General features: G+C 42.7%; 3 protein-coding genes across 12 annotated transcripts; 1 reads left to right on the top strand and 2 right to left on the bottom strand.

Moving 5' to 3' along the window:
* Nucleotides 1–12,159: 12,159 nt before the first annotated feature.
* BNIP3L (BCL2 interacting protein 3 like) lies at nt 12,160–23,956 on the bottom strand. Its single transcript, XM_054000591.1, has 6 exons — nt 23,781–23,956; nt 19,168–19,354; nt 18,628–18,700; nt 17,253–17,356; nt 16,331–16,480; nt 12,160–15,167 (listed from the first exon to the last, which is right to left on the bottom strand). The coding sequence occupies exons 1-6, from the start codon at nt 23,863–23,865 to the stop codon at nt 15,119–15,121; spliced, it is 648 nt and encodes a 215-aa protein (XP_053856566.1). The 5' UTR covers nt 23,866–23,956; the 3' UTR covers nt 12,160–15,118.
* A 3,397-nt stretch (nt 23,957–27,353) lies between these two features.
* PPP2R2A (protein phosphatase 2 regulatory subunit Balpha) lies at nt 27,354–65,249 on the bottom strand. Of its 2 annotated transcripts, none has more exons than XM_054000647.1 (10): nt 65,165–65,249; nt 62,599–62,673; nt 37,150–37,247; nt 34,095–34,260; nt 33,517–33,629; nt 33,116–33,293; nt 32,334–32,498; nt 31,652–31,821; nt 31,061–31,152; nt 27,354–30,213 (listed from the first exon to the last, which is right to left on the bottom strand). In XM_054000647.1, the coding sequence occupies exons 1-10, from the start codon at nt 65,169–65,171 to the stop codon at nt 29,934–29,936; spliced, it is 1,344 nt and encodes a 447-aa protein (XP_053856622.1). In that variant the 5' UTR covers nt 65,172–65,249; the 3' UTR covers nt 27,354–29,933. The 2 variants fall into 2 exon arrangements, with proteins under 2 accessions (XP_053856622.1, XP_053856621.1); XM_054000646.1 differs by lacking the exon at nt 65,165–65,249 and adding an exon at nt 63,302–63,410.
* A 33,525-nt stretch (nt 65,250–98,774) lies between these two features.
* EBF2 (EBF transcription factor 2) lies at nt 98,775–219,287 on the top strand. 9 transcript variants are annotated; one of them, XM_054000555.1, is made up of 17 exons: nt 98,775–98,905; nt 101,167–101,323; nt 102,296–102,359; nt 102,625–102,680; nt 103,052–103,125; nt 108,990–109,058; nt 189,054–189,135; nt 200,035–200,152; nt 201,905–202,035; nt 202,919–203,045; nt 208,344–208,432; nt 209,554–209,619; nt 209,711–209,888; nt 211,101–211,103; nt 211,259–211,444; nt 212,696–212,785; nt 218,600–219,287. In XM_054000555.1, exons 1-17 carry the CDS (start codon nt 98,775–98,777, stop codon nt 218,629–218,631), a joined length of 1,653 nt encoding a protein of 550 aa, XP_053856530.1. In that variant the 3' UTR covers nt 218,632–219,287. The 9 variants fall into 9 exon arrangements, with proteins under 9 accessions (XP_053856530.1, XP_053856528.1, XP_053856527.1 ...); XM_054000553.1 differs by lacking the exon at nt 211,101–211,103 and adding an exon at nt 200,832–200,834 and having other exon boundaries at nt 212,594–212,785; XM_054000552.1 differs by having other exon boundaries at nt 200,035–200,158; nt 201,884–202,035; nt 212,618–212,785.
* The last annotated feature ends 69,071 nt before the right edge of the window (nt 219,288–288,358 follow it).

Raw genomic sequence — 288,358 nt, 5'->3', positions numbered from 1 at the left:
TCAAGTCTTCAGCCAGGACCATGCTGGAGAATGCAGTTATCGTGGAATCACAGACTTGTTTGGGTGGAAAGAGACCTCAAAGATCATCCAGTGCCACCCCCTGCCATGGACAGGGACACCATCCACTATCCCAGGCTGCCCCAAGCCCCATCCAACCTGGCCTTGGGCACTACCAGGGATCCAGGGACAGTCACAGCTGTTCTGGGCAACCTGTGCCAGGGCCTCCCCACAATTATTCATCTACTCATATTCATATGAGGACATATCTTCACCACCAAAACTCAGTCCTGCTGAGCTCTCTGTGCTACCACCAGCTTGCTATTCACACTTTCATTGCAGCTGTTTGTACTGTCCATGGGAAGTGCAAACCCACGGCACGGGGGGTGACAGTCCCCACAGTCAGGCTGAGCCTGCTCCAAATGCACCCCTTAAAACATCATTTTTCCAATTCATGGAATAGCCATTGCTGACAGAGCTCTAAGAGTGTCTGCTGTTCCCACTTGGTGATTTCCTCAGACTGTCTCCTGCTGCTGTGCTGACCTTGACAGATGCCAAGTCTCTCCTCCTATTTAAGTCCACTGAAGCTTCTGATCTTCTTTTATGTTCCCTCCTTAATTTAGGCTGCCCCTCTCTCATGGCAGCACAGCAGTAAAAGCCTTGGAAGTCATCGCAAAAGAAGAACTACTGCAAATGGCCATACTCTGCTATTTACTCCTTACAGCTGAGGAAAAAGAACTATCATAGAACTAAAAAAAAGAACTTAATGCTTCTGCAGGAGCCTATCATCTGTGAGAAAAAAAAGCATTTCTTCTACTTTAGTGAAAAATGTTGCTTCATTTCTAGTGGGGAAAGAAAAGGAGAAATCCTAAGCAACCTCTGAAATCATCTTGCCAAGGCTTCTATACACCTCACAACATGTTTATTTCCAAAACATTTTGGGGGTTGATGCTCTCTACTGAACTCCACAGTGAACAGCAGAAGGTAGACATGTTTTGCCTGGGATCTTTGTCGATGCTGAAAACATGCAGGTTTCTTCTATGTTTTTGGTTTTTGTTTGGTTTTGTGGTGGTTTTGTTTGTTTGTTTGTTTGCTTGTTTGTTTGTTTGTTTTTGTGGAAAGATAAAACAGCATCAGTATGGCCCTCCAACCTTAAAACTTGGGAGGAAGGAAGGGAATAAGCCTTGGATAAAGTAAAGGAATAGAAGGGACTTAAATATCAGAGAAAATATCAAATAATATCAAAGTAACCTCACTGTAATTTAGGCAAAGATCACCATAGGACTCCAGACCATTCAATTTCATTCAGCTATGCCTGGATAAACCTGAATACATCAGGGTCAGGCCCTGCCAGAACAATTCATCCAGACTCTGAGTCATTCTGCAGTGCCCTCCTTCCACTTGACACAGACACAAAGCAGAGGCTCTGAGCTGTACCAGTCCTGTCAGCTCAGCCCCATCAGGAGATTGGGAGGCTCTGAAACCTTCAGGTCTTGATAATTCCATTGGATTCTGAACAAAATAATCCTTCACCCCTGAATTAACACCTAAGCACAGATAAACTCAAGAGGAGCCCAGCCCCAGACACAAGTCTGGTCAGGGAGCAGCAAGCCAGTGCAAACAGCCTCACATTCCAGACTGGGTGGATCCCCCTGACGTTTGGAAATACTGGGTCCAATAGCCCGGCTGCAGTGCTGGAGGGCAGCACCTTCCTGCCAGCCTGCTTGTTTATCTTGGGATTTCTGGACCAGCAAACCCAGGCAGCTGATCCTAGAAATAACAGCTGGGATCAGCCCAGCACTCACCACCACTGTCAGGAAGGGCTCTTCTGAAGATCCTGATTTTAAAGGGAGAAGGCACAATAGAAATCCACTGTCCAGATGCCCATCCTGACAAGAAAACCCCTGAAGTGTTTACAGCAAGGGTTTCAAAAGGGCTTAGCAATTAAGATTCTCAACTTGAGACATCTTACAGAGGCCCAAACTCTTGGTGTGCCTGCCTCCAGCAGGCTGTGCATCCAGTTTCCTGGCACATGTGAACAGAGACATGTTCCATGACAAGGAAATACGAGTTGTGATCCAGGGAAGGAAGAAGGGTTTGCTTTTTAATCTTTCTTTGTTTCCTCATCCTCCTATTGGAGGGATGGAGCAACTCTGCTGTGAGGAAAGGTTGAGAGAATTGGGATTATCCAGCCTGGGGAAGAGAAGCTTCAGGGTGACCTAATTGGGGCGTTCCAGTACCTAAAGGTGCTGACAGGAAAACGGAGAAAGACAATTTACAAGGGATGGAGTGCCAGGACAAGGGGGAATGGCTTCAAACTGCCAGAGGGAAGGGTTAGATGGGATATTGGGAAGAAATTCCTACCTGTGAGGTGATGAGACCCTGGCACAAGTTGCCCAGAGCAGCTATGGCTGTCTCTGGATCCCTGGAAGTGTCCAAGGCCAGGTTGGATGGGGCTTGGAGTAGCCTGGGATAGTGAAAGATGTCCCTGCCCATGGCAGGGGGTGGCACTAGATCTTTAAGGTCCCTTCCAACCTATAAAATTCTACAATTTGTCAGACAGAGACCCTGAAAGAGGGAAGAAGCCACTAAAGAGGGGGCTCAGCTGCAGGAACTTTAAAGCCCTGTGAGAACCTCAGGTAGCAGGGGTAAAACCTGGATTGCTCTGCTGAAACTGGGAGCAGAGAAGCTCAAGTGCTGGCATGGCTCAGCTATAGCCACCTCAAGGAGTTCACCTTCCTCAGCAAACCCAGAGGCATAAACAGATTCTAACCTATCAGAATATATCTGCAATTTTCCCTATAAATTCTTGGAAAATTACCTTTCTGAAGCAGAGCTATTTTAGCAGTCAGCCAGTGAAAGAACAGCCCACAGCAAGCTCAGGGCAGTAATTGAAGAACTAGGAGATGCTGCTGAGGCTGAAGCTGTTAGAAAGCACCTGGGAAAACACAAACACAGGAAGCTGCTCATTGGTTAAAGCCAGGGTACTCCACATCCCTCTTGGAACAAAGCTTGGAGTAGCAGAGGTGGGAGGATAAATACAGCTGCAACCTAGGGAAAGCAACAGCGATACCTTTGGCAATACAAATGCTTTGAGTGATTGCTCCCTGGCCAGGGAAGATCAAAGGGAGTGAAGCAACAGAGGACAGAATATTTAAGCATCTACCAGCACCCTGCAAGAGACTAAAGCTCAGCACAGACAGCTAGGACAAACTTTATATTCAATTTATGTATTAATGACCTTATAAAAGTCTGTGTTATCCCACCCTATAGTGTTTATAGAGGAAAAATACAGCTAGAAAAAAACAGGACCTTATGAGTAACACACAAGGCTGTCCAGACTGCTGTGATTAAATGCTTTACAGAAGCATCTTTAGGCCAAATCCTATTCCTTATTTCCCTGTCTGAGCCTAATGCTACAAATGTGTATCACACCTTCTTCTTTGCTCCAATAACCATGCAAAGAGATACAGATTTTACTCATTTTATGCCCCTTAATCTTGAGCCAAATCTCCTTGTTCTTATCCTCAAAGTGAAACACAATATAGTCTATGCATTGAGGGAAATTTTCTTTTATCTCAAAGTATCCCCCATCTCAGGAAAAGGTAAAAATCACCACTAGAATTGCAGACTTCCCTTGAAGCATTACAAATAGGAACACTAAAATATCTCCACAGCTGTGTAAAAATACAGTGTCAGTTTTACCCAAGTTATAGGTGATTTAAAAAAAAAACCAAAAACACCTTTTAAAAACAATAACTTGCCACTAGTCACAAGCCAAATGTTGTCTTTTCTTCATGTTACCCAGAATCAACACATGCAAAGGTCATATGATGAAGAATCAGTGTCAATTGATTGACTTTTTCTTTTAAAAATCAAGCTGGGATGAGAGAAAGTGTGGTTTTCCAGGGAAGTTGCTGCTTTATCAGGAAGGGCTGCAGCAACTCCTGGTTAATTGAGCTGCTGAAAGGTTAATTATCTGTCAGAAAACACATGAGGTGGGGGAAAATCCCTGTGAGCAGTTGCTAGGGAGTAGAGGTTCCAGGAACAAAAGGCAAATGTGTGCTTGGGGCAGGAAATCTCCATCCTGGATTAGGGTTGGCTAGGGATGCACTTGCAGGGTTGAGAAACAGCAAGATCATGACTCTAAGCACGTGTAGGGCCAGGACTGGACTCTATGATCCCTATGGGTCCTTCCAGCTGAGGATATTCCATGATTTTGAGATTACCTGCAGGCAGAGCTGGATTGAGAGCTCCCTGTGCCAGACGCAGCAAATCCCACTCCAGGCTGGAGCTGTGGAGCACAAACAAGACACAGGAGGAACAATAGCTGCCAGTTCAGCCTCCACGGCTCTGTCCCTCCCTGTGACTGCTCTGTCCCTCACTCCAATGCCTGCCCTGGGACAGTGGGAGCTCACCCTGGCCCAGCACCTGGCTCTGTGCATGGCCATTGCAACCCCGGCGATCACTGGGGATGGAGGAGAGCTCAGTGTGTACTTCAGCAGGCTCTGCCTGAGGTCCAGAGAGTTGGCCTGGGCAGCCTCAGGTTCCACAAAGGACAGACTGTGACAGGGAGGCTGAACCATGTCCCTTATCAGTCCAGCTGCTGATATTTCACACACACTTCCTACAGAAAGAAGCCCTTGCTTGCTGAATTTGCAACTCCCAGTGAAGGGTGAGGTGTAGCACAAACTAGGCTTACTGGGACTCTAACCCAGCCTGTCCAGAAGCCTCGGCTTCTCTTCCTCATGCTTTAAATCAGTTATCTTCTGACAGATGCTGATGCTGGAAAGCATCCACTGCTCCTTCAGGACCCTTAGAGGAGCCTGGTGTGTAACCCAGCTCAAGGACACTGTCACAGGGAACCCTCTGACAGCACAGTGATGTCACAGCCTACAGAGAGCAGCCAACACGTGAAAGTTCAGCTCTCCTGCATGAGACGACTCATCCATCCAAAAGCTGGTGTGCCAGGCTGTCAGCAAATCCAGGCAGAGATGGGAAAAACAAATAGTTAGGCAGATTTTAACAGGCTGACTGAAAACCCATAGAAACTCCCTTCAGGAAAAAGGAAAAGCAGCTGCTGGTTGAATATAATGGAAGCTCTAAGGAAGAAAGCAGCCCAGTGCATGTGAAAGTAAATCAAGCTCCATTTCTCTTCAAGTCAAAACATTAAGGTATTTACTGGTGTGTTGGAAAAAAGCCTTCAGGAAGTTTAAATTATCCTGCCCAACCCATATTCTAATGGCTTTGCCTGACCTCCAGAGATCATCACTGAGTTTCTGGCTCACAACCTGCTGCATGTGATAAAAGCATTTGAGGCTTACCAGCAAGGTTTTCATTGTTCTCCATGGGAGGCCTGGGAAGGCCAAGGGATTGTGCCTGGAAAACAATGTACATTTCCTTGCTGATAAGAATGTTGAGGGACAGATTTTATACCAGGCTCTGTGTGTGCACTGAAAAAGCATCAGAAAATGGCAGCATCAACTCATCTCACTTGGAATCACTCACATCCTGTGCACAGAGATGTCCAAGGCTCCACCTCTCCTGTGCAGCAGAATTTGGCATAATCTCAGTTTGGTTCACACCTACAAGTTGATATCACAGACCCACTGCTCTCCAGTAAGGCTCCACAATATCAACTCACTGCAGAAATGATGCAATGGATTTTCAGATCCTGACTGTCATGGCACAGCTCATGCAGCATTCCCATTGTCTGATTCCACTGAATAAACAGTGTACTAGAGAAAAATGTGAAATACTAATTTTATCTAAAGCAGAGATTAAAAATATGCTCACTGACTCAGCATGCTGACACATCCAGTTCAGTAATTTAAGACTAAAGACCATCACCTCATTATCTCCATAAGATATAGCCCAGAAAACAAGCCCATCAGAAATCATAGAGCTCCACACAAATTTGAGTCTCATAGGAATATTCTTACTACAGGAATATAAATTCAGTAATTGCTTCATGGTTCATTAAATCTGGTTTTATAAGCTAAGACAGACATAGCACATAATCCAAAACAAATCACACAAGAACAGGTCAGAGAGCACACATTAGCGCACAATTGGCTGACACTTAAAATTATCTACACTGGCTGAGAATTTGGAAAAAATATCCTTGGTATTTGGGATCATTACATGAAAGGATTATAGAAATCCTTTGCTTTTAACTGAGGTCATTAACATCTTTCCACAACATGTTAATATTTCCATTTTACAGATGAGGGCTGAGTCACAAAGACTTTCCTACAGCCAGTATCAAGTCAGTGGCATAAAGGCACCTCCTGCTTCAAGTGATCATCCTGGAAAACAAACACACAATTCCTATTTCTAGCCCAATTAAAAAATAAAATCCTGAACACTTGGAGAAGATCAAATTCAGCAGAAAGGGGTGGAGAGCAAAATAAACTGATAAGAGAAAGGGGATGCTGTGCAGGCTGTGTGGTTTTGGCTGGCTGTGGCTGTGTCAATTGGCTGTGCCAATTATACAAATTATGCAAATGTGATGCTCAGCTAGGTGCGTACAGCAGCAACAACATACAAGTGCTCTGGGGCAAAAAACACATGTTCCCATGTTTCGAGCATTCAGTATCACAAATCCCAGTCAGAATTCTGACAGACACGGGCTGGGAGGAAATATTTTCTGTTCTGCCTTTTCGCCTTCTTTTCTTACATTTATCCTATTATCTATTCCCAAACGCTCCCGACTGACCCAATCCTTCCCGTGCGACTGCATCTCCCTTCCTCATGCATTCAGCAGCGCAAGCATTTCCGGCAGCTCTCCGCCTGCTCCTCACAAACCCACAACTCTCGTGCACAAGCGCTGAAATCTAATCTCTCCCCCCCCCCCCCCCCCCCCCCCCAATTTCACATTAACTTCGCTCCGACTGCACTGCTGGGAGGAGCACTGGGGATTTATCAGCGGCTTTCACAGAAGGGGGTAGAAGGCAGCACTTTCAGTATCACTCTTTTCTCTCTCTCAGACGGTTCTGCCGGGAAAGAAAAGCCCTCAAAGAGAGTCTGGTGTGGAGGTTGCCAGGGTGACATCACCAATGGTGCCACTGCAGGAGCAGCCAATTGGGGAGGGCTCTTTCGCTGCCGTCCCTCTCACCTAGCACAAGAGCCTATAGGAGAATGTTCCATACGGGAAAGACTCAATCCTGTTTTGTCGATGCTTATCTTGCCACTCCTCATTTCTCTCCCCTTCCCACTCCAGCGTGAGTGCACGTACATACGCACAGAGAGCATAGCTGAGGCAAAACAACCCTGCACAGCAAAAACCCGGGGTCTGAGTATCAGACTGCAGGAAGTGATTCACATCAGAGCTTCCTGCTGCTGCTGGAGAGTCGTACTTTTGTTCAGGGATTTCAGTGGAAGGAAGAACCTTCCTCCTCCTAGTCACTGGGGCTTTTAACTCGTTGTTATAACAATGCAGCCAACAGACTTTGGGTTTCTATCCCAAATGCGGTAAAAGCAATTCAACTCCAGCCAGAGGCCTCAACCAGGCCTGCAACACTGTGAAAAGACAGCAGAGAATTTAAAGGTGGGGCTCAATAGCCTTGAGCTGCGCCAGGGGAGGGTCAGATTGGACATCAGCAGGAATTTCCTCCTGGAAAGGGTGGTCAGGCTTGGCAGGGGCTGCCCAGGGGGGTTTGGAGGCCCCAACCCTGGAGGTGTCCTAGGAAGGCCTGGACGTGGCACTCAGTGCTCTGGGCTGGGGACAAGGTGCGGATTGGACACAGCTTGGACTTGATACTCTTGGAAGGCTTTTCCAACCTCAGTGATTCTGTGATTCTGTGTTCTGCCTTTCCCCGGATACCTGTGAATTTAACTATACAAGACCTAATTTTTTAGCACACAGAAACAAAGCCCAGCATCAGACTGGGGCAAACTGCAGTGCTTGCAAGTGCAGCCTGTTTACACCAGAGATCCTCACTGCAGCTGCTGTCTAGGGAGGAAATGGGTACATAAAGCTATTTATGAACTGAAGCTATTAAAGCAATTTGTTGAAATCCCAGAGATCTTTTCTACCTGTCAGACAGTGCACTTAAAGCAGCAGCTGTCATTGTCTGCTGCTTCTCACTCTGAATGAAATGACAATTGGCACATTGTGGGAGCAAGTCTGGGGTGTCTCCTGGTAGTGGTACAGCCTTCTCATGTGAGAGGCGAGCAGCCAGGCTCTCTGGGTGTAGGAGCGTTAGTTGGTAGGATGGTCGGGACGGACGGAGATGAGAGATTTCTGAAGTCAGGTCTTGGAACATGCAGTTTATTACAAAGGGCGTGGGTGCAGGGGCCCTGCTGAGAGCTGCCAGCCACAGCTCGGACCAGGCCTGAAAGAGCAAGAGAGAGAGAGGCAAGAGCAAGAGCAAGGGAGTAAGAGAGCAAGAGTAAGAGCAAGAGAGGGAAGTTCCCATTAAAATACAATAAATCTTCTTCTGTGCTGAATATTCTAATTTTCACTAACCAATCCAGTTACAAGATACAAATCCTATAGCATTTACATACAGCCGATAAGAATCATTACATTACCATACTGTGTTATATTTTAAACCCTAAAAACTACTCTTTGGACCCCTTCTGCCAAGCTAGTAGGGTCTGCTCTGACCCTTGGACCTGTCTGCAAGCAGAGGGTATTGTTTCATCAAAAGGGATTACTTTCAGCCGGCCATACCATTGTTTTCCAGTTGTTCAGTAACTAAGGCTTGGTATCTCAAAGCTTGCTTTCATTTCAATCTCGCTTATAGTTTCTATATTCTCAAAATCTTTTGCCAGGCAATCATATTTATAAGGCTTTCCTGTTTCATTTTCCCCAACATCTGGGAGAATCGTAAAGGACACTGTTGTACTCCAGGCACACAGCTTCAAACCCAACTAACTTGCAGCACCTAAAAGTCTTGCGAGTACAAAAAGATTTTTATGTCCCATTCTTTGCAAAAAATATCTGAGCACTGCTTCAGCTCTGGCCAGCCCTCACACATTACAAGGCTTTAATTCTGACTTTACAAAGATCAAACTGAAAAATCCAGCTCTGTGTATCCATTTGTGACTCTGACAGGAACTTTGTCCCCATCTTACCAGTATTTATAAAAGTAGCTGTATTTTTACAAAGAATCCTGTAACTGGAGCTGGCTCGATGAGCCCAGAAGCAGAAATGCTCCAACCTTGCCAGGCCTGGGCAGCACAGACAGACCCTGCCCAGCCCAGCTGAGCAGAGTCTACAGCTCCTTCCGACCTCCCATGTGTAGGAAACTGTGCTGAGAGGAATTCTATCTTATCCAGCACCACTGGGAGTAACCACTGGTCACAAAGCATCCTCCAGGCCTTCAGGAGGAATTCTCAGACAGAAAAATCCAGAATAGTTCCAAATCTGGAGCTGAATACTGATTTAGTGTGCATCCCCCTCTTACCTATAAACATGGCAGACCACTTCATAGAATCCTGGAATGGTTTGGGTTGGAAGGGACATTAAAGACTGTCCCATTCCACCCACTGCCATGGGCAGGGACACCTTCCACTATCCCAGGGTGCTCCAAGAATATCCAACCTGGCCTTGGACACTCCCAGGGATGGGGCAGCCACAGCTTCTTTGGGCAACCTGTGCCAGGGCTTCCCCACCCTCACAGGGAAGAATTTCCTCTGTATATCTCACATAAGTTTCCCCTCTTTCAGTTTGGACCCATTAGTCCTTGTCCTGGCACTGCAGTTCCTGATGAAACCGTAAGCTTCCTTTATCTCCTCCTTCCTTGGAGGTGAAAACAAAGCAGTGGCCCCTGAACACCCCCGTCCTAGGTCGTGCCAGCTCCAGTGACACACATCAACCATAAAGTAACAGCGTGCAAGACCTGGAGCTCTCCAACATCCACACTTGCACCTCATGGAACTGCAGGGCTCATGGAACCAGGAAATACACACAAAACAGGGCAATATTTTGTCTCAGTCATCAAAACTCCCCCTGACAGAGCTGGGGACTCAAAGAGGCTTGAGGTGTTTGAAAAGAATGGAGAAGCAGTGTGAAAACATGAGGAAATGAATGAGTGTTTCCCAGAGCCTGGGAGAGCACAGGAATGCAGGATGAGAACATCCCATCCATGACCTTCACAGTGAGTAATGGGAATAATGCAAAAGCAGAAGAGGATTTCAACCAGCAGTGAAGTGCAGAGCAGGTGTTTTTGTTGTTCCAGGTGCAAAATGAGAATGGTCCCACAGAGCTCCTCCTAGCACCTGAGGGACAAGGACCCTGCCTGCTCCTGCCCACAGAATGAGCTGGAAGAACCAGGGGGTGCAGTTTGTGTCTGAATTTCATGCACTGTTTACACCTTGTTACCTCATAAGCTCATGTAGCACTGCTGAAATAAATGAGGAATTACTATCTTTTATAAGAAAAAGAGGAGCAAGGAATATGTTTCATTCAGAATTTTGCATATAAAGTTTTTTCTGTTGATAATTGACAGTCTCGCAGTTTGTATTTAGATGCAGGTTACATGTCAGAAGTAAAAGGCTGTGAGAATACTGGTCTTAAAACAGAGTTTTTAATTAAAATGCTTACTTAGAAGACACAGGAAAATGCACCTGAGAGTAAGAGGCTACTTGATCTATCATAGAAAGGCATTCTGGCATCCAGGGGATGAAATTTAAATTTCAAAGGTGTAGGTGTAGGTTCGGTACAACTCCACACACTGAGAGCTTTGCAAGGATGTGTCCTTTTGTGACCTGAATTATATGCCTTAATACACTGCAAGAACTTCCAACAGCTGTAGGACTATTCTCTTTTTTTTTATATAAATACCAGAATAAAGCATTTTCTGGCCTTAAAATTCACTGGTTTGTCTTCAGATAACAAACAGCAAGTTATGCAAACTGCACCACTAAAAAAAAAAAAAAATCTCTAAACAAACTTCCCTGTCTTATCAGAAAAGCGTTAGGAAACAGTTTAAAATAGAAAAATTCATGTTTCCATACTCTAAATTCTCTGACAGCAGCTCAGAAAGTTAAGTCATGTTTACTTTCCTTCCTGGAAAAGCACCCCTTACTCTCCCCCTAATGTCAGCACTGCCTGTGCTGGGAGCACAGCCTGGCTGAGTCAGCTCAGCTCACGTTGGGCAGGGCACAAAGAGGGACCTAATGAAGTGGAAACTAATCGAGCTTTCTCTTTTTCATGGGGATGCTGTATGCAGCATGAGGTTTTTCAGGAGTACCTCCAGGTTTTTGTTTTGTTTTGAAAGTGCTGGTTGATTTATATTGGTTTTCAAGGCCCAAAACACAAAAGAGTCTTCATAAATCAAAAACACGAGGCAAAGATCCTACAAACGCTTGCAGGGAATCAGGGCTTCACTTTCAGATGGAATTTTTACAGGTATGCATACACACAAAAGTGTAAATAATGTTTTTATAATGAACTTAGCCATTAAACAATTCAAATTCTAAGCTTTTCATATGTGCACAGTGAAGCCTGAATCCAGTGTAAGGAAGACTCAACATCCCACCACTGAACTCAACCAGGGAACTTTCCCAGAATCTGAAATTCTTGGACAAGAATGAAAAGAAACTTGAAGGCAGTCCTCAACTCCATCAAAATATGATTTACACTAGAATAATCCCAGAGCAAAGAAAGTGCTGCCTTATGCAATATGATCTTGTATTTATTCTTGCATTATAACTACAAAGGTTTTGAAGCAATTCAAAAGCTCAGGCCCAAGTTTCACTGTGAGACCCAGAGAAAGAAACTTTCTGAAAGTAGGGCTTATAATTTTCTCTTATTCCTCTGGAAAAAGAAAATTCCATTTACACAAAGTTCTGGATTTACAGATTAAAAATATAGAAAAGAATAACTAAAATGAGTGGTACCAGAAATCAGAATGGTGCCATTTCCACCTAGAATGAACAACTCTCCTCTAGATAAACAGAAATAACCTGTGCTCTTGAACCAAGAACATGGAGGCACATTAACAATTAGGGTTTATGTTCCTTACTCTTTAATCTGCAAATTAAACACAATTAGGAAACAGAAGAGAAATATAAGGAATACAACAGAGTTGACCAAGCATACAAAATCTCAGCAATTCTACTTTGCATTTAATATGTCACCGCATTATTTTCCTTCCAGAGTTTTTCCTGGACAAGGTGCTGGCGGATTTGGAAAAGGTACACAAGGCCAACCAGGGGGAATATTTTTATTAAGTGCTTCAGGAAATGAAGCGGATGATCCCAAGTCACTAAAAAACAAAACCAAAATAAACCCAAGCAATCTTTCAAAACATTATTCCAGTCTATAAACAGCAGCTTCAATGTTTGTGTCACCCAGAACAAAACAGTTCCATAAAACATCTTAAAAAGTAGACCTGTAAAAAAAGGGAAATAGAGGAAAGACAAAAGAAAGGCGCAGCATGAAGTAATTTCAGACAACCAGGTTTGTGAGAGCTTTAATGGCACAAAATGTTTATAAGCTACAACTTATACATGTAAACTGTATATAATGTTACAAAGTGCTAACTAATTTATGAAGAATGCATAATCACTTTGGCTCAGTTAATTCCAATATTTCAACAAATGTCAATTAAAATTTTGAATTTCTAACAATCTTCAGCTTTCACTTTTTAAAACAGTAAGTAAATATACATTTGCTGCAGTTAGGTTAGCCTGCATCTTTAATGTGCGAGTTTATGCATTTTTTCTTGATCCTATTTACAAGTCTAGGCCAGTTTTCACTGAACGTAAGAAAAATGAAGCCTACATTTTTTTTTCCAAAACTGTAAACAGGTATAAAGCTTTTTAAACAACATTTATCTTAACAAAACTTCAACTCTCAATAATTGAAACCCCTTTGTGAATGATACAACACTGTGTTCCTGTTCATGGTAAAAGTGGAAGTTGCAGATTTTCCTCCAAAGCTTAGAATAGGGTCTCAATAAATACTGCATTGTATCCCAGCCAGTGTTACAGTGACCACGGGGCATTCCTCAGCTCTGGGTTTCACAGGTTTTACTCCAAATGTCATTAGTGGTCTTGATACTCCAGCCACAAGCTTGCACTGTTATTTATCAGATATTCTGAAAAATTACCTTTTAATTTAGAAAGGTGTAATTTACTGAGTTTTCCTCTTTAAGAAGTACTCCCTACTTAGTAAATATCTCTTTTTCCACTACTCCAATTTCATACAAAACAAGGTGCTGTGTTAGAAGTGAAAGTGGTCCAGCCTTTCTCCCATCTCTTCAGATTTTAGGGCTGTAAAGTGAAGTATTTGATGCTCTCTAAAACGCCCTCCACCGGGTTCCCCTGCCCATCCCCACCTCTGGGTGAAACCCAATATCCACACCCAAAACAGACCTGCACTTGTGGGCAGCTCAAGTGCCACTCAGTATTCACAACTAAAGAAAAAAAAAGCAGATTACTCAAGAGGATTTGTTGTTCACCCTGAAAGCATTCTCTGACAGCATTCAGAAGTAGAGAATGAAAATAAATACAGTTAAGCAGTGGATTCATACTTAACTTTTTCACTTCCTGGGAGCTAACTAAAGTTTTTTTTAACCCAAATCTCAGCTGGGATTTAGCTTCTATGCATCAATTGGTTCAAGCAATCACTGCTCTATCAAATAATCAACTTTATAAAGTCTGATGCAAGCAAACAATTATAGGTAGCCGTTTTCTCCAAATGGCTGACTAGATTTTCTTATTTTCTACAAGTCTGCCGACTAAAGTTTTTATTTTATAAATGAGATTTTTGCTAGTCTAAAAATTAGCATTGGTTCCCTAAATACTTAGTATTAAAGTCTGTAACATATTTTCATATATATATAGAGTATTCTGTCCTTCAGAGTTCATGCTACATGTTCTGAAATCCAATAAAATCTATTTAGGGACAAGACTGTCCCGATGTTTGTAACAATTTGGTACTAAAGCTTCACATTTTGAAAAGAAGTATCACTGAAGGAGGACAAGGCTTAATGTTCCCTAAGATAAAAGTTCATGAACATCAGTGAGAAATCTATCCTAACATGAGACATCACAAGTGACTTTCAGGTTCCAAGTATCCCCAAAAAGGAGATTGTACAGTAAACAACAAGAGAGAGGAATATTGAAAATTCATTTGCAGAAGACATTTCAGAGCTTTTACAACTTCTGAACCTTTATGCACCTGCAAGATTGTCCCCCTTAAGGATGAGTCAAATGCTTTTCCTGCTGAAACTGCCGGATCTTCAGAGCTGTAAGTGGGTCCACAACAAATAGAATAATTTCCTTTTACACAGAGCCTACCTACACTACAGCTGCTGGGTTTTTCCTTAATTTAGAACTACTTTGAAAAGGAAAATTTCACATTGAAAATTTTCCCTTAAGAAAACAGGTAAAGAAAAAAAAAGCTTCTTCACATGCAAACAATGCAATTTTTCTAATATTTCCCAGGTATCAGACAGGTTTTCCTACAAGGAATAAGGAGCTGACTTCATAGAAAAGACAAGATTACAACAATTACCTAGTATTAAAATATGCTGATGGATTTAGTTATCCTACTTTAAAATTTATGCAGTCTTTGCCTCCTGCAATTCAAATGGTGTTTATTAGCCAATACAAGGGGCCGAGTAAATTCCCCCCAAAAGCTGATTTAAACTGGATCTTTATTACCAGTGATTTCTTAGTTTATTCCATAACCAGCTTCTTTTTTACAAAAGAAAAACTCTTTCCCACTTCAATCAGTAATTTCCTTCCAAAGAGATTGTTTTATCACCCCCATGCAGTCAAAACTTAGACCATGCACAACTGCAACTGAAGTCAGATTGCACTAAGGAGGCAATAGCATCACTGATAAAATTAAACTTGCTGGTGGCATTTTGCATTGAGAGAAGCCCTTGCAACACAGAGACAGTTGTAAACTCCATCCAGCAACTCTGACGTGTCTTGCAGGCCAAGAGGCAGGGGAATGGGAGAGAGGGAAAGAATGTGGATAGCCAAACACCTCAACAGAGTTCCAACACAATACTGAATTCCAGAGTTAGCAAAAACCTGGATATGGAAGGAAAGGGTAAAGTCAGGGTCATGCTTAAAATGGTCTCAAGTCAAATGTACTAAATGAGACGGTAACACCTTCACAGGTCACATGGGGTCCAGGTTGCACTCCATAGGTTCAATAAGTGCTGGCTGAAGGTGTGGTCAGGCGTTTCCCAATGTAGATGCTGAAATAAAAAGTGTAAGGATATCGTATTGCACAGGAATACTCCCTGCTTTCCCACAGTCCCCACACAAACAGCTGCTCTAATCCCTCTCTCAAGTCTTGAGATCCATCCACAGACTTCTCTTCTATAAAACTACTTACAGTGAGGTTTTGCATGAGTCTGGAAGGATCAATGCTCTCAGTACTCACCCAAAGTGGGTTTTCCTCCAGTCCCAGGCTCATCTGAAAACCCCAATCCAAAAGCTTTTGTGTTTTGAGTACCTGACACAGCAACACTCCTAACTGAGGTAAAACAAATCAAGTGCTGCCTATAGGGAGGGGGATGAGATTTAAAACTCTGAGCATTGAGGATCTATGCAAACACTGACCACAAGTAAGATTTAAATCATTGCAGAAATGCACAATTTTGCTGTAGTACAAATATCTCACAGTACATCCTCACATATTCGATCCTAATTTATTTAAGAGTTTACAAGAATTTAAAGAGACACTTGAACTACATCCACAAAACCAAACACAAAGTTAAATAAAACCATGTTTTGAGTCCATGCCTTTGCCCCATCCCAGAACTTAAGATGGATAATCAGAATGTAAGGATTTAGGCAAAGTGAGAGATTATATTAGATTATACAGGCAATGAAAACACTGCTAAGCAGAGACACAGATGATCTTGCAGGACACATCCAATTTTTTATCTCTCTTTCTCTAAGTACTCAAACCTTGACTTTCAGTAACACCACAAAGCAGCATTAAACTGGAAATTACAGAGTTGGTGCCACACAGACCACCTCAGCATCATTATTTGTACAGTGTAGTTTCATACTGGTCAGTAAAAGTTATTTTTCATCTATTCTAATTTTCCCCCTTATAACCTCAAGTATTTAAATAGAAGGCACATAATCAAATTGCACATGTTACAATTGCAAAGGTTATTTGCAAACTCATCCATGCATATTCAATATAACTTGATTTATTCTGGAAATAAAGCACAGGAAAGGCTGCAAAGTTCTAATTGTTACAAAGTTTTCCTGCTTTTGTAAAAGTACATCAAGTTTGAGTGATGGGCAAAAATCATTACTCTAGAAAAGGTCCTTTTCAGCAGGACCTGACATTCAAGCGAAGTAGAAATGCAAAAACTGAAGTGAGAATTAGGTTAATACTTACCCTAGTCCCAGAGCCAAAACATGAGATATGAACAGAGATGGAATGAAAACCTTAAGAAATTCTGCAGAGAAAATGCCACCTTTTTTCATTGCTCCACTTTTTCTCATACTTAGAGACACTGAACGTTTAGGATGTCTGAAATGGAATTCCCTGGAAGAAGAGGGGGAGGGGGGAAAAATTCAACAAGACTTTTTTTTTTTTTTTTTTTTTTTTCCCACAAATGCACAGATCTCTGTAGGAATGTTTGGTTTTTTTTTTTTTTAAGTACAAAATCAAAGCCCGAGATCCCTTACACAGAGTAAGGAATCAAAGATAATAAGAGGAGGGATTGTGGAGAGACCACTTACACAGACAGTATAGACACAAAGGGAGCAGGAGCTGCAGAGAGAGGTAGGTCCGAGAGAGGGAATTTCAGGATGTGATTTGTTAGCAAGAGGCCTCATTTTTTGTTCCAAACACAGATACAGAAGTCTGCCAGATTTAGACAGCATCCTCTATTTTAATAAAAATGCTTTGCATTCAAGGATCTCAAGGTTTCCCCTTCCGTGGATGAACATTACATATTTTACATAGAAAGAAAAAAAGGGACAGAGAATTTAGGAGACTTGCTCAACACTCTTCCGTTCAATAAGCCAAGACTAAATCCCATGAATCCCAGCTCCAAGTACCCAGCTCTCCCACTAATTATAATTTTGTCAAGAAACCTTGCAATCAGCTTGCTGTGGCTTTGTATTACCTTCAAGTCATTCTGTTGCTATTTTGATTTTCATACTTCATTGTTTTGACCATTTTAGCCTCCCCACAGAGAAATCAACCTCTTCCTAAGATGAACTTATTTTGATTGTGAGACTGTGACGATCCTTTCCTTCATCTATTCATTAAAATATAGGAATATTCATTAAAAACATGGAGTTGAACTCACTTGGGAGGAATGTTTTCAGGCCTACTTGACCAGTCTGACACCCAGTCTGCACTTTTCTTCATAACTTCCAATTCTTTCTCTCCTTCTACTGCTTCTTCTTCGGACTGAAACACACAGGGGACAAGCCTTGTAACACTCAATTAGCTCCTCCTCAGGGTGTTAAATTGAGAGTGACAACAACAGTGGTGACATGAAAAGCACCGAATGGTGGCACCTGATAAACGAGTAAGTGTTCTTGGACTGCTGATTATTTCAAAGAGATTTGATTTTGCCAGCGGAAGTCAGGAAACCACAAATTCTATTACTATATCCAGGATTTCCACATTATTGCAAGCTGTTTGTTTTTTTTAACTAACAAAAACAAATTATTATTTTAATCCTAAATGTAATAAACCAAAACTGTGCAAAAAATATTTACAAATGGGAAAAAACATTAGGTGGATGGCATTCCATTTAAAGCCCACAGAACATGACTAAAAGCATGGGAAGTCAAATAAGATTTCAAAACCAGTATTTTGACTTTTTAAAGGTGTTATGAGTGATTTAAAATTTACATTACTTGCAACTAGTAGCATCTACTGGGTGAATCCCAGATGCAAGAGGGAAAAGCAAGCACTCACTCTAATTGTATATAAAGATTTAACTTCACATCAATAGATGCAAATGTTACTATATAAGAAAAGAAATAAATTAGGAAGAGTAGAGAACACCACTGACTTTAACTCCTACTTAGTATTAAAACAATCTCCTGAGTGACTCTTACTAAAATAAGATAAGCCCCTTACAACATTAAGTGAGAACCACAGGAAACCCAGAGGTAATCAAATAGCTCAGTCACAAGTGAGATGCAGAGCTCACCAACACCTTCATTCAGACCCTTCTGGCTCTCAGGGCAGAACTGCAACAGTCCCAGGTTTTTGACAAAATTAAATGCAGGGTTTCATTATTCCAGGAATGCTTTTTATTTATACTGCTGAAGACAGCAAATTTTATGAGATTATCAAACTAAGAGTTCAGCATTAGTCTCCTCTCAGTTTGTGTTTCGGAGATTACTCACTGTCATGTGAGCATCTGCACAGCAATCACTGAACAGCCTGAAATCTTGTGCAGAAATATGAACATTTCAAACCCAGCTTTGACACCCAGTGCCAGCAGGGTTACACAGTAACATGACTGCTAGGAAAGAAGCATTTCTCAGCTGTACAGATAGAGATTCGTTTTTCCCTCACTCCAACACTATTAATCTCTAAGTCAAATTTCAATTAATACAGAATATAAGTCTTTTGACATCAGAAAGAGCATGTTCTACCCTCAAGCCTAGATCAAATATCCACAACTTACAAATGTATATTTTAAAAGTTAAGGAAGAAAATACCTGAGAACTACTGTCTTTACTTGTGTGCATTTCCACATCAAAAGTTATCTGTCCATCATCTTGAGGTGACGGGCTAAAGAAAAATTGATTTCATAATGTCATTTTGTCATCTAAAGAACCATCAGTGTAGGTAAATCTCAGCTGAATCATTTCCTCATGCATTTTTGGACATTATTCAGATCCCAAATACCAGCATTAGAAAGTCTTCCCAACCCACAACCCCACCAATTTTTTAAAATTTATAATCCTACCTTTCTCGACAGAGTTCACAGTTTCTCTCTAAAGCAAAGAAAGCACTGCCCAAAAGTTCAGCTGCTACAGAAAGGATGCAACTCCCTTTGTTCTTGTAGGGAACACTACCAGTACTGTGAATTACATGTGGTTTGTATCATTACAAGTGGAAGCATCACACAGTTACCATGAGCCAGCAGCTAGTCCAAATACTGGAGCACAATAGACTTTTCCCTGACAAAAAGCTTTGCCCATCCACAGGACAAAAAGGGCAATAAATTGCAGGCAGGGTGGCCAACACTCCTTTACCTGTCACAGTGGGAACTACCTCTTGAACTGCTCTGTCCTGACTCATGCTGTGCATCCAGGAGGATTTTTTCCATGTCTCCATTGTGGATGGAGGAGGAGGACGGGACATGCTCCAGGCCCCCGTTCTTGCCGTTGCTGTTGTCGTTGCTGTTGCCATTGCTGTTCATCTGCAGCTCCACCCAGGAACCTGTAGGATAGCCACACGTCACCCCATGGACACCCCAGCACTGAACACACCTTCAGTTTATCAACTGCACCCAGAGGGAAACACCAGCATGCTGGGTTCAGATAGCACACACTGACCTGAGCAAGGTCATAAACATGGGACAGAGACAACAGCAACAGGGTTCTTCTTCTTTCATCAACACAAACATCCCTAAAAGCTGGTTGTTGCTCCCTAACTCTGGTGCTGGTCAATAAGATGTCTCCTTTCTCCCCAACTATTAATACTTTAATCAGCCACATCTCTCTGCAGTTTGGAGCTTCAATTAACTACGGATCATTCCATTACACCTCACCCTTTCTTTTTCTACATTCCTTTCTCAATCAGAATTTTCATCCCTATGCCCCTACTACAAAACTACCCCCTGTGCAGCTTTATATTCTTCTTTTCTTTACTTCCAAAGGCCTTGGATCAATCCCCAATTTTTCTACACATCAGGCAGGCTGCCATTCTCAGGTCCCATTCAGCTTGCTTTGCTTTGGCACAAGCATCATCCATAAAGCTCCGATTTACTGGTTTTCCCCCATTTTTTTTTTTTTTGTAGTTTTACCTATGGGACATCTACATGTGCACTAAAATTCAACAAAGAACAAGAGTGTACCATGGATGACAAGAGCAGCTGCTAAGAAGTTCACACACTTCTTTGTGTGATAAAGAGAGGATTTTTATTTTAAAATGTATTTCACTTATACTTTATTATTATGTATTATATGCAGATTAAATAAATATGAGAGTGTAGGTTCTGATATAATCTTTAACGACATGTTTTAATTGGAAACAAACAGGTTTTAGAGATACATGTCACCACAACTCCTGTGTAATTTAGTTTAGTCCACCTGAAGGTAGGAGCTTTCACGGTTCTTTTTGTAACAAATTTGGTATTTGGTTAACTATTTTTTACAGTTTGGACATCTTCCCCCAGGAGGTAAAAATATCCAAGTAAGAAAAGCAAGCCTGAATCTACAAATACAACATTTTGAGCATTATTTGTACAAGTCCTACATTTTAACACTGATTTTTGATTTCTGAAATGCACCTGGAAGTGCCTGCATTTATTTTTTGTAGCATGGTTTTGTCTCTGGGAACTCCATCAGTGACACAGGAAGGGATGTTTAATAATGAGCCTGTTTTCAACTTGATTTGGTGAAGAATTCTCATTTAGTACCAATTATTCACGAAGCCATTACAGTGATGTCCATGGAAGCACCATGCTCTGGTGGTTCCCAGCCTAATTTCTCCAGGCTGGATTCACAAACAGGGGATTTTGGGAGCATGCAGGCACCATCTCAGCACTGCACATTAGGCTTTTCAGATAATCATCAGGTGTTAACTGGGAAGAGGCAGCTTTGCTCAGTCAGCATCAGACAGAGGATGTGTTATTCCAGATTGGTGATGATTGCTGGTGTCTGAATTCCTAAATAAAACGGCCAAACTCTAAGAGCTTCATCAGGAAGGTTGTTCTGCCTTGCAGCAGCAAGAGGCTACACCTGCAAAAAAGCAGGTGGCAAATGCAGTTAGCAAGTGGTCAAAAGTTAGTTAGGAAAAAAAGCCTTATATTCCCCAACAACCACTTTTGGCTATTGGAAAAATCAGGATCTGCAAAGCAATCTATGATCAAAAAAATCAGCAGAGGGCAAAAGCGTGAGGGGATGTGTTCCTCTGACACTAGAACACTCAGAGGATGGTGATCAGATCTCCTTACTCTGACACACAGCTCCAAACCCACTGCCACAAATAAAGTTTTTACTGATCTACCTCGGGCTGACAAATTCTGTATTTATCTAAAACACACCGTGGCCGTAGTAAGAAGAGATCCCAAATTCTACTGTGAGTAAAGAGTCCGTGGGAGCTGAGCAGGAGTTGACATGAGGAGCAGCACGTTCCCAACTGACCTCACCAGGAATGACTCAAAATACATTCAAGGAAGCATAATCTGCCATCAAGCTCCAGCACGCTACCCACTCCCACTGGCACTCACAACCACTTTGGGAGAGGGAGCAGGGAACATGGCTGGGTTCAAAGATTGATTAGAGGGACATAAATCTCTGTTTATTTACAGAAATGGACAGAAATGTATTGGAGAATAAACTGCCCAAATAACAGAGAATGGAGTTTGCCCCAAGCTTTTTTGTACATGAATCACCTGCCTGAGAACTTTTAATTTCACCATATTTCTACTTGACACTAAAATAGGAAATGTGGCAGAATGGAGTGGTAGAATTAAGAGCAATAGAATTAAGAAATGTGGCAGCATCTCCTCCCTTCACAAATCACATAACACACACTCTTAGGAGAAAAAAAAACACAAACTGTTCACAAGAATGGTATTTTTCTCCAAAATTGTTTGAATGTTGGCTTTGCCCTATGGCTAATTATTTCACTATAAATTTATATACACTGACTTTAATTCTATGTTTTTCCATAACTTGGTGGACTGCTTAAACAGCAGGAATGAAACATGTTGGGGAAGACTGGTCTTATTTTTTATTCCCTCTGATTTCAGCTTGGTGCATGAAGTGGAGATATCAAAGGCAATATATAAATTAAATACCTGTATATATTTTATAGATATAAAAATACTCCAAGCTACTACCAACTCAGGAGCTTACAAGTAGTCTGAGACATGATCAACCTGAATAAATGAATAAATATCACTTTTACAATGAAGTACAATTTTAACCAAAAAAAAAAAAAAAAAAAGGAAAGGAAAAGCCAACCAGACTCCCACAATGGTAATTATTAAGCAGATTTTCCATGACAGAGCTAGATGGGCTCTTGCCTAAGGTGGGATTTCTTTTTGTCAATATGTAACAAAGCTTTATAATAATTAAAATATAGGAAGCATCTAGAATTCCCAAAGCAAGCAACTTGGATTTTTTATCTCTATGAACCCAACAAAGCACAGGTTACCAGTTTTATTCCCAGCTCTTCTGCCCTCCAAGTGCTACGGGATCCTTGAATAAAAGGCCCTAAACATGCACAAATGACACGCAGAACAACATGAATAGGTGTCTCAGCTCATTAGCCTGAAAAGTTCACTTAAAAGCTGAGAGAATGGCAGAAATACACCTCTCCCACCAAAGCATTGTGCAGGGGATGAACATCTGAAAGCAGCACTAAGCCTGCGTGGAACTGATTGGGTGCATTTGTTTTGTTGCTAGAGCACAGTGTGTCAAACATTTCCTCTCCTACCTCGTGCTCAGCCCCTCCAGCAATCACTGAGCTGGGTGAGCCTCTACCTGCTGCCCCAGCAGCAAGATCTCTGTGGGCAGATCCATCCCTGCTTACAGAGCTCTTGTTGCTCCTATAATCCAGCAGATTAATGAGTCCCACATCACCAAAACTTAAAGTAAAGAGTTACCACATCACCAAAACTTAAAAATAAAATATACAGGCATCAAATATGGCCATTTCTGAAGTAAGCATGGAGTCAGGCACCCGGCACATCGCAACTTTGACAGCCTAATAGTTATTTAAGTATAACAGGCCTGAATAATTTGCCAAGATTATTGACTCAGGTTTAAGGTGTCACAGTTATCACACGATGCAGTGTTACCACAACACAACAGCAGCGTTCTGAAATGGGCACAGTTTATTCTTTCTTTCATACAATTTCCATTGAGTTATGGAAAACCAACCAACGAGTTTATTTTGTGGTCAGCTAAACTGCATCGTAAACCACGGAGGTTACAGTTAATCATTAATGCAATTTATTCACCTTTTCTATCCTTAAAATGTAGAGATGAAGGAGCTGTTTAAAACGAAGGGAAAGCAATTGCCAAGTAAATACCAGAGCCTACATGATCTGCCTTACTAGTGTTATCCCAGGACCAAAATGCAGCTGATGCAGTTGACAGAGATGCCGGATATAGAGGGAAATAGCTCACGTCAGTGCTATTGACTCAGCCACTGAATAAACTCATTCCCACAGCCACGCTCCTCCCCCTACCCCGCTGTATTCCCATCGTCGCTGTTCGGGTAAACTCCGTGTAACCACGCAACGAGCTCGAGCCGTTCCTCGGGGGACCCGATCGCCCTCAGCCCCCAGCGAGAGGAGGCGGGTCGGGTCCCGCCAGGCGCAGCACTCTCACAACCCGGAGCCCGTTTTATCCACGCCGGTAGTGCCGCGCGGCCCCTCGGCTCTCCCAGCCGCTCCCGCTGCCCGGGGCTGCGGGGTTCCCCGGTGCCAGCCGGCCCCTCACGAACCCCACCGCTGCTCCTCTGCCCCCTGCGGCCGCCGCCGGGCCATTTACACCCACTCCGCCCCGGCCATTGGCTCCCGGCGGCTCGCGCGGCGCGTCGTACGCCAATGGCGGCCCGGAGCGGCGCGAGCGGGTCGCGGCCCTCACGTCCCCTTCAGGGCTCCCCGCGCCCCTGCAGCCGCACTCACTGTTGAGGCCGGGCTCGCTGTGCGTCCCGTCCGCCGGCGGGTTGTTGTTGTTGTTGTGCTGCGGCTGCTCCTGAGGGCTGGACATGGCGGCGGCGGCGCGGCTGAGGCGACTGAGGAGCCGCTGGGGCAAAAACAACAAACCCGGACTCCGTTCCGGGCCCGGCCGCCCCGCCCCGCCCCGCCGGGCTGCGCAGGCGCGGCACGCGCCGCTCCCGCCCCCCGCGTCCATGGCGCGACCCGCGCCCGCGCACGTCCCGCGCGTGCGCAGGGCGAGCGCTGAGGGAGCGGTAGCGGCGTGACGGGGAGGGGGACGCGGGGAAAGGGAGTGACCTGAGCACGGTCTGTCAGGCTGGGAGAGCCCTCCCCGGCCACCGAGTCCGAGCGGTGACCGATCCCCACCCTGTCCCCAGCCCAGAGTTCTGAGTGCCATGTCCAGGCCTACCTTGGACACCTCCAGGGATGAGCACTCCAAACATCCCCGGGCAGTGCCAAGGCCTGAGCACCCTTTCCATGGGGAAATTCCTGCTGATGCCCACCCTGAGCCTGCCCTGGCCCAGCCTGAGGCTGTTCCCTCTCCTCCTGTCCCTGTTCCCTGGGAGCAGAGCCCGACTCCACGGCTGTCCCCTCCTGGCAGGAGTTGTGCAGAGCCACAAGGTCCACCCCCGTCTCCCACCCTCTGCCTGCTTTTCATCTTGTTCTCTTCATTCTGTTTTGACGACACTTCAAGGTTTATTTGGAGGCCTAGACTCTTCTGGTGTAATTTTGTGACTTCAGTCTCATCTCTCTCACATGTATATCTATAAGTATTTTGCTTACCAAAAGTTGTAAAGGAACCTTTTACACCATAAAGTCCTCCCATCAAAAGCCACAAGAGTATAAATCATGTTTTTTTCATTACTGTACTCAATGAAGGAGTTCAGTAACAGCAACACCATCAGAGTGAAGCCATGCAGACACAACTCCAGTAGTGTTCTTTGTTTGCTCCCCATTACAAATGTGAAGAAATCACTTTATTTCTGTCAGAACTATTTTAAGCTAGAGAAAAAGCTTGTATGCACAAGTGTCACAATCATCTTGTACTACAATACCTGTTACAAGTATTTTTTGTCTTCTATTCATCTACACTAATTTGGAGGCTTGAAATCTTTTGTAAGACCAACACTTCTCAATTTGACTGCAGGCCTTGCATGACTGTACCAAATATCTGACCCCATGGAAAATCTGGACATCTCTGGGATAGCACTGGAAGATAATTAGCTGTGTTAGCAGTAAAAAGAAAGCGGCAATTGCATTAATTTGATAAAACATCTGCTTACGGGTGGAGGGGCTGCAGAACCATTTGAGATTGAAATCAGAACAATGAGCTAGTTGTGATTTTGAATAAAAAAACTGCCAGGTAACCCAGTCCTACTTTGCAACCCTCAAATCACAGGCTAACATGAGCATTTGTCACCACCCTCATTCAGGAAGCATTTGCCACAACACTTGTGGCATTAATATTTATCAGTCAAGTGGGACTATTAAAATTTCTGAGTCAGAAATAAATTGATCAAGATTATAGAGTGAGTCAATGCAGAGCCAGAAATAGCATTCACAAGGCCTGACTTTCAGCCCTGTGCTCGAACCACTACACAGGTTTCTTGAGGCACTTGAATGATGTAATTAATGTTTGTAATTTGAATACTTGGATGGAAAATGCTGTGACAATGGCAGCGTTGGATGGACACAAAACCACATATTAATAGAAGAGAAACAATGGCCACAGATTCCTGGGAAAAGCTTTTTGTACTGGAGTGCAATACAAAGTTTTTTCTTCCAGGAAAAAAAAAAAAAAAAAAAAAAAAGCCTTTAAGTCAATTAAAATCAAACAATTAACAAGACCTGTGCCAAGATAATCCCACTGTTTTATCTCATGGTTCCGAGGTGTTCTAATTGTTTGAAACAAGTAAAGAAGGAAAGCTCTGTCTGCCTCTAGATCCCTGGAGGTGTCCAAGGCCACATTGGACAGGGCTTGGAGCAAACTGGGACAGTGAATGGTGTCCCTGCCCCTGGCAGGGGGTGGCACTGGATGGGATTTAAGGTTCTTTCCAACTCAAAACATTGCATGATACTCAAGTCTAAAACATGCCATGATTACTTTTATTTTCTTTGTGTAGTATTTCTGTTCCCCAAAGCTGAAAAAGTGCCCTTTCCTGAGCTGGACACACCCAGCATCCTCCCAGCACAAGGGCTCTTCGCCCTGCACACCTGGGTTGAACTCTTTGCACTGCGATAATCCACCCTGGAAACGCTTTTATAGTGTTTCATATTTAGCAACAACTGATCACTGTTGATTCCGGAGGTGACTTTGAGGGACAGTGACCACACCTCGCCGTGACCACTCACGGTCCCGAAGCCTCCACCTCCGCAGTAACGTTTGCCTCCTAGTGGAGAGCCCCGGCTCAGAAAAGCATTATTTAAACCAGCCAGGGCTGTTTTCCTGTTTGCAAAGGTTGAGACTGTTAAAATTGGAGGGTAAAATTCACTGTGTAGATAAATTGAATTCACAGTTTTTATTCTCTCAGCTGTAAAACAAACACTGGTTTTATTCCACTGCTTATCTTTACAAGCCCAAACCAAGTTAAATAAGATGTTTGCTGCAGGCAAACAGCTCCAGACACCCACAATCATTACACAACAGCCTCACTCCCAACACACCTCGATCCAAGACACAGGTCCTTCCCTTTGCAACAGCCAATTCCATGGGAAAGGGCAAAAGGAGGCGCCTTTTATTCAATAAAAGGAGTGTTTGATCGGAGCCAGTATGTTTTACACCTCTACAGCCCCTAGGTGAAGAGCAGAAGAGCAGTACACAGGAAATTGCTTCCCAGCTCTGCTGTGCCTAAGAGGATGACAATAAAAATTTATATTAAAATATTGGAATTCCATCATCCATAGCCCCTCTCCAGGAGGGGAAATCCCACACGTTTCTGCTTGTCAGCACTACCTGAGCTTTTTCAAATCAGACTGATAATAAAAGGATCTGTAGTTAAGCAATAAATGATCCTGTCCTCCCTGAACAGAGCAGTAGGGAGCAGGTGCTGCTGCATATCCAGCGTGTTTCCCACACAGCAGCCACGTCCTAGCAGGGAAGTGACAAAGGACTTGAGGCACAGGGCTCTCCTGCACCTCGGCATTGTGTCAGCTGGATAAACACCTCACTCTGAACAGTAACTGGTGGCACGAGTGACACTGCGGTTGTCACATTGTAGATACAAACCACCTAAGAGGTGGTTGGTGGCATTTCAATCCCATCAGTGGTTTCAGGACAAGAGTGCAGGTAGGAGAATGCCTTCCCTGTGTTTAGTCTGGCATTCAGGGACTGGGAATTGCAGATTTGCACTGGTTTTACTGGGCACTGAGAATGCTGCGTGACTAGAGCAGCTGAAGGCAGTGACCAGCACCATCCTGCCTGGGACAGGAATGGGGACACAGATCCCCAGGCACAGGGAAGAGAACACTCATTCAAAAATACCTGCAAACGCAGAAAAGGGGAGGGGCAAGAAAGAGCATAAAGAGCATCCTGACAAAGTGTATTCTCTGTGTACTTTTATTAATAAAATATATGATTTACAGCATGTATCAGTGGACAGTGTGCTTAGAGAATTCTCTAATGGATAGTGTGACAGCACAGGCAGGAGCTGGGTTTGGTGAGGACAAGTTAAACCTCAGATGACATCTCAAGGATCACCATTACCAGCAAACCCAAACCCTTTCCCAAGGCGAGCTTTAACCCATCCCAGCAGGCCCAGCTGTGGTCCAAGAGGAAGCTGTACTGCAGTATTGCTCTAGGTGACTGCACCCAGTCACTCTGTGCCATCTTCACATGCTCAGCTCTGTGTGGGGCTGTGCTAAGCACCTTCAGGGCATCTCTGGGGCTCTGGATGGCACAGGAGCAGCAGCCTCAATACTATGACCCTCATCTTCCAATCCAGCATTGATAAACCTACACCTTCACAAAACATGATTTTGCCAGCTCCACAGCAAAAGCATCTCATCACCTCAGTGCCCTCATGGTAAGATAAAGAATAAGCCTCAGCCCTGGAAACAGCTTCACATGTGATTAACGTTACTCAATGAGTTGTTTCTTGAACTGTTGGAAAGTCTGGTTGCTGGAGTAAAATTAGTCACATGCTACTAAGTAGGAGTAGGGCCCACTCGTTTATTCACCCACTGGAAAACAGCTGCTGTCCCTGTGGCAGTTCATTTGTTTTACAAGGCTAACAGGTGGAAAAAAAAAAGGTAAAATCCTTACAAAGGCTCATGGTCACACATGCATGGTACAAGACAAATACTGTATTTAAGAGAACTGGATTAATAAATATTAGAATTTTTACATTTTCACACCACTGCAGAAGGACTTAAACTGAAGAGTGATTGCAATAGTAGTCTTGTTAATAACCTCTAACCCAGCCAAAATTTTACAGCAGAAACAGTATCTCAGTTGATCAAATCATAATGTCATTTTAATAACTACCTCTAAGCCACAGAAATAATACAGGTAACTCAAAAACAAAAATTCTCCCAGTCAAGGTAAATTCACCATGAATTCAAACTTCATTGAACATTTCCATGAAGGAGGAGCAAAACCTAAATGCACATTTAGCAAAAACACTGGAAGTAAAAACTCATGAGCCTTATAAAGCATCAATATCTAGTTCATCTTTGGGTAAGCCTTATGTGCTGAGAAGTTGAAATCTCTCGCATCACTATGAACACTTATTTCATGCAGCTTCTGTACTCCACAGGTTTGGTTCCTTGCACCAGTGAACATTTCTGTAAGTGCAGGAACTTTGCAAAGCCAAAAGCCAGAAGAAAACATTTGCATGGTTAAAACTACATTTCCAGTTAGCAATAAATACAGAAAATAGAGCGGAATGCAGTGCAGTCATTAGCTATGGAACCATGGTGCTGGCTGGTACTACAGAACACCACACAGGAGCTCGGACAACTTCTCACAAAGCCACAGGGGACTTGGTGCTCTAAACAAGGCATTAAAGGTATTTTATCCTAAAACAAGGCATTGAAGAATCCAGGATGAAACTAAACATTAAGACATCAGTCTCAAAAAATGGAATTTAAAACCTGAAGACTCTATTCCCTTTCTGATTAAAGCAACAGGTTAAAAAGAGGAGCATTCAAGGACACAAGAAGTGACTGCTCAGATCAAAACCTGACAGCAGTTGTGGTGCCGAGATGGAAGAGGTCATACACTGGCTGGTGCCCAGGTTACTCAGGAGGAATACAGGTACCTGTGAAATCCCTCCCTCTCTTCATTCCCATGAAAAATAATTAATACTGGTTAAAATAATTACAAAAAACATAATTTTATTTTCATGCATCTAAGGTAAAACACAGAGTATTTGTATAAAGAGGTAGATTAAAAAAAAAAAAAAAAAAAGAAAACAGATTCTCCATTCTTTGTCACTTTTATTCAGTAGTTTGTTTTTTTCCTTATTTTCTCTTTTTTGGTGCCAGACATGGCAAGGAGTGATTACAGTCAACTGTTTATTAAAACATTTGTTGCAACACAGACCCCCTTTACCACTGACCCCAAACGGACCCATTTTATGTGCTTTATTTTATTTTTTTTTCCATACACCACCACCGAGGCGAGGTGGAGGGGGGATGAAGGGAGAAGAGGGAGTCCAGGAGGCCAGAAGGAGGAGGAATGCTACAAGCCACAGCAAGAATGAGCTGTATTTAATAAAAAAAGGGGGCCACGAATGATACAGTAATGAGGTTACACAATTAAATCCCATAGCATGATTGAAGGCTTTCCCTGTGTCTGACGTCATCACAATGGAAGGCATAAAAAGTGGAGTAAACCGATGTTGAGACAGTCCAGTCTAGTCCATTAGGCAAGATGGTGCAAGTAGTCATTTAAATTAAAAAGTGCCCTATCCTCACCTAAATGGCTAGCAGATACGGAGACAACAGAGCCACAGAGCCTTCTCCATGGAGCTATAAAAGTGTGTTGTCATATGGCACATTTTTAAACACTGGAAAGGGGTGCCATAATGGACCTCTCACTTGCTTTTGTTACAGGTACAAATGCTAGATTCAACTATTTCAACTATGCAGGAAGTGACTCTTCAGTTAGGAATGCCAACCCTAATTCATCTTGTCTTGAAATATATACAAGTTATTTGTGGTAGCTACAGCAATGATGTTCTCCTTGGGGTGCCAGGCTGTGTGCAGGATCTTCTTATTGAAGTCTAAGCTGTCAACACTGATCTCGTCCTTCTTTCTCTTGCCGCTGGCGCACACCTTCCGCGGCTTCAGCACTGTGCGGGGTTTGTTGTTCTCCCGGGATGCCTCCAAAGTGATGTCTCGCTTCGTGTTTCTGTCAAACATCCTGAAGAAGTTGTTGTAAGACCCTGTCATGACAATGCTGCACAGAGGGGGAAGGAAGAAAGATGTAATTTAGGAATTCCTTCTCCTTTTAGCAAGCCAAGTCTCAACTGAGATCATGCAAGTGGAAGGGAGGTGGCCTCACCCACACCTGCTACAGTTAAAGGGAAGCAGGTACTGCAATGTTTTATAAATTTAAAACCTCCCAAAATACCCTTTTTCCTTCCCTGGGCCCTTTGAGGTATTTTGTTATCAAAGCACCTCGAATGTCATTATTTAATTTGATTTTCGCACACACACACACAGGAGAGATCCAACAAACCCTAAACACATCAGATTTTTAGTGACATTCAAGTTGTGCAAATTTATGTTCTAAGCAGCACATCTGGTTTGTGAAAATCCCTTATAGTTCCTGATTCTGCATCAGTTGTTCAGTAAGAAAAATACACTTACAAGTTTACTTGTCCTTCCTTTGCCTCAAAAAATATTTGAGCAGACAGATGCCAGATCAAAAAAACCAAAACAACATAAAAAAAACAACCAATCAACCAAAACAACAAAAAAAAACCCACCAAAAAAACCAGACAGGGAACCAATGAACTGCTTTAAATGCTGCAAATAAGCAGTTAATGACATGATTAGCACAGAAGCAAGAGCTGTCCTAAGTGGTCACTACCATGCAAATCACTGTAAAAGGGAACATTCCTGGAAGCTTTTCCCACGGGTTCCCCATGAGGTCTGGTGCAGATTCTTCCAGTTAATAATGCACATGTTACAGTCTACTGAAGTACTACAGCATTGTCCAAAACCAGGTATTTGAGGTCTACTGCCCATTTTAAGAATAACTTGGAAAATTTGAAATGCATAGGGATAAGAATTCCACTTGCCTGTCTGATCCATTCCAACAGCATTCAAACTTGTCAAAAATGCAATCATTCTCATACAGTGAACAGAGTTTACTTCTGAGGTATTCATGCACCTGGAAAAGAGGGATCAGAGAAACTGAGTGAGCATTAGACTCATATACCTGTAAAACAGCCTTCCCAGACTGTTCCAAAAACAAGGAACCTGAGACTGCTCACAAGAGTTCTTTCTTATAAAGAAAACAGCAATTTTTCAGTGGCAACTAAAAACATTTTATGAAAGGGAAATGTTTCACCTCCTGTTTTCTTCAGGATATAACACAGAACATAAAGACAGCCAAAGAGTTGTCATGGTTCTCAAGGCTGGAGATCACCTCTCCACCTCCCAAATTCCCACTGGGTAAGAGGAAGGCTTTTTCAGCCCCAAACACGGGTTTGGTTTCTGCCACTACCCTGCAAATACCACGATCTTTCAACAGGAGTGTGGAATCCCCAAACCTCAGGGATGCTCTGCCTGAATCTACAGACAAAACTGTAACTGCCGCATCAAGACTATCAGTAAGTCTCAGCCTCTGTCCAGATTTTTTAATTTCCAACCCACATGATTTTCAATACCTGGTATGTTTCCACAGGTCTATTTTCCATATTTAAATCCCAGATCTTCACTGACAGATAGTCTCTAGTCATCATGTATCGACCACTGTGGCTGAATTTGACATCAGATATGGAAGAGATGATTTCAGAGAAAAATGATCTGTTGCTAGGATCTTCTGGTTCTTCAAACACTGCCGGAAAAAAAGACAGGCATTTCAAGAGGTCAGTTTGTGTCTCTTTGATACAACATACACCTGAATTACTTTAACATTGTCTCAATAAACTTTCTACCTTGTGTTACTCTGTGTTATATAAAATAACTTTTAAGGAGAAACACCTGTAATATAGTTGCCATACTCTCTTACTGTTGTAGTAAGCCAAGGTCAGCTTCTTAATAAATGAATTGTTTGGTAATATGTGAAGTCTTGATTCATACATGCAAGATTTCCAGCACCAAGTACAGACCAAATGGCCTTTAATCACCTGAAGTCTGCAAAAAGCCATTCCTGGTGTTCAAACAGAAGCTGCTACTCATTCACTGTTTTTACTCCAGAAAAATATAAGTTTATTTAGATTTCAGACTTTAGATCTGTTCAATATACTACAGGAATCCTACACAAATCCACACAGACAATTCGATGTTTGATATACTCTAACAGCAAATGTCCTCCGGCACAGGAAGACACTAAACTGCAGCACTCACACTTTGAATGTCTGTCACAGAGGGCTGATGCCCTCATGTCACACAGGCGAATTGTGCCTTTACTGCTGCTGTAGACAAACGTGCTGCAGCTGTTGGGGTGGAACTCTGCGGCTGTGATCACCTCTGTCAGCTCCTCCATGTTGGCAGGCTTGATATCTACAATATCTGCAGCAGCTCGTTAAGGAATTGCCTCCAGCGAAATGGGTTTTTCCCAAGGTGTTTTTCAGTTTTTGATGCTGTCAGAAATGCTACTTCAGGCTTGTGGGACCCAGGCACAACCCAGGTAAGAGTTAAAATCAAGCCACACAATTTGTCTACAAAGCAAGGTGGTAACATCACATTCTGAATCAGTTTCAAGATAATTCTTACAGCAGCAAAAACTTGCTTCAGTTTTGCTCCGCTCCAGTAGTAATTAATTTTATACTACAAATTATCTCCCCATGTATTTCATACAGAACTTTGCTTAAATTCTAATTATACTGCTACATTACGAAATGCTATTTTGTATTAAAAATTTCACACAGGTGTGGCTGCTCCATCCTTGGAAGTGTCCAAAGCCAGGTTGGGGCAACCTGGTCCTGCCCACCTGGATGAGCTTTAATGTCCCCTCCAAACCAAACCATTCCTTCTCCAGAAGCACAAGCCCTTACAATTACTAGGGAGAAGTAACCAGGATTAATGGAGATTAATTCTCTGTATATATACTAAACACTTTTCATGAAAGGAAATAAAACCCAACAGTTTTCCTGCTCCCATCCCACAGAACAATGGCAAAACGATACTAAAACTTCTGTCTGTGATTTCTAGGTGCCACAGGTTGATCCGCAGGTCATCTGCAGACAGGTACGTTTCATAGTCACTATTGATGGAGATGGAATTGATGTGATACGTGTGGGCATTGGCAAATATCCTTCGTGGGCTGGCTTCCACCATGAGGTCCATAGGCCTGAACACTGGCACCTGAAACACACAGAGCAGGGCAAGAGTGAGATCCAAACCTACCACAGACATCGAAACTGCTCAGCACAGTCCTTCAACATCCTGAGCTGGATGAAATATCTTGAAAGTCAGTATTTCTGCCAAGTGACATCACAGGAAAGATTATGTTAATGATGTGATGGGGCAGTTCCTCCTGGAGCCATGGGCTGGGAGAGGAGGAATTAGCTGATTGTGAGCTACTCACCCGTAGTGTTGTAACTGTAGTAGGATCCCTATACCGTCCATCCTCCTCCTTTAAATTATAACCCTCAGGTCTTTTGTCCCTTTCACTGATTTTCCATAACTTTATTGTTTTATCTGCAATGAAACAGCCACAGTTGAAAATGAGAGCTGTGGAGAGACACCAGTCATCACTAGCTGATGCCTTCAAACAAGACAAGGCCGCCCACATGCACCAAAAAAGACAAAAATGCTGCCTGAGGAAAACAAGACAAGATAAAAAGCATTAAAAAACCTCCTCCACAGTTTCTTCTTTTTATAAGAGTTAGAGAAAGTTTCAGTCAGGACAGGGATTGCTATGAATGATTAATGTAAGCTCTGACATAGGGACTCACATACACTTGAAGGTCTCACATGGGCTGTAAAGCAACTAAATCCCAAATACCCTACCCTGTGCTGGGGACACTTGTGCCCAGAGAAGGCAGAACCACATCCCCAGATCCTTGCAGTTAAACCCTGCTTGATTCCAGCCTTTTGGAGAGTATTAGACCAAATCCTAATAGCAAACCTACATAATGACATGTTACGGTGCAAAATACTCACCATTTGTAGACAATAAAAACTGAGCAGCATTTTTCTGGGGTAACCACCTAATTTTGTTGATCTTCTCTTCAATTTCTAAACTTTTCAAGTAGTCAAACTCTGGTTCATGGCTTTGAAAGGTACTGTAAACATTGTATTCTCCCCTACTGTGAGACTGGGTTTTGTTCTAAAAAGAGAATTAGATGATCAAGACATGTATACAATGTACACTGGGGTACAACCTGCTTGATTTTCGTGATCCTGTCAACCAAATGAGCATCATCTCTGTTGCAAGAAATTTAATAAAGTTTCTACTATTTTGGCTAAGAAAACATCAGAGAAGAGACAGTTTATGCAGCAGCTTAAGTTTCCAGAAACTCCTCACAGAATGTGAATCACATCTCCAACAAGTTTTCACATTAATGCTGAGCAGCTGAACAAATTAATATTTTACTTAAATATTTTATTAAAAAAAAACCCAAAAACAAACTTCAACTTCTTTCACCTTTAATTTTTCCACCTTTGCTGTTTAAAGGGAATACTCCTTCCCTTGCAACACAGACACACAAATGGCAAATCTTCTCTGTGAGTATATTCAGCTTTCCAGGCACACTATGGAAATCCCACATGGCACCTCTAAATTTATACCAGCAGCTCCACTATTCTGGTCTATAATCTCCAAAGTCCCCTGAGAGCTTCTGAACTGCTTAAGCAGCTTTTTCTTCCTCATTCTAGAAGGGCAAAAAGCTCAGCACCTCTGCTCTGGCATTAGAGTCACCCCTGTAGTTACCTGTCCAGGTGGAAATGTTTGCAAAACAGAAAAATTTGCACAATTCCTCTTTCCAAAAGCTGTGTCTTAGGCACCAAAATATTGCACTGCATGGACTGAACCTTGAATTTCATCCAGTGGGTGAAGAAAATTTGATCAATTTCTGGTGTAGTAGTCCCCATGTCCACCTGTAGTGGTTTCAAGCTGAATTTTGTGATTTATTCCTGTCCCACCCATTGCAGAGATTGCACCATCAGATGCCTTTGCTGTGATATGTTCCTGGCTGGGGACTTTGCTCCTTCCTTCTCTGGTGTCTCATGTCCATGGGTTCATTTAATCCCTCAGTACCTCACCAAAACTCATCTGATACAACCCTTGCTGACCCACATTTGTCACATTCCTTGCATCATTTTCTCATGCTTCATACCCTGAGAGCTGGCAAGAATTCTTACACTTTAAAGTAAGCTGGGGGTGGGGAAGGGATAAGGGGGCAAAATGCTTAGAAATCATATTTGGCACCAGAATTCTGTACCACACCTGTCCCTTACACTGCTTTTCCCACCCTGGAGAATGGAAGGGACTTTGTTCTAAGCCTCAGTCAGAACTAACAAGTGAAGCTGGGTCACTGCATGGAACAACTTGGAAAGGAAATCTATTGTGCTGTAGGAAATGCCTTAGGAAAACCAGGGAACTGGGAACTTTCCTTCAATTCCAGACTTAACAACTGAGGCTTAAATATTTTATGTGCGTATTCTAGTAAAACTTTACAGGACCAGAATAATACATAAACCCAGTAACATGTGAAATCCATCCTTGGGATAAAATCAAAATTTAAATTCTCAGTCTCAGGGTGCTCAAAGGAAAAAAAAAAATCCAAACGAGGAGAGGTGTTGGCCCAAGTGCCTGATGTTAAATTCCAATTTAGGTAATTGCACAGTGCCTACGCAAATTCCTCCTCAGTTTCTGTGAGATGCAGTATTCACTTCCTGCCTGGCACTGAGCTGATGTCACTGGCTGCCACATTCCAGCCCGGAGGTGGCAGCAGTTTGGCAATGGGTGAAGCCACACAGGTTTGCACAGCTCTTCACACAGCCCTTGTCAGTATTTCTCTTCCTGCAGGCGTGGTCTGCAAAGCTCTCCAGTGCAGTATGGCAGAAAGAATTCCAAATAAAACACTTATATTTTACACACTTTCACATATAAAAACCTGCTCTAGACAGTTTGTTGGAACAACCAACTACCAGTGCATCAGGGAAGTAAGTCCCTACAAAGAAATCATTCCTTAAACACAGAGAAGCCAAAAAATGCCAAAAACAATTCCGTGAAATTTCATCTGACAACCCAGGTGTTCTTCCTACCCCTGGATCCCAGCTGCTAAGGATGTGAGCTTAGATTATGCTCCAAAAACCAAGAAGTCATTTAAATACAGCTCACCTGAGAGCAGGCAAGGAAGTGCTGCAACTTTAAGCTACACAAGAGGATTCTTAAATGCATCAAGCTACAACTCATGAATTAAAAGTAATAAAGAAATAAAAGGAAAACAATAAAAAGCCACAAAATACCCCAAGAGCTGGTGCCATGCAGCCCCACTAGATGTCCCCACTGACCGAGGGGAGCTGCTGGCACAGGGACGGTGCCTCGCCCACAGATCAGCCCCCTGCTCTGGGAACCGGAAATCCCAAGCTTTTAAAATGGAAATTGAAGGAAAAACTAATCAAAAACGAACAGTGGCATCTCAAGGCAGTGAGGTGACATCTCCCTGAAATACATTCTAACCACAGCAACTTCCAACTACAGTCTCAGTCTCAGTTAAAATCAGGCACTGCAGCTCACCTGCCCACTGACATGGAGTAGAGCCCAAAGTCCAAAAACCAAGGATAAAGCAAGAAAAGATACCTCTGCTATGGGGATTCTGTGGTTTTACTTGACTGATACCAGAGTGGAAAAGGACATCTGAGGTCAAAGTCACACACTTACTTAAGGGCAACTTTTAATATCCCCAGCTACAGTGAAATCTGAAATCATCGTCACAGCAAGGAAGAGTCACTGTATAAGAACCAACTTCAGCTCCCCTCAAGGGTCTTTGTGTCCTACCCCTTTTTGGTTTTCACTTTCAACATTCTTTAGACCACAACCAAAGACTGTTTAAAATAACTTCCATCACAAAGTTCTCATTAAATTTCAGTGTTATAATCACTTATCACACAGGCATGCACTTTGTATAAAGGGTTTTATAAAAACATCCTCCTTGTCTTAAAAAAGGGAATAGAAAGAACAAGTAATACAGAGTAATTAGACAGCACTCACCTCCTGCTCCTGTTGAAAGATGACAACTCTCCCTCCCTTGTCTCCTGTTGCTAACAGTTCTCCAGAATGGTTAAATTCTACTGTAGAAATTATATCCGCTGCAGAACAACAAAAATAAATCCCACAGATTAATCATTCTTCTAAATACCAAGTGGCCAAGAAAGGCACGATTTAAAAAAAACCCAAACCATTAAAAAAATCATACTTTAGTTGAAGGACATCTATAAAATGCAAGTAGAAGTTTCTTCCAAAAAATAATAGTAGTTTTTTAAGCTGTACATTTGAGAAGCATTTATGGATCACCATGTCAGAGCTACAAGCACGGTGTTGTGCATTACTTTGTTCTTAAAGGCTTAATATCCTCAACTTCTTAGAACTGATTTTTGTACACTGACTCTACTTTAGATAATACAGACTGTACCTTCCTAGAGCAACTGTGTACCTTTATGTTTTCAATTTTTCCTAATGCATGATTTAGATACAGTCATTATCCATATGACCTCAAAGCACCTTTTTTTTATTTTTAAGGACTTAATACACATTTGATAACTTAAAGGCAAAAGGTATAATGGGAGAAAAGTTCAGATATCCGTGTCTAAGGAATGCAAGGAATAAACAGCTGCAGAAAATCAGGAACAAACCTCAACAGTCTCCAGGAAACACTAGCAGCTCTTCTGAATGAAGAAGGTTTGCATTACCGCAAATGTTTTTATTAGGGAGTGCTAAAATTAAATTGTGAATATACACTGACTAGAATAGTAATCCATAGTATCAAACTGAGCTGTTCATACTTCAGAAAGGACAAATTACAACTTAAGCTCAAGCCCACCCATTCACATTTCCAAAGGTAGAAATGCTCCTTGGACTCCCAAATAGTTGAATCAGAAGCCAAACCATTTTTGAAACACCAAATTGCAACACAACTCTATAAATGTAATTTTCTGCTCAAGAAACTACTTGAGAGTTTTACATACACAAGTCTTGAGGCCATTTCACTTTCATGCCAGTCAGCTGTAGATAAACAGTATTTTCTGTGGGATGGTTTCTTTTTTCTCCATTGTATTCATAACATTTTAGACTTCAACAAGATCAAAACCTGCTTGACTTAGAGCCAAACGCCAGCTCCACAGAGTTTTGTAATCTTCAGCACAAACTGCCCTAGAGATTCCTCCACCAACCTCCCTGCCACTGTCACCTGGCACTGCTTATACTGGCTGGAATGTCTCCAAACAGAGTCAAGGACAGAAATACAACCTCAGCCTGTACCTCACTGAACCAGGATCCAGATCACACACAGAGAAACTTTAATTCCAGTCATTCTATTTGTGACCAAGATGAAGTGATTTATCTTGCATCTGTAAGAATTAAGATGCAAACCACTGAGCTGCAGATATGGTATTTAATAGGCACCTCTTCCAGGTGAACGGGACATAGAAATAAACAATTCCTCAATATGCAGAAAGAAGGAGGTGCAAACCAAGCAGTCCAATTTTGACTTTTCCACACAATGCAAGGCAGATGGTTGTATTCCTCCAATAGGAAAAGACCTTGAAGTTATCAATTAATTGAAGAAAAACACACTAACATATCTCAGCAGTGAGAAGTACACAGAATAATTACTATTGAGAAAAACAAAGACTTAACACTACAAGCTCTGACAGTCTTGAAACTGATGACAATACAGTGAATTATTAGCAAATCCACTGTGTCCGTGTATGTGGAAAGAGAAGAGCAGAGAAAAAATTGCCGTAGAAGTCTCATATATCCATCTAAGAACAGATGGATAAATTAATCAAAGTACTTATTTGGTGAAAGTCACGGGAAAGTTTAGAACAGGCAGCAACAGCAGCCAGAAAAACCTTTATTTAAGGACAAAAATCTCTATCTTCCTAGGTCTGATGATGCTGTATATTGTATTTAATAATAATACAAGTATCACATAACAGAAAGACAATCACTTTTCTGTGGATCCCCGACATTCTTGCCTTTTTTTTTTTTTTTTTAATTTTCAGGAGAATCCAAGCTTTCCCCCAGTGATTTCCAAGCTGATACGGATCGTGCTTTATCACAGACTCAAGTGCACAAACAAACTTTCAGCACCCATATCCCACACCTCCAAGGAGTCCAGCAGGCTCAGGCAGGGGTGACAAGGTACTGAAAACTCTCCAGTGCCTGACTGACACTATGCAGATCATTCCAAGTATTGGATCAGTTTTAAATTAAAACCAAATACATTCCTTATTAGCAATTGCAATGGAAAAATATTAATTTGTTTTAAAACTCAAGATACATCAATAAATCCAATGTGCCTTCCACAATGTAAACTTGGACTGTTCCCTCTCCAAAGGCAAAAAAAAAGGTGCTAAAAAACGTGACAGAAGAAAGTGATTTCTGCTTAAGTAATCCCAAACCAGGGCCAAGATACAGATTTTACAAATAAATCTGTACTAGAAAGCAAACAAACAGTTGTACATTGAAACACAGTAATGCCCTGTTTGGAATTCCACATTCCCACACCTTCCTCAAAGGAAGAGCCAGACATCAGGGCACTGGTGCTGAGCTCGGTAGATTTAAAGGTGTTGGAGAAATGCCAGGGGGAACTTTTCAACCTCCCCAGTGCCTGGATTCGCTTGTGGATTCTCATCTGTGTTAACATCCTCATTGCCCAAAACATGTACCAATGATAATTGTAATTCCTTGATTTTAGCCCTTTAGCACCACAAGAGAGTATCCCCAACCTGTGGTGTTTTCCTCCTCTCCCTAGGTGGGAGCCTGCAAACACACAGCTGCTCCTGCTGGCCACACGCTGGGAAAGATCCCTTCCCAGTGCCAGGAGCACTTGGACGGGATATTTAAGGGAGAAGCAGATGTGTAGTGCCCTACTGTCACCACACTAATGGCTGTTGGAAATAGGATGCATTTCAGTGCCCTTTTCTTCCAGCACGATGTCAGAGATAAATAACCACTGACCCTTTTATCTGATACCCAAACCCCTCCTAGGTCACAGCGTTATCTGCTGTCACACCGTAAGCTGAAGATCAGTTTTGTCTTCTTCTCCCCTCAAGCATTTCAGGATACCTCTGACACCAGGATGCATTGTGACATTGCCAGTGCTGAGGGCTTTAAAACACTGCATGACAGCATCAATCACAAGAGATGAAGACATGATTGTGACAAAGACAAAAATCAGGACAGCAAGGTACACCCGCATTCCTGCAGGGCACCTGCAATACCACCAGTACCAAGTGAACCAGGTTTCTCCTTCTTGCCTAACTTGGGAAGAAGAATTCAGAGGTTATTACATCATTTACAAGATCTATACATATGTCCTTTAGTTCCATTCAATATCCCTTCACAAACACTTATTGTTGTAGAAACACTTCTGAGACTGCTAAATGCTTTCAAATAATGTTTTTTAGTGACCTGAAGGCAAAGGGGTGGTGGGGTGGGAATCACCTACATAACCTGTAATCTATTTATGAATGACAATGTTCTGCAGCAGGTTGAGCAAAACACTATGGAAACACAGTGCTGCTGCACAGTTTTATCTCCACCTCAGAGATATAAAACTCTATAGTCAAACCAAGCCACTGATCACAAAAATCTCAAACTAAAGAGAGGTTTATGTCCCTGATCCATCAGCACATGGAGACAGGGCAGTGCCTGCTTCCCCCAGAGCCATCCAGAGCTTCCTACAGCTCTCCCAGATCCAGCAGCCACAATCTGGCAAAGCTTTCCTCTCCTTCTGCACATCATCTTTATTTTCACAATCTGGTTTAAGTTTTTTTAAGCTTCAATGAGACACCTTCACTTTTCAAGTGCTCCCACAAAAATCAAACCCACCAGCAAAATCTGGACGCTTGACTGGATTCAAGCAGGACTAAATTCTTCCATGGCAGACATGGAGACAGAAACCAGAGGAGCCAGTTAAAAAAAAACAAAAACAAAAAACAAAAAAAAAAAAAAACAACTTGTGTTTGACAGGGAATAGAAAAAGGATACAACACATCTCAAAGCTTCAGGTAAGGCTCTAAGGCCACTGGGCCAGTGCACTGGAAAGAGAACCAGTTCAAATTAAAAAAAGAAGAAGAAAGGAATCCAACAGATCTCAAATGCCTTTTCCCCTGTTAAAAGCAGTGTTTGGAACAAGAAAAACTCAGTGACAAATACTTAAACACACTTTCACACTCTGGGGGCCCTCCACATGTTGCAGTGAATGCAGAACATGTGCACTGTCACCATCAAGTTTTCTGAAACTTTAAAGAAAGGTTTGTGCTGAAGTTTTACCACTGTCCAAATGGCTATGGAAAAAGGGAATAAACCAGCTTCATCAATCCAAACCAGCAAAAGAAAACTGTAATCCAATGACTTCATTCCAGAAAGCCCATGACAAACCTGAAAAGCAATTTTGTATTAACTTTGTTTCCAATAATATAATAAAGGGGATTTTATTACTGGAGAACAGGCTATCTATTTTAATGTTCCATGAACTTTATATAAACTCTGCTTAGAAAACATGCTTGGTAGGCAAAACATGTCACCTACTCTGCAGCAGCGAGTCAATCATGGCAGGAACAAAGAGAGTCTTTATTTCACCAGACCCAAAAGGTTTCTGTGCAAGTTTTTGGAATCATGTTGATCTGCTGCCTAAGCAGAGAGCAAGTAAATCAGAGTGTTTTCACAAGTGGAGCAATCTCTTGATGTTTCCAAGGACTGAACAAAGAATTGTAACTTTTAAAAAGCATTTTAAAATTATTTAGAAAGTATTGTTTATATACCTTCCCAGTGGCTCAAAACACCGTTTCTGGAATTTTCCAAAGGAGCAACTCAAAATCATCTTGTCCATAAAGCAGATCAGATTATTTACAGGTTGGCAATTCTGTCCCAGTGAGTGAAAACCGAATTTGCTGACCTAATGTGGAGACCACGTCCTCAGTTTATCAGCCTGGAAAAGCTATTTTCATCAAACTAAACATCAATCAATCATTCCAAGAATACTTCAGAAACTGTCTCAGAATAAAAACATTAAGAAACCAACTTTTAGGATTAGTATTAAAATCCATGGAAGCTCAAACAGCCTCAAACTGAGGAAGCAGCAGAGGAATGGATAAACACAATGAGAGATAAAGACAGTGAAATATTTGAATTTGATGCACAATTGCTGAATATACCTGAGCCATTCTTCCCAGAGAGAGCAAGAGTATCTGTCCAGGAGAACCTGCAGATGTTAAGTGTCTGGAAATCACTTGTGGGTTGTTTGGTCCTTTCCAATCCAGGGTGAGGCAAAACCTCTCTGCTACAAACTACTGAATAGATGCAACTTCCAGAAACTCCAGCTCAAGTCACAGCTAATGACAGAAATTTATGGCTTTTGATTGGACTTTGTTTCCAATAATGGTTTTGTGTTGGAATTATGTACTTCATCACTGGGGAAAAACCCCAATCAAACAATAAAAGACAGTGGAGAGAAAAACAAAAGCTCTTCCAAGGCTTCAAATATTTTAAGCAGCTCCACAATGCACTGAGTCATCCCACCAACACCCCACTGCTTGTGATTTGGATTCACTCCTTTATCCAGAGTCTTGATATATTGTGTAATTATCTCTGAAGGTAGATAGTGAGGTGTTAATCCCAAAGTGCACAGGAAGGCTGTTTAAACGATCTTAAGGCAGGGTGACCACATGTCTGTGTGCAGAGGAGAGCTCCCAACACAGGGTATCGCAACTTCACACCCAGGAAAAGAGTGAGAGCAAAATGCCATGCACTGTTTAGTGCTGGTGGTGTAAAAGAAAACACTCCCTGCATTCCAGCCTCATCCCTAATTTAAGTATTTGGAGAGAGGGAAGGAAACACACGGATTGTATGCTCTAAAGTTACCATGACCAGTTTTACTGTTGACTTCATTTCCCTCTTCTTCATTCACTTGCCTGAAGGATTCCCTGCATTCATTCCGTCTCCCTGAAGTGACTAGGTAACAAATCCAAAGGCAGTTGGGAGAAGGCATTCTTACTCTTCAATTTACTACTTGAGACTCATTCCAGAAGTCCTTTAAATAGATCTCTCCTCTACTAGAGAGGGCATTAAAAATATATTAATTCCTTAAAATATGAGGACAGGAAGAAATGCACATAGAGAAGCCAAAAAGGGGTTATTGCCCTTGTGGCAAAAATCCTCCCTCTGTGCCACGCATCTCTGCTAAAGCCAGCTGGTTCCTTGTTCTCTCCCAAGTACCAGCTCTGGAATTTTGCAGCACACAAAGCTGCCCTCCTTCCCAGGGAGGGGAATTTGTCTGATGGCCAACTTTCTTGTCAGTGCTGTTGGCCCTGCCAGGGCAGACACAAACACACAGGAGCCCAGGGTGCAGTTCCAGCAGACAGTAATTAGGCTGGGTTTGCTTTGCAAACCTGGGAGCTGTACAGAGAGGAGGAAGATTTACAGAGTGCTCCCTGGCCTGCACATTCACTCCAAGTGAGTGAACTCACTTGAACAGCCCTGGGAGGCTGAAAATTAAAAACATGACCATGACAAAGTCATAATTTTCCTGCTGATGCTGAAAACATTTAGTGCTGTTTGGTGAAGATGCACTTCAGGGCTGAGACTCACCCAGTCCTATTTACATCCCTACCCACACGTAGCATACACAAGATACCAGTGGCCAGACAGGGAATACACATAGTATTCCATAGCATAAATTACTCACCTAAGTAAAATAATCAAATATAAACCTTGCAAGCAGGCCTAAACCACCACAACTTCGCTCTAATTTCCTGGACTCCTCTATATTCCCTTTTTTTTTTTTTCCTTTAATTCACCCTTTCTTCTCCCTTTCCTTTTCCAAATTTGCCAATCCTTTGAGGAAAGATACACTAGGGAAGTTCTAGTTCAACAATGAGTTCAACTTTGGATTAGAAAGCCATTATAATTACTCATTATTATTACTACTACACATTTAATTTTTAACTTTTTATTTGGCTCCCTAAAATAATAGTTTGATACTGCTTGATTAAGCTTTTCCTGTTACTTCCTAAGTCACATTAGCATGTCCCATGCCTGCCCTGCTCACTGTGGGCTCTCGGGTAAGCAGGACTCTACTCTTGCATGGCAAAGCACAGCTCAGTGGGCCACATCCTCCTGAGATTGCTCTTTGTGCTGTCAAATCCATGCACCAGCAATGACAGCAAGAACACTCTGTTATCACCAGCCTTCAGAAGCAGGAGCTGGAATTAGTCATTTTTTTTTTAATGGGAGGTGGAACTGGAGGCAAGGGTAAGAATCAGTACTCCCAAGACTCCATAGGATTTATGTGTATTAGGACAGTGTAAAACTTACAGCTGCATTTTTAACACCTAGATAGTCTAGAGATAATGCAACTTAATACCCAAGTACAAAACAATGCTATTTTGGTGGTTTCACAAATTCATACAAATAACTTTTGTTAAGCCTCATGGCTTGCTAGAAAACATAACAGCAAACTTCCATCCCCTCCCAGGGCAGGAACAGTGGCACCAGCCCTAATCTTGTTGCCATTAGTTTTATGTAAGGCCAGTAATGCTCCTAAATAGCTTTACTGGGCTCAGCACTCAGAGCAGAACAACTCCAAATCCATCTGTCCCAAGCACCAGAAGCTGTTCCTCCCTGCAAAGCCAGAGTGAGAGGATGGCATTGGAACTGCAGAGAACAGGATTATCACAGAAGTGACTCAAAAGCTTCTACAAGTTGAAATAGGAACAAATATGTAGATTAAGTGTTTTACAAGATAAGAGTAAAGCAGAGAACAGAATCACCATCTGCTAATATCTCATCTGGAACAGCAGCTTCTTATGCATCCAGAAATCTTTATGGGATCTCGAGTTAACTGTGGCATCAAAGTAACATCTTCATTTAAATAGAATTCATAGAAAGCACAATCTATGGTCAACATTGCAATCCAGGTCGGATAGGCAGCAGCACACTGAATGTTTTAACTCTTGTGTTTGGCACACACTTGTGCCTCACTTGGGCAACTGCTTCAACATCTCCACTCAGGGCAAGTTTCCACCACTAAATTAACCATTATTTTTCCACACAGTCCATTCCTGGACCAAGGCAAGAGACCAACAAAGAATTGCACAAACCCAGCAACTCTCTGAAGGAGCAGAAATCACTACAGGGAACACTTATAATCATCTACAACAGACACTGCCACCACCTCAAACTTCTGTGAACAATGGTAACACATTTCATTTCTGTTAAACAATTTGTATTTTGCTAAGCTAACAGAGTTCACTGAGACTGAGCTGAAGGCATCAGATGAGTGTATCTGCTGTGGGGGAAAGCAAGGAACACACTCAGGAGCAACCACATCTCCAGCCAGCACAGTTGGAGTTACAAAGGCCATCGAGCCCATACCCAAAATGCCAATTAACTGCATTTCTGTGTGCAGTCTCCACAAGCTTCCATCTACAACAAGGCCAGAATCTAGCTTTGCTAGAACAGAAAGAAAACTTATTTAAAGCTCAGACCCCTGGCTTCCTGTCTCCATCTATAGTAGGAAAATTAAGTCACCAGTACACAGGACTCCAAGACACCTGTGGTGGCAGGGAAAAAACAGAGATGACAAACAGCAGCACGTCAAAGTACTCTGAAAACAGATGTGTCAGATACTGATGTGTCCCTGCTTCCTACCACTGAAAATGACATAAAATTGCTCTGAAATTTTATCTTCGTGAAAAGAAAGCGTCCACACAGAAAAATCATACCATGAGCTTTAGGAAGGAACACCTTAAATTGATTTAGAACTGTGATCCACTGTCAATACCTGTACCATGCTCACTGTAACCACTGGGCTGTAGGTTTTATTTCTGTTCACCAAGTCTGGCATTGCACTCTATAACTCCTTTCAAGCCAACTTCACTGCAAGCCTACAGAATAAAGAAACCCTATGGGGTTGGGCTTTCTTAGCAGGAAACAGTGCTGAACTGGTCCCTTGAAACCACTTCATCTGATGAGAGAGTTTAATAGTTTTGGGGCTTTTAACCCCAAATAAGTTTTTATTAGTAAGTGTTTCAAAAATTACGGTGAAAAATCCTCACCGTACAACAACAGTGGACAGAAGAATTTTCTCTCTATACAAACAAATGCAAAGCTGTTTGATTTCTGGATAGAAACCATTAACCCTCATCATGCTGAATAACTGCTTTCTATTTTTAAACTTTAAAGACATGACTGCAGTTCCCTTCAGAACACATGCACAGGAGATCAAGAGGAAAATTCCCTCCTTCCACCAAGCAAAAGAGTATCAACTGAATGAATTTAGTTCAAAAGATGCTGCAAACCAGAGTTCCCAGTACTTGCATTGCCCCTTAGCTGGACACGATCTAGTTGGGAGAACAGAAGAAGGCACAAGCAGTCTGATCACATGCAGACAAGCAGGAAAATAAATACATTTACATCAGACCAGACAAATAAACACCCCAAAAAAACTCCTGCTAACTGGGCTCCCCACACCCAGGTACTGCATATTTAACAGGTAAAGGTTAACCTGGGTCCAGCAGTAGTTGATGTCAAAAACGTAACATCCTGGAATCAGCAAAAAAGGAGTTGTGGCCCTCGCTGCAGTTCCCAAGTCCTTGGAAGCTGCCTCCACCTCTGAGGTTGTATTTTACATGTACACCCAAGGCGACCTACTCTACAGTCCTTCCCATCCTGGAATTGAGGGGGTGCGTGTCTGAAGCTTCTTCCAGAGCTCCACAACTCTGGGAGATTGCTGCTGTCCCAGTAACTCCATGTGAACACTACGGCAAAGTGAGGACCTTACCAGTTCAAGACAGAGCCATTTTTCAACTCAACATGAGCTACATCAGCCTGAAAATACTCCAAACTCAATAATAAATGATTATTTAATACCTGACAAGAATTCCCTGGAGGCTTTAAAGGCATCCTCTGCCTGGAAACCACACAAAGCAGTTACAGCACTCTGTGAAAGGCAGCTCAACCTCGAGATGAGCTGAGGCACCACTCCATTATTTCACTTTATCCTAATAGTTTCTAGTCTTTGTAAGAGGCCTCCAAGTTTTCAGTCAAGGAATAAATGTGCTTAGGAAAGCAACAACTAAGTCAATTCCCTTTTAAATCTTTATTACACAGGTGTTGAGTTTTTCCCTCAAAGAATATCCTAAACAATGTATTCAAACAGGGAATTCCACCTTACATTTCTAGCACTGCAAACATATTTAGGAAGGTAACAGAAATACACATACACAAGGAACAAATTACACAGGGAACAAACATACACAGGGAATTTTGCTGGGGACAAAGAGCAAGTGATGAGCATTTAGTTCACATGTCTTAAAACACGCTTCCCAAACTCAAATATTCCTTCAAATATGACAGGAAGTGCCTATTTGCTTTTCCTATTCATACTAATTCAGGTCTATTGTTGGCTGAAACAAAGGTCTTTCAACCTGCATAAACCGTTCCCAGGACATTTGACACCAGTTTATTAATATCATAAACAGGAGAGGCTGGAGTAGCAGAAATCCAGCCCTGCTCCTGGTACCCAGCTGAAATCACCTCAGAAAGGAGGGTGTTTCACAGTTTGTGGAACTACAACATTTATCCAGGACCAGGAATGAGATATTACAGAATAATAATAATTTTTTAAAAGAGCTCAATCTGTCTACAAGCTTTTCTCCTTCCAAGCAGAATTGTTCTGCTTTTAAACAAAAAAGTAATCAGTAGTAAATCTAGCATTTCAGCATTTTTAAATACCAGGCACCTGTTTGATGGAAAAGCTACTGTAGGGTTCTGTTTTCTAACATCACAAAATTCAGCTGCTGAGAGCTTAAATCTATTTTCAGGCAGGGAAGAGGAAAAGAAGAGTGGCCCTCCTACTGAGGATGCGTCACACTCAGTGTTGCATCAATCCCCTTTCAATTACAGTGAAAACTCCTCTTCACTCACAGTCTAGGGTTACCAAAAAAAGACTGGGAACAGTAGTTATCCAGAGGTTGGATAATGCCACAATCGGAGGCTATGCACCCCTAAGCACTCCATAAGAAACGATGAGTTTGATAGGAAATAGGAAAAAAAAATAACAGACACACAAAATATAAAAAATATCCTACCTAAGCATCATCTTTGTTAAAATCCTAAATGCATTATAATTCTTAACTTACTTTGTTTCAAAACATCATTTGCCATAAAAATCCATCTGACATCCTGGGTACCTGGCCTAGGTTTGCTTGTGCCCTGCTGCTATCACAGGCCATGTCAATTACACTTGATCTGGAGAAATTGTGTCCCTGTTTTGATGCAAAGCAGCCCAGAACCTCAAGCTTCCATTGAGTGGCACAGAATTCTGGGAACGAACAAATTTTTTAACAGCCCACAAGAGTAACAGAACCAAACATTCCTTAAATGCATTGAAAAAAATGAACATACACACATTCTTTGATGCTGCAGCAATAAAACACTACCTTAAAAGCAAATTTCTTTTATCCCCAAGTGAAATATTTGCTAAAAGGCAAACATATGAATCTATGGTTTGTTTGAAGGGCAACTGGCAGTGTCAGGGTACTCTGCTTCTACAGTTTTGAATACAGATAAAACATTAGGTATTACAGCAAAATAGAGATATTTTGGCTAAATTACACAAGAAAGAGCTTCTTTTGCTTGGAATTTTCCTGTTTCAACCACGCCTTATCCCTTTAAACAACGTAGCTGCACTAAATGCTACACACAATCCATACCAATTCTAGCTCTTTCATAAACACTTTCAGCCACCAAAACCTACACTGATTTCTGAGGCAAAGATGACAGAATGGTTTAGTTGTATTTGTATTGTGTAGAATTTAGTTTGGGAGTTACTCATCATTTCTGTCCTTTGTACAACTGCATACAGATCATACATATCTAATTATAGGGGAACAAAATTAACTCCAGCCGGAACCAACTTCATGCCCACAACTGCTTCATCTGAGATCCCCTCAGGTGCCTGAATGTTCTGTCACTATCACTCACAAAACTGGGAACTTGTTGAGCAATAGAAGGAGAACTGAGACAAAAAAAACTTATAAATAACAGATTTGATTTTTTTTCCTCTAACACAGCATTTGCCTGGTTTTAACATTCTGGTACATGACTTGTTCCAACACCTTTTCTGCCTCCAGAGCTTTAACTTACAACCTATTATTAATAAAGGTGCAGCAAAACTGCATATCTATTTCCAAGGGGATAACAACTCAATTTTAGCACTGCTGAAGACAAAAATTCATGTTTACTGGTTTTCCAGAATAAACTTCATGCTGAAACAAAGAATTAAATGTCTATTTATGACATTTGTGATCTGTAGAAAACACCCTTGCAGACCTGGAGATAAAGTGCATACTAGGTCTATAAAGATTCAAGAGATCCCAATTCCATCTCAAGCCACCACTCCCTGGAAAACCTATATGCACAGAGCTAAGTCCCAGTTCATTCTCTCAAGGCTCCTCAGGGTTTATCCATAATGCTCACACAAGTGCTCCATAATTCTCCTAAGACATGCTTTGAAATGTAAGTTATACAGAGTATAAGGATTCCCCAAAACGCATTAGAAGTATTTGACTGAGTCTTATTGAAGCTTTAAAGCTTTATTTCTTCCCTCTGTGATAAATATTTTGGCAATGTATCTATTTTGCAAACCCAGGCTAATTACCCCTTGGTAGCAGAAGGGCTTTGCTGGAGTGTAGAGTGCTTTATTTATACTTCCCAGTTTCTTAGGGAGCTGCTCTCAATGTGCCTACAAAGAATTAAAAAGAATGTTCATGAAAAAGAAATGTGAACAAGCTCAGAAATACCACCTAGGCCTTCAAAAAGAAAAGGTGTCAGCAGTTCAGCTGTTCTTCCCACCAAGAAAGATAGAGAGGGACTATTTACAAGGGCCTGGAGAGAGAGGACAAGAGGGAACGGGTTCAAACTGGAAGACAGTAGGTCAAGATGGGAATTTGGAAGAAATTCCTCCCTGTGAGGGGCTGAGATTGAATTCCCAGGAAAGCTGTGGCTGCCCCAGACCTAGAAGTGTCCAAGGCCAGGTTGGCCAGTGCTTGGAGCACCCTGGGATAGTGGAAGATGACCCTGCCCATGGCAGGTGGTAGCACTGGATGAGCTTTAAGATCCCTTCCAATCCAAACCATTCCAGGATTCTGTGACTCCAAGTTATCAGCACAAAGTTAGTGCCTCAGAGCTGTGTCAGAGCTGATTTCCAATTCCAGCCTTGTGTGCACCCCACACCCACAGTGCAGGTGCTTCTTCAGCAGAGGCGACTTCAGACATACCCAAGTCTCTGGATAGTGAAGATCTCAGAGATCCTTCTGAGGCTGCTCAGTGGCCACAGCTGAAGGTTTTTAATAAACATTCAAGAGGAGCAGTAGGTACAGCTGAGAGATCTGCACTGAGACAATGTCCTAATGATCCCCTACGGGGCTGTTCTCAGTGATCCCATCCTCACTCTGACACCTGATAAACACACTTGCTATGATAACCAGGGGTTAAGAACACTCCAGAGTCTCCACTCTAAGCAGGGATTTTTCAAATGCCGAAGTTATTTTTGTGCTCTTTGATTGCTTTTAAAAGGGGATTTATTCTTTCTTAGGAAAAAAGTTTATGAGCAACAGGACCAGCAGAGAATCAGCCCTCTGACCCAGACAATAAAGACAATTATCTTTTCTAATTCACAGAATGTTTACAAGTTTCTCCTCAAGACCACAAATTACTCTAGACAGCTTACACCAATTATAACTGAATATTCTATAAAATATTACTGTATTACTTATTCAAGTGGGTGTTTACCTACACAGCACTGGAAAATACAGCCCATTTCCTAGTGCAGGTATTAATTCATATAACAAACATCCAATCAGCATAAATTTTGATGTCTGTTCATGGAAAGAATAAATAATTTCAAGTTGTATTTACTTGAACCCTAACCTAATGCTTACTTATTACATAATAGCTTTTATTTTAAAAAATTCAGAAAGAAAATTTACTTGCTTCTGCTCATAGTTACTAATTTTTATTATCCTTTTTTCCCCTATGCTCAAGACAGGTGATTTGTGAGTCCCTGGATCTAATTTGATTGGTAATTATTTACTTTTTAATTCCTGCTGACAGCCCCTACATAACCCTATAGAAAAATTCCTCACATCCACCATAATATCTACCCTGAAGTACACACTAATAACAGGCTAAACAGTCCATCAGCAGACCTTGCTTCAGATCTTTTCAGGGTTTGTTTGTGTTCCCAAGTAGTACAGAGCTATTTATGGAAAAATCTCTGCTGGAATCACAGCCAGAATTTCAATAGGCGGCCCAGCACAGTGCAGCCAGGAGCTGCTGGTCTGTTTGCAAATAACAATATATTTGGAAATAACATACTGGGCCATTGTTCTGCACATAGAGAAAAGAAGCCTTCAGGCAATGCCTTTCTTATCACTGAGAAAGCTACAGACAGAGCTCTGCAACAGCTTCATTTTCTCTTTCTGCTGAAGCCAATCCAGACACACTGCAGGTTAAAATTTAGTAATAGTATTATTACAGAAAAATATAATACTTAGCAATGCCTTTCAAAATTAGAACTCTGACTTAGTGTGCATTCCTGTTATAGACATAAAAAAAAACAACTCATCAAAACTACCCTGCTGTTTCAGACTCTTCTAACACATTCTTTGACCAAGGGATTTATTTCAGGTGCAAAGCTCAGGCCAAACATTTGGAGGCTTTTAATCTTGGAGTGTAGAATGCAGGAGGCTGTTGTGGCTCAGACAATGCATGAAGCGCCTCCTTCTAAGCAAGAAAAATGAAATCAGAAATTCCTCTTGCCTACCAGAAAGGCAGGGAGGGAGGGCAGGAGGAAGGGCCGCTCTCCAGCTGAATTTCAGGCAGCCTGCTAGGGAGCACAGGGCCTGTGAAGGTCACAAGTACAACTGAAGTTTCCAGCAGAGATAAATACACAGTTCCATAAAGTGACTGGAAACTCAACATTTCTGATTACCTCCCTCACTCTGGTCACGCATTCAGCTATCAGTTCCTTTTAATACCTAATGCATCTTTAGTGGCACTAGGAACCTTAAAGAACAGTCTTCCTTTGCCCAGTTGCCGTTTCTTCCCCCGTCCCACCTCCCCCCACCCCCCAACTTGGCAAGTGTTTTCCTGTGTTTCTATTCTGGCCCAAGCATACATGCCTCAGCTTCTTTAAAAAAATCATTATTAAACAGAAGCCAATTCTAATTTCTGGCCTGGACTTTGAGATTCCTAACACATGGAATCTTGACTACTCCAAGGCATATTTATAACACCTCTTAAAATTATATAGTCTACTAATCAAAGCAAAATACCAACCTTTATTTTTAAGCATTTCTTTCAAATATGTCTGTTTATAGATCAGTACCTTTTCTGTGGATTTTGGAAGAGTTATATAACAGATTTTTTATATATATATATATATATATATATATATATATATACACTTGTTTATATATGTTGTAGACTTGTAGATATGTTTTATATATAAAAAGGTAGAGAGTATTTTGGTAGTGCTATTGTCCTGCAGGGATGTCAAAGATCATTACAAAAAAACTATCAAAGGCTTTGGAACCTCATGTTTAGGAAACACCACACAGGTCTCAGGAGGGAAAATAAAACAGGGAAAGGTTAAAATGACTCCAAAGAAAACAACTGCACATAATTACTTTCAGTTATCTCAATTTCTAGCCTTCCATCAGTGTCCCCACTATGCTCTGAGATAATGACATTTAAATTTAAACTTTTAAGTTGGCAAAAAGTGAAAGAGTAATAAGAGCTCTGTAAGAAAATGGACCTCAGAGCAAAGACCCTGGTTAGAACAAATATGAATAGGAAGATGCCAAACAACTTCCAGCTGAATGCAACATGAAACACCTGGAAAAGGAATTTCAATGTATACATAAAAAAATTATGGGCACAAAGAAAAGCTTATCTTGACAATTCCTTCAGACGACCAGTGAGCAAGCAGCAGGAAGGAACTGCAGGATACAACCCTACCAAGGCATCTTTCTAACACAAACGTGCTCCTAACTGGAGCAGAGAAACACCTTGCACCAGCACCGTGGCATGACCTGCTTCCACAGTTGCTGATGCCAATTCAGAACCAGCAGAATGATGAGCATCCTCCAGAAACAGGCAGATGTTTGGTACTCCCAGGCTTGGGATGAGCTTTCTCAGGTCACACCAAGCAAAAGCATCCCCAAGCTCTAGGGGGCCAACAGCCTCATGTGCAGAATATCCAAGGGATTTTGTTTTGTTCCAAATGCTCTTTGTCTTCCTCCTGCCCTGTCCTCTGAGGCATCTCATTATTGTGAGACACAAACGAGCTGGTTTAAGCACAGCACAGGTCCTGCTGCAGGAACACAACCCTGCTGTCAGCTCCTGCTGCCTTCCAGAGCATGTTACTACTTCCAGAAGGACCTGGAATAAAATGACAGACCCTAGATACTTCTTTAATACACACACACACCAAAAAAAAGGAGTGTAAGATTTAGCTTAAACAAACAAATGAAACAAAACCAAAACAATGACCTGAAGCTGTGAGGAGAACTGACTGAAAAAATGCAGAAGAATTATACAGAAAGTTTTAAACTTCTGGGCAAAAAGCCATTCCTGCCAGTTTCACATTCCAGTAAAACATCTTATGCGTGTTTGACTATTACCTCTATAAACAGTGACATTTTCTCACTGCTGGGCTATATAATGAACACTGTAGGCTTCAACTTCAACTGCTGTTTGTTTGTATTGATCTATGAGAAGAAATGTTCTTAAATACACATCTCAGTGCACTGAAAGTAGAGTTTTCATATGAAAGGCAGACTATAAGCAAGCAGGGATCAACTGTGAACATGAGAAGGCTGAGAAGTTGTTCCCAATTCCATAGTTTCCCATGTTGCCTTAGAACCATTATCAACTCTCCAAGAGAAGCAATCCATCCTTTCACCTCTCATCACATTCCTGTAGAACTACCACCTATCCCACCACAAACATTTCCTAAGAGTTGGACAAATTAACTGGAGAAGTTGATGAGGAATAAAATGAATCCAAAAGGAATCCAAGAGATGTAATTTTCATTTGGGTTGGTTTCCCCAAGTGATTCCCTGGAGCTCAGGGAACACCCGGCTCAGCTCAAGGCAGTGACAGGCAGAGGCACCAGGAAGGACCATTTCTCTCATGAGCAGCGGCTACTTGAAGTGAAGGCAGGCCAGGTTGTAACTGGAATTCTAATTCCTCTTCCCACACCAAGGTCACACTTCAAAATGAGCCAAATTGGGTAATTATTAAAAAAAAATCCAAGTTTTTCTTTATTATCTCCATTATTTCTATATATTATTCCCTACTCAATGCACCAAGAGCAGTACCAGAAAAGTCAGGGGTTTGTTAGGCAATTCCACTGGAAAATAGCCCAAGAACTCTCAAACAAGTGTCTTTGAAAGTCATTATATCCTTATGAAAGCCAAAGCTTTATTTCAGTATGTAGTTCTTGTCCACCGGACCAATTCACTTGCAAGTTATTTGAAAATAAAGCAAGACCTTCAGACTACATTTATAAGCACTACACACAAACATAGCTCATGACTTCTCAAATCATCATTTAACAATAGCACAAATGACAGCTAAAATAACTGCTTTTAAGGATCAAAGAATGGTCACTGAAATACTTTTTGTAGTCATTGAAAAAAAAAGGAAAATACAGTTACTGACATTCAACAAACAAGAATATATTAGAAATTACACTGTATTTATCATATCTTAAATAAGCAACTATAATATAAAGTCTCAATTACCTTAACTGCTCCTGAATTCATGCAATTATCTTTTCTCAGGTTCTCAAAACCAGAGTGCCAACTGTGTAAGTTTGGAGCTCTCATTATTCCAAGAGCATTAATTTAAGAACTCCAACTGAAAATCCAAAGGGAAACATTTCCACACAAAACACCTTCTATATATTTGGGAAAATCAATCTTTCTTACAATACAACTCTTTTAAACCCACTTTTTCCTGACCCTAAAATTTTCTTCCAAAATTAGATGCAAACACAACTGCCTCAGGGGCTTCACATGTGACCTAAATATGCTCGTTCCCTTCATGGTGCTATCACTTGTGGATCGCTGAGAGGAAAATACATTTTGATAAAGAATGGCTGACCAAATTAATAGCTTCTCCTCCAGTGCCTAACCAAAGAGTGATAAGTTAGGAGAGAAAAGGGAGAAGCTTCCAGCCACTTTGGTTTCTCTCACTGGATTACAGTCGTGCAGAGAAGCCTCACATAATTGTTTTCAGTAATATCAGCACAGAGTAACAGAACCTGATGGTGGTACTTAATTTCAAAGGCAAATAAACAACTCAAAACCTTCCAGTCACTAAAGACCCCGGCAAAAGCACCCTCATGGAACACTACCTGCTGCCCAGAGCAGTGTCCCACAGCAGGCCTGTGTGGGAAGCCAGAAAGTGAGCAACACAATGTTCCATTTAAGGAAATCCTGCTACATAAAATTATTAATAAAGTGCACACACACGAGGTATCAATATTTCACCCCTTAAGACTCCTTTTTTTTGCTTTCCCCATTTTCAAAGAAGAAGGCAATGTCCCATCTATTTCCAGTTTACTGACACACTGATCTTACAAAAGCAGCATTTAGCTGGTGCATGTTGCAAGCGCATAACTGAGCTGTGGCAATATAACAAAGCTGTAATTACATGTGTTCCACTCAAGTTTAAAGCCTAGAAAACTGTCCCTGCATTGTTATTTTGACTGCAAGATCTACCACTGCTTCTTGAAAGAGATTACTCCAAATTGGTTTGGATTAATAAATACTTCCTGTCTTTATCTGCTTTCATTTTCATTGGAACAGGGTAACCGTTCACATTCACAACCTAAACATCAACCTAAGCCAAGGCTTTTTACTCCTTTCAGTAACTTCTTTGACTGGAAACCTCAGTTTCATGTGATTACTGAACACGGATTTGTGCTGCTAAACTTTTCACTCCATACTAAAAATACTGTAGACACAGTTATGGTGCTGCATACTACAGAGCATTGAAAACAGGAAAAAAGGCCTGAAAAATACCTTTAAGGCAGTTATTAAAACATCTTATATAATGAAATTATTGTGGGAGCACAGTGTTTCCTATAGATGAAAGGACCAACTGCAGCCTTAACTCGGTACCATCAGTAATTGATGTTTTTGCTCCATGAGGCACACACAGAGCAGATTTAATTGCATACACACTTTAACAGCAGCTAAAACAAAGGCAGACTAGTTCTGCAGCATTTAATGCAAGACAATATATCAATTTAGGTGGCAATGAAACCCCAAAGAAGGGATCCATTTTTCAAATCATATTAAGACTGATAAGACACAACAAGAGAAGATTATCATTTGTCAGATTATCCTTTTTAAGTGCTTTACAATAAAGCAATCAGTAATAACCCACCTCCCATTCAATTGGAATTATTTCCTACAACAACTTCAAAGAAACTAACTGCACTGATATTAACAAGCTCATTTTACTAACAGAGCTTGAAACATCACTAAACAAATCCCATTTCCATAGACTGCTTGTGTGGATACAGCAGAAACCCCACTCCATGTGTACTATAAAAAAATCTATCACAAAATAATTCTGATACTGTAACAGTGATTTTATTGCTGGCCTGCAGATAGCACATATTCAAAGTATGGATCTTGAACAGCAAAGGTTTAAAGTTCTTTTTAGCAGCTGATTTTACCCTTCACAGTAGCACAGCACTCAAGAGATCAATCAGGGTCGCGCACTGCCTTTATGTGAAGTCCTACAAAGAGACCAATCTTCTTCCAGAGTTCCTCCTGTTCTTCTGAGCCACTTGATCACTCTCCACATTGGCATAAGCACATGCAGAGTTCTGAGAATTACATCAGGGTTCAATTCAGCCAAAAAATAATCCAGTGAAAAACCACAATTTTACCAAATTTTCAGCTGGATCAGCTTCCCCAACAAGTTCACTGTCCTCTTAGGTGAACACCCATGCCAGCAGAGTGGGAAGGTGTGCCTCTTTAAGGAGAAATGCTGCCGAACACGCAGCTGTGGCCTAAATAGGCAAGTCAGGGAGAACAGAAAGAAGGCGGGGAAAAAACCCAGACAGTACAGCTTGGAACACCCAGCTTTTAAGTCTTCCTTCAGCTCTGCATCCACTGGGAGCTTTACTCTTCATTTTAGCTCTTCAAAAATACATTCTGTGAAGCTACAGCTACCACAGAACCCCATTCCTACAGTAGAAATATCCAAACGAGAAGCATTTAGGTAGCACCTATAAAATGAAAAGCTAAGAACTTTCACAAAGCTGATCCAGAGCTGTAATCCATCTGGACTGCTGCTGATAGCCTAGCTTGCACTCGTGTGCGCTGTGGAGTCTGATGGCTTGATCATTCTAGCAGTGCATTTCCAACACAAAAGCCCCTTTTAGAACTAGTTTTTAATTTAAGACAGAGATTCCAAGAACAGCAATGCCTCACAGAAGGGACAGAAAAATCCGACTGACAAGCTGAAGTGCCCCTGCTTCCAAGCAAGAAAGAGGACTGAATTACTTCTGGGGAGCTGAACAGCCACTGCCTATTTATCTGTCTGCTAAACGCTCTTTGTTTTGGGGGACTGCACACTTTAAATGCGCACTCTAGTCCATCCAGAGCAGCAGCTCCTAGAACACAGTAGCCTATTTCTCTCTCTAGATACAGACATTCTCTGAACAGCTGAAGAGCTCAAATACAGAAGCAGAATTAGGAATACTGAACAGGACTAAAACCTTGGGTCTTTTTTTCCCATCTACGGCATATTTCAAACTACCTCTTAAAAACAAACCTATTACTAGGCCTTGCTCCTTGTAAATGATGTTACCTCATGAGCATAGAGAACATAACCACAGTCCTCAAAAACCCAGATTAGCTTCCCTCCCACAACTATATCCCAATCTTTCCTCACCAATATTATTGCAACCTCACTGTCACTCTTATTCTCTGAGAGTTTTTTCTCCTCTCCAATTCCATCAATTCTCATTAAAAAAAAAAAACAACGAAAAAACCAAACCCCCCCCCCAAAAAAAAAAAAAACAACCAAAAAACCCCAAACCAAAACAACCAAAAAACCCCAGACTGTGGCACACAACTTTTTTATAGCCATCCTTATTCCTGCCTTCACTTCTCTTTACTCAGAAATAACACTTTTCATGCATTCAAGACAAACTACCATTGATGAAGCAACATCAGTCCCCATTGCTGCTCTGTAATTCTGAAACTTGTCAAAAATAAGTATCAAACTACATTTGACAGACATAACACACCTAGAACCAAACACAGAAAACATTCCCGAACCAGGGAAATGTCCAATTTTGTTTCAAACTTTTACGACACACAAGCTGGGGACAGAATTTTATCTGTTCATCATTTTCAGTCTAAAACAGACACAGCCATGTTTGGCTCTAAGAGGTGACATGAAGCAAATCACAGGTAATTAACAAAGCATCGCAGAATGGTTAAGCATTAAGTATTAAGCATAAATAAAGTCAGTAATTAGCAACCACAGCAGATATTCAGATGCTTCTTTCAGAGACAATTTGGGCATGAAACAGTTAAACAACTTGTCCAAGATGAGCAGTAATCACTCCGGGTTAAAGCTTAGGACATAAGTTCCTGGCTCCCAGCCTTGGACCTGGACTATCAGACTTTTACATATCTTTGAATTACACCTGAAAGAACATTGAGATAGAGACACTTGACTCTTCTCCTTCTGCTGAGCACTTAAACAAATTGACTAATTTTGTTCTGAAGTACAAACTCACTCAATTAAGCAAGTGTGTAGTTTTCAGAGGCAGTTTAAACTCACAACTCTTAGCTGCTCCCAACAGCAGTTGCTATTATGCCACATTCTGAAGAACAGCAAAAGAGTATAACCAACAAAACTGCTGCTGAAAATCTTTGTAATCCTTTTCTATAAGCATTCCCATAAAGGAAACTTCCACTAAGAAAACACCGGAGTATTTCTGAACAAATAAGTCTCACTTGTACCAAAACTATGATGGCACAAAAGAAAGAAATCTGTGCATTACAGACACTTTTGATAACTTGATCACTGAACTTATCACAAACAAGCACTCTGTATTCTCCACCCCAGAAGACCTGTCTATGAAACTATGAAAATATGAAACTAAGTAGGGAGGAGAGCTATTTCAGAAAGAGAGGAAGCACAAACTACAACAACCTTTGCCCTCATACAACAGACTGATAAATCACCAGAAGGCAAACTTCTGCCATCAATTAAAATTAAGGTCCCGATTTATAATGAAGCTGACACTGAGATTTCAGTTTATAAACTGATTTCTGTGCTTAACTGTGATCTGACACGGCCAGGCTACAATTTACAAGCAAGGATAAATTCCATACATACCAAAGGAAGAGATACTTCTGCTCCTCACATTCACATTTTCAGTGGAAAAGCTTTGCCACAGCAGTCACCCAGGCAGGCCCCACATACAAGTTCAGTGCCATCTTTCCCCAGGCTTTAGTGACACAATTTCCCTCCCTTCCCCTTACATGTCACTTCCATCCATCACAGAGCTTGGAAAGCCAGAAAATTAAAAACTGTGTATCAGAGTTCATGTTTCAGCCACCAAAGCCACCAAATATTGACTTTGTAACAACCAGCTAGCCTAGTCCAAGTATCTAAAGAATTATAGGTTATACATGTGATGGGAAGGCTGGAGGTCACATCTAACCTTAAATATACTGGAAGCTACATAATAGCACTCTTGACAGGCTTTTTAAAGTTGTTACAACTGTTACTGTATAAAAAGTGTTACTGTCCAAAATGTTATTCTCCATGGGCCTGTTTTATAGACAAAAACACTGTAGGGAGACCACTGGGTTTGTATCCCATTGATTAATGCAATTAAATGATGTAGTTTTCCCGGTTATCACTGCTTTAGCTTAGTTCAAGACAGCTTTCCAATGTAAATATTGCAACACTAAGTTACCAACAGGAGGAAAACAGAAAGTAAAACTCCCAATTCTTTCACATTTGTTTTCAGTGAAATTTCAGCATTCCACAATAAACTGCTATTTAGATTTTGAGCTCTGCAGCCATTCAAAAATCAGATCTTCACAGCCTTGTACTCCTGTACACAAATTGGTACTGTGTTCACCACAGGCATGACTGGAGTCCAGACCTGTTCTCTGGCAGACCAGAGTGGTTAAAGGGTCATTAAAGCTTGAGACAGTAAGAATTCCTTGAGCACCTTGGGCCTGCCCCAAGAAAGCAGAAGGAAAGGCAGGGAATAAAAAAGGTCCTCAGACTGCAGTTGGACCCACTGTCAATTTGTCACTGGGTATTCCAAAAGACCAGAAGCTGCTGCTCCAGTTGATGCAAGAGCCACACAAGGCTCTATGTCACTTCTGTGAAGCTTAAAGCCAGAAATATTGCTAGGAAATGGAAAAATGCAACCATCCTGATACATAACGCTTCCAACAGAATTACAGCAAGACACTATGATGTATAACAAGAAATCAATACAAACAACCGCTTTCACCAACTTCCAGTACAGACTGTGGGAGCCAAATACATGGGAATAGGAGAGAATTTCAGCTCAACACACTAATTACAACCAAGCCATAACATCAATAATACTTGGGATCTCTCCCTATATCAGTTTCACACCATCTTGCAGTACAATACACTTTGGACCTCAAGACTCATTCTAAGTCAGGTATAGCTGACAATGAAAATAAATTTTCACTCTTTGGGTCACAGAATCAGAAGGCTACACTGTCTATAAACCAAAAAATGGAGATTCTTACAATGTTTTAGAAACCAAGCTGCCTGGTTTGCTGAAACTGAAGCCAGTTAATTCCCTCAAAGGCTTCCCAGAAGTCCAGCCCAGGATTCCAGCAATGCTCAGTGCAGCTCCCAGCCTGGCAGGAGGCACAAGGCTGGCAAGGCACCTTTCATAACACTAAGTGCAACACTTAAAACAGCTCAGTCTGTTCTTCCTTCCTATTTCCTCGCTTCTGCATTTCCAGATCTCTGTAAAGACTACTTTTCTATACCTATATATAAGTTCATTACTACTAGAAACATATCAATGTCTATTTTAATGAAGAATTATTTGCAAGCACCATGACTTCACCACAACCACAACTTCTTCAATACTTGTATTTATTAAGAATTTAGTATGATACATAAATAAAACAAAGGTTACAGAATTTTAAATCTGTCAGGGAAAAAATTATACTGCATTTAACAGCACTTTTGAGTTCAAGCTTTAAAATCTACTTCATGAAGAATTTAAAAATAAACTTGAAACTGTTACAACTTTCTTATTTCCAAAAAACATATTTCAACTTGCAAACAACAGAAGCCTCAGTGCATCTTTTGCCACACGCTGCAGCTAATAAATAAAAACAACTCAGTTATGTTTATACTGATCTTTTCTTTTGGCCTTTGGAAGCTAATCTGAACCACATGTCAAGCAGAGAAATAATGGAATCTGTAGTTACTGCTTTTCTAAATATAACATTAATCTCACTTGTATGTCAGAGCATTCAAGATATGCAAGAAAAAGAAAAAAACCCAGGAATTACATAAGCGACAAGGCCAACTACTTGCAAAAGAAAACTTTTAACTCATGATCTTAAAAGCTGCTTTGTGCAAACAGGACTTTATGGCCAAAGAAATCCAGAAATCAGGGGACCTTTCCTCGAGAATGATCACAGAAGAGATTCTGCTATCCAGCACAGAAAAAAGTACCATTCCTCCAATGATCTGAAATCCAAGGGAAAAAAACCCCAAACAATACAGTTTTTGCAGTGAAATTCAGAGGCAGCCATCTTAGTGTAACATGACACTTGTCACTGGCAACTTGGAAAAGTTTCAAGACAATTTCCAGCATTATTTCAAACCCAAACCTGCTCCTTATGTACTAAGTAAGCATGCACAAATATTCAGATTTCTTCCACCTCTTGTTAATAGGAACTAGAAAGGTTAGGACAATTACTTTATACAGTACTTAGATCTTCAAAGTGTACAAATATTAATTCTAACAACACTTCCTTGTGGAATTTAAGTATCACATTCCCCATTTTGCAGATTAAGAAAATACACAAGTCAAAAGCCAAAAAAATCAGAAAAATTTTAACAATCTTAGAAAACAATTCCACAAAAAATAAGTTAGGAAGCCTGAACTTTTTTACAAGAGTGCTGAATGGTACTTTCAAACCACAGTTTAAACCTGAATCTGGATGTGGGAATGCACATGAAGTGTCCATTTGCTTTGCTCAATGAGCACTCAGCAGCACTGGGATATTTCACTAACTGCATCCACATCTCTCTACCTAAGGAATGGCTAAAAAGTTAGAAAACAATAAAAAATATTACTCTTACCTTCTGCTACATCATCATCTACAGCGCCTTTCACCTGAGAAAAACACCACTGAATGTCATTTCCTCCTCCAGCTCCTAAAAAATGAAAACAATTCAATAAAAACGAGCCCCCCCAAGAGCAGCAGCACAAGCACACAATGGTTTCAGATTGCACATTTCAGAGCCTGTGCACGCCCACTTCCTCAGCAGTGCCGAGGCACAATCACACACCACCCTCCCCACCTTTTTCCTTTGGATATTGTTTTTGTCAGCCTTCAATGCAGCGTTTGTCAAAAACAGGGAAGCACAAGCAGTGTAAAAGCTTCACTCACTCAAACTCGCTGGACTAAGCACCATTAACTGCGAATTTAAAATTCAAGTGCAGGTACGGCTGTGGACGAAGCTTTTTCCTACTTGAGCAGTCAGAACCCCCCAAACACACACACACACACACACAGCTTAACTATAAACTATCAGAGCTGTGCTTTTTTAGAAAATTTCAATCTCCCATCCAATACAAACCAAGCACACAATTAATTTCCTCCTTTCACAAACCCACTGCACCGACCCTATGCACTCAAGGCTAAAGAAAAAGAATTTTACCACAATTTTAGAGTCTCTTCGCAGAAGTAATGAAAGCAATTATCAGCCTAAAAAAAAAGAAAAAGCAGCAAATCCGAGCAGAAAAGCAAACAAGCAATCGGAGGGGGACAAGTTCTACTACCATAGAAAACGGATCGGAGAGAGAACTTCAGGAACATTACTGCCTCGGCTGAAGGCAGTGATTCATTTGAACCGTGCCACAAAAACACACACCAAAAATCACCACCCATTTCTTTTGCATTTCATTCTGAGCAAATCACTGCAGGGCTGAGGACATACAGGAAGAGCCAGAAATGGGCTTGCCTTGGTTGGCTTTTTCTTTTTTTTTTTGTTTCCCAAAAGCCACTGTCAAAATGGAACTTTTCCTCCACACAACTCAAACCGGCTGAGCAACAGATGGCATTTACACATTAATCCCGAGCTCTAGTAGGGCTTTGGAGATAACAAAGAATACAGGAGGAGACTCTTCCCAAGTTAAGGGGGGCAAAAAACTCAAAGAGAAGGAAGCCTGAAAATAATCTTTCCAGAAAAGATGAAGCACCTCTGAATGAGAAGTCCTGGAATAAAGTACAGTTTGCATTTTTTGCTTGCTTTAAATTCTTCCCTGAAAGATTACAGACATCCAAGCTGCATAACCTGAGGAGGTGAAGGCAAGCAACAGAACCCATTTATGCAAGGGATGGCAAAATGCTTTCCCTCCCCCCATCATTCCCCCAAAATCCTACAACCTATTTTCTTCTCTTCAACTTCTTCATTTGTCACTTAGCAGCTAGCACCATAGCAGCACTTAAAGGGAACAGCTTGGAGAGAATCACTGCTCCTGCTACTTCGAGCTAAAGTCCTCTTTTCCATACAATTTACTTGAACCAAGTTGGCACTTTTTCCCCCCATGACTAAAACGGCAAGAGGAGGGTGGAGCATGTGCATATGGTGTAGGGGGGAAAGGCAAAGCACATGCCTCACAAAGCCTCCCATGCTTTGCTCCTCCACATGCAAAGCACTGAACAGACAATTCATGTGCAGAGGAGGGGGATGAATAAATTTCCAAATGAAGAAATTGCAAGGAAAAGTAAGAGGGAAGAGATCCGTTCTGCACACACATTCCCAAGCCTACCAACAGCACTTCGGGATGTGAAATGGGGAGTAAGCAGTGGAAGGAATGGGAAAAAAACCACAGCGAAACCTGTGCTATTTAATTACGCCCTGTGCCAATTTCACTGGCATTTGCAGATGCTCAGAGGCTGCTCCCTACAGAAGGGTGCGACTGCAATCTGGACACCGCCTGCACCTGGAACCTCTCCGTGCACGGCAGCGCTTCTGAGAAATAACTACAAGCACCGACCCTAAAGCCTCAAGGGGGAAACTCTTTACCAGAGCGTGTAGTGACAGGACAAGGGGGAATGGGTTCAAACTGAAAGAGTAGGTTGAGCTGGGATATTGCGAAGTAATTCTTCTCTCTGAGGGTGGGGAGGCCCTGGCACAGGTTACCCAGAGCAGCTGTGGCTGTCCCTGGATCCCTGGAATTGTCTAAGGCCAGGCTGGACGAGGCTTAGAGCAACCTGGGATAGGTGTCCCTGCCCATACCAGGGTGTGGAACTGGATAGGTTTTAAGGTCCCTTCCCACCCAAATCATTCTATGATTCTACGAAAAGGCAGCAGACCCACCCTGCCTGCAAGCTCCTCAACTCCAAAACACAACACTTCCCGCTCCACCTTACTTCTTCCATGTTTTTTTTTTTTTTGGGTTTTTTTTTTTTTTGGGTTTTTTTTTTTTGGTTTTTTTTTTTTTTTTTTTCCCGAGAACGGAGGGAGGGAGGGGTGGGTGGGAGCAAAGCACGAATTCCCACAAGAAAAGATTAAAATAAAACACACCACAAACAGCAAGGCGCAAGCGAGTCGGAATAGCAGAGGCGGCCGGGAGCACGGGAGGCAGCGGGGAGAGCCCCCCCAGCCATGCTGGGGCAGGGGGGCAGGCTGCCCTTACCTGCCATGTTGTGCTGGCGATAGCGGCCGCGGCGGGTCGGGCGGAGCGGGCGGCGCGGGCGGGGCGGGTGGCGCGGGGCGGGCGGCGGCGGCGGGCGGCGATGGCGGCGGATGGAGGAGGCGGCGGCGGCGCGGCCGCGGCGGGGCTGGGGCGGCCCCGCTCCGGCCCCCCCGGCGGTGAGCGTCCAAAATGGCGCCGGCAGAGCTGGGGGTGACGTCAGCGTGGGGCGGGAGCGAGCCGCCCTCAGGAGGGCGGGCGGCGCCATCATGTCCGTGCCTAGCTTCGGTAAGCCCTCGTAGCGGGGGTGCTGCTCCTCAGCTCGGCATCGATCGGCCGCCCTCAGCCCAGCTTCACTCGCCCTCTTGGTGGGGCTGCCGCCCTTCAGCGCGGCATCAATCACCCCCATGGCGAGGCTGTGTCCCTCATGGCGGGGCTACCGACCCTCGCTCAGCTCGGCCCCTGCCCGCCTTCATGGAGGGGTTGCCGCCCCTCAGCCTGGCATCGATCGGCCGCCTTCATGGAGGGGCTCCGTCCCTCGTGGCGGGACTGCCGCCCCTCAGCTCGGCCCCTGCCCGCTCTCATGGAGGGGCTACCGCCCCTCGGCCCGCCATCGCCCGCTCTTAGCCCCTCTACGCTGCAGTGTCCGCCACCCACTGCCCCCCGGACTCCCCTGCAGGAAGAGCTTCTTTCCGTGACCCCTCTCCCGCAGGCTCGCCCTGTATGAAGTCGAATATCCCGAGTTGGGAGGGACACACCAGGATCATCGATCCAGCTCCTGGCCCTGCACAGATACCACAAAATCCCACTCTCCGCGTCCCTGGGAGCGTTGTTCAAACGCTCCTGGAGCTCTGGCAGCCTTGGGGCCGTGCCCATTCCCTGGGTACCTGTTCAGTAGCCCACCGCCCTCTGGGGGAAGAACATTTCCCTGATAATCCCTTCGTGTCTCTCAGAGCATCTCCCTTTCACCTGTCCTTTGATTTTGGGGGTTTTCCCCCCCTCTTCCCTTTGCTCCCTTCTGCCATTTTTCCATGCAGCAGCCACACATAACCTGTTTGCTTGCGCATTTTCCACCCCCTTGGATGCTATCCACAACGTCCAGGGCTCAGTCTCTGATTTCACTCCGTTCTCATTGCTATTCCCTGCATACACCAGCCATGCTCCTGAGCCATTTTTAGCCTCCATCCACCTTTCACACTGACAGCCAGCAAGATCCACAAAGAAAGGCTTTCAGCCGAGCCCAGCTTGGCTCAGCTCCTGCTGGCTTGGGAAGGATGGAGGCTCCTTTTTAGCTTGCTGGGTCCCAGTTACAGTCTCATCTGTAGTTAACTACAGGACTGGGATAATTAATTCAGTACAATCTTTTTAAGATCTTGTGAAAGTCATCAGTTTCCCTTAAAAAATGTTTGTGCAAACATTTTCTTCTGGGGCTGGGTAGATCTTGCTAATCCAGATTTCACTTGGAGATTCATAAGCTCATCCTGCAAACCCAGCGCTGCCACAAACTTGAAATGTGACTTGGAACAAGCTTCTAAAACCATCCCATACCGTGATTTCTGCATTTCCATCTCTAAACACCTAGGAGGATGCTTTTATAAATGAAAAGGCCATTGAATTGCTTGTCAAGTCCAGCATGAAACAGAGCTGTGGGAACTAAATACCACTAATGAACACAAAAAGACAGGCTACCACCAGAAACCCACAACTGGCCCAAATTACAAATTATTTTGGAATTCAGATTTGTCTCTGCATGCCTGATAAAAAAATTGTGCAGGCAAATTCTTTCCAAGAACGGTAACATTTGAAAGAACATTCAGCATATATGGGATATTCCAAAGAATTGCAACTTACCCAAGTTTGGAAATCTCTGTAACCAAGTGTTTTGCTTAGGTTGTTTTGAGAGCAACCCAAAACCCTAAAACCAAAACCACTGCAAGTTTGGAAACAATTACAACGAAGACAAACTCCCTGGTCCCAAACATCCCAGTCCGCATTTCCCAGAGCTCAAGAGCAAATTCACTCAATTCTACAAATTTGTGGCCATGTTTACTTGATACCAAATTCAGCATGAAAGCTGGCATTCCTCTCTTCAGAATTCCTTAAATTCTGAATTGAATTAGTAAATTAAATAAATTCTTTAAACATACACTTTTCATCCTAAGCAGAACTGTCCTGCAACTGTTTAGCAGGAAAATTTGCAAATCTAGTCCAATTCATCCATTGTCTTCCATATAATTACTGCAGAATTTGTCCTCATAGCAGAATAAGCATTAGTTCAAGAACTTTTGTTGCAAAAAAAAAATTAAATAAGGCAAGGAGACTTGCAATTAGCTCTGTAATAGAAATTAATGAAGCCTTAGTACAAAGCTTATAATTAAAATAAAATTTCTCTTAGAAAAGATTTAATATCATGGTGCTAGGAGGATGGATTGTAACTCAAACATTTCAGGTTTTTGTTGTGAACCAACAGAAAATAATGGAGCGTAATAAGTAAATAACATTAAATTACAGCCACAGCAATTAGTGAGACATCTTGGGAACCACAACCTTTGCCTGGGTGTTCACTTGCTTGGTAGTTCAGAGTGTTCACACTATGAATGGTTGGTGCAAATTAGTGTGTTCCATAGCCCTGATTCAAAGTTTGTGAGCACATACTTGGATTTTTCTGGAGCTTGAGCTTTTGTTGAGGTGCTCTGGGGAGATTGTAACTGTATGATTTTAAATTTATACACAGCCACCAACAGCATAAAGCTTTAATGAGCATTTATCTACTCCGATCATGCTTTAATGACTAATTCTTACTCTACACACAAACTCCTTCAGCTGAGCCTGAAGAAGACCTTTGGGAAGTGGGAGGAACTTACAGGAACAAGCATTTCTGGATCTATTTGCTGTGATATTTGTCAGAAAACTACATAAAGAGTGGTCAGTTCACAGCAGCCTAGACCAGGAGGTGTGGAAGTTAGAACAACCTAAAAATCAAAGTGTAACACGTGATCAGCAACCAATAAAAATATATAATAATGTAAAATGACTGATCAAACAACTGAGGCTCCAAAGAAGAGCACTATCAGCAACTCATTTTGTATCTGCTTTAGTTTTCCAGTAATCTGACCTGTTAGACAAGACTATAATGAATTACAACAATTCAGTTTAAAAATAAAGGGAGCAATTATCACCAGAATTATCATTGGAATTTAGTAATAGCTGAGCCATCTGAGGCCATGTGCAGGTTAACATCAAGGCAGTGTAATTCCCTACTCTCTTTACTTCATTCTGTTCAGCTTCAAGTGTCTCACTGAGAGGTTTCCATTGTTTTTTTGCAGAGCATTTCAGAGGATAAGAGCCTTAACTCCTAGAAAATGTTTACTAATGTTCACCCCCCATTTCCCACTCTTAATTTCACATAAACAGCTATTATCAAACCAGTGCTGAGTCACATCTTGGTGTTGCTGCAGGAAAGCTGAACAAAAAGTTAGGCAGACCCTGGTTCTGCAATGAGTCTCAGGGAAAATTACCTGTGGGACATGTCTCAGCCCATCCACTCTCCACCTCTTACATTAACCTGGCTCAGGCAGCTGGGTCCCTACTGCTGTTTGTGGTGCCAGCTGCCAGTCCAGGGCCTCTTCTATGGGCATTTAATTTGCTTTTTCTGGCTTTACTCGACCCGATTTCACCTTAACCATCTGCAAACCCTCAACTGCCAGCAGCCACAATTTTTTGGCTAAAACCAAAGTGTAAACAAAGGTTTAAGCATTTCCAGTTCCTGCCACACTGTGTCCTAAACCTGAACACCATAAAGATATTTCTTGTGCTCTATATCACTGGAGCACTTCCAAAGTCACTGGGTTTTCTTTTTGGAAAGGGAAATGTTGAAATTAAAGTTTCTTACATGACTGAGCATCTGTACTGTTGGGGAAATCATGGCATGCTTTGGGATGGAGGGGACCTTAATGACCATCTACGTCCATCCCCTGGGCATAAAATATAATCTGATCAGTTACTGGGCAGTTTAGCTTAAGTCTTATCAATGATAAAAAGTAGAAGAGGATAATACATATCTTTCAGTTCGCTTTGCAGCTGCCAGGAATTTTTTAGAGACACAGTTCCCAGAAAACCCAACCTAACAACCATCCAATGGTTCTGGAATTGAGTGCCCCAAACTACTCCTCAGTGAGCAAACCTCTGCCATGGAAACTCACTAATTCTGGTAAGAAGCAGTTTGTGTCATCCCAAAACTGTAAAGTTCATTGGATTAAAGCCCTGCTATTATAAGAGGAACACTCAGCATTTTTCCCATAAATTATTAAGACTTTTATTCTTAACTTTAACCTGATACAAGCAAACAGAAGAGCTAATTAGACTTGGAAAAACAATTCACGTGTTCATTACAATAGTAGTTTGCAAGACAGGTTTAAAACAAGTTTCAAATTTGATCTGTTTAGAGCAGGGCTAAGACACTGTTACTGAAACTACAATTTGCAACACATTACTTTAATTGATTTTTAAGCACATTTTTTAGAAGATTTATGCCCCAAATTTTATTTTAAAACAAATGTAAAAATACAGGTAAAGATAAAAGGGAAATGAAGCTTCTTGAAAAAAAGGGAAGAAGTGTTAGAGGTAGTCAGGAAGCACTTGTCTGGAGGGAAGAAAACAAGTATTTTTCAACTTGGAGGGCTTGTTAGTGATGGCAGGAGTGTCCCAATATTTTGGGGTTAAAAATTAGGAGAAGAGGGGTAAAATGAGGTTTATAGAAAAATTTCATTCTTATTTCTGTGTATTTTACTATTGGATTTTTTGTTTGTTTTGTTTTTGTGTTTTGGGTTTTTTTTACAAACTGTAGTTAGTTCTATGAAAACATGAGCCTAACCAAAAAACAAGAGAACTGATATGGGATGCTAATAATCCTATTGAAACTAAGAGTGGAGCCATAGGAGAAGAGAAGAAGTTCACATGGCATAAGGTTTAACCTTCCCTAAAAAGAAGTAGCTATAATTAAATGTTTGGTTCAGGACAACCTGGCACTTTGAGGCTTCCAACTCAGGATAATTTGGACATAACTTGGAACTCTGAAAGCTGAAACAGTAGGAAAACAACATCATCAATGAAACAAAATGAGAACAGTCATCCCAAACTACACACCATGAAGACAACACAAGGCCCTCACAAAGTGGTTTTATACTAACAAAAGTGATTAAATACTGAACTACATTGCCAGAAAATACCTACAGCACTCTTAAGAGCAGATTCCCTTCTTGGGAACAGGCTAAGTAGAGTTTCTCCCTGCTTAAGGGTAAAGGATGCTGCTTTAGTCCTTTCCAGCCCAAATTTCACCTCCCAACAGAGAAACAGATTCTGCAGTTAAGAACACAGGTTCTTTGTGCCAGTGACAAAATCAAGTTATATATACCCATACTCAGAGAATACTTTTAAAACTATTAAATTCTCCTCCTATCCAGTCTTTAGAAAGGGGATAATTAACATTTCTTGACTCTTTGAGTATGTTTAGATCAATGAAAGAATGTAACAGAAATAAAAACAATGAGAAGAAAAGGTTACCTTGGGGGGAAACCCCACCCCTTGATGCACAGCCCTATCAGATAGCATGGTGCATTGCTCAGGAGCGCAGGTAACTCTGAGATGAGAGGAGCCTCAGTCATCCCCACCACCTTTAGGAGGCACTTTACAGGAAGGACAGGAGCTAGGCTACACAACACCAAAAGCCTTGAGGAGTTTTCATTCAGGGTTGGGTTATTTTTGCTTTTTAAGCCTTCAAACTCTCATGCCCTATACACAGAAATTTTTCTTCTTTTGGGTGAAGGATTGGAGGGTTGTTGAGGGAAAAGAAGTATTAATTTTACCTTACTAATAAACCTAGGTGATCTAAATAAGTGAAAGAAAAATATCGGAGACTTTTATGAAACATTTTTGCTTAACTAAAGCAGGAAGCTGAAAAGCAAGCATGTTAAAAACACTGCTGTCCATAGGATTTCCCTGTTATTTTTAACAGTGAGCTTTAACATCTCTTTTAGATTCTTACTAAGGCAAGGTCCTTCTACGCATTTGCCACGTCTCGTCCCAACTTCACAAGAGCAGATCCCTTGCTAGCCCCGGCTAGCTCCACGAGGTGATAAGACAGCGAGAGGCACTCCCTGCTGAAGCCAGCTGGGCTTTAGAGAGTGCCTTCGTGGGTCCCTGCTGATCCCACCGGCAAGGAAGGAGGCGACACTCTTCTGGGGGTAGGGCCAAGATTTAGGAGGAGAGCCCCAGAGCCCAACAGCAGGCCAAAAGGTCCCAGAAGAGAGTGAGCTCTGGGCCTCGAGCAGGCCCTGATATAGGGTGGGCGGGGAAACCCGATCAGCCAAAGGGAGAAGACATGGGCGTGGCCCTCCGGGGGAAGGACAGCCGAGGTATCCACTTAGGAGGCAGGAGGGGAGGGACCCCAGGCCATCGTCCAGTCACCCAGCGACCCCGGCAGAAGCTTCCAGACAGAGGGGAAGGATGGACAAGTCACCTGGGAGGGCTCAGGGGCATGAGTCAGGGTTTTTGGGATTGATGGACACACAGGTGCTGATGGGAAAACCTGGGATGAACCGAAAAGGCACAAGGAGGGGAGAGAGGGATAAACCATTTTGAACATACATACAGTGGAACCTAAAAACACAACTCCACACAACAAGCAATTATTCTTCAGTAGGAACTCAGAAAAATTACATGTGTGCAGGTGTATTTCAAAAGGATGATGTAACTACAAGTCCTAGCTCAGGCCCTGTAGTTATCTTGTATGTATCACTGAAGCTGTTGTTACTAAAACACACCTAAAAAGCCGACTGATCTAAAAGGAGCAGGATCAGCTCCTTGGAATCATGTTTTTGCACTTTGAAGAAGCCTGTAATTTTAGTATAATTTTCAGTAAAAAGTTAATTGGTAGCTCTGAGTGGTGCTACAATGAACTTATCACATCAAAGATCCCACTTTGCCAGAAGAAATGCTCCTTAAAAATCCTGGATTGTGGGGAATGATGATTAAATATATAATGCTCCTTAAAAATTCTGGATTGTGGGGAATGATGATTAAATATATAATTTGGACTAAAATGTCATCTTAGGCTTTGAGCTGAGGCATTCTCACTCTTTATCCCAGGCTACAGACAATTTCAATCAGCTTGTTGTTACCAAATTCCCATGGTATTTGAAGGGTGTGAATGCACTGATATCCTAAGCCCTGGAATCACAGAAAGGCATGAGAAATTTTCAGATGATATTTTTCCAGGAGCTTTTAGCTCTTGATCCCAGGAAATATGAAAATGTGATTAAAAAAAAAAAAAAAAGGAAAGCAAAGGTATTATCTCTTTAAAACTCTGTTGATAGTAACTTACTCTAAGTAGTAACACTATCACTCTAGTGTTGCTTAAGTCATGTGTACAAAAAATGACATGTGCAGGTAACTACTATGATTAGTCATTCATTAACTTACTCCTTGGTTTAGGAATTCGTTTACCTTTTGGTTTCATTTTTCATTAACAAGAGCACCATATTTTGAGGGTATTTCTAAAGTGTTTCAAACTTATTTAAGCAAGCAAGTATATAAATCAAAATTCAAGTATTTGCAGTTGAAACATTTGTTCTGAAATGTTCTTTTCTTTCTTTGCTTTGTCCCACAGTTCTTCTGGTACCAGATTTGCAAGGACCTGAAGGTAATGCCAGGAATGAACTGAGAAGGGAAGGAAGGGAGGCCGAAATAGCAGAATTAATTGTTCCATTCACATGGCTTTTCTGCTTGGGAATAAGTTCACATTGTAAACAGGAGAGAGGTGTGGTTTGCAGATAGGACAGGAAATCCTTAGTTCTAATCCTTGCTGTGTTGTTGGTTCCCTTGGAGACCTTCAGCAAATGCGTTCTGTCCCTGGGTTTTTAATTGGAAATAAACTGGGGATGGCCCTTAACTAGCTCAGAGGAGTAGCCTTTCACTTTCACAAACATTCATAATGTGTTTGAAAACAGCTCATGGCACTCAGGCTTGAAATCAACTCATCTCTTGCTCTGAGGGTAACTCCTTACCCTGTCTGCTCTGAGGACCAGGGACTTTTGGGGCTGGAGTCACCAGAGCATACATGGGGCTGTGTTTCTCTCGCTCGTTCCGGTGCAAAGCAGATGCTTCACTGGGGACAGAAGGAAATGTGACTTCCTATTGTTTGGTGTGATTTTCTCTGTCATCCTCTGGGCCTAGTGCAATCACATTTCTTACCTTTTTCACCTTGGATTGCACACCTGTGACTGAGGGTATGTTAGGGGGAGACTCCACTGAGGAAAGTGCCTTTGAAGGAGGGTCTGTTTCTGACCCTCCTCAGAAGCCTCAGCTCTGGCTGTTGAGTGGTGTGGCAGTGCCCTGTCCCCTGGGGCCCCACACCCTAGAGGCAGCTGCCTGGCAAGAGTTCAACCATGTCTGATGGGAAGGGTGCTGGAACCAGCAGAGGACAGTGCTGGGAATCCTGCAGAAGCAAAGAGCCTGGAGGTGTGACAGCCCTGCAGGGAGTCAGGACAGAGATTCTCTTTTTTTTTTTTTTTTGGTGCAGATTCTCTGTATTGAGGTAAATGATGGTGTAAATGATGAATCAGACTTACAGGCTTCTCATCCTGCTTTGATTAGGGAGAACTTTAGTGACAGAGTGTGCTAATAGTAGCATGAAAAGGATGAAGTCCAGACTCCTGGAAAGTATCCATACCTCAAGTTCCTCACTTTTGTTTCTCTCTCACTGCTTACAGACACAATTTCAGAACTGCTGAGCACACACAGCTTGTGCTAGTCCAGAGGAGTAATGGAAAAATCTCTAGAACTGAGTGACAATTTTCTTCCATCACATAATTAGAGGAGGAAAACTCGCTAAAGAGTTGTCTGTTACTTACCAAATCTTGTTGGCTTTTCAATTGAGTGCAAACATTTTGAATTATCAAAACTTCTAAACTGTTGCTGAAATTGAGGCAACTTTCTCAGTGCTTGTTTGTGACTACTGGTATTTAAAAAGGCATTTCATCCTTGCCCTGAAAAGCTTTAGTAACTAGGCTAAATCTGAAAGACAGTGTTGAGAGCCTAAAGAAACTTGGTTTTGATTTGCCTATCATTTGTCCTGAGCCTGGTATGATATCCTGAATTTAGCCATGAAGTTTTACACGTGTAGAACCCTATTCTTTTTTATTGCTGAGCTATAAGAATTGTAGAATCAAAGATTCATAGAATAGTCTGGGTTGGAAGGGACTTTAAAGACCATCCCGTGCCATCCCCTGCTATGGGCAGGGAAAACTTCCACTATCCCAGGTTGCTCCGAGCCCCATCCAACATGGCACTGGACACTTCCAGGGATGGGGCAGCCACAGCTACTCTGGGCAACCTTTGCCAGGTCCTCACCACCCTCACAAGGAAGAGTTTCTTCCTAATATCCCATCTAACCCTTCCCTCTGGCAGTGGGAAGCCATTCCCCCTTCTCCTGTCACTCCAGGCCTTTGTAAATAGTCTCTCTCCATCTTATCAGTTGGCTCCTTCAGGTATTGGAAGGTGCAATTAGATCACCCTGAAGCTTCTCTCCTCCAGACTGGACAATTCCAAGTCTCCAAGCCTTTTCTCCCAGCAGAGTGCTCCAACCCTCTGATCATCCTGGTGCCTCTTCTGGACTCTTTCCAACACCACCATGTCCTCCCTGTGCTGGGACCCCAGGTCTGGAAGCAGTTCTGCAGGTGGAGTCTCACGAGAGCAGAGTATCCACCTGACTGTCCAAAAGCATCTTTCAGTGTTTGCATGATCTGTTCTTCCTATGCTTTTCCATTCCTTCTTATGTATTTTCTGTATATTCCCCTACTTCACTTTCTCCCCTTCAAAATCCAAACCTTTGTATGTCAAAGAAGCAAAGCCAGGACAAAAGTTCCAGCAAGCCCAGACATTTTCTTTTCATTTTGACTGCACTGTGCTAGTTCCTCTGCAGGGAAGGGCCAGTACATGCAGAAGACCAAGTAACTCCTGTGTAGTTTCCAAGATCAGAACTCTGAGCACTGAATTGTGTGCTCATGCTTCAGACAATGTCATTCTCAACTTGGCAAATGGGAAGCTAATTATAAGAGACCAATGAAACACACAGTTTTTTGTAATTAAGCCTGGCAATACATCACAACGGTACTGCCACAGCCAAGTGCTGCCATGAAGGAGGAAAAGGTGTCCCTTTTTTCAGGGAGAACTGCAATGTATCCATGATCTGCAGCAGAAGATGCAGCTCAAAAGAGCTGTGAAGGGAAAACCCCTGAGAAACAGGAAAAAGGGCAAGTTGTTTAATGTGATTCCTAGTTGGCCAAACCTAGATACTGTTTAAAAATTCTAAACAAGAGTAAGCCCTGAATTACTTTCTTTATTGACCTTCTCTCCTTTTCCTTTCTGTGGCTGTATCATCTTTGCACTTCACTACTGGGAATAGAATAAACTTTCCTTTGAGGTTCCCTGTACATACTGGTTTTGACACAATCCTGCTTCTTGCTTTGCCCATTGTGGCAACACATTTCTCTCTCTCTCAGGATTTTTCATAGCGGTGCACAGAGAGAAAGAAATGTGCTGCCACGGCCCATCAACAGAGAGACCTGGGTACTTCTATCCCAGGGGAAAAAGCCATTTATTTTTTAAACTGAAAGTTACTTTATAAAAGACTCCAAGAGGGATGGAGGGACAGAAAGTAAAAACTTTTATACTGATACTTAATTATCAATTCATTCAAACTATTCTCAGGCAAACACAAGTGTGCAGAATGCCAGAATTAGGTATCCAGGGGTCTTTGAAAAGAGCCATCCCTATAAACCAGGTGGAATTTGGAATGTGGTCACACAAGGACACAAGATCCAGCTGATAATGTCTAACAAGCACTGCACTGAGCTGCAATAATTAGTCACAGAATATCTGCCCAGCTCGCTGCATGCAAAGAGAAATGAGTTCAGCTGAGCCACTAGTGCAAAGTTTAACTATTAAAAAGTGGTTCCGGTTGACTCCTTTCACTTTGCTTAACAGCAGATGAGAGTTTTCATGGAGTTCCAAGTGTTATTCCCAGCCTTGAGCTGGACCACTGGGTAGTGGTCTGCAGTGTCATTGTTTTATTTTATGGTCACTAAGATTAAAAGTAAACTTCTCCTATCCCCATTGCTTCAACCAACACGAGGCTTACATGGTCATGGTCTCTATTTCTATAGATAAATTCCTATTTCTCTATTTCCACACATGAACTTTTGACTCAATGATCAATTCCAATTAAGTTTTGTAGTAATGGATGTTCCAAGAATATTCAGCTGCTTACAGCTTCAGGAAAATGCAATTGAATTTTTCCCTGCACAGTGAATTTTGGCCTGGTAAACTCCAGAGAATATACACTGGAAAAGTGGTATTAGAATGACTTTATCTGTGGAAAACACCTTAATCAAAGTTTGCATCCTTCTGGACAGCAGAGAATCCAACTATGAAGAATGTGTGTCACTGAAGAATATGTGACCAGACTTGCCAAGTCCTCCTGCTTCCCAAGCTGCTCATTTCTGCTTTTGGTGTAGAACCGTCTCCTCTTGGTGACATTGAATCCAAGGATGAACAACCCTGATGGACAAAACCACAAGGTTAGAATAAGTCAGTTTTCACATTCCATATTTTAACGGAGTTGCAAGAAGTGATAAGAAAGTGGGCGGCAAATGAGAGCTGCTCTTTGAAAGTACAGAGCTGTTCTCTAGAAAAATCTGAGCCACGAGAGAATGCACGTAAATATTCAGTGATAGAAAATTACCCTCTACCCAAAAAGCAAAAGTATTTCTGGTTTGAGAGAAACTTCTTATTTCCAAAACTGGACAAAGCTAGGAATATTTCCCAGAATCTGGAAGTTCTCTGGACTCTGCAGGGACTCTGGGAAACCAAGAAGTTGATCAGTTGTGTTCCTGGTAGTTATACAAGAAAGGCTGCAGGAACAATGAATCAGTTACAGGCAAAATGTGAAAGTTTAAGAACTTGCAGTGCTTCAAATGGAACATTTGGGCCTCAGCAAAACAGTGTTTGGTTTCTCAGAGTGTGTTTGAGCAGCTCTTGTCAATATTGTGAGCATAATAGTAAGTTTAATCAAACACATTGACAGCAGCTATATTGTACCATACCTGGATGCTGCAGCTGAAATAGCTGCTAGTAAAGTCCAGGGTGAGGAAGCAAAAAGGGCCCCTGCATAGTATCCACAGATGTTTAATTCAGCCACGCAGTGAGATGTTCAAGGCCCCAAGGCAAGACTCATGGGGGGAGTCCAGGTTTCTGTATCTCCAGAGGTAGGGGCTGAACAGTGGCATTGGGGCAGTACAAAGATGAGGGCCAATGGGGGAATGGGGAGGGAGTGGCTGAGGGACATAGTAACAAGGGGAAGGAGCCAAAGGGCTCTAACAGCTTTTGAGGGAAGCTTCTTGTGTCTTCCTAACTCAGGGAATGCCTCTCAGGGTCTCCACACCTGGAAACAAAGCTAATTATAACATTTTATTTAAAGAAAGGCTGTGATCTGAATGAAATGGTCTAAGATAAGAAGGGGAGGTACAGTGTTTTGTTTTTTTCTAGCAAGGGTTTCCCATACACGAGAGGGTCAATTTAAGTTCTTGTTTTGCTTGATTCTGCCCAAGTTCTTGAATTTAGTCTGTCACGCTGCAAACCAGTGCCCTAGATAAATTTGTTGCTGGACATTATCAGCAAAGGTGAATCTCTTTCTCTGTACTTTGCCAAGTAACAACAAAAGGGTTTTAAAAGGCCTTAGTTTTTCTACATTGTAGGAAAAAAGAGTACATTTCAAAGCTTGGAAAACTTCCCTTCCCAGCATAAAAATAAAATGTAAAACTTACAAAATCCTCTTTGCCTGCTCTTACCCAACACTATGGAAACAGGCAGGTTCTTCAGGGATCTTCAAAAACAAAGTAGTTGTTGCAATCAAAACTTTGGTTTACTTGGACCCTCTAAAAATCAGGTCATTTTGAAAGTCAAGCATCTAAACCCCTGTTCATAGCAGGTTATTTGAACACATTAACCATAACTTCAATTTAAAGTACACATAAAAACTTCTGTCCATAGGAGCCAGCCACTAGTGAGGGACTATAGCCCTGACACCTTGCTTCTGCTCTCCTGCTCAAAAAGAGCCTTTTATCCCTTAAGTCACATACATATCCACTTTCATTTTCCTGTTTTCTCTTTTTTTTTTTGGCCATGTTTTTGCTCAGAGCTCCTCTTCTTGCATCAGCTGGGACATTGCATAAGGAGGCAATTGTTTGCTTAAAGCACTATATTTCTATTGTTCTCTTGGAATAGTGAGGAGACAACTGGACTTTGGCTCTGCCACGAGAAACCAGAAGCTGCAGCGTTCATTTTGCAGCAGCCTGAAATAGATCCTTCCTCTGCCTACTGCTCCTCCTGGTTTCCCTGTGCAGTGCCAGCATCAGCAGAGCTGTTGCAAACAGCCTGGGTGTAGGACCAGTTTCATCCAGCACTGCCAAATGTGCAGCTCCCAGAGCCTGCCCACTCCTTCCCTCCCAAGCTGGTGGTATGTTTGCCATACTCATAGCTTCTGCCGAGTGCTCCAGATCAAATGGGGCTGCTCTGGAATGAGCACCTTGCTTTTACTTTCCTGGGGGTGGGTGGTTGTTTTACCAGGAGAGCCTTGTGAAATCTGAAATGTGTTAAATTGTGGATTCATTGCCACATTCCTCCAGAATTGGAATGGAACATTCCCTTGATGGGAAGGCTGGAGAAACAATAAATAGGGGATTGGAAAACACTGTCCACAGGGCCCAACCTGACATCCCTAACTCTGCATGAACCTAGAGGTTGTTTATCCAGCACTACTCCCTACATTTGGAAAAGTGGTTTTGGCCATGAGACAACTCAAACTGAGAGCTCCGCAAGGAGCATTCCAATCCACCTAGGACTTCTGTTGACAGCAGTAATAAACTATCAAACCTTTGTTTTCCCAGTCTCTGATGTTTCCAGGACTCCTAAAGAGGGTACAGCGATGTGCACTGTTAAATATTGTTGTTCCCCATTTTGTTCTGATCCTCATCAACAGAATAATCCAGGCGAGTCTTTTCACTTGCATCATGTCAAAAATCACTCTAGAATTGAATGTGAAGATAAAAAAAGTTTACTGGTCTTGGAAACAAGCTTTATTCCCTGGAAATCAGCAATCCGAATGATTCTATCATGGTTTTAAGCTGAAACTGTCCCTTTTGCTTTACAAATTTTAATTGTATCTATTGTAGGATCTGCTTCATGTTCCACTGAAGTGCAGCCACTTCTGGGGTAGGTTTTGAAATCTGTTTGGTGGAAAAGGTCACAGCATGGATCAAAAAGAAACTGATTCTATAGTTTTGTTTTACAGAAGTGAAGGGTAATTTCTTCATTAGAAGATTGACAAGGAGCTTAAGTGATCTAGATTTTGTTCTCTGTTCTGTTTCATGTTTGTTGTGCCAGCTAAGCAAATAATCTCATTTCTTCCTTCCTTTTTTTTTTTTTTTTTCTAAAAGAAGGAACAATAATGGCTTCTTTAGCTGGATCTATGCATTTGGACATCTGACTGCACCTAGTATTCAGGAGCCTGACTTCTTATTGCTACATGAATATCTAGAATTGCTATTTACGAAGAAAGACCTGAAAGTCTTTTGGATCTGTGTGTAAAATAAATTCTGCATAAGATTTTATGTGATCTCAGAAAAATTATTAAAGAACATGAGATGAAAACATCATAAAATGAAGGAGGTCAGGTTTAGATGAAATATTATGATGCAATTATTGCTTGTGAGGGTAGTGGAGGGCTGGGATGGAATTTGCAGAGAAGCTGTGGTTCCCACAGCCCTGGAAGTGTCCAAGGCCAGGTTGGATGGGGCTTGAGGCTGGGATAGTGGGAAGTGTCCCTGTCCATGACAGAGGGTGGCACTGGATGGGATTTAAGGTTCCTTACAGCCCAAACTATTCCATGATTCCGTGATTCTATGTAAACTGGGAAATTGAAGGCAAGGAACAATGACCCTTGGTAGAATTCAGCTAAGAACAATGAAAATAACACCCTGAAAAAATATATAGCTATACAAATCTCTTTAAAAATACTAAGCATGTGAAGGAAAATGAAGTCATCATCCCTTTAAATGTATATACAAGGCTCTTGGTTTTTTATTTCCCATCTGGGAAGGTGTTGGGTTTCCAGGGCCATGCCAAGCACTAGGCCATGCTGCTGGATGCCCCTGGGCTGAGGGGACACTTGCTGGGTTATTTTTGGCCACATGAGGACATCACTCAATGCTGCTACTGTTTGCAGCTGTGACAAAGAGAGGTCTCTGTGTCATAAAATTCGAGTGGATGCATGGAGGAGGGGAGAAGAAAATGAGGAAGACATGACCCAGACCACGTTTTGCTAACAGCTTTAAGTCCTTGTTTAATTAAATAGTTAAATAAGTTCAGTCTGCATAGTAGACAGAACGATTAATTGCAGGCTTGCTGCATTTTTTTCAATTTGTTTAAAGAAAACAAACATCAGTTCATGATCATCATTCCCCTGGATTTTGCTTACCTCCCAGAGCACTGATCTGATCGATGTAACAGTAACTGCCCTTTCTAGTAATAATGGGTCATGGCAGAAGAGATTCCCATGCTTTAGGGAGGTTATTCAAAAAAGACTGGGAAAATATACTAAAATAGGAATGGCAGCTTGTTTTGGGTCAGTTTTTAATACAAGGAATTTCAGTGTTCAAGTGGGGAAGAGAGGAGGAGACTATGGAGAAGAGCTTTGCTGGAGGAAGATGTTGGAGAGTAATGAGAACAAAGAAAAAATCAGATTTTTCTTAAGTTTTATGAATATATAAAGAACAAATGCAAACTTTCCTTATTTTTAGTGGGAATGGGTGCTGTTTGTTAAAATGCTGTGAAAGAGGAGGGAAACCTAGAGAAAATACAACTTTTTTTTTTTTTTTTTTAATGTAGGTAGGAGCCTCAAAATGCTTCAAATCAAAATTGAAACAGGAACCCCCCTCACCCACTAACTCTGAAATTTGTTTTGGATCCCTTCAAAAAGAAACCCTGGACAGACTTGGTTGGGTCCCTCTCATTTGTGTTCTCTTTGTGGAATTTAGTGTCATCCAGGAACATTTCCAAGGTCTTCAGGGCAACTCAGGGTATTTGTCCTTGAAGGTTAACATTTGGAGTGGGTACAGTGTCAGCTGTCGCAGGAGGTTTCAGGTGGGATTTCACAAATCCTGGATAATTTCTGTTCCAAGTTTCCATTGTCAATGTGGTTTGTAGAACAAAGGCTGAATGTCTTCAGCCTCCTCTAAAATGATTGGTTGATACTTTTGCCTTTTCCTCCTTATTTTTGGAGATGAAATCAGCCAAGAGAGGGGAGCAAAAGCATAAGTGGGTGCAGCAGTTGTGACACAGCAGCAGGGAGGTACCAGGCAGCTTCCTCTGGGATGTTTCTGTACCAGTGTCCTAAAAAAGAGATGAGAAAGGGGAAGGAGGAATTCTGAATCACATGCACATTTATGAAGCTGATAAAGCAGCTGAGGAAAATCAGCTTCTGGAGGCTTCTGCTCCTCCTGTGAGGGTGATGGTGGAACTCTGACTTTGAAAATTACCTTGTAAATGAGCCTCTGTTTTGGGGTAACCCCCCTTATTCTGCCTCTGAAAGTAAAAGCTGAGTTTATTGATAGTTATAGGCCTGTAAATAGCCATAAATTATCAATCCAGCTCATTATTAAGCCTTGTTTGGCTGGAATTCCTTACCCTTCATTTCTGTAAAACAAAACTATAGGAACAGTTTCTTTTTGATCCATGCTGTGATCTTTTCCACCAAACAGATTTCAAAACCTACCCCAGAAATGGCTGCATTTCATAACTGAATTTTAAAATTAATTGTCTAAGTTTGTATGGCAGCCTGGCCTGGGTGACAGCACTACAGAAATAAAGTAATTATTTCCTAGAAGGTTTTTCTCATAAGGGAGATTCCTGCCGATGCTGAAGCATCATCCTGCTCATCTGGATTTCTCCCTAAAATCCTGCAGTCATGCTGCCACCTATGGAAGATTCCCCAGCCCCGGCCTTTGCAATCTGCCTGATGCGTTTACAGCTGTGAAAACAGGATCTGAGTGTGCTCCTCTGATCTGCTGATAAAACTCCCTATTTTCTAATGGATATTTAATCCTGACACGAAGAAGCACAAATTCGCTTCCTCCCAAATAAATTAGTTTTGAAATTGAAATTGCTTCTGGAAATTGGCCCTTAAGACAATATTTTTGCTTGACAGTGTCAGCTCAAGGTCCCGATGCAAAATATAGTTTTAAGTGCTGTAAAAACACCACAAAGAGCTGAGCAGCATTTCCAGCTTTTTTTTTTTTTTTTTTTTTTTTTTTTTTTTTTTTTTTTTATGATACAGCTGAGGACGGTTTCAGGAAAAATTCCTTCTTCAGGGATATACTTTAACTTGCTGAGTGTATATAATATATTTTCTATGATGTACATGATGGGGAAGTTCATGTGGTACTGGGGCCTTTTCCCTTAAATTTGTGTCATTTTGGGTATCAAAATAGAAACCTGCCAGGAAATTTGCACATTAGGTCTGGGAAGAGGCCACATTTTTGGAGTTAGGAGAAAGGAGAATGTGCTTGACCACTGCTGCAGGTTCTACAGTGAAAAACAGTCTCTTAGCATTAGCGCCTGTTTTCCACCCTAGGACTTACAAGGCAAAAGTCAAGATGCTTAAAATGTTCAAGAAATGTTGAAATAAATGTTTAGCAAATGCTGAAAATGTGTTTTTCTTTGCTTACAGGTGCTGTAGAAACCAACCCCAAAGGCTTGAGGTAAAGCTCTGTCTGCAAGTGCCTTTTCCTCAGGGGAAAGCACAGTTTTAACCATACCCTATCGGAACCCAAGGTGTCCCTCAGACACTCTTGGATGTTCCGGGTCCAGGTCAAAAGCCTCTGAGACCCTGGCAGGCAGCCAGAAACCCCTGTGGTTTTGAGTTTGACCCATGGAACAATTTACCAGCTTTGCAGGAAGAACAAGAAATCACAAAAGTTTAGATATTATAATAAAAGTAGTCACAAAGTGAAAGGAAGGATTTTTGAGTGCTGTACAGGGGGGGTTTAGGCCTTGTTACAGAGGGGTCTGAGTTTTGTACATGGGGGTCAGAAGTTCTAAGATGGAGGGATTTGGGCGTGCCCTGTCCTCCTCCTTTCTCCTTCCTATCCTCCATGTTCATGGTGATGTTGGCACTCACAGATTGGTTTAGAGTAGAAAGCCACTGTTCAATATAGGTGATAGGCATTGGGGAAAAACCATAAACATTTAATACGTAATGTGTGATAGAAAAGATGGCACCAGCCCCTTGGGTGAGGGAGACAGAGAGAGATGCAGAGGGAGAAGGAGTCAAAGAGAATGTCAGGGAGTGTGTGTGCCTTGAGATAACATGCAATAAACTGCCTTGAGACCAGATGACTGAAGACTACTGAGTCTTTCTTTGAAGGCATGGGTTGGAGGAGAGACTTTATCACCACCCAGGGTCACCCCAATCTGGGGGTGGACCTGACAATACCCCACCTTGTACATGGGCCTGGAACAGAGAATTTTGATTTAAAAGTGATCAAAAGTATTCATATTTCTCTTCCTGTGGGGAAAAAGGGAAATATTAGGAGAAAGGGAGGGGGGAAATTAGCTTTAAAGGCTGTCGAGGGAGGATGAGAAAAGTTACATCAGATGGGGGCTGCAGAACCTTCCAGAGCCCTCCAGAACTGGGGTGTGGGGGGCAACCCTGGCTCCTGAGATGTTGAATCCTCCTCCCCCAGACCACAGCTCTGCCTGTCTGGGGAAGAAGGTGGAAGCGGAAGGTTCTCTGGCAGAAAAACAACTATTTGAGAATGTTCTCCATGTAGGAGATTATTTAATTTGCTGCAGCAGGGTGGTAGGATGGGGTTATGCCTGTATGTGGTGCTTGAAGTAGTTTTTTTCCCTTTGGTTGTGGCTGGTTTGTAGCTTCCTGTGATCCTGCCCAGATGGTGCTGTTTTCTTTTGCGCTTCTGGAAAGTTTTGGGAAGGGCTCGGCTGCCCCTTCTTTTCTGTAAAATGTCTCTTCGGCCTTCTTGTGGTATTCTTGGGTTGTTTCCAGTTTAGTGGGGTTTGCTGTAATTGGTCTAACGAAATGAAACAATGAGTAGTAAAACTTCTCCAGAATGTTGGTGGGGTACCTTGAGGTGAAGCACCAAAGCCTGCAGAAAGAGGAGTTTATAAATATTCACAAATGGTTTTGTTCTCTAGTTTAGCTCTACTTTCTCTCCATAGATACAATAAATGGAAGAGGCTTTTACTATGGGATGAAATGTAGGGAGGAACACTACAAAGTCCAGGGGTAAATGAGACCATTGCTGTTGCACCTTTCAGCACGAAGGGACAAGTTTTCAAATACTCAGGTGCTGCTTATAAAACAAAGTTCAGTGATCACTAGCATGGCTTTTGTTTCATAATCTGGCACTCAGCTGCTGCAGATAAGATTAGAGACTTCCCTGTGTTTATGATCACCTCCAACTCCTCAAGATGTGATTTTACTTCCCCCGGAGAGTTTTGAATACACATAAAAATACTAAAAATACACGTATTTAGCAAAACTCAGACATGCTGTTATCTGTGTTGCATTTGATAAAGCATTTCCTGCCGACTCCTTGTTCTGGCAGCTATTTACAATGCCTGTAAATCAAATTCAAGCCCTAGACCATAAGGTTATTTTTTTCCTCCATATATGTTTTTATACTAATAACTGCAAATGCCTGTTGGTGATGAGGATCCTGTTGTGTTAAGTGTACTGAGTGCTGTAAAGAGGCTATAGAGTTTGTAATTTAGATTAAGAGGTTTAACTATGCATGTGAATGCAGCAAATGCCAGTGGGATTTAGGGGGAAGACTTTATGGGCTAAAACTTTGAAAGAGAACCAAGGGAATAAGGTGCTCAACTGCCTACAGAGATTGGACCCTAGAGCTTGTCTGAGCAAGGAAAATGACAAGAATGACTCTGTATCTGTTCTTAATCACTCCCAAAGCAGATGTTTCCAGTCCAAGATCCTGGCTTAGATCGAAGATCCTGGTCTTGATCTGCTTTGGAGAAAATGAGAGCAGTTGTAAATGGCTGATTCTGTAATAAACTGTTCCAGCCACCCTTCTCCATGGAGTGTGGCCTCTGTTGTTTCACTGACACAACTCTGAAGCTGCTCCACTGAGATGTGAAAGAAGCAGCAAAGTAAAGGAAGAGAAAGGTAGTAGCTTTCAATGTTTTTGGAATGAGTATGACTATGATGTAAGATTCTCTGAGATCCATGATTATTTGGCAAGTGTAAATTGGAATAATGGAACTGCAAAATTAGCTAGTAGAAGACATATAAAACTGACAAGGTGGTGCTTTTGTTCAAGAGCTGCAGTACAGAGGATATAATCCTCTGAGGAGGATGCTGCAGGCTGACAATGTCCTGTTCTTGGCTCTGATGTTACCCTGAATCAGTTCTGTGTTGATCAGGGCAGGAAAAATTGTTGTCAATGCTTTTATGCACTGGAAAGCAGACATCATACAGGATGTCTTGATTGTATCAACAGAAGATATGCAAAGTATTTTTATATCTTTATGGCAGCTTCAGATAGACTTTTTCTACTTAGAGTAGAAATGGATTTTGCAATAAATGGTCATGTGGCCAAATATGAGAAGTTTGATATCCACTTTTATTTGCCTGTCACCTGAGGATCTTTAGTCACACTGCAAAAGTGCAACCCATTAGCAAAACCTGGGATTGTTAATCCTCCATTTGATCTGTGTAGGCACTGAAAGCTGGATCTAATCCAGAAGGAAATCTGCCTTTATGCAGAACTGCTCTGGAGTGGTGGGGACAGCTCTTCCCTTTCCTTCTGTACAAAGTGTCCCTTCAAGCTGTGCTGCCATTTGTGCTTGGTGGGACAAAAGCCTGGTGTGGAGGAAGCCTTCTTATATACCAGCCTCTGTGGAACCTGGTTTAGATTGAGGCCATCATGTCTTAACAAATTTCACAGTAGGACTGTAAAATTTGGCTCCTGCCCCCAGAGAAACTGCCTGGTGGAAATTATTTCATGCTTGAAACAGGCAGCATGTCCAAAAGCAGCCAAAAGATATGCTTCAAATTCATCAGAGAGGCTCTGATGACTAACTCCCAAGACAGTAATTTTTGTGTGGTTTGTTTGGGTTTTGGGGGTTCTTCCTAAGGCCAGCAGCTATCCAAGTGTTCCCTTATCTTTCCAGGTGATGTCTGAGTTTCAGGTGGTAGCACCAGGGTACTGTGACAGGGAGAAATCAGGCTTGAGGTTAAAATATATCCAGTTTGGTGAGGATTGACTTTTGTGGTGCTGCTTCTCTGACTCTGCCGCCACTGTTAAAGTAATTCCATAGTTATGGAGTCATTCTCCTGTGTGGGCCTGAGACACATGGTAGGAAGTGTTCCATCCTCTTGGAGAGCAGACAGTACTGATAATCCGTAATTCCAAGCAGTAAAATAGTGGCAGTATACAGAGTTTCTGCTCTGAACATAAAGAACAAGCAAACATTTCTATAAAGTATCACTTGGGAAGCAAAATGTGTACCTGCACTGCTCAAAGTGGTGAGTGGCAAGACTTTATGGGAATCAGTTTGACCTCAAGATGCTGTAAGGAAAAAGAAAAGTTTGAATGGGGAAGCCTGTTGGAACAGAATATGGTTCAGAAGAGAGAAAAGGAATCTATGCTGGAATAACAGTACAAAAAAGGCCTTTTTTCAGGGTTACGTGAACAGGAGGTGTTGTGCTCACTGAGTAAGTGTAACTTTGTGTTGAGAACAGGTATTAATTTGTACTAACAATGGCTAAATAATCACATTTCTTTAAATTGCATCATTGGCACCCTGCTAGGGCTGTTCAGCAGTGGAGTTTGAGCAAAGCTTCCTCAAAAGAGAACAACTAACAGCTTTAGGTTCAGTCCCTGTTGAAGAAATTGGAATTGGAGCAGAGTGTTGCTGTGCAGACCACAAGGTGGTGGCATTGCCCAGGTAAATGGTGCATGAAATATAATGATTTTAATATTTCTGTGTGTTTGAACTGCAGGTTTTTCTTTTGCGCCAGCATTATTATGGGAAAGGAAATACCATTTTAAATATTTAACTCTATTTCATAATTAATCAGGAATGTAAAATACTTTTCCTGATGGTAGGGACTTTTATTTTCTCTTTTAGAACATTTTCTTCTCCAGCTTTCCCCAATACTAAGCAATTTGAATAACATTTAGCTGTGCTACAAAGGGACTGAGTGCAATTGTGCTCTGAAAGACAGCTCTGGAAAGTGGGAGAGTAGGGCTGAGTTCTTTTCTTCCTGTATTATTTCAGGCAAGTGGCTTAAATTTCATGGACCCCTGTTTCTGATCTGTAAATTGGGAATGTACCTCTCCTCATTCTGTTCTTCATGTCGCATGCAGGTGCTGCCTCCCTCACTAACACCCTCTCCTTTCTTGAGTATTTAAAGTGTAATCCTTGCAGAATCAAGAGGCACAGCACCAAAAGACCTTTCATTTGGTTGTTGCTCATAAATTTGCACAAATTAGTTGAGTGTTGGGGGTTCAGTGCTAGGAGCAGCTCGTGTTAAGGGGGTGCTGAGCTCAATTCCTGGACCTGTGCACTTGAAACATGAATAAGCCTCGACACTCCCACCTTAATAATCTTTTAAGGATGTGAATTTTGTCTTTCTACCTAAATTTCCAGGCTTGGGCTGTAGGAGAGGGATGTGCTGCCCCTGTGGCCGTGTTGGCATGTTTATGGTACTGCTAAGGGGGATCAATTTAGGCTGTTGGTTCAGCTACACTGCCTCCTTCTGCTATTCCCTAATCCATCCTTTTCCAAGATCTTTCCATGGCCTCTTTAAGGGCCTTTCCCCAGTGCTATCAGAGCTGCTGCCTATCAGCCTGTTTACCATCACCTTTCGCCTCACCCCTTCCTCCTGCAGCATCTGTCAGTGCCTGAGGAGAAAGTTGCCTTTCTCTTCAGAGAAACTCTTCAGACTCTGCAAAGTTTCAAACAAGATTGGTGATCTTCTCCCTTTCCTTTTCTAGGAATTCTCTAGATCTCAAGGTGAGTTTTGTATTAGGATATGAGGGAAATGTAGATCATAATTCATCTGCTTTGTTCTGAAAATCTTTAAACTGTGTTATATGGATTAAATCATAGAACTGTGATTTTATATATATTTTATGCTTGGCTTCTGTCAACTGAATGGACTTCTGCTCTTATACTAACTGCTCTTTTACTCTCAACCTACACACATATCCTTTTTACTTCCTCTAACCTGTATTTCTTGAGTCGCACATAGATTCTGAACTCCTGGATATTTAGAGTTTCTGGGCCACACTGTACAGCACAAGAAAATTTGGTCTGATGCTGGGAGTTTTTCCTGTGACAAAGGACAAGGCTGGGGTGTGTTGTGGAGTCAGGGATCAAAGTACAGCTTTGCTGTTGCTGAAACTGAGGGTGAAACTTCACCGGCCCATCAGATCCCTGATTCGCACCTGTTGTACTCATGAACAGCAAATGCATCCAATTCTGGGGACAGGAAGTCAGTGCAGGTGTTAAAATACCTCAGATGAACAAATATTAAGTTCCTATCTTACCAAATAATTAGGCCAGGTGTAAAACGGGAGTTCTGCAAACTCTTAAGGCTTGTAAATCATATTTCCCGTTTTACAAACAGTGTGGAAGTGGAAACCTTCTAACCACTGAGAGAACATTTTATCAATAGCTGAAGTTTTACCTGTAGTGGCAAGCTGAATTATAATTTCATATTAGAGATGTACATATGTTACACATGCATACCATGAATATGTAAGAGTGTGTAAGTGCAGTAAATTCAAGTTTTTAGATGATGCTGTCGATCCAAGTGAATGTCCTTGGTTCATTTAACCAATCCTTGGTGCAAAGGCAGAGGTTGTTTTGTTCCCAGCCCACAAGGATGTTCCCTAAAACAAATGTTTGTGTTTTGGTATTTCTTCAATGTTGTTATTTTGCAGGGTATGTGGCAAGTGTGCCAATAATTGAGCCCTGGGGACATGTTTGCATGTGTCTATGGATGGCATTGTCCCAGGATTCAGGAGCTCCTGAAATCCCATCCCATCCCTGCCACTGGCCTGTGGCAGCTTTGACTTCCCCATGTTCCCACTTTGTATGGGACAGGAATGATACAGCAGCATTTACCTACAGCAGAAGCTGAGCAACAAGGCTTGGTGTTCACTGAAATGGGGTTTGTCAACTTGGGTCTGAATAATGAGGAAACAACCCATTTGACTCTTACTGGATTATATAATTTTATTGAAACTACAGTGGTCAACAAAACCAGGGGAAAAAAAAATCAAGAAATGAAAACCAAAGGGAAAATAGTAAGAATTTAACTGTGTCAATTCTCCCAAAAGCAATCTCCCAAACTGGACTAGTCACTGAAGAAAACTTCTTTCTTTTATGGTTTGGAGATTAGAAGTGTTTCTTAATATGATTTATTAGTTAATACAAAGTATTTTGCCTGATTGGTAATGCTGCTTATCCTAGCTGATAAAAAAAAAAAAAAAAAAAAAAAAAAAAAAAAAAAAAAAAAAAAAAAAGAATAGCAGTGGAAATGGTAGAATGTGTTTTTTTGCTTTAAAATGCAGGTTGTTACCACTTGGCCAAATCTGTTTAAGCTGAATGTTATGCAGGACTCATAACGCCCAGAAAAATTCTGTTTTCTTGCTTATTTCATCCTGTAGTCTTATTTTTTCTCACTCTTGAGTTCTCTTTGGAGCTCTTTTCAAATTCCAATGAACAGCTTAGCACTGGGGAGCTCTGGATTCTTGGTTTGAGCCTTCATGTGCTGTTTGGACAAAGGATGATAATAAAAGTAGGGATTTTTTCATTGGCTTCCCAACCTATGTTCTTGTTTGGAGCCTTGGCAGCTGAATATGTGAATAATAACAATCTCCTTATTCATTAGAAATATATGTTAAAAAATGGGGCAGGTATGTGTGAAACACAAATTTCTTCCTTTCTGGTTTTTGGGGGATTTTTTAAAAAATGAAACTATAACACATTTTCTCTCTGTTTATTCACTGAAAACCAGTAAGACCATGTAATTCCTTAATGGCCACTGGTCCTAGGCTGGAGTAGGAAGAGGTGGCTGGCTGTGGCAACTGGCAGGGAGCCAAAGCAAAGTTTGGAGCTGTTTGATACCTGCCTGTAGGCTCTGTCACCATTAACATTATTCATATTCTGCACCAGGAAAAGTCAGATGCCATAAAGCATCCTGTGGGATGGCTTTCCCCTCTGGAGGCTGCACGTGCTGTGCTATTCTTCAGCCTGGCCTTCCCTGTGTGGGTCCCACTGCCTGGTCACCTCGAGGTCAGTGGAGCAAATCTGGGGTTTGGGGATGCCTGTGCACAGCTCAGGGCAAAATCCAATGTTGGGAGGTTTTATCTTGGAGTGCAACACATGAGTGTCTCAAATTTTGTATCTCAAATATCAGATCTTGGGGCTCAAGCCCTTCGAACATCAAGTGCTTTCTAGGTTTGAGGCAATGCCCATATCCAGGGCTACCCCTCCTGTGGGGTGATGTCCTCTTTCCTTCTGTCCTGTGGATACTTGGACACTGATCTGGCCAAACAGGACTGCAGTGAAGGGGAAAGTCAGTGAACATCAAGTCCTTTACTTGCTTACTAATGATATTGTGTCATCCTAAGTATTCTGAGGTTGTCTTTTCTCCTCCTGGCTTCCCTGTCTGTGCCTCTGTTCCATCTTCATTCCCCTCATTGTTTCTTCTAAAGTTGGACTGTGAACAGTGCAGTGAAGGAGCTTTATCTCATCTGGGTTAGACCTTGGGTACTAGGATAGTATAAAAGCACAAAGTCAGTTGAAAGCATGATAATTTGGTGCTTTGGCCTCCAAAGTGAGGTATCAGTGGAGGCAGAGGGCAGATAGAAAATCTTAAAGGTTCGTGACATGTCTTAAAAGATGTGTGACATGCATTTCACCAAGCAAATTGCTCAGTCCATCCATAGCAATGGTCACTGAACACTTTTCTGATACTCACATGCCTCAAGATGATGCTGAAGACAAAAAATAACCTTGGCTGATTCCAAGTCCACAGGACATCAGTTTTAACAAAACAGATGAGCAAGTTCAGAGGGTTTCAGAGCACCCTGAGCAGACACAGCTTTGTGGTCCACATGCATTCTTTGGCCTTAGGGAAGGAAAACACCCTCTGTTGTTTTCAAGAGCACGTGTTCAGAGCATCTGAAGGCTGGAATATGTTGAAGCATATGGCATATAATTTCCTTTCTTCCATTCACAGTCTGCAGCAAGATCAGTCCTGGTAAGAACAAGCTCCAGCTTTCATATGAAGATATTTCTGCGGCCATTTCTGTCTAGCAAGCAGATCTTTCTCTTGAAATTCAGAAATAGAATCATATTATTTAGTAAAATATATTCTTTTTACTCACCTAACTGATGAAAAGGTGATGGTTTACAACAAGGCTGATCAAATTCTTTTAAGTATCAAAACCATTTAGGTGTGAGAATCTTTAAAAGCATTGCTGTTTAGGCTGTTAAAATCAGTGATGAAAGAAATGGTTCAAATGGTAAACTGTAATTAAATAGTGCAGAAGGCCTAAAACTCTGGGAAGATTTCTTACCTTCTGGAAGATAATGTTTAGACTATCCTAGATTCTGATTACTTAAATTTTGAGCATTTGTTTTTGGCATTTTTACTGGTTATGGGAAGCAAACATGGAAAGATCTGATGAGAGGAGCAGGTGTCACATAAAATCAGCTTCCCTGCTTCTGATACAGGTGCAAATCTTCTCAGGATCAGAATCTGGCTGTGTAATTTGGCAGCTTTTGAGGTGCAATGTACTGAGGTAGAAATCCTGTTGGCTTTCTGGAGTGAGGTGTGTTAATAGTTCTGTTCCACCAAATAACCCAAAGTTTTTTTGTTTAATGTGCTTCGAAGAAGAGCTGAGCTGTCCTGCCGAGGTTTTAAAGCTCTAACTGTAGAATATTGGGCTTTTTAAAGCCTCTTTCTTGTAGCTTATGGAAAGTATGTAGGAATAGTCAGATTAGATTAGATTTTTTGGTGTATTTTATTTTAGCTTCTATTACCAGATGCTTTAAAAGAAGGCACAGGACAATTTACAAGAGACAAGTGTTATGATTTTTGACCATCCAAGTGATTTTCCTAATCCTAATGTGCCCCACCTTTTCTATTAATCAAGGGCAAAACTGGCAAATTTGGAATTAAACACGATTTGCATATTCCTGCTACAATACCAGTTTGCATCAAAGTAGTTTTATATTCCTGTCATTCAAGAGTATTCTAGTTTAAATATTAGGTTGTACTTAATGGAAGAACTACAGAAATCTGCAATTCTTATATTTTTAAATACTTTTTAAAAGAAGGGTTTTTGTCTAGCAAGTTGCTTAAGGTTTGCTGACTTTTGAGCTGGCCAAGTGTCCCTGTGGTATCACTTGAGAGTGACTATTTATGTAATTAAAGTGAGACACCTGTTTAGGCAGAGCTGCATTCAGTTGAGTCAAGAAATAAAAATTAGGCCCTCACTGTGCAGATGTTTGAGCATGATGTTAAGCATGTCTGTATTGTCAAGTAATTCTTGTAAGACCACTTGAGTGACTATAGTAGGTTAAGTGCCACTTTAATGTTTGCAATTCTGGGGACCACTTTTATTTAGTTCATATGTTAATGAATTAATTGAATTCTGATCTTCAGTGTGCCTGCATTTATCCAGTTGCTTGTGGAGACTGTTTGACAGCAGGGGTTGGATCCTAAGCACACACCTGGAATTAAAAAGGCTGTGATAACCTAAACTCCTTCCTGGTGAATATTTCAGATAGTTTATATACAAAGACATATTGAAAAGTTTATTTTGATTGCTTTCCATAAAGTGCAAAATGAGGGAGAGGATCCCAGCACAAATATACACCCGCTTCAAGTATTTTTCCTGAGTGTGGTTGTTGCTTCAAACCTCCATGTGGTTACAAAAACTTCAGTGCTACGACTCCTCAAATCTGCATTATAAAATAAAATGGAACACACACTCCCCATGGTAAAATATTATTTGCTAACGTGTTCCAAAACTATGCTAGGCAAAAGGCAGTAAAAGTATCTTTTAAAATGAAAAAAAGAGTTGGATATAAAATGTAGCAGATGTGTTTTTCTGTTCTAGTGAAAAGAAAAACACCTACTTATTGGAATGAACAGGATACTCAGATGTGGGTCTGATGGATACAATGTTTTCTCTCTTTTGGGACGTATGAGGTGGGGAAGACGTTATTAAATGTTTACTTATGCATTTGTAAGTTTGAAAGCATTTCTTTGTTTGCTGCTTATAAATATGATTGGTGAAATCTCTGCAACTGGCAGTTTGTGAGGGCTGATGAGTATGGAGAGCTGCCTCCAGTAAATAGTGCCTTTATGGTGCCAGAGGGAAGGGGGAGCGAAAGAGGCAGGTATCAGGTAGGGTTCACAATTTTACAGGTATAATCCCATGTTTCTGCTTATTTACTGATGGCGTGGGGAGGCTGTGATGAGGATCTATTGTTTCATACTTGGGGGTTCAACTTTTTCTAGCAATCAGATGGAGAGTTCTCTTCTGAGAAATGGGTTGACTGTATAAAACCAGGTTTATAATAAATATGACGGAAAGCACTGCAACACTTTAGACCCTGTTTAGCAGTTTTCACAGTTAGGAACTCAAGCTGCTTTCAGGATTTAGTTGCACCCACCTGAACTACTTTAAACCTCCCCTGTTAAGAAGCATTTTTTTATTTTTTATGTTTTTATTTTAGTTAAATGGAGAGTCTTGTAAATCCAGAGTAGTCTTGCATCAGTTGGAGCAGTTTTCTAGTCTTGTTCTGTACGCAGTGCTCTAACTGCCCTCCTCACACTCCTCATTCCACAGCTTAGGACTCAGCCTGCTCCTGTTTTTTGTAGCCACATTTCTATGGCAAGCTGCAAGCTATCCCATGCAAGTAAATATTTTGTTTATGCTGATGTTCGGCACTTGAAAGTTATTTTCGGGGACTTCTTTGTTTGCTGAATACCGTTACTATATTGCCAAAAGTGCAAATTGATGTGTGCTTGAATGCAAGACTCAGAACTTGAAGCTGTTACCAGCTTAAGAAAACATTTCTAAAAGGCACATTTATTTTTCTGGTACAGGTGTACTGGAAAAATGAACCTTCCAGTGAGATTAGTGGATAAAGAAGGAAATATATTAGTTGTCCTTCTCTGTTCTGACATTCATAATTTTAACCTACAATTCGTTCCATTGAGGCACCTGAAGGTTGGTGAATTCTCACAAATGAATAGGAACAAGAATTAAATGTTTCCTTCTAAGTGTCATATTTACGCTTAGTTTAACTTTTTTTTTTTTTTTTTTGGCTGACATTGTCCCCTTAAACGTTAGAGGAAACAGTAGTTTAAGGTTATGCTTTTAAATGGGTTAAATATTATCTTCTATCCATCTTTGTTCCTTTGGGAGTTGCTGAGATGTGCCGAGGAGTGAAAGTTGACTCCGGTGTATGAAGCGACGCTGTTAAAAACCTGCTAACAAAGACGAGCATCTCTTTTTACCACGTCAAATCTGCCTCACCTGTCATTTTGACCCCTGCATGTGGAAACGAGTGCGGCAATCTGGAGGGGAATAACTCTTCCTCCAGAAGGAAATGATCAGCACTCACCGAACCAGTTGCTTTCCACCCTCTCCCCCCACCCCCCAACACCCCCCCCCCCCCCACCCGCCGCCCCATGCTTTCTCTTTTAGTCCGAGAAAGAAAATCGCTCGAAGCGATTCGCAGAATGAAACCCGCTGGGTGGAAAGCTGTGGGGATTCGGGGGCGGCCGGGAGGGACCCCCGAGCCCGGGGGATGCGGGAAGTGCCCGGCCCGACGCCCTTCCCCTCCCACCGCCTGGAGAACCGCGGAGTCGGAGCCGCTCCCGGCACCTCTTGGCTCCGGAACCCCTTCCCAAACCTTCGGCTCCCGTTTGTATCTGTAGCTGTATTTACGGCACGGCAGATGCTCTGCTGGACGCTCCCCTCGCTTTACCGAGGTCTGGAAGATTGTTTTGGGGTTGTTTTCCCTCCCGGAGTTCTGCGGTGCCGTTTACCTGCCGGTGGATACGGCTCCCCGAGCCGAACTGCGGAAACCTCTAAAGTGCAAATCCAGATTTATCGGCGGTCGCGCGGGTATAAACATTGCTTTTTTTTTTTTTTTTTTTTTTTTTCCCCTGAGTGAATTTGCATCAGAAGAGTCTGAGCGATGGGCTTTTCGCTTGGTTTAAATACAGTTTGGGCTTGAAATGGGGAGTCTAGGTCAGGAGTCTATGATTTCAGAAGTATTCAAGGACTCCTGTGTTCTTGCAGCCTATCTTAAAGGCGAGAAACTTGATTGGGGGACCAAATTATGTCCCCGAAAGGGCTTCCCCTGCCTGGAGCGTTGCATCCCCCCCGCCATTCCTCAAGCCCTCCGCGATCGTGGGGAGGGGGCACCCCACGGCCACGGCTCCCGCGGGGCCAGGAGGGGACGATGTTCCCTGCATCTGTGCCCCGAGTGCCAAATTTTGGTGGCAGCTGTTTGGGGCGAAGGGAGCGCTTCTTCCCTGACCTGCGGTGGTGCCCTCTGACCCGCCACGAATCCCTAAAAGCGGGAGTCCCCCGGGGCCACGACACACGAGTCCCCTTTGTTCGCGGCGCTGGCGCGGGCCAGGCAGAACTGGAGCCACCCGCCTGGGGCTGAGAGAGTGGCTGGGTTGGACCCGACCTTGCGGGGATAGGCTCGGTTTTATCTCCAGGGGAGATGGTCTCGGGCTATCAGGGAGCGTTCTCTCCTTATGAACGCATCGGCCAAGGTTGCAGCGAGAGGGAATTCCGCCCCCTCCCCTTCCACCCCTGCCCAGGGTTTAGGAACAAACGTAGGAACGGTCGGAGCGGTATTGCCAGAATTTATCTTAGTACAAAGAGGGGGCTTTTATTCGAGGAAATGTACCCACGCCTATTGCGAAATGGTAAAAAAGCCCCACTGTAATATGCTTTACCATCGCCTATATATTTATCTTACATGGTCTGGTTTTTCACTTTTTTTTAGTATTTTTTTTTAATATCTTGCCCTGTTTGGGCTTTTTAATACAGAGAAATTACATGTCAGAGATGCTAAGATCATATCTTGAAAGATTAGCCTCCACCCTCCAGCTCCGTCAAACTGCTGTTGCTTTTATCTAATGTTAAAATAACGCCAGGCTCGCCTTTTGCTAACCTGGCAAAATCATTTCCTGCATATTTATCAATTTGGGGAGGTGGGTTAGCATGGCAAATTTCCTTGAACAAAGATTGGATGAGATGTATTAGTTCATCCAATACCATGTCTGTCACTTATGTAGACAGAATAAATCTGAGTCCCGGCTTTGCCCTCAATCGTGCCTGAATTAAGGATACATTTTAATGAAAGTTTCATGGATAGATTTTAATTTGAGATTCTTTTTGGAGAGAACTGTATAAAACTACGTGAAAATAATCTAACATTTATTAGGTGGCATTTTGAATCGCGGCTTAACGTGGATGGAAGGAGTTCCGATTTATTCGGAAATGGAAATTATAGTTCTATCCCGTTAAAAAAAAACCCCAAAAACTCAAGCAGGTTAAAGAGAGGAGCTGCACATAATGAGTCAAGGAAATCCTTGAATCCTTGCACTGTGCCTTTAACTACCGAACATCTGATTCCCTCATCTGGCAGATGGTCTCTGAGCACAGATTTGCATTCATTGTCTTGAAATCTGTTTTCGCGTTGGTGTTATATAGATTTCAGAGGCAGATCTATACACAGATCAGAATACAAAAGGGCCAGGAGGAAAATATCGCCAAGGCAGAGCAGTTTTAAAAAATAAACTAAAATAAACGCAGACGTAGGTATTGTCCCGGGTCACTGCGGGCCAGGCTGGGAAGAGCTCCGGTTTACTTTAATGGGAAATGTTGCCTACATGGGATGTTATAAAAAGTTTTAAGGTGAGACCTGACAGTTCTCGGGGTGCAACTTTGGGGTCTGCTGGGTGCCTGGCAGTCTTGGGCTGGCTCTTGCCCTGCAGGCAGCCTCTGTCTACACCCTCCCCCAGACCAATTTCTCTCCCTCTGAGCAATTTTTTATTTTAAATCCCGCGCCTGAGAGCGAAGCGGCCACTACCCGTCCGGCGGCTTTGGCAGCGCAGCGCGCTCAGACGGACAGAGATCGCTGCTTTTAGCGCAGTTTGGTGTCCTGGGTTAGGACAGGTCGGGACGAGGCTGCCGGGACACCACGATGAACCCGCGAGTCCCGTGCGCGGCTCCGGCTGTCCCGGGACGGGCTGGCTCCTCCCGCTCCGGCCCCACGGTTTCAGCGCACTCTGTGCCGTCTGGGACAGCACCACTCGGTGCGAGGCTGCCAGTCCCTGGCCATAACCTATCGCGATAAACCATCACGATAAACCCGCTGTTCCCCTGCTCGGACTTCGGCTGCCGCGAGGCGGGCGGCGGGCGTGCTCCTTCCAGCCCAGTCCCACAGCTTTAGTATAGTTTATACGTTCTGGGGCAGCACCGTTTGGTGTGGAGCTGCCGGGTTATGGCGATAAACCCATCATGATAAACTCGCGATTCCCCTGCCTGTGCTCCAGTTGTGCCAGGGTGGGCGGCGGGCGCGCTGTTTCCACCTCGGTCCCGCTGCTTTTACACAGTTTGTGCAGTCTGGGGCAGCACCGCTCGGTGCGGGGCTGCCGGGTTATGACCACAACCCGTCCGCATAACTCCATCGCGACATTCCCATCGCGACAGCCCCGCGCTTGCCCTGCCCGGGCGCGCTCCTTCCACTCCGGCCCCGCCAGAGTCGCGCGGGGGGCGGAGCGCGACCTCGCCATTCAACCAATCGCGACGCGAGATGCAAATGAGATCTCCTTATGTGGTGCGGGGCCCCGCCCCCGCGCGCCGCCCGTTCCCGCCGTGTAACCCATTCATGTCGCCGCGCGGGAAGGGCCGGCGCTGCCCGCGCGCGGGGTGGGACCGGCCGCGCTTTCGCTCCGTTTCTGCCTTTCTTTTGCAATTTACCCCACGTCTGGTTTTTTTTTTTTTTTTTTTTTTTTTTTTTTTTTCTCCCTTCCTTCTTCCTGGATTAGGCAGCAATCAATCCTTCTCCCCGTTTTCTGTTTGAGGAACAGGTGATCCTCGTTAGCGGCGATCGGTTTCTGGATGCGGCTCCCTCGTCTGCGTGTGAAGGATGATGATACCAGGCAAGACTGAAACAGCGTAACTTTTACTTGGCAAGAGGAAAAACTTTCTTCCCCTTTTGAAGGCGATAAAACCACGTAGTGTTAAAAAGCAGAAGAAGTTGGTTTTAAAGCTGAACTTCACTTTCGTGGGATTTGTGTGTCAGATTCAAAGGCTGCGTCGTTTTGTTTTTCTTTTTTTTCCTTCTCCCTTATCTCCCAAAAGGAAACTGTTGCTAGTTGGCATAGACTTTTTAAATGTTTGGAATTCAAGATACTTTAGGAAGAGGACCAATTCTGAAAGATAAATCTCTAGGTTCTGAGATGGATTCCGTCAGGTCCTGGGTCAGAAACGTTGGGGTTGTGGATGCAAACGTAGCCGCACAAAGGTAACTGACTATTTCTCTCCCACTTTCCCCCTGCTTGTTATTTTTTTTAAGCAAATCTTTTCATTATACCCTGTTGTTTGCATCTGATATTAAATGTATTTTTTTCCTCTCTGTCCCCCTCCCGGTCTCCTCCAGTCAGCGAAAAGTGAAGGCTGGAGCTAGAGCTAGGCAGCAGCGCTCCAAAACCGGAGAGCATCAGGAGTCCTAAAACCCAGTGCGGGGCTCTGATGACAGCGAGACGGGATCACCCTTTTATTTTCTGCCCCAGGAAGATGTGTGGGGCTCTGGATTTGTTGTTCCCAGCGATCCAGGGTACTCCTCCCTGCTTGCTGGGCCAGACAGCCGAACAGAAGGGGACCAAGTTAGAATTAACTTAAATGCAGATGTCAAACCCGAGCTCCCCCGGCCCATCTTGTTTTGCTTAATTCACGGTGGCCATTGCCGAAATCTTCACCCGTGGTTTCAGGGCAGGCAGAGCAGGGTCTGAGGGAGCAGGGGAGGGCACAGGCACACCGGATCCCCGTGGCCATCCCGCAACCTGCGGCCGTCCCGTGCCTGTCCGCCTGGAGCACCTGCCCGAGCGTACGAGAGGTCTCTGCTGAGCTGAAATGGCTCTGAACATCCCGAAACTGGGGCCTGGCTGTTTGCTTTCTACTTGTTTGGGCGGGTTATCACCCTTTATGCCCCCTTTTTATTTTCTCTTCCTAGCCAAGTCGGCACAGGACAGTTATCCAGGTCTCTTCCTGTTAGGGATAAGACGATGAAAACTCTTTTGGGTAATTTTTTTTCCTTGCTTTCTGGATAACTTAAAAAAAAAGTTAAAAAAGAAAGTAGCAGCGTCGGGGACGGCTAAATTGGGAACCCCGGGAATAAGCCGGATTTTATTCAGTATTAGAGACAAGGTGAAAGGCATGAAACAGCAGAGGGGACTTCAGATAAAACGGATGTTTTAGAAATAATACATCCATGCCCTCACCCACGGCCTGATCTGGCAGCAAGGTTTTCCAAGCGCCATGGGAGGAGTTATCAGAGTTTTATGAATGTCGATAGAGCGTTTAATAAATACGGTCGAGGGGGAAGAGGTTTATCCTTGAGGAAACTGAAAGTAAAAGGAAACAGCTCCTGACAAGACTCCAATTCACGGGAGCGGTGGAGGTGCAGCCGCGTTGTGCTGCCTGCTGGCATCGCCAGGTTTTTCTCCCAGATATTCCTAAAAAACCAATAAATCCCAATTTTTACACGCAGAATGAGAGGAATCCCCAAGCTAGGCGCAGTTGTGGCGGATGCGGTGAGTTCACACCGTACCTCATTGGCAAGGAAAACACAGGGAAACATCTGTAGTTTTCTGAAAGAGTCAAATACTTTTGCCAGTGCTGTGGAACTATTCTGGGGACTAAAACCCAAAACTATCCAGCTCCTATCTAGTCTGGCACATAGACTTAATCTGTCTATTAAGTAATTTGGAGGTGCTCATGTGCACCTATTTTCTTCTCGGTAAGTCGAAATTGGCTTTAGGGAGAGGGAACTACAACTAATTTAACAAAGAAGTAAAGCTGCAGTCAGGCATATCGTGGGTAAACAGAAGCATTTGAATCGTTCGAAGCCGGGAAATGCGTGGGAAACATCACAACGTTTTCTGCAGTCAGGGACAAGATTTTCTCAGGGGTTGGTTAACCCGAGACTAAATTCTTTCAGTTTAAATCAGACATTCAATTCGCAGGAATCACTTCAAGTAAGTCAGTTACTAAAGTCAAACTTCGCTGCCGAGGGAAGTGGCTGCTCTGCTCGAAAGTCGTTGTCTCTGACCAAAACGGAGGTGCCCCCGTGTTGACATCCTGCCCGTAGGAAAGATTTTTAGGGTCGCTTGTTTTCTGCGACAGGAAAAGGGACCAGGACCAGGATGTGCAAAGAATACTTCCAGAGCCTCTGACACGTTACAGCCACTTCCCACCCTCCTGCATTCCAGCAAGCAGCGGTGACAGGCAGGGAAATAAGCGGAGGAAGGAAAACACACGCTGCCTTTTGCACGAACCCCTCTCTGTAAATTAGCATTGTTCTCGGGGTATGCAGGGAGCGGGGCCACGCCGAAATTCAGATTCCAGTGACCATCGTCCCGTCCCGCCCGGCTGCAGCGCGGCGGTGGAAAGAGACAGTCCGAACGTGCTCTGTCTTTTCTGTTGTTGTTTTGCCGTTACTGCTGCACAACCTGGTAATGTCTTTGTCTCTCCTCCCTCACCCCATCCCGTGTGTTTCCTCCACAGCGGAGTAGCTTTGTCCAGAGCCCACTTTGAAAAGCAGCCACCCTCCAACTTGAGGAAATCCAATTTCTTTCACTTTGTTCTGGCTCTCTACGACAGACAGGGGCAGCCCGTGGAAATAGAGAGGACAGCTTTTGTGGACTTTGTAGAAAATGATAAAGTAAGGCTCCTTACTCTTCTTCTTCCTCTTTTCCTCTCCAATTTTGATCTTCTCCCCTCGCTGAGCTGCCAGCTTCTTATACTTGTTGTCCCTAAAAAAATACAACATGGTTTGGTCAGGGTTCAGGTGCTGTGGTAGAGCTGTAACCCTGTGTGTGCTGCTGTAGTTAAAAAGGGTTGGAAGCCTGTGCTCTGTATCACGAATTTCTTTCATCCACTAAAACTGAAATAAATAAAATTTATGGCAGATAAATGCACTTGGCTTTTTTAACCTACCACATCAGCCAGGTTTTAGTACGCAAACAGAAGTGGAATCTGACCTGATAAATATGTCAGATTATCGTTGAGTGTGGTTATATGTATTTCCTAAGGCTCCAAAGTCAATGGCAGGACTTGAAAAGCATTTGTTTTTGGATTTTATTTCCATGTCTTGGCCACTTTGCATTTTTTCAATTATTTTCTTAGCCATGAACAAGATTTTTTGAACTGTGAATGATAAATAATTATCTTACAGGAAATTACATTTTAAAAAATGTGTAAGAAACATCCCTGTAACACAGCCTTCAGGAAATAAATATCAATTTTGACTCAAAGTAACACTATTGCAAAGCAATGATCACAGTTAAAATCAGAAGCCATTGTGTTTTCCTGCTGTCAGTCTGGTTTATATGAAATGATTTTAAATGCACAAATTCTTCTCAATGTATTCTCTTGAAAAAGTTGAGAGCATAATGGCAAAGAAGAGAGGGAAAGAAGTTCTTGAGCTCCTACAGGAAAAGATGTCAGGAGTACTTTGTAGTTTGTCCTGGGTCACTCGGAAGGTTAATACATCCCAATCAGTGGATTCGCCTCTTAGAATTTTAATCAACTTTGTTGTCACTTCCATCATGATTATCACCTCTTGCATTTTAAATGTGCCAAGTGTAAGTTCTGGAAGGATTTTTCCCCCCCCTTCTTTCAAATTCCCTTTCAGGAGCAAGGCAACGAGAAGACGAACAATGGCACACACTACAAACTCCAGCTCCTCTACAGCAACGGTGAGTGCCCTTCCCTGGCACCTCCTGGGGGCTGTGCAGTGAGACAGGGTCTGGCTGTAGGTGTTGTGATTTCCAAAATACTGAAATTCCCTTGCATGAGGCCCCTTCAGTGCAGGGATGGGCCCTGGAGTTTACATGGGCTTGGGAAACAGAACTTACCTGGGATGCCAAGGGTGTCTAATATGGCACTAAATGGGTTTGTTCTGCTGCTCTTAGGGCAAGATGCCTGTAGAATGTTATTTATCCCTGTTCTCCCTCGCTCTAGGTGTCAGGACAGAACAGGATCTCTATGTGAGGCTCATTGATTCTGTGACCAAGCAGGTGAGCAGGGCTGATCTGTGCCATGCTGTCCTCTCCCACCTCATCCTTCCTATTTGCTCAACATTTCCTTGCATGTTTTTCCTCTTCTGCTTCACTTCGGTCTCTTGCTCAGCTGTATTGCAGACCTGTTTTGGAGGGTAATTGAAAACTGTGCTCTTTTAAGTCTCCTTTTTCCCCTCTGTAGACTGTTGGGTTTTATCCATTTTGTAGCAATATTTATGTAAAGCTGTTTTCCCTGCACATAAAGGGGAAGGTATTTATTTGCAGGTGATGGTGAGCAGTGGTAAAATCCCTTCCCCTCACATGTGGATAGTCTAAGGATTAAATAACCCCTGATGCTCCTGGCTTACCCCTTCTCTTAATTTTTGTAGCCTATAACTTATGAAGGCCAGAACAAGAACCCCGAGATGTGCAGAGTGTTGCTCACCCACGAAGTCATGTGCAGGTAAGATGATCTCATTAACACATCATTTGTGAGCTTTGCTTCCCAAAATGCTGGAAGAGCCTCTCCAAGGAAATTTTAAGTAGGGAGAGTTTGATTTTGTTGTTTGTTTATTTTGTTGTTGGCTCAGAGAGGGTCTTTGTGTAGGAAGACTTTCTCTTTATGTGGGTAATGCTTGCTTGGGTTCAAAACAGATATTTGGGTGGAGGTTTCCTATTTTTTTTGCTATTTATTTTTCCTGCAGGAGATTCAGCAACCACAGCTGCACTGTTTTTGTTTAAAGTAGGCCTTTGCATGTGTTGTTTAAATCAAGACTTTTATATACTTATTGCTCATAAAATTTCTGCTCACCTTATGAGAATGAATTAATTTATATATTTTTGCCTGGAAACTGCAGGATGCTCTTAATGTAATTTCCTTTGGTGAAATATTTTAATTTTCTTAATTAAAAGTGGCATCATTAATGTTCTTTAATTTTGGGCAGTTTGACCCCATAAGAAAAAACCCTCAAACCCTTCCTTTCTCTACATGTGAACAATATTTAGGGGCCTTCTACTTTTTAATTAAAACAAAAAAAAGGACACTATTTTTAGCATTTAAATTTATAAATTAGAGGGTGAAATGACTTGAGGATGTTTTTAATAACTTTTGTATAAGTCTGAACTTACATGTACCTTATGTATGTATGTTGTGCTTCCATGGTAACTTACCACTTTTCCTGTTCTCGGGTAATTAAATTTTTAAAAATACATATAATAATGCAAACAGTCAATGTTCTTGAATTAATATGTGCTAAAATGTGCATAGAACATTCATAAAACAAGAGGCAAAACCCATTCGTGACCTTTATTATACACAGTTTGTGATTTATTGTATCAGTGGGAGAGGGTTAAGCTGTTGGACTCAATGTTGCTTCTTTTAATGGCGCAGCTTGCGACTTGATTGTTTTTATTTTTTTATTAAAGTAGACTTTTATGTTAATGTAGGAGTGAGACAAGCCTATTTGGGTAGAAGTTTTATCAAGGGGAAGTCTTAGTTTCAGTACTTAATTATGTCAACAATTCCATTACTTTTTAATATAATATGAATCAGGTATTCAGTACGAAACAAATGTATTGATTCTCTGTTGTGTGTAGCTCTCATTAAGTAAATTAGCTTTTGACCGGTATTTTCATATTTATGCCCAAACACAATGTATATCGCATCTGAGGGATGCATTGGGTGAGCTTTACAAGGGCCTGGTGATGTAGTGGCAAAGATCAAAGGTGCATAAGTGACTTTCTGGCACATCTAGAACTTGTGTATTTATTTATTTATTTATTTATTTATTTATTTATGTATATGTATATATGGATCCGTGTTGTTGACAGGTTTCACTACAACCAGGTGAAAATTAGAGAAGAAAAGTCTGATTTCTTGTGCAATTGGGTTGCGGTTTGTGATAACATAGGAGCAGTGAGCCCATTTCTTGTCTCCATTCTCCCTGCACAGAGCACAGTTCTGGTTTGGAAGTTCAAGTATTTCAGCACCTTCTCATCCAAATGGTCATATTTGATTTAGAATTAATTTGGGCTTTCCTCCTGCTTCCTCTCCCTGCCTTTATAGTATCAAATGCTCTGCTCAGCTTTGATATTTCAGAGCTCCAGTGATGCCTGCAAACCTCCTCTGTGCTTGATTTAAGGTAGCGTTGCACAAATCTAAGCTATTATTCTGATTATTCTCAGCTCTGCTGCTTGATAGATTAACCAAGGAAGAATTACAACTCAGGGATGTCCTTCCCATGTAAAACACAGATTAGTGAAGGGAATCCAAAGCACTCTGTAACCTAATGAAGACATTTGATTTTAAATGTCGTGTTTTCCTGAAGTATCTCGGAGCAGTATGCTATGTATTCTGAAGAGGCATTACACACATCACTTTGAATAATGCCAGGGGAATGGCTCCAACTCTAGTTAAACTTGACATTTTATTTTATTTCTTTTAAGTACAATAATCAAATCTTCCTCATTGTCTGCTGCTTAAGTGGCAGCATCAATTTTTAAAGCCTCTAGTTTAGTTTGCGTTAGGAACAGTACATAAAATTTTAATGCACTGTACCCACTCTGCTGTTGAAATTGATGCCTACTGCTTCTGAAAAGGAAAACAAGAAGGGTCTGTCTGTCTTTCTGCTCCTCTTCCAATCCTCCCTGGTTGAAGGTAGGGCTTTTCGGGGAGGATTTTTCTGTACAGAATCATACATGAAGATATTTTTTGCTGTGTGGAGATGAGCTCCTCCGAAAGTGCCCGCCTCTCCCTCAGAGGGTGACAGATGCCTGCTTAGCAGGAAAGTTGTCTAAATATTGATACGGCTGCATCAATCTGTCATAGCCATTGAAAGTTCAGCTCTCAATAATTAGTGCTTTCAGGGCTTCCAGTGCAAGGCTCGATTTATTCATTTCCAATCCCCATTTTTTTTCCATTTCCTTCTTATGGCCTAATAGGAACAGTTTCTATTAGGTGTGTTTGTGTGGAGTAACACAATCCTAAAGAGCTGGAAATCAAGGTAAAACACCTTCCTTTCCTGGAATAACTTCCCCCCCGCACCCCCCCCCCCCCCCCCCCCCCATCTTCTTCCTTTTCTTCCAATTATTCACTAAGAGGAAACTCGTTGTTATGCTGCTGCCAGCAACCCCCTACGCCCTCAATGCTCAGAGGGTTAAAAGGTATTATAATTCGAACAGAAGTAGTCTCAGGGTCTACAGCTGGCTAATAACAGAGTTGTATTGAGTGGAGTGAGCCCCACAGCTGTGACTTTCGCCACAAGGCTCAGACTAGACGGGAGCTCTAATCAGCTGGGCCAGGCGGCCACTGGGGCCCGTGTCTTTATCGGCCAGATGGTGTGAATTTAGACACTTTTGTTATGCAATTGCAGGGAGGAGTTGGGCAGAAGAAAACAAAACAAAGGCCACCATGCTGTGAGCTTATTTGAGTTTGAAATTAGAGACAGATTTTTTTTTTTTTACTTTTTTTTTTTTTTTTTTTTTTTTTTTTTTGGTGTTGGGGTGAAGGGGGAGAAGTTGAGGGATGATTTTTACAACCATTTTAGTCAAGTACAAGGAGGGGAAAGGATGGAAATTTGGCTTTGACATGAGGTTTCTGGGGTGCTCAGTTTATAGGGCTGGGGTTGTCTCTGGGAACTTTCTGGGTTTGGTTTAAGCTTTTTCTGGACCATTCTTAATATAAACCATCATTTTCTCCAAGTAGATCTAACTAGAGGGGAAAGTAAAACAACAAAAGATGTAGAAAATCATCCTAAGCCTTGATATTCTTAAGCAAATGAGCATCTCTAGAAGTGTGTTCCCAGCCCAACACTGTAGCAGAAATGTAAATGTTGGTGAAGTCATGCCAATAATTTGCTTGAAGAGAATATTGAAGTCTTGATCCTGGACCACCAGAGTTTGGGGGTTTTGGCTTGGACTGAAATTGGAACCAGTCAATTCTGTTACAGACAGCACTTCTGAAATCAACCGAGTGGAATTGTTCCTGCTTGGATATGGGGTGAACCTCTTGGAAATAGGGATTTAAGAGGTAATTTTGCTAAAATGTTGGGCTGAAACATCCTCAGTCCCACTCTGATTTATGTGCAAACAGTAATTCCTTCACTGGAAGTGGCTCTTCTCCCTCATCAAGATTTTTTTGTTCCCCCACGTATTTGGGCTCAGAAAGTACCATGGTCAAAGGGGAAAAAGCCTATCACTTACAAAGATCTTTCCCCAACTGATAGGAATGTAGATATCAGTAAAATATTTGGAGAACTTCAGCTGCAAGCCACAGTTTTAGAGGGAAAATATTTGAATAATACAAATATAAAGTTCAGAACTGCAATAATAGTGGAAATAGAAATAAAACAAGATGCACTTGTTTCTGAACCCAGCCACATTGTGCTCAGTCTCACAGAATTCATCCTAAATGCTCTGCCAAGAAGCGGCACCATCCCTGGAATCACTACAGATTTTTTTTTTTTTTCTTTATTAGAATGGCCTGTAAAGCAGCAAAGATTTTATTCCAAATGTTATTTTCCATGTGTTGCTATACTGGACATGTCAAAATACATCCCAAATTGATGTTCCTTTGAGAGGATTTTCTGCATTTTTGGGGGATTTATTATAATTTTCTCCTTTAGAAAGAATCTCCCATTTTGGCTCCTGGTATAAAAATACTCCATCCTTTCTAAACACTGATTGGGCAGTGAAATCCATAAAAGATGCACTTAAAATAAAGTTGGGAGAAGGAGGGAGGGTGATGTTCTGTGCTGGTGTGAATTACCAGAGCTGCACTGAAGTCGATGGAGCCATGACAATTTACAGCAGCTACAGGGGCTGCCCCAGGGATTTTTAAATATTTAGTATATCCTTTTATTTTAAAAGGAGTAGCATCGATGAATAAGTTCAGGTTTGAGGCAAGGGGAATGAAGGAATGTTGAAACAGTTAGAGCTGCTATTCAAATAGATCTGCTCCTTCCAGCTCATCTGGCTGGGCAATTCCAGCCCCAGAGCAGGAACTTCCTGGAAACTGGAGGAAATGGTGGGATTTTTCATAGCTGAAAGAGGGCTTTCTGTCTAAATGCTCATTTTAGGCTTTTATAATTAAATATTAGGCATATAAAAAAAATTCCCCACTTTAATATTTTATTCTGCCTCTAATGAATTCAAGTATTTTATTTATTCTTTTAATATTTATTTATTTAATTTCTTTAAAAAATTTTCTTTATTTTATTCTGCTTGGAATTGCTCCCCAGTTGGAAAGCTCTGATACGCAGAGTGCTTGATAATTTTGCAAATGTATTAAGCACCCCTGTACAAAAGCCCACCAAAATTTCTTCATCCCATATGTGTAAATTTGAACAGAAACCTCTGCAAAACATGGAAAACATCTTCTAGAAAGACATCTGATATGGTGACTTTTGAGGGATGTGGGACTTCTGATAGAGACTTTTTAAACTTTCGGGTGCCTCCATCCTCCCCATCCCATGTTGGCTTTGACTGGAACAAAAAACCTGAGCATGAAAACAGCTTAAATCTTCTCTGTTGCTTCAGATTATTAAAAGTGAGGATTCTAGAGCAAGGACTGTTTTTAAAGTCTGTTTAACTCCAGTACTCAGCCACTGTGTGTGCAGGAGCATCATCCATGTCAGTGATTATATCAATTGAAATAATGAACTGTCTCTTGATTTTAAAATTTTCATTATTATTTATTATAATTAATATTATCATTGAATATGTATAAATTAATACTTAATCTAAAGGTTTATCACTGAAACAATTGCAAAGGGATTGCAAAGCCAACCTGAAAAGCATCTCTTTAGATCCTTTGTAAGATCTAAATATGTTCAGTTTCTGGCTTTTCATAGAGTGCTGAAGTCACCATATAAAACTTAGATATTTAATAAGAAAAAAAAATACAGTAATATAAAAAATAATATTGGAATACACCAAACCATTAGGTTGCTTACAGTCAGTTCTAACACCTTTTGATGGACTTTTAACCCCACATAACCCATTTGGTCCTGCCTGTAATGACATTATGACATCTGTTAATCACTTATTAGACCTTTATAAATATCACCTCAGTCTCAAGTGTGGCCATACTGCTGTTCATTTCTGGCTGGGTAATTCAGAATGGATTACAGGGAGCTAAGTGCCAAACTCCAGCTGAAACCAGCCAGGACTTAGGCACTCAATTCCCTTAATTTTCCCTTCTGGAAAGCAGAATTTTTACCCTTCCAGGCATATATTGAGCGCTGAAGGTTTTCTGACAGACTTTGAGCTGGTTCTTTGCTCTCAGCTGTCCCAGTGGTTCTTTAATTTTGGTTTTCTTTCCCTCTCCAGTCGGTGCTGTGAGAAGAAAAGTTGTGGCAACAGAAATGAGACTCCATCTGACCCTGTGATCATTGACAGGTAGGAGATGAATTCTCATTTTCCTGCAAAAGCATCCCAAATTTGTTGTTTTTCACTTTGAATCATCAGAGACTGTTTCTCACTGGTTATCTGTTTATGTCGCCATTTGGGGACCTTGACAAAATTTATGTTATTTTAAAAATGAAATTCTGTTTTTATTGTGACAAATATCCCATGTGTGCACCTGGAACATTCTCTCCTCACCAGGGATGGGATCCAACTGGATTACTGAGACAGATAAAGCTTTGAGCAACCTGGCAGCTTCAGTAATGTTCTTTAACAAAAGAGCAATATTTTTTGTAGAAATGTAGGGAGAAAGGGAGGGGTAAAAAGGCAAAAATGCAACATTAAATCTGACAGGTTTGGGATTGTGAGCAATTTAATGTAGAACAGTTTTGTGTATTACTCAGTTTCAGTTCCAGGTTTAGGTTCTTTTGATAGTTTTTAGGTCAATAACATAAATGGGGAGAACAGCAGTTTGTTAAACCGTGAAGTGGCACTGTAAAAATTGTGTGTATTTGGGGGAGCTTAGAAAACTTCCTTGTGGAACTCGCTGACATGGAAGGGTTTGAAATCTGGAGTTCAGCAAGGCTCAGACAGGGAAAATAAGAACAGGCAGAGCTGCTTCAGAAAGGAGCACACATATAAGGGCTCCAGAAGGGGAACAGTAAATAAGGAAAAGCCAGGAAGAAAATGTTTTCCCCCAGATTATTCTGGAGTAACTGTTAAAGGGTTCCTTTTCCCTGAAGCAGATGCTACAAGAGAGCTCATGCTGGAGTGGATTGGTTTTAGAGCCAGTTTTTTTGCCTATCTGTGTTTGGCCTGTTCTGTCTCCTTTCTAATAAGCTTTATTTGTCACAGTATTTCTTGTGGACTTGTTTTGGCATTCAGAGCAGTAAAGCTGGTTTGAATAAAGATCTGCAATAATTTCCTTCTTTTTTTTAATCACAGAGTTAATCTAAATAATTTTGGAACTCTGATGAGGTGATGGTTTTTCCTTCTCCCTTTAATCCATGATTTTCCCTTTTAATTCTGTGTTCACAAGCTGTGGTTGGGGCCAGAGCTTAAAGTTGCAGTGAAATGGGCTCTTTGGGGAGCAGAAGTCCTGGATGTACCATCTTGACCTTTCCTATGAAATTTCGAGCTTATTTTTGGCTGTGTTGATGCTTGGTATGAATGTGCATTTGGGAACTTTCCAGCCCGAAGTCTGAACTTTCTGGGAAGCAGCTTGGGATGGAAGGCACTGGATTTGCCCCTGGATTGAGACCTTGACAGGGACAGTTCCTACCCCAGCTGAATTTGTAATCCTGAGCCAGCTGCTTCTTCTCATGCAAAGTGAAGATTCTAATGCATCCTGGGGAGCTTTGGGATCTGCTGATGTAAAATGAAATGGAAATGATGGAAAAGAACAGGGCTTTTCTTTCTAACAGCTGTGTATAAAATGTGCATCACAAATCACCTGTTGCGCTCAGTGAGTCCCAACCTTTTCTATTTTGCTCTAAGACCTCTCCTAACTTAGTCTAGACCTCTCCTAATTTGTTCTGAGCCCAGAACGTTTTTCTTGCCTGCCCTGCTAACAGCAATAGGCATTCTCTTGGCATGGAAGCATCCTTCAGGCTCAGTCTGGCAGTTCCTTTTTGTGTGTTGGTTCTTCCCTTTCTGTTTGTGTGTGTCTCCATTCCAGGTGAACTCTGGAGCTCAGTGAAGGTAGATGAGGAAATAAATCAGTGGTGCAGCCTGATAAAGCTGCTCCATTCAGTGTTAAAGGCAGTCACTAAATCAGTTGTAGGCTGCAGAGAGAAGAATTTATCCCAGCTCTGCCCTCCTGTCTGGAGAAGGCTTAGCTTGGTGAAAGAAGCAAAACTCAAAGCTAAATATTTTTCTTTTTTCTACCACTAACTGGTGGTGCAGCATCAAGAGAGTGACTCCTCCTGGCAGAGTTATTTCTGCAGAGTTATTTCTGTTCCGCCTCTTCACCCAGTGAAACAGGGCTTGAGGAGTGAGGGATAATGCTGTGTGCTACATCTCCATCAACACATGTAATGCAAATAAAGTAACAGAGTTGTGCTGTGCCTGTCTGTGCACAGAAAAATCCTTGGCTTGTCTGTCATCCTCACACACCACCACAGCACCAAAGTACAACAGCTCAGGAGTTTTAACTGCACATTCCACTTCCCTAAAATGCACCCTGTGGGGTAACTTTTTATTGTCTTTCAAACAAGGAGAGTCCTGTGTGCTCTGGACTAGCTGGGCAGGAGTGCTTTGATTTATTTAGGGTGTCTTTCTATGGCTTCTTTAAAAGAAAACACCTCTGCTTAGGGACTTGGCAGCAGGTGGAATATAATTTCTGAAGTGCACCTTGCAGCCATGTGGGTCAATAAATATGGTGATATTTTCAGCTCAGTAATGCCTTCATGGTAGGTTGCTGTTAATTTAAAATGAACTACAGGTTTTCTCTAGTGATTGAAATACAGGTGTTTTTCCCTGGTGTGAAATGATAGGTAAATGTAAAAATCTGCTATGTACCAACCCAGCTGTAACATTGTCTTGTGTCTCTGGAGAAGGGAAAAAAGGAAAATGGAGAGAACAGAATTGCAAAAACACCTTTGTGTTATACAGAGCTCTGCCTAAGCAGTGTGGGCAAAGTGAAACAGAATTTCCACGGAATAAAATTCCAGAATCTTTGAGATTGGAAAGGTCCTCAAGGTCACTGAGTTCAACTGTAACACCATCATCAATATAGTGATTTCCCCTTTATTTGTTCCTTTCCCCACTTTTTTACCTGTTGTGTGCTGGAGGGAGGCACAATTCACTGGTGTTCACCAAATCCTGGGGACTTGTATCCCTCTTTAAAAAGGAAGAAATAGTTCAGTGGGAAAAAAAAAAAAAGTCAGCCCCGTTCTGGTTGTTGTTGGGCTTTTTCTTCTCCTTGAAAGAATTCCAAAAGTTCTGATGCTGAATAAAACATTTTTGCAATGACCTTTGCTCTGGGGACTGGATTTAGATCCGAAGGCCCTTGCAGTTATTTTTCCACTCCCTCTTGGAAATGAGAACGTTTCCATATGAAAGGGAACTTCTCCACTGAGATTGAGTGTGTGCCCTCTCCTGCTGGCAGAGATCTGCAGGATACATTGGAATATTTTGGTTCCCGTGATGTTCTTGAGCCAGAATTCCAGTGTAACTCTGGACAGATTTGGATTTCAGAGTGATGCTTCTGATTTAACAGGGATGGCACAGCTCAGATCCTGCTGTGCTGCTATTACAGGTGTCCAAATTTGGGAATTCCACTGGAGCACAGGGCTGGAAGGACCTGGAATTGCATTTTTAATCCAGAAGCACTTGCACTCCAAGGTTTTGGACAACATGAGCCATAATCAGTTCTCAAAATGTCACAGCAAGCTTTAACTTTGTGTGCATAACCAGAACTAGTGAGAGCGAAGTTGGGTCTGGTGTGTTCCTGTGGTAGATCCCAGTTCTGGTGGATTCATCCTGGATTTTTCTGCTTGCCTTTTGAAGTTGGTATCTGTGGAATTGGTTGGTTTAAGAGGCATCAAAATGTAAATATTATATTTTTTCCCCCCTTCTCTCATGGCTGAAGTGGTGGTTCTTGATGTTCCTGGTAGTTCCTTGAAATTGGAGAATGAACTTTGTGTTTCCTTTATGGAAATCACAGACAGGGATATGAGATACAGGGTGTGGGGAACTTTTGGATGGAAGGGTGGAAGCTCATTCCTTTGAAGGCCGCACTTCCAACTGAAAACTGTATTTTGTTACACCTGTGCTAGAATTACTCACTTTGTTGCCTTTCCTACCCTGCTTATGCAAATAAAAAAACCTCGTATTAGGAATAAGAGGTTGTGGAAGATGCAAATTAATTTAATCAATCACTTACTGCAGATTTTCTCTCATTGTAGGTGAGTTGTGTAATTTTGGATATAAATTCATCAAATGGCAATGATATTTTGATTTTTTTAGTTTTCTTTGTGTTCCTTGAAGATACAATCTCTTTAGAGGAGGTTATTTTGTGTACTTGTTCCTCTTAATACTTTACTGTGTTTGCTGAAGCTGTGGTTTAATTGAAGACTCTGGTACGGGGGAGAATTGGTGTGACTTTTTTAGTTGAAAAATTTTCTTTTTTGGGTTTTTACCTTTCCTCCTCCTCCTTTTCTAATAGAGAGAACCAGTCAAAAGAAATTTACATGTAATTTAAATGAAACCTCTTAAACAGTCAAAAGAAATTTTTATGTCATTCAAATGAATATTTTAATTCAATTAAAAATGCAGTGTCACTAGGGTGGGACAGAATTTTTTGTTCCTACATGGGAAACTCCTCAGAACAGCATAAAGACCTAGGAGCATAAACCCTGTGCTGCTTGTAGCTGCTGCCTTCATGGTCCTGTGCTCCCTTTGGGCTCATGGAACAAGGTCTTTTAGCTCAGGTTCTTTCAGAATCTGAGACACTGGGTCCAATTCCTTCTACTTTGAACTAAATTACTTTTCCTAAATTGTTCCTAATTGTCCTGGGAAGAGTCTGGTGTGTGTTGCACATTTTATTAATTTATTTATTGTGGTTGTTGCTGGGGAGGGAATGGAGGGGACTGGAGTGGATTTTTGGGATGGAGACCAGTGTCTCCAGCTGGGTCAGCATCCAGTGGCACCAGCTAAGCACTGGGCACACTGGTTTGGTGGGTGGTGAAGGGCAGCATGGATCAGCTGCCACATGCTGCAAGAGAAAAACTAAGGCTTTTGTAGTTGTCATTCAACAAAAAGCCAAGGCCTGAGCACAGCTGGCAACTTGTCAGCCTCTCTGGGAAGGAGCAGAAGAGCCTGGATTACATCTCTGTGCCATGGGGGTCCATCCCTTCACGTGGAATTGAGGTGCAGGGATGGAGGTTTCCATCCCTGCTGGTGCCCTGCCCTCCCTGCTGCAGGGACAGAGGGCTGAGCTCTCCCACAGGCAATAAAACTCACTTCAGGGTTAATAGGGATGGGCTTTACATCTTCTCTGGGGGTGTGTCTGTCCCTCCCTCTCACCCCACTTCCTTCTCCCTAAAAACTGCAAAAGAACATATAGATGAATTTTCATTTTGAAGGCTCTAACTTCAAATAAGTGCAGATTTCTGACTGGATTTTTTTTTCTTTTTTCCTTTCTTTTCTCTTTTTCTAACTGTTCTCTTAATCTCAGCCATCTGAAAAGGACTCTATCCCTTACCCCTCCCTTTGGGGAGATTCCAAAACCCACTGGGTAACACAAGGATGTTTCCTCATGCTCAGAGGTGGAACAGCAAGACTGGAGAGGCCTGGATTAAATTCCCACTGACAGTGGGTTGCCCTGTCACCTTAAGTGACATAAGTCACTGCCTTAGTTTCCCCCTTAATACAAAGCATTAGCAACTACCTGACTGTGGAAAGTGGTTTCAGATCCCTGAACAGGAGTTTTTGGGGTTTATTTTTCACATTCCTGGTGCCAGGAGGATTCAATCTGCATGGCAGAGTTTGATTATTCCTGTTCTCCCCTGTTCTCTGTGGCCCTTGTGAGTCTGCCAAGGCAAAATGAATGTCTGGGATCTGTTGCTGCTGTGGGGTGAAACCAGGGGCTCTTCCCAGCTCCCTGTGTGCCCCAGTCCCCCCTTCCAAGCCCCCAAAACCTACAGTGATCTCTCCCCTTGTCCTAGGGAGTCAAAGTCCTTTGTTCACTAATAAACCCTGCTCTCCTGCAAAGAGCTGCTGTTGTGCCATCTGTCTCTTTATGAATTTTTTAGTAGACTGGATGTTTGTGGGGAGTCAGTAACTTAAAATTGCACTATCCCAGCCATTTGACAAGTGGTTCTTTTAGTGCCTAATTTGTTTGTTTCTTTTTATTTTCCCCTCTCTTTCAGACAAAAAGAAAATTCTTTACTAGTTTGCTGTCCAAAACATCTTGAAATCTTTGATGTGTGCAAACACTTAAAGCTTGTAAACAGACTAAACTGGAGAGTAGCATGTGTCATTTAATCTTTTTCATTTAATGTTGACAGACAACAGATTTTCCAGCAAGCTGGTGAGTCAGAAGAAGCTTAAATATATTTTTGAGTGTGCTGGAAAAATGAAGAATGGACTGGTTGGGTCTGTGGAAGTCCTGGGTTCTGCTCCTTTCTCCCCATCACAGTCCCTGTATTTTTGTAGCCATTCACAGGGTCTGTGTTTAACTATAAACCACATATGTGATTTTCTGACTTTCCTTGATAACACAGTTGCTGAGAATTGATGTGTGGAAATACTCTGGTGATGTGCAAGAGCATTGCTGTAACAGTGGAGATGCTTTTTGGAGTAACTTGTAAAGTTGCTCTCCCCCAGGACTGTTGGTTGCTGCTGCCTGGGCTGGAGGTGCTGCTGCTTCTGGAATGGAGTGAGAAATTAGATGGGTTTAAATCACTGCTGGTTTCAGGCACAGATTATTGTGGAGTTAAACAGAGCTGGAACCTTATTTCCACCAGTGTTTTGTGCAGATTTTCTCCTGGCCACGTGCTGTCACTGTGGGCATTTCTGCCTTCCAAACAGAGAGATGCCTTTTGGGATGTGTTAGAGGGAACACATGTGTGGGAGTGCCCACCAATATTGATCACTTCAGTTCCATTAAATCTATAACTAGAATAATTAGCTCATGTCCTGATCTGAGAGCTGCGAGGGAAACATGGCTGAGCCTAGGCAAGGGCATGTTATATAATACAAAGAAATAAAATCTAACTATTGCTACTACTGCCTGGAAGTCTTAAGAAAATTAGTCCAATGAAGACAAGACCCAGAGGATTTTAGCAGTTCTGCATAAATCAGATAAACTTCCCTGGTCCTCTAGAGCATCTTGGACACAAGCATGGATGGATTCCAGTCTTGTTAGATTAGTTGAGATAAAAACATTGATAGTGCTTGGGCTAAATCCTGCATGAGCAATGCAAAGTTGGGAGTAAAGTTTACACGTGGTGTAGGAGAATCCTTGTTTCTTTTTAAATTGAGGCTTTTTCCTGTAAATAGGGAGCATTTGGTCCAGTTTGTGCTCATAAACAGTGAATGAGGAAGTTAAGGGCCTGCTGACCTCAGAAGGACAGAGAGCAGAGTAAGGAGCCATTGGAATCAATGAGCTTGGTAGTAGTGGAAAGGGGAATGGAAAACAAGTTTCCCATGGACTAAAGCACCTCTGGGAATAGAAGCTGAGGATAAATTCACTGCGCAAAGAGCACAGAAGAAATTCTGGGTATGTAGAGCAGCAGTGTGTGACACGGGATCTCCACAGCTCCACTCCTTGGGTCTGTGTTTGCCTGGCTCCATCTGCACTCATCAATAAAAATGCCAATATTTCAGGGTATTTGCATCCTAATGAAAGCATCCTCTGTGTATTTATGACCTGAAATACTCTTCTCACTTTTGCACTCCTCTCAGCCTCTGTCTAGACCTGGTTTTATGGACTTGTCACTTCATCTGCCCTAAGCTTTTTAGTTACTGCCTCTTGCTTTCCTTTTGAACCTTTTGTTTTTCTCTTCATCCCTTCCCTGTGTGTTCCTTTTACCATCTGTTTCTGGTAGGTGAAGAAAAGATTGAGACTGAAAGTACATAATGTGCATCTGAAGCTTAAATCAGTTGGAGATGTGATTTTAAAGCTATGTTTTGCCCAAGATGATGTAGGAGACAGGTTGTAGGACACACTCCACATAAAGGAGTGGAACTCAAGTCTTGTATTCCAGGATCATGTAAGCATGTCCTGGAACAACATTTCCCCTCTGCAGCTGTGATTCACATTCCCATCCTTCTCACTGGTTTGGATCTTTAATACACTGCTGTCATCTGAGCCATCCTTCTTTTTTTGTCCTTATTATTTTTCCTTTTTCTCCCCATCTCCTCTGCTACTTTTCCTCACAAATAAATGCTAATATCTCCACAGGCATCCCACTTACAGCTCCACATTTGGTGGCTTTTCCTCCAAGTGGAGTCCATCGAGCTTGTAAATTGTATTGGATCAGTGAGCCCATAATGAGGCTTCTAAGTCCAAACAGTGCAAGTCTGCTGGGATTTTATTGTTCATAAAGCTCCTTCCCTGGGGAGTGATAGAGCCATTAGGTGTGTGCTGTGTTTAATATTTGGTCATGACAGGAAGCAATAATTTTCTATCTTTTACTGTGGATCCTGAGTTGTTTTTAAGCAGTCAGCTTATTTAGTCTCAGTGGCTGTGAATCCATTAGGCAAACAGCTCTTCCCTCCATGATTTTGTGTCTTCCTACAAAGGCTTGTTTCAAGAAAATAAAGTCAAGTGGCAACTGGTTGCCCTGTGGTGGCTTTTAATCCCTTGCCCTTCTCAGTGCCTGTCACTGGCAGGAGTTGACATAAGGCTGGTTTCGCCAGAAAATGGCATTTTTCATGCTGAATGAGTTTTGTTTTTTTTTTTTTTAATTTATTCCAGGAGAGAACAACCACCAAAGCTCCCATGTGCATGGTGTGTTATGGGTTTGGGGATTTATCTTGTGCAAATCCATGATTTGTTTCAGTGGAAGCAGCAGGAAGGTTGTATTTAAGTATTCCAGAAGTGTTTTTATATAAACAGAAAAACAAACAAACAAAAAAACCAATAGTTTTGGGTGTAGCCTGTAGGAAGCTCCTCCTCTGACTGCCCTTCCTTTGCATTCCCAATGCTTCCCTCAAAGAACCAGGCAACTTTCACCATGGAATGTGTGAAGAATTCTGCACATTCTGTGTTCTGATTGTACCACCAGGCTGCTTTTCAGCCTGATTATTGCAGGTGTTCCCTTGCTCTCTGCTTAGGTCTCCTCCTTTGCTCCAGGGGAAAAGTTTTCCACTTCTTCATTTCCCCTCTGGGTCCTTGTCTTGGATCTCTGCAGCTCAGTGGGAGAGGTTTGTATCAGAAAAGGAAAAAGTATTTGGCTGGCTCTTTATCCCAGAGCTGTTGTGAGGGCACAGAAGCATGAGGTGGGTTTGCAAAAACCAGGAACACACAGGTTCTTTTTCCAAACCAAACCTGAGAGGAAGATCCTGGAGCGTTCGGGAAGAGGGAGGGCAATTCCAGAGGTGCTTAAAGCAGTTGAAAACAGCACACAACAAACACATGAAACCAGCTCATGGCATAAAGAAATTAAAGCTGAGTGCTGATGTCTTACAAATCATATTTAATTAATTTTTAAGAGGTATTCTTAGGTTTTCCTATCATAAAAAGTTAATTTAAATGGATCCTGGTTCAGCAAATCAATTAACACTTTGTATTATCTAGCATCAACATCAAGAAGGGTGTATGTAAATAGTTTAAATGAAGTACGTCCTGAAAAGTGAAACTGAAAAGATTGATATTTGGGGTCTCGCTTTCTTTCACAGTCACAACATTTCTGTAAGAAAATTCAGATCTTGAAGTTGCCTTTTTTGAAAAGATGAAATTGAGGTTCTCGTGTTGGCATGACTCTAAACCACAAACTGCAGTTTTGGGTGGCTGATAAAGCTGAGTTCTGCCTCCTTCTACACCCATTTACTTTTAGTTTTTACTGTGGAACTGATCTTGGACTTTATGGCTGCTAGAAAGTTCCCTGGGTCTTTGAATTTGCACATGCTAGATTGTAATCCGGATTAGGATCGCTTAAATATAAATTGTAATTTGGATTAGGAGTGCTTGAATTTGGTTTTCCAAATCTCTACTCTCTCTGGGAATGTGGGTGCTCAGGGCCTGGAAGAAAAGTAACCACAACTTTTCCAGCTGATTCCCTGCCAGTATAAATCCTTCCCCTTGGTGCTGACAAAGTATCTGCTCAGTCAAAATTCCTCTGCTAAAGAGCGGAGAAAAAGCTGTACAGTGTTGTGTCAGTGTCACTTGGCCACACAGAACCTCAAAAAAACCCCCATCCTCTGGGATGCTTTGGATGTTTGGTTTTTTTCCCCCTTTCCTCTTTATCTGAAACATTTTCCAGCATTCCTTCAGGGACATCTGGTTCTCTCTTTTTCCAGCTTTCCTTTGGCACCTTCAAAAAGTGTCACTGTCAGTTCTTTCTCTTCAGACAAACAGCACAGGCAGGACACTGGTTCTGCCCAGTAATTTGCCTAAAATATAGTTGCCCTTCAGAAGCAGAGACTGAAACCATTTCTGGGATGGGAGTATGTACCTCTTTGGTTTTATTTTTACAGGGAAATATAGATATATTTTATATATACATACAATACTATATATTTAAAATAATGACCTTATATATTATGTGTTATTATATATTAAATTAGTAAATATTTTATTTTTTGCAGACAAATATAATATCTTTGTTTTTACATGAAGTTCAGACTTTTTCTGCACTCATAAATTGATGGTTCTTTAGAATAATAAAATATAATAGAGTTCAGGGTTGTACTGGATATATCAGAGAGGATTTAATTTAGATTTATTAAAACTTTTGTCCTAATTCTAACATTCTGTAACCCCTGAATGAGTATTTATGAGGAATATTGCTGTACTTCAGATCTTTGGTGTGTGAAAGATTTCCCTTTAACATTGCTGCAGCTGCAGGAGGGTATGAGGTTTGATCTTTCTGCAAGCTTTAAAAAGAGTGTTAACAATAATAAATTATTCTTCCCTGTATCTTCTATGTACTTTACTTTTCTCTCTAAGAAACCTGGAGCTGTTTCAGAGCTGTTTTGGGGCAGTGCAAGCATTGGCAGAGCAGCACAGGGTGTTTTTTAACATACCAGTTCCACGTCCCAGTATAAGAGCTTGCAGCACAAGTGAGCTCATTCCAGGCACCAAACCTCCAGGACTGTACAAAAACTCCCAGGGTTTTGCTCAAGTCATGAACTGTGAGCCTCTCTGCCACCATCACCTCTGCCCCCAGACACAATATTTCAGGTCCTTCATGCCCCTGAGCAGTGAAGTTAAACAAAGACATGACTGGATTTGAGTTTCAGCCCCTTCCCCTCCGAGATACGGAGTTGAACTTGGAGAATTCCCTGAGCCAGTTTCTTCCTGCAGCTGCTTCCAGCCCACACTGAAGCACTGGACAGGAGTCTGCAGCAGGGAGGGAGCCTGCAGCTCCCTGCTGCAGCAGTGCAGGCTCCAGGAGGGAGGGATGGCTATGGATAATGGATTGGTGCCTGCACCCCAGGGGACTGGCAATGGGAAGTGGTGCCCACTCCCTTCTCCTGTCACCTGTGGTATGTCAAGTCCCCTGGATGCAAAGGGCAGGCAGCTCTCAATAACATAAATCTTCAGTTTTCAGTCTTAAGGATTCATCGCCCTTTGTCCTCAAAGGTCTGTGTGAGATACTTCATCCCTGCCATGATCCCTGTCCCTTTGATACAGGGTGATGGCAGCACATCCTGTACGTGTGTGCAGACCCACCTTGGAGCAGCACATTGTCCCTGTCTTGCATTTCTTAGACACTTTCTTGTCTCTTTCTTCCATTTCCTAGTGTAAAAATGTCCCTTTCTGAAGGTTTAGCACAGTTGCAGATGTTTTTTTATTGAGATTTTTGTGTTTGGGTGGGGAAAAGGGCTATGTTCTCTCATGCCCCGTGTCTCTCTTTGTCACTGACACCGGCTGTCACCTTGTGTGAGTCGGTTTTTCCTCTGGAGGAATTGTCAGGAGATGAAGGGTTGTATTCCCACCTCTGCCTGAGCCCCATCCAGTGCCTGGTGTCAGAGGAATATTGGAAGTCATGTCCTATGGTCTGTACAAACTCTGCTTTGTGCTGTCTCCTGCAAAAAAAAGGTCTGATGTAACAGCTTATTTAATGGAGAATTAGTCTGGAGGCAACTGCAGAGCACTGTGCTGCAGGAATATTTTGTAATACGGCATTTAAAAGGAGAGTGTAGTTAGTTTGTGGCAAAAAAAAAAAAAAATCAAGATTCAACTTTTATGCTCTGGGTACTCTGCACTTTATTGACTACATTAAAAGCCTCACATTTGGCTCTAGCTTATATTAATTTAAATATCTCTTTTAGAGTCCTCATATTTTAGAGCTACCCAGGACAGCTGTCATGTTTTTCTTGTGTTTCAGCTATTCTTCCTCTAGCCTTTCTCTCTGGGAAGCTCTGGAATGCAGGGGGTTTGTACAATGCCTAAAGAATTGGGATCCTGCTCTAGACTGAGTCTGTAGCTGCTTCTTAAATAATGCAATAATTTCAACTTGCCCCTAATAGTGATTACTGCTATACATGGAAATATGTTTGTTTATTAAATGGACCAAAAAAAATGTTTTTCTCCTCACACCACAGCTGTTTGAACCATTGTGTGTAAAGTAATTCATAAAACTGAATAATCATTTAAATACTTCTGGTAGTTTCTTAAAAATTGTATTCTAGAATTCTTTATATTTTTTTTGTATAACTGGCAAAACATGTCTATAGGTTTTGTCACTTGTTGAAACTCTTTGAAAATAAGAAGTTTTTCTTTATAAAACCTGGTTCTATACTCAGCATGCTCATGTAGCATTCTAATTGTTTGACCAAGATAAAGTAATCTCAGGTTAAAAGTAGGGATAAAATCCTTAATGAAAATTATTCTACTCTTAGGCCCCAAAGAATCCTTGCTAATGATGGGGTCTCTTGTTTCCAGACTGCTGGTTCTAACTGATGTCATTTGATCTGATCTGTTTGCTGGGCACTGAGTGGCAACTGGAACATGAGATGGGTTTTGAAGGGTCTGTGTGAAAAAAATTTACTGCCACAGTGGTGTCACTGCTCCTGGCTGTGGAGGGAATTCCTGTTGTGGGCAGACACAAAAACTGGCTTTTAGTCCATTTTTGTTTGGCCCAGGTCTCATATCCCCAAATATGGCAGTAACATCATTGCAGAGGGACCAGGTGGGACACCTGAGTGTTCTCCTGCACTCAGGGATTCTGTGGGATCAGTGATTCCGTATCACCCTGATAATCCACATGGAAAACTTCCCCTTCTCTTGTTATATAAAAAATCCTTCTCCCCTATCCCACTGAAAATTTCCCCTGTTCCAAACTCCCATCTCTGTCTCCTAAGCCATGTTTTCTCCTGGAGTTCACCATTGTTTTGCCAGCCCACCCCTCACAAAGCAGAGGTCACATCGACGCGACCTCTTTGCTGGTACAAGGAGGCTGCTAAATAATTCACGTGGCCAACTTGATTTCGGGGTCCACATTTGTTTTTTCCACTCTCCTAATCAAGATGCTCATTTAATTCTATTCCAGCACCTGTTCAGCAATTAACACCCTACAATTTGCATCTTACCCTGACATTTGCTATCTTTCCAATTAGTTTTTATATCAGTATAATTAGGTAGGGTTATTACAGTGCATCAAGCAGGGTCGAGGATATTCCCAAGCCTTTAAGCTCTTTCCCAGATTTGTTTAGGGAAGCCACTAAGGGTAAATGGTTGATTAGGATCACTGTTTTTCTTCTTCATTCAGATCAGGCGAAAACTGTTTCCCCATGTGGCCCATGAAAGATCAGGGAAATATGTCAGTCTGTAAGAACTAATATTATGTAGTTTGTGACTTTTTGGGTGAATTTACAGGGGATTAGGAGTAAGGGTCAGGCTGTGCAGTCCCTTGCAGCAGTTATTTACCAGTAGCCTTCATTATGCTCTTGCTTTATGTTAAGCTGAGCAACTTGCAACAATGATTTTAATTTTTAAAATCAATTTTTTTTTGAGTTGACATGTGGTGGGTGAAAAATCCAAATTAGAGGGTGACCTGACCATATTGAACACTTGGCTTAATTGGTAAAGACTCTGGGAGTGAAATGACTACTCCTAACACCTTTTAATTTAAATTTCACAGAAGGAAGGTCTTGCTGTTCAGCTGTGATTGGTTTGGGCTGTGGGCTCCTTGAGTCAAAAATGGTCCTGCAGCCAATGTGGCAGGACAGTGGGCCTTCCTAAACTTGTTGAACTCCAGCCAATCCCCCCTCAATACCCAGTGCTGACAGAAGGGAGAGTGCTGTGTGTGAGGGGAAGTGGGACATGTACCCATGGGGAGATCTATAGTATAGATCAGAGGCAAGAGGATTTTTTTATTACCTCACACTACCCAGCTCTGCATGTTCTCCTTTTTTTAAGGTTCAATTTGAAATCATCTCCCTGCAGCCCCCGAATTCCCCTGCATATCTCCTCATTCTGGAGGTGCACACAAAGGCTGGTATTATCAAGAGGCAACATTGCCCATGGCAAGATTGCAGTGAAGGGTGGAATTGGAGGAAGATTCACATCCTGCTGGGGAAAGTGAAGAGCAGGATAAAAAAACCCCAAAACTGCCAGACTTCATGTCTGAATCTGGGTGTTATTCTGAGATTTTCTGCAATGCACCTTAATGATGCTCTCCAGGCCTTGGCAGGGACCTGCTGGGACCCCAAAGGAGGGATCAGCCCAGATTCCCCAGCCTGGAAAGGCTGGAGAGAAGCAGAGCTCTCCTGTGCTGTGTTGGTACAAGAAGTTCTAATATTTGCAAGTACACAATAGATTCACCCTTGCCCAAGTTAATATTATTTACTGTAATGAGCTTCATCTCTCCCCATTCTGTTGGGGTTTTTTAATCTCCAGGTGCTTTATATTGGTATCTGCACAGGCTTAGAAAAATAGCAGGGTGAAATACCCTGGGGAATTGGGGTAGCGAGGAAGAAGTGAGAGGTTATTTCATGGAGTGGGAGGAAGGGGTTGGGTATAAAGAAGGCAAAGCAGGACACAGAGATAATGGAATTCACTCCCTTTGCCAGTGCACAGAACTAGCCTGGCTCATCTCCCTCCTCAGTCTGTGAGAGGAGAATCTGACCCAAACCCCAAAGTATTCCCATTTATTGCTTGGAACTTTGGATCAGACTGTACTGGTAGAAGTTATGTCCTCAAATTACTAGAGCTAAAAACGAGAGCATTAAGAAAAAAAGGGACAAATTTTTGTGAGGGTGAAAGCTCCACTTGGGGAGAGCAGAATTGACAGAAGCCCTTCAGTGGATGCGGTGCCCAGCAGATTTCAGAGCTCCTGCTGTGAGCAGGCAAAGCTGCTTACCTGTGCTGACAGGAACTGTGGGGTGTCCTTTTCCCAAGGTTTTGTCTCAGCCAGGAGCCTTGTTCTTGGGCTGAGCTGTCTGGACAAGAATGGCCTCTTTATACATTAAGTCCTACACATGAATGGCTGTAAATGTGCTCTGAGAAATGGGGATGGACAATTTGTATAAATCAGATTTAAAAGGAGGAAGAGTTGATATTGAGGAGACTTTGAATGAGATTTTTCAAGCTCTTCTGCTTAGCTGGATGCTCATCTAAGCTAAACCCTGAACAGCAGAAATTTTCCCTAATGTTCACCCCTGTATCTTCTGTTGAAATCTGGAGCCTGGGTGGAGGATGTACTGGGTAGGTGGGTGGAGGAGAAAGTCACCAAACAATTCCATTTAACATAACCATGCCCTGTGTTGTGCAGGATGATGTCATTATCTGATCAACTTGTCTGCACTGCAATCTCACACTTCATCTTTTCCCCTTAATAGATTTCAACTTGGAATGTAAATGCACTTTGTCACTGGTGGGTAAACTGGGTAACACGGAGCGTGGTTACTGTGGGCCAGCAAGACTTTATAACCATCCATCATTTAAGAGTTCTAAAAAGCTATAGGAACTTCTAATGGAGTGGCAGGAGGTCTTCTCATAGTGACATCAGGACAGGTTCTGGTGACAGCACTGAAGGGCTGAATTTTACCATTGCTGGTGGCATACTATGTCTTAACTAGCACTTGGAAACCTTCTCTGAAGCTCACCTGCTTATTCACCAAGGTGTTGGACTTCAAAAGTTGAATCTTTAGCTCTCCCATCACTATTTAGACCAGATCTGCCATGCTGCCTAGAAATTTAAAACAGTAATTATAATCCAAATCTAATGGCTGGCTTGGAAAAAATCAGCCTAAAGGCAGCAGCTGATGTTATAGAAATTGCTGGCTCTTAAGAACTTTTGAAAATGAAGCCCTCTCCAGCATATTGCTTTTGAATTTAAGGATTCTGTTCTAGATCATTATATCTAGTGTACATTAAATGAGTGACCTTGTTCCAGGAGACAGAATGAAATGCACTTTTATCAGTGTCCAAAGAGAAAATTTAACCTGCAGTGTCTAGAATGTGCTTGTGGCGTCCTTCTCTGTGAATCCTTCAGTTTTGGGCAGCTTTGTGAGTGGAATCAGAGTTACAAAATTTGGGTCTTTTCCATCTGGATTAGGTCATCCTGCACACTCCCTGGTGTGGTCCTGCTCAAGAATCTCTTGCTGTATTTTGTTGTTAATCTCCTGCTTGAAGAGTTGCTTCCCTGAAGGCAGGTGTCCAACATTGATGGGAGTTACATCCACTGGCACAGGGATGTGTCAGACCCTTGATGTGCTGTACCCAGGAACAGGAGAAGAAAGAGCTCAATGAAGTAAATGAATAATCACATTAATGATGTTTGCTAAATCTCTCATCCAGTGCACCAGCCAGTGTAATTGCTTCAGAGCTTTGTGTGAAAGCCGGCAGGCTGATGGAGAAATATAAACAAAATTATTCCCTTCCCTTTACCCCAAACAAGAATTTAGCCATTAATAAGGGATTTTTGTTTCCTTAAAGTCTAAAAATAGAAGCATGATGTGTGAGCAGGCAAGGTTTGTGTGTGTAATCAGTACTGGCTGCACTGCCAACTGTATTGAATTTCCTCTATTTGGAGGGATCTTCCAGGGCTTTTGCAGTTGTGTTCATAGAAATGAAGTTTCTCTGCATGAATATCTGAATATTTGTGTTTGAGAACCAGCAGTGATCAGTTTTGAGCTGTTTTTCCAACCCCAGATTTATCAGCATATTGTTAAACTGAAATGATGCAAAACTCTGTAAATCCCTTTTTAGTCTTTAAAAGCAAATTTGGGGGAAACAATAATAATAAAGGCTTACATGTTCAAAGTTGAAAGCAAAGTTTAAAATAAGACAGGAATCCTACAGGTTAGGTACCAACAGCAGGGTGTTTGACTTCTCAATTTTTCTCCTGTAAATCTCATTGGGTGAGCTCAGTGCTTGTAAGTTGTCAGGTACAGAAGGAGGTGGCTGCTGTTTGGAAATAAATAAATTGTAGGATGAAAGGTCACGCAAAATATTTGGGAGTTCTGCAGCTGGCACTGGGAGCAGCTGCCAGCATTCCCTCCTCAAAGTGTTGCTGTGTTATTTTGGGGGATGTTTAGAGGGAAAAAGGACAGGGAAGGGGGAACCTGGTGAGTGTTTTGCAGCCGGGAGCAGGTGACCAAATTGATGAGTTGCTTCTGTGTTCTGTGCAAGGAGGGGTCCTGGAGGAAAAAAAAAAACAAAAAAAACCAAAACGTGTGCAGGGAGGGCTCTGCATTTTAACACCTTCCCTGCTAAGCAGGAGGCTGGCTCGGGGTGCTAAATTCCTCTCTGTGAAATAAATCCGTGTGTTGTGCAGGCCCGAGCTGTCAGCAGCGCTTTGCAGTGATGGGCTTCGGAGAGGTTTGCTCCGGCTCCCGGAGCAGCCGCAACCACTAGGGAGCTGTCTTTAGCTCGGATTTCAGAGTTAGCTCATTAGACCAGTAACAGCAGACACTCACTGGCTTTTTCTTCGAGAGTTTGTCAAGCCGGGATGTATTTATAGAGTAATGGCTCGACGATAACACTGTTACACCTCCCTTTACCTGTTGCAATGGTTTCCTCACAGAGATCAGCTTTCCCATTATTCCTGTGTGCCTCTCTCTGCGCACATCTATGTCTTAAAATGAGACTGAGATTGCTGAATTCTGTGGCTCTTCTCAGATTTGGGAGTTGGCCTTCTATTTTGAACAATAAGGATGGAAATTATGCCCTCGCTCCAGCCATTAAGAAAATCTATCCTGTTGAATACGAAGAGATGAGACAGCCCTGCTAATTCCAATGCAGGAAAAGATATGGAATTACCAGAAAAGCAGAAGCCAGGGACACCAGTTTTGATTAATATCTGATACACTTCCACTTAACAAAGTAATTTAATGTCTTTACTTCTATTTTAGCAGACCTGACTGGTTTGAGTAGGAAGTCCTCAGTTAGATTCTATAAATAAGAGGGAGAAAACTGTGGAAGAAAAATAATAAAAAAGTTAATATTTTTCAGTTACAGCTCTGGTATGGGAAAATTGTGACTTGCAGCTTTTGAGCCTGGTCTAGGTCATCACAAACATCAGCCTGGCTTGTTACCAATGACATTTGGGATTGTTAAAGCAGAGCTGTGGTACCACAGCTCAAAGTGGGAGTAAAGAAAGTCTGGAAATGTGCTGTGTAATCCTACCTGGAACTTGCAGAGTGCTTGGAGCAGGTGGGAATGCTGTGGCAGAGGAAGCAGGATGTGATCTGAGGAGGAAGGATGTGAATGCACTGTGACCTCCCAGTGTAAAATGTCAACACCCAGTGCTTGGCTGTGACTGGGAAGCCAGGGATGGATATCAGGGATGTGCCTGCTCTCCCTTCCAAAGGAGAAATTACTCAATCTGTCCCCTTGTTCCCAGACACCTGATGGGTTTAGGAGTGCAATAAAGAGAGGAAAGCTGGAAGCTAAGGGGAACTAGAGGTAAATATCTGTTTAGATAGAAGGTGACAGTGTTGGAAATTCAATGGTGCCTTTCATGCCTTTAAACAAGGAAGGAAAATCCCTGAACTGAGCTAATACAAGTCTTATTTCTGTTCCACCAAAATACTCTCTCAGCTTTGGATCTCAGCTTAAAATTTGTCCAGCTGGTATATCTCTGTATGGGAAATAGTCCAAATAGGACTGACAGGCAACTGGTGTACAAATTTATTTTACCAGAATAACATAACAATAAATAAGTTTTAAAAAAAGTAATACAGTGTCAAGTTGGTTAGGAGAACATGATAGTGGTGGCTTTTCCTTATCAAACAGAAGATACGGCTTTCCTTGCTGACCCTTTGGCTTCTAATTTGTACTTGTTATCCTGAGGGAAGGTGGGTTTGTGTATGGTTCTGTAGCTGACACCAGAAATGATTCATTTGTCACAGCACTTCCTAAATTCTGTGCTTTGCTCTGGAAAAGCTGTGAGTTGCTCTGTGCTGCACTGGAGGCACCACTGTCCAGCTGGCATTTGGGTTCATTCCCTGCAGGAGCCATGGGATGAACAAGTCCAACACTGCCATATCTGGCAAAAAAACCACTGGCAACTGCGTATTAATTAAACAGCTGATAAAGTTTCATTTGGTTCATTTTCCCTGCAATAAACCACTAATTATGTCAGAATGGGAATGTTTTCTGAGCACAGCAGCAGGATGGAGTTGAAATGGCTGTGATGGCTGTGAGTGCAAAGCCACCCACACTCTGCTGCAGTGACGGGAAGAGCACAACAATTCCAGAGCCAAGGGATGAAGTCAGGAGGAAGTGGTGTGTTCTGATGGTCAAATCTTTCACTGAATCTCTCTGGTTTCAGCACACAGCTCAGCATCTCTCTGCTTCAGCTGGCAGGAGAAAACTTCCACTCAGATGGTTGATAATTAAAATGGGTTGGAAGCTCCTTGGAACTTTGTGTTTGCATAATAACTCTAAAAAGTAAGAGTGACAAAGTTTTCCTCTCTTAGCAAGAAGCTCTTGGAAGTTGTAAGTGTATTTTCAATTAATGCAGAAAAAAAAAATAACATTTTTTCAACCAGGAAATGCCCAATAAAGGTGATGAAGTGTTGCACTACAATACTTCTTGAATCCTGAAAGAAGCAAAACTAATAATGGAGATAATTTGTTATGACTGTTTAAGATTATTTTTGGTAGATTGTTTTTTCCTCCAGATCCCCAAACCATTTTCAAAGATAAAGTTGCAGGATGTGGAATAGGATTAATTAGCAGTATTTCTGAATTATTTAAATTGATACCTTCCATAGTAATAAAAATATTTTTCAGTTAATGTTTCCATTATCAGCTTCCCATTTTGGGAAGTGTGCTAATTTCAGGACAATTTTCCTAATAAGAACTACTTCCTTTGCAATTTTCAAATTGGGTTAACGGATTTTGCTTTTGAAAGCATAAAATAGCCACCTCCAAGTGTCCAAATTAATCTGTGACTGGGACTTTGCTATGTGTTTGGAATATGATTATGTGGAATATGAGACTCTATGATAAGGCTGATGTTTAGGGAAAAGTCCATAATCCTATCTTGAAAGGGTTAGAAAATTTTTGGTAGGAAGTTTGGACAATGTTGTTGTCTGAGCTCAGGCCTGAAGGTAGAAGAACAAACTGATGTCCCTTCAAGGTCTCTCTCAGTGCTATTTTTAAAAGATTGAGGGTGGTGTAGCATAATTTTCTTCAAAAAACAACAACTCTGAGTGTTCCTGCCCTGGTAAGGGCACTCCTAGAAATTAAGCTTTTTGGGATCCATCTGGCAGCCTGTGTTCCAGGCAAGGTGTTCCCAGATGTGTGGTGGTTTCATGCATGATTTTCTGTAAGGCAAACCACGTTTTTAGGCTGTGTCTCATCTTCTCTCCTCCCCCATCCTCATGTGGTTTTTCTCCTCTGAGGTTAAGCTACAGTCAGAGAGAATAAAATAATGAATGCAATGAGGAAAAGAAGCTGGGGTTTCTTTTTAGCGTTTTGGTTTTATTTCTTTCAAATGACACTTGAGGGGCTGCAGCCTGTTAAAGCTCTCTCCAAGGAGCAAAGTTTCTTTTGAGAGGAGAACCATGGGGAAATGCAGCAGCAACAACAAAAGTGCACCAGAATCCCTCAGACCTGGGTGTTCTCCAAAGAGCTCTGGCTGTCGTAATTTACACACCTTGCCTAATTCAGAGCACATGTCTCAGCTACAAGAGGCATTCAGTAGACACGCTGCTGTCTTCCTCGCAGTGGGCCTGCTGTGAGTTTGTCAGCAGTGCTGTTAACAATGACAAAGTAGTTCATCAATGTATTTCTTTCTGTCTTTTTTTTAACACCAATATCCCAGAAGCAGCAAAAAATCTGTGTTGTTCCTGTGCTGTAGCCTTAGGGAGAAACTCAGCAGTAATAGAGCTGCTGCTGCTGCTGGGTGCTGAAAGTCTGTTCTTTAATCAAGGAATTGGCAGTTTGTCCTTTAATATCCCTGTCTGTGGGTCGTTCTTGTATCCAGGTGGGATTCCCTGGGCTGCTGGTTGTGTTGACACAGAGCTCACAAATGCTGCTGGGCCGAGGACTGTCCAGGGCTGGGAGCATTAAATGCATTCCAGGCAGAACCACCTGTGCTCCTGCATCATTATTTTCCATCTCTGCTGGGTTTGGAAGGGCTTGGAAGGGTCCAGCCTTTGGGCCTGTGCCTGTTCTGTGTCTTCTGTGTGGAGCACAACCAAGTTAGCAAATACTCATGGATCCAGAAAGATTTGGAAATGTGATGTGGAGAGATGTCTGAGCTGGCTCTGCAGGAAATCCAGCTGGATGATTCAATTTCCTGGTGATTTTCATGCCACTTCCATACCCTGAATGGCACTTTATAATCCAAAAAATCACAACTTGCACTTGTCCATGGACCTTTAATCTGCCCCAAAATGATCACTTGCAGTTTTCCATGGTCCTTTAATATGCCCCAAAATCATAACTTCTCCATGGACTTTCAAGCTGCCTGTTTGCCTCTGTGGGTCTGATGGGAATGGAATAGAAATTTGTTGAAATTAAAGACTGATAACCCAACAACAAAATCAAATGGAACTGGTGAAAATTCCTGGAAGCTTCTGGAAGTCCTTTTAGGAGTAGACTCTGGAAATAGATGCAATGGGAGAGAGTAGATAAAGAGTAAATAGAAGTGGATAAGCCAGTCCAGAGCTGGGAGCTGTGGATTTCACCTTGTTTCAGTATGAAAATGTTATCTAAGGTTTATCTTCTCCTCAGGCTCCACTGAACCCAGGAGACCCCACGTACTGACCCTGAGGACTTGGGAACCCACTAGAAAGTTTATGGTCAATAAAAAAATTAACTCCACCATTTTCATGCTGATTTTATGAATTTCTTAATAGTCCTCAGTCTTCAGCTGCCTAGTGGGACTTTTTGAGGGGAGTATCTGTACTGGGGTTTGGAATGGGCAGACTGGGAACTGACCCCTTTTAGCTGATAAAGGAACCTTCTCCTCTCCCCCTCCCACAGCTCCAGGAGCTTGGTCTGACTCATGTCTGCCGTCTACAACATGTGGTAAGAGTTAAGAGAAAGAAAAAAAGGGGAAAAAAAAAAGTGGGGGAAGGGTAGGATGAGAGGGTTCCACTGAATTTTGTAAGAGTCCTTAGAATTTATGCTAAAATCCTCCAGGGAAAGTGTACAAAAAAACCACACAAAATATTTATGCAAGTTTAGAGCCAAGAGATATAAAATTTGGATGGAGGTGTTCAGAAAAGATACAGGGCTTGCAGGTAGAAAAAAAAATGAAGAAAGAGGTGTTAAAATGAACATGAAGTTAGACCCTGCACTTGGTGAAAATAGTTCTAAAGCTGCTGAATTCCCACTCCACTAGAGACCAGCTGGGGGTCTGTTCTTCTCCCACAGAATGTTTGGGAAGAACTGGTGGAACTCGCCTTTGGCTGCAGTGTTGGGTGAGTGTTTAAGGAAATAAAGTGGATGCTGTTCAAGCCAAAGTTGCAGAATCCATGTTCCCTTAATTCCATCTGTATTTTTTTCGTCCCCATGGAAGGTGGTTTGGAATAATTTCTGAGTGAAAAGATGTGTTCAAGGAAAGATTTGTAAAGGTCAGCTGCAGAAGTCTCAGGCCTGGGTTTGCTTCATGCCCAGCCTTCCCACTGCCTTGATTCCAAATTGTGGGAATTGCTCTTGAGTCAGATCTTAGTGCAGATCCTACAGGGAGAGTCTGTGTTTCCCTGGAATATCTTAAGGCCACATTTGTTGTGTTACCTCTGTGTGGGCTTTTTGGCTGCCTGTGCACTAATTTGTTGATGCAAGAATAGAACCATATTTTCAAGCAGCATCTGCTTGTCTTTATTCCATGAGTTCTGCATATTTTCTGCTCTGTTTTTCCAAAAGCTGCTGGGCTTACATCCAATAACCTCTCCCCAGCTCTTCCAAAAGTTTATTCCTGCAATTGCCCAATGCCCTGAATAAGGATGAGAAAAAAAAAAAAATAGGTTATCTGCATGTGATTGATTGATTGATTGATTGATTGATTGTAAGAGTGCAATAAAATTGGAAAAGCTAAAGCCTCCCTCCCCAGGAAAATGTGTGATCCATGGAGTCCACAGCCATGGAGTTTTAAAAGCAAGGCCTTGGGGTGTAGTTTGAGCAGTGCCATAAAATCAGTTTGAAATCTGCTCACTTAGGGTTTTGATTTGTGTTTATTTAAAGTACATTAGCTCAGATGGTGCCTCTTCTCCACTGCAGAGCTGGTGGAGTGAGTCACAGAATCCCAGAATATTTTTGGTTGAGAGGGCCCTTAAACCCCATCCAGTGCCACCCCCTGCCATGGGCAGGGACACCTTCCATTATCCCAGGTTGCTCCAAGTCCCATCCAGCCTGGCCTTGGACACTTCCAGGGATTCAGAGGCAGCCAGAGCCAACAAATGTGCCTGAATTTCACTCACAATATGGACAAAGATGTAGCTCAAACTGCATCTGAGCTGGGTTTAAGCAAAGCTTAGTTCCTTTTACAGGCAGGTAAATGCTGTTTGTTTCCCTTCTGCTACTCTGCTCTGAGAAGAGTAGCCCCCAAGAATCAGAATGATGAACTGCTGAGGGCAGAAACTTCTTTCAACCCTCCCAGGTGGGTGTGTGAGGACATCTCTCAGCTGTTCCTGGTGCAAGTCTAGTGATAAAAACCAACTGAACAACACATAAAGTGCATAGAGGATGAACTTGTGGACCACCCTTGTGCTCCACAAGTTGTGAATGTGGATCATCAGATCGTCTGGAAATGAGATGAACTTGTCATGCAGTGCCAGCTCCAGCTCTTAATTGCCCTGTCGTAATGTGCTATTCCTTTGCTAATACTTTGAGTTATTTCTTTGTTAACCTTTACACAGCCAATAACAAATTAAACATCATTATCTGAGTTTAAAATAGGCTGTAAATCTTGATGCTCTGCTTGGTTCTCAGGTGCTTACAACGAGGGAGCAATAAAAGGACATTTGATGACACTCCCAAATACAATGTGGGAAGTGTTATAAGCAAAAGGGAGGAAAACAGGGCAGTTCTGAATTGTCCAGGGGAAGATTGGTTTGCATAAATGATTGATGAAAACATGGTGCTGATCAAAGTGGGGACCTCTTAAAGTTGTGGGCAGGTAGCATGGTTCCAATGCTCTGAATGGTTTTTATTAAGCAAAATTAAAGGCCTATAGGAACATTTGCCACAAAATCACCCAAATGAGCCTGCCTCATCCCTGGAAGTGTCCAAGGCCAGGCTGGATGGAACTTGCAGCAGCCTGGGCTAGTGGAAAGTGTCCCTGCCCATGGCAAGGTGTGGAATTATGAGTTTTAAGGTCCCTTCCAACCCAAACCATTCTGGTATTCTGTGAAATGCTGGATGTGGGCTAAATATTCCTGTGCTATCAGACTGGGAGGTGGTAGGAGAAGGGTGGGGATGAATTTGGAAGGTGATTTCTCTCTTGTGTAGAGAGAATGTTTCCTGCTCAGATGTGCAGGAAAAGCCCTCCCCGACCATCATGTCCAAGCTGTGCCCAATCCCCACCTTGTCCCCTGCCCAGAGCACTGAGTGCCATGTCCAGGCTTCCTCAGACAGCTCTAGGGATGGGGACTCCACAAGATTACCCTTCTCCTCTCCCCTGCCAAAAGTACCTGTAAAACACCCCAGAAATTACTTGAAAATTGTCAATCGATGTGTGGAAATGCAGTAACGGAGAACCTTGGTGAGACATTGCATTTTTCTGGCTGTGGCCTCTCCTGTACCCAAGAATTCAGAATAAACAAGGACCAACCACCATCTGGTTTCTCTCAGTATTTCATTCACTCAGTAAATCTGGGAACAAGAGGGTTAACAGAGGTTTGGCTGCATTCTGGGGTTGCAGAGCAAGTGTCTGTGTGATTGTGCACCAGCTAGACATTTTTTACTTGTTTAGAGCACATCCTTACAGTTTTTGGCCAGTCAGCAAAACCTTTTGGTCTTGTCTTCATTGTGCCTCGGGGGTGGGGACCTGGAACATGGCCTTATCTGTGCTGGGAGGCTCCCAGTTCCCATAATCTCCAACCCTGCTTATCCACAGGAACCTGCTTTCCCCTGGGATGATGGATAAGTGGGATTTATCCTTTTATATGCGATCGCCTGGAAGAGAGTTTTCAATGAGATTTAATGAGAGAATCTGTCCAAGTTGAGGATGGGGGGCTGTGTGAGGAAAAGCTCTTTCTAGCTGAGTCTATTTCTTGGTGTTTTAAATTTTTAAAAAATGATTGCAATCACTAATTGTAATTTTTCCCTCTTGGAGCATCAAGTCTGTCCTCCTGCCACCTGACATAACCCAACAGAAAGGTGAGTTTCCTTCCTGCAGCACAGAATTACTTTGGTTTCAGGCTCAGAAAGTTTCTCACCTAAGGGACAAATCCATTTACGGGAGAAGAGCTGGGCTGGGGAAGATGTGACAGAAAAGCAAGCACAGATTTTCAATATTTTAACAAAATATCTTCACATATATTTATGCCCCATTCCTGGAAGTGTCCAAGGCCAGGTTGGACAGGGCTTGAGCAACCTGGGATAGTGGAAGATGATTTTAAGGTCCCTTCTGACCACCTAAACCATTCAATGATTATATAATTTATATATTATGACAATAAAATGCTGTTACTTTGATTAGTTTGTAACAAAATACTGTTACTTTGCTTGTTGCTTTGATTGCTCACTGGCACAGCCATCTGTGATTGGGATCAGGCTTTTGAGGATCTGAGCTGTTGGTTCCCTTGGCCAGGTTGGGACTCTGTGGCTGGGAATGGAACCTGGCATTTCTGAGTTCTAATATTTTCCTTCAACCACCTCACTGTGGCATCTTCTCCCTTGTACTTCACCCTCGTGGTAGCAGCTGTAAATCAGAATTAATGCTGTCTAAGCCTGTTTTGCCTGCTGTAGAACTGTGTTGCTGCTGAGCGGCAGCCAAATGATAAGTGGTGTCTGTACAGACCCCCAGAAGCTGAATCTTGAATCTTTTTTTCAGCAAATTGCAGGATCAGACATCAGGAACAATCTTGCCTGGGACATTTCCAGGCTGTGCATGTACCACATTTGTACTGCAAAGGGAAATCCCACCAGCTCCCGCCCCAGTTCCTGATGGGTCGAGTTGGCTGACTTGGTGGAGGACAGATTTCAAGCAGACTGGATCTTTTCCTTACCTTTCCAGAAGACCACAGTGTTAAACTCTATTTTATTTCTATTTTATGATGAAAATACATTGTGGCATTACAATACCGTGACAGTTTGTTTTGAAAGAGGAGTTGTTGGTCCTAATGTCCTTGGGCAGATCCTGTTTTGGGCACTGGGTCATCCCATTGTACCTGTGATTCCTGATGAGGTTCTTCACTAACATTTGTCCTCTCTGCTGTGACCTATACAAGGCTATAATTCCTGCTGGCACTACTTGGATGTATTCCTTCTGTCATAATTTCTTTAAAACCTGTGATAGAAGGTGTTGTGTGCTGGGCTTGGCTTGGGAAGAGAATTAGAAACTGCTTTTCTTTCTGTTTTCTGCTCTTGGTGGCTTTGGCTTCCACCAGCCTAAGCCAAAGGTGACAAAAATGTGGGGAGAGGCCAGACCTGGAGTTGCTGAGGTCTGGACAGCTCCTCTGACCTCCTGCAGCTCTGTAGCAAACATTTGCTGGGTTGTGCCCACAGAGAGGACTTTTATTGATTTAATTTTGAAAATTTATTTCTTTGTAAAGGTGCTCATTCAGCTTTTTAAATGTTTAACACCTGTTGCCTCTTATTGCAGCTTGAACTGGAATTGCTTTTAGAATATATATAAAAATAAATCAGTTTTTGAGCTTTGTGCTGTCTAATAATATGGAGTTTGCTTTTTTACCTGGGACAAAACCTACAAAGAGGTTGCTGTGGTTTGGAGATGAGTGATGAGACCTGAACATCTGAGCCCTGATGTCCCTTTGAGGGGCCAGGAGCAGCTATTGGAGAGGCTCCTCGGTGCTGCCCTGTCTATTTTTGCACTTGGAGAGACTTTGGAAAGTTTATGGTGCTCGGGGAGGGGGCAGCAGGACCTGGAGGAGAAGGACCCGGCGTGTCATTTGAGGTGTCAGAGGTCAGCGATCCCAGAATTGACACACTTGACCCATTTGCCTGCCCTGCCCGAGCTGGGCCGGGAGGGAATTCCTGAGGGGACAGCACGGGCGTTTGGAGCTGCATCCGCAGCCCTGCCCTCCCCTGAGGTGCCTAATTCGGTATTTATAGCCCTTCTCTCCAACAAGGTCTATGGCACCTCGGGGACCCATTGGGGAAAGAATGCTGATTCCCTTTATGAATTTTTGATGGGGGAGGAGGAGCAAGGGAGGCCACAGGGGGAACTTGTGAAATGTTAATATTTTTTTTCTTTTTTAGTGGTGCTATGAACATCCCCTCTGATTATGTTTGCTAGGATAAACTTCCCTGAATGTCCCTTCTCTTCAATTCCCCCCTTCCTGCCTGCAAAGCAAGAAATGATAGCCAGAAACTCTCATTTCCATTCCACAACTTCAGTAATGACAAAATTTTCAGCTGCTATCCTCCTCCAAAAAATCAAGATGCTCGGTAAACAGGATATTTTCCTTGAATATGCACTAAATGAGCCTCCTTTGTTCAGCTTTATTTTGGTGGTCCATGGGGGTGGCACTCCTGGGACTGGGAGTGTCTGAATGTGCTTCATTGCTGAGGAGGAAATGAAGGGTTTGCTTTTATTAGAGTGTATGAATGCACATTACTCAGCTGTAATTTTTCTTCTTCCCATCATCAACACAAACAAATGTTCACCCCTGCCTTCTTTTTGCAGGTGAAATGTTCCCCCAGTGTGACCTTAATCACAGAGGGGGTCTTGAGGATTTTTTTGGTGAGGTGTTTTTTTGGCGCATTTCCTTTTTTCTTATTTGTAATTTAATCAAAGCTCTGCAGAAGTAAATCTGATCTTGTGCCTTTCTCTGCTGATTTTGGTTTGTATTTAATTATAACTTTCTTTGGCTTAGAGTGATGCAAGGTCTCTGTTGTAACAAAGAGGAACCAGTTATGCTTAATTTTTGTAAGGGACCACCAGACAAGGGTTAACAGGGCAAATGGATCCAAAGTTCCATTGATAAGAAAAGACAGAGTTAGATGTGGTGAAAGAAGGGAAATGATGACACAAGTGTTCAGCTAGTGATTTTGGGGGGAAGAATATAGTTGATTTTTAGATGAAAATATGTGCATCAGAATGGAGGTTTGACATGATTGTCCAGAGGTGCCATATCCTTGAAGAGGCAGGGAGTGGATGCAATAAATGCTGTATTCCTGATTCTGTGAGCAGCTGCCTGTCTCAGTGGCCAGGACATGTTTCCCCCCCAGTCTTCCTCTCCCCATGGGGGTTTCAGAGGGTGTGTGGTGCAGTGCCCTGGCTTTGGCTGGGACCTCCTGCTGCTGCAGCAGCACAATCAGCACCCTCAGAGCCACGGGGTCTATGCTCAGCTGAAATCAGGGGGATTTTGGACTACAACCTTCTGGCCAGGTATTGATGCACTCCTTTCACTCCTGTGAAAATAAGGATCTGTGATAGATGGCACTGCAAGATGCAGGGCCAGGACCAAGTTTTAGGAACAGGCACAGCAGCATCTCCTCTGCTCTCTGTGAGGCTGCAGGGACGCTGGACATGTTCTGCCTCTGTCCTCTCTCCTGCAATCCCTACACCTGGGTTGGCTCCACATTCAGCCTGAGGATAGTTTGGGCTCTGTAAGTTGTATTTCCCCCTCTCCCTTCCTGTTCTGAGAGCAGGGTGTCAGGCAGGGCAGTTTGTGTGATGCTTTTTTGGGTGCAGCAGGTTGGCAGGTAGAGCCGGTTTCTAACAGCACAGCTCACCTGGGGAATTCCTGGCTGTGTGGCTTCACTGGTGCCTGAGCACTTTGGATTACACAAAACTCTTCATGGTAGAATACAAATGTTACATCAAATAAAAAGGAAAAAGAAACTCTCTCCTCCCCATTTGAAGCTGGCTGCTTATTCTGGTTTAATTTGTGTTCTGCTTTCACTCACATTCTACCTCTTCCTACCTTGAATTAGGGTTTTGTGTGTGCTTGAGAGTCCTGTTTCTGTCCCCAGAACCTTTATACACCTTTTTCTTCATTTAATGAGAATCAAAGCTGCCTTCCACGAGCTGTGAAGCCTCTGAGATGATGCAAAATGATGTTACAGAGTTCTGTTAAAAGCTTTGCATGGTGTGGTGCGTTGAGCCTCCTTCCCAGTGCAAGGTGATACAAACATTGCTCTGATCAGTCAGGAAACTCCAAATGCAAGTAGGATGTTGAGATTTTGAGATTATTATTGAGATTTTGATATGATTATGGGCTTTTTACTTTGGGTGGGGCAGGTAATAAATGCAACATCTGCCATGTTTTGCTTTTCCAATTGATTGATTCCCAAAACAACGCGAAAGCAGAGGCAATTGCCAATGTAGCCTCGATGCTGGAGACACTGAAAACATGTGTTTAGCTTTGTTCTGGTGAGCAGTCCTGGGGAAACCGCCAGGGCCTGGACTTTGGGGGTCTTGATCTGTTATATCAGGAAAGTGAGAATCAGAACTGTTGGTGTCCTGCCCTGCTCTGAGGGGTGGAGATTGTCTGGGAGTGCGATGAAGAAAAGGGCATCAGGGAATACAGAAGGTCTGTTCTGTTTTTGACTTCAGAGGAGTAAAAAAAAAAACAAAGGAAAAGAAAAAAAAGAGAGAAAGAAAGAGATCTGGATCTTTGCCTTGGATTTCCCATCTGTCCCCATCTGAAAGATTAAGATACTTTCTCTGCCTCCCATCAGGGTGTAAAACTTAATGGATTAGATTGGCTGCTTTTTGATGGCACCTGTTGGTACTGTATTTTCAAGCCTGGTGGATGCTGTGTTCCCTTCTGTGAAATCTTTATCCTCATTGCTTTTTGCAAAGTCAGGACAACTTTATTTTTGAGTTCATTTTCTCTTCTCAGACTGGTCGTCCATAATTTGACTTTGTTTCAATGTTTTCCTTCTCTAAGTCAATCCTCAGATATTTTTCCTTTGTCGTGTTTCTCATGCTCCCTGTGTCCCTTCATGGTCAATGCTTTACAGCAGCCTTGCAAGGTAAATTTAACTTTTATTCTGATAATGATGTCAGATTATTTTCCAAGAAGCTTTAGTGTTCCATTATCTTCCAAGAATCACAGGCTCAAGGTGAATCTTAATTTCATAATTCCTTTTTGCTGCACCAGACCCATTTCTTACCTCTTCCCTATTGTTGTCCATTCCAGACCTCTTCATGAGGGTTTTTTTCCCCTGTTTCCAAGTTGCTCAAAACCTTTGGGAACTTAGAAAAGATCTCCCAGACTCTTCTATAAAATCACCTTTAACACTAACTTTTGTAATGATCCACTTTGCCATCTTGGTTGACTTTGCCTTCCTTCTGTCTTCTGGATTGTGTTGCAGTTTGTGTAGGAAACCCAATGGACAGGCAGTGTTTGTGCAGGACATTGCCAAACTCACTGAAACTTCTGCCAGTTCTTTGCAAATATTTGTTTCCTTACGTGGAAGTCTTGTTGGGAACAGTTCTATGTATGTGGAAAGCTTTTAGTATCAGGAGGGCCAGGGACAACAGCTCTCCTACTTCGTTATGGCAGCAGCAGATAAAAAGCCTTCACACAAATGTGTTAAAAGGAGGCTGTTAGGACCTCTTAAATAAAGCCTCCAATATAATTAGAGTGAAGGAGGCTGTTAAAAACATTCATTCCCATCATGATGAAAGTGAGATAATGCAAACATTGGTACAACCCCCTCTGTCACACAAGCAGAGTCCTGAGAACCCCTGTAGGAACCTCCCCATCCCCACAAGCGTCCAGCAGACAGCCAGCATTTCACAGGAGCCCTGCTCGCCATAATAAAAGCAAATTAGCCAGGAAAATACCACAGGCATCTGTCAGTAGAATCCCTGATCTATTTTGAGTAACTTGGAGCATCTTGGTTCCCAACAGTCATCTTGACATGTGGCTGCACCGTAAATTGCTTGGGGAAAAAGTCAGGCATTTAGCAGTCATAAAAGAAAAGGTTTCCTGCTGCTGCTGGGAAGGGTTTGCTGTTCCCCATGCTCCATTTCCATGCTCCTGCAGCAGCTCTGCTTCTTACTGAGCTGCAGGTAAACCTGTCTCAGCTTTGCTGGCTCGTCTGTCTGTCTGTCTGCCTGCCAGTGTTCCTTTCAAGGAGTGCAGCTCTTTACTCTGGTTTCCATGGCATGACAAGACTTCAGTGACGCTTGTGATGTCAACAGTCTGTGACAATGGACTTTGCTGCTGGATGGGGTTTGTGTTGTTTCATCTGCTCCTTCTAAAGTGACAAGGGTCATTTTTCTGAAGTGACCAGGAAAAGTCACAATGGGGATGAGAGGAGAGAGGCAGATTCACTCCTGGTTCCTCTCTCCTGATTGTTTCTGGGGGTTTCCTCCTTAACCCATCACTCATGGAGACAGTGCCACAAGTGTTGGTGCCTTGGCAACTCCTAAATGGATTTGACATTCAGTTTCCAAAGCAAGAACTAGAATTCCCCTTTCCTACCCCAGCACATAGGGAATCCTTCATAATCTTTGCAAAACTGGTAGCAAAGTACTCATCCAATTAAGGAGCAAGAAAATTCTTGAAGTTTGATCCTGCAGGTACAGCTCCTGTTTGGTGTGGTGGCAGTGAGGCATCGAGCAAAACCGGACACCTGCCCTGCTTCCCCAGCCCCTCACAAGGGATTTGTGTCCCTTCTACACCCTCCTCCTGTTCTACAGGAATTATAAATTATTATATCTGCATAAGTTAATGAGCTCCTTATTGCTAAAATTGCTGGTGGGTGACAGGAAAGCACTGCCTGTGTTGTTACACCAGTCCCTGTGTGTTGTATTAATTGATTGTAGAGAAACATTGTATTCCAGTGGTTATCAGAGAACAATACTTGTTCTACTGGGACCCTTAATTTTATCTGGTGTGGAAGAGGAAAAAAGGGATGAAGTTAAGACTTAATGCTTAAAAGTGGCCTGCTTTCAATTGTGAATTTTGCCACGAGCTTCCTTGGTGACTTGGGGTTACTCATTTCCACAAAAACTTGGTTTTCCTGTCCAGGAAATGTTTTTTGTAGCATTTTCTTACAACTCCTCCTTGTCTGAGATTCTGGGGTCTGGTACTCACAGTGTTTCATGTATAAGGAAGATCCTAAATGGGTTGAAAGTCGATGATTTAGTGCAAATATTTCCCACAGTTTGCTTTGAGAATGATTCAGTGGCTGCAATGCTGGTCCTGCTCTGTTGGGTAATTATTTTGGAGAGCTGTTGCTGTTTAGGATCTCATCTCTTTCCATTGTAACTTCTTGTGAGTAAACAGAGAGTATTGACTGTTGCTGGTGGTTATCCGTGAGTTACTGCTCTGGTTTGTTTTGTTCAGCTCCAGCTTTGGAAATGCCTTTTTTCTCTATTCCCTAATTGGATATCAGTCAGAAAACAACCCAGCCTTGGGAACATGAGATTTTAATGTGCAGTGAAAAAGTACCTTGAGACTGAAGCCTGTCACTAGAACTCATCTGGAATTGCTTACCATGGAGTAAATTTACTAGAAGCTGTGCTTAATGCTGGAGTTTAAAAGGTGGCACCTAAAGAAATCCTCTTAATGTCTCAACAAGCTGATGTTGACAAGTTCTTTGCATTAAGGACGTATGGCAAAGTCCAAATCCTTCCTCGGTGCGTTAGACAAATAATTATAGGGAATTTTTATCTGGATTCCTTGCTCTGAGGTATCCATTCATAAAATATTTACAGTAACTGCAGAGAAACCAACAATCAGTTTGAGGGGTTTTTTTTCTTCCTTTCTTTTTCTTCTCTCTTCTCAGAACTGTAGGAATGAAACCTAGGCTTTAAATTTTTAGCAGAGACATTTCCTAGGAGAAATTCAATTTTTTCCCCCTGTAAACTTGAATAAATGCAAGAAAATATGGAGAATCATACCCAAGTAATCACTGTGCTCAGAGGGTATTTTTTGCAGCTCATTCCCATTTTGTGTCATTTTCCGAAGTCTCATGCCCAGAATGTTATGAGAGGTCCTAAAGATGTCAAGTGACCACTCAGCACCTACTGGAGCCCACAAAACTTTATGGAAGTCAGCAAGTTCAGCACTTGGCTGGGCTTTAAGAGCAGCCTGTGATTGGAGATTGCCAAATTGGCCAAATTATCCTGATTTTGAGTCCGAAGTGGAGAAATAACATGGGAAAAGTGCCTGCGGTTTGGAGGAGCTCTGTTCAATAATGATTTAACCATTTTAACCACATCCTATTTAAAAAAAAAAATAATTTCTTTGTATGAAGCACATGATGTGTATTTCATCTCCTGAACATCTCCATCAGAATCATAAATTACTCATAATTTGTATTATTTATAAATATGTGCATGGTTGTCTATTTTAAAATTGCATATTGGTTTAAACATTATTTAAGAAGCTTATAAAGATTTAAGTTGGTAGCATCAATTAATTTTCTGGCTTTAAATTTTTACTTTTCATTGGTAGCTACATAAACTCTGACAAACATTCCTGGGAAACCATTACTATTTAAATACAATTCCATGGTTGTGGGTGTTTTTCAAATACACATTAAATTTGTATGGTGCCTAATTCTCTGTTTTGAAAAATAACATTGATGTAAAGTAGTTGAGTGCTTCGGGTGCTTTTTAATTGTTTTGGATATTATTTTGCGATAAAAGTAGCAACATATTTTGAAAACTACTATTAGATAAATATAAAAACATGCATTGGGTGCCTCTTCTCAGTTATTTTGCATTGGAAGTTTAAACTGCAGATAGAGACGGAATATTTAAATTACATTATTTAATTAGGGAACATATTGAATGAACACACAACTACATGTGTTAGAGAATGGAAACACTGAATCTGATCTGGATTCTTAGTTGAGGTATGCAAACAATTACTTGGGGAAAAAAGGAGAAAAATTTGCTCTTCTACCTATTTGCTTAATTTTTTTTATTTTCCCCAGGAAATGATTTTGCTAATTAATTTATCAAGCAAATGGTGTTAGTTTATAGCCAGGAATGAGGGAGTCAATGTGAAAAATTACAATAATAATAACAATAATAATAATGATGATGATGGTGGTTTGGATTTTTCACAGAACCAGAAGTTAATTTAGCTATTATTGGATTTCCCAAACATGAATGTCTTTGTTCCAGGTGTTTTCAGAGTGGCTCAGAGAAAAGGCCCTTCCTGTCCCAGGGCACTTCCAAGAGTTCCTAATTTTACATGATACAAAGCCATAAAAAATGTAGAAATTCTCCCCCTGCTCATCTCCCAGAGGTGCCACTTTGGCCTGGAGTTACTTCGAGCTGGATGTAAACTTTCATTTGTATTTTTTGGGGGGTAGATGTTGGGTTATGACTTAAAAGAATGAAAGCACTGAGGGAAGGGGTCATCCCCAATTTATCTTGTGCCTCTGGGTTTCCCACTGCTTGTGGCTGTGGCCATTCCTCTCCCCCAGTGGCAGCCCCATAACGAGGGGGGAGGCACAGCCAGGAGCTTGATTGTTCTGGATGAACTCTCAGCCATCCACCGGGAATTCTGGTACCTTGACCTCCCTGACCCTCAAAGTGCTGAGTGTGGAGAATGGGAAGTCTCCACGGACCTCAATATGCACAAGATGTCAGAAAAAATGCAGTTCTTGGAACACTGTACTTTTTTTTTTTAACATTGCATCATTGTGCTAATATTACAAGCTTTCCTCCTTTTTGTTTGGTTTTGTCCCCAAATGCATGTTTTTGGGTTTTTTTTTTGTTGTTGTTGTTTTGTATCCTCTCAGTAACGTTCACGTTTTTACTGCATTTTTGGGTGTTTGCAGCTGTCTCAAGAGATGAAAAAAAAAAAAGTGAGAGAGGGTTTTTAAACACATTTACATCGCGAAACTGTGTTGTGCTCCTTCTCCTGCCTCCACCACAGGGCTGGGATCTCTTTTAATAATCTCTTCCCCACATTCAGCCAAAAATCTCTGCTGAACTTGAGTAAACTTCCTACAGCTCCTTTTGGGCTCATTAAGGGCTGAGCTATATTTCAATTTTGATATTTGGGTGTTTCCTTGGCAACAGTTTTTTTTTCATCTGGACGCAGGGCAGGTTATGGACCCTTCACTTGCTGCTCTGAACTCCCAGGGATTGTTTGGGATGGGGGAGCCCGGGACAATAACAGGGCTGATTGCAGAGGGGCTGCTTGGCACTGATGCAATTTCTGGGTTCATAAGAGCTTCCAGAAATTGCTGGAAGAAAGCTTCCAGCTTTCTGCCCATATCCAGAGATGTGTATGGTGAGCAGACAACTTGCAGAAAGTTTAGTCAACAGTTCAAGATTTCAGTTCCTGAGCCAAGGTTTAATATTTTTCCCCTCCCCCTCCTCTTTAGAGGACAGAAGGGTGTATTTGATTTACAGTTTCTATAGTGCACTTCTTCAGGGCTTGGGTTTGTGTTTTTCTTGGTTTTTTTTATCTAATTATATATATTTTTAATGAACACACCTGCCCTCCCTCTTAGTTCACTGCAAGTGTATTCTCCCCTTTTTCCCAACATGATCCATAATGCTGGGCATGGATTTAAGAGTTGGGAATAAAAGTTCAAATTAACTTTTCACTGTCTGTGCTTTGGTTTCTGTGTCTTGAAGGAAAGCCTCCAGATGTTTAGGAGGAACTGAGACTAGATTTTGAAGGAGTTTAAATGATTTGCTGTTGTAAATGAGCCCCTTATCTCAGCACAGATGCTGAGGCAGCAGCCAGGCCAGTCATTGTTCTGGATTTGCTAAATTATTGTCAACATTCCCTGGCTCTTGATGGGATTTCATTACTGGAGCATCTTAATAGAGAAGGTGCACCGGCTTTTTAATTTCAATACTCTTGACATGGATGATGGGGTTTGGTTTTTTTAAGCTGCTGTTCTTGATGAGGTGTAGTCGTTTAGACATGCCAAAAAATTCTTAATTAACAGAAGAAATCAGCAGACATAGCTAATATAGTTAAAAATATATGTACTGTATATGCCAAATTCTGATCTTTTACTGTTGAAACAGGAATAATTCTTACTGTGTCTGGTCTGCTACTTGAAAATAAAAATATAGAAGGATGCGGAAGAGTAACACCTTTTTAAGGGGTACAGGAAAAGCAAAAGGGCTTCTTTCTTTACCATGGTCTCTTTAGACCTTTGTGAAAGTTTAAATCAAAACTGCCTGTTTTTCAGCCACTTCTGTATTGTCAAAGCAACAAGACCCTAACAGAGGAAAATCAGGTTTATTGTGCTCCACTAGAAAAATAAAAAAAATACATTCAGTACTTTATCAAATGAGCCTTAAAAAAAAAAAAAAATGGAATTCTTAATTCCTGCAGACTAAATCCCTATTTACCTGAGAGACCAAACATCTCCATTGGTAGTTTTCTGGTCTTCAAGGTAAATAATGAACCCTTTACAGAAGTGCTTACTTAACATCCTTAGCCGAAGTCGCTTCTGGCTCCCTGGTGTAAATTATGTGTTTTATGAGGCTGGTAAGAATTAAACACACAAACCAACATTTAAATAACATAGGGAGGGTTATGAGAGTGTCCTTGCACTCCCATCTGTGCACAAGTAGGCCTGAGCCTAAAGATTAAAATTTCTGGCAGGAATTATTTATAGCTCAGATAATTTTGTATTTGCCTTTTCTTTCCATACGAGCCAGAATTTGTAACTATCAGCCTTAACTTTCAATTTCCTGGGCTTTGTCAGCTTAAGCCAGACACTTAACCTCATTCAAAAACTTTTTTATTTATTTAACTTTTTTCAGATTTTATGACAATTTGAAAAAAAAAGACTTGGCTCAAACAATATTGAAGAGCAAAGTTATTTTTCATTTTCTTGTAACAAAGGGAAGGTGAAAAATGCTGGTTTTTTTACCACTACTCCCCCAGAGAAAAAGGGGAGGTTGAGGCAGGAAAATGGCCTGGCTGTGTTTGACTTTGCAAACACAATTCCAAAATCCAGATGTATAATGAAAGTCAGTGAGTCAGAAAACTGTAAATATTGCAGTAGACTTCAGCAGCACGAAGGGTATTTATCTGGGGCTCAGAGGTTGCAACAAAGATGAGGGTTTTTTTGGTTCAGGAATCTTCAGCAACTGTGACACACAGAAACTTATCAATTTAGTGAGAGATTTCAAATGACAACCACCATTTGCCTGCAATTATTTTTATTGCAAACTGCTCCTTCTGGACTTTGCTACAATATCACTGAGGGTTCATAAATCAATACCCAGAGCCACCAGTGGTGTTTGCATCCTGCCCTGGCATGTTCCTGGGGGTTTTCTCTCAGGAGCCCTTTCTTGAGGGGTGTGAGGTTTCCAACTCCCAGCTCTTCCTGCATTCCAAACACCTCAAGAGAATGCAACCAGTAAGTTATGGAATAATTTGGGTTGGAAAAGATCTTAAAGTCCATCTTTTTCCACTCCTTGCCATGGGCAGGGACACCTTCCACAAGCCCAGGTTGCTCCATCCAAACCATTATGGGTACAGCTGAGCTTTGGGAAGCTTCCTATCAGCTTTCCATAAATATTGGTAAATCTGGAGAGATGGCAAATTAAATCAGTTGTGGGCATGGAGCAGTTTTTACACCACCGGAATGTGGTCGTATGGGAGAATGTCTGTGGTGAAAAAAAAGTCCTGATTATACATGGACTATAATTGCCAGGAGTTCTTGGAATAAAGAATGGGAAGAGCAGCCATGGAGAGAACACAATTTTGGAGACAGCTCTGGGTTCAGGGGCACCTTGTAGGTTATTTTTGCGGCTCTGAAAATCTGAGGTATCTAAGGATGTGTGTAGAGTCCAGAAAGATTTTTTTAAAAAATAACTAAATAAGGTGGGTTAGAAAAGCCAAGCCTTTGCCTCGTGCACCTCAGTTCCCCACATATGGATCCTACCACCTTCGAATGGGGAAATACAAATATTCCTGCAGATATTGAGGAGAAATACAAATATTCCTACAGATTCCGAGGAGAAATGGACAAATGATGACTTTTTTTAGCAGATTAATGGTATTCTTTCCACTGCAGTGCTCCCAACACTCCATTCTGGCTAGAAGGGTTGAGGCAGTGGGGACTGTGGGGCTTCCTCTGAAGTTTGCAGGATTCAAAGATTCACAGCAGGATCCTGCCTTCTGATGAGAGATTTTCCTAACCACAAACTCAGATGGGGCAAAAACAATTCCCCCAAACCTTTCCTGAGAGTGGAAGTGCTCCAAAAGCATTCTCAGTCCGTGCATTCCATGGAGGTGTGAAAGTGTGGGAGAAGTGACCCAGGAGCGGCTCTGATTGTTGTGGGCTCTTTTATTGGAGGAAGGAAAGCAACTCTTCCAGTTTGCAAGTCTGAGGAGAGCTTAATTAAACTGATTTTCTGTTACTTAAAGTACCCCTCCACCTGCTTCTGTGCGACTTGGAGACGTTCCTGCTCCCAGAAGACTGGGGCAGATGGGGGAGACTGGGAGGAGAGAGTCAGATTTGGGTTTTATTCATCCAGGCTCCTGAGTCTTCAGATGGTGTGTTTGGGTTTAAATATACAGAAATAAAAGTGGAATTTAGGTGACTTTCATGGGGAAAATTCCCAAATATGAGCAAATTCTGTATATGTTTTTAAAAAATATTGCTTATCCAATAACACTTTAGATTTTTCAAAATTATTATTATTATTATTTAGTTATTTAGTTATTCTCAAATTCAAGCTCAAATTCACAGCTTTTTAAAAGAGTAGTTAAACAATTATTTTTCTGTTTATTTTATTTTATTTTATTTTATTTTATTTTATTTTATTTTATTTTATTTTATTTTAATTATTTTACTTTATTTTGGGATCTTTATATAGAAAACTGAGTCTGGAGAAGAAGACAACACAAGGAATAACAATTTAATAAAGCACTCTCTTTCTCCCTCTTGCCCAATCATAGGAAAAATGTGGGAGAGAGGGTGCCCTCAACAAGTTTGTTCATTTAAATTAAAAAAAATAGCATTTCACCAGCTCTGATTTTAGAATAAATTATTCCTTGTACAGCCCAATTTTCTGACCGAATTTCAGTGTCATGATGCAACATGATAAGCATTATAAATAAGTATTGTGTAATATTTATTTATTCTAATGGGTGTAATAATAATTCGGGGAGCGTGTGGCCCAGGTGATTGAAGCCACCTGGTGCGATGCTGAGGAACTGCACCGATGTGATCCTGATCCTCAGCATCCCGGTGACGGCAGGAAATCATGGAATTCTGCTGGAGAGGTCAAGGAAAGGGCTGTCCTTGGTCTGCTCTTCCCATTCCCAGCTTGGGGGGAGGAGAAAGGAAGTTCTGCATTCATTCCCCAGCGTCTGGGTTGACTCCAGGAAGGAAAGGATTTCCCAGAGGGTGCCGGGACAAGGATTTCCCAGAGGATCTGTGGGTGAGGAGATGCTGCTTTGGGACCCTCTGAAACTGGTCCAGCCCCTCTTGCACAATCCCTGAGGATTTACAGGGCTGGCCATCAGCCAAACCAGCGCCCAGGGCAAGCTGCCCTGACTTTGATGGAGTCCTGTTATCTGCAGCATTGCCACGCCCTGCAATAAACTGTTAATTACTCTAAAAGCTCATTAACTTGAGTAGTTCCATGTAAAACTGGCTAGGACACCCCAAATGCTGCCTTCGTGCAAAATATTTGCAAGGCAGTGTCCTGATATCAAATTGTCTCACTGGTTCCTGTCCCGTCTGTTTAAAGCAAATGTTTCTCTTGCTTGGGGGATGTGTGAAAATTTGGGGTGATTTCTTTCTCTTTTGTTAAAGTTCCTTTCCTATAGTGCTGCGGCTTCTTTGTCTTCTCATCGGTTCAGCCTTCGCAGCAGATTCCCAGGCTCCTCTGTTCCCCTCTGTTCTCAGCAGTGATTTAATAAATACATTTCAAAATCACGTTTTCCTTTCTCCTCCACCCAGCTGCCAACTCCCACCCCCAGAAGGTGCATCTGAATGTGAACTGAATTCACATCCGCAGGCACTGATAGCTCTGATTTCACTAGAACTTAAGATGATCTGGACTTCTTTATTTTAAACTAGTTCCTTTTTTATTTCTTTTTTCCCTTCTGCCACTGCCTGTGTATTTTGGATCTCGGGTGAAAGTCCATCTCACAGTTAGAATGTGAATTAAATATTAGACTGTGGAGAAAGGGAAAATCAGGGTGACCACGTCGCAGTTACCACCAGATACTGTGCTGATTCTTTTGCCAAAACCTGCCGGCACTAAGCAGAATTCCCTAAATTCCCTAAATTCCCTAACCAAATTTGCTCAGTGGTACAGTAAATATTTTAGTTCTTGTTGCTTAACATTTAGCAGCAGGATGCTCGAATGCAGTGGGACTGCCTGATGTGTTTGTGCAGCTCTGCTTTCCAGTGCTTGGATATTTATGGGAATTTTCTGCTTCTGAGACCTCAAATTCAATTTCCATTGGCACTGATCTATGGCAATTCCCATGGATTTCGGTGGCACTTACAGCACAGAATCTCTGAACATTTCAGTGGAGCACTGGAGGACAGGGGTCTCTGCTTTCCTTCCACTGTCCCAGGTTACTGCAACCTGGCTTTGAACATTTTCAGGGATGGGGCAGTCACAGCTTCTCTGGGAATTCCATCCCAACCCCTCACAGGGAGGAATTCCTTCCCAGTATCTAATCATGCTGCACCACAAGGCTGCAATCCTCAAATTTTCCTCTCCCTGGATTGCTTTATCTGGCGTTGTCTTATCTTTACTTTAAACTTCCTTTAGCTTCTCCCATGTAATAAATTTAGATCCAATTAATGCGTAACAAGGAATTAAATAGCAAAGTTCTTGTCTTCTGTTCATTCATCCCATCCATGACTGTAACGAGTGCAATAAAAATTCATGCAAAGGAAGGAGTGGTTTGCTCTGAATAAATTCGGGAGAGAACATGGCCCCAAGATTCCTGCATCTAATGTACTTTTAAAACCTGCCTTTCTAAGCTGGTCCTGCTGCCCCATTGCTAAAAAGCAAAAGTATTAAAGACCTGAATATAAGTGAAGTAATGCAAGACAAGATCTGTCAGCACAGGCTTTAATGTTGCTTAACAAAATATGTTACAGTAAATCTTTATAGACTGTATAAGTACGTCGAGTTCCAACTAAGTAAACCAAAGTAAACATTTCTCTTATGGGAAATTGAATTCCATGTGGTTAGTGCAGAGCCATGATTATTAATTCAGAGGCAATGAGAATATAGTAAAGTTATTGACTGTGTCTGAGAAACAATTTAACATCAGGGAGAAAAACAGGGAGAAAAAAAAAAAATTTGAATACCAGATAGTAGGAGGGGAAAAATAGAAGTGGAGTTTCTGATCTTTAATTATAAATGAAAGCATTGATGCTGTAGGTATTAAAGGGGCATCAATTATTGATAATGAGCTCGCTGCAGTAATAGGGAGGAATTCTTTGCACTAAAGATCCCACTCTGAGGGGGTGTATGTGTGAGCACATGAGTGTGAATTCCCTCTCTGCCTTCCCCTGGAACAGCGAGACTCTGAAGGTCTTGGACAGCAGCCTCAGCCCCAGTGCTCAGCTTCATGATGTTCGTTTTAACTTTAAATGATTTTTAATATTCCACATATGGTTTCATGGTTTTAAGCCTCCTCACTGGGAATGAACAAGGCTGTGGTATTATGATGAATAGTGGATCAAGTCCAGGAACACCCACTTGCTTCCCTACATATCAAACATGTGGTGCTCCCATTAAATATGGGAATCTCCCTGGGGATTAGGGTTGTCCTATCTAATCCAGTACTATTTTGTTCCCCCGACCCGAATTGAGTAGGATGCATTGTTCCCATACATTCTTCTTTTAATTAAATGCAGTAGATATGTCATGTCAATGAAATATTCCAGGTCTGTTTTTACATCTGTAGCCATTTTCTCCTCCTGTACTTCCATCTTGGAAAGAAACTCTCCATTAAATACAGCCTTGGATTAGTTGATTGGCTATGTGTGTGTGCTGCCAGAACAGTTCAAATAAAAACCTTAATTTTTTTTTTTTTTGGTTTTTTGGTTTTTTTTTGTTTTTTTTTTTTTTTGCCTATGTAAAACTAGACCATAATGTCACAGAGACACTGCTCCTCTGAGAAGCTGGAGAAAACTCAGCCTCCAAATTACCTGTGTTTGTTTTGCCAAGTGGATGGGGTTTGCAGCAGCACTGAGCCTTTTCCACCTTGTTCCTGCTCTAATCCCTGCAGGAATTAGCATGATGGACACTGAACTGGGCTTGTTTTGTAGATTTGCTGCAATAATTTGGTAACTGATCCAGTGGATACAAAGATGCACCGTTATTTAAAATAAAAACCCTCTCTGAGTATACACCACATGGATTACCCAGGTTTGGAAACTGATCTCCTTTTAAGAACCCAGTGTTCAATTATTATTTTTAAAATGCTGGATTACAGCTACAAATTCTCTGGAGGTTAAACCAGAGCCTTATTATAAGGGGAACTACAAGTAAACATTATTAATTATAAAAAAAAATTGCTTAAATTAGGTTTTTTTTCACACCTGCTTCTTTCTTAATTAGCTCGTAGTCCACATATTTCAGTCAGTTGAACTCTTTAGTATTTATTCAAGCATACTTGACATTAACATACTGTTTGATGTTTGATATCCTGAGTTTTTAATTTACCACATGACAACAAATGGTATTTATGAAATATCAGTGAGCTGGAAAAATATCCTGTGTTGCAGTCGTGTGCTGGAGTGAGCTGAAAGCTGCTTCCTCTCAGAGGTTTAAGAAGGGCTTAAATGCACAGGGGGAATTTGTACCTCATGCTGATACCCCTGGTTTTTATCCTTAGCAAGGTTTCCAGGCTGTGGGGGGTGCACAGCTACCAAGAGGGAAGCAGACTTGATCTGGGAGGGGGCAAGAACCACCAAAACACTTTCAAAATGATGTCATAACTTAGAGGTTTCTTACAAAATGGGAATTTGTTCTGACACATGAGTCACCAGCAAAATATGTGGTATCTATTTGTCTGGGTTTATTCATGTTGTTACATTTATTTGGATTATGCCTTCCCCATCTTCTGCTAATTTACAGTGTTATTTACAGTTATTTGCATCAAAACTTACCAGTTTGTGTCCCAACAGTGCTGGGAGCTGGCCTGGCTCTGTTGGGTGCTGTTCACCACAGTCCCTGTCAGAGAGAGAACTCGTTTTTAAACCAGATTGTACAAACACAGAGCCCAGAAACCACAGCAGCCGGTGGAACAACTTCCTGAGGATTTCACAGCAGGGCAGTGGCAGCACCAGGATTAGTATATATTCCCTAAATCCCAGTCTGTTATGACAGCATTTACCATGGTTTACTTATTTATTTTTAAGGGGCAAGCTGAGGTATACAGTGCCCAGCTGGATTTGTTTTGGTGTTGGGGACAAGCCCCAGTCCCTCCGCTGGTCCTCGGGTGCAGCGTTGGCTTGGGGCTGGCTGAGCCCCTCCGTCTCTGAGTGAATAATCTCACATTTGTAATTCTTGAGCTCATAGCCAAAGATGACGGTGCTGAGCACTGGCCAGTGTTAAACTTGCAAAAATTATTGCCAAAAATCTTGATACCTGCTGTGCTGGGCTTCGTGTGTCATCTCTGCAAGGTTACAGGGGCTGGCTGGGCTGTGGGTGAGGCTTTCAGTGAAGGGTGGGGGAGATATGAGTAATTTGTTAAATCTGCTGCAGATCCTCTTGTGCAAGTCTTGTCCTCCTCAGGCTCTTTCCTCTCTGTAAAATTTTCTCATTTTGCTGAATGGCTCTTACATTAAGCAGGACTTGATGTTTTCCACAGAGGTGTGCTGTTAATGAACTTCTTGGTTTATTCACTAAAATATTTCAGAGATCCCAAATGAAAAGTTTTGGAATACTAAAAATAGGAAATTTTAAGCCAATTTAAGATTAGAATTTGTCATGATTTTGAGTCTGAAAACTAAATTCTTTCTTAAAATCAAACTCCTTATTTTAAAAGGTGATAATAAAATATTTTTGCACTCTTAATGCCTTTACTCCCTGTGAAAAGTGTAATAAATGGTAAAGCTCCTTTTGTTTTTGACACACTGAAACTTGAGGTGTGATTCTGTATTTGTAAAAATGCTGTTAATCACGATGATGACATTTTTAGGGTTTTTTTCTAAGCCATGTGGAAAGAAGATTAAAAGTGCGAAATTTTCGAGGATAAATATGTATCACTTTTGTGACCCTTACTTGTGGGTCAGCAGGAACGACCAGAATTCCAGCAGGAATATCCTTCTAGTGAGGAAAAAACTGGTATAACACCCTAGGTTCAGGATAATACTAGTTCTTTTAAAAAATGCTTGCTGGTTGTTTTAGCAGACACAAGTTTACACGTGATCTTGATCACCTGTAAATCACTTTATCTCCAGCCACGGGGCTTCCTGGCTGCTGCTCCAGTTTGATGGCAGGGACTGGCTCTTTCTGCACCATTTAAATGCTGGTGATCAATAAAAGGAGGCATAAAAGAATTTCGTGCTTGCACCTCATATCTCAATGCCCCACACCAGGAGATGCTGCTGGGGTGGGGCAGGGCTGGGCTCAGGCTGTGCTGTGTGACAAATGAAGCATGTAAAGACATGTTAACATAGAGGTTAGAGAAAATCCCTCATGTTAAAGGAATGTTCTAAACTGAGGACAATATCATGATGCATGGATTGCAAGGGGCAGGATAAATCAAGTGGAGAGGAAGCTCAGGTTTAATGTTCACACTTGTTAGCAGGTCAAGATAACAGGAGAAGCTTTATTTAGAGTCACTGGAGCTCATTCATACAAAACTGCATTCTCTTTGCTGGGATCTTCACTCTGCATCTTAATTAATGTGGGATAAGGATGCACTTAGCTGGAGTTGTGGCTTCTGAAAAGAAAGCTGATGTCAGTGGAAGCCTTTCACTGGCCTTGACTGACTTGGTCTGGAACATGGGGTTGGTTGGAAGCTCTGTCAGAGTGCTGTTGACACATCAGTGTGGGTGAAAAACTCTGGGTTTAGGGATTTGGGAATAGAATAATTGCTCTGATGAGTTCCCAGTCCAAACAGAGAGAAGAACAAGTATTGACCTTGAGAAAGAAGTGGCAGCATTGCAGGAGAGATGACCAGGAGAGCTCAAACCAGTCCTGGAGTGTTGCTGTGATTCATGAAACCCACACTGCTCTTCACACCCTGTTTGACTGTCTGGTTCAGAGGCACACAGAGAAAACAGTTTTTCCAAGGCTTACGCTTATCCCTGGCCTGCCAGGCTGTGTCACTCCCTGTCTGGAAGTTGAAAACTCACTTTATTCTCCTCTTAATTACAATTTGTCTCTGGCAGGTGGACTTGGCCACATGACTGTTGCCTTTGGGCAAAGCTTGTGGAAGAGCTGTGAGAAGCAGTGTCAGCCCCCAACACTGCTGGAAAATGAGGAAACAGGACCAGAACTGTGAAAAACCACATTGCTTTTAAAATTCACTATCATTACTTTGAATAGAGCAAATAAATAAATAAAAAGGCAATGCAATGAGGTTTGCAACATGCTTGTGCCATAAAAGCTTCCAAGGAGGCAAAACTGCCTTTGGAAGGCTGAGTTTTAACAGCAGTGCTGCTCCAGCCAGGGCCAGGGAATGTGTTGGAGCACAATGCACACTCGAGGCCTGAAATTTTTATCTGTGTCTGGGTGTGTTCTGAACCTAAGAGTTGCTTCAGTTCTCTCTCTCACAGGGAGGTCAGTGAGAAGCTTAAGGGACAGAGTGGAATTCTGCCAGCTGCAAAAACCAGCATCTCCCAACAAAGTGAAGGTCTCCCTCAGAATTAGGTCCTTTCCTATCTTAAAAGGAGAAGAAATACTTGAATAATGGTAGTTCACTGTCCACAGTTGTTAGGTTAAAGGGAAAGGCCCAAATCTAAGAAGGGGTGAAGGTTTTGAAAGCTGCAGGTTGAAATTCTGAACTACACCAGAGGGGAAAGAACAGAAGGACCTAATTCTGCCATTACTTCTTGGGTGTAGGAGTTACTTTGGAGAAGGGGTGCTGCAAATAGTGATGCCAGGGATATTAATGTAAGTTTAAAAGTCCTGAATAAAATTGCTTATTGATTGCTCAGCTCTCATAAGAGTGGAAAAGACTTAGGGAGAGGAGGAGAGGTTTGTGAGGGTGCTTTGAAGTGAGAGTTCAAGAAAATGTTTTGGGATTGCTGGAATGAGCTGACCTGGAGCAAGGAGGTGTTGAGGAGAAGCTGGTCTAGAAGAAGACTTGATGATTATGGAAGAAAGGCACCAAACTCAGCAGTCAGGAAGGGAAGAGCCAGCCTTTTCCATTCGCAGCTTGAGAGAAACATTTCCCCTCTAACCCTGGTTTGTTTAGGCTGCTTTTACCTCAGTTTCTGGTCCTTTCCCTGATCCTCTGTGATCTGTTGGTGCCTGACACCTGCTCAGGGTGAGTGGCAGCGCTGGGACTCTGCTTCCCATTAACAACATTTCATTTATGTGTGCAAAGGGGAGAGACTTTTTGCAAACCTCCCAGAACAATTCTGTGTAATTTAGAACCTGGAAAGTTCTTTTACTCTGGACAGTTTTAGTGAAAACTTCAGTTCTGCTGCAGTTCAGCTTTTGGGCTCCACCTGCATGAAACACACCCTTTAAATGAGCCACTGAGAGGATGATTTTTCTTCAAAGACCACAATCCTAATGCCAGATTATTCCACATGTCCGGAGCCAGATCAACAGACCTGTGTAAACAAGACACCACAGACTCTCTACTTGATTTTTTTTTTTCAGCCATTTAAAAAAAAAAAAAAAAAAAAAAAAAAGTATAAAGAGGCTACTTCAGATTCTGCAGAAGTAATAATAAAAGCAGACCTAATGGGTCACCATATGTGGAGAGGAGTTCTCTTGGGCCTTAGGATATACACTTAGAGAGTGAAGTAAAGAAAAGGAAAAAAGCAGTAATATTGGCAACTGTTGTTAGGTAGTATAAACAATAGCCAGCCATTGGCTTGGAGCAGAGGATCAAGTTCCAATAGCACTCAATAGGGAGCCTTCCTTAAAAAATTAGAAGAAGCTGGGTTGGAGCTGGTCCATGCTGGGAATGGCAGAAGAAGCAAAAACAAGAGTAAATGAATGGAAATTAAGCAGCAGGAAATGGGGATTTGGCACAAGGTTGGAATTTGAAACTGCAGAGAGGTGTCAGTGATAAAGGTTGGATAGAATTTCTGGCCAAAAACAGAAAGAAAGAATGCAGATGTGTTCATTGAATAAAGTACAGATGTAGAAACATGGAGAGGGGGGCTCATGGGGAGAGAGGACTAAAGAAAAGGAAAAAGAAAAAAAAAGAAAAAAACGGAGGGGAAATAATGCTGAAAGTAGGTGCATTCAAGTTTAATGTTTTTTTGAACAATTTTTCTCTGTGAGTCCGTAGAGAATGACAGGTCTGGGCTCAGCTCGAGCACTGCTTTCTACAGGGAGCAGATTTTTACATTTAACTTATTCTTGCCCCTTGTGTGTTTTGGCCCCACATTCCTTTGGACTGTGCACTGTTCCACATCGAGGTGTGAGGTGGGACTGGGGATCTGTTCATTTATCATCTGACAAAATCTCTTCAGGAAGAGGAGCTGATGTCATTGCTGGGACTACACAGTTTATGTTCTGGACCTCTCCTAAAGTGCCTGCGATGTAAAGTCTTCTGTGCAGGTTTTTATTGGCGTTATCATTTTCTCAATTGTTTTTGTTCCTTCCTACCTCTCTACTGTGGAGTATTTATGCCTATCTCCAGGCATATGGCAGCACAATCAAAATTTATCATGTATTATTTAAATAAGCCCACATTGTGGCAATTGACAGTGGGTATGTTCTTGCTAATTACAAAGTAGGCTGATTTGCTTAAAATGTTGTGAATATGAGCCCATTTCCCCCTGCAATTGGGCAGGTTAATGACAGTTTTGTTTCCCCTTCTGCACTTCATCTGATGAGTGATGCTGTTGTGTTCTTTCCCCAAAGTCCTTTTATGGCCCTCTCTGCAGTCGCCTCTGATTTCTTGTGTGGAGGTCTGGCTTCTCACTGCTCCAGTGATGAGGGGAAGTCCTGTCACTCCTGCTGAACACCCAGTAAACCCAAAGCTGGGAGCTTTGGAGGCACTCACCCATTTGTCTCCTATTGATCTGAGCCCACAAAGTAAGAAATACGGTGTTAGCAACTTGCCAAATAATCCCATAGCCTGGAGCAGAGCTCAGGATAGGATCTGGACTTTCTAAACTTCGGCTGGGCTCCAGCTATTGAGCCAATTGCTTCAATGCTGTGCTCACAGAACTGGAGCTCAGGGAATAACCAGTCCAGGGTTAAGGCAGTGTCCTCTTTGCAGGGGAGCTGCATCACCCTGGAGATCCTACAAAATGTAATCAGTTTTAATTGAAGTCTCACGTCTTGAACTCACAAGTTTAAATCTGTATAAATATAAAATCTGTTACAAGTGTCCTGGTGGGTTTCTGGAGGGCCTGATTCTCTGCTGACTCCTGTCCTGTGTGTCATTTGCCAAGAAGCAAGTTGGTATTTTGTGTCTGCTCCACAGTTAACGTTAATAAATGACCTGCAGGGCTGCATGAGGCCAGAGCTCCCTGCAAAGAGCAGCCAAAATGAATGGCAGCCTTTGAGTAATGGTGGACCAAACAATTCTGTGGCTTATGGAGTCGTGGTGTTAGACCCTCATCTTGTAATTCAATCTGTCCCAGGCCCTGTAAAGAGCCTGTCCGGGAAAATTGTTTCCCTACCCAAGGCAGTTGCAAAAAACCAGCTACTTATGTTTTAGGCCTTTCCATGTGTAAAGGTGGATAACCCCCTACAAAGGAGTGGTTATTTGACTTTTAAATTCAGTGTAAAGTTCACAAAGAGGACTTCGTGTATTATTGTGGCTCAACACAGGTGAGGGAAAAAAGATATAGAGAAGTTGAGTAAAAAGCAAGGCATGGAGAGATTAAAAGGAAAACAAAACATGAAGAGGTTAAACAACTGCTTTGATAAAGATGACAGGAAGTTTAATGGAAAAACAGGAATTTCATAAGAGAACTACTTATACGGATTTAAATGTGTTCCCTCCCCCTAACCCTCCTACCAAGAAAGATGCAATTCATCAAAGTTACATTGATAATAAAAAGAAAGCTGTGAAGAGACATGAAAGCTCCTATTTCAAGGCTTTATGATGAACTTTCTTGCTGCCTTTCTTCTGAAATGGTTCCTGGTGCTGGCTCAGGCCAGAGGCCAAGTTTGAGGTTAAAGGGCCCAGTGTTACTATAAAAGAACATGGAACAATGTAGGATTCCATGTGATGTGCCAATCCTTGTGTTTCCTGGTTATCTGTGTTTTCATGTAACCACTGGACAATTTTCTGATTAAATCCCCTGGCATCTTGTCAGAGTCCAGGACATCCCTCTGGCTGCCCTGGATGTCTCAAGACCCTGGCAGGGGGCTCGGTGACCTTGGCAAGAAGTCAAGAACACCTGTGATTTCGATTTTAGCCCATGGGAGAGGCTGCCAACTTTCTATGAGGAATTACAAGCCCAAAGGGTTTGAGTAGTGTAACAGGTGAATTGACACAGGGTGGAAAAGTAGAATTTTGGGGTTTTTTAGAATGTAATTCAGGGGTACAATATGGAGGAATCTGGGCGTGCCCTAACCTTCTTTCCCTTCTTCTTGTCCTCCATGTCCCGGTGTGATGGTGACACTTTTCTCTTGGTCTAGGATAGGGACACACTGTCCAACACAGATCTTAGGTATTGGTATGGGAACTGTAAGCATGGTATATGTAATTTTGAGTATTTAATGTGGGAAATGCCCGGGGCTCGGGGCAGACTGCCGTGGCTTCTGTACTAGGTGGACCTCGGCAGGTGAGAGAGAACTGTTATAGATAAGAAGAAATAAACAACCTTGAGAACTCAGTTTCACGCATTCCAGACCTTTTCTTTGGCTGCTGGGCTAGGGAAAACAGGACTTTCACACTGTTGGGGGTCTTGCCAGCTGACCCTGACAGCATCTTGCTGCTGCTCAGTGAAACCAGACCAACCTGCCTGGATTTTTTTGGACTGACCATTGAAAATTTGTGGCTGGATTGTCCTGATGAAAACTCTGGCAGGTGCTGTCAGCCTCAAAGGCTTGGATCAGGGAACTGAGGCCAAAATATGGACAATTGGATTGTCTCTGAGCTCTGCCCTAGATCTTGGTGCTTTGTGATATCTGTTTCTACAAAATATTCCAATTGATATTGTTATCTGAGACTTCATGAGAGCTTAGATCCCATGATCATGGTAATTAATGAGCCTGGTTTTATAGAAAGGAAGACCTTAAGCAATCTAAACCAACAATAATAAATAAAAACTTCCATATTACTTATAAGATATTAACTTTATCTATTAATAAACTAATTGTAGGTTGTTTGCTATTTTACTTCTAATTTTTGCAGTCTAGGACTTGGCCATCTGACTCCAGATTTTATTTTTTACTAAACAGAAAAGAAATTATATTTTGGCATCTAAGCATCATTTAATATTTAGCTCGAGTAGCTCCACTCCAGAAAGTCTTTATTGTCTTTTGAGCTCTAGAAGGAATTTGTAGCTTTTTCACAGCTGTTGTTTTGCTCTTAACTATGACTAGTGGTTGCACAATGTTTCCTTTATGTTACAGGGTATTGTTGAAAAAAATAAATCTGCAAAATGAAATGTGTTTTTAACGGACACAAAATTTAAAGGAATGTTATCCCAGTTTTTTTAGCAGCATCTGGCCACCTTCTTTATTCTATTTCTCCGTTTCTGCTTCATATCTCATCCCCTCTCCCCCCATCCTTCCTTTTATGGAATCTTTTAAGTGTAGATGCTACTTACATGACTAAACAGCTGTAAAACTACCAGTGCAAACCCCCTGGAAATGCTGAACAGATGTGCAGGGGTGGGATACACATCTGGGCAGCACTGTCACCACATGGGAGCCTGGGCCTTGTACCTTCTTCCCTCACTGGGAGGGCAGAGTGAAAAAGGGCTCTGCTCGAAGGTTTAGCTCCTTTTGCTGAAGCTTTTCACTGGGTAGACTGAGAAGGGAATGTATCCTCACGGAATCATGGAATGGTTCGGGTGGAAGGGACCTTAAAGTCCATGCAGTCCCACCTCTGCCATGAGCAGAGACACCTCCCACTATTCCAAGGTGCTCCAAGCCCCATCCAACCTGGCCTTGGGCACTTCAGGATTCTATGATAGGGCCTGATCCTAGTCCTGGATTAAAATTTGGACCAGATGAAAGTAACACAGGAGAAATCCTATAGAATTATGAATGGCAAAACTGTATGAACACAAGGCAGAGATGCCAGAAGATCTAAAATTAATTCTTAAACCCCCTCAAACCCTGAGGCTAGGGTTGATGAGATTATCTTGAAGTATAGAAATATCTTTGAAAAAAAAAAAAGACAAGAAAAAAACTCAACAAATCAAGACACAAAAAGGTGAGAAACAAGAGAGGTGCAGAAGGTTGACGTTTAGAAAAACTGCATCTGAAGACACATTTCTGCTTCTAAGAACATAAAACCACACAAATAATAACCTATAGATCATAGTATTTGGCACATGTCACCCCAAAAGTGTTTCCAGGAGAGCGGGAGAGTCGCAGACTCATTAAAGTGCAGCCAGAGTGAGGGTGGGGGACAGCAATCAGGCAGGCAAGAGCTGTCACATGAGGGCAAAAATAACTCCTCAGGAGAGCACCAAACCCTTCCCAGCTCCACCAAAAATTCACCCCATGAATACCAAAGTTAATGCTGAGCAGACAGGCTTTCCATCTGTTTCTATCCGCATGGAACATGGTGGGATTGCTGGGGGTGTCCTGTGTAGGACTTTGATGATCCTTCCAACATATTTGATGATTCCACAATTCCACCCAGCCTTTCCACCCCTGTGTGCTGTTTCCACACCCTGCATGGAGCACAGGAGAGCAGGTCAAAGGAAGGGGATGAAGAGTGAAGAGAAGCAGCAATTTATTGGGAAATAAAACAAAGAGGAAAGGGGAATAGTCTTTGCAGATAGAATAGACTTGGAAAAATCCACCTTCTGATTCATGCTAGCAGGGAAGTGATGTGGGATGGGGCTGCTCTTGGATGTGGTTGGCGCTGCCATCTCTTCTGGGAATCCCCTCCTCAGTGCCCACGGCTCTCTTGTGCCTCTCTGTGCCCACAGTGATGAGGTTGGGTTACGTTCCCTATCTAAAAGCCCTGCTCCAGTGAATTCCTGACTCATTCCCTTTCCACAGACTGTATCCCACACCAAAAATGAGTCAGCTCTTGAATGACACCTCTTCCTAATCACTCACTTTATAATAAAAAACTCTTTGCTGCCAAGCAGTGGTTTGTCACCTGTTAATTTATCTGAGAATGCTGGATGGGATCTATATCAGTGACTGAAAAGTTTTATCATCCACTGGAATCAGAAATGTTTCCACAGCTCAAATCTTGCTCTGTTATGTGCAACTCTGGCTATGACAAAATTGATTTCAGTTTTAAAACTCCAGATCTTTGCAATGTGCTTAAAATGATCTGATTGAGCTTGGGTGGTTGTCTGAGCTGTCTTTGCATGTGATGGGATTCCCATTTAAGCCTGAATCATTCACTGGATTGGTGGGTACCCAGTTTCTGGGGACATCCAAGTTTCCTGATTAAAATCTATCTGTGAGATTGTTGCCCATAGGATAAATGGGACATGGTGGGACTCACCTCTAATCAAGGCTCTGGGCAGTTTTATTTTATTAACAATGGAGGGAGGTCAAAATTCCCAACCTCTGCTTTAAGGTACATGTAAAATTCTTTAAATCCTATATTTTGTGTAAGATAGGAGACTGGCAGGGTGATGACTGGAGAAGGAAGATGGTGCATTTCCACACTCAAAAACAGGACCAGATTTGCCAATAAGGTTGAGAGGACTTCCTGACTTGCGGGGGTGGCTAATGGGGCTGTTTTTGTGTTGAAACTATGTAAAAACTGCAGCTATGAATAAGGATGTGTCTGAGCCACAAGGTTTGGATTCATTTCCAGATTCACAGGCATGGGCGTTGGGATGTGAGTTCGCAGTCTGAGCTACTCCTTGGGTTGGATCCAGTCTAGATCCTTGTGTTTTTCTTTTTGAGTTTGTTTTATTCCCTTCAATTTGCAGCCTAAACTGATGGAGGTTTGCAGCCCTTGAATTTCCAGTGTGTTGTCAGGGAGGGCAGAATTGTGCTGGAGCGAAGGAATCGTAAATGTCCTTCCGAGGAGGGATATGGGTCCAAGGTGGAGATCTCACGTGCCTGATGAAATATTTGTAGCTTGGATGTTAAAGCAGCAATGCTTTGCCTGGGCATGGGGCTTGCATTAAAATTGGAATAATCGCTCCCTGCCTCGCCTCTGCGTGATCCTTGCACATTCCCCAGATTTTGGATTGCAGTGTGCAAATTGCAATTCCTGCTGCAGGGAGGCTCTGAGGCCGAAGTTCTGTGCAAACCATTAGTGCCCCAAACAGATCCCTGGAAATGAGCCTGCCTGCAGCAGGGATGTGGGATTTGGTTCTTCCCCCAAACTGCAGCTCCATCACATCCCCCTGATTTCAGTAGTTTGGCCAAATGTTTAATTATTGCAATTACAAAAGGGCATCGTGCTGCATGTCAATCATCCTGCTTGGCAAATATTTGCACATAACCAAGATTGAGAAGAAAACAAATATACAGTATGTGCATATGTTCTACTTTCAATGTGAAATACTAATCTTGGAGCCTGTTAATGTGCAGCAAGATTGGAGCAACACTTACAGAGACTCCCTCTGAACTGGCTGAGAGCTCCGAGCTGGGATGAGCACCCTTTTGTTAGGAATGTTAAATATGAGTTCTGTGACTTTTTTTTAAAAAAAAGCTCCTTTCTCCAAGTATTTTGACACTTCTGTGAACATATCTCTAAATTTTGCATCAATGTAATTTAATTCACCAGAGTAGTAGCTGGAAAAAATATTTATTTCTTCCCTCTTGGAATTCTACTGAGTAAATATCCATAGGATCCTACATGCTAAATTATGATAGAACCATATGGTTTATTCCCAACTGAATATAGGACTTCTGAAAAGGAGGATGGTGGCATAAATTTTTTTTCAGTACAACCATCATTGTCTATTTACATCAGTTTCACAAGTATATATTAGGGAAATGAAGCTGTTAAAATATTCCATTTTCTGTTGGTTTTTTTTTTTTTTTTTTTTGAAGGGCCGCTGTGGGATGGTGGGAGTTGATTTTGATTCTAAGAGAGATGTTTCTGACAGTCAAGCCTGTGAACAACAAATATGGAAGAAAAATCTAGAAATGTGGTTTTTTTTTTTTGTTTTTTTTTTTTTTTTTTTTTTTTTTTTTTTTTGTTGGCTGATATTTGATTCTCTGTCATATCTAACTTTTTAAACAAGAGACTTCTTTCTGTGCAACTGTTGAAAAATCATCTCTGGACAGTGACACAGTTGCATTCCCACTCCTGTGTGGCTTTTTCCTCCATTAAAAACCAGATGATGTCATTAGGGTTTCCTTCCTAATTTTCATTTCTTTCAGGTATTTATTTGGTTCTTTTTAGCCAAAGCTTTCCAAGATACATCTGGATCTGTAAAATTCTGCACAAGGTTAAGATCTGAGGCATCTCGGTGTATTTTAAGCCAGGCAGACTTTTAAACAACCATGTAGCTAAACTGATTTATTTTTTTTCTTTCTCTTTAATTTCTTTTGACTCTTTGGGGGGGGGGGGGCAGGGGAATAAGCAGAGAGGAAAGAGAAAAAAATAACATTAACACAAAGGAGCACTTCTTATTAAGAGTAGGTGGGTAAAGGCATTGGAAAAATAATACCTCAAGATGCATTGAAACATTTTAGGGAATTAGGGAATTCTGATCTCCTGCAAAAGAAAAAAAAAAGGGGGGGGGGGGGGAGAAAATTAATATTAAAGACAAGCTGTGAGTTTCCATCTGGCCTTGCTGCTTTCGACTAACGCTTCCATGACGGAATTCATCTGTCCATCAACTGTCAAAAATTCTCCTGTCAGTAAATCCCTGGGTACTCTTTCTCCAGCCCACCCCACTTAAAAATATTCCAAGCCACAGAGCCCTCCGAATTCCGAATGGCCCCCTGGCTCCCTCCCTTCCCAGTCTGCTCTCGCTGCTTCCAAAGTTGTAGGGCCCGTTTGTTTTTGTTTGTTTGTTTACTTCCATCCTCCTCCTTTGGAACCGGAGTTCTGGGGGGGAGAGGGGTGGGAAGAGAATGGGGGAGCCCTCAATCATCTGGAGGTTAAATTCCCACCAAGATCCTCCTTAGTCTCCCTCTCGCAGGCTGACAGCAGACAGCCCACATCTGTTTTAAAACACTGAGTGGTTGTGAAGTGTGAACTCCCCACTGTTTAATGTAACTACATGACTATTTAATGTACACAGTGGTAGAGCAGCCCCGAATGCCAAACTGTTGTGACATGCCTGAAGGACATATATAAACATAATATACAGTGGTTTATTGTGACAAAGTGCATCTATTCCACAACCAGAGAGGTATTGCTTTGCTCCTGAGTGGAGTCAAATGGGAGCAGAATACAATTTACCACGGGTTGTTTTTTGGTTTGCTTCTTTTTCATTGCAGACATAAGACAAATATATATGAAACTTATGTTCCTTAAATTGTATGAAGTCTATTGAAATTCTCCACAGGATTTTTTTTTTTTTTAAGCTGAGGATTCATCCAAATTTCTGTGTTCTATACTGTTATTGATTGTGGGAATAGAAGGGAAGGAAGCAGGCAGGGAATTTAGACATCTGGACGGCTCCATCACATCACATGGCCCAAAAATCCCATTTCATAGTCATGATTAAAGGGGTTACACTCCAAAAAAATTTGTGGCTACTCTAATCTTAACCAGCGTATTGATTTTTTTATTATATTGCATTTTTTTGACTGAAAACTCAACTGCCTTTGAAACAGCTGCCTGTTGTAGGGTGGGAAGAAAAGTGGGAGAAACATAAAATCTTTAAAACTACATTTTATTTCAGTGTTTCCCTTCAAAAAAGTGTTGGTTACTTGTGGCTTCTGACACCTCATTAATCAAGTGATCAGAATTCTGTATTTTACAGCAGCAAACCCAATTAACCTTTGCTAGCTACATAGCAGCCAAAAATAATTTCTAATTGTCAAAAGGGGAAAAAAAACTCACCCAAAACACTGCTCCTCTGAAGCATATAAAGATTTAAAAAGTGAGATTTCTCTTTTATTTTGCAAGCATTTAATCAGAGAGGAATTCTAAACTCTGCATACATGGGTTTCTTTTTTGAACTTCTGAAAAGAATTAAGAAATTTGGAGCGGGGAAGGTTCAAAGGTTTGACTCTGCTCGTTGCAGAGGGCCAGCTCGGAACGTCCCCGATCCCTTCGCATGAGGGCTCAGGCTCCCCTTCCCGGTAACTCGAGATGCTGTTTGCTAAAAACCCTCCTTTTCACAGCGAGGATGCTGCGGGGAGACAAAAGATGATGGGAAAGTCTCAGCTCAGACCCTTTTACTTCGGTGAAAATTTCATTTTAGCCTGTCCAACGCTCTCTGCGGCGCTGCTCCCTCTTGCAATGAGTTTCCCATCCTGCAGCATTCCCGTCCGGAGCATCAGTGGCAGATCCTCGTGGCACTCAGGGAAGGAATTCTGTCAGCTGGGCTGCTCTGAGTGCAGCTCCCGACCTGAAGGTTTCCTATTACACCCGAATATCACCTCTTAGGGCTTATTTTCACTCCTGCACTCCTCAGAATTAATCAATTTTAGTTATGGGCTGTATTTTTTGTTTGCAGGGAAATGGCAGTTTTAGAGGCAATCACAGCTAAGCATTCTCTTGGGCAGCTTTAGATTTTGAGTGAAGATTATCTTAAAATGCCTTTTAAATATTAATTGAGGGGAAAGATACTGTGGTAATTTTTTTGTAATGGGGAAAAGTTATCCAAATGGTCCTTAATTTCTTCTTATTATTTTTCAAGAGTAAGGATAAAGACTTTGTCAAAATTCCATTGTGGATCTTCAGGTATACCGAATTAACCAGTTTTGAGGGAGGGGCCCCCAGAATGCAACCTGCTTGTGTACCACAAAACCATCTCCTGCTTTCTTATTTCTTTCTCCTTATTTCTCTATTATTTTTACGCATTTATTATTATTTAGTTCTCTATTTTTTTTTTTTTTTGGTAATTTAAGCCATTAGGAGATCTGAACGCAAAGTTGTGCTGAGGTTCAAATTCTGTATGAGCTTATTAATGAGAGTTTTATTACAATCTTTTAGTTAATGTTGTGATGAAATTTGCAGTCAAACTAGAGCTCAGCTTGTAAATATTTTCATTTATTCCTGCCACTTAGTATGATTATTTTTTTTTTTTTAGAGAATGGTAGCATTCATTTTTTAATACATTCATTACAACCTAACATTTGATTCAGGCATTTGAATCAAATTTTCAAACACGTGGACTTACCTTCAAGAAATACTTCCCATTCTAGGTATTTTTTCCTGTGAGTTAGATTTCACCAACCACGCTTTTCATTACAAGCAGGACATCTCCATCCTCACTTTGGCCACAAAGTGCATCACAGAACTGAGCACAAAGTGCATCACCAAATTGGACACAAAATGCATCACCAAATTGTGTCTCAGGGAGGACCTGTGAGCTTGGGGGTAGCTATCTTTTATTGTATTTTATTTTTTTCTCCCCTCCTCTCCATGTTCCCCTTCTCCCCCTGCCTGGGTTGCTCAATTCCTCGCAAGCAGAGGAGGTCACAAACGCTGGCGCATATGCAGGAGCCAAACAAATCGCCTTTCCGCGGGGTTGGGTGACATGTGTCACCCCTGTCAGGGCGGAACAAGGGAGGCAAAGCGCCCAGACAAAGGCGGGGGTGGGCCGGCCCCGCCCTGGCAGAGCTGACCCACACGCGGGGCTTTGTGCGGCAGCTGCCGCCGCTCATTGTTCCCCGCGCCGCTCCCCGCCACCCCTGACAACAGCCACTGCCGCTGGCATCCCACCCCGACATCTGTTCAGCTTTATTGATGCTCTCCTGGAGGAATTCCCAGTGTAAACAGGGAATTCTCCACGGGAACCCCGTGTTGTAAAAGGGATGAGCTGCATAATGCAAAGATTTAACCACTATTTAAAGGTGTGACACTTGATTGAGAGTGACTTGATTATTTTTTTCTCTCTCCCTCTCTCCTCAACCACCCTTAACTGTATTTGGCACGAAATGTCTGGGTTGACTCTTTTTTAATTTTTTTTTTTTTTTAATTTTTAAATTTTGGGTAGGATTTCTCCTCCTCCTCTTCCTTTCTCCCCCTCCTCCCTTCTTTTGTTTCATTGTCAGGATAAATGAAAACTAGAAAAGGAGTAACACCAAAAATGGAAGACGAAGTGAAAAAATGCAAAGGTGGGAGAGAAAAACCTAGTTAGTGTGGAGAGGAATCTAGTTACTCCTCTAAAAGCTGTCAAAGCCCACCTACTCCTAAGAGTGACAACAAATGGCTTGAAGATCTTTGTGTCTCTCTACTGAGAATTCCTTCTGAGGGGGCTGGAAACTGGGACAGGATGTTCAACATCCACAGTAAGGGGAATGAAAATCGTGTACTGAGCCATAAAACCTCTTTATTCCTATCCTTTCTCCCAGTTCTTTAAAAGGGAATTCTGTGTGCTTCCATTGTGCCTTGGCTTTTCCCACAAGTAGCAGCAGATCTGCTCCTGTGGAAAATATTTCACTGGATTTTGGCACCCAAAGAGCTGATCCAAAATCCATCCCAGCTGATGAGGATCAGCCCATAGACTGGAACTGGCTCTGGGGCAGGAGATTGGATGCTGAGGTGGCCGGAACAGCACAAGGGGCTGGGAATTGCTGTGTACTCTCATCCAGGGAGCACCGCAAGGAGACCAGAGCTGGCAGTGTTTGGACTGCCTGATTTGTTCAAATAAATATGTGAAAATAAACGGGGATGCTTGAAATGCAAACAGGAGGTTCTCTGCAAATCAGATCAAGCAAAAATGTACTGAAAAAAAAAATCATACTACAAAAGTCCTGCAGAATTTTAACAGGATATAAACTGATACTATTCTGCTGGAATTGCTCTATAAAGCATTGTGTCTCAGGCTGGAGGTCCAGCTGAGTTTCCCCAAGCCCAAACACATGGCTATTTAAATTAACTCTGGATTTGGCCTATAAATCCTCATTCTCTGTTCAATTCTGGTGAATTTTATTGTTTTAAGTTGTGTGTTAGGTATAAAAATTTCTGTTATTGGATGACACACAGGTAGAAGAACAAACCCCCAACAGTGAAGTGTAATAAGAGACACCAAACCTACAGTAAAAATTACACAGAAGGAAATAAAATGTTACAAATGTTTAAGGAACAGGAAGAAGGGTTACAGTAAAGAGAAATCTCTGAAGTCTGAAAATGTTATACTTAAAATCAATTCAAGGTTAGACTGTGTTAGGCATGGAGAATACTCTGTAGTTATTTTGGTTCTTCCTGGGATATAATCTTCCAGGCTGGAGTTTTTATTAAGTTTATGGCATCACTGGGATGAATAAAGTAATCTCAAACTCATAGCAGAAATGCACAGTCTGCATTGGTTTGGATTAATAAAAATTTCTGAGGTGGTTGTTACGAGGAAAAGTCTTAATGAAATGACAACATGAAGTTTTATTGGATTGTCTATAGGATTTCACAGTCAGTTGGGTTTTATTCCATAATTCCATTGGATTGTTTTAAAAATATTGCAAATCTACTGATAGCATCTAATTTTTAAATTACATTTAAATTGGAAGGATCTTATAGGAATTTCTGTTAGGAATCTCTGGCTAAGTTATATTAGTACCTTTTGAAATTCTTTCCAAGAAGGAGGGTAAATGTCTGAGTTTGTTAATAAGGAAAAAAATCCAGAAACATCCTCTTTCCCTCAAAGCCATTGGCCAACTGAGCATCTTTCTGTGGAGCTGATAGGAAATGTGTGCTGGAAAAGATGATCTTCAAGGTCCTTCCAACTGAAACCAGTCTGGGATTCTGTGAAATGAGGGGTCTCAGTGACCAGAGGGATCATCCAGGGCCAGCATAAGTCCTTAGCAAAAAGAGGCAGAGCTCCCAAAAGTCAGAGCAAGATCAGTTCCTGGAGATTATTTTGAAACTAAAACCAGGGTTGTAGGGAAAGAAACAGGAGACTCCTAATGAAGTTACAGAGAGGTGGGTTTGATAGCATTTGTAGGAGTGCCTCTAATTAGAATGTCTCATTTCCCCCCTCACTTCTGCTTCCCTCTTGCTCCTGGGAGTGGAAAATCAGGAATACAAACACCAGGGGCGTTGATGGATGGCCAAAGTCATGGCCAAATCCCACTTTGTGCTTCCTGTACAGCTCAAACTCAAACACAAAGAGAAGCTGCTACTGGAATTCTCCCCAGCAGTCAATCGAGGCCACATTTACAATCGAAAATTCGGCTTCCCCTCAGAACAAACCACTGAAAGATTTAAGGATGTAAACAATTCCCTTGTAAGATTTCTCTGGAGCATGAATTGATTGCTGTTTCATTAGAACCTGCCACTTGCTGGTGTCCTGAAATGCAGCTTTTCTCCCCTACTAGGTGTAAATATTTGGGGAAAATCAGTTTTTTCTAAAAAAAAAAAAAAAATTAGCAAACATTCTGTGTATTTGTCTTAGTGTGGGAAAAGTGACAGGAATAGTGTGTTTATACACTTAATAAATGTGTGTATAGCACCTATATGTGTATGAATGCATATTTGCACAAATCTATTTGCATCCAGGTCAAATAACAGCTGTTATTTTTAGGTTCAGCTTTTATTATCAATTTGTTGGTAGATTCAGGCACTATTTAAAACCAAAAAAACCCTCCAAACCAGAAACCCACATCTGAGCTTTTTCCTAATCAGTTCCCTCATTTTGCTAATATTCTAACGACTGTCAATTTACTTCAGTGGTGCCATTTGCAGAATTTTCCAATTAGCAGGAAACCTGTTCCACCTTCTCCCGTAATTACAGGGGACTCGCTTCACATCAGCTGTGGCCAGACAGCATCTGATGCACTTGCCAAAATCTGTGCTCTGTGGGTTGTGGTGGTTTTTTTTTTTTTTTTTTTTTTTTTTTTTTTTTTTTTTTTTGTTTGTTTTTGTTTGTTTTGTTTTGTTTTTTTTTTGGGGTGTGTGTGTGTGTGTGTGCGTTTTTAACCTTTGCATGAGCTGGCACAGATTTTACATCTCTGTTGTAGGCAGGGATGTCCCTCACTAGTGGCATGTGTCAAAATATCCCAGTAATTCCTGATAAACACACCACAGTGAGAACACAAATACCAGTCTAGCCATGCTTTGATGGGGTGTGAGAGATGCTTAGTGCCTTGTACTGACACATATCTGTGTACAGCTGTGAAAATCAGGTAAATATTCAGTCTCTGCTGTGTTCCACTCACACCAGATAATTCTATTCAAAAAACATCTATTTGGTCACTTTTTGTCATCTTTATCTGCTGGTCTCTGTCACACAATGTCCTGACACTCTCTGATATTACCCCAGCTGATCAAAAAACAATCAACCCCTTTTTTTTAGAGCTGCTTAACCAGCTGATATCACAGCCCTAACAATGGAGCGGCAATAACTATTATTGTTACATGAAAAGAAAATATATTTAATAATAAGCTCATTGATTTTTAACAGCATCTCTGTGTTGCCTAATTGATGGGAAGTTGTATGTTTGTGTAGCCAACGGGGGTTATGAATTAAATATGGTCGTCATTCCTTGAGGGATGCATGTCAATGCAAGAAGGATGGAGGATCTACATCTCCCCCAAGCTAAACAATCCCCTTGTAAAAGACATAGGAAAGCCTGGAATGGGAGGAAGGGGGTGGGTGGGGGAAAGGGAATAAAAAGCATCCATCACTGTTTATTAAGTGCTGCTACTTGAAGGTAAAAGGGGTATTGAACTGTTTTCAAACTGGAAGAAATGTAGCTAAACAAAACAGTGATGGTGATATTAGGCTGGTGACAAATTTTATTCATTTGTCCACATTTATTACAGCAGCAGTTTGGAATGATTTATGCCTCTTGTCCCTCTGAGCCTCTCTGCATATGCATACCCACCAAAATTCAGTGTCTTTGAGTAAGAAAACAAAACTCTTTTGGTGGCAGCCAAAAAAAAAAAAAATCGGTAAAAGCATCTGGAAATCTTGGATTTTAAATTTAAGACACTGAAGAGGCTGGTGATCAGTATTGGTAAAAAACAGGCTCATCTGAAGATGTCTCAAAGTGGGCGCTTGATAGAGAATCTCTGGGCACTTGTGCAGACCTAGGCCAGACTGTGCTTAGTTCGGAGGGATGTGGGCAATGCTGGGGGATGCCAACGACTGGAGTAGTTTATTTTTTGGAGATTTTAAAGATGCTAAGCTCTCTGGAAGCCTAAGTTCCCCAGGTCTTGAGCCTGAAGTGTAAATTAAAGGGAAGCTCTGAGCTCATGACACTCCTGACAAGCAGTGGTAAGCAGAGCGTGGTTCAGTGCTTCTATGAGCCATTTCCAGCGTCTCACTCGTGTGTGTACAGTCTGTCATAGGACCTAAAAACCCCCAAAATGCCCTCCCATGCATTTATTGGTGTGCTTTAATCAGGAGTATTCTGCAGACTGGTACATTTCTCCCCTGAGGTGGCAGTTCTTGGTCTGTAGTGAACACGACGGTTGTTACCTGCCACTTGTAAAATCCCTCTTGCCCAAATTATATCTCATTCCTCCCCCATTGTAGGATGATTTTCTGCCTGTTCAGAAATTCAACTTGGCCAAAGAGGGCAAGTTTTGGTAGGTATCAGTGGGCAGTAACTATTTGACCATAAAATGCATATGGAAGGGAAATTACAGCAGAAACTTTGCTGTCCCCAAGGAAGTTCTGAGGGCTGCTGGACCATCCAAGTCTGGGTAGGGCTTTGTCAAAAATTCCTGTTACAAGGTCTCTGAATCATAAATGCCATTCTATTTTCTTCTGTCTGCTGCTGTTCCATGGTCAGATCTACGATTTTGCTGTGATTAATGGGGATAATGTGATACAGAGCAAAGTTTGGGTGATCGTATATGTGCAGGGCATGGAGTTTGCAAGTATGACTCTGGCTGCAGTAGAATATTAAGCCTTAATCATCACAGAATTCCTGCTTTTAGTAAGAAATGGAGCTGGAGTGGTTGTGTTTGTCAGAGCAGGATTTGTTCTTGTAAACAGCTATGACAAAAACAAAGCCAACGCCACTGGCATGGTAACACCAAGGCTGTGACAGGCAGAGTTTGAAACATTTAGCCCAAAGTTTAGCCCAAGCAGGGAGCTCCCCACAGAATGCTACAGGAAAATGAAAATCACTCTCCCACCCAGAAAAGGAACAAAATGATCATGGTGGGAGGACTGGTTCTGAGAAAGTAGGAGGGTTTATTAACCACATCACAGTTATAATCACATAAAAATCACAGTTTTGAGTAATTTCTTATTGTCAACTTCACCTCCCACTTCAGGCACTCTGAGGTGGGAGCAATCACTGGTAAAACGAAACTTCTGCTGGATCCAAGCAAGGCTTTGAAGCCGATTTCCCCTCATTGTTGGATCCTTAGAGGCTCAGGAAAGGGACTGTTCTGTCTCCTGCTCTTTTATAACTGCTGGGACAGTGAGGCCCTGATCCCTCTTTAAAGGTTCTGGAGAGTGTTTTAGTAAAAATAATTCCTGTCACTGAGAGGCAAAGATGTTCACAAATCCCCAAGCGTGGCCAGCCCAGGCAGTCACAGCCACAGGGAGCCAAACCAAACTATGGCAGGGAATGGGAGAGGTAAAGCCATGTAGAAAAACAATGTCACCTTTTTCCAGAGTTTTGTCCTTTTCTGAGCTCCAGCACAAACAGTGCCAAGCATAATAACTGCCCTATTATTTTTGCTCAGGTGCTCAGGAATATGAGCTTACTCAACACAGAAAGAAAATGAGCAGGCTTTTATTTTATTAGAAAGAAATGCTCTGTTGTGTGTAAAAGACACTTTCCCCCTAATATTTTACTTGCTAATGGGTAAGTACAAAGTAATTATGTAGGACAGATTAAATGGTTTCTAATGCCTCATTTCAAGAATTGTAGTGAATGTTTTCTTAAGCTGTCTTCCAAATTGGTAGTCTAATTAAGCAACAAGAAATTATGTTGGCATTCACTGAATTATTACAAAACCAGAATTTAGACAGTGTAAGGTAGAGAGGAAAAAAGAGGACTGGAGAAGGGAGGGATTTGGGATCTATTATTAGAGGAAATTTTTTAAGTGTCCTGGCAGAGATCGGAGTTTCTGCCTTGGCATTCCTTGGTTTGATGATTTCTTATGAGTGTGATCAATAGATTTAAACCCCAAGAGCTTCAGAGCTGTGGCATGTCCTTGTGAGACAAGTATTAAGACATGCAAATCTTTTAGTTAATCTATATTAAATCCTCATCTTCTAGAAAGAGATATAAGGTTTTGGATCTGGGTCCCCAAGAAAACACATTTTGCAAAAATGAATGTCTGTAAAGTCACTTAACCCTAAATTTCTGTATTGAACTGAATTTTTGGATGTAAGGTCTCACAAGGCAAATGTTGCTGTAACTGTCCTATGAAAAAATTATGCACAACTTCCTACAGAGACCCTTTAGAAGCATCTCCCAGCACTGCCAGTGCAAACCCAACTCAGGCTAGGGTTTTGGGGGCTGTTTGAGTTCACAGCTTTCACCAGAGTTGGAATGGAAATACACTTAGGCGTGAAGTAACTTCACAGAGTTAATTTTCTTGGTAGCAAAAAACACCTTTGAAAATCTTCTGGTCTTTTATGGAACATTTCCCCCTCTCCTGCTGGCTCCTTTTAAGATGGATTTTGGGCCCAGTGGACCATTACTCCTGTAAAATTGCTGTTCCACAGATACTCCAGGAGATACTTCCTAACAGCTCCAAAGGAGCCTTTACAAGGGATTACATCATGATGTGGAGTCATTGAAATCTTTCTGCATATTGGGGGAAAACTCAGTTGTGCAATGGAGTGGAGAGGGAAGAGACATGAGCTGATTTCATGGCGAAAAGTCTTTACCTGCTCTAAATAATTAAAACTTAACAATTTCTGTGTGACTTTACATAGCTGAGAGTATTTGAGAAAATCAGGGAAAAAAACCTGTAAGAAATAGAAAGTTCAAACATCACAGAGCTGTCACCATTTTCAGTTACTGCACTAGAATTTAAGAAGTGATTTTTAAAAATCAATTTATCAAAGCTACTTCAGACCTGAACATTGTGTTACTTCTTCTTATACTGACTTGACTTCAGTGAGGTTAAGGTTGGTTTTTAGAAGGTTCAAACTGAAACAAAATGAGAGGTTAACAATGGAGGCAAAAATTAGAACAGCAAATTCCAGTGCTTTGAGTAGAACCCACATTCCCTCGGACTGAAAGTTTCACTGTCAGTCCTTAAACCTTAAATCAAAGCAACTCTACTTAGGCTTAAGTCAAGCAACAACTGCACCATTCCATTTGGGAGCCTCAGAAACCACCCTTGCTGTTTGATGAGCTTAGTGAGAGGGTCTACACAGTGGAGAAATGGTAATATTACCTTTTAATTTTTTTTTTTTTAAGCAAACCATACAAAGAAACAAAACCTTCTACAATGGTAAAGCTCGGGATCTATTTTCCCTTACAAGTTCTGTGCAGTTTGTGTCAAAACCTTGCTCAGCATGTCTCTGAGTGTCAGGGATTGCACCGATTTAATGTTTTCCAACAAGCTGCACTCTTTCCTTCCCCTAACCCATCCTGACACTGCAGGGACTGAGTCCTTATCCAGCGTCTCATCCTACAAGTTCTCCCTAACGACAGCGTGACTCCCATTTGCCTTCCTTGATGTCTATTTACCATAGCAGCTTCTCAATTATTTAAAATGTAAACATCTGGATTAAATAAATGAAGGAAACATCCAGCAAATGTTTCAGGCACTCGAAAACTTTTCTCCAAGAATTATGGCTGCAGTAGAACTTGGGAAGGGAAAAAAAATCCAAAATTCACTGCACACATCAGACTCTCGTTGCACCAGGGATGTGGGCAGGAGGTCCTAAAGTTGGGAACTGGCAAGAGACCTTTTTTCAGTGGAGAGCACATTGTGATGATGTATCTGGAACAGTACCTTGTTATTTAAGGCATCCAAACAGGAAGATTTTCCAATCAAGAAGCCAACTGTCAGCCATCAATCTGTGTTCTTGTGGATGTGTGTGTGCCTGCACATAAAACATGCAGTACATGTGCACAGAAATTTGTTGGACATCTCTAAGAGATAAAGTAGGTTGGCTTTTCTCCCTGAAAAGTCTTTAAAGTTCAGTTAAGTGTGGGTTTGTGTCCAGCTTTGTCACTGCCAGACTCTTGATGACAGAGCCTCATCTCTGACTTTTACAACACCTTCTTCAGCACCAACCTCAGTCCCTGGGATCTCCAAAAACTGGGGAGGAATATCAGGATTTGAAATGAATGAAGAATGTGTTTGGAAATATCTAGAGCCTTCACATGAGCTCATTAATCTGGTCATAAAGCACAGCCTTGCAGAAGTCTTCCCTTAATGGAATTAAAACCAGTCCCATTCCATGTGGGAATGACCAGCTCTTGGTTATTTTGGGAGGCTGTTGGGGACTTGGGGTCTTTGTCCATCACTGGATGGAGCTGTGTGGTCAGAAACTGGGTGAGGATAGAAAGCTTGGTCACTCAACTTGTCCCAGACTACCTGCAGTGTTCAGCCTCCTGCAATTCCCCTCGAGGAGATGCAGAATCATGGAATATCCAGAGCTGGAAGGGACCCACTGATATAATCCAAACACAATGTTTGTGTTTGCACAAACACCCCAAAATCCCACCCTGTGCATCCTTGGCGTGGTGTCCAAACACTCCTGGAGCTCTGGCAGCCTTGGGGCCGTGCCCATTCCCAGGGGAGCCTGGGCAGTGCCAGCACCCTCTGGGGGAAGAGCCTTTCCCAAAATCCAACCTGACCCTCCCTGACACAGCTCCAGCCACTCCCTGGGTCCTGTCCCTGTCACAGAGAACAGAGAGGAGCTGCAGACCCCGATGAGTCTCCCCTCAGCTTCCTCTTCTCCAGCTGAACAATCCAATGCCCTCAGCTGCTCCTCCTGTGGCCCCTCCAGACCCTTCCCCATCTTTGTAGCTCCCTTTGGACATTTTGAGTCCAAAGCCAGGTCTGTAACCACCATGGAAAAGGGGCCCACTGTATAAAATTTAGGTCCTCCGGGGGTTCCCTGGGTTCCCAGCCAGTCCGGGAAGTGATCCTCAGCTGGCCGGTCCGCAGGGAGGGGTAGATGAAACCCGGAAAGCTCCACCAAATAAAGACGAGACGTCTCCCGAGCAGCAGGATCCGAGAGGTTTATTGTAGGAGAGAGCAGGAGGAGAAGGCAAGGAACAGCAACCTCTCGAAGGGAAGGCTGACTCCGGGGAGCCCAGTACAAGGGCGGGACCGAGAATATAAGGGCAGAGGGATAGGAGTGGCTAGGGCACAAACCAACCAATGGGTAACGGGTAGAGGGGAGGAGACGGGATGGGGTGACATGTAATGAACCAATCGGGATACAGGAGAGGAGTGGCATTCTAACAGGGTCCAATGGGATTAACAGAACAGAAGAACTTTCTAGAACCGGGGAGTGTGTTAAGCTTTGACAGACAGCCTCAACTGGGGAGGGAAACAGCATGTGATTGACAACTTCTGGCTATATTGAAGTTGCCTCCCAAGGGAGGGCGGGGACCCCTCCCACAGCCCACTAATGGGATATTTTTGCATTTGGTGCAAAAAAAGTGCCTCTGCCCTTTCAGTGGGTGGAAGGTCAGGAGCTGAAATTACCAATTGTTAACTTAGGGTCTCTCCCAGCAGCCCTGGGAATGCTCTTGGCTCCTGCCAGAGGGAAAGGCTCTGTAGCTGAACACAAAAACTTCATGAATATACACACAGATATGCTGGGCTGATCAAGGGGGAAATCAAAGCTGTGACCTTCCCCACAAAGCCTGTGCTGAAGGAGCAGTTCCCTCCCCAGAATTGCGTGTCCTGGAGGAGGACTCCTGCTAAAGCCAGCTCTGAACACGTGAGCTCTGTTCGCTCAGGTGAGCGGCAGCTTCTGCATTGTCTGCAGCGATGGGGGAGTAAGTGCTACAAATGCACACCAAGATGAAAGTAATCTCATGCTTCAGGGTGTAAATTGATCACTGGGAAGGTCAAGAAGCAATTTTTCTCTGCTGTTAACATCACTGCACAACGTGGGGTGCATGTGCACACTTGAGGGAGAGGGATGGAAGGGAAGCAATTTCTCCTGTGGCATAAAGTATTGGCCAGGGGCAAAATAACTTCCTGCAACCATGAGTTTCTAGCAAAGGGACTGCCCAAGTGCTTGGATTTTACCTGGCTGGGATTTCTGGGTGCCCAATTTAAAGTGCCTCTAAGGAGTGTGGTTTTGGTGATCTATTTCAGGAATACTTGGGCTGTTTTGGAGCTGAGACTTGGCACTTGTAGTTGCTCTTCTTGCATTAAACCTGTTCTTAGAGCTTGTCCTAGTGCTTCCCACAACCTCCTGCCCTTTCCTACAGCCCCATATTAAGATCCTGAAAAAAACATATCAACTTTCTTCACTGATGTCACCTCTTTGCCTAACAGAGTTTGTACCCCAAAATCCTGCTGCTTTTTTGGTCTCTGTATGTGCTACATCAAAAGGTACTGAAAAGGTTAATTAAATTTTGATGCCAGTACCCAGGGCATGAAAATGATTGCAGTACAGGGTGGGATCACTTTAAATGTACTAATATTTTTACAGCACGTAAGGTATTTTCTTGTTCCTCAAACTCAAGATGGTGCATATATGTCTAAAATACTAAGTCTCTGGAAAACAAGTGGATTTCTGAGGATGTATGTTAAAATATAGGAAAAGGTGAGGTTCAAAGTTCAGAAATTTTCTCTTTAAAGCAAAATGGCATCTCCATACACAGGGAGATGTGCACACACACAATTGTTATCAGGAGTTGAAACAACAAAAAAGTGAAAAATCATTTCAGCTGTATCGATTTCCATGGCCAAAGAACTGGGAAGTGGTGGGAAGCCCTGGACATCAGAAATCTGAAAGATGTGGGTATTGATATTTAGGGTTGGCCTCACGCTGTGGCTGTGAAATCTCTTCTCCTGACAAAACTGGAATAGCTTTAAAGAATGTCAGGGACTTGCTTGTGTACCAGAACCATGGCTCTGGAGATACAGATTCTATTTCTGCCTCAGCCATGTGACCTATGCATCTTTGGGCCAATTCATCCATGGTTTAAAAAAAACAACAAGTGCAGGCAGAAACGTGGAGGGAAAAAATACAGGCCTAATCCTGATTTTTTTATTTTATAACTCATTACATCTTTTCTGTCTGCTGAGTTGGGATATTGGAAGATAAGAAATGGAGATGGATGAGGCAGAGAGATGTTTTCTTTGTTCCCCTTTAACTTCCTTTGTCACCTGGTGGTGTGTCCAGTGGCTATTAAGAAAACAACATCTATTGGGGCTGTCTGTAAATTTATAACACAGAATTGTTAGAGCTGTTCCATGTTCAGTTCTTCAGTCCCATGGTGATTTCATGATATTGCTGTGCTTTGGGAGTGGATAGGATTCCAAGAGTGCAATTTTTCTGTATTTTTAATTTCAAGATGATATTTCTTCCCCCAAAGAGAGACCTTTGTTCAACACGTGCCATTCAAAGCATCTCTCTGCTCTGAGGAGGTTCTGATGAGTTCAAGCACAGCAGAATAATTTCCTGTCTTCCCTGGGCCAAAAAGTTGATTGGTTTGATTTTTATTTTTAAAAGAGAGTGATTTCCTATGAACTGTCCAGTAGGAAATACTAGAAAGAGGCTTGGTTGGCACACAGTGCCAAGAACTTGTCCTGTTTAAGCTTTTATGTTTTCTGTTTATGCAGAACCTAGGTCAATTTAAATGATATATTTATCTGAAGAAGGGCACTTGTCCAAGTTAATAAAAAATAACAGAAACTTCAGGCAGAAGTGCCTGATGAGGATGTTACATGCATTGTTTGGAGCAGACAAGCCACACTCAAAGACTTGAAGTGTTTCAGCATTTGTGGTGAATCAGGAGGTCTTTGTGGTGAATCAGGAGGTCTTGTCACAGATTTTGCTTACTCACAGTTGAGGCAAACACTGGGTGATGTTGATGGTGCTGAATTTGAGAAGGATTGAGGGGAAGACAAAACAAGGAGCAGTAGAGCTGAAATACTACATCCCAAAGTAGGTAAATTAATACAGGGAGTGGGGCTCCAGACAGTGTTTGTAAATAAAATACTCATATTATTGTGGGCACCCTTGTTTGCACAATATTCTGTGTTGTTTTGGGTCTCTCTCTTCCCCTGCATGACTGTTTTAGGAAGATATATTTTAGATCTTAAGACTGGGCTGTTTTAAGCACAAGAGTTCTTTGTGCATCAGTTTGTGGCCTCTAACCCAGCCCATTTAAACCTGCTCTGGCACGTGCCCTTCTCTGCAGTCCAGCTCTCCAACATGAAAACACAACCCTTCATTTTAATCAGTAGAGAGTGAATCCAGTGCTAATAGCACTTAATTGTTTCTCTAAAATGCTCTCGGTTGGTTTTGGCAGCCGGGATGAAAACAATTCCAAATCCCATCAAAGGAGCTGATCCACACCCAGCATGTCCAGGGTGAGGGGTTGAGAGACAGCGTGGGGTGGCAGCAGATCCTACACGAGGTTCTGTCATCCCGCCCTGCTCACTCCGTGATCTTGGAAGGTCCGAGGGGTAAAAGGAAAAGAGAAAAAAAGGAATAAAACAGACACAGAAAATCTTGGTCCATGCCCCTGAAAATAATGTGCTGACGGTCTCTTCAAGCACACACCTCTATTAATCTTGACTTTCTTGAAGCCTGCCCGCTAGTTTGAATTTGTATGCGACATCAAACATACCTTTTCACATATGTTCTTTCCAGATTTTTTTTAACAGTTACTTAGCAGTTTATAGAAGGAAGTGAATGATCTCATCAAGCTGCTTAGAAATTAAAAAAAAATCTGTGCTTATTAATTATGCAGGATTAGTCTAATTATAATTCAGCAAATTAATTAGCGACAGAAGGTGTTCTGAAACATTGGAGTACATTTGCATGTTAAATGGAGAGGCTAGTCTGTAATATATGTAAATTTATGCATGGCTTCATAGTTTAATTTAAAAATTTGCAGCTGCATATGGTATGGGAGCAGGTGAAAAGTCAGTTTTAGTTTAATGATGCTAACAAACATTGGATGCTGTCCTGTCTTAGGGAAGGAATGCGCTGAATGCACCCCTATCTGCCAATCCATAAATCTGTCATAGGAATATAATGTTACACCAATGTTCGGATTCAAGGTCATCTGTGCCTAGACCCAGAAGTACAATAGGTGCAGATCTACCCTCTGAATAGCCCTGGAGAAGGGAGGAGGCAGAATGTGCCTGGATCCTGAGCTGCTGGGATGTAAATCTGCCTCTTTAGCAAATGAATGCACGTTTATTCCACACAGACCCAGTTTGGGGACAGGTCCCTTTACAAATGAGTGAGAGCTCTGACCTGAGTGATAGCCACTCTGGCAGGTGTCAAATGGGATCCCAGCCTCGGTTCCATCCCTAATGTTCACATCAGTGCAGCTCTGTGATCTCCTGGAGTCGCTGGGAAGTTATTTCCAAGTTCTGCATTAACTGCAGGGTCGGGAGTTTTTGTGTGCCTGGCTCTGCCATCTGGCAGCAGCAGTAAAAACCAGCAGAGCCAGCAGAGAGAGGCCACTGGTGTAATTGGTGCTCACTGTTCAGCCTAGCATGGCTCAGCAGACTGAGGTTTTGGAGGGAGATGGGCTGGGAGGATGGAAGAGTCACAAGAGAAAGGAATTGTAGGTTTCTCTTGGTATGGAAAAAAAAATGAGTGGGGATTGGGGTCTGTGCTCATTTAACAACTCTGTCAGCCTTTCTGGGATGTGCAGGGTTTGCAAAGTAGATCTGGAGATAAATTGCACCTGTGCAGAGCTCTGAGGATGAAGTGATACCAAAAATGAGTGGATTTTAGCAGGACTGCAGTGTCCTTGGGCCTGTGTTTGGTGACACAGCCCAGCTCCAAATCTTGTGTGCTGCTGATGCTGGCAAAAGTTTAAAGAACAAGAATTTGGCCATGTTTTTCAAATCCTGCTGGGTGTTATGTGTGGAGGCAATGAGCTCTATGAAATTTGTGTCACTATTCAAAAGAACCAGTACAATCCCAAACGTGGACTTGCAGGAATGGGATGTGGCTGTTGCCTGGGAAAGCTACTGGATCTGTGCGATGGGGCAGACACTGAATTTCTCTGTGCCTCGATTTCCCCGTCCCTGAGATGCACAAAAGCGTTTCCTCCCTGCTGTCCTTTGTGCCTCCCCTCCCCAATAACAATTTCACATCGTGGCTGGGCCGTGCCCAGCACAGTTGGAGCCCACAGACACCATAATAAGCCAGGGAGTATTATCTGAAGGTCCCTTTCAACATCCCGTCAGCCCAATCCTCTCCTCTATTACCTCCCTGCCTATTGACTTTTGATTATGCTCTGGCATTTGGGCCTGTGCCAAATGGCATGAATAATATGGATCTTACAGGATAAATAAGCTTTTACCCATTGTCTTGGAAGTTACTGGAAAGTTTTGGTGTGGGAGGAAAGGGGAAAGCCCAAAGGATAAAGGGGAAACTGCTCAAATTGCAAAGAGTCCTCCAAAGACTTTTTGGAGAACAATTGCAATTACAAACACGCTGTTAGTGTTGTGTTTCATTTTCAATTTGAGCCCATAGAGTTCAATTATTATTTTCATTAATGGTGTCAGGTTTTCATCAGAGTGCACAAACAAGGAGGTTTTCCTTGGAGATTTTGGTTTTTTCCCCCTAGCAAATGTGGCCATGAGAAATAAGTACATTGAATAACGAGAAACAACTGCCTGGGTACCTGGCAGGGCACTCTGCCCCAGCCCTTGTTTCTTGAAAATGGGATCATTTTGCAACAGAGGAAGCATTTATTTACCCCAAAGAGTGTGAATTGCAGTTGTGGGGGTGTGTCCCTGCTCTAGACAAGGAGGACACGATCTGCTTCAAAGATGAAAATTGCAAAACTTATAGAAAATCCACAGGAAAAAAATATCAAGTTTTCTGACACGTTTGGAGGTAGGGTGACACATTGCAGGTTTACATTCAGTTATTATTGGTTTGAAACTAAGCTTTTTTTAAAAAAACCAAACCCATTAGATAAAGGGTGGAGAGAAGTATGTTGTTCCAGGCTGCAGAGAGAGGGGATATTTGAGGAGGAATTGTTCTCTGGCTGAGGGAAAGGACTGGAAGTTGGAGATGGATCCATTGCTGTGGACTTGTGTGCAATATTCCCTCTTGATCCATCTGAAATACAGGCTATTTTCACCCCATGTCTTTAATCCATTGCAGAGAGTGTTACCTACCCAAATGTGAGCAGGACATCTTGGCATAGCAAAAAAAAAAATGTAATTAGAGGCAGTTTTAAGATGGGTTCTGCCGTGCTGTAGTTGTATGGTTGATTTTTAAGTTGGTCAGATCTCTTGGACTCCCTAACCCTGTTTTTGTTCCTTTTTCACACCTGTCTCCAACATCGGCTTTTTTGAGCTCAGGGCCACAGGAAATCAGACACTTCTGCCATTTCAGGGATTAGGCCTTAGATAATGTTCCCATATCAAAACTTAAACTTTAAACCTAAAGTCTAAATTGGAGTGAGTGACTGCAAGAAAAGTCACCTAGAAAAAAGTCTAACCAGACTGAAGAAATTACTTTGAATCAAGGCAAGACGATGGAGAAATGTTTCTTTTTTGCCCCATCAGGAAATGAGGTTTTTGTTGGGTGTAGGAATTACAGGCATAGTGTTAATCCGGTTTCTGGTTTGTTTGTTTGGGGGTTTTTTTGTATGTTTTGTTTGGGTTTTTTGTGTGTGTGTTTTTAGTTGTTTTTTTATAGTTGGGTTTTTTTGGTTGGTTGGTTGGTTGGTTGGTTGGTTGGTTGGTTGGTTGGTTGGTTTTCTGTGCAACTGGAGTCTTTCTATTAAAAAAGCCCCAGGTGACAAATGAGCAGCCAGCTCCTCCTGGCCTAGGCTTGGGATCTCATCATCTGACTCCTGCTCCCTTCTCTCCCAGCGAATCTCTGACAGACTCAGAAAAGTCTCCTGACCTACATATGTTGGTTTTCAAGTTTGTTAAACTGGGTTCACACTTTATGCACAGGAGTTTTGTGAAGATTAATTAGCTGCTGTTTGTGGAGTATCATATAAATACTCTGGCTCTCTGCAATAACCCCACTCGTTTCTCACACGGTGGAAGCTGTGCATTCATTTAAAGTGCCTTTGTGCACTGCCTGATCCCACACTGACTGTAACTCCTGCAAAAAAATGGGAAATTTTCTCATCTACTCCCTAATAATACACCCTGACATAATAGATCGAAATTACTCCAGAGATAAATATTCAGATTACAAAGAAGTCTTCCACTGTGATATTCATTAAAATCAGGATGGTGATATCAAATAAATGCAATTAATTGATTTGAAACACCGACCTGCAAATCTGGCCCTTTGAAAGAAAGGAATTTGAAGTTGTGTGGGGCACTGGGTAGGGTTACTTGTCACACTTATCTCAGAGGTTGCCATGCCAAGACACACACAGGTGAGCGGAGGGGAGGATCTGACCTGATCCAAAATTCCCCTGTTCTGATGGAGTTGGAGTCAGGTCCTCACTGCAATAATAACACTTTTGCAGTTCACAGTATATTTTAATTTAATATTGTTTAACTGATACTCATAATAACAGCTTCTGTTTTTTTTCTTTGTTTCCTTTGTGATGTTTTGGAAGCACTGAATTATTTAAGTGGAGTTGCACCGTATCTTTATATTTTCATTAGGTTTTGGGATTGCAGGATTTGCTGGTAAGCATAATCAGAATTATCCTAGATGGTAGGTGTGTTCTCATGACAAAAAATGACTGAGGCCACAATTCTAAAAATTCCACAGCAACCCCAAAAAGCCTGAATTATTTGCTTTACAAGGGAGAATTTTTTGTTGTATCCAAAATTTTAGGTTTATCCAGAGGCTGTTCCCAACATACAGCCAATGTTGGACCTCTTGATTCTGTACCTCTATTTTATAAAAGGTGGATGAGGGATAAAAATTATTAATTGATTGATTTATTTTTTTTAAATTGCACCTTCTGCTGCATGTGGGACTGAGCTTTAGGACTTCTGCCTAGTCTTGCCAAAGTCACCAGGAAGATTTTTCTGACTCCAGCAGGATTTGATTAAGGTCAATTTGATTCTTTTCACTCATCTGAGGTGGATAATCATCCTCACAGGTGTGGAACATAGGTTCCAGTCCTAGCCAGGTACAGAACATGATTATTTGGGCATAGATAGGCAAGATGGGACTTTGGGTCAAAAACTGCTTTGGAAACAGTTTAACTGATGCAAGACCTGGCTTAATTTGCCCTCATCCTTTCTCCATGTCCATGCACCCCTCAGATGTGTTAGGAGTTCTCCTGGTGCTTCCCCACCAAGGATTGCTCAAGGTATTGCTAAAATATAATTGAGATAACACAGCTGACTTTGCCCTGAAGTGGAAAAGGGGCACTTTAAACCATTCGCCAGCTGAACTCCTGGGCTTGGTGGGAGCTCCCAGCAGGAGGAGCAGTAACTTTTAAAATAGCTCTAAAAAGAGGGAGGCAGATTTAAGGTGGCATTTTGGAGACCTCTCAAGTGCTTCAATCTGTACCCAGTGAGGCCAATGATGACAGAGAGACAACAGGAACAGAAGTCTGTGCTTATATCTTAATTAATTTTATCTCTGTGCATTAAGTCAATCAGCTTTTCTGTAGCAATGCAGAGTTTTCAGGGGTAGTTATTGAAATATGTTTAGATTTTCCCCCACCACCCTGAAATTTTGAGAGGATGGGCCAAGGTCCCTTTGCTTGGCTGGAGCCAGAGTCAGCTGCTAAACTCCCACCTAATTCTGTCCTTAGCAAGGCTAAAGATTGGCCAGAAACATCAAAATCAGCTAATTTCTTATAATTCTGTTTTTAAAAAATTATTATTTTTCATGTATATATAGGTTAAGGCCAAAAACTGGCTAAAGTGTCTCATTTAAAGAAATTAATAAAATCTTTCTGCAATTCTCCGGTTACCCTAAATCAGCTTCATTTAGTGCTAAACCTTCCCTCCTCTTTGCTCCCCCCAAGTCATTTTTATTCTAATGCTGCAATAAATATTAATGCCTTTCCCAGATGCAACATCTTAAACAAAAAAACCCACATTTATACACACACATATGCACATATATATGTATATGGGTATATATATGTATATATGTATATACAACAACCTTCCAAATAGTTCATACAGATGCCCACTTGCAGCTCAAATTTGACTGGAGGAACTCTGAAAAAAAGAAAAAGAAAGGTGTGATTCAGCTGGGAAAACAAAAGGAAGAAAGATAAAAATCCTTGTGTGGACAGCTAAATGAAATTTAATCTAAATTTTGGGGTGATAGGAGGGAAATTGGCATAGTGCAGCATATCCAGTGATCTCCAACAAACATCTTAGCAAAACAAATATAAATTCTGCCACGATGTTTAAGTACTAAAAGAAAACTGAGCTCTTTCTAAATTTTGTAATAACTTAAAGCAGCAAAAATTTCAGCATTTTGAGCTGTTCATCAATTCCAGAAAGTCAAGGCACCTCTAAGACACCTCAGTGGGATCTCCAAATTGCCAGGGTTAAATATCCAGGCTGAGCCTCCCAGGCTCCGTGGGTTTGGATGTGTTTGGTGCAGAGCAGCCGGGAGGATTGGGAACGTTCAGCACTGCGGCAGCTCAGGGAGTGGGGAAGTTTTGTTTTCTGTGGTTTTTTTAATGGCCATTGCCCCCCTCGGCATGAATCAGCCTGGATTTAATTGGAATCCAGCTCCATTTTCAAGTGTGCCGTTGGTTTGTGTTTGCTGGGGATCTGAACCCTGATTTTCTGTAGGCATTTAGCAGAAAAAGGGGATTTTTGTTCCTTGCCACGCCGTGTTGCAGAGTTTGCTCCTGGATGCCGTTAAATGTGCATTTGGAATTTTGGCCTCTCTGTATCTGCCTTTTAGGGGTTGTGTCACTCACAGTCCCCCAGGATCTGTCAACTTCCCAAAATCAGCCCAGCTGACACAGCAAGTTCTCTCCCAAACACCTTTCCCTGCTCATTTTTTTTCATTCTTTGGTTCATGTTGATAATTTTTCTCATCTTAATCCAAAGGGATGCAAGCGTTCAAAAAATTAAAAAATAAGCCGGCCGTTTTCCTGCTTAATTTATTTTATATTTCCTTAGAAGTAACAACTTGTAGATTTTTTTTTTTTTTTTGCGGTTTTCTTGCAGAATCATCAGCCAGCAGTGCATTGATTTTCATATAAAAGTTCCTTGTCTTGGTTAATTTTATAGTTTGGTTTCATTCTGGAGTTTTCCTTTGCACAGGCATATCTCCTATAAGCTGTTTATATATCTGCAAATATTCTTTTTTTTTTATCTCTACGAAGAGGGAAAGATAAAAAGGAGTGTTTGTGAGTAACATTTATGCCTCACATTATCCTGTGAGTCTCCAAGGGTGCCAGCATGCAGGGGATTTTCCCTTCTGCAAACGTTTTTATGGATAAAATCTCACCAAAAAATCTCACCAAATCTTTCATATAAAAGAGGTCACAGGTTTTAGCAGGGACTCGACAGGACTTATTTAACAAAATATATTCAGTGCTTCTCCCAGGGCATGAAATTCAGTAGGATTTTTAGTTTGGAAGCCACGGAGGTGCCCAGAGCTCTGTTGGCAGAAGTTGCCCTCTGAGAGCTGAGCACTGACACCCCTTTCCTGCTGAACCTCAACGTCCTGCTGAAGGGAGACCTGAAATGAGAAGGAAATATGGAGAAAATAACACTCTCACCTTGAGAAAATAAACATTTTTAAAATATCTAATATATTTGTGAGATATTTAAGGGAATAATAGTTAAAATTAGAACATTTTAATTGAAAAGGGTCCCTGGCTAGAGTGGATTTTGGGCAGTGGTTTTACATGGTAAAATTTGTGTCTTTTTTGTGGGTGAGGTTTTTGGAGGGCTTTGGTTTGTTCGAGCAACACCCAAATGGATCCAACCCGTGGCTTTTTCTTTGTATTTTGGGGCAGATGGAGGAGAAATCTTGTGGTGGGAGTAGTGCAGAGAAAGTGGCACTAACAAGGGAGAGCAGATTTCTGTGTTATTGTCTTGTGTTGGGGCTGGTTTGGAGGGTGTTGTTGGTAAACCCAGGAAATATCCATCTTTCTCCTTTAAAGTTCTAATTCTAGGCATGAATGTGTGAGTTCTGAAGGGACTTAGGGACTGCGGTAAAAAATCGTTGTCATAGTAACAGAAAGGGAAATAGGCCTGGCTCACCTGGGACTTTAACTTACTGCAAAAGCAGATTTTTTTTTTTTTTTTAAAGGAAAGCACTCGGCAAGAGAAATAAATAAATAACTTGTTCTTTGTATTCGAAATCAATTCTTCAACTATTTATTTCTTCTTGTATATGACTCTTTTTCCTTCTAAATCTATCTCAAAGTCTTTGATTTATTTTTTTAATTATAATTGTTGCAGTTAAACCCATCTTGTCTGACAAATAGAAACAGAAAGAATCACAGAGAATATTTTCATTTGCAATAGAGGATGCCAAAATATTTCTTGCTTATGCCTAAATTTTGAAGATTGTTTGTTTTGTTTTTAATCCAACAACTGTGGCTTTTCACACAATTTCTTTACCTCTGAAATGTCCAGATTCAATCAGAAAACAAAGGGGTGAATCCTTTCCTCTGTGGATGTGAGACAAAATTTGGTGGAATAGCTTAGAGAAAAATTCCTGCTTAATATTTCTAAATTCTAAGGTCTCCATGCAGTATTGGGTGAGTCACCAAACAGGCTGGAGATTCAACTTGGGTATATGACAAGCTAAACTCTACAGAATAATAAACTATATAAAGATGGGTGTATGTGACAGGGCAAAAATAATTGGCACGAGAACTTTGTGGGATATTAATGGGTTTATCTGCTCGGACAGCGTGAGCTGTCATGTTTCACTTGAGCTCGTGTTTTCCTTATCCTCCCTCAAAATCTAGGTAGGAACAATCTGGGCTTTTGGCAGTTCTGTTCCTCTGCTATTGTGACAGGAATCTTCATCAGAAAAAAACATCATCAGGATGAAACCTCATCAGAGTCTTCTCTGAGCTGTGTTTGCTCCTGGGTTTTTCATACATTCCAAGTCATTCCAAGGCTTATCTGCCTTGGAGTTGCCCTGTTGGTTTTGTGGTTTCCACAATACCGTTGTCCTTCTATATTGTTTCATGGAAAGTCCCTCCAGACAGCCAAAGAAAGACTTTGAATGTGAGGGAGAGATAAGGAAGAGACTAAAATTGTGTGGTCAGACCTGCAGAGAGGGAGTGGGTGTAGATCAGAGGAATTACATTCACTTACACCACGGTGGATTTCAGTCCCACTGGTTATACTTTACCTGTCGTTTTTTGCAAATTCCATTTATTAGAGTTTGGTTTGTTTGTGTTTTGATAAATTCTTGTAGTCCTGTAAGATCCACTATCATGCAAACTACTTCATATACATCTTAAACCAGAATATAACAACACCTTTTGCTGTGGTTAATTGAAGTGATGTTGTTCTTTCTCTTTCCAGATTCTTCCTAAAATTTTTTCTCAAGTGCAATCAGAATTGCTTGAAAACAGCAGGGAACCCAAGAGATATGAGACGGTTCCAGGTAAGTCTTATAAGGCTCAGCATTAACCTGTCTGCCTCTGTTCTTCTTTTCCTTTCCTGTCTCCTCTCTCCTGCATTGTTCCCAACAAACATGATGACTAATCTGTGAAAAGCCATATTAGACACTGTTAAAGTATTTCTCCATTTGTTGTGTTTAAACCTTTTCTTTCACTTTTTCTTTTTTTCCTTCCCTCTTTTTCCACCCTAAATCCCCAGGGGGAAGTGCTGTACTGTACCAACCAGCAGTGGATATTTGATTTGACACCCTCGGGCAAAGCACTCGCACATACAGCTGCCCACAGCAGGGATCGTGCTTGTGATATTTAGATGCCTCAGAATTTTTCAAAGTAGCTCTGTACATGCTACACAAGCAACCTCCTCATTTCCTACCTCTTTCCCTGTTATTTTTTGCTTTCTAACACTCTCACATCCTCCCTTCAGCTTCTTTAGCAACAAACCAAGAAGCCAAAATAGTGATGGTCACTTTAAGATCTCACAGCAAAAGCAACAAGCCCCGTGGGAATGTGACCCAGCTGCTTTGCAGTGAAATCTGCCCCTGCACTGGGAGCTCCAGGTCACAGAAACACGAGAGGAGAGGAGAGGAGAGGAGAGGAGAGGAGAGGAGAGGAGAGGAGAGGAGAGGAGAGGAGAGGAGAGGAGAGGAGAGGAGAGGAGAGGAGAGGAGAGGAGAGGAGAGGAGAGGAGAGGAGAGGAGAGGAGAGGAGAGGAGAGGAGAGGAGAGGAGAGGAGAGGAGAGAGGAGAGGAGAGGAGAGGAGAGGGGAGGAGAGGGGAGGGGAGGGGAGGGGAGGGGAGGGGAGGGGAGGGGAGGGGAGGGGAGGGGAGGGGAGGGGAGGGGAGGGGAGGGGAGGGGAGGGGAGGGGAGGGGAGGGGAGGGGAGGGGAGGGGAGGGGAGGGGAGGGGAGGGGAGGGGAGGGGAGGGGAGGGGAGGGGAGGGGAGGGGAGGGGAGGGGAGGGGAGGGGAGGGGAGGGGAGGGGAGGGGAGGGGAGGGGAGGGGAGGGGAGGGGAGGGGAGGGGAGGGGAGGGGAGGGGAGGGGAGGGGAGGGGAGGGGAGGGGAGGGGAGGAGAGGAGAGGAGAGGAGAGGAGAGGAGAGGAGAGGAGAGGAGAGGAGAGGAGAGGAGAGGAGAGGAGAGGAGAGGAGAGGAGAGGAGAGGAGAGGAGAGGAGAGGAGAGGAGAGGAGAGGAGAGGAGAGGAGAGGAGAGGAGAGGAGAGGAGAGGAGAGGAGAGGAGAGGAGAGGCTCTCATGCCCTCACCTTTTAGGCAGCACTGTTTAATAAATAAGTGTTTCACCTGTAGCTCAGCCCCTGTCAAAGTGGCAAGGGAATGGTCCAGCTTTGACCTCTGGGATGTGCTGTCAGGTCACCTGGGAAGGGTGAGGAGAGTGGGGCTGGAAGTGACTCTGGGGCAAGGCTGAGCCACAGCCATGAAATCAGGTGCTTGGGCTGTACCCCAGCTTTTCTGGGTGACCTTGGATGAGCCATTTTCCCTCTCTTTTCATCTCTGATTCCAAATGGGGTTGCTTACATCAGTTTCCTTATTTATAAATGGAATTAAAACTCCACAGGAGTTTAGAGAGTTGCTTCAGATTTTCCATCAAAATGTGTTCTCATAGAAAAAGTGATTTTTATTTTCCTTCTGCTTCTCCTAGCAATGAAAATTTTAATAATTAAAAAAAAGTTTCATCTTTTACAAGAAATCCTGCAAAACAAAATCTTCTGAAAGCTCAGAAAAGATAAGGAAATGCAGGCAAAAAAAAAAAAAAAAAGTTTTATTAGCTTTTTGTTTGGAGCATGAAGAAATTTAAGGAAAAAATCCTGACCAACCTAATTTTTTTCACCAGTAGTTTAAAGAGACTGCAGTGACTTCTTCACTCTGTGTTTTTTAGAGATGATAAGACATGAGAAAAAAAGAGGTGCTCATTGTTAGGGAATTTATACTGAGGTTTTTTTCAAGTGGCAATTTCCATAAAGAAAAGAACCAGCAATTAGTTATCATCTGCCAAGAATGCTAAAAAATCTGGAAAGCAAAAGAAAACCTCTTTTACAGCATGTAAACACATCTTGTTAGCTTTTGGAGCCAGCAAGAAGAACTGATTGTGGAATGTCAAGAAACATAAATAGTCTCCTTTTTTTTGGAGCTTTGTTTTGAATTTGTAAAAGAACCGTGCCCAGGGCTCTCCTGATTAACACCTGGGGACCTGAGGCACTGCCATAGTACACAGACTATTGGTTGTAACTGCCAAGAGAGAAATTCAGGACCCAAACACATCAGAATATTGGAGAAATTCAGCTCTGATTTCAAACCCATGCTGGCTACTCCCAAAAAAATCCTCAAATCCTTGATTTCCATCAGATGCTGAGCTGAAGGAGGAGTTTGGATCTAACTTTTCTGGGGGAGCAGAATTATTGACACCCTCTAGCATTACTGACATTATTGACATACCTAGCATTATTCTTGGCGTCACCTCACCTGAACGGGGATGTGACAGAGCCCAGCAGCCTCAAATGTCTAGGGAAACCTTAAACAGGTAAACTGAACCAAATCCTGCAGGGTCACGTGGATGAGGATGGAATTCCTTCATTCCTCAGCCCATCCACCTGGCAGCTCTCCTGTATGGGAGAGAGCCCGGCCTTGCTTTTGATCTCTGTACCAAAATCAGCACTTTATTGAGGAGAATGAGCTGGGATAGACTCCTCTGCCTCCAAACATGCCAAGCTGGGAAAACAAAGCCATGTGAAACTCCAGGGTTCTGTTTCTCCAGGATAACTTCAACTCCTCCTGCACATTCAGTATATGGGAGTTCGTCCCCTTTGAGTCTCAGTGTGAGAGTTCAGTTCAGGGTCCCAGATTAATCAAGATCAGGCTTTAAAACCACTAAGTTCAGTTTACTTTTTATTAACCCCCTCCAAAAAATGTCAACCTTTTCTCAGAGTTACAGAATGAAAACCTTTGAGACAAATCGCAGAATTCTTGAGGTTTTGAGTGAGAGCAGGATCTTCATTCAAAGCTGGACACATGGCTTGCTGAGCTTTGTTCTGGGCTGCAGAGGTCAGTGTGGATAAAAAAAGATACAAAAAGTGGCTCAAATTGCTAAAATTTGACACCATGGCAATAACAAAGCCCCGTGTTCCAAAGCAAATTAGCCATGATGAACAGTAAGGACAATAGGCAAAGACAGCTTGTTTTCTGTCTGCCTACTGGTTTCTAAGGATATCATCATTACTTACCGGAACATAACCAAAGTTAGGAGTGTTCTTAAACACTCCAGTGGCTTCTGGACACTTCTTTTATTTTTGGTTGATTTTTTTTTTGTGCTTGTTGAGTTTTCTGTTTTAAAATTTTAATAAATTCTTTTTGCCTGCTTCTTGTTGAACATGGTCTGTCAGCAACCCTGAAAGTCAAAAGTGGGGGGAAAAATTACTTTAAAATATTAGGGGTCTGTTTGCACACTTAGGACATGTTCATTTTAATTGTTAATATATTCACCAGGCAAAGTAATGAATGTGCAGAGTTGTCTATTAGGTTTGAAGGGATAGTTGTGCATCCTGCCAGTACACAAACCTGTGAGCAAAGTAAAAGCAGGGTCAAAAACCACAGTGCAGTAGAGTGGTTTATTCATTTTATTATTTAATTCATGATGTTTCAGTCTTGGGCCATATCTATCTCTGCTGGTTTTTCCCCAGTAAATTATTTGTACAGCTGTTGTTATTAAGTCCCTCCTTTTCCAGACACTTCCAAGCACTTCACTTTCCTTATGCAAACAGAATTCTGCAGCAATGCTTATTTAAGTGTGTTTTATTTCCTATCTATGTTCTTCTACAGAACTAAATATTTTCATTTTCAATGGAGTAGTGCTTGTCAAACCTTCAGAAGACATCAGGATACTCCTTTTCTTCTGTGGTTATTAAACAAAACAGCAGAGAAAATCCTTCTATCAAATTCTCATTTAAATCACTACTGAAACCTGGGCCTGAAAGGGTCTTGTCCAGCACCTTTTTTGCTCTTTAATGGAGCCTGAATGAAAGCCCAGATCTGAGGCTTTGTTGAGGAGACACAAATACAAATAAGAGACGTGGAAATAGTGCCTTACAATGCATCCTACTGAGTTTTCCAGCACAGAGCCATGGTTACTCATAACTGGAAAAGTGTCAAGCTAATGCTTCTGATTAAAGATGGGTGTGAAGCTGCACAGTTTGGGCTTGGTTTGGCTCATCCCCAAAGTTCCAAGGCACTGGGATCCAGTGTCCAAGCCTGGCCCCAGCCTCACTTCCAGAGCCATTACATGATTTAGATATTTCATACTATACTGGTAATATTTTAAGATAAATTAAATGTTAGGTTTCACATGTATCATTAAAAAAAAGGGGGGGGTGGGGAGAGAAAGGGGAGGAAAGGTTACATTAATATTGTGTTGTAAATTTAATGCAGCTCCAGATGCCTGAAGAGTTGTGGGGTTTTTTTTACTATAATTCTTTCGTTTGGAGAGCAACACCAGCTGCTTTGTGATCCTCTTGCCTTCCTTTTTTAACCAAATGCAATGATTTTGTGCTGTTGAAAACTATGTTTTACATCAGAAGTTAAGGAATGTGTGATCATTATTTTAGTGAGTTTTTTTTTTTTCCCTGTAGTAACATGATTTTATTGTGAATCACTACTTCAATGCCTGTCAGTGGCTAAAGCAGGGAGACTCTTTCTAGAACTAAATGAAAGAGAATATTTCTAGAACTAAGGGATATTTTCATAGTTACTTGGTGGCTCCCAAAACCCACAGAGGATCGAGCAATATGTCCTTGTGTGTCAGCTCTGATTTCAAACCCATGCTGGCTACTCCCCAAAAGATCCTCAAATCCTTGATTTCCATCAGATGCTGAGCTGAAGGAGGAGTTTGGATCTAACTTTTCTGAGGGGGGGGGCAGAAATCTCTCTGTGGTCTTAGCGTTATTGAAACAATAGCATTAACTGAAACAATATTGGTTATTTATCAATTATAATATTTCCAAATAAAGCTGGTGGGTGGAAAACTGAGGCAAAAATCATCCTAAAATTACTTATTCAAACACAGGGTTTGAGTTCAGCTCCTCTGCAAATTGAATTTATATAGGTATTGTTAGTGAGGGCTGTGTTCTCAGTGAGGGATTCTCCCAGGAATGGAACTTAAAATAAAAATAAAAGCCCCAAAAACTATGCCCTCCATTTAATGAGGAATTCTCCTGCAGAACTTGATTGAAGCCCAATGATACTTTAATGGTAACGACCGGTGTGTAAAGGGGGACAATAATTCTGTAGAATTAAGATGAGGCTCTTCAGCTGAAATGCTTCAGCTGAGACCTGGTGCTCACACATTAGGCTCCTGTTGATTGGGAATTCTGTTTCCTCCAGGAGCACAGTGATTAAACAGGTCCTGCAGTGCCAGGGAGGGGTACGAGGCAGCAGACATTGGTTCTAACAGTGGTCAGCTTTAAACCAATGTCCTTTTTTAGGAGCAAAAAGAGAAAGGTCAGCAATTGCCCTCTGTTTTCAGCAGAAAACATGACATGGAATGTTTCCTGGCAGGCACCCCCCCCCTCCTCTAGATGCTCTAGGGAGGAAGAGAAAGGAAAAATAACAAGGTGCACCCCTGGGGAGGTTTCCTTCCTGACCTCAGAGTGGTTGGATCAGTTCATCATCAGGCACGTGAGCAAAGCTGGCTGGGGCTGGGATTTCACCCAGCTCGCTCTAATCCAGAGCTCTGAGGGGTCTGTGTCACTCAGGGAAATGGAAAATGATTAAGAGGGGTGGGATGATATTGGGAGTTAGGAATGTAGGCTGTAGGAAGCAAAAAGGATGGCAAGGATAAAACATAACTGCTCTAAATCAGAATCCTGCTCAGGCTGATGGGGAAGAAATGTGCCAGAGACCCCATGGTCAGGCTGGGATATGGATAGGGATCACTGAACTGCTGGTGGAGGTGAATACTACATGGAATAATCATGATGGGGGACGAATTTCCCAGGTAGAGATTTCAAAACAAATACAGCTGGTGTCAGCAGAGCCTGGGCCTGTTACTGGCGGGGACAAATTTCTTCATCAGGTACCGACTGACCCAACAAAAGGTGATGTTATTTTAGATTCTGTGTGAGTAAGGGAAGGACTGACTCAACTGCAAGAGAAAAAGTACTCAAGGAGCTTAATGTGCTCAGATGTGAAGGCCAAATATCCATGGGGAAAGAGTGATGTCTCATCCTTTAAAAACAAACCACAGATGAGATCCACTCAGTCTCAGACTGCCAGCAGAAAGGAGGGGGATTTGTTGCATTGGGCCCCTCTGATTTCTTGTTTGGGTACAATACACTGGATTAACTACAGTCAAAGGCGAGCAAAATGACATTGGAACAGGTGCAGGAATTGATCATTAAGGGGACAGGGCCTGGACAAGAGCTTGGCTCAAATACTTGCACTGAGGAGGGGTGGAACTGTTCTCTGAAATTACCCTCAGGAAGGTCAAGAAGGGAAATAATAATTTTAAAGGTAATGTTAAGTATAAACTGACTAGGAATAAATTTAGGCTGTAAGTCATAAATTCCCTCATCACCAGGCTTTAAAACAAGACAAGTGTCAAAGGCAGAAGGTGGAAATGGTTGCAAATGATTTTATGAAAGCAGCTCCATTGTTTGTCTGTGGATAATAGCTGAAGACAAGGTGTCAGTGACCAAGGAGTGGTGTCCAACCCCTGTGTCCCAAAAAGCTTCAGATTCCCTGGGGTGAAGACCGAGTGCCCAGTTTGCTGTCAGCTCCCAGTCTGCAGGCTCAGGGTCCTGGAGAGGATTTCCCAAAGAATTCCATGGAAGTTTTGAGCAGAGTGAGGCTGCTGGCATTTTTCACATTGTTTATCTTATGCCTAATCCATCTCTGAGGCAAACCGATCATATCTGGAGGAGCCTCTCCTCCTGTTACTGCCTCAACCAAAATTCCTGTTGACATCAATGGGAGCCCTGTCCAAGTCCAGGCAGCAGGATGAGGCCTGACATCTTTCGTTCCACTCAGCTGGAAAATAACAACAACAACAACAACAACAATAATATTATTAATAATAATTTAAAATCCTCATAGCAGGTTTTTTTTTTTTTTTTTTTTTTTTTTTGGAAAGTTAAAATAACATGGTGCTGTGACTAGAGAGTTACAAGGGAAAGTGCATCAGGAATGCAATATTGTTTCCAGATGTACAATGTCATAAAGAATTTTTTCCACACTTGGAATGGTAACAGGAATTTTTTGAGAGAGATCATTTACACAGTGATGAGATACGTTACATGTAAGTAAATGCCTGTATGCCTGGAATGTTTGTACCATATGTCTAAATAGGTGTCTGTGACTGATACAGATTTTATATCTGGGGATGTGAATGGATTTGCATATCTGTGATTTGAAGATCAGCACACTTTAGAATATAAAAATACTGATATAACATAGTTGGGGGAGGGAAATTTTTAATACCCAGGCGAAGGTTTGTAAAGAAACACAACCCCCTGAGCTGTGCAGGGAGGTGAAGGAGGGGCAGTATAGCTCAGAGAAGCTGAGTTTAAAGTGCTAAAGACACTTTGGCTGGATGTCACGGGAGGTGAACCCTCCCTGTGGGTTCTGAGCAAGGATTGCATTACAGAAATCCACCTGGGAAACAAAAATAATGTGGAGATACAGCTCCAACATTTCTCCAGGACTGCGGGGGAATCACTGGTTAATGGCTATGGCCTCTCAGCTGATAAGAAGACCTTTGCAGATTGACAGGGAGAACCTCAAGGAGTGTGAAAACAGCTTAGAATCCTGTAATTCTCCCAGTGTTCTGAGGGAGATGGGATCTGTGTTTGGAAGGATGAAGGAATAAAACATTGCCCTCTCTATTTCTTTCTTTCTTGCTGTGCTCTGAAACCTCAGCAGAGGTGTCAGTTTGGTCCAGCTTTTGGGTGGCACAAAATCTTAAGTTTTTATGCTGTCTGTGCCTAAAATTTGGCCCTCAGCCTCAATTACCAGAATCCATGGCCTACCTGACCTATTTTATTGTTCTCTGATCATTCCCGTTAGATTAAATTTTGCATTAACAAGTGGTGTTAGGTAAAAGATCGTCCACTGAGAATAGGCAAAGAAGCCAAATTGTCATACACAAGGAGTGGTGCCATCAGGGCAGGAAAAGAAAAACTCACCAGAACCATTTGCCAGCACTGTGGGCAAAAGTCAGAATTTAAATCTCCAGGGAAGTTTTTACATCACCTTTCATCAGCACTAAATACAGGGTTTTTTCAAAAGGGCTTGGACTATTTTACGATGTTGGGAGAACAAGTGTTGTTGATAAATACGTGTTCAGGAGGGTTTTGGCAAAAGTGCATAGAAATGGTTAACAACGTAATGGTAAGAAATGTTGACCTTGATTTGTTTAGCTAAGATGTAAAGATTTTTGAAGGTCAAAGGTGTTCTTGTGTAGTGTTTTGGAGTCTAACTGTGTCTGACCCTCTAACATTAAGCTGCTGTGGCCTGCAGTTTTGAAGAGTGAAGCAAACCAGGGGGAAAGAGGGAAGGGGGAGAGAACAGGAAATGGAGTGAGGTGTTTCAGGAAGTTGTCAGGAGTTGACTGATTGATTCCAGATGGAAAGGGTCACCCTTCATGACCCAGGAAATACTCACTGGGGGAAAGCAGTTGGCTTGTGAAAGGGAAGGGCCTGGGAGTTAGAGACCATGGTGGAATGCACATTCCTCCTTCTTTTATCCATAAAACATTGGTTTTTAATCTCCAGAATAAAACAATTGTATTGTGATCTTCATCAGGCAAGAGGGAACAGCTGGGGCAAAGTGAAGAAATTCAGTCATTTTGATGTCCACAATCTCACGTGTCCTTTCTCCACACCATGGATGAAGAGTTGGGTGGTGGTGGTGTAGCAATGACAAAGGTCTCTGCCAAAATTCAGGTTACAGCAAAAAAGGTCCCAAACTTTGAGAAGGTTCTGCTCCAGATGTGAACTTTGCATCTCGTCCTGTCCACGAGAATGCTGTGTTTATTTACCCTGGGTCCCAGCCTGTGACAGGCCAAGTGGCTCTGGCCCTCCTGTCATGGATGGGAGAGGTGGATAAAAATGGAACGACACATGGAGAGAGGTCTAGAAGTGCATCTTTCATTCCTGCTGGCTGAGGGAGCAGAGGATGCTCAGCACTTGTCTTCTGGGCTGGTTCTTGCCATTACTCTGACATTGCTGTGAGGATCTCTACATCTCCTAGCAAAATGTGGTTCTTGTGTTGTGCACAATCCAAAAGGTGATTCCAACACTGACCTCTGCTCTGGGACAGTGACAGGACCCAGGGAACAGCTGGAGCTGTGCCAGGGAGGGTCAGGCTGGAGATCAGGGAAAGGCTGGATTTTGGGAAAGGCTCTTCCCCAGAGGGTGCTGGCACTGCCCAGGCTCCCCAGGGAATGGGCACGGCCCCGAGGCTGCCAGAGTTCCAGGAGTGTTTGAACAGCACTCAGGGATGCACCGGGTGGGATTTTAGGGTTTCTGTGCAGGGCCAGGAGCTGGACTGGATGATCCCAGTGGGTCCCTTTTCCACTCAGGACATTCCATGATTCCATTCTATGTGTGAACACTTGAAGCCTGCCTCTGTTCTCTCTTCCTGCGAGCAGGTGGGTGTGTATTTATCCCACTCGTGTAAGTGAGCTCAGAGATGTCTCTATTCCATAGTGTAACTGTATATACAAGACACACTTTTTATTTACATTTGGTTGCAATTTAAACACTTGTCGTAAATATTTCAGACACTGGAATAATTCAGGCCTATTCCCCTTTTCCATAGTGTGTTCTGGGCTGGCCAGTGAGAGACTTAAATTTATTTCCATTGTTTAAGGGAAAATAATGAAGTGCATCTGAGTGGGCTCAGCTATGTCATGAGGGAAACGTTCCCTTTGGATGGAGTCACACCCCACCCTAATGGGAATGAGGAAATCAGTTGGCACACAAAAACAACACATTCTGTGACAAGAATGCTTGAGAAATATAAGAGTACAGGATGACAAGAGCCTTTTGGAATGAATTAGAGTTGTCTCGAGAAAGAAAGTATTCTTTAAGCTTGCCTAAGCCTGGGGAGGGCAAGGTCTCTCCTGCTCTGTGCTGGATAGAGTTTTATCAACAATTAGAGCTTGACATTTTCTTACCTCGGCTGTGACATCTGAGGCTGTGAAAATCCATGAACACATCCAGGGTTTGACTCTCCATGCCTGTGCATTACTGTAGGTGTGGCAGTGGGATGGAATTAAACTCATTTACACAAACTAATGGTCCAAACCACTCTGTCAGAGGGCATCTTCTTTCTGGAGTTAAAACAGTGTTTGTTTTTCCCAAAAGTTTGTGGTTTGAAGTCACGCATCTTTCTGCATTGATGGGATTTAAAGCTTTGGATACTGAAAAAACTAAAGTGGGATTAATTAATATATACAGTTATTTCCTCTAAGAATTCAGGTTGGAGCCCAGTCATGGAGGTTGAGGTTTAAAACCTGCTGCTTGGTTTGGAGTGCTCAGGCTCAGTTGATTTTTCATCTGATTTTTCATCATTTTTCAGGAGGCACCATCCACTCACATGTCAAAACCAGGCATGATATTAGGTCCTGTTTTCAAGGAGTTTTCATCCTGCAGGAGCTGGGTCAGTGAGGCTCCTATACAGCCCACAGGATGCTGTGTTAAATGCAATTAATGCACTGAATGAAGACTGAAAATATTTTCACCTCTTCTTAAACCCCTGCAAGGCGTGCTGCCATTTTACGAAACAACGGTTTAGCTGAACTGAATAATTAATCCTTAACAAGTTGAATTTCAAATAAATTGTTTACCTGGCTGTTTTTTCCTTCTCTTTCTAAATATCCAGGTGGTGCTATCAACAACAGTGAACGTGGATGGGCATGTGCTGGCAGTGTCTGACAACATGTTCGTGCACAACAACTCCAAGCACGGGCGGAGAGCAAGAAGACTCGACCCCTCGGAAGGTGGGAGTTTTGTCTGGAGAGCAGAGCAGAAATTACCCGTTCTTCCATTTCTGTTTGTTTTCAGGAGGGAAGGAGAGCTAAGGGGGAATTGCAGAGCCTCAGGGGGTTTGGGGAAGGCAGAGGCAGGAAAACAGTGTCTACTGCATGCAAAATATGATCCTCCTCACATCTAAGGGACTGACTCCCCATCCCCCTGCAATTTATTAATTAGTATGTACGGCAAAGATGAAAAACACAGAAACACCAAGTATTATCTAAATTTCAGCCTTCTCATTCAGCTGGGGTAGATTTGATTTCAGGCAAATTAGGCAAGATGACATCTTATTTAAACAGAGCCGTTCCAGCACAAGATGTGTATGAAAAAGTGTCACTGGTTCCCTTAAACAAACTGTGCACGGAGCCTAACGATGCGCAGAGGGAGCTGACACTAATTGATGGGAGTTTGTTTGGCTAAGCCAGACTCATGGCCAGCTCCAGGATGGGTTGGGGACTGTATTCAAGCAATTACAAATTCTTGTATCTGTTAAGTTTCAAAACGTTTGGCCCCTCCTCTCCCTTTTCATTCCCAAAACATTCCACCTCCCTCATGCAGACAGTGCTCAAAAACGACTGGAAAATGCTGGAAAGTGCTATCAGTGCCTGCTTTTCCCTCTCCTGCAGCCACTGAAAGTGAGAAGAGCTGGTGATGTTAGTAGAAAAGACAAGCAGGGATATTATTTCATTATAATGTTTTGCTGCCCCACTTCTTAACTGTGCCCTGTATCAGCCTAAAAGAAGAATTAATGAACTGGAAGAAAATGATTGAATCAGTAAAGAATTCAGAGTGGTGTTAATTCTCCCCCAGCGGGCAGTGAAATGGTAGAAGGAAAATCCCAGGATTCCTAGCCTAGGAAGCCATCCAGTTTTTCCTTGACTGATTGGATGTGATTGACTGGCTGTTCAAAGGAGTCTCATGTTTTTGGAGCGCTGCCAAAGTTCCCCTCCACCTCTGACCCTGTCAACATTGGGAATGGAGTGATGGATTGACTTTGGTTATGGCCTGGAAACCATATTGGGTTCCTGATGGGATGCATAGTCCATAGGCTTTGAACATATGGAAGAGAGAAATAAAAAAATAAAAAAATAAAAAAAAAAAAGAAAGACTCTATAAAATCAAGAAAATTATTAGAAATTATCTCCTGATATGAATTGGAGGAGACATTTGATATTCCCATATCTTCTTTTACCCATTGATAAATGTAATGAATGTGGCTCTACCTTTTTTTCCACAGGGTTTGTGTCTGTGGGATCATATGCTAATCAGTGGGTGTTATTTTGTTTTTTTAAGCAGTCTCTGCACAATCATTTAAACATTTCATTTTTACACCCACTACAGTTGGCCTATTAGGCTTTAATGACACAATGTTAAGTGCCAGTAATGAATAGGCAAGTAATTAACACTTGCAAGGCAGAAAACACTCCTTTATTTATTTATTTATATATTTATTTATTGACATACTGGGGTTTGTGGAGTGGTGAGCAGCCTTCATGGGTGAATGGCTGGAAGGGACATGTCCTAGGCCTCTGCTAGCAGTGGGAATTCAGGAATTCCCAGGTGTGGATGGCTGGAGCTGCAGCTCTCAGCTGCAGTTTTGCATCACTTGGGGTGTTTGATGCTCACAGGAATTGCTCCAGGCATTTACACCCAGGCCTCAAAGCTGTTGGGGGGATGAAAAAAGACACCTTAAAGAGATGGTTTTTTGTTCTATGCAGCCACGCCCTGCATCAAAGCCATCAGCCCAAGCGAGGGGTGGACCACGGGGGGAGCCATGGTGATCATCATCGGGGACAACTTCTTCGATGGGCTGCAGGTGGTGTTTGGGACCATGCTGGTGTGGAGTGAGGTGGGTACAGCTGCCCCTCTGCCCTTGAGCTGCAGAGACTTCCCTTTTCTGCAGAGGAACGGGGTTAATTCCTGTTCCCGTTCCATGGTGCTCTGTGAGCTGGGACATAGAAACTTGTGTGGAGGGAATTAATGGAATGTGTTTGCCTTGCTCTGTGATATTATTGAATGATACCCAAAATGGAACTGAACAATTCTAGGTGTCTATAAAATCAAAGAAATTATTAGAAATTGTCTCCTGATATGAGCTGAAGGAGACATTTGATATTCCCGTATCTTTTTTTTACCCACTGATGAACTTAATGAATGTTACTCTACCAATTTTTCCACAGGGTTTATTATTTACACAGGTTAATTTACATAAGCAAAAGTAGAGAAATAAAGAAAGGGTTTAAGTTTGGGAAGGAGAAAAAAAATCCATCTGGGCCCAGGAATAAGCCATCAATTAAACAAAGGGCTTAACAGTGCAAGTTTCTTGATGACAATCCATTCTAAAATGTGTGATCCTCTCCCTGGAGGCTAGGATCTAACCCAGGTGATCTATAGTGATAATTTAAAAAAAAAGAGTTTTTACTGAGGCTTCTGATGGTAGGACGAGGGGGAATGGTTTTAAAGTGAACAAGGGTAGAGTTGGAAATGAGGATGATGTTTTTTGTGGTGAGGCCCTGGTACAGGTAGCCCAGAGAAGCTGTGGCTGCTCCATCCCTGGAAGTGTCCAAGGGTTGAACAGGACTTGGAGAAATCTGGGATAGAGAAAGGTGTTCATTGGGGGTGGGACTGGATGATCTTTAGGGTTCTTCCAACCCAAACTTTTCTGTAATTTACTCATGAAGTAAAAGAATAGAACAGACACCTGATGGTGCCTCTCCTGTTGCCATTCCCAGCTGATCACACCTCACGCCATCCGTGTCCAGACGCCTCCCCGGCACATTCCCGGTGTGGTGGAGGTGACATTATCCTACAAATCCAAACAGTTCTGCAAAGGAGCACCAGGCAGGTTCATTTACACAGGTGGGTGCCTGGGATTTGGGCTGCAGGAGCTGTGTTGGTGATTGGTATTGACAACCCTTGGTTTGATTAATTAATTAATTAATTAATTAATTTACCCTTTTGCTCATCCAAGGCCACTCTGGCAGTGGTGACTTTTGGGGGTGTAACGAGGAGGTTTCATAAGGCATTTTTACTGCACATTAATATTTTTCCCAAATGCTGTCACAACAAGGGTCTGCCTACAGAATATGAAACCAAATATTTATGTTCAACCTGATTATATTTGAGTTTTTCTTTCTTATATTTTCTTTTCTTGGAAAGAGTCACACTAAGATTGTTTGAAGAAGAAAATGACAAACTGTTGGAAAGATGAATATAAAAATTAGCTATACATTTCAAGGGTAAATCTAACTGGCACAGTGAGGCTGTTATGGGAGCTCATCGGTGTCCTGTAATGTGTCTTTATGTCGGGCTTCTGCAAAGTGTGCTGTGCTGGCACTGCTGCACTTCTGGGGCTCTCAGTGTTTCCACTCCCAAGTACTCTCACTCAGGGGTGCTGCAACCCAGCCATCAGCCTCCTCTCCTCACCAAAATGGGACATGTGGACTTTTCCATAAGGTTCCCACATGGAAAACTTCCTGTCAGAGTGAAGCCAGCAGGATTCTGTAGACATGTAATGATGTGCTGGAGAGTAGAGCAAAAACCCAGACAAATGGCTCGCTGGAGGGGAATGGCAGTGGCTGAACCAACTTTAGCAGCTGAAGTAAGAGATGAAATACTTAAAATGAGAGATAAAAGCCTATTTTAAATCACCACATAAGGAGCTTGGAAGTTCGCTGTGATCTCCTTGCTTGGCTTGGCCAGGAGAAGCTGGCTAAAAATGAGGAATGGGAGCAATGGACTAGCCCAGAAAATAAAACTTTAATAATGAAAATAACAAAATGTGATGACCACAGGTTACAGAGGCTAGATTCCAAAGACCTGTGGGCAGGGCAAACGCAGCCAAGTACAGGGGCATCTGAGGGCAAAGGTCCAATCCTGAATGTGAACTCAGAACATGCCCTTATAAGAAAAGAGCCCTGAACCAATAGAGAAAAAGAACAAGGAAACTTGAGCAAATATTGGATAGTCCTATTAGCATACTGGCTCCCAAGAACTCACAGTTCCCACTGTGACCCAACAAGGTGCCCCCCTCTACATACTGTCCACCACGGTCTGAGGTCAAAACCCTCTTTAAAAGCAGCTGAGGTAAAAGTCTCAACAGGATGAGATCCCACAACCACACCCAGGCATTTAGTCCCTGTGTGTGCCTTCATCTGGTTAGGATACAGGTTGCACACACATCCCTGTTCTGAATTGCTTTCCTTTCATCAGCTGCTCCTGGAATAAAAAGACATTTGTTCTCTGCTGCTAATCTTGCTGTAGCCTCATATTCTGCTTTTAATACGACACAAATTCAAATTCTCTGCTGCTGTAAGTGGTTCCATTATAGTTCCCTTGGCTTTAATAACACACCAGTTTATGCCAGCTGAGGGCACATCTTGTAGGCTTTCGTAGTTCAGCTTTGATCACAGCTCTGCATTTACTTTGTCACAGAGATGCTAACCTGGAAATGTGTGTATCAGGAAGATTTGGAACATAATTTTCCTTGCTGAGCAGAAATCCTCCAGGGGTTACCTTGTCAGAGCAAAGCAATATAAAATCATCTGTGGGAGAGGCTGGGCTCTGGGTTGTGCTGTATCAGCCTCTGTGCCAGGATCCAGGGATGGGAAGGTGCTGGTTTGCTAAATCTTGTAAGGAGATTGGAGCTCTTGTTTCCTGGTTGTGAGAAACAACACTTACAAGGATGCAGAGAGCTCTATAAATTGGAAGAGTGAGTTCCCTTGGACAGAAAAAGCTGAGGTGACGAAGCATTTCCTGCTCTCACTGCTTTAGCCTGTGAGAAACATGGGGAAATAGAGAATTTCAGAATCTGAGGGGGATGACAGGAAAACCAGAGAGGGACCCTTCATCAAGATCTATAGTGACAGGACAAGGAATAATGGGTTCAAACTGAAAGAGGGGAAATTTAGGTGAGATTTACAGAAGAAATTCCTCCCAGTGGGAGTGGTGAGGACCTGGCACAGGTTGCCCAGAGAAGCTGTGCCTGCCCCATCCCTGGGAGTGTCCAATGCCAGGTTGGACAGGGCTTGGAGCATCCAGGACTAGTGGAAGGTGTGACTGCCCATGGTGGCAGGGTAGAACAAGATGATTTTTAAGGTCCCTTCCAACCCAAATCATTCCATGATTCAAACTTTGATGCCAGAGGTGCCTTTTCTCAGTTAACACCTTAAAGGTTGGGCAGCCCGCTGCAAAAACTGCTCTCCGTCTGCTGCAGCTTTATGGGTTCAGGATATTTCTAGAGATCTCCAGACATTGATTCTCCTGTTTCCCCTGTGCTGTGCTTTGTGGGGTAAATCCAAGGTGAGCCACAGAGCTGCGCTGAGGCCCTTGGACGTGGCCCTGTCCCACATCTCCCAGGGTGGTACCAGCACGAGCTGCTGCCACTCGGGGTAAATCGTGCACCCTCCTCCTCCAGCAGCCCGATGTCTGTGATGTGTGGTGAGACAGTGAACACTGCCAGCATTGTGCTGCGTGGCTGTCGCAGCCAGGCCCTGCAGAGAGGGGCTGAGCTGCCGCTGCAGCTCTGGCAGATGCAGCCAAGTGTCATGGAAGAACTTGCTCAGCTGTGAGAATTCTTCTCCCCCTCCTATTCCAGTAAGTCAGAATAGCTGTGTTTAAGATGAAAACACAGGTTTTGAGGGGTAAAGAACATCAAAGAGGAAGAACTGTCCAGACTCTGAGGCTCACATAAATAAAGTCAGATAGTTGGTGACACATTTAGATCCGTCCCTACTCTTGTACAACAAATCTGTTGTTAAAACAGTTGTGCTAGGGAGAGGTTTACAGGCTCACTGATAATTTAGTTAGTTCCCTAGGTGGCTTCTCTTTTTGTGCATAAATTATATCATGCCATGCCCAGTTTTTTAAACTGTTCTGGGAAGTTCAAGTGACCCCTTGAGCCTGAAACTCTGGATTTGAGGATTGCTAAAGGGATTTTGTACCTAAGTCTATTTTCTGAGGGGTTTCATTTCAGATATCTGATTTCTAGGAAACAATGAACAGCCTGCTCGTGTGTCAGACCCCTTTATGGTCTCTGAATCAATGAACATTTGGACATAATTCTGGCATATTTCTATGTAACATACAGATAAATCACTCCTGACCTAGCAGCTCTTTCCTCAGTGGAAGTGGTATTGTGGGGAAGCTGCTCAAACTTGCTGGTGGATTCTTCATCTTTGGCCTCCACTTGGGAAGGTGTCATTTATTCCTCCAAATACTTGGTACTGGTTTTTCGCAGGATTTCATAACAGAGATATTTTTGTTCCATTAATAAATAAAACCAGTAGTGGGCAATTTTGTTGCAGGCTGTACAGAAAACCTTTGTGCTGAAAGACATAATGTACACATTGATTCAGGATGGCTGAGTCCTGCGAACAATTCAGCATTGTTGGGAAATGATTTGCTGCTGTTGATCTATCAGGATGAAACTGTCCATGTCAATCCATTGGAAAAATGTTTGTTGAATAATAGCCAGCTTCTTCTTCCTGAATTAGCATTTTGCATATTTCCACTAGCTATTTTTAGTAACTTCATATATATTTGAATCCCTGTATATTTCACCTTTGAATTCCTATATATTTCACATTTCTTTAGCTTTAGATATATCACTTAAATGAATAGGTTTGTGATCAAGAAGAGAAATGGCAGATAAAGATGTTTGGGCTCTTGAGAGAATTGGCCTCTAATTCTCAGGATTATTGGCAAAATAGCCCACCCCCCAAAAAACTCCTCTTCCCAAATGGGATGTAGATTCTGTGGCAGCTGAAATGTGTATTATTAAACTCCTTCAGCAAACCAGAATGGCTCCCAGTGGAGAGCAAAGACATTCTAAGTATAGCCAAGACTAAATTCTCAGGTCTGGGTTTTCTCTGCTCAATTCCCACTTGATTATCTCCTGTAATATTTAAACTTCATGCCATGCCATAATTATTTAATAAAAAGTAAATATAAAATGTATCTCAGTGGAGAATGTGACCTTTTACCTTCATGTTGTTATACCAAAGGCAGACAGGGACAAACAGGGAGCAGGGACAAACAGGGAACCTGGATCAGTGTAAAACTCTGTCTCACGTGATGGGTCCATCTCCTGGTGCAGAAGATGGTTCTCCTGTGAGGTGCTCAGGAAATTTTGGATCATTTAATAAGAACCATCAGCATCTCTTGTAATCAGGGGTTTTCAGCTGTGCCAATGACAGTGCTAGTTATTTTAAAAAATAAAGATTTTTTTCCCCTCCCAAAAGAACCACAAATGGTACAAGAAGGTCTAAGCCAGCACTGACTGAGGGTAGTGCTAAAGTACTTACATATGTTACTTATTAAATGTGTCATGAAATTATTTGCAGAATCCTCAGCATGAATGTGTCATTTGTGTTAAAATATGCATTCTGAAGAATAAGGGAACTCAAAGAAAAAGATCCCTGTAACAGTGCTGGTGCTCAGTGGCACTGCTGAGGTGTTAGAGGCAGGCAGAGCTCAAGCACAGAGAATGCTGCAAGCTGACTTTTGGGTTCTGCACCAATTTAAATTGGAGTTTGAATAATCAGAAATTCGGGTATTATTGCTGCGATTTCCTAGCAGAGACTAGGAAAGTGTCTGAAGTTTTCTGAAATAATCAACGATGCCAGTAGGGCTCTGCCAGCTATTGCTAACTGAGGATCTGGGTCAAAATATCCTGGTTTATCCACCAGAGATTAAGATCATTACAGGGAAGTGGCAGCGTATGCAGAACACACAACTGGGGAAGGGAATGTGTCTAATGAATAACTGTGCCCTACTTCGGGACTGCAAAACATTGGGGGCGTGTGTGGAATGTGTTTATTAGAGGAGCAAACACGGCTGTCTGATTTCTGGCTGTGTAACCAGCAGGAGAAGACCTGTTCTGGTGTCTACTTGTCTCATAATTTGCTTTATTACTGTCATGATTTTGTCCAGAGTGAAACATTCATCCTTAAAGGAGTATTTTGTGACAGTGCTGCTGCATCTTGCAAATTATTCACTCAGCCTTTGATAGAAGATGGGAAGTCAGCCAGGGAAACAGGAGCAGCTTTAAGTGCAGAAGTCATGATTTCTTTGTTGCCCTATTGAGACAGAGCCATATAAAAGTACATGTTTAGATACAGCCATATAATGGGGTGGGGTTTGATGTTTTCCTTCCAGCTTTAAATGAACCTACCATAGATTACGGCTTCCAAAGACTGCAGAAGGTCATCCCAAGACATCCTGGGGACCCTGAAAGATTAGCTAAGGTAAAATAATTTTAAGCATTTCACTCAGCCCACCAAATGTGTTTTTTTCACTTCTAATTCATAAGAGAGACACAATTATATCTTAAATTACAATCACATTTGAATTCACCAATTATTTGTAAGTCTGGCAAGAATGGGACTGTGTAGAACCCACAGTGATTTTTGTATGTTAGAGTTCAAACAGTGTCTGCGTAATTTTGCTGCTAAATTGAATCCAGTGAACGTTCCAGTTCATTGTCCTTGTGCTCTGCCCTATCCCTGGTGGCACGTCCCTGAGCCCAAATGCCAAGGAATGTATTGAATCCTACACACGTTCGTGTGTCCATGCAAAAGGATCCATTGACATCCCCGGGGGAGCGGGGACGTCTGGGATTTGTCTCCGGTTTGGTGCTGCTGAAGTGGAGCAGATTCAGGACTCTGGAGAGCTCCGGGTGATGGAGGAGCCCCGGCCACGGCACGGCCGAGCCAGGGATCAGCCCCCGCTGGCTCCAAAGGGACTCGTGGTTTGGGCGGGCTGCTCTGACCCACTGGGACGGCTCAAATTCCTCAGGTGCCTGGCAAATAACACCTGAACACAGCACGTGAGCGCACCCGGGCTTCAGAGTGACCACAGACAAACACTGGAGTCACTTGAGAGAATACTAGCTCATGGTTTTATTCCATTTAATTAATTATTCTATTCTATTCTATTCTATTCTATTCTATTCTATTCTATTCTATTCTATTCTATTCTATTCTATTCTATTCTATTCATCTATTTATTGCATTTCTTTTATTTTACTTTAGTCTAGTCTAGTCTGTTCTGTCTTTTATTTTATTTATTTTCTCCTGTTCTAGTTTATTTTACCATTTTATTGTGTTTTTTATATTTATTTGCTTGTTGGTATTTTATTTATTACAAATTTATTTAACTATTTGTACTTTGTATTTATTTTTATTTATTATACATTTATTTTTTGTTGTTTTATTTCTATATTTTAAATTTTATTTTATTTATTATATATTTCTTTTATTTTTTGTTTATTTATTTTCTTTATTTATTAGATATGTTTATTTTACTTCATTTTATTGACCGGAGCTATTTTTTGCCATTAAAACACCTCTTTCCCTCTTCCCCACAGGAGATGCTGCTGAAAAGAGCCGCTGACCTGGTCGAGGCCCTGTACGGGACGCCCCACAACAACCAGGTCAGGCTGCTGGGGGTGGGACGGTGCAGCCCAGGCGCCGGGAAGGTTCCCCGTTGCTCCGTCCCGTCCCTGAGCTGTCCCTCGTTCGCAGGACCTGATCCTGAAGCGCGCGGCCGACATCGCCGAGGCGCTGTACAGCGTGCCCCGCAACCCCGCGCAGATCCCCGCGCTGTCCAGCTCCCCGGCGCACAGCTCCATGATGGGCATCAACTCCTACGGCAGCCAGCTGGGCGTCAGCATCTCCGAGTCGGCGCAGGGCAACAACCAGGGTGAGCCCCGAAGCGTTCCCTGGGCCCTGAAACCCCAACCCAGCCACGTTCCCAGGCGCTTTCCCCCTGGATCTGTTCTCCAACCTCTCCGTGTGCCCAGCGGTGGCTTTAACTCTGGGCATCCCAAAGGGTGGTGCTGCCCCCGTGTCTTATCTGAAATAATTTTTGATTACTTTTGATACCAACTCGCCCCTGAATTCTCTCCCTGTCCCCCTCAAAATATCAATTTTTTGGTATTATATCTCTGTTTTCACAAACAGCAATGGCAGCAGCTGAAAAAAAACTCACACAGCAGTGGGAAATTTTCCTTTTTTTTGTTTTTAAGGCAGCTGCTTCAGTGTTCATTTTACCAACATTCATATATTGCATGTATTACATTTAGTCCAGATACACTATTGATTGTGAGGAAAACAACCCATAAAACAATGTATTAACATTGAAAGAATTATCAACTTTTCTGTGCCCTGAATATTTTGATTTTTAGCACACGCAGCCTGTGGTTGATCTCAATAATTGGCTGTGTTAAACACTCTAAGGCAGCAAACCCAGGTCATTTAAAGTTAATTTTCTATCTGCCCAGTTAAAATCCATCATGAAGATAATTTTGCTCATTTTTTCAAGGTCTTACCAGCCCTGAATTAAAACCTCATAATGTAAATGAGCAGAAATTACCTGACTTGGTATACCTAAATATTACATCTAAATAGTGACTACTCTTAATGTAATTACTGTATCAGTGTCTCTAATGAAAGTTTTTCCATAGAAAGACCCTTTTGCAGCTGGAATAATGATTTTATCCTTTTATGCTGGTAGCTACAGTTTTCAACTCTCTTTTTGGAGTAAAAAAAGGCTAAATTTTGGCTCTAAAATATTTGTTAGCATTTTTAATACAACAAAAATGGGTTTTACTTATCCAGTTTATTCTTTCTCCCAAGTAGAGGAAATTAAAAGTTAAACTACAAACTTTATATGGGTTATCATTTCCCCTTAGTAATGTATTTGCTTTATCTGCAATTTATCTGTAATTTAACAATTCAACAATAATTTGAAGAGTAAAACCTCCCCCATTCAATGGTAGAAAATCCCATGTATTATAAATTCTACCCCAGGTAAACATAAGCACACACAATGTTGTCCAGGTCTTTGAATGAATTTAAAATTTTAATAAATTAAATTTTATTGGAAAAATATACATTGGATCACCTCAAAAAGTTGGTTCAGAACTTAAAGTGCAGGAAAAACCACTGAATTTATTGCTATTGCCTAAACGTTTTAAATAATCTGGATTTCAATGACATTTATTTAAGCAGGGGATGTGCAGGAGGAAGCTTTAAGCCACGGAGGTGTTCTGAAATGTGTTTTATTTCCAGGTTACATCCGTAACACCAGCAGCATCTCCCCCCGGGGGTACTCGTCCAGCTCCACCCCGCAGCAGTCCAACTACAGCACCTCCAGCAACAGCATGAACGGCTACAGCAACGTGCCCATGTCCAACCTGGGCGTGCCCGGCTCCCCTGGCTTCATCAACGGCTCCCCGACGGGCTCGCCCTACGGACGTACGGCGCCGCGCCCGCGCACCCTGACCCCACCCTGCTCCTCCTGCCCCAGAAACTTGCACACATGGCTGTAGTGCACATCCGGTCTAAGGCTCTCTTTGTGTTTGGGTGTCATGAAGTTTACTTCTTTATTTTCCTCCATTTTTTATCCTTATGCAGATTCCTGAGTGGCAAAGCCACTGTGGGAAATGAGGTGCAATTTGCAGCTTTATTAAGCGAGTAGCCACTGCTTTTAGCACGAAGGCTTTGTAAATCCTGGGTAAAAGCCACTCAAATAATCTTTATGAGTTTGAAGGCATTATCAATAACTGAGAGCTGAATTGGGGATTAATTTCCTGTGAAACCATATTAACTTCATAACCAGAAATATAACATGTAATAGAATTAATCTCTCAATTTCTGCTTGTTTTACCATGAACGGCCACTTTTCCTCCCATACCTTGATTTCCCTTTGTCTAGGGAATGTGTGAAAAACAACAAAAAAGTATACACCACCATCTATGGTGTAAGTAAATAATTAAATATATGTTATATATGTATGAAGAGTTAAACAAATTAGTGTTAGTATTAGTGTTAGTATTATCCCCTCTTCTGGAGCTTTCCATAAGGAAGGGACCAGGTCTCTCTTGTGTTATTATGATTTCAAATTAATTCTACCAAGAGACCTGGAAATGCACATGAAATATTGTTATTTATTCCTCCTTTTGCTGAGGAATGGCTGATATTGTTCTGGAAGATCAGCAAACAGTTCCTGGACAAGTTATTGGAGATAGAAAGGGGCTTTTTTCTTGCAAGGCTCTTCTTTAAAAAGTAGCCAATTAGAGTAAAATCTAGGCAGCAGCTTGAAACCAAGGAAAATTAACTTTTAAAAAACTGGGGAAGACACAGGATTTGCCAACCTTTCCGAATCCCAAGGACACTGAGTGGACAGACCATTACAGTTCCTATTGACTCTGTTTTTCCCTTGATGATTTTCAATTTTCTGGCACACTCATCCTTAATTTTGAAAGAATTAAGAACTGTTTTTTCTGACCTATTCAGTTTAACTCCCTCTCTACTTCAGACTTACTCTAATTATCCTCGTTGAGAGAATGAGACCTCCTTTGAGAGGTAAAACAAGGAGTCAGACAATGGCAAATTTCTGATGAGAAATTCCTTTTTGTCCTTTGGCAGTGATGTCTTCAAGTCCAACAGTCGGCTCCTCCAGCACTTCTTCCATCCTCCCGTTCTCCTCCTCGGTGTTCCCTGCTGTCAAACAGAAGAGTGCCTTTGCTCCTGTCATCAGACCCCAAGGGTCTCCCTCTCCCGCCTGCTCCAGCGGCAACGGGAACGGCTTCAGAGGTGAGGAATGTGTTCCTGTAAATTCCCATTAAAGCTTCCATTTGGGTGAATGCAGCCACCACCTGAGTGCCACCAATCATCACCTTGAGTGCCATCACATGGGTACTACAGGGCTCAGGAGAGAAAATCTGCCCCAGCCCAGCTGGATTAAAGGATTAATCCAAGATTTTGGCTTTAGAGCAGGGGCCAGGCACTGATTTCCACAGGAAGGTTCTGACCCAATGAGTTTCAACCCCAGAATGGTTTGGGCTGGGAAAGGACCTTAAAGATCCAGTTCCAACCCCCACCACAGGCAGGGACACCTTTCCCTGGAATATAAGGGAATATCAACTCTTTTGTGGGGAATGACTTCTCCTCAGGCTTGGGGGACTTGTTAAACAGAGCAGAGTTAATCCTCAGCTCTGTCCAGAACACAAACCTGCTGCAAGACTTAGGCTCAGCCTGGGAATTGAGCCCCACAGCCCATTTACAGCCCTTTTAAAGGTGATCTGTGAAACAAATGTGAACAGTAAGATAAGAATGGAAACCTGTACCGAATTCTTGCTTTTAACAGGCTGGGGGGGTGTGTGCAGCACATAAATATGCTCCAAGTCTCCATAAAAAATGCCTTTATAGGGCCTGGGAAGTCATCTGGCTCCTTCAGACTTCACTAGAGATAGCCTAGGAAACAGAGCTCTGGGAATTGAGCCGTGCCAAGAGCCAGTGGTAATTCCAAATGAGCCCCACAAACAGCACCTGTTTGGCTGGGTGTGATAGAAACCCTTAGCTCGGCCACAGGAACTTGCAGAAAGTGTGATTATTTTATGTAATAAGGAAATTCTAAGTATGCTGAACAAAAACAGTAACATTTTTAAAAGCTAACTCAGAGAATTCTGAAACAGCTTATTCCCGTGCCCCAATTACAAGAAAATCCACACTTTCCTAAGAAAATTTTGTTCCCATGAATGGCTAGATCCATTGATCTCATCATGTGAATGCACAGATTTAAGTCTGCTTTAAACTTGTCTAACTGTTATGTAAAGAAGGCCCAAATATTAAGCCTAAATATTAAGGAGTTACCTGAGGTGGTGCTAAACACAAATCAGAGAGAAAACCACTCAGGCTGCTTCTGGGAGACAGAAAAAGGACAGATTAGGAAACTACTGAAATATTTCAATTAATAATTTTCCTTAAAGTAACACTGAAGGCTCTGCTTAGAAGGAGTTTCTCTCTCTTTCAGCCTATAAAGGAATAAAGTACTAGAGACCAGCTGGTGCTGTCTATGCTGTTTGGTGTATACCATGTATTTTATCCAGCCTATAAATCAGTAATCAATGAGAGATTCTAAAAATTGAGCTTTAATATTAAATAGAACAAAATCTCAAAGCTAAAACCTGACATCCATCCATTTCTACTGACCAAAGTCCCGTCCTGAGCTGGTCAGGATTAATCTATGAGTTAAGGTTGTGAATAATCGCTGAATTAACCAAATCAGAGATAAATGGATACAGAATTTATTAATCACATCCCTTTCTTTCTGGGATTTCTACCTATACATCAACACAAACATAAGTATATTCACATTCTATAACAGTTAAATTTAAGTGTCCAATAAAGCAGGACTGGTCAGTGGCACAGCAAGAAGAAACAAGGTTTGTTATGCCAGGTCTTGGTAACTGTTGAACTCTTTCAGCCATGGATGCAAATTCCAGCTGAAATATTTAAATTGATGCAAGCTGGGGAGCACATGCTTTGGAACAGATCCAGGTACACGCAGCCTGATATCCAAATTAACGTTCCCACAGTGCTGACAGAGAGATGTGGCCAAAAAGTCAACAGGAGGCTCCCAAAGAGGCTTCTTGCCTGGAGTGAGGCAGTGGGAGGTGGATAATGCCCTCTGCCATGCCACCCTCTGGGGCTGGAAGCCAGGGATAGGTGTGCTGGGCATGGAATCTAGGATTTACTCATCACAGTTAGGCATCCGAAAATGCTGCTGGAGAGAGAATAGCAAAAGCACAGGGCAAGCAGTGAATCTGTGCAGGCCCCTTTCGAAAGCCCATTAACTCTGAATTTCCCCACTCATGACATGTGGAAAACATCTCCTCAATATCTAATAATAACATATATTATAGAGTTAGATATCATTTAGAGGATGATAATCTTCTTCTTCATCTTCTTCGTCGTCTTTTTCTTCTTCTTTACCAGCCCTTCAGAGCATGCCATCCTCTTTACAGACAGCAATGAAAAACTAGATTAGAGCTTCCATATATGTTAACCACAGCAGTATTTAAGCCTGGATTAAAACCAGTCTAAACAGGAGCAGCTGTACAATCTTCATCCTCAGATTTGCATTGCCCTTATTCCAGCAGTTTACAGGGAGGGTTTTTTTTCCAAAAATGAGTTTTAGGAGGATTTGCTCCCTGTGAGGGCAGTGAGGGGCTCGGATGGAATGCCCAGAGTAGCTGTGGCTGCCCCATCCCTGGAAGTGTCCAAGGCCAGGTTGGAGCACTGTGGGACAATGGGAGGTGTCCCTGCCCATGGCAGGGGGTGGATGAGATCAGCTGGAATGTCCCTTCTAACCCAAACCATTCCATGATCCTGGAGTTCAGCACTAATCCCCTTCCCAGTTCTCACGTTTGAATTGCAGCGAGTCCTTTTCCACTCCAAGACAGTTTTCCAAAGGCCACTTGTACTCACCAGGCTTATGATCATTATTAATTACACCCATTAAAGGTGCCTATCACCAGATCATCTGGGTGCTACCCATCTTTGATTATTTATTTATAAAAAAATTCTCCAACCTTGTGACAATTTTAATCAAGTGTTTCAGTTGATAATTGCAAGCTGTCAAGGTTAATACAATAAGGCTCATCTCTAATTCTTTTTCCATTTCCCTCCAAGAGAAAAAAAAAAAAGACCCTCTGGGATAATGACTGGTGGTTGCTATATTCCCAACTCATCAGGGAGTGTCCTGCATTGAACCACCTTTATTGAAAAGTTACATCGATTCAATATATAGTAATACAGGCAAAAATAATTACAGCTTTGCTAGCAGTGTAAGACCTTAATCCAAACCTCCCAAACATTCAATAAAAAGCAATCCAGGCTGGGAATAGGCTTTTGACAGTGCAGCCCCAACAGGGAGTGGAGGTGGGGTGGAAATGGGCAGAGCAGGGTGTGTGAAAAGAGAGAGAAGCCGTGAGATGAGCTGGAGAAAACCAGGTGAGAATTCCAGCCAATATTCCTCCACCGACTCATTCTTTGTTAAAGGAGGAGGTGAGACTGAAAATGAAATGCCAGTGACACAAATTAGGCTGTGCTTGTATTTTCTGTGTTAAAGAATTTGCTGTATCAGATCATGGAATCACGAAATCCCAGGATCATTTGGATTGGGAGGGACATTAAAACCCATCCCATCCCACTCCCTGCCAGGGGCAGGGATGTCTTCCACTATCCCAGGCTGCTCTAAGCCCCATTCAACCTGGCCTTGGACACATGCAGGGGTGGAGCAGCCACAGCTCCTCTGGAAACCTGTTCATTCCAGTACATATTTTATTATTAATATCTCTAATCCTACAGTAAAAAAATGTGCTTTCATTTAAAGTTAAGCAACTTCCCAAAATAACGCATCTACAAGTTTTCTCAAAATATTTTTGAAGAGAAGTAGCAGAAACTCAGGTTTAAACTTTGCTTTGCTTTGCTGGTAGTTTTCCTTGATTAAAAAAAGTGAAAATACTGTTAATAGAAATAGCATCACAAAAAAGCATTTATGCCATTATGGACTGACTCTCTTGGGAACAGAGCTCAAGCTATACTGGCACCAGCCCTGAATGGCTGAAACTAAGCTGTGCTAAGCTGTTCCAGGGGTGCAGCCCCTGTCCCCAGACATCCAAGAGCCAGAAAAGGTCATCCCGATGGGGACAAGCCAGGCACGGTCTGTGCAGGGGCTCCCTTACTTGCTTCAGGCAAAGACCCAGCCAGGACACCTCAGACAAACACTTTAAACTCCTGGAGGCAGCCTGGATGATTTTGCCTGGAGCAGAGCATGAGGATCTGCTCCCCTGGGATACCTGTGGGATGGAGCCAACACGGAGGGCACACGCTCACCTCTTCCTCCAGCCCAGCAGAGCCTGGAGCAGGGCAGAAATCCAAGGTTAAAGCAAGTGTTCCCTTCTAAGGACAGAAAGGCAGGCATGGGGTCAATACCCAGCTCTCCATGTCACTCTGGGACACCACCAGTAGGATTATTTTTGGGGTTTGGGGTGAGGAGAAGGAATGGAGCGGCATCCTTGGTGTCATCAGAAAATCTCTCTTCTAATGCACTCACACATATCCCAAAAACAGGCATGAAAGTGTTTACCTGCTTTATTTAGGTTTGAAAATATGAGGAACAGCAGCAAATTCCAAAGCAATTACAAAAGGTATCTGTTTGACTTCGGGCTGTTGGGTTTCACTTTCCCTTTCAGCTATCAGCTAAAATTGGCAGGGACTTTAGCCCCAGTCAGTAAGAAAATATGAAAATATTTATTTTCCTATTGTATTAAATCACAGACCATATCCACAGTTGTTTAAAAACACAGCTCCAGTAACAGACTTGTGTTAACTCAGGAACTTGCCCAAAGCACTTTTCTAAACCCTCTCAAGGAAAGGGTGAAATGAATTCTCAGTGGGACAGGGCTTTAAACACACCAATAATTCCACAAATTTCAGTGAACATAAATCTTTGCAGGATTAGGACCTCGCACTGCACCGAGGCCCCTTTGAAAACGTGACTCACTCATTTGTTATATAAATACATCTAAACTCAACTTACCCCTCAAAACCTTGGGGAGTAGCACTGGTTCCAGGCAGCTCCAAATGTTGCTGCTGTTGGTTACGAGGAGTAGAGCTGCAATTAAAGGCAGAAGAGTGACTAATAAATAATTTACATAAACCCGGTGTTCTGGGAGTGTGCCAGGTAGGGCTGCAGTGACTCAGACATGTGGGGGAAACAAAGTGAGGAAGTGAGGCTGTTTCCACTGGAACCAGACTGGCAAAGCCCAGCCCTGGGCCTTGGCCCGTGATTCAGGGCTTGGAATTCCCTGGCTCGGTCTCGTCAGTAGCACAGGGGGGAGTTCCCTTTGCTTCCACACTTTTCCTTGCTCACAGCCCTTCCAAGCAGATGAGCAGGGTGGGTAGGGAGCAGAGACCCTGCTCAGTTTTGGTTTTTGAGGATGGTTTTGAGTGTTCAGCTTGAGAAGTCTGAATCTGGGGACAGTTCTCAGCAATGTCCACCTCCAAGGACTTCTCTCCAGAGATAAGAACTCAAAAATGGGAAGGTTTTTCTGCAAACGCACATGAATTGAATTAATCCTCTCTCTTTTTCATCCATTTAGTAACCCTGGTGGCCTGGGCTTTTCACAAAATCAGAAAACCATGGAGTGGTTTGGGAAGGGACCTTAAATCCCATCCAGTGTCACCCCTGCCATGGGCAGGGACACCTCCCACTGTCCCAGGTCGCTCCAAGCCCCATCCAACCTGGCCTTGGACACTGCCAGGGATCCAGGGGCAGCCTCAGCTGCTCTGGGAATTCCCTCCCAGTCCCTCCCACCCACACAGGAAGAAATTTATTCCTTTTTACCCTGGAATGGCCCTTTGCCCATTGCCTGTGTCACGGTCAGTCCTCACAGTTCTCACTGCAGCACCAAAAGACTTAAAGACACGAAAACTCAAATTTAGCCTCAGATCCGGCCCTTCCTGTGATTCCTGATTGCTCACAGGAGGGTGAAGGGCTCGAATATATTTTGTTCCATAACATTTTGTCACAATTTCATCTTTTTCACTTTTCTTTTTCAGCCATGACTGGTCTTGTCATTCCCCCGATGTAAGGAAGGGGCAGCTTTGCTGCTCTTCCTCCCTCTTCCATTTTTTCCTCCTTTTTTTTTCATTTTTCTTTTACAGCACAAAACTACTTATTGTGATGGACCACTAAAAAGAAAAAAATAGCACTACAAGCTCTTTTTTGGGGAAAAGCCAGGCCCAGGAAAAAAAGGAACATTTTTTATGGATTGGACGAGATAGAAGTCCGCATCATTTACCAGTTTCATATTTCTGACACAACCACATCAACTCCTCAAACATTGGGCATGAAGAATCAGCAAGAGCCAGGATGAACAAGAGTTGGCAGAATTGAATTAGAAATGCAAAGTCTTTCCTGGAAGACACGAAAACCTTCCTAAGATTTGTAAAATATTCAAAGGAAAAAAAAAGAAATTGGCAAAATGATTCAAGGTTGATATTTTGGATACAATTTGTTTTACTTTGTAGGGGTAAAAAAGTTGAAGTTTCTATTTTCTATGGAGCCTTTCAGATATCGATTTAGTTTATGCAGAAAAACAATTCAACAAAACAGGGTACCAGCATGAAAGAATTTCTAGGATAAACTGACATGAATGATGGAACTTTGGTGTATGTGTGTATTTGCTTATAGTTTAACCTCTTTAAAAAATGTAAGATGTTTTACAATTATTTAAATAAATAAACTTGTAACTTATTGTATGTAGAGGTAGAAACTAAACCCTGTTTTGGATTTTTTCCTCCAGTTGTACAATGAAAACAGATGATGCAAAAATGTAGTGATAAGTTTGAGATATATTATTACTGCTGCAATTGCTCCTCACTTTCCCCCCTCTTACTGGATTCACGTGCAAGGATATATAGGATTCTTTCTGATTAACAAAACCCTCAGAAACTTTTACCTACCTTGTGGTAAACAGCTCATGTAGGAATTTTTTCACCCTCCTCACCTTTCCCCCATTTCCATTTTTTGCTTCAATTAAAATATTCAGGTACTAAGATTAACTGCTAAGTCTCAAAGACCCAGCTTGACGAGTGAGTGGCACTTAGGGATTTGAGTGAATCGGATTTTTCATGAGGTACTGAGTTTATTTTATAGATTCAATGTATGAATTAGGAGGGGAAGGGTTCTCTGGGGTTTTCCATGTAGTTAGAACACCTAAAGTTCAGTTATGCTTCATATTAAGGGTGCATTTAAAAGGGTGAACATGTATTTGAATGATTTATGCACTTTTATCCTGAGTCATTAAAAATGGTAAGTATTTGCCAGTTGGATATTGAAGTTCATAGAGGTAATCAATTGCTTTGAATTTTTCTGCATTTTAGCCTAACAAAAGAGTTTAGTTCTCCTTTGCATCTCCTCTCCTGAAATTGGAAGGTGAGGACAAGTTTGATAAAATAAATCATAAATTATCCAACTAAACCAGAGAACACTCAAAAGAATTTGGCTGTTGGAAAGCCATTTTTAATGGGAAAAAAAAAATCAGCTATACTACGGGGACCCCTCTAAAATCCATACAATTAATGGCTGCATGGACAGTTGCTCCTACGGAAGCACCTTGACTTTAATCAACAAACCCTAAATAAGGCCCCAGGATTTGAACTTATCCTTTTGCCCAGTAGTTTTATGGATGGGTAAGGAAAATTGTATTCTTGGTGATTTTTAGGGATGGTAGAACTTGATCTGGGCTCGGGATGGTGAAACTGGGATAACTCACATGGCTGAGCTTGTTTGGAGCTGTTGTGGAGTTAATTGGGATCAGGAAGAGCCAAAAATCCTCTCTGCAGGTCCACAGCTGGATGGTGATGGGAGGCTGAGGGGGGATGACTGAGGGACCCTCACCTGAAGGACAGGGTTTGGGCACAGGGCATGGAACCAGAAAATCCTGGGATGATGGGGTTGGAAGGGACCTTAAAGCCCACCCAGTGGCACCCCGTGCCCTGGGCAGGGACACCTCCACTGTCCCAGGGTGCTCCAAGCCCTGTCCAGCCTGGCCTTGGGCACTTCCAGGGATTGAACACTTCCAAGGATGGAACAAGGTCCTGCAGGTTTCCTTTCCTGGTGCAGTGCACAGTTCAGTTTATGGGATAAATCCATTCTCTGCACGTGGAGTTCTGAAGGAGATCTCAGAGGGACTGGAGACTCCAACTGGGCTGCTCTGGCCATTCCTGAAGAAAGTCCCACTTGTTGGGAAGCAGTTTTGTGTTCCTGACTGTGCTGTAAGGTTTGGCAGGGTCTTCATTTTGTGCCTTCTCAATGCCATTGAGTCCCATTTTAAAAAGGTGGAGGGGGGTTCATCTCTTCTAAAACACAAGGCCCAACTTATATCAGCAGAAACAACAATTTAAGGAGAGATTTGGTGGGAATAATGTGGGTTTAAGAAACATGGATATAGTTAATATTTCACAGTCAGGCTACTGAAACTGTCTGAGTTCCACAAAAAATGAAAAAAAAATCCCTGTTAGTTATGGCTGCAGGATGATTGCCCTTACGGGTTCTCTGCATGCCCCTCGTGCCACCAAGGATGTGGCAGTCACTGGAGGTCAACCAGCACCCCTGAAACCAAGCAAGCTCTGAAATATCAAAGAATCATAGATGTTAAAAAGTCTGCAGTTGTCAGTGTATCTCTGATAACACAACAGGGTGCAGGGTCTGACCTGGATGTTCCAAACAGCAAAACAACAACAACAAAACCCCCAAAATATTTCATATATTCATAGGTACTGATATCCCAGCAGGGCTAAGTAGGCAGTCCAAATCCATGTTTGGAATTATGCATTTATCCAGGGATAAAAATGGATTAAGGACTGGAAGAGTTGGGATTAAAATTTCCGTAAATTTCAGCGAAAACACATTGAGTCCTAATTCCAAAAATTTTCTTGGGGGACCAGGTCCATTCTATCAAATCCCTTCCTCCATTCCCACCTACTAAAAATCCCAAACAGCTCCAAAGCATGAAGATGGTGAATATTCCCCCTGCCCTTCTCTGTACAGGCTACTTCTAAAATTGAACATCAGATAGACTCAATATTCTGGCAAATATTCCAGATCAATAGGAATTTCTAGACCACCTGCTGGAGAGCAGCACTTTGCTATCTTAAATCCTCTTCTTTTTTTCTTAACAAATGGGATTTTCATTACAAAATCTCAGTCAGAAAAGTTTCCAATTAAAAAAAAAATTCATGGGAAAAGCTGGGTTTTGTCCATACTTCTGTTTTATTTTTGCACAGGTTCATGAAAGAAAGATCTAACGTATCACTGAAATCTTGGGAAGATTCAGGGGTAAAAATGACAGTCTGGCAATAAAAAATAAAAAAAAAAAAAGGAAAGTTTCTGGAACATTGAACATTCCTTTCACCCTTCAGTTATTTTTATTAGTTCTGTCCAGTTGCCCTGTTGCCATGAGTCCAAGTGAAAAAGAGAAACCTCCCTGAAAAGCTGCTCCAAGCACTTGAGGAATTGGCGGTGTTGATGCAAATGTGAGAAATCTGCTTTGCTTTGAGAAAAAAAAAAAAAAAAAAAAAAAAAAAAAAAAAAAAAAAAAAAAAAAAAAAAAAAAAAAAAAAAAAAAAAAAATTAAACCTAGGAATTATTTAGAACATGGATTTTGCTCATGCAGGAAAATCATGGTACTAGAGATGAGTGTAGAATTAATTGAGGTTTACAGAGAAAAACACCTTTAAATAAACACAATCAGAAATCCTTGGCCATGAAAAAGGACTTTGGCAGTGGCAAAACACTCAACAAAAAGGGGAAAAGATGATCCCAGACTTGATGTGTGAGAATTTTTTCACTGTAACAAGCAAATCTGTCCTCTTTGAGTGGTTGCTGTTGACAATTCCCTGAGAGTTTTCCTCTTTGCCACTGGGAAGATGAAAGTGTTGCAATAGGTAATGACAAATTTCATCATAACTTTGGAAAGGTTGGTTTGATCTCCTAATTTATCTCGGTAGAGCATCTTCCTCTCCCTCCTTCTTTGCACACTTCCAGCATGCATGGTTTCTCCAAACCGTTCCTCCCTCCTGTAATTTAAAGCCTCATTTCTCCCTCCTGTATAGTTTTGGAGTTTGTTTGGGGGTTTTTTTGGGTTGTTTTTTTGTGTTTTGTGGGTTTTTTTTTGTTTTTGTTTTGTTTTGTTTTGTTTTGGTTTTTTTTTGTTTTTTTTTTTTTTTTTTTTTTGTTTTTTTGTTTTTTGTTTTTTTTTTTTGTTTTGTTTTGTTTTGTTTTGTTTTTGGGTGTCTTTTTTTGTTGGTTTTTTTTTTTTTTTTTGCTTTGTCAGTTATATACAGTATGAAGTTGCTATGCACAGAGCTTTTGTAAAGATAGCTTTTTGGGTTTTTTTGTTTACTGTTTTTAATGGTCCTACTTATGGAAGAATATCTTGTTTGTAAAATGAGTATGTCTACTTCAGTTTTAAACTTTAAATTATCCTAACAAAAAAAAAATAAAATTTTTGTACTGTAAATAAGGGGGAATTATCTTAATTTCAGTGTTTAATCTGCTTTTTTATCATCTTTATGGGTCACTCATAGTAACAATAACACTATAAAAAATGGTATAAAATGCTATGTGAGAGTTTTTAAATCAAGATTTGAAGATGTGCCTGTAAAATATCCAACCACAATTTGGGAGAGCCAGGTTGAGATTATGCTGGGCATGGAATAAGAGGATAAAGAATGGTCTTTTCTCACCATTTCTTTATTACAAATGGACAATACCTGTGTGAGAGTTCAGTCCCTTCTGGGGGGGGGGAGGACTCAAAGGGTTGGATAGGGGGAATTTGGACACCTTTTTGGACACCTCCCCTTTTTGTTATGAGTATACTGATGGTCAAAGAACAAAATCAAAATTAAAAACTGGGACTGACTGATCCTGGCCTTTCCCTGGACTAAATTTGGGGTTGGTCCTTTTTAGGCATTTTGTCTTTGTGCAGAACTCTGAGCAAACAACGAACTGACGCTGCAGAGGTGAATCACATTGGCTCTCAAAAATAATTTGGATGTATTTACTCCCTCTTGTGCAGAGTGCATTTCTCAGCCACAGGGGTGGACAAAACAGAGTGCTGAAAACTGCTTGGAAAACGGTAATTGGCCATTTGAACCAGAAATATTCCATTTTCTTCAATGAAAATTATTGGAAAGGTTCAAACAAATGAAATTTTAATGATGAAGGTCACTTTTACTGACATTTTCAACAGAATGTGAGTCAGTATTTAAATTATTGCCAGATGTCAGTGAAAGCATCTGAAAACATGAGGCACTATCAGCCCAAAACTGAGGAGAAAACAGAGGTTTTTGGTAACCTGCACCAACTCCTCCTTTCCCGATGATGTGCAATCAGCAGATGACCTTCATCTCAGCACTGAAACCCAGATTTCCACTGTCCTGATGAAAGATCTTTCATCTTCTCTTGAACAGAGGCCCATTCTCCTGAAAATCTTATTCAGCTCTTTTTCCCCCCCCTAAGAAATCCCAGCAGTATTTTAAGTGATGATTTTGGTGATAAAACTCCCGGTTCCTGTGAAAGAGATTCTCAGATTTAACAGGGCCCTACTGTTGTATTCCAGGGAGGAAGTGTGTTGGGCAGATGAAAGCTGGAGATCTGCTGTTCCACTCCTGCTTTTCTTACATCTCTTAAGGACTTGATGATGGACAGATACAAACATGAGCCTGGGATGTGTCACCCTCTGAGCTGGAGCCTGAGCAACTTCCCAACAAAATGCTGAAGGAGGGAAGAAGGAGATGTATGAGAGTTTCAGACCAAAAAATCAAGTTTCTAACTCAAATAAGCACATGAACAACTCCCTTCAAGCCCAAGTAGCTCAGATTATCTAGGATTATCTGCACAGAAATGTCTTGAAAAACAACAAAAAAAAGCTCTAGGATCATTGTCATGAAAGTATTTCATTATCAGTCTTACTCCATTATTAAAAAACATTGTGAAAAGAGGTTTTTTGGTCAATGTTAAGACCAGTAAAGGCTTGAAACCTCCCCAGATGTTAAATCCTTGGCTCACCAGGTTTTACAGGAAGATGAGATGTTCAGCCTTCCTTCCAGGGTTGCTCCCACGCTCTGGGAAGAGTTGAATGACTTTGGTCACATCATACATAGAAAGTGGCCCTTTTCCAAAGGCAAAGTGTCTGGGTCACTGTGAATTTGTAGAGTATCAGGAGGAGCAAAGGAATATTCCTCCTCAGAGCAGTGATAATGGGAATTCTAGGAGTGGTCAGTGATTGTAAAGGTTTCCTTCCCCAGGGAGGGGACAGTCACATCTGGGCATGGCCAGGTTGATCTGCCTTGGCTCGGAAAGGCCTTCTAGAACAGCACATCCTCTCCCACCCTAGTTTGGTGGTTTTGTTGTTTGTTTGTTTTTGTTTTTGTTTTGTTTTTTTTTTTTTTTTTTTTTTTGTTTTGTTTTGTTTGTTTTTTGGTTGTTTTTTGGTTGTTTTGTTTTGTTTTGTTTTGTTTCTTTCTTTCCAGGTATTTTCTAGATGGAAAAAATTTGAATTTCACTTCAATAAATGGTGAAACAAAAGCCACTCCTTCAGCCAGTTGTGCAGGGCAGGCAGGGAATTGCCAGCCCAGTTAAAATATTTATCTCTGTGACAACACACAGCTGCTGAGGTGCAGAGATCTGAAGCTTTAATGGCACCACGTTATTTAGGCAGGAATGTCTCATTAACTCCGTGTGCAGGACTGGCTTAACCAGCAGCTGGGATGGAGCTGAGGTGCCGACAGAGCAGGAGAACAAACACCAATGGAGATAAGGGAAGGGGAAACCCAACACTTCTCCATCCTGAGGGGGAAGGCACCAAAAAATGTCCCATGGAGGCAATAGAAGAACTCTGGGGGAAGCACAGCAGGGAGGCTGAGGAAGGGAAATGGGATCTGTTGTCCTGTGTTGGGTTTGGGCAAAGTTACAACATGAGAAAACACAAGCCTGGACCTTGGCATGTCCTTTTCCACAGGGAGACGTGGATGCAGCCCTCCACCTTCTGGAGGCACAGGAATTGTATCTTCTTAAGTCACTTTCTGGCCTATTCATTGGCAGGGGAAGATCCCTGGAAATACAGTGCAACTTTTCAGAGAGGCGTTTTACACCGCTTTTACAGTGGTGGTTATTCCTAATTTAAGTTGTGATTTTTAAGATATGACTCAGTTATTTCTAAGAGTAATAGAGAAAAAAATATTTCCAACAACAAGCAGCCTTTTGAGACTGCTTTAGATCAGTTTTAAGTACGTAACTAACCTGGATGAGAAATTCAAGCACCCCTTCTTTTCCCAAGGCTCCCTGGTTTAAGTGGTGGCAGCACCACACCACGAGTGGGGTTTGTGCAGGGTTGGGATGGAGAAGAACTTCTCCCAACACCTCCCTGCCATTGCAGGGACTTGATTGGAATTTACCAGCAGGGTCCCTCTGACACTGCAATTGCTACAGTAATTTCTTTGTCTTTAAAATGCCATATAATTGCTAATGTAATTAGTGATGTATACAGAGGGGGCCCGTGCAATTACCAAGTCCTAAGATCAAGTAATTAATGTTCTGTCAACAAAACAGCAACTGTTTCATTAACAACTGTCTGGGTTTGAAAACAGATCAACTCAGAACGTACCCACTCGGCTGAGTTTGGCAAGAGCAGTGGATTTCAGCCCAAAACACACCAGCCTGGATCAAATGGGTGTGGAAAAGGGGATTGTGCCAGTCCCACCTCCAGCTCCCCGTTATTCCTCCCCCAGTAAGATGAGGATTCACCAATACTGCCCACAGGGACAGGGCTCACAGCTGGAGGTCCCAGTATTATGGATAATCTCAGGTTTTAAAAAAATTTGCAGAGGGTTTCTAGGACCTGCAAAGGTTTATTGGATTGCAGGACTTGGAATTTTGATGAGGTGAGGCCTATGATTTTGCTGACCTCTGAATTAACTTTGTATGCCCAAGGTTTTCTCTATTACCACGACGCCGAGCACCTTCCTCAAAGCGACAGGAGTGGGGTGCCCGCTCTGATTTGATTTTACACTCCCCTTCCTTTATGAATTTGAGTTTTACAAAGAGGTTTTTAACCAGGTTTTAACCTTGTCCTTTTCCTCACAGCTCTTTTTGGAGAGCTCACATCCTTCCAAGTGTTCCCCAGCCCCACTTTGGTGTCTCTTTGGTGTCTCTTGCCTGTCTCCTTGTCTCAGTGCTTCCATCCAGAGCCCATTTTTAAGGGTGAGACCCTGAAAGGTGAAGCCTGGAAGGAGCTGTGCTGGTCCTGCCCAACTCCAGCCTCTGCTCTGTCCCCACTGCTCCTGCATCTCTCAGTTTGCTCTTTAGGGAGGGATTCCAGGTCCAGCTTTCCCAGGACACAACACATACTTGGAGTCCTGATGCATCACCTCAAATTTCCAGGATGGGAATGATCCCTGTCCCCTCAACACCACATCTGCTGAGCCTCCAACCCAGGAGAAGCTCAGTGCTCCACCTCATTCCCTCAGAGGATGGAATTCCCAATCTCCAGACGCCATCCCTGTTCTCCCTACCCACTTTTCCTGCGCCTCATCAGCGCAGGACACAGTTAACACAGCACAGGAGCTGTGGCAGCGTGGAATTAAGCAGCAGGAGCAAGAGGGATCAACGGGGATTTCCGGGGAGATTTGAAACACAAACAAGCATGAGGAACTCTAAAAGTACACAATTTTTCCTCCCGCTCTGCGCGTGTTGTTTTATTACAGGGTAATTAAAGAACACTTTAAAATTTTGATTAATGGGCTTTTTAGCTTCAGAGAAATCACATCTTTGATGTCAGTTGCTTAAACATTCCGTTTACTTTGCCATTGAGGAATGGAAATAAATAAAGAATGCCGAGGATGCTTTTATCCCCTCCTGCTTTGTAACAGTGACATGGATAAAAATGGGAGTCATGCAAGAAAAAAATGCCAACTCAGTCTGAGTGAATGAAACCCTGGTCACAAGGACCAGCTCTGGTCACACTCAGTGCCATAGTGTGACTCCAGCTGCAGTTGGTGTTTACACAGAATTTGGAGGTTCCCTCTTCTGGGAAGCTCCACACAGCAGCAATAATTCAGATTATTGGATTTTAAAGGGGGTGGGGAAGCAACTGTGCTGATCCAGATCCCAAACCAACACCAGGTGCCTTCACAGCCCATTCCCTGGGGAAAAGACACTTCCCTGGATGGAGGGAACGAGCTGTTCCTGGTCTCTTTAGCAACACTAGAAAATCTCAGGTGCCCAAAGCCTTGTTTGCCGCTTAGTCTGAGGCACTGATTGGAGCAATGCCTCTCTAGGGTGCTTGTTTTTATTTCATAGGACTATTTTTAACCATGGATGAATCTGCACAGGGTGGAGAGTTAAGGAAGAGATCAGTTCTAATTGCCCTTATTTTTCCTTCCATTTAAGATCTGGGCTCCAACACCACCCACAAACCCTTGATAGCCTGAACCCCACACTCTTTATGATAAAGGTTATGGAGGTGCTTAGTCCCATAACAGTAGTTTCAGCCCCCTGGCAGCCTATTTAGCCAATGTTTTTTCTTAAAGACTAATTTTCACCAATTTTTCTCCATTTCTCCTTTCTCAGCCTTTCCCTTTACGTCCATAATTATAGAAAAAGTAAAAAAGCAGGTTTTGGAGTTTGAGACAATAAATTAATCAGTTAGCCTCTATTTAAAAACCAGTTTCTTGAAATATTTTTGAGGCTTTATTGGAGTTCCCTTATATATTTTTGAAGCTCTATTATCAGTGGGGTTTTTTGCATAAATCCTGCCCTGCACACACCCACACACCCCCACACACCCTTCCTTCCAAATATCCACCTCTATGCAGATTAAAATTATGGATGCTTTTCATTCAGCTGCTTTTGGAAGAAAAAGGGAGGAAAGGAAAGAGGGGAGGGGGGAAGAGTCAACTTTAATACTCTACAGTAGCACAACCCCCCTGAGCATAAAGCAGTGCTCAGGTAGACACATCTGGTGAAATGCATCACATCAAATTAGTATCAAGGGTATTGAGATTCTGAGACGCCTGGCAGACAATTCCCCTTCTAATGCACTGCTTTGGAGCTTGTTGAGGAAACTTGAATCCCAAATCTCCAGTGAAATGAGTGATACTAAACATGCCTGCTCAAATACTGAAAGTGAAGATCAAAGACGCAGTGTCCAAATTGGCTTTGCAAACAAAGCAAGCCTGGGGATCCCCAGGAGGACGTGGTGCTAATTTTATCAGATCTCCTTGACTCCTTCCTCCCAACAGTTTGTCATTTAAGAAAAATAATAATAATAATGAGAATGCAATTCTGTCTGGCTGGCAGGAACCTAGTTGTGAGACAAACAAATTCAGTGCCTCTTAAGGGTGTGCTTTGCAAGGCACCTTAATCAAGTTAAAGTGAAAAATGAGAATATTTCCCTCTGAAATCTGCCCACGCCTCGGTCCCCAAACCACACATAGACAAACACATGGGGCCATGAATATTTCAGTACAACTCAGGCCTTCAGATCAATACAGGCAACTCTCAAGTTCTATTGATTTTTCAGAGGTTTGGCTCACAGGGGTGATAAAATATTTCTCAAGTTATGAAACCTGAGCTTGGGAGCTTTTGCTGATGCCTCAGCATTTACCAGACACATCCCTCTCCCCTCCATGTGGATTTATGACTAAGCAATAAGTCTTGGAAAGGTGGGCACTGCCATCCCATAGGGCCCACTTAAGGTCAAAAAGAGAAATCAGGGCAGTCCTTCAGGTCACCAAACTTCTGTTTTCTGAGGTAATCACTTATTCTTTCCCCTCCAAGTCCTTATTCCAAGATTCATTAGGCAGCGAGTGAAATTCCCTTTCAGCGTCCCCTGTAAGCTGTCAGAGAGAAAGGGACACCAAAGCAGACACCAAATAAAGCAACTCCCTGCTGAGGCAAGGGAGTTAATCCTCTCCATATGGAAAGGAAATACACTTAATTATGTATTTATGCATGTCATTGCAGGCTTATATCTTGTTTCACTTTCATCCACAATGATCCAAACCTATTTCAATATAATGAGTAAACATTTCTGGGTTTACAATAACAGAAGCATACGGTCACTCACCATTTCCCAACCATTTCCTTGCAGTTCTGTGCAGTTTTTATTTGTCCTGGAGCAGCACCCAGGGAATGCTCTGCTGGACTGTGACTGTAAGGTGTTTGTAATCACAAAACCCCAAAGAGCTGGCCCCAAGGAGCTTAAAACTGAGCTGAAAAAGCATTTTGAAAGAGAAGTGGAAATCTGTGGGTGCTGCTTTCAATATTCCAGTTATTCCCTCCCAAAATGGGTATCACTGCATAACCAAAAATTACCTTTTTAATCCAGTGGGTTCCCCACAGTCCAACACAGTCAGTCAGGGACTGAGGTCATTTGTTGGCCCCACCATGAGACCTGGTGTATGTGAATTATCGATCTTAAGTTGCTTTTTGGTAGTTCAGGAGGAGAATCCTCTCTGTTTCTTTGTTTAAAGCTGTTTTGATTATTATTAATATTAAGGTTTTTGGTTTGTTTTTTTTTTTACCCAGAAGCACCAAGGAGCTTTAAGGGCCAGGGACACCCTGTGCTCCCTGTTGTCCCTCAGGTGGCAGGGCAATGTCCCAAACAGCCCTTGCCAGTTACAGAGAAGGTTTCAGGGGGAATAAATAGCAGAGAAAAGAGACCTGTCCAGATCCACAGGCCAAGGAAAGGGGGGACCCTAAGAGACATTCCCAGAACTGCAGCCTGCAATTAAAAAAGGCAACAGAAAGGACGTTTTCCAAGTGACTCACAAAAAAAGAGGATTTGTGTGCATGGGTGAAGACCCACTGGCACAGTGACACTGCCCTGATCTGTGCATGACCTTGAGAGAGCACCTGAATTGCACTGAGACACTCCAAAAAGCTCATTTAGAGATCCTTCCCCAGGTGCCAGAGCTTAGCATGGGAGTCCAGCTTGCCCAATTCTCTCTTTTCCCCTGTGTGATGGTCTTTTATGACTTTCAGGAAGTCAAACACAAAAAAACAAGCCCTTCATTTCACTTCTTCAAACCAAATCTGGCTTTCACCCCCCCTTCCTGGTAAAGAGCATCCATCATCCCCCTTATTTAAACACGTTCCAATGGGTTCTGCAGCCCAGCCCGGTGAAACTCTGCTGCTGCATCCCAGGTTGGCACTTCAAAAATGCAAGTTCACATCATCCCATCCCCATCCAGCCCTCCCCTGGCAGCAATACCTGGGAAGAATCCTCAGTCAGTTAAAACCCACCTCAAACCCCCACATTGGCCATCTCTAATCAAATTACACTTCTCAAGCTGTTCACTCCCCAAACTCCCTCAAATGCTTTCTAATATTTTTCCCACAACTGGTGTTAAGCTGTAATTGCTCGCTGCATCTTTTTGCCCCTCTTGAATAATTGGTGTTAGATTTGCCACTTTATAGTCCTTGGGAATGTGACCTGTCATTATAAAGCTTAAAAAAAATCTCTGTTAACACTTCCCAATTTTCTCTCCTTTATTTCCTCCTGCAGCAATGGATGTTCCCTCCCTGAACCAGATACCTGATCTACCTTTGGAGCATAGAAAACCTTTCAGCAATAATTTCTGCAGTCATTTACGCAGTAACACCTCTAACATGCCTGGGAATACAGAGTCAGGTCTTTAACGGATGTAAACTGGCAGAGCTCCACTGATTTTAATGGTTACCTTGGTTTGCACCACTTGGAGGGTTCACTGAGAATTTTTGCACATTTACAAGCTCAGACAAGCTTACTTCTCATTATTTAAAAGGCTCAGCTTGAATACTGCATAGAAAATCAAACTCAAGTGATAAGAGCAGCTGTTATTAAATAAGATTTCCAGACTAAGTGGAGCCTGTATTGCAGGACATGCCTAATGGGAGGTCTATTGAATCTATCAATCTCCTCAATTATCTCCTTGAACTGGACCCTCAGTTCATAAGTTCAGTGCCTCATCTTCCAACATGCCAAGACCTCCACATTTCCAGTGGCAGATCTGTGGGCTGGGACATGCAGAAGTTGGGATTTTGACAGCCATAGCCAGGAGGATCCTCATTTGGATAAGTTACACACAAGGTTCCCATTGGAGAGGAGGGATGTGAATACAGAAAATGTTCTGGAAGGCTGGTATTTCCTAGTGCAATCACAAACTTCTATAGCTTTTTCCTTCAGCAGGTTCTTGGAGAGTTTCAGCAGTGGCTGGTGCTCTGATTCCCATCTCCCAGATCCCTGAATCTCAGCTGGTATTTGTGGTGCTCTAACACACACGTATAACCTGTTGCAATGGCTGGCAGGACCTTTGCACACTTACTCTCCAAGGCCCAGTGTCCAAGACCACTTAAATATAAAACATTTAAAGTACATTTCTTGACCAAGGATTGTCCAAACTCTTTATAAAGAGGATGGAATTCCTCAGCAATCCAGGGCTTGTCCATTCTTCTTTCCCTGAATGTTCCAGCCCAGCCTCATGTCCCGTTTTCCCAGCTCTGGGAAGGGGGAAGGCAGCTGGATCTGGCATTGTTGCTCCAGCTCCACAGTAGGTTGACCCCCTGGCCTCTTCCAGCAATCCCTAATTCCCGTTGTTACATGATTCCTAATGGCACTTCTTTGGCGCTGGACAGGGCAGAGGTCAAGGTCTGGAATGTCACCAGAGCTGCTACTTAACAGGGACAGACAATTAGGGGATTGTCTGGGTGAGGGAGCTCCGGGCTGGGTGTGATAAGCTGCCATCAGCCCTGGGAGGTGATAAGAACAAGCTGCTGAGCCACTGGGCTTCCCTTTCCAGCCTCTTCCTTCTTTTCTGGCATCTCTGGAGTTCCCTCTGCCCTGTGCAGCTCCTTCCCTGCATCTGCTGCTCCCCACACCAGCTGTGGGCATCCAACTGCACACAGAACCCTTCACCACCCTGCAGCCAGAGGATGCAGCTGGGCCATTTCCAGACATTATTTATACTTACTATGATGTTACTTATGCAAATACAGAACTCCTAATCCTAAACTAACACCCATTCCCTGACAGACACACACACCCCACAACCACTTGCAGAAAGGAGCTGAAACTGTATTCCCAAAACCCAGAAAAGCACAATAAGCCACTGAGTTACTGCATTTAAATAACAAAACTAACCCAAAATAACCAGGCAAACCATTATTCCCAAGCATCTCAGGCTATTTGTCACATCTAAATTATATGTTTAAGATGACCAAATCCCATTTATTTCTGGTTTGAAGGTAGGGAATAAATATCACCATGTGCTTTTTTACTGCAAAATCCTGATAATGGCATTACAATTCTCTAACACCTCTAATTCCAATGATCTCCCAGTATTTTATTGTGGCCCTGGTTCACCAAAAAAATGTAATCACAGAATTAAAATCCCATTTACTCCAGCAGAATGTACTCAAGTGCTTTGCTGAACTGGGGGACTAAATTATTAAAATTTACATGCCCACAAGGCAGGAATTATCTATCCTGGTTCACGGAGGAGAGGAAATGAGGCTTGCAGAGAAACTCCCTCAGACCCACACTCGGTGATTCAAAGTATGTCCAAATCAAACACAGGGATGCACAAGGATCCAAAAACAACAGGCTGGAGGCAGACCCTGTTTTAAAGAGTTTGATGTGCTCATCCCTGAGCCGCAGAGACCAGACTTGAGTGGAGAAGAAACAAGACCATAATGGGAGGGGTGAGTCCATGGGCACTGAATATGAATAGTCTGGAGAAATTACATTAATTGCTCTTTTCCCTCAGAACAGGCACCCAGTTCTTGCTTTAGACCTGGCAAACCAACACTAACTCAACATCTGAAAGCGTCATCTTGCCTCTGGGTTCACAGAAGGATTTATGGAAATCTGAGCCTTTTCAAGCTCTAGAGCCAGCAGGAAAAGCCTTGTGGATGTGTGTCTTACCCAGAGCTGTTTTACAGGACCTTCTTGAGCAACACACAATGGCCTGGGAATCCTTCCCTCCACTTTCTGAGTGGGTCTTGGGAAGAAATGCATCTCCTGGGGATCCTCCTCGTGTTTCACACTGAACCCACCCACTTGTGAAGGGAGGGACTTTTCAGCCCCTGTGCTGAAAAGTTAATGGGTACAACTCATTAACCTCACAGTTCCCTCCCTCACCATCCCTTTTCCCTGCCTTGCTTTAAGGAGCTCCCAATAACCTGGGACAGAGCAGCAAACTCCACACAAAGTGAACATTAGGCTAGGGCAAATTCTCTCTTACATGAGCCAAAGTTAAGAGAATATCCAGGACATGTTTTATTTACATTCCTCAAATAAGGCACTTGGGGCTTTGCGGGTCTGTGGGTTTGGTTTTTTTAATTTATTTTTGTTTCAAACCAACTTTTGTTGGATGAGTTTGTCTGAAAATTTCTTGTAAAGCCCTGAACAAGTTCTGCTGAGCAAAAGCAGGCCTGCATTTACTATTCTCAAGCTTCCAAGGCACCTTCCTGCATCATAAATGCACCGTCATGGAGCAGTGAGGGGAAAAAAAGGAGGGAAATTAATCAGGGCTGGTCATATCCAAACTATTAAATGTAAAACTTCTGTTTGTGAGCCTCAGAGGCTTCTTAAAGTGTGGGGAACGTCATCAGTCTGACTGTGCTGGGGGCTGTGGGTTGTTTAAAGCTTGGTGTAGCACAGTTTCTTTGAGGTTCAGACCTACTTAAGCCCTGCCTCATGTGAAGTGAGAGGTTCCATAAAAACTGGGAAAGAATGGCTCACTTGGAAAACATCTGTTCAAATGTTATTTGTCATCTAAACCAGTGACAGACTCAGATCCAGAGGAGTTCAACCACTACAAATGAAAGGGTTGCTAAGGAGAGAGAGAATGGAGAATGGAAGTTGTTATGCACCAGCTACAGCTCTGTCTGGCTCAAATTCTGGAAGAATTTTTTCACAAAAAGGGTTGTTAAACATTGGAATGAGCTGCCCAGGGAGGTTTGGAGTCACCATCCCTGGAAGCATCCAAGGAAGGCCTGAATGTGGCTCTCAGTGCTCTGGGCTGGGGACAAGGTGGGCATCAGGCACAGATCGATGACCTTGGAGGGCTTTTCCAACCTCATTTTTTTTCCATGATTCTCTAAAATTACTCTGGGTGTTAAAAGACCAAGTCAGAATCTGCCTTTCCTTTCCTGAAATGCCTGATGCAATAGGAACCTACTCTATGATAATTTCCATTGCAATATAAACAATAAAAGATGAGTGTTCGTGCAGCCTGGGCAGAATTTAGAGCTACACTGGGTACAAACCTTCAGCTTCTCTTGCTGCTTCTGTGCTGGGTGTTAAATCAGCTGCCACTGGTATAATTCTCCTGCAGAAAGAGGCTCTTCCTCCTCCCTTCATATAATTTGACCCCCGGGCATCAGAGCTTTCTCCTCTGCAGCTCTTGCCCATCAATGCATCTCTTTTCCCCTTCAACTCATTCACACTCTCTTCTAAACTCAGCTGGAAGCATCTCTTTTCCCCCTTGCCCATGACTCTTAATTTCTCTCTCCCTTGGCAGTTATTTAACTCATTAACTGAATTAATTTTAACCCTAAAGCACTTTGGGTGAATAGATTTTAAGAAAGATCTGATGTGAAATAAAGTCTTGGGGGCCTTTTTTGGCACTGTAGGTGCACAAAGGAGCCTCAGTGTGCCTGAGAAGCAGACCCTTATTTCCCAATTTCTACATGGAGTTGAATCTCAGAGCAACTCCCAGATTCCATTTAATGACAAAGTGCCTCTTTGATTGATAAAAGTCCCATGCCTCTGATGCAGACTAAATAGCCAAGCATCCTGAACAGTGGAAAAATTATTCTTGGATCTGTATGAAATGAGGTTTGCCATCATTTTCCCACACTTGCTCCTTAGAAAAATTCCTTTTCATTTTAAAATGCTGTTTTATTAGGAAATATTAAAAGCAGAGGAGACTCCAACACGGTGGTTTTGCCTTTTGCTCTGAGAGGTGGCTGTTTGGCAGGGAAAAACCCCAGAAAGTCAACACAGAAATAACATGGAAGTTGCCCTACAGATTATTTATTTTGCTTAGGTGCACCAGTGGCTTTGAAAAGCAGTTTAGTTTCTCTTTCAGGTCAATAACACTTTTGTTCACCAAAATTGCACTGGAGACAAGAATCTGCCAACAGGAGGTATTGATTGGAGGCTGCCAGCACCCAAAAAGGAGCATTTTCAGCTGGCTGGGCAGAAGTGGTTTCTGAGGCTCCAATTTTCCACATAAATGCTGGGATGAGAAGGAAGGGAGCCTGCAGGAGTGTGATGGGAAGGAAAGGGAATTAAGGCTGCTCAGCACCGTTTCCGTAGACATTCCACATCTCCATGGACGGGAACACAGCTCCTGAGGTGCAGCGCTGCGGCGCTACCGAGGCCCTTGGAGCGTCCGGCACTGACCAGCCCGAAGCTCAGTGCTGCCTCAGAAGCTGACAGAGCAGGCAGGATGGGTCTTTGTGGGATCTCGGGCAAAATGGGCTCACAGGCACAGAAGCAGGGTACAGAGCTAAAGGGGGCCCAGGGACAAAGAAAGGCTGCACGCTGAGGGCACAGGGTTTAATATGGGACAGTGAGGGTGGAGCTGAGGGTCAGGGTCCAATGGATAAGGGGGAAAAGGGTGCAAAGGAGGGGTTAAAGGTCAGGTCAGCCAGTAGGGAACAGGGGCAGAGGAATGCAGCAAACTGGGGCCAGTGGAGAGACAGAGAGAGGAGAACATTCTAGGGACTAACCAAAGATGGGCTATAGGGCTTGAACTAGGGTAACTGGGCCAATGGGTCAATTGGGTATCATAACTTTACATAAATCAGCATATGCCTGCAAAGATCATAACCCTGACCTTAAAGCCTGTTCTTCTTTACTGGGACCAGTCTTCCATAGCTGTTGATTGAGACTCTGATGGTAGGGTCCTGGGCCTTCACACTGACTGGCAACTTCATGGGATTTAGAGCATGTGAACTCAGATATATCCACAGATTTATACATTTTCATATCATTGCCTGTATTCTAAAATGATGGTTGCTGTCTCCTCTGCCCTTTGGAACAGAGAAACTTGTTATATTCAGATCATCCTTTCCAGAAGCAGCTGATTTTCCCTGCAATTTACACTGTTAAGGTCTATCACAAATCTCAACTTTAAAGAGCATTTCTTCACCCATAAAACAATTAGAGAACAACAGAACTAAGAATGGCCCATAAAATCACCTTCTGTTTCCCATCCCTGCCACTTACTCACTGAATCACCTCAAGCAAATCACCTCCCAAATCCTTTTTTATTCCCAACCCTTCCCTGCTCAGACCAGCAGCTACTTGGGACAGGGACACTGGATGTGAGAGGTGACCAGGTTTAATGTCATGATGGCTCTGCAGCTGAGCAATGTTCCCATAAAAATACAAATACACAAAGGGTCTGGAATGTGCCCCATCCCTGTGGGTGTCCAAGGCCAGGATGGACGGGGCTTGGAGCAACGTGGGATAGTGGAAAGTGTCCCTGCCTGTAGCAGGGGGAGGAATGAGATCTTTAAGGTCTCTTTCAACCCAAATCATTCTATGATTTATGATATAAATAATGGGAAAATAAAGTCTTGGTTGGCTGCTATCCTGTTGTCCTGAAAGGAAAATCAGCACCTATTTGAAGACCAGTCTGGCACACAAAAGCTTCAGCCCATTTTTTATTATAACGTATTTATTTCAGTGTGTTTGAAAGCTTCATCAGCTTCTGCAGCAGGACTAAACTTCCAAGAAAAGGGATAAAAGTAGCAGGAGCACACAGCTGATGGGCTTGGAAAAAGGGGGAAAAAGGAGGAGCAGGGGAGAAAAAAACAACTTGTCTGCAACTGCTGCTATTTTCTCCCTTACAGCCTCTCACACACTTTAATCACAGGCACTGAAGACCCTGCTCTGATCCTCTCAGCACAGGTGACCTCGCAGCTCTTTCCTCACCTGTAATTCCTGGATTTCAGCTCATTTCAGAGACTGCTGTAAAACAACCCCCGGGCAGAGCTCAGAGCCAAAGAGGAGCCCCTGCACCACAGGCACGTCCCTCTGTCCCTGAGACACTGAGTAAATTGACCCCAAACCCAGCCCTGGAGCTGCTGGTGGTTTTCCCTGGAAGCAGAAAATAAGGAGCAGGGCTGAGGAGCTGCGCCGGAGTAATTCGGGCAGTTATTCTTTGCCTGAAAGGTGATCCTGAACTTTTATCCCCTTCTCGTTAGTGGCATCATTCAATCAGGACGACTCAGCCTCGGAGTGAAGGGATTGCAGCCACCCAGGGAATTCCTCATTCCAGCCAGGAAATGTGGGGTTTGTTAGTTCAAACAGCATCTATAGGAAGCTGGTAAACAACAGCTGAGATGATGAAAGATCACATCAGCTCCTTGCTTTGAAGTAAAAGATATTAAAACCACGAGTGCAGGAGTTCTTATTCTAGTTTAGCCCCCCCCCCCGCCTGCTGATCCCTGAGAACCTGGCATGGCTCTGGCTGCTGCATAACAAGCTGGATAATAAAAATCTGTAAAAATATCAACAAGACACTTGGAAGTGACATGAAAAAGTGAGGGAGGCCTATTTCTGGTGATGCTGCCATTAAAGGCAATTTGTTACTCAATGCCTGGAATGAAATCAAACATCCTTCCAGGCCTAGAGTGACATTTCCAGTCTCAAAAATTTAGAATGTGTCGTCACCTGGATGGGCACATTATGGATATTCAGAGGCAGAGCCATCAGCATCATTTGTACACAGAGTCAGCATCAAGAACAAGGACAAGGGGTCACATTTTAACAGACTCGTGAGGCACTGAGCTGTGAATTCTCCCATTTGCAAAGTCAGGTAGATTTTTGTTATTAATTATGAAGGTACAAAAACAAGTTTAGGAGCCTCTGCAGGGCTGCAAGTCAATGCCTACAATGGACACGAAGACCCTGCGGATCCCTTCCAGGTCAGCTTGTTCTGTGATTTCCTAAAGCTGCTGGAAAAGTCATGGACACAGTTGCTCCTGGAAGTTCTTTCCAGCTCCCTGGAAAGACTTTCACCACCCGAGATCCAGAGCACACATCCTGCCAGCCCCTGTCATTTCAGCCCACTCCAACCACAGCAGATCTCCTCACCCACTCCCAGCCCAATATCTGCTTTTGACACCTCTCCTAAAACCCCTCAGCCTTTGGTTCTGTGCTCCCCTTCTCTTCCCCACCACCAGCCTCTCCACCTCGATTTTTCCTCTGAGCTAATTAATGCCGTTATGTTTTCTACCCTTGAAAGAAATGGCATCTCCAGAATCCAGTGGATAGAGCACTGGCCTGGAATGGTGGAGGCCCCTTCATTCCAGGTGGAATTCCAGGGTGCTGCAGCGCAGTCCTTTCCCTCTCTCAGCCACTCCGCTATGAAACAAGGAGAACAATTTACATCTTCATTTGCAAAGTGCTTTGACATCTCGAAATGAAAAGAGCCAAACAGCAAGAATGAATAATAGATGAGAGCTACAGGACAAGAGACAGGCTTATTCCTGGTCCCAACATGCAATATTTTGATCTATGTAAATATTCTTCCACAATAAATTATTGTTAGCAACCACTTTCCCCTGGTTTGTTTGTTTGTTTGTTTGTGGTTTTTTGTTTTGGTTTGTTGTTGTTGTTTTTGTTTTTGTTTTTTGTTTTTTTGTTTTTGTTTTTTTTTTTTTTGTTTTTTTTTAAGCATTGAGCTTTCAAAATTGCCTGGTCAGGGAGACCTCTGAAAAATATAAACCTGGTGATGTGGAGTCTCTTTGTAGTGCTACTGTACATCCCCTTGTCCCCCAGAAAAGGACCCTAAATTGTGTATTTAATATGTGTCCAGTCATCATTACAAGGGTGGAATAAGCACATAAAGTCAAATCCAAATTACTCATGTTCATATGTCAGGAGATGCCTGAAAGCTGAAATACTCAGAGGAATTTTGCCACCTAATTTGTTTGATTAGATACCTTTCAGCACATTAAAACAAATTTATTTAGGATGCCATGAAGCTTACGGAGAAAAACAAAGTGCTTTAGGGTTCAGCACATCCAGATTCTGCAGAAAACAAACATCTCCTGCTCTGACCCCACAGTGAACCCCACACCAGCAGCTCTGGCTCCACAGAAGAGCTGGGTTTGTGACTCTAAAAAATTCAACTGCTGCTCTCAGATGAAGGAGGGATAAGGGTGTGGATAAAGGGTTGGACAGGGCTTGGAGCAACCTGGGGTAGTGGGAGGCGTTCCAGCCCTTGGCAGGGGGTGGCACTGGATGGGATTCATGGTGCATTCCAACCCAAAGCATTCCATGATTCTATAATTCTGTGGAAAGCAGATGTTCCAGAGGCTCCATACAGCCATCAAGGAGCCTCATTCCTCTGGGTTTTCTAGGGAATATTGTGAGGACAGGCTGCAGGACCCTCAGTATGGATGGGAGCTGCAGCCAGCAGTCCCTGCTCCCCTTCCCCTGTGTCCCCTCCCCAAACCACCCCAAGTGCCTGAGCAGGGACAGGAGCCCAGCCTGGCAGCAGGTGATGGGTTATTCATTACTGGTGATGCACTCCACAGCCTCCCCTCAGTTCCTACTCCAGGGTGGAAAATTAAGCATTTTCCCTGCTCCAACCAGGGACTGTAGCAAAAGGCTGAGCACCAACAGGGCCAGGGTTTGCTGCTTAGTGCAGAGCACATGCTCCAGGGGCTGGGTGCTGGGAAAACAGGCTCAGCTCAGGATAATCCTGACCCAAACACTGCTGTTGTTCTCTGAGATGTCTTTTTTTTCCAGCACAGGGTCTGATTCCATCAGCCTCGGAACGTTGTGGTGTGAAAAAAAATCTGTTCAAGTTCCTTCTCTCTGATTGCAAGACTTAGCACGTCTGCAGAATGAGCAGGCAGAGCAACACATGCTCTTCAAATGAATTAATTAGATCTCAGGAAAGAATGTGTGGGCATCGAGGAGGGTCTGAGTGAGCAGTTTGCAAAGTAATAATGGGTGAAAAAAATTAAATTGCATTCTCCAGTGCCCTGAACAGGACAGATCAGAACAACCAGGGCAGAGAGAAGGGTGCTGGATGATGCTCTGGTCACCAGGAATCTCTTTGAAATGATTGTGGGCTGTCAGAACATGCTGGGCCTCAGTCACCCCCTTCCCCAACCCAAAGGTATCTGCCTGCATTATGGGGCTGCAAGTAATGCCATAAAATAAAATCCACTTTCATTTGACTCCTGTTGCTCTGTACACCAGGGCTGCCTGCTTTACAAGTCTACCAGAGTGAAATAAAAAGTAAGACTTCCTGCATGTCTGCTCCACTTCTCAAGGTTATGAGGCAGAGAAAAAAAAATCATCAGTAATTGCTTTACATATAAATGTGAAAACAATTTTAGAACTCCCTGGCCCTGCATCAACATTCATGTGCCTTTTCCGAGCTCTGAACTGGGTATTATCCTAACTTTAGAGCAATGATAAAGGGTTCTGCTCCCCAGCTCTAGGTTAACCTGTTTACATCCAAGTATTTGCAGAATTACTCTTCTCCTCCTCGAGGTATTGCTGGGGATGCTGAGGGCTCTGCAGTTTGTTTCATTTGGTGAGGGGTAACAGCATAAAAACTGTCGGGATCTGTGATATTTAAATGCCCCCGAGATTGTAAAGTCTCTGTCTTTCAGCCCCGCTGCCAAAGACGGAGTCGTAATTCATCTGTGCTGGTTTTCAAGGTTGTTTATTCTTTCTTATCTAAAATATTTTCTCTCTGACCTGCAGCAGGTCTGTCCTGCAGGACAGCGTGCGGGGCTCTGCCCCTCAGTGGGATGTTACAAACATTCTGTACTAGAAACTACGTGTGCTATATTTACAATAATGTGCCCATATCCATCACCCATGTTGAACAGTGTGTCCCCAGCCCAAACCAACAGAAAAATGCCAACAGCACAGTGAAACATGGAGGGCATGAAGAAGAAGAAAAAGGACAAGGCATACCCAGTTTTCCTCCATCTTGGCCCCTTTGAACCCCTTATCTAGAATCCTAAAATTCTACTTTTGCACCCATGCCACACTAATTACTACTTATATCAAACACTCAGAGCTTGTAATTCATCCTGTAAGATTGAAAACTCTTTTCCATGGATAGACATCAGAGACAGTGTCTCTCGGGGCTCTGTACAGGGGGGCTCCTGACCCCCTGCCAGGGTCCCAGACCTTCCAGGGCAGCCACAGAGGGATGCCCTGGATTCCCACAAAAAACCTGAGACCATCTCCCTTGGCCATGATCCACCCCAAAGCTGTGGAGAGGAGCAGGAGGAGGAATCCAACACGTGAATTCCAGCAGCCACAAGGGTGGGCATAACATCAGTGTGTGGTGCTGTTATGGTTTATATTAATGCAGAAAGTACAGTACAGAAAGAGGAAGATGCTCAGTTGTGTGAATTTCATTAAATCCATCATGAAGAGCCAAATTCTGTGTGGCTCAAAGGCAGGAAAACTTGCCCCAAAAGAACTGGATGGGTTTAAACCCCAATACAATTTTATTATTTCAGAGCTGATCCATCCACACAAACCAGCCCCACGTTCTGCTGCATCCATCAGCAACAGAGCAACACTCCACCAAGGAAAAGAGAAAATCAATACTATGCAATTAAAAATATTTCTTCTAAGTAGCAGCAACCTGTCTTTTCCTTTGGCAAAGACAGCCAAAAGCTTGTACAGTACAAACACAACAGAAGTAAAGCGAGTGGACATTCTCCTTCAGCATTCATAAGCAAACCCCAGGGAGCTGAGTGCCACTTGAGGGAGAAACAAAGCACTTACCTCAGTGTAATGCAGTGCCAGAAACCATTAAAAGTAAAAACCCACCAGCATCCAGCAGCCCAGACACTGCAGCTCCTTCCCCTGCCTGCTGGGGATGGCCCTGCACCCCAGTTCCTGCTCTGGGAACTCCAATTAAAACACCCCAGTTCAGCTGGAGCTCTTGGAAGGAGGATCGAGATTCAGAAGTTGTATTAATTAATGCACTGGCCACTGCAGGGCCAAAGGCAGGGCTGGATTCTGGCTGTGGAGGAAGTCCTGGTAGCCAGACCCGGTGTTTTGTGGCCAGGCCTTGTGCAAACCCACTGTTATTGTCTGGCATCTGCAAAATTCCTCCCATGGGCCCGGGAGCCTGTGGAACGATGTGCTGGATTTTAAGGGCAGCAGTGCTATCATTTAACTCCCTCTCCTGTGCAGCACAGGCTGGAGAATTCTCCCAACACCCTGAGCTCACCAGCTCCTGCTGCTTTCCAAAAAGTCACTCAAACAGCGGAGAAGGGGAAAGGCTGAGATTCCACGACAGACGTTGTTCCAGGGGCAAAGGCTAAGTTTAAATATGAGACAAACTAAACTTCAGCCAAAATAATTCTGTCCAAAAAAAGGATTTTTTTCCCCTCTGCTCTCTATGCCCCTACAACATTTCCAAAAAAATCCCCCTGAGCCAACCATACTTTTTCAGGTTAAAAGAAGTGAAGTATTAGAAAGCCAAACATGGGATATATGTGGAAGAAAAATACGTGAGATATTTGTAATAAGCTGCAGTCTGACGTTCTTCTGTCCTTTTACACTGGGCTTTCATTTCTAAAGGGAACAAATCCCAGATCCTACTGCATGAGCACAGCAGGGTCCTCCTGTCTCTGGATGTGTCTGGTTACAGGTGCTGAGAAGGAATTTGCAGTGCAATCAGTAATATTTGCACACACTCAAGTTATTTTCTTCCCCTTCCTCACCCCCCCACCCCCACTTATTCTTTAACTCTTCTACTCATTATGTCATATCTAAAATAAAAAATAAAGCATGGTGACAAATTTAAGTGTCTGATCCAAAGGCAAGGAGAGGCTTCCCTGAAGGTGTCTTTAGTCCTGTGGAGTCACCAGCACAGGATTTAACAGTTTTTGTGTAAAGCTGTGGAGGGGCAGATACTAAACCCCCCATTTTGAGGAGATCAGAAACCATGGGAAATGGGGAGTGTTTCATTCCTAAGGAGAGCAAAAGATCAATGGTAAAACCAAGCTGGACTTGGACCTAAGCCATCAGGAGCCAAAGGACCCAGCCTGAACCCTGCCCAGGATGTTTAAGGCTCTGATTTAGTGCTCAATGAAATCAATTATTGATTTCCACAGGAACTGGAAGACATCTTCTGTGAGTTGCCCAAAGGGACACAGGAAGTTTATGGCAGAGCTGAGAGTCAGCCCAGCTCCCCAGACCGCCCATGTAACCATATGTCCATGTGTCCTTTCAGATTTCCCTGTCTCATTTTCAGAAGCCATTTCCCCCCTGCTCTGCTGGGAGGGAGGAGATGGCACTTTCCCTCTCCCAGCCGCGCTCTGTCAGCTCCCTCTGCCACTTGGGATGTGCTGTCGCTTCCATGGAAACAGAATCATGAATCTTTTTCCCAGGAAATGCCTCCAAACTGCCTTCATTTTGTTTTGTTGTTCTTTCTAGACAAGTCTGCTGCATGTGCACACTGAGGCTGTAGAACTTCTGCTGTTATTTAATGCAGAAATGTCCTTTTGTGGAGCCAAACTGGGTGCAACATTAATTTAAGTGGAAAATATCCTCTTTTTTCCAAGGATTTCCCCTCTTCTGCCTGGAGCTCCTTTGCCAACACTGGCCTTACAGTTTGGATGGCATGTGGGTATTAAAATATTCACTGATTTCCCTGCATCTGTCATGGTCAAGAGAAAAGAGAATCACAGAATTATGGAATATCCTGAGCTGGAAGGGACCCATGGGATCGTTGATCCTGCCCAGACCCCCCAAAATCCCACCCTGTGCATCCCTGGCAGCGCTGTTCAAACACTCCTGGAGCTCTGGCAGCCTCGGGGCCGTGCCCATTCCCTGGGGAGCCTGGGCAGTGCCAGTACCCTCTGGGGCAATCCCACAGCAGGTCCAGGTGCAATCCTGCAGCTCACCCTCAACTCTCCTATCAACATGCGGATGATTTTCCATGGCCTTGTTAAGTGCTGGGGGTTAGGACTGGAAGGGTGTGGAGCTGCTGGAGAGAGTCCAGAGGAGGAACCAAGGACAGGCAGCACCTGAGTGTAAAAAGTGCTCCTATTTTGGGAAGCATCCAGAAGTTGCAAGTTAATCCTAGAAAGAGGTACATGGATTTCGCAGAATTTCAAAACTTAGTGTGATACGAGCGCTCAGGAAAGCAGACTCCTGGTCTGAAACCATTACACAGAATTTTCATGGAATCCTGGGACGGTTTGGGTTGGGAAGGGACCTTAAAGCCCATCTTGTTCCACCCCCTGCTATGGGCAGGGACACCTTCCACTCCCCCAGGGTGCTCCAACCCGACCTTGGACACTTCCAGGTGTCCACAGCTTCCATGGTGCAGCCACAGCTGCTCTGGGAATTCCATCCCAGCCCCCCACACCCTCACAGGGAAGAATTTCTTCCCAATATACCACCTAACTCTGCCCTCTGGCAGTGGGAAGCCATTCCCCCTTGTCCTGGCACTTCAGGCCCTTGGAAAAACTCTCTCTCCATCTTTCCTGTTGGCTCCTTCAGGTCCTTCAGGCCACAATTAGGCCACCCTAAAGTTTCTCTTCTCCAGATAGAACAATCCCCATTCCTTGAGCATTTCCTCCCTGCAGAGCTGCTCCATCCCTCTGATCATCCTCCACTCCTCGGAGAAAAGAGAAACCAGGATAAGGATAGGAGTGACCAAGGTGACACAAATCCCCGTGGGAGCCATTTGTGGAGCCAGTTCAACTCTGAGAAGGGCTGAACTATTGGAATCATGGAATTGTTAAGGTTGGAAAAGACCTCTAAGACCATCAAATCCAACTTTCAACCCAACACCACCACGTTCACCGTCAAACCACATCTTCCAGTGCCACATCCCCAACACTTTTTAACACTTCCAGGGAAAGGGAAGCTGTAGGTACAGAGGAAACTTTGCATTCTCATGTCCTTGGACCAAACTGCCATGCACAACAAATGATTTTGGCTGCCAAGGAGAATTCTCCCTCTGCTCAGTCTGCAATGCTGAGCGATTCCCTGAAACCACAGTGTTGGTTTCATGTCTCACAACAGCCTGGGGGAAACTTTATTCCTTTATTTTTTTCTAATTCCATTCCTAGCTCTTCCTATTTGCCCTCCATCTTGCAAACAATTAATTATAAGGCTACACCTAAATTATAAATTACCAACTTTGAGGGGCACAAAAAACAAAACAAAAAAAAAAAGACTTAAAAATTCTGAAAGGCTGAGATGTCAAGACTGGGGAGAAGCAGCTGTTTTGGAAGTGTTGCCTTTTTTTTGTTCCGAATGCTATTTAAACATTGGCAGGGGGCCTCATTAAAGATGAATCGATGAATTAGTAAGTAGTGTTGTAGCCAGAAGAGACAGCATGTGCTCCTGTGGTGAAAACAGATTTACACAAAAGAAAGGAAGGGGGGGAGAAAATACCCCTCTCTCAATGTGTAACAAAGTCAGTGTTTTCAATATTCTATCAGGGCTGCACCAATCCTGGGCAGGATCCATCAGAATTTCCAATCTAAATTCATATTTGGGGGGTTAGAATTTGGAGCTGGCTGCGAAGTTTCCTCTGGGCTAAAATGGAATAGATAAGTTTGGAGCCCCAGAGCATTTTGGTTACCAAAATGTTATGAAGTGTGAAATAATAATAATTAGGGGTATGGCTTGGGAATCACAAACCAGATATAATCCAGCTGCAAAAGCAAAGAGAGATATCAGCTCAACCACCACCACTGATGTCTGCAGGCATTAACATGGAAATGGCACCTCACTTTTGGCACCAGACTTCAAGGGAAGTCCTGGAAAAAAGGATCAGCTTCAGCTATGGAACTGCAGGGGGGACCCACAGGGTCCAGGATGATGAGGGGAGAAATATCAAGGGACAGACACGACTGGAGCTGCTTGTCTGACTCTGAAATGAAAGGAAGTCCAGGACAAAAGGCCTGTCACAGCTCCTGCCCCCAGCACAGGACTTGTTCTGACCTTTCCCTCCAGCTCCAGGAGATGTAAAACGGGAGCAAGGTGGAAGTTTCCACACAGAGGTTTGGGAATGGAGCTCCCAATGTGCCTGTGATGCCACCTGCATGTCCCTACCTGGCCCTGGGTGTGGCATCAGACACCTGGGCACCAAGCTCTCCATCTGTGTGCCACCAGACACCTCCTTTTGTGCCACCAGACACCTTCCCATGTCCCACCCTCACACACAACCTCTCCAAGTGTCCTGGACACCTCCCCCAGTGTCCTGGACACCTCGTTATCAGCTCAACACCAAGCTGAGAGCAGCCAGAACCTGAGCTCTAATTTTGGTAGCATAAACCAGCTCCAAGCACCACCACCTTTCAAAAACCCCAAGATGTTCCTGACGAGCATTTCAAAGAAAAACATGAGGTTCTCCAGTATTTTGTCATTCAAAACCAAACCATGACAATTCCAAAGTACCAGAAGTTGCACCTGTATTTTAAACCAACGGAGAAGAAGAAGCTTGCACAGAACTACACAATCCCAATCCCATATTGCCCCATGAGACTTCATTTCTCTGATAATAATTTGACCTCTGCCAATTAAGAGTGACCTGAAATTTTGGGGTTTTTCTGGAAAATTATAGGAGAAACTATAGGAGAAACAATCCATTATTAATAAATAATTAATTACTGATAATCTACTAATATCACCTGTGTGCTGCTAATTCCTCTCCCTTTGTGCTGGGCACAATAGGCAGAGGATAAAAGAAACATTTACACAGCACAGAGAATATTTTAGATAACTTGGTGCTTATATTTGCTCTGATTTTTTATCTGAGTTCGGAAAGGGGAGAATTGAGGCCCAAAGAGGTTTTTGATTCACCCAAGGTCACCCTGGCAGTCTCCAGCAGAGCCACCAGCTGATTCCAGAGTTCCCATATTCAATATCCTGCATCTCTGACCTGTCCTGCAAACCACAAAATGAAGGAGGACCAGAACTAGCCCCTAAACATGAGATTTCTGAGGGACTCCAGTGTATTTTAGCTCATATATAAAATATACATATAAAATACATTGCTCCAGCTTCCCAGACCCTGATTCATTTCAGATCTATCACTATTAATAAACCTCAAGAAAAGTCCTAAATTCTTGCAAGACATTTGTTGGGTTTTTTAGCAGAGGTCCATTTATCCTGCTTTATTAAGTGTGAAGAGTCAAAATGTTCAACTACTTTAAGTTTTTATCCACACCAAGGATTTGGAGCAAATAAAAATTAGTGTCATTTGAGTTGATTCCTCCAAGTCAATTCCTCCTCCATTATTTTGCCATTTTAAATAGTTTACTGTTGTAGATCTGGTGCAAGACACTTTGAATTTGAAAGATTTGGGGTTTTTTAAAGAAAAAAAAAAACACTTTGTGCTGAACATCACCTGAATTACTGACCCTGAGGCAGGCTGCAGGTGGGGGACTGGTGCTATCACAGGAGCATCCTGAGCGGGCACCAGGACTGGAACGGAGAATTCCTGCATTCCAGCACTTGAGACTTCCCACCACCCCCTGCTGCTCCCTCAGGACCCCAAAGCAGAGGAACACACAGAACACACAGGGTTTTCCACCCCTGTTCTATCTCCCCCTATGGAGTCACAGGACAACTAAGGTTTGAGAAGACCCTTCAGTTCCTCAAGTCCGAACATCAGCCTAGCACTGCCACTGTTCTCCTCACTGAACCACGTCCTCCAGAGCCACATCCACACATTTAGGGATGTCCAGAATATTGAGAAGAGGCTGTTGGAAAATCCCTTTCAGAGGGAAGACCCTGATTTCAGCCTTAGGTGCTCCCAGCTCTCGCCCCATGCCGGAGGTGGAGCGTGAGCATTTCCATTTCCCCTTTACACCAACTGCTGAGACCTTGATGCCATTTTACATTTGTTATCAGGGATATGAAGAGCAGATTTTTTTTTTAATTAACTTTCTGTCCCCTGACTCCTCCCCAGGTGCTCCATGCTCATCATTATTCCTGTGGCCTTCCCATGCCCGTGACCCAGATTGGAGCTGGGGCCATCCAGGAGGAGCAGGATCAGCTCACCTTGGGCAGCCACACCAGACCTGACTTGATGGCTTAAGTTATAGCAGCCCAGAGGGCCCTCTAAGACACCTTCAGTCTGATTGGACCCCACAGCACAGGAAAATCAGGTGCCACTAGGATTTTTGTCTGTTTTATAACCTATATCTCTACAGGAATACATTCATTTAGAGTCTCCCTCCATTAATATTCACCATTGACAGGTAAATTCCCATCGCTTTGCACCAGATGGGGAAAAGCAAACTGGTAAAACATGGGAAAGTTTGGGGAGTGAATAGATTTTCATTCCTTAAAAATCAAATTAATTGCTCGCAAAATAAAATATCACTCAGCAGAAATAAAGAGGAGGATATTTTGACAATAAGCCATATCCTGATTTCAAAAATTACTGAAAAAAAAATACTGAGGATGGGGAAAATTCTCCAGCAGGTTGTTTTCCAGTTCAGATTGGCAAGCACCAAAAGAAATGCCAAAGGTAAGATGAAATCTGAATTATTTAAATCAAGGGGACAAAAATGCTAAAAAAAAGGCTGAGAGACAACAGCAAGAGAGAGGAATATAAAAATAATAGTAAAAAAAAAATGGTTGAGAAATACTTGGGGTTTTAATGTCTGAGAAATATTAAGGTTACAGTACTGAAATTGTTAAAAATTCCTGCAGCAGAACATGCCTTAAAAATAAATTAATTAATTAATAAATGAATAAATCTCAGCTCTCTCTTCTCCTAAACCACCATGGCTCCCACTCAAACTATTTGTTTCATCCTAGGGCTGCTCCTCTGACTTCATTGCACTTTCCCAAGGTTGGGTCATAAAAAAAATATTGTACCTTGAAAAAAAAAAAAAAAAAGAAAAAAATAGAAGTACTTGGATCTATTGATTTGTGCTGTAGCAAAGCCCCTGACATTCCAGCACGATGAAGATATTGCTCTGGACCCTGTGTGCCTCCTCATACTTCTCCTCTGCTTATGAGGGTCTCCAAGGATGGTATTAAAGATATTGTAGTTCCCACTTTCCGACTCTGGGATATCAGCGAGATTCTCCTGTGTAAAGAATAATTATCAGCACTGCTGTTACCTCTAGTAAGTGTGTAATTACATGCTCTGTTTTGTGGGCTGTAGGCTGTGCAATTTTAAATTATACAGTAATGACAAATTCTCCCTTTTTTTACCACCTTCTTCCAAATAATAATAATCATCATCATCATTATCAACATCATAATGAAAGAAAGAAAACCTTCTTCTCTGGTTGCATTAGCAGTTTGTGTTTGCTTGTGGAATTATTTTAAGGCTGAAATCAAAAATTTTTACTGAAAAATAGAAGCAGATTAATATGGGGAGAAGGGGAATGAATAAAAGCACAGAAAAAGCCTTAACAGGGAGCAAGAGCAGGCATGGAATGACATCTGATCCCATTCATCCCATGGAATGTGCCCCACTTTCCTTGGGAAGGCTGGGCAATGCCCGGAGCCAGAGTGGGGTCCCCAGCAAGGAAAATCTGTTCCCCAGCCCTAAAGAGAGATTTCTTCAGAGGGCAGCAGCTCTGGCTGAGGGGAACAGCCCTGGCTGATGAACCTTGTGCAGTGCAGGGTGTGTGTTCAGGGCGCAGATGTCACCATGGCCCTGACCATCACCCCAGTTAGGGCTTCCCAACCATCCCAGTTAGGGGTTCCATACTAAAACAAGGCCCAGTCAATGTTCAGGCATTGCTGGCAGCCACCACAACCCTGCTCTGTGCCCACACAAAGAAAGGAGATGAATTCATTGGGACTACTCAGAGAACAAGGGATAAACCCCAAATTCATTTGCAGCTCTGCGAAAGCAGCTCAGAAAAGAAGAGAAGCCTTTTTTTCCTGAACTGAGAAGCAGCTCTTCAGCTGCTTTATTAATCTTGAAGAGAGTTAAAAGAGTTGATATTTGCTGCAAATTTGGTTCATGGCTCTATTTTTATTTTCCTGCTCCCACCAAGGTTTACACATATTCATGTTCCCTTCAGGGAAAGTTTTATAGTGATTACTGGGGAGAAAGCCAAAAGGGACCTCTATAAATACACCTCAAAACGCTCCAGGATTTAAATCAGATCGTTTCTGTGGGTTATTTCAAGGATGAGGCTTGCAGGGTGTCCTGGTTTGGATCCAATCCTCAATGAAATTCTGTAGGAATGTCACAAAATGGAAAATTCATTATGGTATCATTTTCTAATTGGGGGGAGGGAGGGGGATGTTGATTTCCAGCAGCTTTCATTCCCAATATGAGAAGCTGTAATTGCAGCACCACTCCCAAGTAAATATTCACAGGAGAAAACCAGGTAGGGTCAGGTCCTGAGGGCACCCAGGGGCTTGGGGAGCATTCTATCAAGTTAATCTTGCCTACAATGGGGACATATAGATTAATAATTTGGGATTTTGGCTTGCAGGCTGCTCTTTGGAAAGGAAAACCAGTAGTTTTATTTGCAGAGCAATTACACGAGATTATCTGGAAGCCCAGGACTGTGTTTTATGACTCAGGCAGTAAATAACTCTAAAGGGATGGAAACAACTTGAGCTTTACTTCTACTCCATTCCTAATATCCTGCTAGGAATCAATTCTCCCACTGCAGCCAAATTCTGAGGCTCTGATCAGGCAACATCCCAGGGCTTGGAATGAGCTGGACTTTGAGATCCCTCCCCAAATCCTTCTGGGATTCTGGAAATAAATGAAGAGCAAGAGAGGTGAATGGAGTAGAGAGAGGGGAAAGCACCTTCCCAGAGTCACGAGGGAATAGGGTATGGAACCAGCCCTGGAATTGGAGATTCCCAGCTCCCAGCCAAGAGTCCATGACCTGCAGGGATTGAGCTGTCTCAGGTTTTCCAGCTACCAATGGAAGGACAAACTGCCTGGACACTGGTACAGCCAGAGGTACTTTGGCTGTTAGAAAATATCTGTAATTTTTGTACTGTTTATACTCGGGTCACCTCTGAGGCAGAAAGAGTTTAACAGATGAGGCCAATTCATTGAATTTTGGATTAATTTGTGACTAGATCCAGCTTCTCCAAAGTCTGTATTAATCCTGTTGTGGATATTCAACTCACCAGCCACAGGCCAGGGGAGGAGCTGACCCCCAGTGCCAAAGGGATGTGTGTAACTGGTATGGAAGTGCTCGTCCAGAACCAGAAATCTGGGGTCACATTTCTACTGGTTGATACGAGGGAAGACCAGTTCTTCTCTCCTCATTCTCCCCAGGCAGGCCTGTGTACAGTGAGCAGGAGAAAAAATACTATCATAGTTTCATTGTATTTTTATTTAATAGAAAATAGTGTGAAATCATCTCCTTTTCCACTATTTCAGCATGTGGGATTTAATACAAGATCCAAAAGATTTCAAGCAGTGCTAAGAGACATTTTCTCATCCTGTTTTACAGCTCTTTCTGTCCCTGTGTCACAGTTGTGATGTGGAAGGCAGGGAGGGCAACTGGGATTCAGCTCCCTCTGGAATCCAGAGAGATCTGGGGGAAAATCCTCTCTGTTAAATCTGAGGGAGTAGAGCTTGAGGGTGTTCTTGAGTCAGCCTCAAAAGACAAGAATCAAGCCCTAAAAGAACAAGGTGAGGGAGAGGCACGACTGGGACACGAGAAATAGGAATTAAGTCAAGCATGCAAAATTGTCATTAAAATTTACCAGGCCAGGGACTAAATATCTGCCTCTCCCTTACAAAGCCTGATGGAGAGAGTCTTATAAAAATTAATAGGCACTGAGTCAACAGCAGTCTATAGGAATAAAACAGGATGCCATGGAAATTACTCCAAAATCTACAAGGACAGGTGAAGTTTTAAATACGTTTTCTTTTCTCATATGCTCATATTTTAAATACTGCAACAGCAGTAAAAGCTTAAAAGAAGTCTACAAGAGGAAATAATCCACCATTAAATGCAATGAAGATGCAGGGGGAAACACACTATTGTATCTTGAAATATAAAATACTTGTCCAGAGCTGAGAGAATGTTACTCCTGTGTTACAGCTCAGGTGAATCTGAATGGTTTTACTGTACTTGAGAAATGTTTTAGGAAGTTCACGTGAATGGCATCTTTACTCTGTGTTTTTAGTGTTATTTGGTTTATTTTGGTCTGGGACACAGGAAAGGCTCTGCCCACACTCAACAACAGATACCTCACAACAAGAAAAAGCAAATCCTTCATAAATCAAGGGATGAGACCTAAATCAAGGATTGAGGCAAAGGGCTGAGATGCTAATTGAGGTAATAAGGGAAAAAAATAGAAATTTGGGCTACAAATAAAACCCAAAAAAAACCCCAAATCAAACCAACAAAAAACCAAACCAACCAAACAACAATGAAACAAACAAAAATACACAAAATAAAACAAACAAATTAAAAAATAAAACAAAAAACCCCAAAAACCTCCCCAAAAAAACCCCAATACCCCCTCCAAAAAAAAAAAAAAAAAAAAAAAAAAGCCAAAAAAAAAAAAACCCCACCAAAAAACCCAGCCCTAAAAGTGCTAAAAAAACTCTCAAAACAAATCAACACCCCAAAAAATCCCCAAACAAAACCATAAACACTTTGCCTGGTGCTTTAATTCCTCTTTTCTCCCAACCTGCCCCTTTATATCCCAGTCTGACCACTCTGAGGAGGACCAGCAGTGATTTGTTTCCCCAACTCCATCAGAAAAGCTTCAGTTCAGTATCCTCTGGTGCAAGATGCCTCATAACTGCTAAAAGTCATTAATAAACACCTTCTCTACACATATGCGAGCTTTTTAACCCTTCAAAAATAGCAGGAGGTTGTTCTCCTGTGACTTTCACCACAAATCCATATAAATGTTAAGTGCAGGGTTTTTCCCTGGCAGCTCTTCCAAATTTGTTAGGACAGATTTGGTTCCTCCGTTTCAGCTGGGGAAAAATGCTGTAAAACTTCAGCTTTGGATGAGACATAGAGAACCCAGTCTAATTTCTTTGTTACTTACAAAGACAGTTTTGAAAAGCATCCTCAGGCTCCCCATCCCTTTTCTTGGGGTTCATGCTTCGGATTTTGAAGGGATCTCTTTTCCCAGGCTCTAATTGACAGTGAAAAGCTGATTTCTGGAGCCAACGTAAGGTACTGAAGGTAAGTGATCAAAACACTGCCCCTGTAATAAATCACTGGAGCCCAGGTCAGGGGCTGGAGTGTGAATGCAGCGTTCAATAAAGAAACACTCTGCACCTCTCAGCTCCAAACTGACCCAGCTAATTGACCTTGTTGTGCTCCCCCCATTAATCATCCTGGCACGGGGGGCAAGAGGCAGCTCCACTGCACAGGGGTGGGGGTGGAAATATAAGGTGAGATGAAATCATAGACAATTCTTCCTTAATGAACTCATTGGATTGCTTGGTCTGGGAGGTGTCACTGGTTTTCCAATGGAATATCAGAAATAAGATGCTTGGTTTGCCCAGTTTGTGGTCATTTAGCCCATGGGTGCCCAGCATAGCAAATTTAGGGAAATGTGAACAATTGCCTGGATGCAAAATCACAGAATCTGCTCAGCTGGGAGGGACCTACAAGAATCACCAAGCCCAAATGTTTGGGTTTCCAGCGCAAATCAAACCCTCCATCTATAAAAACTTCACATATTCACATAAATCCTGTGCATGCAAATATCCCTGAGTTATTTACACAACACCAGAGTAAATGAAATTACTGATACACCTGCCCAGGGTTTCCTGCACGGATTTTTCCATAAGAAAGTTGTGCAAGAACATGTTGGAAAACCATAAAGCCAGTCCTGCATCCCTTCACCCATTATCACTCTTCATTCAAGAGTTGAAACCACTGTTTGGCACCTAAAACTCATCAGCTCAGAGTTTATCTGTTTATCTGATAATTTAGAACCATCATCCAGATATTGTGGCCATGCTTATATGAGGAATTTCAACAATTGAATTAATTGAAGGAAATAACTTCATTAATGCAAAATCTGTATGTAGACTGGGAACCTGTGTTCCATTTTCCAAAGAAAATGAATTTTTGGGTTCCAAAATGGTCAAGTTAACAATGTCATTCAAAAACTGGGGCAAAAAAAGCCCCCAAAGAGTGAGAGACAATGGAATTTAGTCTCCAAAATCTCTGTTGAAAAAGGATCACACAAGCACTTCCAAATTTCCACCCATTTGAGGTTTGTGCCTGATTTATTTTCCTTTGGTCTAAATCTGCTTATAGGTTGTGAACAACATGATCTAACTCAAAAGTGGCCCAGCTTGGAGTGGGGGATTGGAGCAATGACCTCCAAGCATCCTTTCAACCCAAATTATCCTATAACTCCATTAGTAAATGTTAAGGATGGACTGAAATCAACATTTTAAACACTAAAACTTCAGTGATCTGAACAGGAACATATAATTATTTGTTAAACCACCAGGAATTTCTGGGGAAACAACCACCACAAAGCTGAGATTTTCAAACCCTAAAGGATTTACTGGAAACCAAGGATTTAAAGTGAATGAGGAGCTCAAAACTCATGTCTGCATTCACAAGTATTACCTATATTCACAAATCACTGGACATTTGGGAAGAGGATAAAATATTTAGTCCCGTCTTCATACAATATCACACTGAACCTGCTCATCTAAACTGGAAATTTCACAGGGGAATGCCCCATGAGTGCACGGATGCTCCAGCCCAAGGAATGGCTTGTGGTATCAGGTAATCACACGATTTACAGAGTGCTTGATTTACAGAGACACTGAGCATTTAAACCAAGTTCCTGGAAATCAAGCATCCCTATTTCTGCAAAGTCTCACATTTCTGAAGCCACACTCCAACCTTCCCTGAAACCCTCTGCTCTCCTTCCCCATTTTTCTCCATTTACGGGCACTGAACGCTTGAATGCTTCCCCGCCAGCAATTCCAAAGCAAGGACAATCCCCTTGGAGCACGAGACACAGAACCTATTAATAAGCAAATGGAAAGAGCTGGCATATATTTCTCATTGTTTAATTCAGCAGCCACCAGAGTCTGAGCACTCCTCTCGGGGGCTCAGCCAGGCACAGGCAGCACAGTGGGAGATGATTCAATGCTCAGTGTGGAGCAAACAGCCCCAGACTCATCCCACATCCCACGGGATGGAGGTGCTCCTTTAGACAGCCAGGTCTGCATTTTCAGGGGAAGGAGCCTTTACCCGTCCTGTGCTGCCCACACCGTACTCCGTTTGATTTTGGGGTGGGAAGGATGCGGAGTCTGGGGGAATGACACGCTCTGTAGAGCTGAGGAGCTCTGGAAAAGGGGCTGGGGAGGGGAGCAAGCCCTTATTCCCAGCTGGAAAACCATCCTTCAGCTTGTGCTTCTGGGGCTGCCTTAACCCTCTCCTCTCCCCAATCCCATCTTCCCCTCCTGTAATCCTAGCAGCCTAAAGAGAATTCCAATCACCCTCTCTGAGAGAGACCTTCCTACCTGCCTTCCCTTGCTCTGGTGATAACACTTCTGTATCACATCAGGGTTTGCTGAATTACTTCCATTATTTAAAAAAAGAGATATTTTTTTCAGTTATTGTGGTTTTTTCACCTCATACACCACAGATTTTGCACAAGCACTCCAAGGATCAGCACAAACATTCCCTGGGAAGGGACTGCTGGGTTCTAAGTCAGGCTCAAGGGGAAGGAGGCAACATAGATTGTCCTCAACGAGTTCTGCACTTCTCCATCCTAAAAGCATTTTCACCTCTGCTGCTCAGTATGAAAGGACATTGTTGTGCCAAGCAACAGGAAATATCAACTTTGATACAACAAAATACAGGAATCCACTTTTTTCCTTTAAACTGTGCACATACCATTGCTGGGCCCAACAACATGTTGCATTTTCTGCCCCAGGCTCATCTTCTCTTCCCCAGGCTGAAATCTGCAGCTTCAGCTCCTTCCAGTGCCTCAAAGTGTGTTGCCTTCCTGTACACAACACACCCATGTTGCTTACAGATACACCAGAAATGTCCTGTGAAGAGAAAAGAGCAAAAATTCTCAACACCCTCTGCCCCAAAACTCGCAAACCCACCAAGCTCTGGATAATTACCCAGGAAAAACACCTTTCCCACCTCCCCTTCCCTAAAACTCCCATCGTGAGAACTGTTGTGTGTTTAAATTCCAGGCTGTGTGACAATCCTACTGGGTATTTCCTGTACTTAAATCATTGACTTGTCTTTCATATTGACACTTCCTCCAGTGCAGCCCCATCACAGGAGTGTTCTGGTGACATGTGGAATACAGAGCAGGCTCTGCAGCACACAGCAGGCATTTGAATGTTATGAGCAGCCCGTCACACCTTTCATCCTCCCTCCACCTTGCTGCCTCTGCTCTTCCTGCTGGATGAATCGGGGTGACCAGAGAATGACAATAATCTCACGCTGATGCACCACTTTTCATCCCTCTGGATTACTGAGTGATTTACACATTTCACCTGTGATTCACTGCCTCATTGCTGCCCCGCAACCTTGGCTGGTGGCACATGGAGCTTTAGCACCATGGGAAATCACAGGGTGGGTTTCAGAAGGAAAAAATGGGAATAACCCCATTAAAAAGTATGTCCAAATGGCCCTGAGGAAAATGTGTTGATTTTTCTCAAATCCCAGTTGCTAAGGACTGTTTACGATTTAGTATTTTGTATGTGTCTGCTTTGCCTGTTTGCTCTGTCCACATACACAGACACGCAAAATTAATCATTTAATCAAAACTCTTAGAATTTATCAAAACTTCATCATTTCAAGGTCAAGCCTTCACAGCAGACCCTGCAAAATAAACCTGCCTGTTTCACTACTGCTCTGATTTATTAGAATATAAAAAAAACCCTAAACCCTTCCTTATGAAATCAGCTCCACAATTGACTCTGCTTGGATGCACTGAAAAGTCTTATGCTGTGAAGGGTGACCAATATGGACAATTCCCAGCCTCAGAGATGACCATTTTACTAGAAGTCCTAGCTCTTACCTGGGGAAAGGGCTGGGAAGCAGAGCTTTGTAAATGCTCTGTAAAATCCAGCTTCATGGAGCACTTTGACTTCAGAGCTCCTGAACAGCAGCAGATCAGAACCAGCCTCTGCTGGTGGGTGGTTACTGCTGTGATTCACCCAAAAACTTCTGTTATTAACTTCTGTTAATGAATAAAAGATGTGTTTTAATATAAAACCATGCTCTCTCACACACAGATGCAGCCTGTGCCCAAGCAGTCAGAAATTCCAGCTGAACACATTATTTTCCTGAAGTTCCATGAAGGACTGCCTGGAAGCTGGTGCAGAGCTGAGCCCAAATCCCATTCCCTTGGAGCAGCAGGGCTTTACCCTGCCTGGGGGAGGCCAGCCTGGCCATGACACAAGTGCCACCAGCACAGTGACAAAGGAGCTTCTGATGCCCTTCAGGTTTCCTGGGTGATGTCCCCATGCTGGCTCCAGAAATTTTGGAACATGGAATATTTTCCAAGTCATTTCCACATCCCTGGTCAGCCAAAAACCAGAAGAGTAATGAATGGCAGCGCTGCCCTTTGGAGGACCACAGTTATTATCCTAATGCACGGGGAGGAATGATGCATTAAGGCATTAAAGAATCAAAACAATCACATTAATGCCTGACAGCATAAGCAGGAAACAAAAGATGAGAGCTGTAATCCAAACCATATGGCTTAATAAGTAATCTCTCATTTAAGCATCGTTATTAAAACACCTCCTGAATGTTTGGGCCTTACCAGGACATCTCAGTGTTGTTATTTTATATATTCAGTCTTTTGTTCTCTCCTCCCCTGCTCCTCTCACTGATCCTTCCCTCTCTAAAAGTGTTTTACTGTGGGTTTTTTTCTTGGGGGGGAAAAAAGATTTTCAAACTGTTTCTCCTTTCATAAAGTCCAAATCCTACGTCAACCCAATTAAGCCTCCACAGTCATAACAAATGAGGGTTGTCAGTTAGGCTCACTTGAGACACAAAACTGCAGCTAATATTACTCAATATGCAGATGTTTTCTGTCTCTTTCTGTTGGAAAAAAAAATAAAGTATTATTCAAATGGATTAATGATGAATTGCTGTTAATCTGAAGAGGGTATGCTGCAGGATGACACAAGGTTGCAGAAATGTCAAGTGGAGGAGATGTGTGTGAACAATGAAGTCCTCTCAATAATTCCTGAATTGTGGTGCTGGACCACACCAGCTCTCCCTTAACAAAACACCCCAAAAAATGTGTTGCATTAAAATGTTTGGCCCTCAAATGATGCTCAAACAGATCCAGCTGGGGATCTGTCACAGAGAGAATTCCCAGTAAAACCACTGGGATAATTTTCAACTCTTACAGAAGTTTCTGGGAGTCAGGAGTCCTTTAAGTGCCCCAAAATCAAATTACACCTGACTCTGCAGAGCAAAGTTACCCCCAGTCTACACCGAGTGGCTGCAGCTCCCGTAACTTCAGTGCAGCCACCCCACAAACTTAAAAATTGATTGAAAATTGTCTCCAATCTGCTTTAAAAGATAATAATTCCCTATATTATCAATACCAGTATGAAGTAACAAACGTTATTTAAATGCCTCAAAAAAAAAAAAAAAATCAGCATCTGTTTTACTCAGCCCCTGTTATTCTCTCTGTGAATTTGTATGAAAGAAGAGAAATTTTGCTCAGATAGACAGAAAAAAATTCCTCCCTGTGAGGGTGGGAGGGGCTGGGATGGAATTCCCAGAGGAGCTGGGGCTGCCCCTGGATCTCTGGAAGTGTCCAAGGCCAGGTTGGAGCACCTGGGACAGTGGGAGATGTTGGGGTTGGAGCTGGATGATCTTTAAGGTCTCTTCCAACTCAAACCATTTCATGATTCCATGATTCTTTTATTTTCATGCCACCCTTTCGACAGCTTTCAATATTTTTATGTATTTATTTTACAGATTGACATCAATGGCAGAAAAAATTGCAGCTGAATTTGAAGCATTTCAAAGCTTGGGAAAGCTTCAAATCCTGAGCCAAGGACTTATCCTTAAAATAATGTTTGAACAACAGGTGCAGAAAGGAACTACCCAAGTGTAGGTGTGGGAAAAAGCTTCCAAAAAAATCTCCTAATGCAGCATCTTAAATTTATTTTTGATTGAAGAAAAGGTTTTTTGGAGGAACTGGAAGGAGGTAGGGAGAAGAAATAAAAACTATTTTGTATTGCACCAGAATGCAAGGTTAGGGCTTAATGCAAATATTTACAGCCCGATGAGTTTTCCAGAAAAAAAGAGAATAAAAAAGTACATGGAGAGTTTTTCTTCCTCAAGCACCAGCAGCTGCACTTTGTGCTTCACCAGACACAAATTCCTCCTGAGATGCTAAATAAATGGTAATGATCAGGATCATTCTTTTCTTTGGGGTTTTTCCCTCTCCTTTAAAGATTTCTATGGAGTAACTGAATGCTCTGATTTATCTCCATTAGAGCCAACGTTACACTGAAGACAGAACACTGTTCAGGAATAGTTTACTGGAAAACATCCAGAGCTGGAAATTTTGATGATGGGTGGGGTTTTTTTCCTCTTTTTTTTTTTTTTTTTTCTGTTTTATTCGGCTTTGTTTTCAAAGCAGTTTAACAGAGGGTGAAATGCTATAGAAAAATCAAAGTTGCAATAAAAATGAGCATGTGAATAACTTCTAGATTTAACCAGCCTTAGCCTGAAAACAGTTATGTCATATGTAGAAATTCCAGTTATATCTACATTGCACAAAGCAATATTTTATTTTTTAAAAATTATTTGTACAAATAAAATAGTTTTGAATGAGATTACAGGAACTACCTTGGGCTGATACTCCTATGGATGAACTGGGATTCATGAGAAGGAAATCAGGAATTACCAGAGCTGCTGCAGATTTTGTGATCTCTGAATTAGATGTCAGCAGATGAAAGTTAAAATCAGCAATTTTAAATAATTTTTTTATACTTTCCTCCTGCTCTTTGGTGTATTTACACATTTGTTGCTACAATAAATAATCTGCCTTCTGATATCTTAGACTTCTCCTGTTGAATGCAGAGATTGGCTAAACAGGAACATAAACATTATTAGGTGCTCTAAAAATGAGATACTGTAAATCTGATCACGATCTTAAGTTACAATGGAGTTACAACGACACCAATTATCAGATTCAGAAGTGTAAATTAATTTACTTCAGATGCAGAGATAAAGGGGGACCAAATCCTGGAGTAAAAGAATTTGCCTGTTATCCCCTGGCTCAGGGACTTTTCCACCACTGAGCATCACCTGTGCCCTGGAAGTGCAACCAAATAAACTCCCCCACTGCTTCCTGCACTCATTGCTCACAAAAGGAGGCAAGAAAAAAAGCAAAGCACAGAGGAATTGCAGTTCCAGGCTGTGGGAGAGAACACAGAGAAGTTTGGGGTATTTTATTTAATTTTTTATTCCCTCATTTTGCATCCTCTGCTTGGAAGGAGTTGGCAAAGTGTGTCAGCTTCCTGCCTTAATTGGAGTCTCTGTCTACTGAGATCCACAGTAAGTAATAAATAGATTCTCACCTCCCTACTTTCCAAAGCTATTCAAAGCCCACCTGGGCTACTGATGTTCCTGCTTACAATGGAGAATAGAGCAGGAGCTGAAGGATTTGACACTGCCTGAAACAGACACTTAATAAATAGTGTTCTCTTGGAATGATTAAAACCAGCTGGCCACGGAGAAGCAGTGTAGAATTTAACTCAGGAGAATGAAATAAAGATAAAGTCAGAATAAATTCATCTTCTACTTCCCAGCCTCGCTTTCCTCAGCTCCTTTCCCTTCCCCCAAGGCAGCAAACCTGGTTTTCATAACTGCAAAGAGAAAAAGAGGGGAGGGGAAATCCAAGAATTCCTACTAAAAGAGATCAGCCAAATGTAAACTGTTCCAAAAAACATGAAAACCATTTGAAAATCTTCTGTGTCTCCAAGAGACCAGTAATTCCCAGCATTTGGCTGCTCAGCTTCAGAAATTGAGAGGGAGGGGAGAGAAAAAAAGAAAAAAGGGGAAAAGGAAAATTTAAAACACAGGAACAAGATTTCCAGTCACGAGTAATGATTTTCAGGGACCCAGAGTGAAATCCAGTGAAAAACACCTGCCTTGCTGATAAGTGATTCCCTTTCAGATAAGTCAAACTGGACAGCCCTGGAACAGATTCACCTGCAGTCAGATTTTTCACTTTGGAAATAAAACTTAGCTCCCAGATTTGCCATTAATATAACATCAATCTTGTTTTTTTATCCCTAATGGAGTCACGAAGTGTTTCAGAGGGAACCTCAGCGCTCGGCTGAAGTTCAGCCCTGGGGTTAAACTACAGCAAAACTGCACAAACACAGAGCAGGTCAGGGCATTCCAGCCATGGGGAAGGGCAGGGAAAATCCAAAATCCTTTCCTCAGCAGGACAGGTCCAGTGTCCACACCCACGAAAAGGCCCAGAAGTTCTCCGGTGCCCATGTGGTTCGTGCTTTCCTGAATTACAGTGAGGCACTGCCGAACTTACAGGAAGCAATTCCTCCATGTGAGGGTGGGGAGGGGCTGGGATGGAATTCCCAGAGAAGCTCCTGGATTCCTGAAGTGTCCAAGGCCAGCTTGGATGGGAATTGGAGCAACCTGCTCCAACTGGGAGGTGTTGGAGTTGGAAGTGGATGAGTTTTAATGTCCCTTCCAACCCAAACCATTCTGTGATTCCAGTAACTCTTCTGGAGCTGGATGGACACGCTCCCTGATGCAAATCCAACTGGGACACCCCACACCAGCGTCCTGCAGGAGCTGGCTTCTGTCAGCACACACAGACACCCAGACAAAGAGCAAGCACCCCAACTGCTCCTTGCCTGACACCTCTCATCCCTCTCCTGAGCCCTCCCAGGTGGGATGGGCCCCTGCCATCAGCTGCCCTGCCCATGGAAGGCTGAATCCCAGGAAATCCAGGCTGGCAGTGCAAGAATAAGCATTTTCTTTTTCCATTCAGGTTTACAGCCAACTGTGATAGTCCAAGGAGAAATAACCTCAAATTGAGCAAGGAGAGGTTCAGGTTGGACATGAGGAGGAATTTATCAATGAAAAAGAGTTGTTAAACATTGGCAGGGGCTGCCCATGGAGGTTTGGAGTCCCCGTCCCTGAAGGTGTCCAAGGAATGCCTGGACGTGGCACTTCCCAGAGTGATGTAATAGGCATGGTGGGATTTGGTCAAAGACTGAATGGATTAAGTTGGTAGTCTTTTCCAACCTTAATTAATCAATAAAATATTCACTTTTAGAACCAGCAGCTCAAAAGGTGCATCACAGGTGAAATGACACCTAAAAGCCACTGCATAGCTAAAGGCATTCACTGCAGCCCGAAGGATTTTCTCTGCCTCAGCTTTCTGTCCAAGACTAAGAGGCATGGAGTTGTTTTTCAGACAGAGCAGAGTAAAAAAGAAGAAAAATAATATTCTTAGAAGTTTCAGTACTCCAGAAGCTCATTTGTCATGTGACACGTGATAAGTGACTTGAAGAAACACAGGCACTGGCTTGAAAAAAGAGGAGAAAATCATTAATTTTTGAGTTTGTGTTCAGAGGTCACAAGCCTGAGGCTGAAAGTTATTGGAAGAACATTAACGCACAAACAAGGAGGGAAGAGCCTGATCTTTCTTACAGGGACAAGTCCAGAAGGATTCCCATGATAATTTAACAGACCTATTATGCAATATATTTAACATGGATCTCTTCAGGAAAGTAATTTCAAAACATTCAGAAGTTGCAACCACACTTTGAAATCATCTCATTCACAGGACATGAATTTTTGGGGGTTTTGCATTGTTTTTTTTCCAAGAAAACAGAGAAAATTATGTACCAAATTCTACAGCTGAAAGAAGCAGATCTGGGATGGGAATTCCTACTGATCTGAGGGGGGAAAATGATTGTGTTCACCATTTTAAAGCATGTTTTCTTTGTTTCCTAAACAGTCTGACTTACTAAGGCTGAAAGACATTAATAGGCTTATCCCAAATACAGGAATGCAACCTCACAGTGAGTTCCCACTCTTCCCACTCACACAATTCAATGCAATTCTTGCAATAGCAAGAAAAATCTTTTTTTCTAAGTGTCCCAGACCAGGCTGGATGGGGCTTGGAGCACCCTGGGACAGTGGGAGGTGTTCCTGCCCATGGCAGGGGTGACACTGGATGAGCTTTAAGGTCCCTCCCAACCCAAACCATTCCAGGATTCCATGAAAATCAGAAATTAAAATGTATTATCATAATTAGCTAATACAAAGTACATGAATTTTCCCTTTTTTTTTTCTAGAAGCACAGGTGCACTCTCTGCTAGCATGCTGTGCTTTACAGAAAATCTAATAAAAAAAGTTTGGTTTCTTTTATTTTTTTAATACAAAAGCTCTTTCAAGATACTTTTCTGAAGAGAAAACTTCACTTTAGCTCCCCAGCCTGCTGCTGTTGGTGAAGCCTGGATGTTTTTCACTATTACAACACTTAGTTTGATTTAAACCCAGAAAACTTCTCAGGAACCAGGGAGTTTATTTGAACAAAGGGCCCTGCTCAGCTCCTTCATCCCATGTCCCAGTTTAGCAGTGTTGTTATCTAACAGGACCAAGCCCCCACCACTTATTTTTACTGCAGCCACCAGGGTTTGGATTCCAGTTGCCTCCATTTTATGGGGAACTGGCTGATCAAATTCCTTGGGCTGCACGGGGACGTCCTGAAAGCAGTGTTTTGTCACTGAATTAAAACCAGAATAAAAATCCCAGTTGGTGCAAGTAAAATCCTTGTAAAGGCCCTGTCACCTCCTCAGGTGCTGCAGGGCTTGGCTGGGGGTGTCTTTGGGAGGTGAAACGACACCTCCAGCACAGGCTCATCCAGGGCCCTGCTGCTGCTCCAGTCCCCCGTTCTGCTACCACCTGCTCCAGTGGTTTCTTTTCACACAAAATTCTCAGGTTTGGTCATTTAGGGGGAAATTTATGACCTATTCTGCACCGTTTGTCAGCTTAAAGCCAACAGGCACAGAATTAAGTCACAAGACACATCAAAATCAGGTCTTAAACATCTCTGTTCTCATTTAATTTGAATAAAACTATGCTCAGCTCTGGCACCAATCTCTTTGTTCTGGACATTTTGAAGCAGTGTTTGGGACAGAGGTCCTGTCTCTGTGTCAGAGACAGAGGAAATGGACTCAGGTCAGGCCAGGGAAGGTTTCGATTAGATATTAAGAATTATATTTGTAATGAACATTGTTCTAAAACATTGGAATGGGCTGCCCTGGGCAGTGGTGGAGTCACCAACCCTCGAAGTGGCACTTGAGGATGTGTTTTAATGGTGACCATTGTGGTCCTGGTCTCCCAGTTGGACTTGATGATCTTAAAGGTCTTTTCCCACCTTACCAATTCCATGATTCTGTAAAATGGAGGCCCAGAGCTGTCCAAAGTCATGTATAAAGCATGTAAAAGGAGCAGGAGCAGATCCTGAGAGATCCCCATTCTAGCTCTCTGCACCAGCTCAGGCAGAACCCAACAGTGTTTCAAGTATTTGGAAACTATAAATACACACAGAACTGGTGGCCGTTAAGAACTGGACAAGCACTGGGAGGGAGTGTCCTTGTCCTGGGAAACAGGGGCTGCGAGGAAACAGGGAGGAAAGGGGGCAGGAGAATTCATCGGCAGCAGATTTGGAACAGAAATCACAGAATCAAGAGATGCTTTGAGTTGGAAGGGACCTTAACATCCCACCCAGTGGCTTTTAGGGTCCCTTCCAACCCAAACCATCCCAGGATTATATAATAATTAGCACCAAGGTTCTAATTGCCTTCAGCAGGCTTTGAATCAGGCTGAGTGGGTTGCGAAGCAGCAGGTGCCCAGAGCCAAAAGCCTGGAATGGGTCCTGTAAGGTGGATTCCCACCATGGACTGCAAATCCTGCCTGTGGGAGAAGCATTTAAAACCTTCTTGCACCTCCCACGTGTTGTCCCTCTTCAGCCAGGAGCCTGGCTTTCCATCCAGGGAACCCCTCAGAGCTGCCCATCTCTGCTCCAGAAGGATGATTCCTGTCAGGCAGACAGCACAGATTTGTTGAAGTGACAGAAGATTCTCAGTCTAATTTTAGGGATCTGAACAGAAGGCGACACTCCAGCTGGGAGAAGATTTCCACTGAAAACAGTTTTTTGATGCAAACCAGGGGGTGAGGGGAGGGGGTAGTTTCACAGCATTATTTCCCTGCTTTTCCTAAACCTGCTTGGTGAAATCCACATGGGACATTCCTTGGTAACCGTCAGTATTGCTGAGAGAGCTGGGATGGTCCCTGCAAAGGCTGCCAGCACAACCAGGGACCTTCTGGAAGCAACAGAGATCTCTCCCAAGGAATTTCACAGTGGGGTGGATGGTAGACTGAGGCAGAGGATGCTTCATGAGCTGTTTACATGCGTGGCCTCAAAGAAGGGAACTCCTTGGGACATCAAACACAATTCCTCAACAATTCTTTTTGTTCCTGGGCACTGGGAGTTGCAAAGAGGCAAAAAGAAAAGGTCTTCAACCTGCAGAAATGGTTATCCTTCTCTTCCTCCAAAAGAACCAGATTTGGAGAATCTACCTGAGATTTCTAGCTGGTGTTTTTTGGGCAGTTTTGGTTTTTTTAAGGGAAGGGAGAGACTTTAACTCAGTCAAACCAGCAATTTTTGGAGAAAGAGTTTAAAAGCAGGGTGGTTTTAATCAACCTCACTTCCAATTCACCTGTCCCACAAGTAATGCAAAATTTCCTCCCTTTAGGGACAACAAAAAGGTAGGAAATTTTCTAGCCAAGGCAGGACATTTATTCATTTAAAAACACACAAGTCAGATCTTGCCAAAATGCACATTTAAGCTATATGTAAAAACATTCCGAACTCAGGGTCGCCCTTAGAAGTGATCTTACAGGAATAACTGAACTAGCAGGGAATGCTGAGAGGAGAGGCTGGACAGACTCCCCCTCCCTGTCACAAACTCTGCTCCAACACCCTGTGTCCTGCTCTCCCTCTCCTTGGGATGCTCTGGGAAGGAACGAGACCACGGACCCGGGCTGATGTCCCCTGGTGCCCATCCAGCTCTGCTCCAGCTCAAAAAACCCTGTCAAGTTGTTCAAGAAACCCAAACAAGTATTTATAACTTCCTGACAGCCTGGATTGCACAGACTTTAAGACCCCTGTAAAGTCTGTCTTCCCTCCTTTCTCTCCTGACGATAAAACTCGGGGCTCTTCGGGGTGAGCCATTTCTCCCCAGATGCAGAGCCAGTCCTGGAGACACCCTCGCTTTCAACACCACCTTTCCAGCACCTCCAGCTGCCAAATCTCCCCTCCCGCCCCATGACCAGCCCAAGGCTCGGCTCCATGCATGAGTGTTTCTTGACCAGCCCCGATTCTGAAGATAATGGAAGGCACCAGAGGAAAATCCTCCAAGTGACAGGTTTAGGTGATAGAACAAGCAGAAATCCTGGCAAAACCCACAGCAGGACTGCCAAGAAATTCTGTACGATGCAGGTGCAAAGAGGTTTGTGGAGTTTTATTTGTTTGTTTGTTTGGCGTTTTGTTTGTTGGGTTTGTTTTTTGTTTTTTTTGGGTTTTTTTGCTTGTTTTAATTCAGACTCATTAAAATATGTATTTTGCAAAATGAATTAAATTAAAACATCTGGGAGTGAGGAGGAAAGGCAGGGGCTGGAGAGCAGAGCCGGGTTGGTCTATGCACACACAATTACTTTGTTTCAAGAGAAAAAAAGTGGATTTGAAGGCCCAGGACTTCATCAAGACCCATAATTGTGGGAAAGTAACCTGAAGATGCCAAACAACAGGAAATTACCAGAAGAATCTGTCAGCACAATCAGCTGCTATTTTCATTGTTCTTTGGCAAATTTATACACAGTCGGGAACACCTGGGCTGGCACCCGGCCCGGCCCTGACTAATTGCCAGGGGAGAGGAGCAGTCATTTGTCTTCAGTGGGGTTTCCTACGCTCGCTCCTCCAAACATGTGGTTTCACTTTTCCCCTCTCTCTGCAGGAAATGGCAGGACAGTGAAACGCAGAATAAATGAGCTCGATTCCAAGAGGTTGCCTCCTCAGAGGCCACTCCAAAAATAACTGTCTTGTGAGAGGCTGTTAATAACCGAGATTCTCTGCACTGTCTGCAGCAAACAGCATTTCAAAGGCATGGGGCTCCTTTGCTCCCCCAGCCCCTGCACGCTTTAAAAACATTGTGGGGGGAAGAAAAGGAACGGAGGGAGAGGAGGAAGAGTTGTGAACCCGGTGTATTTTTGTGGGGAATTCACACTCTCTCCACATTGCACCTCAAAGAAGTTGTTGGAGTTTTCCGTCAGCAGGACACTGCTGCTTCCCCAGCTTTATTCCAGGACTGAATAAGGATTTGTTGAGCAGCTCTGTGGTAGCTCCTCAAGGACATTTCTCTCTCTCCATCTCACACCTCCATCCCCTTGGAGAACGTAGAATACCTGATCTCAGTGGGATCACAGCCATTTACAACAGACAAAGGCTCCTTCCCAAGAAATCCAGGAACAGTCCCCCCACCAGTGGGTGCTTTGATCCCCCTCAGCCGTAGGGATATCCCAAGGTGTGTGAAAGCAAGGCCATGGTTTCTGTGCTTTACATTGCCAGGGTTCATTTCTATTTGAAGCAGGTATTTGCTGCATGTGTCTTATATTAAAAAAAAAGCAAGCGCCTCTCCAAATGCAAGTTCTGAATGGGATTTTAAAGCCCTGTGACAGACACCAGAAGAGTCCCAGCACTCACCTGTGTTACAGCTTTATCTCTGCCCAGACTCTGACATGCTAAGAGTGCACTTTAAAAGATCACCTCTTTACAAGAACCACCTGTCTAAAGCGACAGCTTTTTCCTTTAACCTCACAACAGATTTTTAAGGTTAGCATACCATTTAAAAAAAAATGCCCCCTCCTCCCATTACCACCAATTCTCAGCAAATCCAGGCTGTGATGTCCCCTTGGTGCAGCAAAAATACATTTTGTGTATTTTTCTTTTAAACCTGGGGTGCTTTTAATTTAAGTTGCACTGTAGCATGTTTTATATTGATGTGCACAGGCACATTTGAGATATTTTCACCTGCATTTTCTCCAGCCCCTTCAATGATTTAGCATCTTGGCACTCTGACAGCGAATAATCACTCAAACCTAACAAAACCAAAAAAAAAAAAAAAAAAAAAAAAAACAAAAAACCAAAAAAAAAAACCAAAAAAAAAAAAAAACAACCCACCCAAACACTAAAAACCAGTTAAAACATGCAGCAGATGATCATTGGGGTGGGTGAAGGAGCTGAAGGAACATTTGGGTTTCATTTGGCTTCAGTTGCAGCCTCCTGAGCTGGGCAGAACTTGGCCGTAATTCTAAACTGACCCAACTTTTCTTCCCTGCCCCTAAGAAAGGTGGAAAACCTGATGGAACATTTCATAACATGCAGTACGTGGGTTATGCTGCAGCGCTGAGAGGGCTCAGACTTGGCTTATTTTCTCTAGGACTGAGATGTTTTGACATGTTTATTTGTTTAATTTGTTTATTTTGACTAGCTCTGATTATAATTGGCAGCAATGAGCAGCATTAACATTAGGCAGTGTCTTAGACTTGTCGGTTACAATAATGCAAAAGCATTTAAAGCCAAATTCTCCAAAGGAGTGACAAGAGCTGGAGTTTGGTTCAGCAAAAAGCAGGGAAAACAAATAGGGCTGGAATTTCATCTTCCCGCTGATGGCAACAACACAGGACCAGCCCCTTAAACAAAATTAAAAGCTATTATTATCATAATATCATAAAATCTGTAGCCTCTAAGTCACTGGATTTTTTATCAAAACCATATATATGATCTATATTATATATATTCTATATATATATTATATATATATATATATTTTGTATATTATAGTGTTTGCAAAGTGCTTTTGCCCTCAGATGCACTCCTTTGGTGCCACGGACAGTGCAGAAAGGGCTCATGATCCTTCACAATCAGACTCTTCATTTATTCCTTGGAACTTGTTCAGGCAGTGAAGACTCCATTGACTTCTCTTCCCCAAAACCTTCATTTACTTTCATTTACTTTTAGACCAACAAACATTTCTGGGTTTCTCTTGGGTTTTTTTTTATTCTTAATTGCAGCCACAGAAACACAACATGAGTTGGGAGGGGGAGGGAAATCTCTTCAAGACACGCACTGCAGAGCATTTCTATATTTTTTTTCCCCAATCCAAATGTTTTGCCTCCAACAGCATGTATTTAAACTGACAAAAGCAGGGATATTTTCTGAGCTGCTGCCTCCCTCACACAGGCTACTGTGCCGTGATATTGCAGCCCATATGTTCCACGATCTCACACTTCCCAGCGCTACCTGGGTGATGCCAACAAATCCCCGTCTGTGCCTGGAGACCGAGCAGAGGGTGGGGTATGAATCTGCACCCAACTGCCAGAGCTTCCTTTCTACAGCTGATGGAGCTCTGGACACCTTATTGCCTGGTTTTTCCCCGGCTCCCACCCCAAAACACCATTCCAGGCCTCAAATCACGGCCAGGTTTTATCATCCCCAGGTTCTCAAATGAAAACTTTGCCAGAACATTGCTCTGCTCCATTACTGAGCAACTAAAACACCCCCTGAACTGCTGAACCTTAAAACATCATCCTCAACCTCTAACAGTTAAAGACTAAGACCAAATAATCCAAATCTTTCCCAGGGTTCAAAAAAATCCCCTTGCAGAGTCCAGCTGCAGAGTGCAGATTCTATTGCACAATTCCAAGAGCTTGACATCTTTAATTCAAGATCCAAGCATCTCTACAGAGCCATGGAGATTCAGGCCAGGTGTCCATGGCTTCCTCCTTCCCAGAAGGAGCATTCAGATCGTCAGAGATAAGCTTCAGAGTCTTCACCAGCAAATCCCAGAGAACTGGGAAGGGAAGGGAAGGGAAGGGAAGGGAAGGGAAGGGAAGGGAAGGGAAGGGAAGGGAAGGGAAGGGAAGGGAAGGGAAGGGAAGGGAAGGGAAGGGAAGGGAAGGGAAGGGAAGGGAAGGGAAGGGAAGGGAAGGGAAGGGAAGGGAAGGGGAAACACAGCATGTTTTCAAGATGAGAATCTGAAGTACAAAGGAAAAAAAAGTGATGTCAAACATAAGAAAGAAGCATAGGATTTAACTGTACTTAGTTTTTGTTATTATTTTTCTTCTCCTAGGGATAATTTACAAGGGATGGAGTGACAGGACAAGGGGGGAAGGCTTTAAACTGAAAGAGAGTAGGCTTAGATGGGATACTGGGAAGAAATTCTTCCCTGTGAGGGTGGTGAGGGTCTGGGATGGAATTCCCAGAGAAGCTGTGGCTGCCCCATCTGTAGAAGTGTCCAAGGCCAGATTGGATGGGGCTTGGAGCAACCTGGGATGGGAGAGTTGGAGGTGTCCCTGCCCACAGTGTTCACACCAAACACTGCAGAGTTCACCAGACTGAATGGGTTGGTTTGATGCCTTTGCTTACTCGTTTTGCACTTTTAAACTATTTAAAGTGCTTTGAAAACACATTCCCTCCACCAGGCACTGTGTTCAGTTTTGAGGACTCTCCAAAGTTGGTTAAAATACCAAGAACACCTGGAAGTGTCCAGGACTTCCCTGCACAAGGTGAGCAGCTTTGGGCCTTGTGGTGGAGAGCAAGCTCACCAGCTGTGTGCATTCAGTTTAAATATTCAGCCCATCTTTCAGTGAAGATTCATTTGTGGTGTCCCTGGGCACTCCCCAGTCTAATTAGTGAAGGCTCCACATTCCCCTCCCCACCCCAGAGCCTGTTGGTTTTTAAGTGATAACACACAGCTCAATCCACATAGGGGAAAGGCACAAGGTTCCCTCAGCTGCAAAATATTTGTGGAAATGGTCAGAATTTCCCATTTCTAGCCTGGACTTGTGTAGCTCAAGGGATGAGAGGTGATGGTTTCAGACCCACACTGAAAATGCTCAAGTCCCCCTGAAGAAAACACTGAAAATACTCCCTTGGCTCTTGTGGTAGATCATCTTGAAGGTGTTTGTACCTCAGTAGAGAAATTCCTGCCAGGGCAGTTGCAGGGAAGGTGCTGCTCACACTGCTTTGGATTCTCAGGGATACATAAGTCTTGAATATTTTGCCACTCCAGAGCATCTTTCAGCAAACCAGACCTTTAAATTCCCTTCACATGACTTCCCAAAACACAAAGCAAACTAAAACATCCCCAACACATGCTCAGTAGTCTTCCTCATACAGTAACATTATGGAATCACAGAATCATGGAACTACTGAGGTTGGAAAAGCCCTCCCAGCCCACGGAGTCCCAGCTGTGCCCGATGCCCACCTTGGCACTGAGTCCAGCCCTTCCTTGGACACCTCCAGGAATGGGCACTCCAACCCTCCCCGGGCAGTTCCAAGGCCTGAGCACCCTTTCCATGGGGAAATTCCTGCTGCTGCCCACCCTGAGCCTGCCCTGGCCCAGCCTGAGGCCGTTCCCTCTCCTCCTGTCCCTGTTCCCTGGAGCAGAGCCCGGCCCCCCCGGCTGTCCCCTCCTGGCAGGAGCTGTGCAAAGCCACAAGGTCCCCCCTGAGCCTCCTTTTCTCCAGGCTGAGCCCCTTCCCAGCTCCCTCAGCCTCTCCTGGGGCTCCTGACCCTTCCCCAGCTCCGTTCCCTGACCTGGACATTCAAGCCTTTCTCACTATTTCACAGAAAGGAATTTTGAGCACCCCGGTTTTACAGGTGGGAAATTGAGGCTGGGCCAGGAGCCACCCCCAAAGCCACATCCTCAAGGCAGCCTTTCCCTCAGCACGTGGGACAACAGACCTTCCCAGACAACCCTACATGTGCAGGGGGATAAAATGCCTTTTAGAAAATCCGTTCTGCTGGAGCTCTTCCCCAGGGGTGGCAGTGACAGACGTACAACACCCTGGCAGGCTCTCTTTAAACAAAGGCAGCACGTCAGACACGGCTCAGACATTTCTCTGCAGAGTCCAAGGCAGCAAAGGTCACTCTGTGCTGAACCTTCCCAGAAAGTGCCCGAGATCAAGGAGGGAAGCCCAAATTGCTGCTCTCAGGGCTCCGTAGGTGGCTGGTTGTTGCCATCTCGTGGATGGAAAATATACACCAAAATCCCAGCTACGAGCAAAAGCCCAAAGTCCCCTTCTCAGCCCAGCTCAGTACCTTTCCCTTTGGATTATCCCTGAACTCCTATTCCACTGTGTTATCAGCTGCTTGTTGTTTGCTTTTCAGATAAAGGAATTTTTTTTTTCCTGTTGACTGAAAAATTCATTGAAAGGACAACCTGGGTCAAGTCTAAGTTCCTTTAATTAGTTTGAAGAACTGGCTGGAAGATGAAAGAGAAGGGGAAAGCAGATGAAATTTGTGCCAAATGGCAAACAAAGGGTTTGCTCTGCAATTTCATGGATCAAGCAGTGGTCAAGGGGTGAAAACCTGAACTGAGACATTTAAAAGGGCACTAAATTAACGTTCATTGGGAAAGAGAGTAGTTTTCTTTTGTCATGAACAATGTGATCCAAGTTCCCTCCTGGCCCCTCCTCTCCCAGTTTACCCAGGGATGAAAGTGTTTAATGTCATTTATTTAATGCCACGCCATGGGACAGTGCTAATTCTGAAAAATGGGAGGTTTTGTGCCCCTTTTTGAGTCCCCAGTTCACAACAGCGAGAGAGGGAAGCAGGAGCTGGGCCTGGAGGAGTTGTTATTCTCAATCCTACCCCTGGAGATTTATGGATATTGGGTTAAATCACACATTGGCTCAGTGTCTGCCAATAAAAACAGCTCAGAGATTCACATCACCTGCCAGATGACCCCAGAAAGTCTCCCTGCCTCAGTTTCCCTACAGAAAAAAATTTTAACACATCCTTGGACCTTCATTAACCCCCCTTGAACTTCCCAAGTGGTGACTCCTACTAGAATTTAACTATTATTAACATGCTATTAAAAAAAAAAATCTTCTGGATTTTGCTGCCAGCACAAGGACAAAAAGATCACAAAATCAATGATAGCACATATAGAAAAATAAGGACTGAGGAAAATATAAGGAAGATGCTGTGAGTCAAGCACTGATATAAATTCCAGCAGAGAGATTCATTCATAACCAGTCAGTCAAAATAATAGGAAACCAACCAAAACCATAGAAAAATTTACATTTAATGAAAAAAATCACAAAAATAATAAACATTAAAAAAACATTTGAAGAAAAAAATCATTTGCAGAAAAAACATTTAAAGAAGAAACATTTCAAGGAAAAAAAAAAAGAAAAAAGTTTAAAGAAAAAACATTTAGAGAAAACATTTAAAGAAAAAAATGTTTTCCAAAAAGTTTTAAAGAAAAAAAGCATTTAAAGAAGAAACATTTAAAGAAGAAGCTTCACTTGAAGTGACTCAATCAAGGCCTGTTAGCCCCACACTGAGTCCCCGGATCTCCAGAATGAGCACATGGATGTCTGACACAGTTTATTTTTAAACAAGGTGTCAGAGAAGTCCATTCATGTCCAATGGACGGGGTTTAAGGAGCAGGAAGATGTTTCCCCATTGTTTTCTGACCCCAATGAACATTTTCCACCCTGCCAGGGACGGCATCCCACGCTAAATTGTGAGAGATGAGTTTGGGGTTATGAGCTTTTTGTTTTCATGGTAACTAAAATTCTGTCATTTGACAGCAAAGCCAATCAGAAATTGTTCTAATAAAGTGATAAAGCTGGTAAAATTGGTTCTGATAAGCAGTGGGACAGGCTCAGAGAGCAGTGGCACTCCCTGCTTGGTGCTGGACCTCCAAGCCTCACAGTGGCCCTCCCAGGACATCCCAGCTCTCCTGAGTTCCTCACTCTGCAAAATCCCCCAAAAATCTAGGGAGGGCTTGCCAATGAACATTTTATTCAGCAGAGGCTGGACTTTGGTCACTTTCCTCTGTCACCAGGCTGGAAACACCTGAAAAAGCCCGAGTCTGACACATAAAACACCAGAGCAAAATCCCTGGAGTTCTTTTTTTTCCTGTATTTGCTGTATTATCTTGGGGAAAAAAAGAAGAGCTCATCATTCTTTGTGCTTCCTGTGTCCTCCACAACATTTCTTGAGGTGCTGTTTGGGGAGGAAAAGCTTCTTAGTGTATGTACAAATCAACTTTTCTTCTTCAAACACAAACCCTCCAAGGCAGGGAAGCAGCCCAAGTGTGGGTGGAGAACGGCCTTGCAGTGCTACAGCTGAACCTAGCTGGGAGAAACCTGGGGAAACAGCCATGGCAACCTGGAGAAGTCACCAAAAAGCTTCATTTACAGCCATTTCTCTCCCATCTGCCACTATTTGTGGGCTCTCACCTCAGAAAAGGGCTCCTGAGCTCAGCTCTAGCTCTCGGTTTTGGAGATTTCCAAATATCCACAGAGCAGCTGTTGAACCAACAGAGTTTCCAGCTCATCACATTAACCAGCCCAGATTTTGGATTACCCTCACACCTAAATTAGGTAGCTTGAAAAGGGAATTATCACAGCTATTGCAGCTTAAATCCATCACTCTGAATCCTCACTTGGCTAGAGGGGACTGCAGGATTCCTGGCATGCTGAGTTCCACAGGCTTGAAGTGTCCAGGAACATTTTCAGCTGGGAAATCAGCAAAGTTGCCCAGTTCCCCCCAAGCTCAGGGAATTCTGTGAGCCTCTGCCTCAGCTGACACAGGAGCAGGAACTCATCTGCACTGAGCCCCAGGGGAATGGAGCAGGGAAGCTGAAAATCCCCAGGGAAATGGGTTTTGGTGACCCCAGCGAGTTCCTTGGTGATGATGCATCAATATCTGGGCATCCAGGGTCAAATGCACCGCTGGAGCCATCAGCATGAAGTTAAATTGCCATCCCTCACAGAGATGAGGAAATGGATTTCCACCACCTCCAACCTTTCAGCCAGGACAGCACAACCCAGACACCACTTCAGGGCTGAATGGTGGCACTGAACCCCACCAGCTGATTCCCCATGTGCTGGAAATACAAGAAATCCAATAAATAAACTACCATGACAAGATCCCCCACTCCATTCCTGCAGATGTTCTGATAAATATCCAAACACTTGGGCAATTCTCCAAACTTGTGCTGAATTACAAACCTTGTCCATTTTATTCTTCAAAATTCCATCCAGTTTGGACCATGAGGGACTTGAGAATTTTTTTAAAGCGCAAAGTGAGTGAACAGAAGGGAGAACAAAAGTCACCAACCTACCCTGCTCCATTTATTCTGCTTTGTATCACTTAAAAAATGAACACCGAAAGGCTGAGCCAGGGGCTCTCTTTTTTAATGTACTGTAATTTCTCAGGAAAACTCTTTGTGAAAAGTAAGCAATATATCCTCGTGGATAAGCCTGGAACCACAGTTTCCCCCACCATGCAAAACATCTGTGCCCTTGCCCAGAGGTCATTGCTGCAGTGGTGTTTCTCTTTACTTTTAAAGAAATGTCAGGCCATTTTTTATCCCAGACTTATGACAGGGTGCTGTTTATTGTATCACAAAGCCACTATAACTCCAGCACAAGGAAACTGCTATTATTTGGGGAGTATATATCTTCCTGACTAGCAGTAAGGATGAAAATAAGAGAGGTCCTTTTTTGGAGAGTAAAAGTCAGAGTCTCACCTACTGACATGGACTTCTTCTGAAAATTCAAATCTCTGGGCTGCTCAGCCTGATCAAGGCTGGGGGCTTCTGTCAAGTCACACAGCTCATCTTCCACTCAGAGCAGTGCCAAAGTCACAATTTTTGAGGTCCGTCATGTAACCATCAGATCATTTTAGCCACCAGACTTCAAATTTCAGTTCCCACACCATCAAATATTTTTTGCTTCCTAGGGAAAGCATGGCAGAAAATGTCAAGGACAATTTGGGGCAGAATAAAAACCATTCCCAGTTCCCCTCTGTTTCCTTTTCACCTCTATCCTGGCAAATTGCTTGTGGTTTTTCTGGTGGCTCTGCTCAGTGCTGGGTGGGTGCTCTGGGCAGGCACCAGGCTGTGAGAGCTGAGTCTCCTAAATCAGGATTTGACTGAGATCCCGACTCCTTGTGTTCATTGGAGCTCCCCCGGTGCTCTTCGCAAGAGTAACCCCCGTGTCCTGGCCAAATTCCAGCTCAAGTAATTACAATCCACTTTCCCAAACACCTCTCCTCTCTTCCCCCTGCAGCACTTCCAATTGCATATGAAATGATTCTATTATCTAATTAGAATGGTGCCCACAGCCTCCTGCCAAGCCTGGGGACTCACAGGGCTGCGGGGCAGCCGGAGCCCTCCCCTTCCCCAGCAGTGCTGGACTGGCCAAACTGCGGACAGGGCCCAGTCTGAAGGGCAATAAATTGAGAAAAGAGAAAGAGAAGTGAAAGGAAGTTGAAGAAAGGGAATCGAAAGGACAGCTCATGCTGGGGCTTTGGTTCCTCAGTTTTTGGACGCCGGTGCTGTTTAATCAGCAAAACAAACCCAAAACTGCCCAGGGAACAAATCGGGGGCTGCTAAAAAGGAGGGAGTTGTGATAGGCACACATTGGACAAGGGGCAGTGGTTTTAAACTGCCAGAGGGCAGGTTTGGATGGGATATGGGGGAGAAATCCCTCCCTGGGAGGGTGGGGAGGGGCTGGGATGGAATTCTCAGAGAAGCTGTGCCTGCTCCATCCCTGGCAGTGTCCAAGGCCAGGTTGGACAGGGCTTGGAGCACCCTGGGATAGTGGAAGATGTCCGTGCCCCTGGCAGGGGGTGGAATGTGATGAGTGTTAAGTTTCCCTCTGAGCCAAACCATGCCATGACTCTTTACCCAGCCCAGGTCTGTCCCTGAGCTTCCTCCCGTCCCAACTCTGTCCTGGCAGTGCAGTGCCCACCCTGGCTATAAATCACTGATATTTTCCTTCTGATCCAGCTGAGTTCCGTAGAGTTTCCTGCACCCCACACACCTCACCCAGCTCAGGTGAGGCCTCTCCCAGGCAGGTAAGAGCCTGTTTTGCCCGTGCCCCAAACAACCCAAGCACTGTCAGTGCAGCTCCAAGCCAGAGCTAAGAAATGCTGCCAAAAGGCAAAATAAATCAGATTGTTCTCAGCACCTCAGGAGGGTAGCCACCAGCCCAGGCGCTTCCCTGAATTAGGGAGCCTTTGATTTCCTGAGGTGGATTGGAAGGAGTCACCTCCCTCATTCCATATTTGCACAAGCAAAGAGCAGTGAAGCCATTAAATGGGAAAGACAGACTTTTAGGAGCTCCACTCCCATCTAAGCAGCCAGACTTTAAAACTCAAGCAAACCGAAATGGAAAAATTCATTAAAAATCTGAAATATTTTTTCCAGCAAATTCAGTGAAATCAATTGCTCAGAAACATTACCCAGTTTAAACTCAGAATATTACACATCTTGAACTCAGAGAGATGAAATTTAAGAGTATTAAATTAAATGGAACATCAAGAATTTTTCCTGACCACTTTGGGAAATGATCTTTGAGATGTTTAACACAGAATTGACCACAGAACATTCATTCTCCACAAATTGCATCCCAGCACCCAGCAATAAGAACACCAGAGTGAAATAAAGAAAAATGTCATCACCTCTTTTGAAACATTTGTTTGTGGTTCATTGTCATTAATTGGGGAAAAAAGATTTATGGCTCTCTGGAGAGAAGAATTTTTTGTTCACTTTTTCTGCCATCCATTGTAGGTCTGTGTGCAGGTAACAGATACAAGGACATTTCATTTTAGGTGGTTGTTGTACTGTTAAGCCAAATTTTTGATGCTTTTCCTTATAATGCAATAATTTAAGTCACCATTTTTAAATGGCAATGGCAGCAGGATGCACCAGCAGGTGCTGGGCAGTCCACAGAGGGCAATTATTCATTTCCCAGGGAACACCTTTTCTTGTGCTGATGGCAATGGGGGGGTTGTTTGCTGCTGCTTCTTCTTCTTCTTCTTCTTCTTCTTCTTCTTCTTCTTCTTCTTCTTATTATTATTATTATTATTATTAATGGCTTTTATTTAAAGCATTCTCCATGTCTGTATCCCCACACTCCTGCTGTGCCAGGGATTCCCAGGTTTACTGGGATGTCCTGGAAATATCTCAAGAAAGAATTTCTGAAATACACATTGATCTTCCGTAAAACCCTAAACCATCAATACAGGCCAAAGCCGAGGGACAAATTCCACACTTGGTCCAGGCTGACAAACCTTGTGCTGGGAAAAGCAAAGGAAAAGTAAATTCACAACTCTGAAGGAGCTTCCTGTGCCTTAGTCCAGCTTGACATTTGGAATTCATTCTTCACCTCCAAAATGCCAGGAGTGGAGATGGATTTTGGCTTGTTCCAAACATAAATTCTTGAATTCTTTCAGTGAAATACTCAGCAGGTAAAGAAATCACTCAGATAATACCAAGAGCCAGGCTTAAAACAGAAGGAAACCCCAACCAAGCTTGTTTGGGATGAAGTGTGAGCAGGTCAGTGACTCCTCAATATCAAACCACTGCTCCCCAGAGTGCCACCCCAGCTCCTGAAGGCTTCCTGTCCACAGGCAACAGGAGAGTGCCAAGGAAATTGGGCTCTTTTCTGGGATGAAGCCTCAATTCTGCAGCCAGAGTCATGTGTCTCCTTGCATCTGCTTAAAGCCCCATTATTTTTAACAAACAGCAAGTCAGACAAAAGAAATAATTTCTGCAGATTCACACAGATTTTTTTTTTTTTTAAACCTGCTCTTGAAAGAGAAATTCCAAAAGGAGATCCAAGCTCTCAGACACACTGCCAATACAGGGATAAATTAAAAAAACTCCGTGAGTTTTCACCAATTCCTGAACTTCTCTCCCAGCTCTGATGTTACAGATTCCAGCCAAAGAATTGGTGGGAATAAAGATTTCCTTCTCCTAATACTGGACAACTCTTTATTACTTAAGAAACCCCAATATTCATTAACTGAGTCATTTCTAAGCAGCGTCTTGTCATGTTTGAGGCTGAAGTAGTTACTGAAGAAAGATCAAGGGTTAAGCTGCAAGACTTTAAAAGAAATAATAATAATAGTAATAATAATAATAAAATAAAAATAATTTAAAAAACACCAAAAAACTTCATCCAATTTTTTCCCCAAATTAAATCAAGAACATTCCTAATTAGTTTTTCCACCGGAGACATCTAGTGGGAAATGAAAGAACTGAAAGAGCCATAAGCTGCCTTCGCCCTTTCATTAATATTTGCTCCCAAATGCAGGTCAAATAAATCTAACTCACAGTTTGAGATGAGCAGCTTTAAAACTGATGTATTACTTTCTGCTCGGGTTTATGCCACCCATTTTGGATAATTACTCCCAGTGCTTTTTCCCTGTTGGATTCAGAACTTCTTCATAAGAATGAAACGAAAAGTTGGGGTCCTTGAGAGCTCTCCTGCCTTTAATAACTTTTCATTTCCACTCCACCCTCCAAGATCATTTCCAGCTTGGCAGTGTGAGGAGCTGGATGCTGCTGCCACTCGTCTGGGTGGGTCTGACTCCATCCAGGCACGCAGCAGAAGCAAAACCGTGTCCTCTAAAGCTCAAATTCCCATTTTAAATCTATTCAAAGCCTGAAGTCACGTGTGGTTCATGGTCTGGTGACCAAACACCCCAATCCTCCTCATCCTCATTGCAGAAGGCTGAAAGGAGAGCTCAGGCTGGAATTTGGGGGTATCTGAACATGGACTTGGTGGCTTGTTCTGGAAGGAGACTGCTCTGGAGAGACTGGGAACCCAAGGGGGTCAACTGGGAGTGCAGCTGGGCAAAATCTGGGGAGTCAAGGCTTTGGAGAGAATGCAAGATCCTCCACAACTTCCAAGAAGGAAATCAGCCTAAAACAAAGCCCAGAGCAGGATCAGGCTAATGTTGATATCAGAGCTGGGTCCTTTATTCATGAGCAGCTAAAATCATCAGACAGCTCTGGGCACCCCCTGAGCAGAACCGTTGCAGGGCAGGAGACAAATCCCCTCATTAACCTAAAATCATTACTTTGTTCACACACAAAGCTGCACCTCCATGGCCCCTCCATCATTTTTCTTCCTAAATTTTAGTGTATGTGGGGTTGTAGCCACCTCTGCTGTGAAAATGGGGGTTAAAAACATGAATATTTGAATCTGTTTCGGGCTCATCAGAGTCATTTAACCACTGCTATTGATTTCTCTGCCTGTGTATAACATTTCTAAATACTCCTTGCTCCCTGACTGATAAATCCATCCAAAAAGGACAGGCCAGTATGTCCCAATGTCCTTTTTCTCAGTATTTAACCTTTCAGAAGGTTCTGTCTGCAGAGATTTGCCAGCTGAGGGTGGTTTTGGGCTGCACATCCCTGAGGGAGGGCAGGCCCTGGGCAATCCTGGAAGTTTAAATTTTATCCTTGTTTATTCCTTCACTTCCTTCAGCACATCCAGTAATTGTGAAGGGAGAACCTGTCCTCTCCCAGAATGAGGAGCTCCAGGATATCTGAAACACTTAAAAAGACAAAATAAAAAACTGCATTTGCTTACTTCTCTGGAGAGATGAACTGAAGTCGTACCAGATAAAGGGAAAACCTAAAGAGGGAGAAGCGGCTCCATGGAGGGGAGCACTGGAATGTGTATTTTAGACAGGCAGGCAGACTCATTCCACCTGCTGAAGAGAGGAAATTAAATTAAATCCTCTTGCTTCATTCCCCCTTCATAGCGGAGTTCAGGTCTTGGATCCCCTGTCCTCATCTGTCCAGAGCAAAACTTGTCCATTTTCTAGGCTGGACCGTGGAGAAAAGGTTTAGAATGAAAACCCAAGTCAAGTGGTGATGGAGGAAGGGGGAAATTTGAGAGAGGCAGAGCTCTTACAGCCCAGCTGAAGCAGAGCTTGGGCTGGGGCAGGTGAGAGGAGGATGTGGCACCAGGACACAGTCCTGAGGCCAGCTGGCCCTTTGCCACTGACCACTGTGACAGCTGCCCTGGGGGAAAGCAGGAAATTGCAGTTTTGCTATTTATAAACTGAGAGGGAAAGGACATGAAAAGTCTGGGTTTGCCTCTGCCTAACCCCATCCGGGGTGGGTTAAGTATCCTATAACCCCAATAATTTGTGTTCCTCACCTCTCACAAGAGCACTTTTCTCCTCCCAGCCCAGAGCACATTTCAGTGTCACTGCACTGCGATATCAAGTTGGATTAAGGACATTTTGGGGCACAGCTCCTGTACAGCTGCAAAGTGCCTCTCTTTAATTCAAGTTTTTTGGAAGAAGGTGGTTCATCTGCACTGACTTTGTCACAGAGCCCTGACAGAGCTACACATCCTTTACAGGTTTATTTTGTGGAATTATTCACACTTTGGGCTTTCCTGTGTATAAAATTAACAGATAAGAACAAAGCAAACAGCCTCAGGTGAAGTCAGCCTAGCACAGCAAGGATTGATCCCAAATTAATCTGGTTTATACAGAGTCTAATTTAAAAATGTCTCAGGAAAAGAAATCTACCTGATTTAGAAATAAAAAGGAAAAAATGAGGCTGCTTCCACTGTGACTGTGGAGTTTCTCCTCCAGCTAAAGACTGATAACAAAAATCCCTTCATACTACAAAGAAACATTAAACTTAGGCTGGTTTTATAGCAAAATGTATAAAAAGAGATTTTCTGCCTTGTAAAGCACAAGTTCAAGTTACAAGCAAGACTCTTTATTGTGTATTTATTCCTTTATTTCTGTTCATTGCCATGTCCCAGCTGAGGTACCTGTGACAGTCTCCAGGAAAGCCCAAACTCACCCCAGTGGGCTGTTCCAGCAGATTATGGTTTGTAATATTTCCCCCAGCAGAGCTCTGTTAATGGGAGATGCTGGTGCTGCACTCACCAGCTGGAAAAAAATTCAGTTTCTACCAGATAGTGTGAGGTTCAGCTTTTCAGGGCAGGGAAATTCCCACTGGGATGGGAAAAGCTACAGCTGATGAGCACATCCATAAAAATAATAAAAGAGGCACTCATGATTGTACCGAGATAATGACAGGAAATAAAAAGATTTTGCGCACTGAACACTCCAGAATATTTAATCAAAAGCTGTTCCAAAGGGGCCTCCAGAGTGAGAAACAACTGTGACATTTTGGAGCTGCAGGGATGGGATCCCTGCTGTAGCATCGTGGAATGTCCTGAGCTGGAAGGGATCACTGATCCAGCTCCTGGCCCTGCACAGACACCCCAAAATCCCACCCTGTGCATCCCTGGAGTGCTGTCCAAACACTCCTGGAGCTCTAGCAGATTTGGGAATGTGACCATTCCCAAATTCAGTGCCCAGCACCCTCTGGAGGAAGAGCCTTTCCCTGATGTCCAACCTGACCCTCCCTGGCACAGCTCCAGCTGTTCCCTGAGCCCTGTCATGTCAGGAATCAGTGCCACAACCTGGGTAAGGCTCAGATCCTTTCAAGCAGGGACCTTTTCCTTGTCTAAGGTGCCTCATTAAGGCTCACCCCACAGAGCAGCTGGGAATGGACACTGCAGGTTCAGGGGAATGCTCACAGCACTTCTGTTCCCAACACCTGATAACTGCACCTCACCAAATGTGCAAATGTGTTTTGCAAAGCAAGTGCAGAGACTGCTGGTGCGTAAGGAATTTGTAAACTGAACTCAGTGTCCATAAGTGGAGTGAAATGGGAGAAAGGGCTGAAGGAAAGGAGGCACAAAAAGGTATCTCGTGGCACACAAAGGGTGAGGAAAAGTCCTTGCCATCTGTAGGGCTGAAAATACAGCCCTAAGAATGCCCTGAGAGTGGCCAGAAATCTCTCACCAGCTGAGCCCCTCATCTGCCCTCTGTCCTTTTACCCTGAATAAATTCTGCTAAGAGAAATCCAAAGGTACCTGCAGCCTCTCCCTGTTAGAAAGGTGTAAATTCCTCTAGACTGGACATTGTGGAGGAATTCTTCCCTGGGAGGGTGGCGAGGGGCTGGGATGGAATTCCCAGAGAAGCTGGTTGCCCCAGGATCCCTGGAATTGTCCAAGGCCAGGCTGGACACTGGGGCTTGGAGCAACCTGGGACAGTGGAAGGTGACCCTGGGAGTGGGACTGGATGGGTTTTAAGAACCCTTCCAACCCAACTGTTCCACAGGACAAACTGGCAGCACACAGTTCCAAATTTCACAGCCATTTAGCAGAAAAAAACAAACAAACAAAAAACCCCCAAAAAACTTCAAAGTCAGGACTCAACCCTGCCCAGCAGAATGTGCTGGGGCTGAGCCTGCTGGACGCTCCTTAGAAGGGTTAGATCTGAGTCCAGCAAGGAATGATCCCCTCCCTTCACTAAAACATCAATTCCTTGCTAATAAAGTATCCCAGCATTGGGTTTCAGGCCCATGTTTTCAGGGATACACGGGTTATTTCCAAGCCCAGCTATTACCAGTGCACGCGGTGACATTAATATGAGTAAATGCAGGAAAAAGGATGAAATAAAACATATCCTATTGAAGGAAATGAGAGCTCCTTAAGAAAGAAAAACACACATAGGAAAGACGTGGGCATATCGGGATACAAATGGGACACTGGGGAGCTCCAGATTCCACAGGCATGATGTTATTGGAGTGTTTGATACCAGAGTAAGCACCTGCAGATATGAATTACATCCTTGTTCAGACCACGAACATCGCAGCCGTGACATCTCAGGAAGTGCTTATGTTATATTTCAAATCCCCCTGCCAACTGCATAAATATCAAATAAATCAATCATGGATCTAAAAGACATTATCTTAAGGACTTGCAAAAGCTGAACAAGCCACCTCTCTTCTAAAAGTAGCCCCAGACCTTAAATGGCCAGGGCTTTTTCTGCGCTTGCACCTGAACAGCAGGGAGGGGAGTGCTGCCCCAGAGACAGAAATGGCACAGAAATGGTTCAAAGAGTGACAGTAAAAGAGGTTTTCCCCAAGATAAACAGAATTTCTACTGCCTTCAAGAGGGGACACCTCATTTTACACATGGAGAAAGTGAGTCACTGGTGTACAAATGGGTTGTGCAAAGTCAAGAGGGCTCTGGAATGGTGTGAGAGGACAAGGAGAGGACCAGGAGTCACTGTGATGCCCATCAGACCATGCAGACTTTGTTGTCAGTGTATTTTGAGAGAGAAAAATCTAAATTTTGTATTTATTTCCGCATATTCTGACCAAGACAGAAAATGCAATCCAGGGATTAAATGTTTTCATGATAGAAAGACTTTTTTTCACATGGATCAGGTAAAAAGATGATTAAAACCAGACCACACACATAGCCCATCTCATAGAAATTTAACTGAAAATGTTTATTCTGCATTGAAAAATTCAGATCTTCATGCTATATTTTTTTTTAGGTTTAAAAGTAACAAATATCAAAATATTACCTCCAAGTCTGAGTTTTCAATAATGCTGAAAGCCTTAATAGACTAAAATTTTACCAGTGTTACAGAATTTGGGATTTTCAGAATACTTTTCAATTTTAGGCATTCCCCCATAAGCTCTTGTTAGATTAATTTGTTATTTTTCCTTGCTTGCCACGGGAGTTTTAATTACAATTGCTCCAAATACAGCTCCCATCCATCTTAATCAACGGGGACTATTTGGCCGTGCTGTTAAATCATCTGGTGTAATCACTTTGAAAAAGTTTGTTCTGCACGGAAAAAATGGCTGAGAAAGGAAGCAAAAGGAAATTTATCTTTGCACGCTCATCTTTTCCCATTCAGTTCCCAGCAGCAGGAAGATGGAGTGGCCCTTTGGCTTCACATCCTCAGAGCTCAGAGTTTGAAAAAAGTGGGTTTTGAGCCACAAATTCTGGGAAATATTCAAACAAAGACTTTGCTGCAATCAGAATGAGCTTGTGAATTAAAATCAAAGTGGCAGAAGAATCCAAACTTCATGGAATCATGGAATGGTTTGGATGAGAAGGGGCATTAAAGCCCATCCAGTGCCACCCCTCCCATGGGTACGGACACCTTCCAGTGTCCCAGGATGCTCCAAGCCCTGAACACTTCCATTAAATTAAATTATCTACTCCCCACTTTGTCATGGAATGACCTCATAATGTGGATGCGGCAGTAACGAGCTCTGGGTAATTACTGTGTGCTTAACTCCATTACAGAACTGAGACATGGTTTGGCCAAAGTCTTCCCCAAGCCTGTGCCAATTCCCAGCCACCAACTCCAGTGCCAGGCCCTCAGCAGCTGCCCCAGCTTCATGGGCCCTCTTGTTAGAAACAATTAAAAATTGGTCTGTGATTTTTTTCTGTAAAAAAAAAAAAAACAAACAGCCAAACCCCACTTTTTACAAAAATTAGATACTAAATAAAAATGGAGGAAACATCTGCAGGGATTGACCTTCACTTCAACCTCTTGTGATCTTTAAGTGTCAGAACCTTTAAGTAAGAAAACCAAATTTAATTAGATTTTGCCTGGTTTTGTTTTTTCCAAGTTGTGATTGAGGGTGAAAAACAAAAGGTTTGGATATGAAAATTCTCTCTGTGCCCATCAAATCAATCTGGGGCACACAGCTCAGATTCCTCTAATTCATCCCCACAGCCCAATTTAAGCCACTCCTGAACCACTCAGTTCCCTGCCCTGGGGCATTTTTGCCCAAGAGAGTTTTTCTTCCAAGTTTTATTCCACTGGTTTGTATTTTCATTGGATATCCTCTAAGGAAATTGTGTGAGCTGAAGATAAACAATTCAAAACCTTCCAAGTCCAACTTGCTCTCAGGTCCTTGACTGCCTTCAAACAAAAGTGTGAACTGCAGCTTATCAGCTCTCAAAGAATAATTTTGCAGAGCAGAGCTGCCATATGAGAAAAAAGTCATAATAATAAAAACCCTGTTGATCTGCACGACTACATTCAAGGAGTATATTTTTCCTCATTCTGAGAGTTTCATTTGCTATAGGAAACCTTATCAGGAGCCTCCATGGTTGATGGGGAAATGCTACACAGGAGGAAACACAATCCTGCTCCAGCTCAACATGGTTCACATTGTCCCATTAATCCACCCAAATCCCTCCATCCTCTGCTCTTCTCAGAGGTTCCTCTCATTTTAATCCTCAAAAAGCCTCCTAAATCCAGAGTTTCCAAGGAAGTTTCCCTAATTAAGATTTCATTAGCAGCTTGCACACAGACCCCAGAGCACCTTCAGCAGCGTCACTGTCAGAGGAACGAGACAAGCCATCACCCCAGCTCAGATCACAGAGTACAAGGAGAGAGGGGGAAATGTAATGACAAAAACAAAGAAGGGTCAAATTTCCTCAAAAAAAGTCCAGCCCCCCTTTCCCCGTGCTCAGCTGCAGCAAGGTGAAAGGCTAAATGTGGACAGAACGGGAATACGTGAGTGGTTTCTGAGCTTCCTGGGGGGAATACTTAACAGCAGAAATATGTTTCCCCTGGAGACCTTCCCCACCATTTGGTCCAATTTCTTCCTCCAAGAAGTGAACCAGCTCATGATGTAATGCTCCAGGGAAAACATTCCTCTCGAAAAAGAGTATCTTCCTAGGGAGAAGTTTGAAGAAAACATCTTAATATTGTTTAAACAGCTTTTGGCACAGGCACACCAGTTGTGCTGTGCTCAAGGCTGAAAGCAAGGCAGGCTAAAAAGATGGAAATGGAAAGTTTTAAGATTTAGTTTTAGGCTTCTCCTCCACTACCGGCCCAAGTCCCCAGTCCTTAATGGAATGAGGAAAGAGACATTTTCAGAAGCAGATATTTGTCTTGCTAATAAAAGAGGAACAATTTAAGGCTCGCGTTATTCTGTGTGTCAGGAGGAAACCATGGGTTTAATTCTGCCTAAAGCCTGATCATTTTCCTAACTCCTGCACAAAGGGACAGTTCCAAGGCACCAAACAGCACGGATCTGGCTGGGAATGAGGCTTTCTGTGGCTCTTAGAGGGGGCACCATGCCAAGGACCAGGAAAAGTTCCTGCCAGCCAACCTTTCATTGCTCAGCTTTTGGGTACACATCTTCCCTGTGATCCCAACTGCTTGGTTCCCTTTCTGGACCATCTCTCTGAACAAATGTGTCACTTTTGTGACTGGAAGAGCTGGACATTGGTGTTAAACAAGGGCAGGAAGCACTGGGGACAAAGAAATTCGAGAGAGGCAGAGCAGGAGGCAGCACACTCCAAACCTGAGGCAGGAGGTGCAGGAAAACCCAGGACAACGGAGCTCTGTGAGGAACAAGCAGGGGGAGAGCTGGGAAAAACAAATGTAAAATGAACATTTAGGGATTCTATTCCATAGCTGGGATTATGTCATGCACTGATATAAGCTCCACATACACATTACCTACTCCTTACATAAACCTTACAAAGCTTTCCTTGCAAAACACACCCTGGGTACTTCAGGGTTTTTTTTCTTGAGGAAAGAGTAAAATGACCCTTTTATTCCTCATTAATATTTGTACCCACACAATTACTTTTTCCTCAATGGCACACCCGAGGCCACTCAACAGCTCCAAATCCCAGTTCAAATGTGAATTCCCTTAGAACCTTAATAGATTTGCATTAGTGAATATTATTTACTGCCAGAACCCAACATTTCTGACCTGCTGAATGTGGGACTGAAGGCATTTGTTTGTCCAAACATTTGGGTGCCACAGGCAGGTTATTTATGGCAGGGTGAAGTTTCTATCTCCAGTGTAACCCAGGTGATTTAAGGGATGGGGATATTGGATCCCTGTTTTCCACCCTGATGTTCCATGTGCTGGCAAGACAAAGAGCAAGGAAAAGGAGCAACAACTCAATTCAAGAACAGCACAAGCCCAAACCCAGAGTACAGAGGGGATAAAACTCCCAGTTTTCCAATTCCTACCTTGTTTAGTTTAGTGCACCATCAGGGCTCTTGAAAAATGGGCACCATTTGT

Source organism: Vidua macroura, chromosome 28 (assembly GCF_024509145.1).
Source record: "Vidua macroura isolate BioBank_ID:100142 chromosome 28, ASM2450914v1, whole genome shotgun sequence".
NCBI classification, from domain to species: Eukaryota; Metazoa; Chordata; class Aves; order Passeriformes; family Viduidae; genus Vidua; species Vidua macroura.
Note: the sequence above shows the minus strand (reverse complement) of the source record. Positions and strands in the feature narration are given on the sequence as shown.

Excerpts from the sequence above, each read along its gene's own strand:
- BNIP3L (XM_054000591.1), bottom strand. The coding sequence starts at position 23,865 with ATGTCCAGCCCTCAGGAGCAGCCGCAGCACAACAACAACAACAACCCG. Across the intron at positions 18,701-19,167 it reads GGTAGTTCCCACTGTGACAG|CCCGTCACCTCAAGATGATG; the intron begins GTAAAGGAGTGT and ends ATTTTTCTTTAG. Across the intron at positions 16,481-17,252 it reads CCTGAAAACATTCCTCCCAA|GGAATTCCATTTCAGACATC; the intron begins GTGAGTTCAACT and ends CTCTTCTTCCAG.
- PPP2R2A (XM_054000646.1), bottom strand. The coding sequence starts at position 63,410 with ATGGGTGGTGATTTTTGGTGTGTGTTTTTGTGGCACGGTTCAAATGAA. Across the intron at positions 34,261-37,149 it reads TCTTTCAACAGGAGCAGGAG|AACAAAACCCAGTCTCACAG; the intron begins GTGAGTGCTGTC and ends TTCTCTTTTTAG. Across the intron at positions 30,214-31,060 it reads TGTTGGAATGGATCAGACAG|CATTGTCATGACAGGGTCTT; the intron begins GCAAGTGGAATT and ends CCCTCTGTGCAG.
- EBF2 (XM_054000549.1), top strand. The coding sequence starts at position 98,775 with ATGTTTGGAATTCAAGATACTTTAGGAAGAGGACCAATTCTGAAAGAT. Across the intron at positions 202,036-202,918 it reads CCATGCTGGTGTGGAGTGAG|CTGATCACACCTCACGCCAT; the intron begins GTGGGTACAGCT and ends TGCCATTCCCAG. Across the intron at positions 209,889-211,258 it reads GGCGCAGGGCAACAACCAGG|GTTACATCCGTAACACCAGC; the intron begins GTGAGCCCCGAA and ends TTTTATTTCCAG.